The 288358-nt window shown below is 34.4% G+C and overlaps 1 protein-coding gene and 3 pseudogenes across 4 annotated transcripts; all 4 read right to left on the bottom strand.

The window, feature by feature from the left end:
- Nucleotides 1–66559: 66559 nt before the first annotated feature.
- Nucleotides 66560–74975, bottom strand: LOC114208089 (glutathione S-transferase A4-like; annotated as a pseudogene).
- Nucleotides 74976–87013: 12038 nt separating this feature from the next.
- COL11A1 (collagen type XI alpha 1 chain) lies at nucleotides 87014–280187 on the bottom strand. 4 transcript variants are annotated; one of them, XM_088022931.1, is made up of 68 exons: nucleotides 280082–280187; nucleotides 257647–257814; nucleotides 251940–252153; nucleotides 248233–248395; nucleotides 218673–218801; nucleotides 212895–213011; nucleotides 212476–212628; nucleotides 212190–212282; nucleotides 210846–211100; nucleotides 209838–209900; nucleotides 208344–208385; nucleotides 207299–207361; nucleotides 206411–206485; nucleotides 205266–205349; nucleotides 203094–203150; nucleotides 199719–199772; nucleotides 196465–196518; nucleotides 196293–196346; nucleotides 196055–196108; nucleotides 194796–194849; nucleotides 194632–194676; nucleotides 193393–193446; nucleotides 192844–192888; nucleotides 192531–192584; nucleotides 192026–192070; nucleotides 187793–187846; nucleotides 186417–186461; nucleotides 185225–185278; nucleotides 185100–185144; nucleotides 180435–180488; nucleotides 178764–178871; nucleotides 175787–175840; nucleotides 170781–170834; nucleotides 170603–170647; nucleotides 170401–170454; nucleotides 170181–170225; nucleotides 166649–166702; nucleotides 161154–161207; nucleotides 155156–155209; nucleotides 152089–152196; nucleotides 151603–151692; nucleotides 151292–151345; nucleotides 136837–136944; nucleotides 131140–131247; nucleotides 130211–130264; nucleotides 129086–129139; nucleotides 128474–128581; nucleotides 123965–124018; nucleotides 122303–122356; nucleotides 121250–121303; nucleotides 117719–117772; nucleotides 116977–117084; nucleotides 116632–116685; nucleotides 115939–115992; nucleotides 114860–114913; nucleotides 108706–108759; nucleotides 108473–108580; nucleotides 107959–108012; nucleotides 99873–99926; nucleotides 98859–98966; nucleotides 98314–98367; nucleotides 98169–98204; nucleotides 98012–98065; nucleotides 96293–96542; nucleotides 92703–92815; nucleotides 91213–91281; nucleotides 88425–88658; nucleotides 87014–87160 (listed from the first exon to the last, which is right to left on the bottom strand). In XM_088022931.1, exons 1-68 carry the CDS (start codon nucleotides 280185–280187, stop codon nucleotides 87014–87016), a joined length of 5574 nt encoding a protein of 1857 aa, XP_087879057.1. The 4 variants fall into 4 exon arrangements, with proteins under 4 accessions (XP_087879057.1, XP_087879058.1, XP_027957800.1 ...); XM_088022932.1 differs by lacking the exon at nucleotides 212476–212628; XM_028101999.2 differs by lacking the exon at nucleotides 212895–213011.
- Nucleotides 89699–89850, bottom strand: LOC114208128 (U4 spliceosomal RNA; annotated as a pseudogene).
- Nucleotides 272138–272714, bottom strand: LOC114208078 (superoxide dismutase [Mn], mitochondrial pseudogene; annotated as a pseudogene).
- Nucleotides 280188–288358: the final 8171 nt, after the last annotated feature.

Below are 288358 nucleotides of genomic sequence, written 5' to 3'. Positions count from 1 at the left end.
GAAGAGAAAATCAATTCCTCCTTGAAAAATCAGAAAACCAAAGGTGATATTACAGTAGAAATACTTGCTCTGAGGATTAAAAAGTAAATAGGAGTTCAACACACAGTCTAATATAAAGCATGCAAGGAAGTCCAAGAAATCTCACAAATGCTTCACTTAGTTCAACACATAAATATTGAATAATTTAATTTCATAAATATTTATGGAATTGTTATTATCAGCTATTGCAAAAAAAAATAAGTTCTTCCCTGTAAGAAACCCAATCTAGAAGCTTAATCAAAGTAACCAGATAATTAAAAATAATATGGAAAAATTACAATCCAGGACTAGGCATAGTATTAAAAGGAATATTAAAGGAGGACTAATAACAACTTCATGTGGCAAAAGTAAGAGAAAGTGAATGAAGGGTGAGTGTAGATCTTCCCTATGGTCTAGAGAGCATGCTCCAGGAGTGTGAATAGGAAAGTCATCCAGACTAGAAACAGCAGGGTCTGCGCAGCAGACAATTGCTTTTGTCTAAATTGCTAGAGCATAACATTTAAGGGAAAGGTGTTCAAAGACAACAAAAGTATGCTAAAAACATATAAATGCTTGCTAAGAAACTCTGAATCACTAGCAACCTTCTCAGGAGCCTCAGAGTTTGAATGTGTCCCCCTAACAGATTGTGCAAGATAATTCACTGGAATGCCTGAAGAGAAATATTGCTTTCTAATTATATTTATCTCATCTTATTTTCTGTTTCTGTTTGTATTTTATAACTCTTGCAAGGTCATGTATATAGTTTATAAATAAGTATATGTAAATATTTCAAAGGTAGGTAAAGAGGATGGTAGTAGAAAGTGGAGGGTCACGCAAAATAAAAAGGTTATGAAATCAGATATTTGCTTTCGAATGATGCCTTGGAACATTTAAGGATGAGGAAAAGGAGACTAGTTTGTGAGACTAGTAGAATAATATAAGAGAACTAGTAAGAGCCTGAAGTAATTTGGTTTTAATAGAGAGAGAGAAAGACAAAGAATCAGATTGAAGAAATAATTAGGAGGGGAACGTAACACTCCTTGATTAATTTGATAATTGCTCATTTGTTGACCACATATTAGAGGCCACATGCTACACTACGTGCCTCAAATACCTTACTTAACCCTCATAGCAGTGAAGAGGTTGCCATTCTTCTTATTTGACTTAATAGAGAAAAATGAAGCTTAGGGAAGTTAAAAAATTAATCAAAGCATGCATAGCTGGAAAGTGGCAATGCTTGACTTTAAAGCCAAGTTAATAAGACTCCAGAGTCAAGCTGTTAACCACTTGCCTCTGAAGGAAGAAGCCAAGACTGAAGGGAAGGGGTAGGAAATTGATTCAGAGGACAGAAGTTAGTGAAAGATGGCAATTTGCCCAACATTTCCCATTTGGTATCTTGAAGAATAGCTGAGTGGTAATGAAGTACATTGTCCAGTTGATAAACATTTTCACTCATTACATAGTGATTTTCACATGCATCAAACAACCCAGATCAGTTTAAAATTTTAATATGTTACATGCACATCACCAAATATTTAAGGGTAAATTCTGTACTTATGTGTATTACTTAGAACCATAAAATGGTCAAGAATTTTATTCAGACTTCAGGAAGGTAACAACAGTTGAATATCTGAAAGAAAAATGTACTTTGGAAAGCACAATCTCAATAAAAACAAATAATTAGAACATCATTTGATAAAAGTACAATTATATAATAACTTCCAGTTGGAGGGGAACTTTAATAATTAATTATAAACATAAAATAATAAAAATATACCACAGCCTTCCAAATTAGCCAACCATCATTTTCAAGTATCACACTATAGCTTTTTTACTGTCTGAACAAGAAGACTAAGCATAATATTGGAGTTGTTTCCATTTGCTTTTATTCTAGATCTTTTTCCTTTCACATCCAAGAAAAAATATTAAAAAGTATTCTGAGGTTAAAAAAAGACAACTCTAGTAAACTGAGCAATCACTCTTGTTTTCCTTCCTCAAGTAGGTATAATTTTCAAGCTGGGTTAAGACTAGGGAGGCTAACACTGGAGTTTTGTTAAGGAAGTGAGTTAGTGCTATTCAGTTATCTAATAATCACCCTTCTTCTGATTATCTTGGTGCATTTAGGCTCTTTCATGTTTCTATCTTCCTCGAAGGGGATGGGTGCTGCTGGACAGAGACAGGCAGATGTGGCTGGTCTAAAGGACAGAAATCACACTCAAGGGAAGCTGGGCAAAATGGTTTCCTTTTAAAAGTGGTTTGTGGTTTTTTGATGAGATTTTAGGAAACATCCGCACTATAAAAAGAAAATGGTGTTGGGAAAATTGGACAGCCACATGCCGAAGAATGAAACTGGACCATTTCCTTACACCACACACAAAAATAGACTCAAAATGGTTGAAAGACCTAAATGTGAGACAGGAGTCCATCAAAATCCTAAAGGAGAACACAGGCAGCAATCTCTTCGACCTCAGCCGCAGCAACTTCTTCCTAGAAACATCGCCAAAGGCAAGGGAAGCAAGGGCAAAAAGGAACTATTGGGACTTGATCAAGATAAAAAGCTTTTGCACAGCAAAAGAAACAGTCAACAAAACCAAAAACAACCGACAGAATGGGAGAAGATATTTGCAAATGGCATATCAGATAAAGGGCTAGTATCCAAAATCTATAAAGAACTTATTAAACTCAACACCCAAAGAACAGATGATCCAATCAAGAAATGGGCAGCAGACAGGAACAGACATTTTTCCAAAGAAGACATCCAAATGGCCAACAGACACATGAAAAAGTGCTCAGCATCGCTCGGCATCTGGGAAATCCAAATCAAAACCTCCATGAGATACCACCTCACACCAGTCAGAATGGCTGAAATTAACAAGTCAGGAAATGACAGATGTTGGCGGGGATGCGGAGAAAGGGGAACCCTCCTACACTGTTGGTAGGAATGCAACTGGTGCAACCACTCTGGAAAACAGTAGGGAAGTTCCTCAAAAAGTTGAAAATAGAGCTACCATATGATCCAGCAATTGCACTACTGGGTATTTATCCCAAAGATACAAATGTAGGGATCCAAAGGGATACATGCACCCCAATGTTTATAGCATCTCTGTGGAAAGAGCCAAGATGTCCATCGACAGATGAACAGATAAAAATGATGTGGTGTATATATACACACACACACACACACACACACACACACACACACACACACACACACACACAATGGGATATTATGCAGCCATCAAAAGGAATGAAGTCTTGCCATTTGCAATGATGTGGATAGAAATGGAGGGCATTATGCTGAGCGAAATAAGTCAATCAGAGAAAGACATGTATCATATGACCTCACTGATATGAGGAACTCTTAATCTCAGGAAACAAACTGAGGGTTGCTGGAGTGGTGGGGGGTGGGAGGGATGGGGTGGCTGGGTGATAGACTCTGGGGAGGGTATGTGCTATGGTGAGCACTGTGAATTGTGTAAGACTGTTGAATCACAGACCTGTACCTCTGAAACAAATAATACATTATATGTTAAAGAAAAAAAAGAAGAAGAAGATAGCAGGAGGGGAAGAATGAAGGGGGGGAATCGGAGGAGGAGATGAACCATGAGAGACGATGGACTCTGAAAAACAAACTGAGGGTTCTAGAGGGGAGGGGGGTGGGGGGATGGGTTAGCCTGGTGATAGGTATTAAAGAGGGCACGTTCTGCATGGAGCACTGGATGTTATACTCAAACAATGAATCATGGAACACTACATCAAAAACTAATGATGTAATGTATGGTGATTAACATAACGTAATAATAAAAGTAAATTAAAAAAAGGAAAAAAAGTCAATTTACTCTTAGAGACAATTAGCAGTTAGGGTAAATTCTGACAAATAATGCTCTCTCTCTCTTTCTCTCTGTCTCTTTCACACACACACATACACACACATATACACACCACCTGTGTGTTCATGAACATCACTGATTGATTATTCTAAATACTTATTGATCATTGTAAAAGCAGGAATATGAAACCCATATTTCACTCCATGAAATGTTTATCCCGGAAGATGAAGATTACAGGTGATAAGAAAACCCATTTTTTTCTTATTTCCCAGATATTAAGGGTAAAATTAAATTCCATTAAGCACAGTGTGGGTATATTTTATCACAACAGCAATAATATTCATGCTTATACTTCTTGATTACTTAATGATTCTTAGTTAAAAAGATATACTCTGCAATGTTTTTTTAATTTTTTTTCTTGAAAATTATCTATTTGTATTCTTCTTGATACCATTTCTTAAGATTATTTTATGTGATTAAATAGCAAGTAATTTGAATTTGCACTAAACTCACCAATAGTGACACCTATTGGTGAGATGTACTTGTAAAATTGTAAGCATTTTTTACTACACATACAGCTAAATACCACATAACAAAGAATTCACTTCATTCATAGATTAGAATTATCTTTAAAGTTTTGAAGTTTTCTATGTCATGATTAATGGCTGAAATACTATGGATACTCAGTAAGTACGTCAAAAAGGTCCAATTCAATTAGTTTAGATATGTTTCTAAGCTTTCGTTTAATCACAATAAAATAGTGTTTGTTTTCTATATTATGGATTAATTGGACAACAGCTCATTTGTTGACCACATATGCTATATGCCTCAGATACCTTACTTAATACTCATAACAATAAGATTATAACTTTTCTTATTTTGCTTATGGTGCAAAATTAGATTTGACAGGTTTTTTTTCCAATTTTCCAATTTTGGGGGTTAAATAATTTCTAAATGAAACAAATTATTTTTTTAAAGATTTTGTTTATTTATTTGAGAGAAAGAATGAGAGAGAGAGCACATGAGAGGGGGCAAGTCAGAGGGAGAAGCAGACTCCCTGCTGAGCAGGGAGCCCGATGCGGGACTCAACTCCAGGATCATGACCTGAGCCGAAGGCAGTGGCTTAACCAACTGAGCCACGCAGGCGCCCCTAAATGAAACAAATTATTCTTTTATTTATTCAGTCTGGATAATCGAATGAAATGAACTCTCCCTCAGAGATGAAATGTTCAGAAAGAGGACAATTTTCTTTCATTTCTACTTCAATTTCAAATGAGTGTACTTTGTTTGCTATGCTTAGGTTTAAAACACAGATTCTTGTAAAACAATGCACTGAATGGAATCTACACAAAATGCTATAAAGAAGCGAGTGGTCTGTAGAGTATTCTTAGTTTTGTCACACCATCAAATTCACTTATGCACATTTCACCTCTTTGTTTCTTCAAACTATTCTGACACAATATGTCAGGCTTGTGTAAAAGCAGGGATGGACATTTAGCTTCTACTCACAGTTTGTAAGCTTGGAATTTAGAGTTGTATATAGTAGATTTTTGGTATATATATGCTTTTATTTATTTATATATTATTTATTTATTTAGCTTTGTTTTATAGGCATCTCTGGCGAGAATTGCATGAAACAAATACATACAGTTTTATCAATTGCTTTAGTGTATGCCTTTCACCTGTATTTCTAATTACATTTACAAGGCAAAATAAAATAGTGTCAGATTATTGTTTGTGCACAGACATTGTGACTATATCTTTTCATCCTCAACTATTAACTGCTGTCAACTTAAGCAATTTTATTAAAATCTAATTCAAAAGACACTTTCTGGGGTTGATAGAAATAATTGTAGAGAACAGTGAAATAAACAAGACAAGGCATAGATTTTTTTTTTTTTAATGGGATTGAAGGTCACAATGTTGCACAAGTTTGCATTCCAGGCTTGATACTCATTTTCCCCCAGTTTATTCAATGATCTGTCTTGTTCCTTCAAAATGTTATTTTCTTAGAGTAAATTACCAAATCACCCATTAAATCTGATAGCTTTCTTCAATTTGACCTTTCTCTCACATGTGTTTTTTTCAGAACATATACTGTAACTTATCCAGCCACTATGCAAAAGTCTGTCAGAATATAGAGTACTTGGTTATTGACACCTTACAAACAAGAACATTGACCAGGATAGTTAAATAGCACCAAGCTGATCTAGACATTGATCTCCACCAGTATCTGTGGGGGTGTCTCAAGATTTTTATGAAGAGAGCTAAGTGATTACTGGAAAGTACTGAATCAACACAATAGGAGGAGGATTTATATATGTAGAAGCCCCTTCAGTTCAACTTTATACACTTTATATGAATAAGTATAAAATGTGCACAGCAGAATTCTGATTTAAATATCTCTCTTCTCAGAACAGCTTCTAATCTGATCTGGTCTAGATGCCTCTTGTCTCGTTCTTACATCTGTGTCCTACTTTGGCTTGAACCTGTTTTTTATCATTTACTATAGAGTCTTTCCCTCCCTCAGATAATCTGTAAAAAAATCTGATTACCTACTTTCCTTACTGTTGTACTTCATCAATTCAGGGTTCTTTGGACAAAAGACACTGAAAATAACTTTGGTAAATTTAAAGCTAAAGAGTTGCTCCCCGAGTCAAAAGATAATGCGATAGGTATTTTAGTGCTTTCATTTTCTGAATTGGTTTGGAGAAAAAAAAATCAGATCCTAATTAACCTCCCTCCAAAAAAAGTATAAACAACGAGAATTCCATTCTGAGATGGTGCTCAACCCTCTTTCCCCCATAAATGGAGATCTTGACTATTTTAACCTGTGTGTTAACCTCTTGACTATTTTAACCTCTGTGTGACACTGTTTCTAGTTAATTTGGAAGACTGATGCTCTTGTGGGTTGCACAGCCCTGTTCAGTGGCAGTAGAAGTAAGAGTGACAAACATCAATCTCACATCAAACCTTACAGAGAAGTAAAATTTTTTTAATGTGAGAGTTAAGTCAGTTTCATACTTAAGAACTACACTTTAGATTTTTTTTCTTATGTAATAATTGTGAAGACCCTGTGCTAATTTGTGCAGTATCACAGATGCCTATGTTGTAGACCAAATTACCAGGCTTTTCTTCCCTTCCAACTATATATTTGGTTGTTCAAATACTCTCAATTGTAAAGTTGTCTACCATAACATTAATTTCTGTAAAATGATTTCAGCTAGCTTCCTTACTTCATTTTCCCAACCAGTCCTACATATCTTTATTTACCAAATATCTTCTATACTCTATATGTCTACCAACTTGCTAATACTACACATAGAAAAATGAATAGTAAGCCATGATATCTGTCCATGATAGACTTAGAATTTGATGATGTAAATAAAAATAAAGAATTTGAAGTCAGTGTGCTTATGTCAGTTATATAGGCCTTTTGTCTTATTTGTCATTGTTTGGCCAGTTCACAGAAATTCTCTCTATCCCATTAGTTTTCAGTAAACATATTAATGAAAAATATAATACAAATATGGGGTCATGAGTATTGAAAAAGAAGTTCATCTTCAACATTATTAAAGGACTGAAGAGGAACAAATGAATTGCCTAAGGGTTTATGATGGTTTTCATATTTGGGTTGAGAGATGAATAGAAATATAAAACAATAATGCCAGATATGGGGAAATAATGAAACACTGGGTTTAGGGCACAGGTGTGTCCTAAATTGCTAGATCAAATCAACCTCAAGGCACAAATTTTGACACTATGCCAGAAATGCATTGTCTATCAGAGTGTAAGGAGAGTCTTGGCCAGGGAGTAAGCGAATTCATATCTGAACATTTTCTCTAGAGAAGCTAGTGGTTTCCGATACCCAGTGAGTAATTAGATTTTTGATGTGGTATGTGGCGAGAGAAAATTGAGTGGAGATGCCCAGAATAAAAGATTATAGTTATTATTTTGTAATGGGTTGAGTAGAAAATTAATTAACAATTTAACCTGCGGTTTGACATTTTTAAAAGTTTAGATTTTAAAAATATTTATCATGTACTTCTTCTTATCAAGAGTTTAATGTATATAAACGCTTCATAAATACATGGTAAGCTATAATGTTTAACTTCTTTGTTGAATCTGCTTTCTCAAAGTGAAGGAAAAATGATGATGGCCTTGTAAATTAAGGCCCATAAGTATGATTTATGGTTTGGGGTCACACTTTTCTTTATTAAAAATGGTAATGTTTTCTTTTATCTGAGTCATACAATCTAAATCTCAGGGTGAAAATCTATCTTAGTTACAAAAATGGAAAATAAAATGTATCTTGTGGGTTCATAAAATCCTTAGCATTGCTGACTTTCAGATATTTAATTTCACCAGTTCTAGTCAGCAAAAGGAGAATGAATAAAAAAACAAGGCATTATTATCTGTAAGGAAAATGTCAAAACAGAAGTGAAGACAAAATTAGAGAACTAAAGATTTGACCAATTCGTGTCTAAATGGCTTAGAATGATGGAGGGTTTTAATAGTAGCTAAATAGTTATTTCTTGAATAAATATCATCCATAAAAGAGTATAAGAAGACTGGGTGGGAAATGAAATGATTGAAGAGTCATGCCTCTTAAGGCACTAGGACTACTGAATATAGTTTTAACTCAACCACTGAATTAGAATTCCAGCTACATAACCAGTAATAGGTTTGAAATTATATAAATTGGTAGCCACGTTTTGGGATTTTCAAATTTTCTAACCATTTTTAGAATTATATAGACTGATTTATGATAATTGCCATACCCCATGGGGTTGCATATCGTCCCTGAGTGAAGCTGTGGGGGAATGCTGGGGACGAATGGGTCTGCCAGAGACAACATCTTGTATACAGTCAGGTGTGAAGGTAGCTACTGGGGAAAATGCTAGGTGAAATGATACTCTTCATTTAATTCATTGTCAATTGTGTCCTTCTTTTATCCCTTTAAACACTTAATATCACTTAAAACATGCATTTACATCTACAAGATCTTAAGAATAAATGAAAAATCAAGAAAAGATAAGAATACTAACAAAGAATTATGATGTTGGGATCAGAGAGGTTGCTATGTTAGTCCAATGTCCACATCATGGCATAAATTTGTCTCTGACCTTTTAGCAACCAGTGCAAAGGAGACTATGTTTACTCATATGATTCAACATTGTCATAGGATTTTTAATGCCATACTTATCAGAAGCAGCAAAAACATCCCTAACCCTAGTACTTATAATTACATATTTTCATATGAGAAAGTCATTATGGAATATAGTGAAGATCCTCAAAATCTTTACATTTTCAATAAAAAGGAAGCAAGATGATGCATAGAAGCCAAGTGGCATATTGATAGATTGCTTAATAGGTGGCCTGGTATTGGTGTTTAAGAGAGCAACATATAAAATAGTTCATAGGCAATTAATACCATATATCTTACAGAATATGCCCAGGTCATTATAAATTTTATTCATACATGTATTGTCACTAAAATGAGAAATAAGCTTTCTCAAAATATTTTTAAACTAATTAAAAATGCAGCTGTGGAAAAAATAAGCTGAGTTATGATCTAAGCTCAACAATAAAAATATTGGAATGGCATTCAAATCAATACACGTGGAAATATTCTTGATCTTACTTTAATAGATTGGTAACATTAATTTTTCAAAGCACTGTGCAAATCCACATATCTCCCACCAAAAAAAGAACAACGCTTTTTCGCTAAGTGTTTAGATCATTACTGCACACTCATTAATTTATTTAAAAAATGTTTATTAGTGTCTCTTATGGGCTAAGCACTGTTCTAAATGCTTGGGATATAGTCATGGACAAAATGGAAAAATCCATACCTCCGTGGATCTCACATTACAGCAAGGACAGATATTCAATAAACAAGAAATAAAATAAATAATTATAAGAAGATTTTTGATAAAAATTATGGAAAAACAAAAAAGTAGAGCAGGGTGTAGGGTAGGAATGCAATTGTGAATAGCACAGACAGAAAAGGTCTCACACCAAGAAGGTGATGGAGCAGAGATTAGAAGAAAGTAAAAGTGGATTCTGGTAAAGAACATTCAGTGTATAGGAAATAGTGACAGGGCTTTAAGGTAAATGTGCCTTTGAGACCACCTTGCTCTTCATAACTAGCACGGTGATCTTTAGTAGGTGTTCTTAATTTCATGTGCTTCATTTACTAACCCTGCTCCTATACTTATAAATCTGACATTTCTTCTTAGGAGGAGAATAGAAAGCCCTCGTGCATCACAGAACAGGAATGAGACCTCTTGCATAACTTTCAAGCCCTGAAAACTGAATAGGCACTACTAAATCTACACAGAACGAGGAAATGTTATAAGCCACTCTGCCCCCTCACTAACAATGCCCGGTGCCTTTAGAACTGGCTTGACTAGGCAGAAAACTTGGAGTTGGCTTTTGGACAAGAGTCTATCTTCTCCCCAGGTGGCCAGCCTCCTGAATAAAGCTTAAATTCCTTTTCAATCAACACTCATCTCTGAGTATTGGTCTTTTGAGTGACAGGCAGCTGAACTAGAGATTCAGTAACACCTGTGATCCTTAAGGAACAGCTCATGGTCCAATGTACCTGGAGTTGAGTTGAGCCTAGAGTAGAGCTTATACTACGTATATGCCCCAAACATTGTAGAGACACAACTATATGTTTTTTAAGATGTATTTATCTAATACTTCTAATAGGCTGCTCTACCATGTTTTATTTTTCTGAAATAGCTAATGAGTCCTGGGGGGGGGTGGAAAAGACATTCTAACAAGGATCTTAGTTGGCCAAAAAAATTTTAAAAAAGCTTGTGTAGATTAGTTATAAAGTTAAAGGAAATGAGCATTAAAAATTTATTTTAAAATTTCTGCTGGGCTAACTAGTAGTAAAACTTTAAAAGAAGGAAAATATGAGACATATGATTTTATGGGATATATTTGTATAAGCAGTATTAAAAGGACTTAAAATTTTGAAGTGACCTTATACTTATGTAAAAATGGCACAAAATCATATTGAACACATCATATTTTTAGTTTAAATCAGTAAATTCATTAAACTGAACATGTGATTACCAGCAAAATGCTTAATAGGTCTCATATAGAGTAGACTTATATAACAATATACATATTTTTTATGATGAAAACAGAAACAATCCCAATGACATACCCCTTAGCATTGTAGCTATAACTGGCCCAAATCCACTAGTCTATCCCCTTGGAAACCCAAAAGTTCTCTGTCAATTTTCCTTCTTCTCTCCTGGTACCGTGTGTACTTTCCTATCTCTGTATCCTGTTCTCTCTTTCATACACTCCATCTCTTCGGTTAAAATTAAAACCAAAACCAAACGAAACGCCCAGATTACATTTCAGAGCAAAGTAAAGAGAAGTGAACAGTATCATAAGCTTATAGAGTTAATTTTCTAGAACTATCCAGTGACTGCTGCATACATTTTGCAGGATGTTCGCTGCACAGTTAAATCTGGCTGATGGAGTAAATGGAAGCTAAAATCCACCCTACACTCTGCTAACCAAGCTGGAACTTGCAGGTGTAAAACATGTATCTTGTAGAGAATTTGTATGCAAAGTATATAAAGAATGCTTGTAACTTATTAATAAGATGAAAAACAACCCACTAAGAATTGAGGGGTCAGTAGGTTTGCACGGAAACTTTATCAAAGAAGAGATGTAGGTGGCAAATAACTACAAGAAAAGGTATTCAACGTCACTAGTCTTTAGGTAAAAGCAAATTAAGACCACAACCAGAAGTACCGCACTCTTATAAAAATGGTTAAAAATTTTAAAAACAAGAGCAACCAAAGAGCACAAAATGCTGGTAAGGAAGCGTATCAGCTGAAGAGCTCAACTCACATGCTGATGGGAGTGCAAAAGGGTATAACAACTTCAGAAAACTTCTTGGCAGTTTCTTATAAAGTTAAACATACACTTACCATATGGTACAAAAGAAAGAAAGCATATGTCCACATGGATGTTTATAGAAGCTTTATACATAATATCTCAAAACTGCAAACAACTCAAACGTTCACTAACCGATGAATGGACATATAATTTGTTGTATTTTTGTACAATAGAATACTATTGAGCATTATAGAGGAAAAAAATTCAGATACATGCATCATGCTCACTAGAAGAAGCTGGGCACCAAAGACTACATGCTGTATGAGTTTACTTACCATGACATTCTGGAAAAGGCAAAATTATAGAATAGAACTCAGGTCAGTGGTTATCGTGGGCTAGGAATGAGGAGTGGGGTTAATCATAGTGTTACAAAATTTTTTCATTTGTTGGAAAAATTTTATATCTTTTTCTAATAAATATTTTATTTATTCATTTGAGATAGAGAAAGCACAAGCAAGAGAGGCAAAGGGAGAGGGAGACTCAGACTCCCCAATAAGCTAGGAGCCCAACATGAGGCTCGATCCCAGGACCTTGAGATCATGACCTGAGACAAGGCAGACACTTGACCATCTGAGCCACCCAGGTGCCCCAGAAATATTCTGTATCTTAACTGGACTAGTTATTACACAATTGTATACATTTGTCAAAACTCATTAAAGGGAATAACTAAAAAGGGTGAATTTTTCTGTCTATAAATTGTACCTCAATAAACAGGGGTTTAAAAACATTACTTGCAAAATAAAAAAAAAAAGATCAAATACCTATGAATATGTATAATAAAAGATATGCCAGGGGGAAAATTAAGGATACCTAACTGATGTTTTGGGTGGTTTAGAATTATTAAATGGCTAATTCTTCTCAAACTGATCTTGAATTCAATGCAATCACAATCATGATACCAGAAAATTGTTCTTTTTGTTTTTCCTATGTGTGGGAATGGGGTGTTGGGAATAAGATAATTCTAGAATTTACAAAAAAATAGAAAATTTGAAGAAGCTTTGAAAATTCTAAAGACAATGAAGAACAACAGTGAAGGACTTGCACCTGAAAATATTAATAATTACTATAAAGCTGTAGCAATTAAAACAATATGGCATTCATTCAAGGATAAATAGACTACATGCACAGAATTGAAAATCAAGAAAACACCCCCACATAGGCCATCTGACTACAAAATAGATGCAAATGCAGTGAACTTGGAAAATGATGGTGTTTTCAACAAATCACACTGCATCCCTGGGTATATCCATATGAGAAAAAAATCCATTTTAATCATTACTTCACACTATACAAAAAAAAAAAAAAATCCAGATAGTTCATAGACCTAAATGTGAAAGTAAAATATATAGCTTCCATAAAAATTATAGGAAAATAGCTTCATATATGTGCATATTTTTTAAAAAGATTAATTTATTTATTTTAGAGAGAGAAAGAAAGTGCAGTAGGGAGGGGCAAAAGGAAGAGAGAGAGAAGTCCAAGCGGACTTGATGCTGAGCACAGAGCCTGAGGTGGGGCCTAATCTCAGGACATTGAAATCACGACCTGAGCTGAAACGAAGAACCAGCTACTCAACCAACTGTACCACCCAGGTGCCCCTATGCAGATTTTTCTTCAACGTGGAGCAAGAAGCACAAACAATAAAAGATACAATGATAAATCAGTACAAAAACTATAAAGGTCTGTCCATTAAAAGGCCTGAGTAAGAAACTGAAAAGGTAAATCACTGACAGTGAGAAAATATTTTCACTATACATTTCTTGTTTTAAAAGAAGAAAAACCTGCATTGAGTAAATCTATAAATCTATTTAAAAAATAGACAATGGAGGATCCAAATTAAAGCCAAAAGAATACAAAATGTTTCTCAACACCATTATCATTTACAAAATTCAAATCATAACCCAAAGGTGACAAAACAAACTCACCAATCTGGATTAAATTAGAAGAACTGCAGCAAGTGCCACCAATGATAGGAAGGAGCTAGAACTCTCATAACTTGCTGGTGGAAGAGTAAATTGGTGCAAAGAATTAGTGTCTCTTCTTGAGATCAGTAATAGGATGATCTTAAACATCAAGGGAATCCCAAAATGGGGCAAATCTATTCCAATTAGTAGAGAAAACCAAGAACATTAGTGTATGCATTCATTTATGTGCCTAATACATTTATAACTATAAATGAAAACAACTCATCTGAACAAGACTAAGCAAAATTATATCTGGGGTCCTTGGTGGTGTAGTCGGTTGATACCCAACTCTTGCTCTCAGCTCAGGTCGTGATCTCAGGGTGGTGAGCTCAAGCCCGGCATCCGGCTTTCTGCTCAATGGGGAGTCTACTTGAGATTCTCTCTCCCTCTCCCTCTGCCTCTCTCCGCCATGCTCTCTCTCTCTCATTCTCTCAAACAAATAAATAAATCTTCTAAAAAGTATATCTAATTAATAACATATATCTATATAGTATATCTAATATATATATAGTATATATATATACTAATCATATAGTATATCTAATAATAACTAATAACATACTAATTTAGCTAAAAAAACTTAAAACATTAAATGTATCGAGATTCAGTTAGTAAAAATGAACACTGGCATAGCGCCAATTAATTTCTGGGACACTTACCCTTTAGTAGAAGTTTACCTTTAAAGTCTTCAGTCATAAACCCAAACTAAAAGCTAAGAAAATCACACTACCAGTGGTTCTTCTGGCAATAATTTAAAATACTTTGGCTGAAACTGCAGAGTTAGAAATGACCATGTGTTATCCATTCAGGAAACCAAAGAATTGTCTCAGTAGTTTGTGAATAATAGGAGGTTTTACTAGACTGGCCAACGGCCCATGAGCAATGCTCTGCATGTCACTGTGTAGAGTTACACTCCCCAAGCATGCCTAGACACAAGTCAGTACTTTATGCTTATGAAGCTCAAAGCGTTATACATCAAATGATTGATAGACAAATTCTTCAATTCCGAGGGACAGATCTCAGGAGAAAACCAAAAATGTGATTAGAGAAAGTTTCAGTCTAGATGGCCATAATCATCATAACTCTTAAATGACCACTGACTGCAATGACTGTCATTTTTAGCTACATGAAGAAAAGCTTTGTATTTTATTTCCAAAGCTTTTATTGGCTTGTTTTTAGAAAGTTGTATCCATTAAAAAAATGTGATCATAGAATCAAGGCCCTGCATCTTACAGAAGGAAAGAAAAACTTCTTTGAATTGAGTATCTAAAAATAATAAAGGCTTCTTTCTTTATGTATTTCATGTAGCAAGTGACAGCTGTCTTTCACTTTCTAAAAATACTGATTAAATACAGTAATAGCAAAATCAATCTTTTCCTATTTAAGTCCCTTCAATAAAGGACAAGGAAACACGATATTATAAATCACTGTGAAACTAGCACCTGGGAACCACCCCTAACATTTTATATAATATTCTTCTCTATCAGCAGGAGTTATAAATTACCAACGTTATCCTTCTACAGCTTGGTGAAGGGATTAAAATTGCACTTAGAGATTCATATTTAACAAAGAATGTAAAATAATGTGTGGATATTGTTTGTAGTTCAGGCCAGGTGAATTTGCTTATTCAGGATTTCTGTTGTGAAATCATCTATGAAGTAATAGCAAAAGTCACCAGAGAATTGAGAAATAAATGCGAATCTAAAACAGACTAAATTGAAGCATTTCATGGTACATGAACAAAAATGAGTATTGTGAATCATATAAACAACTTATTAGTAGTAGAAATGTAAAGAATACATCCTTCATTGGTCTTTTATATAAAATGTTTAAAATTTTTAAAGATTCTCTATGGAAAGTAAGAGATAACCACAAGTGTTTTGGTTTTAAAGGTGGACATATGTCGTACATCAAATGTAATTTTATGTTGTAATTTTATTTACAGATTGATCAAGGATGACTTAAAAGAAATTGTGCTTATATAGCTCTCATATTGTATAATCATTTGTGATAAATAAGAAAATGTTGATTTAGAACCAGATTGAAAGTATTCAATGCTTAGTACTATATGTTGGCTAATTGAACATAATAAAAAAAAAGAAATTTTTTTATAGTGAGGCCATCACCCCATCACCCCCACCCCCACTTCAACAGGTTGAAGCAACAAGCTGTTCTATGTCCTATTTTACAGATTTATCTCTTTCTAAGCCAAACTTTCATATTAATAGTTCTGGAAATAATAGTTGTATATCTATCTTTTTCCAATTAAAAAGCCTATTGTACAATGAAAATTAAAATGAGATACCAATTTCACATAGCAAGCTGAAAAGAATATTTTAAAATGCAATAACTAGTGTAAGGAGATGGAATAGATTCAGATACTCCCGACTGAAGGGCAAGTTAGTATAATTATTATTAGGAGAAATTTCACAATATTTAGCTAAAGAATTAAGTGTATATATGATCTGACTGAATATGCCTATATCAAGAAAAATTTTAAGGAAAACACTAAGGTGCACTAAATTATGTCGAACTGGATGTTGGGAGTAGTGTTTTTTGTGCTATTAAGCATATTGAGTCTCAGCTTCAAAAAGCTAAGAGCTGATTAAACAGGAAATGGCATGTTTATATTCTAGAAAAAAAAGGTGTTACTATAAATTAAGTTGTAAGAGAATATTTACTGTTGTGCAAGTGTTTTGAAAATTAGACGTAACTAAGAGTATACAAATGAATAAAGAATAAAATTTTTCTTTAAAGATTCTCATAAAAACATCTGATAAAATTTAAGTCATCCTTATCATCATCATCTTCACTGTAATAAAAACTCAGCAATCTGGAGTGGTTGGGGGTGGGAGGGATGGGGTGGCTGGGTGATAAACATTGGGGAGGGTATGTGCTACGGTGAGCACTGTGAATTGTGCAAGACTGTTGAATCACAGATCTGTACTTCTGAAACAAATAACGCAACATATTTTAAGAAAAAAGAAAAAGAAGAAGATAACAGGAGAGGAAGAATGAAGGGGAGTAAGTCAGAGGGGGAGACGAACCATGAGAGATGATGGACTCTGAAAAACAAACTGAGGGTTCTAGAGGGGAGGAGGGTAGGGGGATGGGTTAGCCTGGTGATGGGTATTAAAGAGGGCACATTCTGCATGGAGCACTGGGTGTTATGAACAAACAATGAATCATGGAACACTGCATCAAAAACTAATGATGTAATATATGGTGATTAACATAACAATAAGAAAATTTTTTAAAAAAGAAGATAAAAAAACTCAGCCATCTAGGAAAGAAAGCACCTTTCTTAACCTATAAAGGATATTTTTAAAATAACAATGAGACAAGGAATTTCATAATGGTAAAATGTTAAAAGCTTTCCTCTGTCATCAGGAAATAAGACAAGAATGGGTACTTTCACACTTCGATTCATCATTAAGTAGGTTGTTATAGCCAGTACAATAAGTCAGGAAGAGGAAAAGAAGGGGGGGCATGTGTAATATAAGGAATAAAATCAAAGACCTAGATTAAATGCTGTATGTACCATAATAATAAATTGAAAGAGTTGACAGCTTAAAAACATCATCTCTCCCTAAACTAGCCAAATATTTATTGAATAAATAGCTTTATTCCAGTATCACTCAAAATTCCAAACGTTTTTCAGGGAAAATGACAAACTAATTATAAATATAAAGAAAAAAAAAGAGTCAAAATAATCCTGAAGGAGGGCAAATTAGGAAGACTTGCTCAATTGAACAGATATCAAAATGATCACAATAGTTATTGATACAGCATGATTTTTTGCAAAAAATTAAAAAGTGGCAAATGGAACAGACTAGTGAGTCCAGAAAGAGATTCACAGATAGATGGACACTTGGTTTACGACTGAGATGCAGCTCCAGAGGAAGTGGAAGGGATATTCTTTTTAAAAAGATAGTAAAATAACTGAATAACAAGGGGAAAATGTTTCTTAACATCTACCTTGCATCTATTTGAATGATTACAATAAAGCTTCTGAAAGATGACATGGAAAATTATCTTCATGCTAAGGAAAAAAATATTCCCTCAATAGGTTATAAAAAGCACGAGTTGCAAAGTAAATAAATCACTATTAACTCAGATTACATTAAAACTATAAACCCTCCATTAAGAGACAAAATTAAGAGAATGAAAGGCAAGGGAGGATATATTGGCCATACATATAATTCCCAAGGGCGCAAATCCAGAGCATAAAGTTAACACAAAGACAGAATAGACAATCCATTAGACAACAGACTTTAACAAACAGTCTATGCAAAAGAGAATATCTAAATACAAAGAAAAAAATATATGAAGGGATTCATCCATTGCCAGGCAAAAGCACATTAAAATAAAAATGATACCATCTACACTCTGTTCAGAATTAAACAGAATGAAAATTCCAAGTGTCAAGGAAACATGGTGCAATTGGAACTCTCTAAACTAGTGGTGTGAGGTTAAGTACAGGCACTTTCGATTAACATTTGCCAATTATTTCATAAATTTGAAAAAATTGCAAGTCCTATGGCTTAGTAACTCTATTCCTAAACACAAACTCAACAGAAATGTAAACACATATGGACCAAAATAAAAGAGAATCTTCGTAGCTGTTTTAATTAATTGTTAAAATACCAAATAGTTTATGAACACTAGAATGGATAACTTTTATTTATACAATGGAAAACACAACAGTGAAAATGTACCAAATCTGCTGCATGAAACTTTGTGGGTGAATCTTACAAATATAATGTTAAGCTAAAGAAGACAGACACAAACTAATACATACTGTATGATTCCATTTATATACTGTTCAAAAACAGGCAAAGTAAATTTTTTTTATTAGAAATTAGGGTGGTGTTACCTTTGGGGAAAGGGAGAATAAGGGTTAAGAGAGGTCATAGGGGAGTCTTCTGGGACTGTTTTAACATTTTGTTTATTGCTCTGGATGCAAATGAACACATGTTTTCATTTTGTAATAATTCATCAAATTTCTGTCTTATAATTTGTATGAATTTGTGTAAGTATATATTTTAAGAAAAGTATTTGTGAAACAACATCCAAAATTGTAGTTGTTTTCCACGACTAGACTATACTTTGGTGGTTGTAATCACAAGATATAAATAAATATATAGATATTTTGTAGTGTGTGTGTGTGTGTGTGTGTGTGTGTGTGTGTGTGTGTGTTGGATGAGAGAGAAAATAATTGATTGTAAATTGTTGATCCAGTGAGGGCATCCAGTCCCCAAGGTCTATTAACTCACTTGGAATGCTGATGGATATGTTTTTCTCTTAATTTTTTATTTAAACAAAAACAACAAAAACCAAGGTTGAGGGTTTTTATTATTATTATTATTATTATTATTATTATGTTATGTTAGTCACCATACAGTACATCATTAGTTTCTGATGTAGTGTTCAACGATTCATTAGTTGCGTATAACACCCAGTGCTCATCACAATACGTGCCCTCCTTAATATCCATCCCCTGGTTACCCCCTCCCCCCCACTCCCCTCCCCTCTGTAACCCTCAGTTTGTTTCCCGGACTCCATAGTCTCTCATGGTTCATCTCTCCCTCCGATCTCCCCCGCTTCAGTTTCCCCTTCCTTCTCCTAATGTCCTCCATGTTATTACTTATGTTCCACAAATAAGTGAAACCATATGATAATTGACTTTCTCTGCTTGACTTATTTCACTTAGCGCAACCCCCTCCAGTTCCATCCGAGTCGATGCAAACGGTGGGTATTCATCAAGGATGAGTTTTTAACCAAGCAACCTTTCAGCAGAGGTTTTACAGACAGAACATACTCTTCTCACCAACTCCAGGGTCTTATTTTTGGGAAGGGGCACATAGATCTTGGCTTCCTTGCCTTAAAAAAAACAAAAAACCAAAAAACCAAAAAAAAAAAAAAAACAGAAAGTTATTGATAGTCTATTTTTTTCAAGTTTGTATTTAAATGCCAGAGAGTTAACAGACAGTGCAATAGTAGTCTCAGGTTTTGACAGTTCATTAATCTCATTTGTGTCCCATGAGAAGGAACATCCTTATAAATACCCGTGAAAATATATTTATCTTAAAAAACATATTCATGTATTCGGAGTATTAAGAAAACACTCATAAAATATATTCTTAAAGGCATCTTTGTGTTGGGGTTGGTCTGTTTGCAGGCTTGGGCAGTATGCACAGCAGGAGCATAGCGTTTTTGTGTCAGTTACACAATCTACAGATTTGAGAGAGCATGTCTTCTGATTGCTGCTTTCTTCAACCAGAGAGATTCAAGGATTGGGAGTGTCTGAAGTAACAAGTGAAAGCCCTCAGGTCTTGAACACATGTTGGACACATAATGAAGTATTAATCTAGACTTTGTGTTTTAGACTTTGAATATAATGAATTTTGGAAAAAGGTTTTATTTCATTTCATTTCATTTTCTTAAATTCTTGAGGAAAATGTAACTTACAACTGAGAATCATTTGTCTTTTTTTTTTACTAATTTTAGTGCTTCTTTGTTTAATAAATACTTCCCACAATACAAAAAAAGGAAATTCTGTTTTCTAATATGCCAACAATTTTATACTGAAATGTGAATATAATCATTGAATTATAAAAATCTAAAAAAAGAGAAATATATAAAAAAATCTACAGTTGTAGTAGCTCCAGTCCGGAAACTGAGTTTTAAAAAGATAGATTGCTAACATATCTATATATCAATCATCTGTATATCAATATTTATATCTATATATAGGTTGCTTTCATTTTTCCTAATTGATTAAAGGTAATAAAGGTGAGCTATTTGATAAGAAAATGCCACTGTGTCCTCATTTAGATTCCTCCTTAGTGTTAGAGACTCATTACTGATAATTTTGATTCTTTCTCATTACATGTGAAAATAATTAAAACTACACCCACAAATTTCCATCACTTTTAGGATATGTTTTTCCAACATATTAAAATGTATTTGGATACATTGGCTTGTTTTGTTTTGTTACTTAGTAAACAAGTCACATTTATTCTCAGGAAAGATTTATCATTTCTGAAAGTCACCCCAGTACTCAAGTCATGGGCTTAAAGCAGTTTTAGAAATGTAACTAAAGATAGACTGTGACCTTTTAGAAGGTGAAAAGACTTATTTTTGAGCCATATGGTCAGCCGCAGGCTTAAGACATTAAAATTGAGGCTGGAGGGAGTTCAAACAATGACACTGATTAGTGCATATGTCCCTCCATTACATGCACCAAAAGACAGCAAGAAAATCCTTTATGACAACTTGCTTGTTGCCATTAATGCAATCCTTGAAAAAGGTAAGGAATCATTCTTGGATATGTCAATGCCTGAGTTGGTTAGAACCACAACAAATTGCATGAAATTATTAATACAATTTTAGGCAATATTTAAAGGGCCAAAAAACTGAACAGATCACAGTTTGGGGGATTGGTTTATCCCCAAAGTAACTGAATTATTGCATTTCTCCTCCCCTGATATTCCTTCCTGGGGTATTTTCTATAGGACAAAAATAAACTGACGTCTGAATCCTTGCCCTAAAGTCATGATTCTCATAGTAAATTACTTAGGATAAATATCTAGACACTGATTTAGTAAGCCTATTCAATTAGTTAATTTTTAGAAACTTATTTTACTCTCAGCTAAACGCAATATAATCATTTTCTCCTTGAATTTTCATATTATAGCAGTAAGGCAGAGAATTCTTCCTTCTAAATAATATTTGCTTTTTTCAGGCTGAAGGGTATTTATAAAGATGGAGAATGGCAAATTGATGTGACAGCTTGTAAAATTCCATATTTACTCTTTCTTTTTCCATGATGTAAAGTTAGAATCATGATGCAAATTCTTTAACACTATTACTTCACCATATCACTCCAGTCTAGGGGATTCTCACATGCTTAATGGCAGGAAGAAGAATCCAATATATATCATATTTTCAGGTTTTAGTATGAAACAAATATGCTTGGTAAGACTCTTGTGGTCTCCTTATTAAATAGGTCATATCAAAGTGATATTGTTCATGAATACCATACAATTTTGGTTTTTTCAATTATTATCTTTATCCTCATCTATCTTCAAATCCAAGATAAAATAATTTATTTAAATGGGCCTTGGATACCTACTTTTTTTTTAAGATTTTTTTTTTTTATTTATTTGACACAGAGAGCACAAGCAGGGGGAGAGAGGGGGAGAAGCAGGCTCCCTGCTGAGCAAGGAGCCTGATGTGCAACTCGATCCCAGGACCCTGGAATCATGACCCGGGCCAAAGGCAGCTGCTTAACCGACTGAGCCACCCAGGCGTCCCTGGGTACCTACTTTTTCAGGGTGATTGTTTAGCATTAGAGTGGGCTAGTCTTCTCTGGTATTGGTGTGAGCCTACTTTATTGACAATGCAGTTGAGTGCTCGTATAGTATCAGGTTCAAAAGTATATCTATCACCACACCTCAGCATTGCTAATATAATACAATGTTATACTGATGATGAGTACTGACTTATGAAAATGGAACATTAAAAAATATATACAGAGAGGGCGTTTTCCTTAAGGAAATTAATAAATTTTAAAAGATACATGCTAATTTTACAGGAGCGTTGAATAATAATCATCAGAAGGGAAATCTTTGTATGAAGAGAAGGAAATATTTTAATTTTGGTAAGTAAGAAATGTAGTACATCAGATCAGTGGTCTCAGGAGATATTGTGGAAAAGAAGATGAGATAATGAGGGCTGCTCAGGATTTACCTTCTTACAACCACAGGAGTGAGATGAGCCAAGGGCACAGTTTGGCGTGATTGATGAGCAGAGCCAGCTCTGAGCCAACTGAGAACAAACTCATATACTACTATTGGTTAGATCGGTTTGGCGTTTACTTATGAAATTTTAATGCAAAAAGTTACATGTAAACAGTAATTAGATGTAGATCCAAATGTTATTTAGCAAGTTCCATCTTAGGAAAGGCTTTAGGGAACTTTTTGAAAAGTTGTGTTCTCCACTAACTTAGTCATTGCCATTGTGAATACGCTAAATATACATGACTTCATATTGTCTCACTTGTCCTATCTCAGGCCTTCAGGACTTAAAAGGACATCTTAGGAAAAACAAAATAAATTCATCTATGTATACCAGTGCTAATCTGCACTTACTTTTTCCCCAAATCCAAGTCTATTGCTGGTCTTGCCTGATTATTTTGACTATGTAACTCATCTCTACTTCACAGAGTTTTTCTCGAGCTCACAATAAACTAAACTTAAAGCTAGTCATATTAAATTAACCAATAATTTTTATAATATAACCCCCCACAGTAGCTGTATTTGTACCAAGTGAATCTGCCTTCCAACCAGAGAAAGACACTTGTCCCAAGTGGTACATCAGGTTGTCTCTACTGTGAACTTACAGTTTGGATTTTAATGTTTCAGGTTAAATCATTCTCTTGGTTGGAGAAGGTATGAAACTGAGGAGCTGTGGCATGGCCCTCATGGGTGCGTCAAAGAAGCTGATGAAATCCCTTTGCTAAATTCTGAACCACCTGAGAGACAGATAAAAGAGATAAATAGATGGAAATCAAAATACCAATTGTTATACCAATAAAATCTAGATTGGAGAACGTGCCTTAATTTTGATACTACTATGGTGTTTCTAATTCAGCACACTGCTGCACCACTTCATAGTACAGCACTGAAAACCAGAGTTTTCCCCATGAGGACATAGGTTTTTTGTTTTAAATAGGCAGATCTTCTTTTCCTCCAACCAAAAATTTGAAATTTACCAATAAGACTAGCCAGTCTTCTCATGGAACAAAGAAGTGGTCAGAAAGAAGACAAGAATATTATTCAAATCAGGAATCTTTCCCATGGAAGGAGACCTCAGGAGTAGAAAGTTGGCTGATTAACAGAGAGGAAAGAATGAGGAGGATATTCATCAAATACCAGTGACCATCTAGATTCGTCACCTAAAACTGAATTTATTTCCATTTCTACTTGCCCCATCTAATCAGTCACACATCATCATTTTTAAGTGTTTATATCCTTGTCATTGAAATTCGAAGTTGTGGATCTTTATCTTGTCCTCAATAAACCAATCAATAATCCTATCACACTTTTCGTCACCAAAAGGAATATTCCTAAATTCTTTTCTTTTCTTATTCCTATGGTTCTCCAACATCTATAATCAAACAAGCATTTTTCAGAGCATTTGAGAACACTGGCCCTCTGAAAGTCTGTTCAAGAAAAAGGACTTTCTGTGATGTTTACAAACATTTCAAAAATGCCATATGTTTTATGCCATTGTAAAGATTTATTTATTTTTATTTATTTTTTTAAGATTTTATTTATTTATTTGAGAGACAGAATAAGAGAGAGAGAGAGCACATGAGAGGGGGGAGGGTCAGAGGGAGAAGCAGACTCCCCACCGAGCAGGGAGCCCAATGCGGGACTCGATCCCAGGACTCCAGGATCATGACCTGAGCCGAAGGCAGTCGCTTAACCAACTGAGCCACCCAGGTGCCCTCATTGTAAAGATTTAAATGCTCTTGAGCAGAGATGCCTTCCAGTAAAGAAACCTCATTGACTTGTTCAGTATGAAAATCCCCAATCTTATTTGAACACAGCAACTTAAATAAATAATAATAGCTCTTAGAACCTCTAAGAACTAGTATTCTGTGAAACACACTTTGAGAAATGCTTTCCCAAAATATTGGGGGGTGGGAGGGATGGGGTGGCTGGGTGATAGACATTGAGGAGGGTATGTGCTATGGTGAGCACTGTGAATTGTGCAAGACTGTTGAATCACAGATCTGTACCTCTGAAACAAATAATGCAATATATGTTAAGAAAAAAAAAGAAGATAGCAGGAGGGGAAGAATGAAGGGGAGTAAGTCGGAGGGGTAGACGAACCATGAGAGATGATGGACTCTGAAAAACAAACTGAGGGTTCTAGAGGGGAGAGGGGTGGGGGGATGGGTTAGCCTGGTGATGGGTATTAAGGAGGGCACATTCTGCGTGGAGCACTGGGTGTTATGCACAAACAATGAATCATGGAACACTACATCAAAAGCTAATGATGTAATGTATGGTGATTAACATAACAAAAAATGAAAAAAAAAAAAAAGAAATGCTTTCCCAAAATATTTTTAATAACTTTCTAACTAGTTCCTGGTCTCAAAGGTAGTCATACCAAACTAACCACCACATGTTATAATATACCTTCCTTGTTTAAAAACATTCTATGTACCATCACTGCCTCTTTGGCAAAAATAAGTTCAAACTACTCCAGATAATTTTCAAAGTCAGGTACAATTTTTACTCAAGCTATCTTTTTAGATGAAACTACCGCTATTTCCTAAAACAAAATTCTTGCGAAAGTCCAACAGTCTCTTATTACTTCTTCAAAGGACAAGTAACCTAAGTTCTCTAAGCTTCAGGTCCTTCCAATCTTACCTCATAGCTAAAATTACATATCAAGTCTTTCCTGACTCACACTTCCCTATTTGCACATAAAACTCATTACATTCTGTGCACTTGGACTTATCCTGTTTTTTATATATTTTACATATGTTTGATATATTTTATATATGGGCCCAGAGAAAATATAAGGTAATGATTAAGGGCTGTGGATCCACATCCTAGCCAAGATCACGTCATAGATATGTGATTTCAAGCAAGTTATTTGTTCTTTTGTGTGTCTTTTTCCTTATGTCAAAAATGCAAATAAATATTAGTTGGCAGGATTTTCATGAATATTAAATGAGAGTGTGTATGTACAGATAACAAAGTTTCTTAATATGTAAGTATTATGATTAATATTAGATTGCAAATTTCTTCATATCAATATCAAGCTTTTATGTTTCTTTGTAGTGTCCCATTTTTTTGTTGTTTTTTTTAAAGATATATGTATTAGAGAGAAAGAGTGAGATGGAAAGTGTGTCTGCACAGGTGCACACACACACACAAGCTGGGGTGAGGGGGGATATGGGGGGGAGAGTGGCCCAAGTAGACTCCCTGCTGAGTGCAGAGCCCTATGCAGGGCTCCATCTAATGTCCCTGAGATCAGGACCTGAGCAGGAAATAGAGTTCCATGCTTAGCCAACTGAGCCACTCAGGTGCACCTGTAGTGTCTCATTTTGTAAACAAGGGGATTTACTTATGGGAAATATTTATGAAATATTTTCTGGAGTAAAAAAATAGAACTTTAAGGATTCATAAGGGACATAATATCTAGTATCCTCGTTTCATAAATTGGAAGCTGATACACTGAACATGTAGTTTATTTGCCCAGTGTAACACAATTGATTGATAATATATACAGGAATAGTCTTATGAGCCAAGACCTATCAGATCCAGATTTTAATTAATGACTTACCTAAGAAAAATCTGGCAAGCTACAGATAACTCAATATTTTAGTTTACTGCCAAAGTAAGCACTCTTCATGTAGTACAGGGGTAAAATGCAAAAAAAAAAAAAAAAAAAAAAGGCCCCCAAATTCGTCCTGTGTCCACATCCTCTGAGTAACTTTTTGTGGTCTCCCACAATCTTCCACTGGCCCTGTGATTTTCTTTGAAAATTAAGATGTTATTAAGTACAAACAGAAGTTTGAAAAACATTTGTGAGTAGAGCTTTTCTTTCCTCAAAGCTCTTGGAACCCTCTGGGCACCATGTGAAAATGTTCACACAAGCTTGCTGAGATACAAGAGATCACAGAAAGCAGAAATGAAATGTTCCAGTGCAGCCCCCTACCTGCATCCCAGACAACCTGCCCCAGCCAACCTGTCGACTGACCGTAGAGCATGAGTGAGTCAGACAGAAGATTCATCATTTGAGCCCAGCCCAAATTCCTGACCCACAGAATCATGAGGTAAATGAAAGGTTGTTTTAAGCCACTAAGTTTGGGGGTGGAGTGTTACATGGCAAAAGTAATCCAGTAGAAACTACTTTGTGGATTGGTTATTAATTAAATGTTTTATGAAAAATAGGCAGATAGTTGCTCAGTTCAATTCCCCTCATATACAAGAGGAGGTTATTTTCCTCTAAACAAAATTATTTAGTTAATAAGAAATACCATAGGCCCAGATATCATAAAATTGAGTGTTTTTGTCCTCAACACTTGTCAGTTTTTTGTTACATCAGAAGATTTATTATCTTAGCAGCTGGGTCTCTTTGTTGGTGTTCTCTGCTTGTGACTAATTTTTCAGCTCACCTATTGACTCTGGCACATTGTGTGCCTCAAAGGAAGTATTCCATGACATAAGATACACTTTGACAATTGCCATGAAAAATAACTGTGGTATCTGAAAGCCATCCAGCACAGTCAAAGAGTTTGACAATATAACATCCTACCTAGATATCTGAGAAAAATAATCAGCAATTTCTCCCATTCCTTAAATAATAAAAAACTCACACCCATATTGTCAAGTAAAGCACCAAAATTTACATCATAGTTTCACACAGACATTTACATAGATTTTCATAGTGCTCCTGGTAGTAAGATAGAGAAATATGATATGGAGCAGATAGGGGATTATGTGATTTTTCCATTTAGCTCAGATCTCCATGAAAGCCCAAGAAACACTTCTTTAAAATTAACATGGATGGTATTGATGAATGTTTACCAAGGACTCTCTCTCTTTATTTTTTAATTTAGCCAATGGTTTATTTTTTCTTTCTTCTTCTTTCTTTTCTTTTTCAGTGATTCATCAGTCTTAATACCCAGTGCTCATTACATCCCGTGCCTTCCTTAATGTCCATCACCCAGTTACCCCATCCCTCCACCCCCCTCACCTGCAGCAACCCTCAGTTTGTTTCCTGTGCTTAAGAGTCCTGTGGTTTGTCTCCCTCTCTGATTTCATCTTGTTTACCCAGGACTCATAAGGTATTTTTGAGTATGTAAATTATTCTTGAAATACATATATCACAGATGGTATCTAATCTGTATTTTGCATATTGTTCAAAATACATATATATATCAGGAAAATAAATGTTTCTATTTTCTCATGAATTTTAGACACCCTTATTCTTTCCCCATGAAATTTGTTAAACTATATATACGGATATAGGGTGATATATATTTTTCATTGTACCCAATGACAGTATACAGTTTAATTTTGATGGTGGTCAGAGTTTGTAAAATCACTCTTAATAATTTCTATGAGCCTCATGGCTGTGGATAGCATCGGGTAATAGAGGACTGAAGAACCAAAGCTACAAATAATAGACAGGAGCATTTTTTAGCTTTTGGATAAGCAATTAAAAACAAAGAATATACAGATAGCAGAGATACACCGTACAATGGGTTCCAATTACACAAGTAGTCATGAAGCAGGAGGGTATATAGTCTCCAAAGCAAGTAAGTAAATGTCAGAGAGACAAAAAGGGAACAAGCAATCATCAGGTGAGGAACACTAAAGTGAATATGTATGAGACACTAGTACCAAGATGATTTTGATTTAGAGGTAAGTTTCTGTCTACTCTTGAATTTGTATTTTGAATGATGTACTTCATCAGGAGGAGAAGCCAATCTTCAAATTGCAGCCATTACAGGAAGATTACAGGATATGATACTAAACATTTGGACTACACTTGGGCTATGTGGGTAAAAGTATGAAACAGGAATACAGAAATAAATGACCAACAATAATTTTAGTCAGTCAACACATCTTTATGGAGAGCCTATCATGTTCAGGGACATCACCTCATTGACTAGTGGAGGACTATTGCAGACAATCTATAATGGGAAAGGAATTAGTTAAGATACAGTAAATAAAAGTAAAAAAATTCCTTTTTAGCTTTTACAGTTTATGTAGTTATTTTCCTATATGTAATTGTTCATATTATGTTGGTCAATTACTTTTTCTAATTTGGTAGACCTGTTCAATATTGACTACTAAATTCCTCAATTGAGATTTCTTGGTTCATAAATCATATGAACATCCATCAGCCTCATAGCATTTTTCCCCCACCATCTATGGAATCCAAGAACCTAAAAACGAATAGATTCATTTTGTCTTCACAACTTGGGCAAGTTTCCTTCACTGTACCAAAGTCATGAGTTCATATTCTAAGGTTTACCATTAGAGTAGACACTTTTTTTTTTCCAGGAAAAAAAAAAAGCCAAAACAGAATCCTTTTCTTTGGGTCATAGAAAACTCTTAAAGTTGGAAGTTAGACTAGGTAGTTTGTATATTTAAAATGTTGATTTAAATCAATCAATCAATCAGTCAATCAATGGCTGATTCTCTGGTGGAATTTGAGCTACAGGGAACAGAAACAATGTCATTTAATTTCTGTACCTCCAGAATCTATGCTAATGTCTAAAACACATCGAATGTTCTAAAATTTGGTGGAATAATTAATCATGGATAAATGAACCATGAGGCTAGCTCTGAGTACTCCCTATTTTGATAATACTATCAACTCCAAAAAAATGGACAAGGATAAACCAAAAGGAGGAAAGGGAAAAAATTAAATTGACTTTACTCAATATTTTTTTTGGCTCGAGTTAAATACATTTGGCTATAGTATCAGGATGGTACAGTGACAAACACAAAGCTAAATAAAACCATATCACATGGTAGAGAAAACAATCAGCTGATTGATTATCCAGAATACTCAATTTAAGAAAAAATAAGTATCTTCAACTAATATAAAAAAAATTATTTTGGGGGGTGCAGTGTACATCTGTCAGAGTTATTTTATTTAATTACTTTTTTAAAGATTTTATTTTTAAGTAATCTGTACACCCAACATGGGGCTTGAAACCACAACCCTGAGAGCAAGAGTCGCATGCTCCACCTACTGAGCCAGCCAGGCGTCGGAATTATTTTAATTTAAACTCCCATAAATTCACTAGCTTGAAACTTGAATGTCCTTATTTTGCCATGAAAACTAACAAAAGTTCTAACTTTAAGTCAAGGTTGATTGGCAAAAATGGTTGGCAACAGTTGATGTACCTATAAAACGGAATTAAGCTTCAGTATTTTCATCTTGTTAATGATATATGTTTGCAATGCGAAGTATTTAGCAGTATTGGTTAATCAGGGAATCCATTGTGAATGATTAAAGGCACATTAAATATGTAATTTGTAAGGCAGGCTCAGGGTTACCATTGCATTTTTGCTTTAATGGGTTAATGTGTTTAAAGAAATGATGATGTTAGCCTAAAGTTGTTTTAACTTTCAAAGAAAAGGGTTTTTTAATGGAAATAATCATAGACTCTCCTTGAAAAACTCATTGTCTTTGTAAGGAGAATTAAAGAATTGCATTTTGTCCTGCAATTAAGTTTTCAAAGTACTAATGAAAAATGGGACAGAAATGACCAGTATGGTCACAGAAAAAGGCCTGATTTCATTATAGCTGATCTGGAATCTGTTCAAATTGGAGAACAAGAGGGGTGGCAGGAAATAAACATCCTTAGAAGTCACGGACAAGCTGAAATAACATTCGGCAGAGTGTCACACAAATGAACTAATGCCTATATGAGGAGATTATTTTAGCTTCTTGCATTCAATTCAAATAGGGAAAGACTGTGTCACCTTATAAATTGAAGTGCATCCAACACATAAAGCTATTTTAGGGGAAAACCTACTCCTTTTAAAATTTCCAATATCATCAGTAAACCCAGACAGAGGTAGCTGTCAAGATCTGACTTGTGTTTAAGATAGTCTGATATGTGAAATCCTGTGAGTTAACACTTCAGGATTATTATTATTTTTTTTTTTACGCATTCTTTGCTGTAGGAAAGCTACCTGAAGATAAAGAAGTAAACATTATCTCTCTCGTCTGAACCAGTGATTTTCAATACCTTGCAACATGGTATTTTTTAAGCTTCTTTATAAATGATAGGTCAAGGGCTTTGTACAGAAGGTAGATCATAGTTTAAAAATGAGCCCTCATTGAATAGTGATGCTATTTCTGACAAAAAGAAAAGGACACATTAAGAGAGAAGATTTTATCTTTATTATTGTCTTTATTACCATCATCATGACAATCATCCAAAGTATTTTTCACCATAATTGTCCTAGAGTTTATACTCAGTGCCTGTGAGTGTAGGGCCCTCTTCTAAGCATTGTCATAAACAAGATAATAAAGGTGTTATTTCTCTTTCATTCAGTCTAAGAGTTGTCATTCCCATTTAGCTTTAAAATACAGTAAATGGGGATGATAATCTTGAGAAGAAACTAGACAATAAAATATTAGATTATAGCTTAATTTCCCCTTCAACATTGACAATTCACCCCTTTGTGTAGATATGAATAAAACTAGTACTTCTTCAAATTTGAATAATAGCATTCAGAGGAAACAAGGCATTCCATAACACTTGTTACACTTTTTAGAAGTATGATTTACAGTAGATATTTATTACCATCTCATCTAATTTCAACCTGAAAAGTTATAGAGAAAATCATTAGGAAGTGCATTTTATATTTAATTTTTAAACCATGTAAATGAAAATTCAAAGAAGATGATAAAATACAGACTTTATATATCTGGAAAAGCAAATATATTTGGTTTTGATATTGTAATTAAAGAGGTATTTCTCACACACCTAACTGATAAGAGCCAGTTGGCAAAGGTGAAGGAAGGCACAGGGGGGTTGTTTGTGTGTTCGATTCCTGTAAAGGCAATGATGCCAAGGGGCAGCAAATGTCATTCTTTCTTATGCTTATTAACTGGAGCTCTGACTGAGCTAAGAAGACCATGAATTCCTGGGGTTGTAAAAAAGCAGAACAGCCATTCTCTATCCTATTGAGCTCCTTTTCTAGGAATTCACGTGATGGGGTATGTTTTCATCATTCTTATATGTTATATAATATTATAATGCCTCATAATAGGAAACCAGGATCTTTGAAACTATGGACATTTTATTTATTTATTTATTTATTTATTTTTAAAGTTTATTTTTTTAAAGATTTTATTTATTTATTTGAGAGAGAGCAGAGAGAGAGAGAGAGAGAGAGAGAGAGAGAGCGGGCACATGAGCAGGGGAGAGGGGCAGAGGGAGAGGGAAAAGCAGGCTCCCAGCTGAGCAGGGAGCCCTGACACAGAGGGCTTGATCCCAGAACCCCAGGATCATGACCTAAGCCGAAGGCAGATGTTTAACCGACTGAGCTACCCCGGTGCCCCAAAACTATGGACATTTTAAATGTTCTCTAGGACCCACTCAATTAATTAGCAAACAGAATGTCTCAGTTAGTTCACTTGAAAAATTCAAGTCTACAAAGTTTTAGAACCAGCAACAAAATGTTCAATATGACCACATAATACGAAATAAAAGGGAGAAATCGTAAGCTGAATGACTTAGAGGCATGAAAGGCAGATTTGGTGAAGCGCTGAGCAATGATGTGAGCAATGATCACTGAGCAAACAATGAGATATAGATTAGTTTAGCTAGATAAACAGAGGCTTGTGGTAGATAAAAATGAAAATAATAATCTGCAGATTATTTTTCTATTCAGTGTCTACAATAAACAAGTAAATATGAGTATTATCAATTACAACAATAAAGAAACATCAAAATATTCATAACTAGCTTTGCCACTTGGTAGTCTAAAAGAAAATGAAAGAGGTACTAGAAAATAAGGAATTGCAAAAAAAAAAAACAAACAGTAGTAAGGCACCATTATTAGCAAATGTATGATCCTCAGATGGAAGGTCATGGTGGACCTTTGAAAAGGAAACAAAATTTAAATCAGAAACACTCTTATAAAGAAAAAAATCAGAGTGAAAGGTTTCATTATAATTTAGGGACTTCAGACAATGCAAACAATAAAGTTCTTTGCCTGGGAATCACATTTTATTTTTCTGCTTGCCAAGTTGATTTTTAAATTTCTATTCTGTGGGTCTTAGTGAACATCATAATCATAACATGCCAATAATTTTGGCAATGCCTATATATCTATAAATAAATATATTCATCTTGTTTGAGAATTTAAGTTTGATAATGGATAAACTACTTTAGTACAGTTTCTCAAGAATGTCAGGACTTTTTAAATTGATTCAGAAAGACTTTCTACTGAACTCATAAAGCAAGATTTTTTTTGCTTCATAGACACACAATTTCATTATATATTTATTTGTGAATCGTTAATTCAGGTATTTTTAAAACTTTCATCCAAGAGAAATCTTCACCTAAAGACATTATTTTTGATAAAACTTAAAAAATATTGTGTACTTCACTTCTCCAATTAATATACCTATTTTTCATCAGAAATACTTGTGTGGCCTATGGGAAATCACACATCTATGGTACTATTTTATCTTTTTAATTTTTATTGCATTATTTGTTGTTTCTCTGAGATGAGTAGCAAGACACGAAAGTCACACATCCAGAGAGGAAGAGGCAGATTTAAGAAGAAAAGATTCAGTGTTATAGATGAAGACCATTTCACTCCTGGTTTCCATGGAGCAAATGGAGGCAGGGGTAGGTGCTAGGTATTAATTAATTAAAAAGAGCAAGAAGCAATAGCTTTAAAAACCTGAGCTACAGTTGGCTGCAAATTCCAGCCTTCTATGGACTAAGACACTAACTTCATATGCTTGTCAGACCATCATTCAAGGATGCTGGCCAGAAGGTAGTTCTCTCTCTCTGAATGTTCCAGATGGATGTGAATGATGTCTGCCTCGTTCCCAAGATCCATTGTCTGTACCGAGGGTCAGGTGTTATCCAGGGGCAGCCAACAAGGTTGTTCACAGCTAAAGAAATTCACACTCAAGGGATTCCAGAAGTTTAAAAATCAAAAGGAGGCTGAACTGGATGGAGTCATTCAGGCTTGGTGAATACAGGGGTTCTCCTTTTGCCCTGATCATCCCTAGATCATCCCTAATATATTACCTGGCATGTCATAGGTACTATACACACACACACACACACACACACACACACACACACATATATATATATATGTGCTATATATATATATCATAGGTACTATATATATATATGTATATATATGAATGAGTGAACGATCCTGGCCCTGAGGTTTTCCCCCAGGCTACCCCTCAGCTCTATTCTTAATTTTCATTTGTTTATAATTATTGAAAACTGTTGTTTACTTACCATTTTTATTTCTTCTTGTATAAATGTTTCATGACTCTTATTTGCTAAACCTCATTTCTTAAGAAAAAACAACTTAGAATTCTTTATTGGAATTTAACATTCACATCATTTTATTTTATTTTTCTTCAAATAATCGTAAAAGAGGCATAACACTCCTTTTTCACATGGTGCTTATTTGACTCTCCTTGTGTAATTTCATAAATGTATGTCTGATTACTTAGGGAGACTGAGTTCCCTCTTGAAAATGTGACAAGACCTCTTTCACCATTTCCATTCAACATCATACTGGAAGTCCTTGCTAATGCAAACAAGAAGGCAAGAAAAGGAAATAAAATGTATACAGATTAAGAAGGAAGACATAAAACTGTCTTTGTTCACAGAAGACGATGATCATCTATGTAGAACATCTAAAAGAATTTCCAAAAATAAAGACTTCCTGAAACTAGTAAGTGATTAGAGCAAGGTTCTAAGATACAAAGTTAATATACAAGTCAGTTGCTTTCCTATATACTAATAATGACAAAGTGAAATATGAAATTAAAATAACATTTATACTAGCATTCCCCCTCCCCAAAAATAATAATAGTTAAGTATAAATCTAACAAAATATGTACAAGATCTATTTGAGGGAAACTACAAAAGTGGAGAGAGATTTCATGCTCATGGATTAGAAAACTCAATATTGTCAAAATGTTACTTCTTCCCAACTTGATCTATAGATCCAGTCCTAATCAAAATCCTAGCAAGTTATTTTGTGGATATCAACAAATTGGTTCTAAAGTTTATATGAAGAGGCAAAAGACTCAGAATCACCAAAAAAGTATTGAAAAACAACAAAGTTGCGGAACTATTACTACCTGACTTCACAACTTACTCTAAAGCTACAATAATCAAGAGAGTATGGTATTAGTAAAAAAAAACTAGGTAAACAGATCAGTGGAATAGAATAGAATCCAAAAATAGAGCCCCATAAATATAGTGACCTGATCTTTGACAAAGGAGCAAAGACAATACAATGGAACAAAGATAGTCTCTTCAACAAATGGTGCTAGAACAACTGGATGTCCACAGGCAAAAAAAAAAAAAAAAAAGAATCTAGACAAATGCACCTTCACAAAAATTAACTCAAAATGGATGATAGATTTAAATGTAAAATCCAGAATTATGAAAATCATAGAATATAGCATAGGAATAGCCTGGATCACCTTAGGTGTGGTGATGCCTTTTTAGATACAACAACAAAGACATGATCCATAAAAGAAATAGTTAAACTGGACTTCACTGAAATTAAAAACTTCTGCTCTACAGAAGACAATATCAAGAGAATTAGAAGACAAGCCATAGCCTGGAAGAAAATATTTGCAAAAACACATCTGATAAAGGACTCTTATCCAAAACATACAAAGAACTCTTAAACCCAATAATAAGAAAACAATTAATTAATTAATTAATGGGCCAAATAATTTAACAGATACCTAAGCAAAGAAGATATACAGATGGTAAATAAGCATATGGAAGGATCAGATGTCACCAAGGAAGTGCAAATCAAGACAACTAGGAGATACCACTGCACAACTATTAGAAAGGCCCAAATCTGGAACCCTGGCAACACCAAATGCTGATGAGAATGTGGAGCAGTAAGAATTCTCATACATTGCTGGTAAGGATACAAAATTGGTCTCTCTAGAAGACAGTTTGACAGTTTGTTACAAAACTATACATACTCTTAGTATGCAATCCAGCAATCACTCTCCTAGCTATTTAACCAAGGTGTTGAATACTTACGCCCACATAAAAACCTGCACACAGATGTTTATAGCAGCTTTAGGCATAATTGCCATATATTGGAAGCAACCAAATGTCTTTTAGTAGGTGAATGGATAAATAAACTGTGTTATATCCAGATAATGGAATATTATTCACTGCTAAAAAGAAATGAGCTATCAAGCCATGAAAAAATATGGAGGAATCGCAAATGCATGTTTTTTTTAAAGATTTTATTTATTTATTTGACAGAGGCATAGCGAGAGAGGGAACACAAGCAAGGGAGTGGGAGAGGGAGAAGCAGACTCCCTGCTGAGCAGGGAGCCTGATGCAGGGCTCCATCCCAGGACCCTGGGATCATGAGCTGAGCTGAAGGCAGACGCTTAATGACCGAACCACCAGGCGCCCTCAAACGCATATTACTAAATGAAAGAAGCCAATCTGAAAAGGCTACATATTCTATGATTCCAACTACATAACAGTCTAGAAAAAAGCAAAACCATGGAGACAATAAAAAGATCTGTGGTGGCAAAGGATGGGAGAGGGGGTTAAATAGAACACAGAGATTTTTTTTTTTTTGTAAAAAGAAAAACTTTATTTTTCTAGTACTGATTTTAGATTGTGTCCATATTGATTTTTCCCTTGATTTTTTTTTAAATTTTTTATTGTTATGTTAATCACCATATATTACATCATTAGTTTTTGGTGCAGTGTTCTATGATTCATTGTTTGTTCATAACACCCAGTGCTCCATGCAGAACGTGCCCTCCTCAATACCCATCACCAGGCTAACCCATCCCCCTACCCCCCTCCCCTCTAGAACCCTCAGTTTGTTTTTCAGAGTCCAACGTCTCTCATGGTTCGTCTCCCCCTCTGACATACTCCCCTTTTCTTCCTCTCCTGTTATCTTCTTCTTTTTCTTTTTTCTTAAAATATGTTGCGTTATTTGTTTCAGAAGTACAGAACTGTGATTCAACAGTCTTGCACAATTCACAGTGCTCACCGTAGCACATACCCTCCCCAATGTCTATCACCCAGCCACCCCATCCCTCCCACCCCCAACCACTCCAGTAACACTCAGTTTCTTTCCTGAGATTAAGAATTCCTCATATCAGTGAGGTCATGGAACACAGAGATTTTTTTAAGGCAGTGCAAATACTCTATGATTACAGTGAGGGATATATGTCACTATACTTTTTGTCCAAACTCACAGACTGCATAGTATCAAGAGTGAACACTAAGGTAAACCGTAGACTTTGGGTGATTATGATGTGGCAATATAGTTAGTTCATCCTTGGTTAAACAACAACAACAACAACAAAAAACCTGGTGAGTAATGTTGATAACTGGGGAGGCTATGCACAGGTGAGGGCAAGGGAAAAATGAAATATCTCTATGCCTTCCTCTAAAATTTGTTGTAAGCCTAAAACTGCTGTAATAAAACCCAAAATCTTAAAAAATAAGATTCACTGTAGAGAACAAAGAGTGTTGCTGGAGGGGAGGTGGTGGTGGGGGATGGGTTACATGGGTGACGGGGATTAAGGACACTTGTGATGAGCACTGGGCGTTGTATGGAAGTGATGAATCACTAAATTCTACTCCTGAAACTAATATTACACTATATGTTAACTAAGTGGAGTCAAAATAAAATTTTGAAACAAAACAAACAAACAAATCTCCAGATACCTTAACCAAGACTTGCTTTTTAGCTTTCATTTCCCCTCGTTATTATAACGTTTTTATTATCTAAAATACCAAGGGTGTTTTCTTCAAGGCTGCTTTTCTTTAAGGATATCTAAAATTTGCCTCTTTGAGATATTTTGAGATGCTGTTTTAAAATACAATTAAGACCCAGGAAATTGATTAATATTTCAGGAGCCATTTGGTTACATGAATTATGTTTAGAGGGGTTGTAAATCAAAATAGGATTTGTTGTAATAAAGAAGGAGGAAATTGTTGATTCGGCTCTCAATTTTACTCATTAAGGCAGATCTTCCAGAGAATGTTCATGCAAAGACAGGATTTCAATGCCCCTGCAAAACTTTGAATTTGATTCAGAGAACTGGGATTGATATGGGACATGAAACAAGTGTGAAATATTTGTTTTAATAAATATAATTTTCCATTATTTCCCTAGATATAGGTCAATCCATTATATGGAAATAGAATGCAGTCTTTTAAATTCCATTGCCCTCAAAAAAATAATTCCATTACCCTCAAATTTCATCATCTTACAATTTTGAATTTTGATTGTTTTTTTTTCCTTACCAAATTAAGCGAGATGCCATCAGCTGCAGCTTGCATCGAATCTCCCTCTCACCCTGGAGATCTTGATTCCCCCAACCTGCTTCTCTTTTTCCTTTTCCAATCCCACTTACCATTTCCTAGTATCTAATATAATTTAACTGATTTTATTTATTACTTCCTGTTTTTTTTTTTCCTATTAGAATGTAGGCTACTCGTGATCCCGGGGTCCTGGGATCGAGCCCCGCGTCGGGCTCCCTGCTCCGCGGGAAGCCTGCTTCTCCCTCTCCCGCTTCCCCTGCTGGTGTTCCGTCTCTCGCTGTGTCTCTCGCTGCCAAATAACTAAATAAAATCTTAAAAAAAGAAAAAAGAATGTAGGCTACTTGAAGGCAGTGATTGTGTGTGTGTGTGTGTGTGTGTGTGTGTGTGTGTGTGTGTGTGTGTTTGGTAATTAATGTATCTGGAGTACCTAGGGACCCTCTGGCCAAAGTAGAAACATATTTAATAAAACTGTTTAGACAGTGATCAGAGTAAAACTAATAATATTTTCTATTTCCATAGGATGAACAGTTTCAGTGTGGTATCAAGGATCGGGATACATTTGCCGCCTACTCAGCACAACTTAAATTATGTGTCAAAAAGCCTTTAGCTTTTTTATTGATTTTGTTGTTACTATTGTTACCATTTCAGTGATGATTGCAATTTACATCTCATCTATGTTTGCAATAAAATTCCACCTTCTGGCCGCATTCCTAAATCTGTATTACATGTTTGGATAGCATAAAATTGGTTGTAGTATAATCTGAAAAAAATCAATATCATAGGTTCTTAGAATTAGAAATGGTAACTGAAATCATACAGTCTCAACTCACTCTTATTTACCTGTGGAAAAACTGTGTTCAGATAGCAAGTTAGGGACAGATAACAAGGAATAAAACTTAAATATATTTTCTGTCTGTATAAAATATGTATTTGGATGTATTGTTTCACTGTAAGTATGGGTTTCTATAATCTGTGTGGCATGTGTGTAGCTTGCCTCATACAAAGGAATTATGCTCGATGATTTCCCAAGGTCATGTTGAACTTTAAAACTGAAATTTGTGATTTCTTATAGATTCTTTCAGTAGTTACAATTTATAAACTATTTCTACAAATTGTAAATTCAGCTTATTAATAACTCCACACCACACATTAATAGAGCAGATCATCTTTTTATAGACCCCTCTTTAAAAATCACAGTATCATTTTGTAAAGAGAATTGTTAAGATGATTTTGACGTTATTTCTCCCATCATTGAAAATCTATAGAACATTAACTTATGGATCGGTAGCAAGAAAAACAACTTAAAAGTAATTCTTGTTTTTAGTCACTTAGTCAATTTTATCCAATTAAAAATAGTCATGAAAGGAGTCTAGTGAGTATAGAAAAAATGCACTAAAACTTACTTTGCTGAATAGAGAAGTCTATATAGTCTATGTATTTAATTTATTTGCCAATAAATAAATAAATAGTAATTACCTTGTCCTGGGCTTTCCCACCTTTCTGAGGGAGAAGTGGTTTAGATGTTTTACTAAGAGACATTCCTACTTCTGACAGATTCATGGTCAGAATAGTGATGAGAGTAGAATGTGAGTCATTATTTAATGTTCCAGACTTGTTTATTCTTTACATGAGAGAGAGAGAATATATGATTGAGGGGCGGGAGTGTGGACTTGTGGTTGTTCCTGAATCATTTCAGGTTAAACTTTCATCAGGAGAACTGTGCATTCTTTGAAAAATAAATAGAGACCAAGGAAACAAAGGAAGAACCTTAGTTTGGAAAACGAAAAAGTTGTCAAAGAAAGGCAGAAAAAGAAGCAGGGAGTTAGAAGCAGAATCGAGAAGTGCTTATAGCAAAAAGTAGAAAGTGTACCACTCAGATGTACCATGAAATTAAATAAGCAATCATGGCATTGAGTCTCTATGTGACTGATTTTTGTACAGTCTAGTTTATAGTTGACATTACTAAGTATTATGAAAGAAATAAGCACTATATAATGTAGCAGGCTCACTAAACATTTGTATTATGAAGAAACTTTGATTCTGATTCAAACTTACAAACACGTAAAACAAAAATAAAACAAAAAGGAGAATTCTAATACCCACCTTATTTCTATCAATGTGAAGATAGTTTGATATATGCCATTCAAAATCTGGCATTTGTTGAAATATTTTTAGCTTTGAAATGTTTTTTGCAGGTTTTGCAGTAAACTACTTTTAATATTTTTGAATTTTTTTCTGAGAAACATGACTCCTAGCTGAATTGCTAGGTATTACTTTTCTGTAAATTATCTGCTGGAAAGTGCATAAATTAAATTTTGAGGCCTTTTAAGATTGTTAGATTATTTCTTTCTCCACATACTACTTGTGCCTAAATTTAATGGTCTGACAAAATTCAAAGGTGATGTTGAACACTTTGCTAGAGAGGAAATGGAAATGCATGTCTCAGTTCAAACAAACATAAATAACGTAATTGCTCAGTCAAGTATTAGAATACTAGCTGCCACTCAACATCCTTTCTCCCTTTTTGCCTCAGAAAAAAAAAAAAAAGTATTTTGGGAAGCAAATCACTCAACCTAAGGATTACATTTTCCAGACTTTCTTGCAATTAGTGATTTCCACATTTCTAAGTGTTGGACAAAGACATGCAGGTGAGAGTGTTGTATAGGCCTGCACAAACTGGAGAGTGGAATCCTGAAGTTCTTGCAGCAATCTTGGACTTGGAAGGCGCCTGGGTGGCTCAGTTGGTTAAGCAACTGCCTTTGGCTCAGGTCATGATCCCGTAGTCCCGGGATCAAGTCCCGCATTGGGCTCCCTGCTCAGCGAGGAGCCTGCTTCTCCCTCTGACCCCCACCCCATGTACTCTCTCTCTCTCATTCTCGCTCTCTCAAATAAATAAATAAATCTTAAAAAAAAAAATCCTGGACTTGGAGTTTATCCTTCAGATAGCTGATGAGTTCCTAGCCCTAAGATCTGATGACTTCCTTGAGTAGCCATATCAGCCAGAGAATACTTACACTTAAAGAGTTTTCTTAGGTAAGAGGATACAACCTTATATGTATAAGCCACTGCTAATATATTATATATAAGCCACCGTATATAATACATTGCAAGTCACTGTTAACAGTTCTGAGATTGCACTCAGGAGAACTGCACTGACTGCCTTCAGTAATGCTTTATATAGGATATATTTATTAGAAAAAATAAATGTGTTTTATAGAATTAATAGTTAGCAATGTATACCTTAATTCATTTTTTCTGATTATATTCTCAAGACGTAGTTAATTATGGGAATAAGAAAGTCAGTTGAGATTTTTAAGAACCTTGAAATATAATTTGTGTAACCTTTGATTCAAAGACTTCCCAACTGTATGTAATGTTTAAATAGTATAAATCTATCTTTATTACATAACATGTGAAAATGACTAAAGATCTAAGACTCTTTTATTTATATCTGATACAAAATTCAGTGGGAAACATCGATCATTAAAATTTATTTAAAAAAACCTTTTTATACAAAGTGTATGTTATCTCTTTTGAATATGTAAGACAATAGGAGGATCATTTATTAATTTAATTTCTTTACATGTGAGATTAGGGTTAGATTTTAAATGGATACAAATAAAGCTTTTATGGCAAATTTAATTTCCTAATATTAAGAAAATGAATACATTGAGGCATATGTGGTTAAGTGGATAGTTTCTTTCATGGTTGGGTCCAGATTCAGGTTCCAATAATTTATTTGCAATGTAGAAAAAGCAAGTTTGAGGAAGAAAACTAACGAGTTTAATTTTATACATTCTGAATTTGAGGTGACTGCAGGACACTGAAGATGATGAGGAGGCAATTGATTAAACAAATCTAAAAACCTTGACAAAAGAGTCTTGAGGACAAAGATTGCCACAGAGGCTTGAGAGTCATTAGCATATAGATGAGAATGTGGCTATCCAAGCGGGCTGTAAAGTTGAAAAGAGCAGTGGGCCAAGAATTGCATCATGGAGATTGGCAGGTGAGGAGATACCCATTAAGAAAAATCAGCATGGGCAGGAGAAAACAAGGAGAGTTGAGTCACCTCAGGCAAGCGAGCAGAACTTTTCCAGAAGATAGTAGCTGGCGATGTTAAACATGCCAGGGAAGTCTAGTAGTAATACAAGGTCCAACAAAAATCTATGGGACCTGAGACAACTGCAGCTATGGGGGAGACAGGCTGTGTTTGAGAAAAGTTGAAGATTGGAGAGAGTCAACAATTAGGTGCATGATGAGAAAATGGAGCTATGTCATTGATCCTGTCTCTTATGAGCAATGTCAATTTTTCTTCTTTATTTCTAATTCTTATAATGCATATTTCTTGTTCTACTGACGGCTGCCATCAGGGTAATACTAATAAAAGTGCTTATATCCACAACTTTTTACTAGTTTTTACTTTGAAAGAACTACTTCTAGGTTTTCATCATTTAGCTTGAAACTTTCTTTGAGTTTTTGATAGAAATCTGTGTTGACCTATGATACTCTGTTCAGATCCCCATTTAGGAATGAACGGTTCATTTTCCCAGCTGCTAGGAGTGTTGCTAGCAGGATGTGAGGGCGATCTGGCTGCGACATCTGTCACCCCATTGATCGCCAGGGTTGATTCGGCTGATCTGGCTGGCTAGGTGGGTGTCCCCTTCCTCCCTCACCGCTCCATGTGCGTCCCTCCCGAAGCTGTGCGCTCGGTCGAAGAGGACGACCTTCCCCGATAGAGGAGAGGACCGTTCTTCGGTCAAGGGTATACGAGTAGCTGCGCTCCCCTGCTAGAACCTCCAAACAAGCTCTCAAGGAGTGTTGCTAGCAGCTTACTCTCAGCTGTCAAACTCTTATCTGGTCTGTCCTGGCTTAAGAAAGCCACCTGGACCAAAGTATTTACTCCTGGAACATCTTGCATCAACAGATTAATCATCATAGGGTAGAGATGCTAGACTTGCTCACACATGTCAGGAAGACTCTGACGAGAGATCCCAGCTTCAGAACTCCCCATACAATTTGCTGAATCTTCCTTCAAGATTGCACAGCTTAACTTTTCCCTCGGCCTTATTTGGCTCTCTTGCTCTCCATTGTATAAGAACTAACTCCAGGAGTCCTCCCTAATAAGCCAACTGTACGATAATCTTTGCCTCAGAGATTCCTAAGGAAACCCAAGCTGCAGCAAATTTCTTTAGCAGATTATTAATTTTTCTGTTATTTCTAGATTCCTAAATACATCTATTGTTATTTCTTTTTACATATTAGAAACTCCTGATTAATTCTTGGACTATACTGGTGGTATAAATTCAGACTTCGCTTTCTGTCCTGGTAAAGTTCTGGAGTTGTGTGCTTTCATGGGAAATAAATGGGGATTGATGAAAGGGACTCAGTATTTGCTGCCAGCCACTCATGGGTTTAAAGAGTGCACATTTCTGACATGGGAATTTTCTCTTTGCTCTTTCATGTACAGCTATATATTTAAATGGTTTTAGTTATATTTGATCCTGCATGTTCATACTAGGGCAGAAGCTTCTGAATTATTTCAGTCTACCATGTTTCTCAAAACATAAGTACCAGGATTCCCTCCTGGTCTGTCTTTTATGCACACACACACACACACACATACACACACACACGGTAGATTATCTATATAAAAACATTTTTTTTTCCTGTATCCTGGTAAATTTTGAATCATTATAGAGAATTTTGAATAGCTATTCCTTGCCTTAGGTCAAATTCCCCAGAAGCTGATCCTGAGACAGGATACGTGTGCGAGTGATTTATTAAAGTGATGTTTCCAAAAGAAATGGTAAAGAAGTGGGGAAAGCAAAAAAAAAAAAAAAAAAGGAAGCAAAAGCCAAACAACTGTGAATTTTCAGGCAAAACTGCAGCTTCGACCTGATCCCATGGTGACTCTGGAGCATAAATTACACCACATTATTTGTCCTCCCCAAAGCAAGAGTTAGTTGGACTTTCAAATTCCCTCACCAGTCAGTTACTTGATTGAAAGCCATCCAGAAGGACACAAACTCCTAAACTCCCAAACACTTTCCACTCTCTGTAGCACAGGAATATTTCTCTGAAGACGTGTGCAGGGGCAAGTCCAGAAGGAAAACACACAGAAGTTAGCAACAATAAGGTCAGATGATAGATGGATAGATAGATAGACAGATAGATGATAGAGATAGAGATATAAAATACATTTTAAATATATACATAAATAAATATAAAATGTAATATAATATAAAAATAAGTTGAATATATGTATAATACCAAATTCTACATATGAAAATGGAGCCCATGTTTTCTAACTAAAGAGGATGTTAGTGATCTTAAGCTGATGAAGGGGAGGAAATAGGTGTTCCTATCTATATAATACAAAATCCAAAACTGCAGTGGGGAGATAAAACAGTATTAACATGCTCTTTGTAAATATAATCCCTTGTCTCTCTTAAAAAATGGAGGTAAGATGAGATACAGAATATTATGAGAATGATATTAGAGTAGTAACATATACACAAATTTAAGATCTTGTATGTAAATAGTGCCTAAGGGGGATAGGATGAGTACTATGGCTCTTAGACTGCTTTGAAGGTTTCTAGGAAAGTAAAGCGGATATCACACAGAGAAAATGGTAGGTTGATTGACCTACAGCTGATCAGTGGTCTGCAGGCATGGCTCAGAGTCTAAAAGTAATGGTGAGCAGTTACCTCGGTCTGCCTACTGAGGTAGCTGAAGGTCCCTATCTATATGCCCATGTAGTGAATTTACAGAATGAGATTTCTTTCTTTCTTTCTTTCTTTCTTTCTTTCTTTCTTTCTTTCTTTCTTTCTTTCTTTCTTTCTTTCTTTCTTTCTTTCTTTTTTCCTTTCTTTCTTTCTTTCTTTCTTTCTTCTTCTTTTTCTTCCTTTCTTCCTTTCTTTCTTCTTTCTTCCTTTCTTCCTTCCTTTCTTTCTTTCTTTCTTCCTTTCTTCCTTTCTTTTCTTTCTTTCCTTTTTTTCCTTTCTTTCTTCTTTTTCTTCTTTCTTGCCCAAGCAGGGAGCCCGATGCAGGGCTTGATCTCAGGATCCTGAGATCATGACCTGACTGAGCCAAAGGCAGACGTTTAACCATCTGAGCCACTAGGCACCCCGAGATCATCGATTTCTCATCACTAAAAGAAATCAACAGCAACTCATGTTGGCTCAGAGTGCTTCTCCTTTATGCAAGATTTTAAGTTAATATGTTTATTACTACATATACACACACCAACTTGATAATTTAATGAAGTTTACAATTAACAAAAAATTAACAAATAGCATTGACCAAAGTACCCTCTGCAAGTTGTGATTTATGTCTACTCTAGGAAAATATTTTAAAGGAATGTCTGCATTACTGACTTTATATTGAGATGTTCTATATTCAATGTCTTCTACTATGTACTAATGAAGTAAAATATATTGAATTTTCTTCAATAACTTTGAACATAATAAATTAAGGGTTGGAAATATCAAATGTCCAAATTCCAAATGTTCCCCAAAATCTTTTAACTTTAAATCTCAGGTTTCTGTAATAGAAATACATGTGTCTGCAAATAGATTAAATGGAAGAGAACATTAAAATTCTAACCTCATCTGCCAATGCCTCAAGTTTCCTGAGAATCAGCTCTTTAACTAATAATAAGAAAGAAAATAAATCATCCTCTTTTTTTATATATCTAAGTCTTTAAAATGAAAATCATATTTTAAAATGGGACAACTGAGAAAAGTCTGAGTTAATTTTTAAGCATAAACTCCTAACAGAACATTTCTTTCAAGGTCACTCAAAATTATATCACAGGAAGTTAAAAACCACATTTAAACTCTTAAGAAATCTCAGAACAAATTCTTGTCATCTTCTTCGATGTAATTTCATAAAGCTGCAGTGCCCCCTGGTTGCTATTTCATCCACCACTCTGGCCAGCCTCTGAAGAGAGTTGTGAGTGTCTGTCTGATATTACTCTATGAAACATGGTTGACCTTTGAACAACATTAGGGTTAGGGGCACTAACCCCCTGCACACTCAGAAATCCATGATAACTTTTCACTCTCCCAAAACTTAACTACTAATAGCCTACTGTTGACCAGAAGCCTTACTGATAACATAAAAAGTCAATTCACACATATTTTTCATGTTATACGTATTATATACTGTGTTCTTACAATAATGTAAGCGAGAAAAAAGAAAATGCTCTTAAGAAAATCATAAGGAAGAGAAAATGCATGTACAGTACTATACTGTAAAAATTCCATGAGTAAGAGGACCTGTGCAGTTCAAACCTAATGGTCTACACTTTTAATCCTGCATGTCAGAGAAGCTTCTTTAAATGAAACATGTTGCATTGGAATGAATGCATTTGGGTTATAAATGTTTTAAAAGTTGGCAATAGTCTAATCACTGTAATATGATAGCTGGCAATTGTTGGTTCATTGCATTTGTATTGGTTCATTGCATTTTTTATTTTTTTGTATCAGAGATAGTTTGCGTTAAGTATTGAATTTCAGCAGAAGAACACTTGTTTCCAATTTTACTAATGATTCCCACATTGATGAATATGGATTACTGTAGATTTTGGACACAATTAAAGCACTGATCATTTTCAGAACAATTCATTTCTTATTTTGCTTTAAACACCTTTCTTTATTCCTGAATATGAGGGAGATAAACATCACAAATAGGGACTGATGAAAAGAGAAAGTATCACTTTTAAAAGGTGTGCATTGAATAGTTGTATTGTCAAATAAAAACAATAATACTTCCCATAAAGTAAACAAGTAAAAAGCAGACCATTAATATGAATGAATGTTAACTGACAGAATTTTAAATTAGTAGGATTAACCATAAAGATTATCTCAAAATATGTTAATGAATTAATCATGTTTTCCATTAAGAGAAAATAATGAATTAGAGAAATATCAGATGGGTTATTGTGTTCATTTTTCATGTTAAATAGAATATTGCTCATTTATTAACATCTCAATATGAATGATAGGAGAAAGATAACTTTAGTAGACCTCAAGAAAACAAAAACAGAATAAAGGATTCCTGCAAACTTAAATTAAAGCTATTCTTGCTACTATCACACACACACACACACACACACACACGCACGTGCGCACACACACACACACACACAGAATAAACTTTAAAAACAGAATTCAATAAGCAACAGGCAATAGTAGACCTGCAGATAACGGTCTCAAGGACACCTACTTGACATTTGAAATGTTCCTTTCTGAAAATATGTACCCAATCAAATCAATATTATCTCTGTGTTTCCTTTTTGATTTAAAATCATAGCAATAAATGTGTCAAAGTTGTTAAAGAAAGTATAAACACAGTCCCATATTCAACACCATTTCTTTAGGACCTTAGTAACTTTAATATTAGCTTCTATGACTAATTAAACAATAATATTCATTGCTAAAAAAAATCACCACACTTCCAGTCAACAAACAACCAGCCAACCAAACTAACAAACCAAAGTCCTAGTCAAGAACCTTGTTCTAATTTAATAATTTACCTTACTGGAACTTGTAAACCCTTTATTGAAATATCTGCAATTAATCAATGCTCACCCAATGACACTGATTAGAAATATTAATGACAACAGCAAGCATGCAAAAAATCCTAAATTAATCATCTATAGAATAGCAGATATCAAAGTGAAAATTTCTAAATGAAATAATTAAAGACAAATAAAATTATTTATTATAAACCCAGAAAGTATGATTTCTCTGTGTAACTTAAAGAAACTTACATTTCACAGAGTTTGCTATGTACATGGAGCATATTAAAGAAAACTTTTACTTGAAGCATCAATTAATTAATATTCAAACCCTATTCCTGAATGTTGTATTTTCCTCCAGGGTTTCCTTTAGATGAAAAGGCAGTTGTTATACAAAAATGCTAACAAAGTGTTATGATAAACCCATCTGTGAGAATTCCTCAGTTGCTAGTACAAGAACAATTAGAAGAGCTCACGTGAGCGGCTCTGCAACATTTCTTGGCTTAGACAAGCAGCCGTGCACACAACATTTCAACAATATCCTCAGAGGGAGTCATTTCAGAAACAACTGGGAAATACTCACCAAAGATGAAAGTCTGGCAAGAAAGTACTCCAACTCAGGAACTTACTGCTTTAGACTTTGAGGCATAAAACATTTCCTGGACTCATTTGACACTTGCAGCATAAAAGAAAGGAGGGGGAAATGTAGGGGAATATTTTTACCATGTCATTCATTGTCTCCCATTAATGTATTCTTCTAAGTCATAAGTTATTCATTTTAAAATGCATACGTAGAATAAGAGAAAAAATAAATTGTCGATAAATTGCTTTTCCCCCAAATCAAACTCCATTTGTGAAATGAATTATCAGGAGTAGGGGTATGCTTAGGAAGAATGGATGATGGAAGTGTAATAAAGTGAATAAGGCAGTTTTACAAATGAAGTATGTTTATGGGATCATGTGGTAGAGAGAATTTAATGTTTTTTCTTGATCTGAAATGTTTCTGCTGATTTTTTTTGCAACAATCAATAGAATTGCTCATCATACCCTCACCCTGTCCCATATGTCCTGCTCTGGATTTTGCAATTTACTAGAATCAGGAATATCATCACCATAATCATAAGGTGAAAATAATTTCATTTCACAAAGTGCAATTATATATTTCATAGAGGATAAAGGACAGGGTCAGTTCTGTATTATATGATGAAGAGAAAGACTTATAAATTCATTGAATTGTAAATTGAAGGTCAAAGTCAGTGTAAATGAGTAAGACCACAGGTGCTAAAATGAGCTCCAAGGTGACCAAGAATATTATGTTTGCCAAATTTTCCTATCTCAGTTTTTAAAAATGATCTGGTAATAAAGCCAGTCTGTCATATAATATAAACACCAAATTCAGTAGATAATTCCCATTCACATAAGCCCAATTTATTTAGGCCAAGATTATACTCAATTCTCTTGATGTTTAATAACTCAGACCTCTTAGTCAATAGCCAGTATTATAGATAAGGAAATAGCAAAACCCCAAAACTGTAGATATTTCCATGATGAGTCTTATGTGGCTGGCTTCCTGAAATGTACTGTATAAAATGGCACATTTGTATTTCACTTGAAAGCTCATTTCGATTAAATTTTATCCATTATTTGCATTTGTCATTTCCATGATAACTTCTGTTATGTTTATGTATTTTCTCTCTTTGGCTTCTGTGCCAACTCTCCTTGATTTCTTCTGACAGTGGATTAAGGTAGCCCACATTCTTGTTAGCACCAGTAAGTGCGAAAGGCACTTGAGTGCAGCTTTAAATGAAGATGGATCACCTGCAGCAAATGCAGTGTCTATAATCTGCAAAGCAAAAAACCGTCTTAATGTTTCAAATTGAAATGAGAGGAAGTTTAGATAATTTGTCTGCAATCCAACGTAGGTAGAACTGACTGATTCATCTTAGTATTTGTTTAAGGTACCATATTATTATCGTTTTGGTTAAGATGATATTTTTAAAGGCTGACTGCATCCAATATCCCTAAATGGCACTTATGCCTGTAGAGCACAATTTATCTCTAGATATTAATTTAGTTTAATTTATTCCCTGTAGGATATGGTCAGTAAAGAAAATACATGCATTACACATTTGGTATATAAGTAGTTTTGAATCAAATTAGATTTCTCAAAACTATTATTAAAACATACCAGATAGATCATGGAGAGTTCTCACATTAATTTTCGGTATGATCTAATATTTTATTACCTTCATTAAATCAAAATGGAATTTTAATTTATCATATGTTGATCAGTTTTACCACTTAAAACAATAGTAACTCAACCCTCCAAAAATATTTATAATAAAATCACAAAAGATTGAAAAAACATGACTTTGGTTTTTATTAGTTTTTTTTCTAAAAAAATAATTCATCTGTTGATCTATAGAAAAAAGCAAGAGCTAGAGGCAATGGCCCTGCCCATCTACAAGGTAAGAAATTAAGAGCAAAACCTTTGGCTACTACTTAGCTGGTATCTGGGGACAGGAATGAGAAGAGTTTGCTGTGGAGATTACCACCTAACAAAGATGAAACAGGTTTCTGCAGAAGTAGAAAAACAAGATGCAGTCATACAGCTAAGACTCAAAAGTATGTAATAAAAAGTTAAAGAAAAGTAGGGATGCAGAATGTATTAGTTAAAAGGCTTTTCAAAACAATGTTATTGTTTCTATTTCCATCATACTTTCTACAAGAGCATTCACTATCACTAGTTGTTGCTTATAGATTCAGTGTAGGAATTGAATAAATACAGAAATAGACTACTCAACAAGACCCTGCTACAAAGATGACTCAGAAAGGGTGAAGAGGTTTTGAGGAGGTTAAATTCCCATCTGGGTATTTTATTTTTTAGAATACCCAACTAAACTAATATATATTACTCTAATTTCTCTTATGAACACTCATGGCCTTCTGGATTCCTGGAAGAGCTCCACAAAAGACAAGGCCACAGGCTTACAGTTATGAGAAGAGTTTATTAATCTTAATGTGTTTCTACTAAGCTTGTGAAAGCAGTCTGTTTCAGAGTGACTGTTTGAATCTGAGTTCAGATGGTGCAAACTTTAACCCTCAGTTCTATTCTCTTTCACTTTTCATGGAACTGCTCACTGAAGAGCTTCTGTCCTCTGGTTGTCATAGTAGGAATCTACATCTTTGAATGCAACATATAAAATAGGAAACAGGTTATAGAATGTTTCCTCTTCTCATCTAATTTCTTGGCCTTAGCCCAGGTATTCCCAAAGCTTGTAAATATTTCCAAGGCAGAAAGGGTGGATGTGAGGTAAATATCAGAGTAAGTACCAGGTATTAGTTTGGAGGAATTATTGATGAGTGGACTCAGCTTTCCGCAGAAACATTGGGAAGATCAAGGAACAAAGCCTTGTTTAAGCCTTCACACGTACATCTGATGATGTGTATGTGCGTGCGTGCGTGTGTGCATGTGCGCGCGCGTAAACACACACACACACACACACACACACCCCCAATAGAGTTAGCACTAGATAACTGTACCAAAAAAAAAAAACAAACAAACCCGTTTGTTCTATCTCAGTAAGGCCAGTCATTTCACCTGCTATATCAGGCCTCTTTAAAGGCAAAAATTTCTGCTCCAAGGTGTAGCTACTGGAAATAGTCCCAAGATGCCTACCATTATCAACTTTTAATAGGAAGTCACGGTCAACATAATTTAACCATTTGGGAAATATGTTATTTATTCATTCTTATTTTTTTCTTCTGAAATGCCAATTCTGGCAGCCAGAACTTATATTAAAATTTATATATTATCATACCAGACAAATGCTATTTACCAACCTAGTATTTATTTGACATTCATATTAAATGGAAGGAAGGGGAGAAATGTCTCTACCTCCTTAGCCTGAATAGGACTGAATTATTTCTATTTTGTAGAAATGGAGACCTTTTAGAGTCTGTCCTACTTTAGGATCCTGACAAATCCTCACCAATGACCAAGCCTGCAGCCATCCTGGCAAATGTTTGCTTAATTGTCATTGTGAACTTCCCCTCTATTAAATCCTACGTCATATTATAGTTCCTAAAAGTATGATCTTCTTTCTTTTTTTTTTTTCAGTTCTTCTATTTCCAACTTCAGTCAGAACCATGAATTCTAACAGCCTCCCTCTTTCTCTCTCAGTATTAAAAGTGGGAGAAAAAGTGTCAGAAGTGGGAGAATATGACTCATTTAAAGTAAACATTTGAGAGCTTGGTAAAGCAATTTTCTATTTTTTCCCGAAAGTTATGTTCATCTGAGTGTATTAGTCAGAGACACAGCAGCACCATGGAGCCCCTCCTTTGAAGATCAATCATGTACAGCACATGAGATGACGTTTTACATGACTCCATCCAAACATTGATAGAGTTGGGAAGAGGAGCATTGTCTAGTTGGGACAGTTGGAAAGTGGAAGAGATGATAATTAATGCCACTGCAATCATTCTGTGTTCTGCTAAGAGCCTGTCAGCTTCCTCAGAGTATCACCTACTCTCTGAGTGTTCAGATTCTCTCTTCATTCAAGAATAGAGATATTAGATACTACAGATTGCTATGCAATAAATGAGATGGAAAACTATCACCTGACCACCTGAAGACATTAACATTCTATAGAATGTTTAAAAATTTAAGAATAAATGTGAGGTTTATATCTAAAAAGCATTCACCTTTGGAATATGATTTATGCAAATTCACACATCTCAAGCTTTGAAATCCATTTGTGTATCGAGGAACTAATTAATGGAACTAAGATAAATGAGTCCAAGAAAAATGATACTATTTTGATCTAATGCAATACAGTAGTCCACTCAAATCCATTAGAACATTTTCTTCACCCCAAGAAAATACATCCAGCCGATGATGTAATAAAATTATGATGAGGGATAGTTATTTCTGAAATTATGTAACAATGTATTCTTGTTTTGCTTGTAAATAAAAGATAACATAGCACAGCTGATGCTTGTTTAAACTTTGCATACAAATATGCATGATGCCAACTGGATTCAATTTATCCTGTCTTAATTTGAATTAACTTGACAGATCTTTTGACACATGCTGAACAGACTAATTGTTGCTTATTTGGGTGCACTGAATCAGTGAACACGGCAATCAGAATCCAAGCAGATGTTCATAGTTTCTGTGATTGCCCAGAGCCTGAGGGTGGAAGAAGAGGGAGAATCATTTTGCTGATTTACTTTTGTTAGTATCTGTCAAGGCATGGGCTGCATTACAAATACAATTGTTAAAATAAGCAGCCTCTGCTAAAGAGTTGTGAAGAACAGATATGAATACTAATTATAATTTTACCTTTCGACGCATTTGAACTTACAAAGTCCCTGTAATCAGAATTTGGTAAAAGTAAAATTGCCAGAGCACATTTATCTTCTTCCAGCCTTTTTCCCCCAATATCTTTCTTTTTTAAATGTTATTAATTTGCCATGATCAGTTTCAAGAACACAGAAAATTATAGAGGAATAAAACAAACAAAAGTGTATTTACCACCCTTACTGCCCACTTTGTCAAATCTTGCATTGTGCACTATTTACTACATTATTTTTTAAGAATGGGAACATTATGGATTCCACTGAGTCCTCCTGTGAATGAATGGAAGAGATAACTAGAGTTGGATCGACTTCATGCACCCTTTACAATTTTGTTACATCGTTTTGTGTTATCAATTTGAAGTAAAATTTGCTGTATACATTTAAAAAATAACAATGAATTAATGCAGTAAAATTTCACAAAGTAAAAGTCGAGAGTTAAATAGTTAAATAGTTGAGATTGTAAAGTGACTTTTTAAAATGGCCAGGGATCCATTTTATCACATATTTATGGTTCATTTGTGTTTCCTATTCTATAATTTTTTCTACATGTCTTGTCTGTTTTCTACTAGAAATTCCATAGCTTTTTTATAATTGATTTGTAGAGTATGCACTTTGGACACTAATCCTTTGCTGGCTTATGTGCTGCAAATACCGTCTTACAGGCTATGACATTTTAATTTTTCTTTGCATAGAAATAACAAATAATAAATTGTCCTATCACTATTTCTCTGAACAGTGTTTTTTGCCTTCTTTTTTCTATCCTCTTCTCCTAAATTTCCTATTAGAATATATGAGGTTGTCTCATTCTTTTTCTCCATATCTATTAACATTTTCTTTTTTCTTATCATTTTACCTCTGTATTCATTACTCAGTATAATATTATCACACCTAATTTCTAATTCAATTCTGCTTTCAGTTGTGTCCATCTGATTATCTTTCTATCACTACATAAATATATGAATCACATAATTATATTAAATTACAGAATAAATTCTCATGACTTGTGTGTTTCCAGAAGTCCCATTAAGTTCTTTTTTTTCAAATCATTTTTGTTACATCTTGTTCTTTCTTCTTCCTTTTATTTTAGACTTCATTTTACTTCTTTTTTCCAGGGAGGAGAAAGAGGTAAGAGAAATTTATTTGACATCACTATTAGGAAATCTCCATCTAAAGTTGCTTTTTTTTTCGTAATCACCAACTATAATTGAGTTCTCATTATTATCTAAACCCACACTACATTCTTGTTTCTCTGCCTTTTTTAATATGTACAATTTAATGTCATTTAAAGTAATACTCACCTAAAATTTACCTTAATCTCCCCAGAAATGTATCCATTTCTCTCCTCTACACTGATTTTACCCATGAAGCTCTTCACAAAACTGTCTTCAGCATTAAGTCCCCAACTGGGCAGGGGCTAATTGGGCTATTTTGGTGGCCAGCCGAGAAAAAGAAAGTCAAGTCCCAAGACTCTGAGAGTAAGTCTGGAGGATTTACCTCTGATCTCAAAGCGCCCGACATGCACCGACTGCCGCTCTAGCGGAGACAGATCTAGGAGCATCCCCAGAGTCTGTCTGGCACACTGTTCAGTGGCCCATTTGCCATACTAGTTAGCTTTGTCTTTTTTGCCAAGTCATCCACACCCTACACATCTATGTTTCTTCATTTATAAAATGAGGATAAAATCACCTTTCTCAGTGATGATATGAAGGTTAAAGGAAATGATGACAATGTGTACTGGCATATAAGAATTCAAAAGTTATGACTTTATTTCATTTTTTAAAAGAGCCCTGCCATCTTATTTCTGTGGCACTAAGTCTGCTGTTTATTTTCATTTCTGTCTCTCCATCATCTTGGTTTCTTTCAGGACATTTTTCTACCTTTTCTATGCTTGACAAGTCATTTTTCCAGTAGGTCTTGCTTGTGAGAATTATGTATACTGAAATGAGAATGTGTCCTGTAAGTCAACATTTACATTTCTTTTTGCCAGGTCAGGTGAATCATGGGTATAGATCAACCTGATAGTAGTAAATTCTTAGTGGGGCAAGTCCGTGGTTTAAAAGTCTCATGAGTGGGGGCTCCTGGGTGACTCAGTCATTAAGCGTCTGCCTTCGGCTCAGGTCATGGTCCCAGGGTCCTGGGTCGACCCCCTCATCGGGCTCCCTGCTAAGCGGGAAGCCTGCTTCTTCCTCTCCCACTCCTCCTGCTTGTGTTCCCTCTCTCGCTGTCTCTCTCTCTGTCAAATAAATAAATAAATAAATCTTTAAAAAAAAAAAAGTTTCATGAGAGGTTTTAGTTGTTCTTGTTTCAACCAAAGGCCAAGCCAAGACAGACATCTTTCCCTGTGTTATTCTTTTGCCAATAGGACATTTTTTAAAAATTTTTTATTTTATGGTGTTACTCAATTTTCTAAAATTTATTTATTGGAGAGAGAGAGAGAACATGCATGCAGAGGGAGAATGAGAGGAAGAAGCAGACTCCCCGTTAAGCGAGGAGCCTGATGCTGGGCTCTGATCCCAGGACCCTGAGATCATCACCTGAGCCGAAGACAGATGCTTAACCGACTGAGCCACCCAGGTGCCCCAATAGGACATTTTTTAATAGTCTACTTTTCACAGAAGGTGTAGCATTTCAAAGCCCTAACTTTATGTGATGATCTCAATTCTAAATCCCTAATTCATGTGGGCCTAAGGCCACATTTCCTGATTCCAAGTGAACATTAAGACCGTGTTTAGACATTCCAAAAGAAACACACATCAGACTTGATGCTGACATAAAAATGCACAACACATTTTCTTTATCCATTCTTCCATTGATGTATACTTAGTTTGTTTCCATATCTTGGCAATTGTGAATAATGCTGTCAGGAGCAATGGAAGTGCAGATATATCTCTGAGATCCTCATTTCAATTTTTTTAGATATCTGCCCAGAGTGGGATTACTGGATCAGATTACAGTTCTATTTTTAGTTTTTTGAGGAACCTCTATATAAGGGTTCAAATTTCTCTTCATCTCACCAACACTCATTATTTTTGGTTATTTTTCAAATAGTCATCCTAGCAGGTGTGAAGTGATACCTCACTGTGGTTTTGGTTTGCATTTCCCTGATGAGTAGTGATTTTGAGCATCTTTTCATATGCCTGTTGACCACTTGTATGTCTTCGTTGGAGAAATATTTACTCAAGTTCCTTTGTTTATTCTTAAATCCAGTTATTTATTTATTTATTACATTGAATTGGGGAATTCCTATGTATTTACAATACTAACCCCTTAGCAGATATGTGGGTTGTCAACTGATCTTCAACAAGGGTACCAATAATACGCAATGGAGAATAGTCTTTATCTTATTTGTATTTTAGCTGCATCCATAAATAATATTATTTATGTCTCCTTGTGAGATATATACATATATATATCATACCTGTACACACATCAAAAATATATAAAATTATATTGTACTTATTTCTTTAAATATTACTTACTGTAGTCAACAGCATGTGTTTAAGATAAATCCACGATCCTGTGTGAAGGTGTTGTTTATTTGTTTTTCTTGATTTATATTATTCCACAGCATATTTACTCTATTGTTAATGGTCTTTTGGGTTGTTTCCCATTTGAAGTTAATATGAACCATATCAGTATAACTTTCTGATAAATTTATCCCAGCTTTAATGGGGAAGAGATTCTTTAAGATTTACACAAGGACTAGAATTGCTGGCAATATGCACTTCCTGAACTTTATTATATATTCCAAGATAATTTTCAAAGCAGCTGCACCAATTTTCACTATCACCAATAGAGTATGAGTGTTGCACATCCTTGCCAATAAATTAATTGGGTATCTTTATTCATGTTTATTGAAAATCATATTTAATCACTTTTTTGGAGAACATATGTAAGCCACTGGCTTATTTTTCAATTTATTTTTCCACTTTTTTGATGATGTTTTGGGAATTGTTTTATATATTATGGATGTGAGTTAATTTTTGTGTCCAAAGGAAGAAATGATTTTTAGTCAACAGAAAGACAGGTATCACCAATCTTTTCATTTAAAATATTATTTTTCTTCTTTTCCCCACTTCACACACACACACACACACACACACACACACACACACACACACAGCTTATTTTTTGTTTCTTTGGCTGCTCATTTTCATGGGATAATAACTTTGCTAAATAGATCTCAAACATACTACTGAGTCCACTGTTTAACTGAAAAGCCCTAACACCCTTGGCTTTTATTATCTTTAAAATTCTATTTCCCCCTACTGGGGGGTACAGAAGCAATTTGTGGTTTCAAAACTGCAAGACCCCAAATTTTAGAAATCCACCTGCTTCATTTCATTGCAAACCAGTCACTTCTCTCCTGTGTTACTCACTCTCTTAATTCCTTGGTATAAGTACTAAAGAACAATCAATTTATATTTTTATTCCGGGTCTTTCTCTTTCTCTTGGAGATATGGGCTTAGGAGGGACTTGGTCAGCTTTCTAAGTCAATCGCAGGCAACACGTTATTAAATAAGTTGACATCATGTGACACAGATCTCAAGCTTTCCAATCTGTTGCTTTGTCCCTCCACACACCACCCGTCACTACTCCAGAGGCTAATATATTGTTAGAGGCTCCTCAGCCCTGCATTTTTGTTAATGGTTTTGGTATTATTTAGGACAGGGATAGCTGTCGAAGCGGACCTCAAACAGATTAGTCAAACACAAACATATTATCAGTTGTAGGCAAGTTGGTAGGAGACTTTTCTCCACTTGGTGATTCAGAGATTCAACCTCCTCTTATCTTATGGCAAAATTGTCTGGTAGGAACTAGTCATTTTCAGCATCTGGTCTGCAAAAGAACAAAGAGCGTGTGGTGAAGGGACAACACTTCGCAAATTTTTGGTCAATAGTTGATATGCATTAATTTTGCTCATATTCCACTGGTGAGACTTCAGTCACAGAGAAACATACAAATACAGATGCAATGGAAAATCTAATCTGTGTGCTCAGAGAAAGGAGGAAATGGATTTTGTTTCAATGGATAGCAGTTTCTGCTACAAATATCTCAAAAACAATTTATTGTTTGTTTATTGGTCTTCTGCTGCTGGTTTGCAATTCTTCTTCATATATACGCAGGTTTGTTTATTGAGGATTGTTTTTTATATTCCATATTTCTAATTTGCCTATACTCTAAGCCAGAACCACATTATCCTGTTTCTTATGCTACTTTTGTAAGTCTTGACAACTATTAAGACAAAATTTTCCTTTCTTCTTCTACTGAATCAAATCCTGGCTGTTCTTAAATATATTTCTACGTGAAGTTAGATAAATATTACTAATTTTTACGCGCAAAATAAGTTAGAATTTTAAGTGGACTGTCATTGAATTTATAGATTAGTTTCCTGAGAATTGAGAAATTTTAAAACATTAAATAGTTCTTTAAAATATTGACTCATCAACCTAAATGGTATACCTCTAAGTTCGTTTAGGCTTAATTTAACATATCTCAATAGAGTTTTATATTTTCCATAAATATCTTGCACTTCTGCTGTTGCATTTATGTTATTTTTAAATAGAACAGTTTTTGTTTTATTTGTTAATTGTTGCCACTATATAAAATACAATATTTTTGTATATTATTTCATATGCAGTAACTGATTATAATAAATTAATGGTGGATTCACTTGACCATCTAAGCATAAAATCATATCCCCTGTGATAATGAAATTCTTATCTTATATGTTGTTTGTCCATTTAGTTATTTGGTCGGTTCTTTCTTTAATTTGTCCTTGCTGTTCTGCCGGGGAATTCCAGTACAATAAATTGTATTGTATGTATGCTTTGATAGGCTAAGCGACATCCATTCCATTCTTAGTTTGCAATATATAATTATTAACAGATCTTTAATTCACATGAAGTGAATTTTTCTTTCTCATATTGAGGAAATCATATGGGTTTCACCCTAATATGCTAATTGTGTTGATGCATTAGTGGATTTTGAATATTAATACAATCTTGAATTCATGAAATATTATAGAACTTACTATATGCATATTACATATAATACGTATTTGATATTCTAATATTTTTATTCAGGATTTTTGCATTTATATTCATAAGTAAGATTTACTTATAATTCTCTTTTTCTCATCACTTTGTTGTGGTTTCAAAATTATGCTAACAATTTTTATAATTATTACTTCTATGTAAATTTGGAAGTTTTGGCTGAATAATTTGATTCAATTTATTTTATTTCGTTGTTGTTAGGGTATTCTCATTTTCTATTCTTTATTGAGTCATATAAATGTATGAATTAATTTTTATTTTGGAATTTGTTTATCTTGAAATTTAAAATTAATTGACAAGAAAATTCCATAATATTCTATTATTGAATACCTGTAGCATCTGTATTTTTGATCTCCCCACCCTGCCCCCTTTTCTCTTTCCTGATGTTGATTATCTGAGGCTTTTTCATTTAGTTGATCAAAGCAATAATGTAGCAATTGGTCAATTTTATTCATCCTTTCAAAGAACAAACATTTGCTTTCATTGAGTATGAAATAATAAAGAAGACAAATATTGATCTCTGTCCCTGATTCCTGACACAGAGTCCCTAAGACCTTTGTAATTTCCTGAGTGACAGGGTCTGACACAGAGCTCCTAAATCCCTTGGAATTTCTTGGATGATAGTAATGTCTTTTGTTCTAATGAGGCAACTCTTGGTGGGCTCCTGGATGGGGGGCTGGTCACCAGAAAAACCAAGCCATGATGGGAAGCTTGAAACTCTTAGGCCTACCTCCCATTCTCTGGAGAGCAGAGAGAGCTGGTAATCAAGTTAATTATCCATCATTCCTATGTGATGAAGCTTCTATAAAAAAATCCCAAAATATGGGGTTCTGACAGCTTCTGGATTGGCCAATACATCCACATTCTGGGAGGGTAGAGCACCCCAACTCCACTGGAATAGAACCTTCTGAGCTAGGGACTCTTCTGAACCTCACCCGTGGGAATCTCTGTCTTTCCCCATCTGGCTGTTCATCAGTATCCTTTATGATATCCTTTATAATAAGCCAATAAATGTGTTTCCCTGAGTTCTGTGAGCCATTCTAGCATATTATTGAATCCAAGGAAGGTGTTATAGGAACTCCAATTTATAGCCAGTTGTTCAGAAATACAGTTGACAACCGGGGACTTGCAATTGGTTTCTGAAATGGGGATACTCCCATGGGCCAGAACCCTTAATTGACGGGATCTGATACTAACTCCAGGTAGTGGCAGAAGTGAATCATAGAACACCCAGCTGGTGTCAGAGAATTCATTGGTGTGGGAACAACCCACACATCTGGTCACAGTAGTGTTCTGTGTGTGTGAATAGACAAAATGGTTTTCTTCTTAGGTTGAAACTCTATTTTTTAATTAGTTGAATTGTTTCTTTACTTATTGATTTTAACTTTTTGCTGTTTTTTTTTTCATAACTGCTCAGCTGTGCAGATGGATGATTGTTCATTAGTATTCAGTTATTTTTTTCTAATATATCTACTTAAGATATGAATTTCTCTCTAAACATAGCACTAGGTGTATCTCACAAGTTTTGCTGTGTAATATTTTAATCACTTCAATTCAAAATACATTTTATTCCTTATAATTTCTCCTTTGGTCCATGGGTATTTTAGAAGCCTGTTCTGTTTCCAAATATATGATCATTTTCTAGATAATCTTTATATTAATTCCAAGCTAACTTGCATTTTAGTAAGAGAATGTACTCTGCGTGTATGTATCTCATGTATTACTTAAAAATAATGTGCATTCTGAGGTTGTTGGTGTGGTGCTTTATTAGCATCCATTAGGTCAAATTTCTAACGTGTTCAAATCTCTTTACTCTTATTTCTGGAGAGAGCGTTTCACCTTCCAACTATGGATGTGTCCTTTTTTTTCTAATTCTGTCAGATTTTTGCTCTCTGTATTTTGAATTATATAAAAACAAATTTCAAACTATTATTGCTCTGGTGAATTTAAATTTCTGTCATTTTAAAGTAACTCACTTTATCCCTAGGATGCTTTTGGCCTAATTCTATCTTTTCTGATATTAATAAACTAATTTCTACATTTTTTGGTTAGTACTTGAGTGTTTCATATTTTTTCAATCTTCTACTTTCAACCTTATCATTTAAGAGGGTCTGTCATCGCAATATACATCTTCAATTTTTCATTTAGTTTGACTTTTTTTGTTTTATTTATTTATTTTTTTAAGATTTTATTTATTCATTTGAAAGAGGGAGAGAGAAAGAGAGAGAGCGTCGCGGGGGGAAGAACAGAGGGAAAAGCAGGCTCCCTCCTGACCAGGGAGGCTGATGCAGGACTTGATTCGAGGACCTTGGAATCATGACCTGAGCCGAAGGCAGACGCTTAACGGACTGAGCCACCCAGGCGCCCTTTTTTGGTTTTTAAATGTAACATTATATCAATTCACACTTGCCATAATGACAAAGGTACTCATATTTTACATTATTCCTTCACATCTTTTCTGTATTTCTCTTCTCTCAGGCTATTTTCCCCCCTGTTCTAACATGGAATTTACATATATTTTTTAAGGTTACCCTAGAAACTAACAAATCACGCTCACCTTATCATGAATGAGATTGTTCTACAATTTTATATCTTTTAATGCTTTTGCCAGGTTTTTATATTAAAGGTATACAGTCTCATCAAGCAAGTTGGTAGATGTTTTTCTTCCCCCTTCATTTTCTTAAAGCCTTTGTGTAAAAGTTTCTCCAATGTCTGCTAGTGTTCAGCATTAAAAAATATCTGGTTCTTGAGATTTTGTTTGTTTTTATTTTTAAAATAAATTTTCATTGAATTTCTTTAATTAGAGATGAAGAACTCAGGTTTTGATTTATCTTAAGTCTATATTTGTAAGTTTGTTTTTCAAGGAATCTATTTCATAATTTGGTAAATTCATTGGTATAAAGTTGTTCTTATATTCCCTTGCTTTCTTTTTAAATTCTGTAAGATACGTAATGATATTCCATTTAATTTTTCTTTTTTTATTATGTTATTTAATCACCATACATTAAATCATTAGTTTTTGATGTAGTGTTCCATGATTCATTGTTTGCGTATAACACCCAGTGCTCCATGCAGTACGTGCCCTCTTTAATACCCATCACCAGGCTAACCCATCCCCCCCACCTCCCTCCCTCTAGAACCCTCAGTTTGTTTCTCAGAGTCCATAGTCTCTCATGGTTTGTCTCCCTCTCCAATTTCCCCCCTTCACTCTTCCCTTCCTGCTATCTTCTTCTTCTTCTTCTTCTTTTTTTAACATATAATGTATTATTTGTTTCAGAGGTACAGGTCTGTGATTCAACAGTCTTACACAATTCATAGCGCTCACCATAGCACATTCAATTTTTCTTTTTTTTTTAATTTTTTTATTGTTATGTTAATCACCATATATTACATAATTTGTTTTGGTGTACTGTTCCATGATTCATTGTTTGTTCATAACACCCAGCGCTCCATGCAGAACGTGCCCTCCTCAATACCCATCACCAGGCTAACCCATCCCCCCACCCTTCTCCCCTCCAGAAACCTCAGTTTGTTTTTCAGAGTCCATCATCGCACATTCAATTTTTCTAATGTTTGTAATTTCTTTCTCTACTAAACTTTTGAGATTTGTATTAATATTTTCAAAGAAATAACTTTTTGATATCCTTTTTCCTCCTGTTTTTGTCTTTCTAATTGATTTATACTATAATCTTTATTTTGTCCTTCCTTCTACTTACTTTGGGTTAAATTACTTCCTTTCTTACTACTTTTTAAGGTAGTAAGTATCTCAGGTCACTAATTTTTATAATTTTCTTTTCTATTATAGGTATTTAAAACTACAAATTTCTCTCCAAATCATGCATCCCCAGAACAAATTCCACTTGGTAATGATGTGTATTTTCCATTTCATACATCTCTGGATATTACCTGCTAATATTTTTTGGGATTAAAATGTCTATTTTCATTTCCTTTTACAAAGGGAATACATATATGTAAATGTAAATATATACTTGTTAACTGGGAGTGAATTAAAAGGAAATGACAGGCTAGTAATGTTGAAATTTTAGAGTATAGTGGAGAGTAATTGAAGTCTTCATCTTGTGCGAGAAAAACTGATGATAAGTAAGAGTATATTTTGTTTTATATTTCTCTAGGAGTCCCCACTAGTCTTAGATTTCTTCACTTAAAGGGCATTTCCAGTGGTGTCTGGGTGGCTCAGCTGGTTAAGCATCGGACTCTTGGTTTCAGCTCAGGTCATTATCTCAGCGTGGTGAGATCTGAGATCGAGTCCCTTGGACTCAAGAGTCTGCTTGAGATTCTCTCCCTCTCTCTCCTCCTCCACCCCTAACCTCCCCCACTCCAATAAATAAATAAATAAATAAATAAATAAATAAATAAATAAATTCTTTTTAAAAATTTCTATTTATTTATTTGAGAGAGAGTGAGAATGACAGAGATCACAGAAGGAGAGGGAGAAGTAGGCTTCCCGCAGAGCAGGGAGCCCGATGTGGGGCTCGATCCCAAGATCCTGAGATCATGACCTGAGCTGAAGGCAGACGCTTAACCAACTGAGCCATCCAGGTGCCTTTTTTTAGGGCAGAAGTCTTTTTTTAAGGGCATTTCCAATTCTGTCTGCTGCTGGAACCCAGGGTGCACTAGCAAGCTAAAAGTTCCATATATCATCATTCATGTATTTTAGAAATGGGCAAAAGAGGGACAAAAAGAAGAAGTCCTCTTCTACAATAATCTGAGTGTATGAAGTGCTACTCTTCCCAACATTAAAGGGAATATCAAGTTATAAAGCATTCAAAGTTGCATAATAACAATAATTTTCCATACATATGTTTACATCTTCAGCTTATGATTTCAATCTAAGGTGCCTCTGTGATTCTTTTTGTAGCTAATTTTAACATAATAATTAGAACTGATGTGTAACTACACCAGATCTCAGCTACTCCTACAGGATACACTTGTGTATACTGTAATTACAACTTATACTAAACCTACCAAATGAGAACATGAAAAAATTATTATGTACTTAATTACACACATGCCATTTAATCATTTTTTTTCTAAAATTAGACAATATCTGTTTCTAAAAAAAATCAGGGAAATAAAACCATCAAATGATACACTGGCAACAAGTGGAATTTCCAATTGTGATTCCTTAATAGTTTTTAAAAAAATAGTATAATATAGTCTTTCATAGTAGTTGTTTTCTCTATCCTCTCACATTCCAGATGTCAAGAAAAGCCTTTAACTATATTTGCATTATTATCATTGCATTGCAAATATTGGTTACCTAATTATCATGTCAATTAACTATACTGCACTTCTTTAATGTATGGAGCATATTTTTCTCATAATTGAACACCCCTAACCCCCAATGCCCTGCCAAGTGCTGGCAGAAATTAAGTACTGAATAAGAGTATTGTACAAATGGGAAATTAACAAAGTAGGAGAAGGCAGTTAATCATGTTTTGAAAGCTTAGAAGCTCTTCCAGGCAGAGAAATGGACCAAGGGCATTTGAGATAGAGAAAGTTGTTTGCAAAAGCGAGTAGGTTTTATTCATTTATTCACCAAATATTTATTGAGCCCATTATACATGCTAGACTTTGGGATATAATCTAAGGCAATAACATATATGGTCCCAGCTTCCATGAAGCTTATGATTTATGAAAAAAATGTGTTCAGCTAATAAATCACTCAAAAACGTGTTGCTATAAGATGAAATAAGTGTATAAAGCAATATAAGTATATATAATGAACGGAATTAATGCCTTCTCCCGAGTCAATTGAGCATGTTTTATAATCCTAATTTGTCTCTACTGTGGAATTATTTATAACTTAAAAAAATTAGTCATTCTTAGGGTTGAAGCTCTTTCATATAGTGTTACATAATATGTTATGTAACATTAATGCTGTCTACTTATGTATATTATATCACTTAATGTGTAGAGCAAGATGCTCACAGCTAAAAATATCAGTTCTTCCCTCCAAACCCATGTGCTATTTAGGTCATACATTTTACTTTTAACATATGCTTTAAGCATACAATATATCACTATTTATGCTTTAGACAAAACTATCTATTACAGCTCTTAAAAGTAAGGAAAAAAACTGAAATCCCTGCTTTTATTCATTTATTCCATATCAGAGTTCATCCTTTTTAGTTTATCCCCCTTTCTGTCTGGTTTCATAGTCCTTCTGACTGAAGAATTTTCCTTAAGATCTCTTGTGATGCAAGTCTACAAGAAATAAATTGTGAGTAAGTGTGTGTGTGTGTGTGTGTGTGTGTGTGTGTGTGTGTGTGTATAAAGCAGATATTTTTTCCCTCACTTTGAAAGATATTTGGGGGTGTATAGAATCTTATGTGGGCATTTTTGATTTATTTATTTTGCAACACTAAATATGACAATTCAGTGTATCTGGCTTGCATGACTCCAGATGAGAAGTGTACTGTAGTTCTTTGGTTCACTTTATGTAACGTGTCTTTTTTCTCTGGCTGCCTTCAAGTTTTCCCCATTTTCATATTTTCAGCAGTTTGAATATAACAAGAAGGTGTGAAGCATGTCTGTATGTATGTGTCTGTCACAATTTTGGAAAAATTTTTGCCATTATTTCTTCAATTATTTCTCCTCTCCCTTTTCTTTTTCTTCTCCTTCTGGGATTCCAAGAATACATTTACTAAACCAGTTAATATTGTCCAACAGCCCTTGGATCCTCTGTTTGATTTTCATACTTTTTTTTGTTTTTGTTTTTTACCTACCTATCTTCGAGGTCATTAATTTTTTTCTTTTTTTGTGGGGGGTTACGTTGAGCATAGGGGCTATTTTTAATTGGCTGTATTGGGCATAAACATGTTGAAGGCATTCCTTATCGTTGTTACTGTTTTTGTTTCTAGCTTTTTCATTTGTTTCTTTCTTATAGATTCCACTTCTCTGCTAAATTTACCCATTTCATCTTGCATGTTGTCCACTTGTTTCATTAGAGATTTTATCATATTACAGTAGAATCTTGAATAAGTTGGGGTCGGGACACCAACCCCCTGTGCAGTCAAAAATCCACATATAACTTTTGACTCCCCCCCAAGAGTCTATTGTAATTTTTTTTGTAAATTCTTTTTTTTTAAGATTTTATTTATTTATTTGACAGAGAGAGACACAGCGAGAGAGGGAACACAAGCAGGGGGAGTGGGAGAGGGAGAAGCTGGCCTCCCACGGATCAGGGAGCCTGATGCGGGGCTCGATCCCAGGACGCTGGGATCCTGACCTGAGCCTAAGGCAGACACTCAATGACTGAGCCAGCCAGGCACCCCTATTTGTAAATTCTTTATTTTGGCTAATATTGACTGCAATCACTACTACCACGGATTTATTATGGCTGAGAGGAGCTATTCACTAGCTATTCCGCTGTTATTAAACACTAAAAATTAGGGAAAAACTGGAGGTTATTTGGAATGGGATAAGGAGAGGAGAGCAGAAACTCAAGGGAGAACATGAAGTCCTACCCAGCCTTGTTATCCGAAATGAGTAACCACGTCAGATCTAACTTAAGTGCCAGCTTCTCCGAAAAGGTTTTCAAAAAAAGGTCGCATAACAGTTATTCACTGGACAAAAAATGTTGATGTTTCTAGAAAAGGTCTTGACATGAAAGACCCAACTTAAGAACAATTATACATAGCACCATGACAGAGCTGGGCTCACGGCAGCCTGGCACCAATTAAAATGCTACTGTGGACACAGAAATCTGTAGGGGCTAGCCTTCACTCACAGATATATGTGATGTTTTACAGCATAGAGATGTAGAAGTCTCTCTTCTGTACGTAGATGTCGTCCGGAGGAGACTTCTTCCTGCTGCCACATTCAAGGAATTTCTTAATTGTAGGGATATTACTTATTTTCACTGTGAACTACTGGAGATGCAGACAGGATAGTGGGGGCTTTTTCTTCTAGAGCCAAAATGATTTGGAGCAGAATCATGTCCACAAGGCTCAGCAGATTACCAATAAGAAATCATTTGCCATGATCCCTTAAAACCTTTTCAGACTCAGACATGCATCTAATTATAGCCTTCTAGGCCATGTTAACTGGTTGTTTTTGTTGATCATCTGGTTTCAGGAAAGGATGCATGATAATCAGTTCCAGCAGATCTAGCATCCCTTCCACGTGCATGTCAATGAGGGTTCTCTCCTTGAGGTCTTCCCCAAAAGAGACGGTGCTTCCCCACTATGTAGTGGAGAATGCTTCCAATCTGCACCAACTTCATTCTATCAATTTCACCCATTGGCATGTGTTGAAACAGCAGGTGGTTACCATCCTGCAACTTCTGCAACTGTTCTTCTGTTTCTAAGAATACTTCCTCTGACTCGACTCCAGTGGCAGCTAAAACCCATCTTGTGGATTCCATCAGGTCTCTTCTGTTCGGATAGTGGAGCTTGGGCTTCCCCACCCTGATGGCTTTTCGGGGTTCCTGGAGTCCACGTAGAGCATCCAGAGCCACCCAATGTGTTCTGCAAGCAGTCTGCTGCCCAATAGCCTATTGTTGACTGGAAGTCTTACCAATTGCATAAATAGCTGATTAACACATATTGTGTATGTTATATGCATTATATACTGTATTAGAATAAAGTAAGCTGGACAAAAGAAAATGATTTAAGAAAATCATAAGGAAGAGAAAATATTTTATAGTACTGTACTGTATTTTTTTTAAAATCCATGTAAATATAGGTCCATATAGCTCAAACCCATGCTGTTCAAGGGTAAACTGTATAACATTGATTTTAAATTTCTGCTCATAGCTTTTCAATATATGTCTCAAATATGAGCCCAGTTCTATTGATTATCTTCGTCTTTTGGAAATGCATTGTCCATTTTTTGCTTTTTCATAAACCTTGTAATCTTCTGTAGAAAGAAACTAGACATTCTATATAAGAGAGTAGATGCTGAGGTAAACAATATTTGGGGGGGCTAGAAATTAGCATTCCTTTCCTTCTACTAGATCTTTACTGTGTGGATTTGAAGCCATCTAAAGAGAAGTGGTTGCTATTGCTACCCTCAGGGCACCTTGGTCACCTAATTCCTCTGGAGATAATGTGTGTTCAGGGTGGGAGTGGTTTTCTTTATGGTTTTATCCTTTCTGATTCATCCTCAGCTGTAGATCTTCCCCTTGAGGTACGCCTGAAAGAGAGTTCCTCTCCAGTCTTGCTCTATCCTGGTCCTCTTCCAGGAGAACTGTTGATCTGTTACTCATTAACTTTTAGTCTGGTAGTAGAGTGTACTCACCCCTCTCCAGCTATAATTCTGGACAAGCATGTATTCTGATCCTTCCCTTACTGTTTTTTCACTAGTTTTCACTAATGCCCTGAAAGCTGTGGTGTTCACTGCTCTTCTGCCACAGTAAGTTCTGTAGGGGCAGATGGGGAAGGAGTATTCAAATGGGGCTTGTGCTGCTTCTCTTACTGACACTGCCATTCCTCTTCCCTAACCCTGCACCATGAGGGACTCTTCCTCAGAACTGTCACCAGTCTTTTTGTGACTATCTTAAGAGGTGCATGTAGAAAAACCTACAAGTAGGTGTTGACCTTCCCCTATACACACAGCACCTGAGGCCTCCAAACTCAGACTAACCTGCTCTCAGCAGCTAATTTGTTAGCATCTCAAGCTGCGTTCTTCTTATCAGTACTTGGCTACCTCATCCCAGGTGAAGAAGTGCTCATGTCCTGTCTTTTCCCACAGTCTTTGTTCTCTCCTCAGATTTTGCATTAGTTGGTTGTGCCATGACCTCAGTTCTTTGGTTCAGTAAAGTTATGGACTTGCATTTTGCCTGGGTTTTTTGTTTTTGTCAGGGTGATGGCAGCACTCTTTCCACCTCTCTTTAATCCAAGAAGAAACTGGAAAGCCAAAATCATAATTCTTAAGGTGATATTTGAAAGATGAGTCAGAGTTTACTAGTGAAAGGGGGGATGCCAGAAGAGATTTTCCGGTAAAAGAGACATCATGCAGTGTTATGAAAGAGCATGATATTTACAGTGGATGGAAAAGGAGCAATGAGAGCAAGGTGGTTGAGCATAGATAATGAAATAAAGATGGGACTGGGGGAGACTGGAGAAGTCGGGCAGGTCACGCCATGCCCACACCTTGTTTAATCTTTATCCTATGAACAACAGGAGTTCTATAATGTATTGTGAGCAATTTTCAGAGTTCTGTTTTGAAATATTTATCCTGGGTACACCCTGGAAAGCTAATTAAAAATCATGTGGGCAGACCGATGGGGAGATACCACAGGTGTCCAGGTAGAACAAGATGGACCCTTGGAATAGAGAAATAGGAGTGGGTATGGAAGAAAGACCTCTCTTGAAAATAAAAAGAGAAAGAAAGAAAAATGAAAGAAAGGTAGACTTTTTGAAGAGTCTGACACATATGGAGAATGGGGAGTTCAGGGTGGCTATTACACAGGTTTACGATAGGACTTTTAGGAAATTAGGCTGGAAATGAATTAAGATGAAACCGTGAAAGACCATGTAGGCCGCACTATGAAGGCTGTATTGATTTCTTCTATATGTACTAATTGGATCACAATAGGCTTTAAGCTGAGCTGTGACATGATCATATGAGATTTGGAGAGATACAACTTAAATCACTAAGCCATGATCTATGTAGATGGGACATTATTACATTCTGAACAGTAAATGCAACATTATAAGCCTGTGTTCATATGAACATATATTAGAATGGTAAAACTAGACAATAATTGTCTTTACAAACAAATGAATAGGCTTTTAAGACAAAGAAAATTTAGTTTTCTTACCACCATCCACTGAGCAAAATAATCTGCCAGTAAAATATATTACTCATGAAATAGGAATCATATCCAACATAAAAGTTGTTTTGAAGATGATGAAAATGAACCAATTGATAGATCAAAAGTGGTTATATCTGACAATTTACCTTTTCTTTTCATGGTTCAAGAAAGGCGTAATGAAAAATTCATTATATTTTATATCATAGCAAATTTATAAATCCTGGTTTAAAAGGTAAGCATTCATTACATGTCATTTTCCTAGTTTTTAAATGTTATTTTCTTGATAGATTCAACCATCCAGCCACTAACGTATTTAAGCTCTTAATGAGCACATACTGGGCACTGAAAATGTGCTTGGTACTGTGGAGGCAGGGGTTCCAAAAAATTAGATGACATACATTGTGTTTTCAAAGAGTGTCCAAAAAAGAAACAGACATTGCAGCGCACTGGAGTTAGTTGCAAGCTGAAAAGTACAAAGTAAGGATGAAGTACCAGTGAGACTGTACGAAGCAGGTTGGGGGCTTTATAATAAAGTAAATGAGGCAAGACTTTTTGATATGAGTCATCATACATTTAGTTCAAATCATTTCAGCAAAACGATAATAATTACTCTGTACCAGGCCCTATGCTCAGTGTTTGGGCTACACATATTGATAAAATCTAGTCAGTGATTTCAAGAAACTAATATTCTAATGAGAAAGACTAACATTGTAACATCCAACTATAGTATCAAATTCTAGTAACAGTATAAACTAATCCAAAATGAGAGTTGGAATGAGGATTCACTGGGGAAGTAATTAGGAATGAGAACTGAAGGGTAAATAACGTCAGGAGGAGTGAAATGTTAGATCGGTACTTCCTGGCAGAGGACAGAGCATGACAAAGGGCAAACAAATAAGCCTCTATTTTGTGCTCCCAGGGACACTCTCTGATGTGTAATTTACATGCACTACCCTGCAATCATTCTAAAGAATAGGCATTACCACTTCCCTTTAGAGGTGTGAAATCTCTGACCCAAAGAGGTAGTAGCTTTTCTAAGATATGTCAGGCGGCTAGGCTGTCTGAGGCTATCTTGTTTAAACACCCATGTTCTCAAACACGTGATAATGAGTGAAATGATATGGTGTATCAGAGAACTGTACGTAGCTTAGCATGGATAAACCCTATGCAAGAATATGCATATTTCTCTTCTCTTCGTATGTTACCATTCCCATTTGGGTTTTGTTTTTTTTGTTTGTTTTTTTGTGTTTTTTTTTTGGTTTTGGCTACTCTTTTCAGGCTTGTCATCGGAACCCCATCTCCACCAGCCTGCCACATAATGACAGACAGCAAACCTTACCTAATCTGCCTTACCTGGGGATATGAGTAGCTAGATGGAACACCAAGAAGGACTGCTTTATGGATCCCAAGTACCACAACCATTGCTTCTGGTCCCATCTGAATGTTGTCTCCTCTAGCTCGACTGAAGCTTTGCTCATCAGATTTGGAAATGCCGCTTGCTACAGACTCATGTTCTGGGCCCCAGAACAATTTGGGGAGGTTTGGCAACTTTGCTATGTTGATGTTCCATCCGTGAACACAGTATATCAATTTTTTATACTTTCTTTGATATCTTTCAATGTTGTGTAGTTTTTAGCTTACAAATCCTGTACATATTTTGATAGATTTACACACCTAAGGATTTCATTTTTCAAAAGTGTTAAATGATATTGTATTTTTAATCCCAGGATCCATGTGTTCATTGCTAGTATATAGGAATACAGGTGATTTCTGTATGTTAATTTCATATCTTTCAACTTTACTGAATTAATTTATTAGATCTAGGATTTTTATTTTTATAGATTCTTTTGGAGTTTCTATGTGGACAGTCATCTTATCTTCCTTTTTAATCTGTGTCTCCTTGTATCTGTGTTTGCCCCTTTTCTTGTAGTATACCTAAGTCTTCCTGAATTAAGATCCACCTCAATCTAAGTGAACTCATCTGCTTGGTTATATCTACAAAGACCCTATTTCCAGATAAAGGCATATTCTGAGGTTCTAAGTGAACATGGATTTTATGCAACAGAACTAGATATATCCCCTCCTCAAAAAAAGAAAAAAAAAAAAAAAAGCTTGCTCTCTCCACCCAAAGGAATATGAAAGGGGAAGTTTAACAAGGCAGAAAACTTTGCAACAATAACTGCTCCAGTCCAACCAAAACATTTTGGCCCTATATCCATTGACACAATGAAAGCCTGAGTAAGGACAAATAAGGTAAACTTCTACCCTTATCAGGTTGTAACAGGCTCCCCATTATCCCTACTGGAATAGTGTCAGAGAGGACAAACTAGAGAACTGGAACTTTTAATCTCTACTGGTTGGTAATGAGGCCCTCCCTGCACCCCCACCTCACCTGTGTTGTCAAGGGAAGCCAATGGGAGCCTGAATTTCCACTTCCCACTGGTAGTAAAGAGGCTCCCATCTGTCTCCACTGGAGGGGTGTCAGAGGTTCAATGGAGAATGAAGACCTTCATCAATGCACAGCAGGAAACCACTTCGCCATATCAGTGGAGACTGAGAGGGAGGGGATCCTGATTTCCCTATGCCTGTAACAAGGTGTCCCCCCCTAGATAATCTGCTCTCTTCTTTTGACCTTTCAGAATCTCCTTATATTTGCTTTACCTAAAATGTATAGGGTTTTTCAGTTGTGCTTAGTGGGAGCAATAGGAAAAAGTAGCTCTACTCCATCTTCCCAGTAGCTCACAAGTCATTCCAAATTGTAAACTACAGAGGAGTTTTAGAAAATTTTGCTGTTTAACCTCCATCTTTAACTTTTTCTTTTCCTCAAGAAATTTTTAGGGAGGACATGGTAAAAAAAAAAAAAAGTGAAATTAAGTAAAAATATAACAGACTGCATGATGTGCCCCTTTCGGATGTTCAGCACAGGTGGTCTTTCAGACCATGGTTCCAACCCAGGTGCATAATACTCCATGCCAGTCAATGGTCAATGGAGGGTTTTTTTTTTTAAGATCTTATTTATTTATTTGACAGAAAGAGAGAGCGTGCATAAGCAGGGGGAGTGGCAGAGGGAGAGGGAGAAGCAGGCTCCCCGCTGAGCAGGGAGTCTGATGTGGGCTCAATCCCAGCACCCTAGGATTATGACCTGAGCTGAAGGCAGAGAGTAGTCCAGTCAGTTATATCTAGATTGTTCCAAATTCTTACACAGGAATCCCTGAGAGGATATCTTTGTTTTTTTTTTTCCTAGTCCAGAGTTTTAGATTTCTTAAGTTTCTTTACAAACAGCAGTGATTTTTTTTATTTATACTGATTTAATCTGAGTCTGAAAGAGTAACAGCCATTCAGCAGTCTCACAAAACCCTCTGAAGGACAGACACTCAGGTAACCCCTTATGTGTGAAAGTCATATTTTCTCTTTCATGATATTGTTCTTTGTCTCTGGCAGAAACTCTCCACAAAGTCTTCTTCAGATACTTAATGCAGAGGTAAATAAACTAGGGATGGCCCAATCTTAAATTACTGATCACTTCATTCGCAAAATATGTTTTTGTGATGCTTAATTTTATATGTCAATTTGACTAGATCACAGGTGCCCAGATATCTGGTGAAGCATTATTTCTGGATGTATTTATGAGGATACTTCTGGAAGAGATTAGTATTTGAACACGCAGTAGACTGAGGAAAGCAGATTGACTTCCCCAGTGTGGATTGACTTCATTCAATCTGTTGAGGGCCTGAATAGAACAAGAAAGCAGGGAAGGGAGAATTCTTTCTCTTTGCCTGACTGCATGAGCTGAAACACTGATCTCTTGGCCTTGGGGTAGGACTTAAGACCACCTAAACTCATGCTTCTCAAACCTTTGAACTTGGACTAGAACTTATGCCAATGGTTCTTCTGGTTCTATTCCTCTAGAGAACCCTGACTGATACAGTTGTCATTATAATGCCATTATCATGTGGGGTCAAGCAGGAGAAGATAACTTTGTAAGGGTAGCTTTGATGGAGACTATTACCAACTGAATGGCCCACTCTTTAAATTCATATGCTGAAGTCTCAACGCACCAATGTGTTTTGGGAATGGAACTATTGAGAGGCAACTATGGAGTGCTGAGGTCATGAAGATGGGGCCCTCATGATAGGGCTACTGCCCTAATAAGAACAGACACCAGAGGGCGCCTGGGTGGCTCCATCCCTTAAGCGTCTGCCTTCCCCTCAGCTCATGATTCTGGGGTCCTGGGATGGAGTCCAGTGTTGGGCTCCTTGCTCAGCGGAGAGTCTGCTTCTCCCCATCCCTCTACCCCTCCCCACTGCTCATGCTTCTCTTTCTCATTCTGTCTCCCTCTCATGCGTGCTCTCTCTCTCAAATAAATAATTAAAATATTTTTAAAAAGAGAGACACCTGAGAGCTTCAGCACGTAAGGGCCCAGTGAACAGGCAGCAAGCCAGAAAGAGGGCCCTCACCAGATCATCCCACAGTATAGCCCATTTTATCTCCTTGCCTTATGTCTTACCTCTAATGAGATCTGATTCCCTTTCCTTGATATCCGAGTAATCTTTCCAATTTCTCCTGAATTAATTAATATAACGGCGTTAGGGCCTTTGCTTCTTGTCTGGACAATGAAGTCCCTCTCTGGTCAAAATTTCCTAATCTCCATCCTCTTTTGCCTCTTCTTGTTCAAATTATGGGTAGTAGGTTTAGGACTCAAATGTCTAGGAGGGCCAGCCCACACAAATTCTAACAATGTAGCGCCCTAGCAAATTAGAGAATGTGTGCCCCCATCGAAAAGACGCAGTTGGTAATTATGCGCATTTTGTCAGATCCTCTACATTTTCAAGAGCATACAGACATTCCAGTTTCCAAAGGTTAGCAACAAATTAAAAAAAAAATTAAAAAGGATGGGTGTGAGCCAGTGTTATTCAAGCCAAACAACACAGGTCTCAGGGCCAGATTTGGCTCTTTGGCCCCCAGTTGAGGACTTCTACCATAATCCCTTTAATGATTTCTCCCAGGGGTGCTAGGGCTTAGTTAGTATACGAATAGTTCTCCTGGTGGCTCCTGTTAATATCCCTTAGCTGCCTCTGGAGATCAGGCCAATTTAAGTCCTGCTTATGGTGGAATCCTGGCGTAGGTCTTTTTTTAGGTCCGTCTGGCAAACAGCCCCCCACCCCCACCCCCACCCCCACCCCTACCCCTCCCACCGGCTCAAAGAATCACTGCCCAGCGGACTGCGTGCAGTAGAGCAGGGCTCCTCCCAAGGACAGGACATAGGATAACTGCCCAGATCGCTCTGTCCTGGGGGTGAGTCTGTCCATATTGAATAGTTTATGACGCCGCAAGCTGGTACACGGCTCTGCAGCCTCCTCTGCGCAGCGGGCGAGTGCATCTGTCACGGAGCCTGCAGACATCAATACTATTGTTCTCTTAGGCACCAGGATTTTATTTTCCTTAATACTTTATGTACTTCATTGAACACTATTGAATTTTCTTCTGCCTGAGTTAGGCTCTGAGACGAAATAATCAGCAGGTGCTTTCAATCATTCTCTTGATGATTGCTTGTTCCTATTTCAGGTATCGTTTTATCTCTTTAGTACTGGGTTGGATTTTCAATTTGGGTGGTCAGACCCGTGTTTCTCCTCACTGCAGAAGTTCCAGGAAGTCTCTGAGGCATGTCTTACTATTTTAGTCCGTGTTTCTAGTGGGTGGGTCCAGGCTGGGCAGCAGCCTGCGGGAAGTGCGGCCAGTCTAGCAGAAAGTTGCAGAACCACACGGAAGAACTGGATGGTGTGGGAAAAGGAGGAAGAAACAGAAATCAGTTTAACCATACTACAAAAGAAAAAGAATAATGCTCAGGTGTTTTGGTCTTCCAAGATTTTTCTTTCTTGCCCAGATTCATGATATAATTTCCTTTAGTTAACACACTTTCTGTCACTGTCATTGAGATGGGCAATTTCTATACATTCTTCGGGTCTCATTTACTCACAGATACTTTCCTGGGGTCCTAATCAGGGTTAGAACCCCTACCGCAGATGGCCTCTCCTCCCTACATTTTGCCTATCACAAAATTAATTGCTCATTATTATTATTATCAATATTTAATTTTGATAATATATGGCATACCTTTAAGGTCTCAAAGGAAAGGAGGTTCTGTCAGTCTCATTCCCTGTAAACTCATGAGAAGAAAGAAGTAGTGTATGTTTCAGCCGAATCTATTCCACGTTCATATAACCTTATTCATATTTAATTTTTAATTTCATACAGCTTAAGAACATTCAGATTCTGTTATTATTTTATAGTTGCACAGAGTAAAACAGCCCACTTTACTTTCCCAATTAATACTTGTTGGTCATCATTACTCTTTCCATCTATATGTGTTTCTTCTCATCTCTAAAATATAAGGTAGAGAATTTGGTTTAACAATCAAAAGTTTAATATTGGATGATGCACTCTGAAAACAAAATCCCTTGTATTGTGTATTGTGAATGTGTGATTCAGAAATGTTAAGGTCCTGGGAATTCAGTCAAAGTGTCTCTTGTCGAAGAAGATAGAACTAATAGTTTATACTTATGAGCCTTTCATCAGATTAATCAGACAGCCTATTTATTTAATACCTCATTTTAGTTTACTAAGCGTATTCTAACAAAGTGCCACAAACTAAGTAGTATAAATGACAAACTTATTTTCTCACAGTTCTGCGGAAGAGAAGTCCAAAATCCAGGTGCGGTGGTTCCTTCTGATAGCTATGAGGGAAGGATCTGTTCCAGACCTCCCGCCTTGGCCTGTAGATAGAGGGCTGTCTTCTCCTCTGTGTCTCTTCCACATTGTCTTTCCTCTGTATTTGTCGTCTCTGTGTCCAAGTTTCTCCTTTTTATAAGGACAACGGTGATATTAGATTAAGGCCCACCCTAATAGCTTCATTTCACAACTTGGTCACCTCTGTAAAGACCTTATCTCCAAATAGGATCACATTCTAACGAACTGGGAATCAGGAGTCCAAGGTATGAATTTTTGGAGGACACGATTCAGCCCATAACACACCTATTATATGATTAGAACTAATTTTTAGACTCTAAGGAATATGCATTTCATACTCCTATGGGGTAGACCAAACCAACACTCATTAAGAAAGAGTGTATGATACAAAGAACTATGTAACTGGGGCTAAAATTGTGTGGAAAATATGTTTTATGTTCTAGGAATTCAAAAATAAAAAATAAATAAAATAGTAATGTGTACTGGAGTAATCAGGAAACATCTGAGACTCTGATAACAATAAACAGTAAAAACAAAAAGCTGAACTTTAATATAGAATTTAGAGAAGTATAAGAGATGGAAAATAGCATATAAGGTAGAAGGTAGGGGTGAGAGCACAGAAGTATGAGTGATTAAAAGTGTAAGACATATTCATGTCGCAGTGAGTAGATGAGCCGGTGCAGGTGGAGAAAGCATGTTGAAGAAAAATAGAAAAGAAGGTTAAGTTAGGTGGGAAATGAAGGTTAGGCTAAATGGAAGCACCTAGTGTATTTGAAATCTTGGGAGCAGAGTTTACAATTGATCAGCTATGAAATAGGAAGTCACTGAAAGTTTTTGGGCAGTAGATTGACAGTGATTGTGGTGGAATGCAGAAATCCTCACAATCTTTTACTCCTTCCCGCATTCATGAACTTTCTTATGTAATTGTGCAGGTCCTCGCATTAGGAGGTGAAGACTATTTTCTCTTTGCAGTGAATATGCTGGTCTGTGATTTACTTTCACTAATGGAATGTGGCCCAATCAATACCATAGAAGTTTTGACCCTGGCCTCAAATTGATTGTTGTGTTTTCTTTCTCTCTCTTTTTGTCTCTCTCTGTCCCTCTGTCTCTATCTCTCCCTTGTGATCACCTGTGAAGAAGCCTAGTATAGTGTGCTAGAGGATAAGGTACCATGTGAAGGAAGCCTACCACAGACAAGGTCATTTGTGATCACTAGCCCTCAGAAGACCATTCAGTTGCCTGCAGACACATGCATGACCCCAAGAAAGCAAGATCAGCCTAGCCAGATCTAGCAGGCCAGAAAATCCTCCCATCTAACCTATAGACTCGTGAACAATAATAAATACTTAATAAGTAGAGATGGGCAATTAGAATACAGAGTAAAAATTAAGGAACTGATCTAAGAAGGAGCTCAGACTAGGATACTAATAACAGTTATATAGGTAAGGGAGTCATGAAAAACATTTTGAGGAGAAAACAGGCAAGGTTTGTGAATAAAAAAACAATGAGAGGGAAGAATTAAGGAATTTTATTTGGCTTTCTGCCGAATACTTAGATAAACTTTTGTCCTTTCCTTTAAACATAGTTCTAAAGTGATTTTCTGTGGCTCACATGAGAACTTTCCTCAAGCTATTTCTTTTGTCACTTTGTCAAGATAAACCTAGTCATTTTGGGGTTCTAGAAATGATAAACTCTAATCAAATATATGACCACTGTTAAACATTCCAGAAAAATGAAGTATTTGGTGGGGACGTTGGGTTTAAAATATAAACACCAAAGATATCCTGCTTCTTGGGAGAGAAGCTTGACTTTTTGTTATGGCAAAAGCTAAGAGGTTGCATAAGAAAACTTAGGTCTCTCAGTTTGTAAGATTTCCACATGTTCCAGTCCCAGAGCATGTTCAAAGATAAAGTCAGATGAAACAGTTCTGCTGTCCAGCTGCCAAACTCGTAGGGCTTCTTTACACCTGTCCTAATCTAATCTGCATCCTCGTTTCAAAGGATGTGCCATCCGAGGAGGGAGGGAGCTTTCAAGACAAGCATGGGAAGCACACCCCCACAGATAACAACAATGAAGACATGAGTTACTCTTTGTTCTAACAAGAAGTGAAGATAAAATTTTGAATATTTGATAGCTTAACGGTCACGAATATATTCGTCGAGGACAGAAGAATGGCAGTCTTGGGTTATTTAAAAACATCTCTCATCAGATGATTAGTTAATTTTATTTTACATAGGTCTATGTTAATGTGTATAATGTAAACTTTCCTTCACCAAATTTCCTTAGAAAATGATAATTTGCTTATAAAGAACTCTTCTCAGACAAAGCATTCATTAAAAGAGAAGACATTAGGGGCGCCTGGGTGGCTCAGTCGGTTAACGTCTGCAAAAGCTCAGGTCATGATCCCAGGGTCCTGGGATGGAGCCCAGCTCTGCATTGGAACCCTGCTCAGTGGGGAGTCTCCTTCTCCCTCTCCTCCCTCTGTGCCTCCACCCTGCCCCCCCCCACCGCTCGTGCTCTCTCTCAAATAAATAAATAAAAATCTTAAAAAAATAAAAAAAAATAAGAGAAAACATTACACTTAGGTAAAAATTAGTGAGCGAAGAAGAACAGATAAAGAAGAAATGATGTCTTCGTTTCCCTTGGATTCTTCAGTTCCTGGGATTCTCTGAAGATCTACATCTGTGTATCAGCTTTACTTTTGTTTAACAGACGTGTTGCTTAATGGTGGCAACAAAGTGGAGACTTCAGGAAGCCTAGTGTTTCAGATGACGATGCATATGACAGATAGAGATTTGCATCACTGTGAAGGATTCTTGCTGAGAAGGCTTACATCCTTAGTAACAGATGCCAGGGTACAATTAACCTAGCACCGAGCCTGCCTCCACATGCTCTATTTGAATGAAGTCACTAGAATTAGCCTGAAGATCTTCTGTTTTTAATTTTGGTGTCTATGATTCATCTTTCCTTTTTGTTACAAATGAGAATTTCATGTGAAAATAACTAATTGCCATGCCTTTTGCTGGTGACAGGACCAGGGTATCTGTGCAACTTGTTCCCAATATGTGATGGTTAAAAAAGAAACACAGAAAGAGCAGAAGCTCCATTTACCTCCAAAATAAGAAAAACCATCTATCAAAGTTGATGCTTTCTAGACTCTTTGATTTTTTTTTTTTTTAATTTAGAAATGGGGGCACCTGGGTGGCTCAGTCGATGAAGGGTCTGCCTTCAGCTCAGGTCCTGGGATCGAGGTCCAGGGATCAGGGTCCTGAGATCAAGCCCCATATCGGGCTTCCTGCTCAGTGGGGAGTCTCCTTGTTCCTCTCCCTCTGATCCTCCCTCCACTCATGCTCTTTCTCTCTTTCTCAAATAAATAAATAAAATCTTAAAAAAAAAGTTCCATCTTAAAGGTCAGGCAACAGAGGACATATAGATAAGATTTTTTCATTTGTCTATTTACATGTTTAAATATATATTGTGTGCCTACAATGCCATGATCTTTTTACAGCTAGATAATATTTTTCATATAAATTATATATAATTATTTACATATATTTGCTTATTCTTTACGTCCCAATTTTTACTTATGAAAATTTCAACATCAGAAGACACAACTATATAATAAGTTTTAGCAGTTGATTTCTCTGTAAATGTGTTTTCTGTGGTTGATAATGTACATGAACTTTTATTTATGTAGGAGACAGGTGCTTGCCCATAGTGATATAACCATGTATTGTTTAAGCAATAACAAGTTGTTTTCATATGTATTCTGCAATACTATATGAGATACAATAGGAGATAGAAAGCCAATTGATAGGGTTGTGCCAGATGTCATTTGTTTCCCTGGGACCCATTAACTCTTCAGATTTTAGTAAATATAACTTTTCTCTGATTTTATGACTTATATCCTTAAAGGCTAGGCAAGTATAGCTTATTTTAAGATGTATCCAGTCATCAGAAGGAATGAGATCTTGCCATTTGCAATGACGTGGATGGAACTGGAGGGTCTTATGCTTAGTCAAATAAGTCAATCAGAGACAGACATGTATCATATGACCTCACTGATATGAGGAATTCTTAATCTCAGGAACAAACTGAGGGTTACTGGAGTGGTTGGGGGTGGGAGGGATGGGGTGGCTGGGTGATAGACATTGGGGAGGGTATGTGCTACGGTGAGCGCTGTGAATTGTGCAAGACTGTTGAATCACAGATCTGTACTTCTGAAACAAATAACGCAACATATTTTAAGAAAAAAGAAAAAGAAGAAGATAGCAGGAGAGGAAGAATGAAGGGGAGTAAGTCAGAGGGGGAGACGAACCAGGAGAGATGATGGACTCTGAAAAACAAACTGAGGGTTCTAGAGGGGAGGAGGGTAGGGGGATGGGTTAGCCTGGTGATGGGTATTAAAGAGGGCACATTCTGTATGGAGCACTGGGTGTTATGAACAAACAATGAATCATGGAACACTACACCAAAACAAATGATGTAATATATGGTGATTAACATAACAATAAAAAATTTTAAAAAAGATGTATCCAGTAAATGGCTCTAGAATATTTTAAATGATAAAATATAGTACTTTCTTCTTTCCAATTATTTTATACTGGTCCTTCCTTTTAAGTCATGCAGGTGTTATTACTGTAATCCAAATCCTTCTTATTGCTCACTTAAATTTCATCAACAGCCTTATGGCATTGGGTCCTTATCATCTGACCCAACTTATAGATCCATCCAGCAGCATAAGATGCCCACTAGGCAGGTCTGAGAAACTGCCAAGATAGTCATTCTCAACATTACTTTCATTATGACTTTGCCTTACTCAACAACCAACATTCCTTCTTTATTACCTACTGCATAATATCCAGACTCTTTGTATGATTTTTAAGCCATTATAACCCAACCCAAAATATAGGACTTGACATTACACCATGCCATTGGGGCTGTATCAGACTCCTTGTCCTCTTCATGTTCAGCACTCACATATGCTTCTGGAATTCTCTCTTGGATTTCCTCCATAAAGTGGTCTTCCTTTTCTCCCTCAGACACTCACATCCGGTTTCTACAGACATTTTGTGGACCTACCATCTTTCTCATGAAACACACTTACAAACCAACATTTATTGTTCCTTCAAGTCCTCCAAAGGTCTCTGTATAGTCAGAACCTTGATAATAAACTGTTCTTTTAGATGTGATGGTTTTCTTTCTCTTATTAAACTATAAATAAGGATACAGTGCAGACATTTTATGACATTATTCTCTTATAAAGTTGATATATATATCTTTGATAGAGACCTGTCTTCATCATGGTGCTAAATTATATTCTTGGTCATTGATTAATTGATAATTAAATGACTCAAGATTTCTGATATCAATCGGTATTTCATGGTTCAAAACCACTTGACTCTATCTTTAGAAAATATCTACTTACAAATTCTACCCCTCTACCCCTACTTGGCTATCTCCCTCCTACCCTGTCATGTTCCCCCTTCCCTCTCCCACTCTATTCCTGGGTTGCGGGTTGAAGGGCCAGAGTGGGGTGGTCGGGTCTGGAAGTTTGGGGAGGGGAGGCCCCTGCACAGAGAAAAAATTCTGGTAAGATTTTCAACTCTTTCACCAAAAATCTAAAGTAAAATATTAACTTACCTAGTCATATCTATTTTCTACTTTTAGTTAAATAGTTAATACCTTTAGGGTTTGTTGTTGTTATCACTGGTTTTCTTTTTCCACTCTTATTTTTCTCAGTAGTGAGGTAAAAATCTGTACAGCTATGTGGAAATAACTAGGTAATAGTTTATCTAGTATGCAAACTTTGTTTCTATATAGGTAAGAAATTTTACTTACATAAAAATACAATTCAGGGTTTTTACATTACATTTTACTTTATAGAATATTAGCTATGATTATTTTTACTCGTTAATTTCATTTTCCTGAAATAGATAAGATGCCAAAACTCGTGTCATTAAAGAATTGGTTACACAGACCTTTCCACCATGTTGGTCTGAGGGACCTGCAAATCCATCTCTTTCTTAGAGGACTTGTTTGTTTCACTTAATTTAGTCTGGCCATCCCACATAGGGTGGGCACAGAAGTGTATGTTGCTTCAGGAGAAAGTGTCTTTTTGCTTTGGACCTACTCATTTCCCTCAGGGAGTTGAAAAATAGCAGGCAGACATTTTATTTATACCTGAGACCCTAAATTGATGGTGAATCAAGCTGGAAGACTCAGCTTACTTCGTGCCCTGGGTTGTCCCTAGAATAAGATCTGCTACTAGGACATATGGTCTGCTCTTCAAAATCTTTCCATTATGGAAAAAAAGGCCTACTTCTTTATTTCTTCATAGACATATATAGGTAATTTAAAAATAGGAATGTATTCCTCAGTGTTTTTGTGTAACTTCATATACATAGTATTTTAGGTAGAAATGCCATCATAAGGTTATTATAAAATAAGTCTTAGTTGTTACATAAAACATTTCTGACGTTATTTCAATTTACTTTTTTAAAAAGGTTTTATTTATTCATTTGAGAGAGAGACAGAGAGAGAGAGAGAGCATGAGCAGGGTAGGAGAGGCAGAGGGAGAGGGAGAAGTAGACTCCCCGCTCAGCCGGAAGCCCAACACAGGGCTCATCCCAGGACCCCGGGATCATGACCTGAGCCGAAGGCAGATGCTTAACTAACTGACCCACCCAGGCGTCCCTCATTTTATATTTTTAGAAAGAAAGCATTAACAGTGGTTCTGTAATTCTTTTCTACCTCTGCTTTGATCTTGACCAATCTCCTTATAAATATTGACTATGGATTTACTAGCTAGAAGGTAAATGGGGATCCTGCAAGGGTTGCTATGTATTGATTTTGAGCATGGAATGCTTCTAGCAGGATACACTTCTGCAAGATTTTCAATTGTAAATAATTCTGTCATCTCTGGATCTCTGAGGGGCAGCTGCATGAGGAATTATTAGTTATATGACCCTTCCATCCATAGAGGCCTAGCAATGGGTAAAATTTGAGAGACTCTAAAGACTACTCAACTCATCCTTCTGGAGAGCAAAACACACGCTGGGAAAATAGGATTTCAGAAGCTGTGTCTGATGGGTGTGCCGTTCCTGGGTATTTACATGGCTTATGCAGCTCCTCCTGTTTTGTATCGTTTGTGACCCATTTGTAAAGCTTGGATTTTATGGGATCCTATTCGCTACTTTGGGCCTCTATGATCATGCAATTTGTATAATGTTTTCCTTTTTTAAAATTAAATCTTTATAAGCGTTCTGTGATGTAAATAGCACATGTGTTCTTAGCTATGGTTTAGAAAGGAACTTTCTAGTAGAGGTAGGAAATCCAGAGCAGTAGCAACTATTTATTCAGCTCTTGGTATTTATCAGTGTGCTAGGCCCTTCATTAATTCACTTATGTCACAATTACTCAGCATAGAGGACTAAGCTTCAGGATCGTTGTCTTTCATGGACACCATCTAAGCCCTTGAGAGATCTGCTAGAAATACGTTCTCATGATCATATAATTTGTAAAAATTTGCCCAAGTAAGATCCTTTAACTGTGATCTGTTAAGAATATTATCTTTCCACTCCAACTTCTCTTTGGCATTTTTTTCTTGTGTTGGGTGGTGTGGAAAGAGGCAGCAAGGGGGAATTCCAATTAGGGACTCATTTATTCAGGATTTATAGGCTAGGTTTACATGGTGAGGTATAATTATATGGCTTATAATTTATATTTATGTAAACTTATTGCCAGTAATCCTAGTGTAGGAATGGCTTTCTGAAATAATCTTATCACCCACTGTGTTATAACACAAAAAGTAGGAAGACAGAATTTGTATCACGACATGCATCTGCCTTGTGGTGCCCAGAGCCTGAAATCTATTGGTAGTAGAAAGAAAACAAGGTATAAAATGTACAGAAATCAGAAGCTAGACTGTGAAAAATTCTCACATATTTATAGTACATATATGAAATAAATGTATAGAGCTTTTCCTAAATTTAAAATAACCCCAAATTTTTAAAATACTTACCAATAACAAGAAGTGAAATTGAAACAGCTCTAAGCGATTGATAAGAAACATTTTTTAATCTAACATGTTAGAAAAACTTATTCTTTCTACTAGAAATTAAATTACAAAATTCTCATATGAAGAGGCACTCAGAGATTGAAGCCAAAAATAAACAAAGAGAATAAAAGTATTACAAACATACTTCAGAGAATTAATGAAAACATTGATTTTTTTTTCCCGATTGTCTGATACTTTTGGTATGGGTCCATTTTTTATAATTAATAATTTGTTGTAAGACCTTCATTCATTTAAAATTATAAATTCTGTAATTTTTTTGTATTTGTAATTTTGTATTTTTTTTTTAAAGAGTAAAGCCAAATTTTGTGTGCATCAGGCCCAGGATCCACCCATGCCAGGATCCATCCAGGATCAACATTATTCTCCAGAGTTTATACATGCTTGGGCCAAGACTAGAATGTCATATAATACGCTTTTTCTTTTCCACTGAGCTTCTTCTTGTTCAGATTAAATCAGGTGTAAGGGAGAGAAAAAAATCCAAAGCAATAAAGAAGACCATCTATATGTGCAAGGAATAAAAAAGGATAGGCAATTCAGTTATTTATTCATTAATTCTATTGAGTGCCAAATTTGAGGCTGTTTTGTTTAAATGGGCAAATAATACAGCTTCCCCAAGACAGGTCAATATGCAAAATATTCTCTCTTATTGCTATATATTCATTAAATTGGCTGATGTATGGAATTTTGCTTGATAAAAAATATTACTTTATGTATAATTTAGAGACTATGTAAAAGTTCTGGAAATATTTCTAGTTCTGAAATTGTGAACATATGTTTGAGACTTTGCAAAATGTTTAATTATGAAAAATATCTTTCTGCAATTTTAAGTATAACCTACTTTAATTTTGTAAATAGAGTATTACCATGTGGTGTTTTTATTTTAGACATGTGGAGAATTTAAACAACTTATCTCTGAAGGAAAATATTCTTTTCCAAAAGTATAAATGATTCTAATCTGGATGGTCAAGAAACAGAATCAAAAGCCTTTTCTGCAATAGAGAGTAATTTGGAACTTATTTAAGAAAGAGAATGACCAATCCAGGTAGACAAGACTTGAGTTTATTTATACGATTCATATCGCCCTTCTTGAAAGGACATTTACAAACTTGATTTCAAAAGTAAAAGAACTTCTGAATGACACGTGTTCACGTTTTAATTCCAGTATTACAGGTATACTCTTTTGTGATAAATTATCAGTTGAAAATGTTCCAGTGAAATCTGGTATCAATTAATTTAATACTCCATATAAGAAATAAAACATTTATTTTTGAGTCTTACATATATTACTTAAAATAGATACAAAGTTCAATTTGTAATTTTAAAATTTTACTGCTATATCAAGCTACCTGGAAGAAAATACCTTAGTGGGAAAAAAAAATGTTTTGATTGCTTTAATAAGTATGACTTTTAAAACAAGCACTGTTAGTAACAATCCACCCATATGCTGTTTAAGAATTAGGCAAGTCAAATAATGTATGATATTATTTTGAAAGAAAAGAAATAGTATTTGTTGGGCAGGTGCAGGTAAAATAATATTTGAAGATTATTATAATATGCAACTTGGAATCAAATTCAAGAAGCTGATCGATTAAAAATTATAACATTGAACAAATTCATAAATAATTGCTTAGTTCCCATCTTTTAATATTAATCTGCATGACTGAAGCACACTGAAAACAATGAGATGAGATAAGATAAGGTAGTAAGAAAATTGTACATCTGATTGTTTGCTTGATGGAGGCATCAGTTTGTTAAAATAGATTCTCATACACATTTTCCTGTCCAAAAATATAAACTTGCTTATTTTCCATATATACAAGGATCCTGTGAAATCCTGGACTCTGAAAAGAAAAAGGCTGAGGTATAGCATTGAATAAAGCATCAAAATGCATGATATTTTTGGCTGAAATTCAGCAAAGTTACTGTCAGTAGAGAAGAGTTGATCCAAGTGTGCTTCCGAGAGTCTTCTAGGTTTTTGCCCCTCTGAGAAATTTGTTGGCGACATCAAATAATTGAACTCTTCAACATCAATATATACAAAGGCATTTTATTATTAATCAAAGAGAGGGAATTAGAGTCATCAGAAATTCAACTTTATTTTTTCATAATATATTTATTGCCATCATAGTTCTTCAATTGTCATAAAATTAGAGTCAGGTGGAATTTAGAGACACGTGCAAGTTTTGGAAATGGACACATAGATAACAGTATAGAACTGTACATAAAATAATTACAATTTATTAAACACACTTTTAGCACATCCTTGATGGATGGGAATGAGCACCATATCTTTTATGAATATATATTGTTCTCTTCTTTTTTTCTACAGCACCAAAGAAATCCAAATAGGAAAAGGAGAGATGAAAATTGGGAATCAAGAATAAGACCTTTTTCCATCTCAGCCACACTATCTTGTATTTTTATGATTTTCGAAGCTTTTGTCATGTAAAGATTCTGCCCCCACAAGGGCATCGGTATTTCTAATCAGTACATATATACGTAGCAAGTTGTTTTCTATACCATCCTTATTCAAAAACTTGCATGTGGCATAAAATGGGTTGGTGGCACCAAGGTATTTTTTTCTGTTGATTTCATATGTTCTTTGTCCTAATCTTAGCCAAGGAAACAAACAGGACCAACTTCAAATCCAAACTTCTGATTCTGATCACCAAAGTCATTGATCATTACATCAACAATAGGTACTTGATCAATTTTCGGTGTATTGATTTCAATCACAGTTTTTTCATAGCCTTTTCTGGTCTGTAAAATTGAACAGAAATACAAAGTTACACAATCATTTCATAGTTTTAACATATATGTTATTTTTTTCTTAAGCCTCTGAGTGGAGGTGAGAAGGTAAGAAAGAAGAGAGTAAGAAACAAATTTGCCATTATCTACGTGCAATTAACTCTTGTTGTCATCACTGATGTCATGTGTAGTTTTAAATTTTGAATGCTTAATATTTAGCTGTTATTACCCAACTATAATATTCGGATATATTGCACAGTTGAAGAGAATCTTATTGAATTGATAAATACAGTTTAATATGAAAACTGATGCTAAAATTGGGTCGGGCTCCTTCATAATAATATATTACCATTGTAATCATACTATATAAATATTCAAGGTTTCTTAAGATACAGTATAGAAATTATAGTGGACAAGGTCAAAAGTCAAAGCATTTCTGCTGCTATATATTAATTTTATGAATGATTATCAGTACATAACTATTGGGAAATCCAAACACTTGCTACTTTTAATATGTTTTATTTTCTCTTCTTTGATCTGTGGGTACCCTACTCACTTCGTTGAAGGCATGGGACTATTTCTTCGTAACTGTGACTTCTTCAGTCATCAGCTAAAACAATGACTTTTTTTAGTGTGCTCTCTGGGTCATTTTCTTAAATAGAATTCCCATTTGTGTGAAAAGGATAGTTCCGGAGGATAGAAATAACCAAAAATGATAATAACTGCCTAAACTTGTATAATACAGAACCAACAGACAAGCTCCTTACAAACAAAATACAAGGGCAAGACTTCTCTACGGTATAAATGGTATAATGCTGGTTCCTTTATCTGTCATTTTAGAATCATGGATGAAGGAGACAAATGAAATAAAGTTTTTGATTTATTTTTTTTATTTCAAGAATAAGTAGCTACAATAGTATTCCAGTATCAGGAATAAGTCCATAGAAATAGCATGTGATCTAAGATTACCTTCCGTTACGGCTTTTGGAATATGTGTCTATATGTATGTTTCAGAGTTTGTGTGTGTGTGTGTGTGTGTGTGCATGAGTGCGCGCGTGTGTGTGCACATGCGTGCATGAGTGTGTGCGTGTGTGTGTGGATGCGTGTGTGTGTGAATATCAGTGGCTTCTAAGATACTGTATTTTAGTGCCAGTGTTAAGCATCAGATCTTAACAGTTGCCATCCATTCCAGAGAGCAATGTGGCTTAGGGCCAGACTGAGGTGGTTACACACTGCCTCTTACCCTGAGAAAGAAGGCAAAAGCGAGGATACTCACTGCACAGCCATCATACAGTGCTTTGATGTAAGGGTTGTTGTCATAGGACATCTCCTCATCATTTGATCCCAGGAACCGAAGTGCCTTGTCGTAACTTCCCGCTGACGCATCGTACCAGGCGGCTGACTGATGACAGGTGTAGGTGAAATTTTGCCGGGCGGAGGCAGTCAGCAGTTTCAGGAACGTCATTTGCACCATATTAATGGAATTTCCTTCAACATCTAAATAGGAAAGCTGGGAATAAAAGAATAAAAAAGACACGTAAAGATTCTTTTACTCTTTCATGTTATAAAAGGATAAAAATCACTGTTGACAGTGAACTGTGATCCCAGAAGCACGTGGATGAATCCATAGGCACATTTTCACTTAGGGAAAGAAAGTGGGCACAGAGGGTGAGAAGACCCAGAGACAGGATTTTATGAATTGTACGCCCACCCGAGTTACTGTAAGCACTACTTATCTTTGAAAAAAATCACTTTTTTCTATGCTTCATTGTCCTACCCATTAAAAAGTTCCAAAAAAGTGCTTTTGTTTCTAAGAGAGCTTTCATTTTATTTGTGTAGCTTTTTAAATTAATAATTTAAATAAATTTAAATTATAGATTATGAAGTATCTTTCATTCTGTTTGTGTACCTTTTTAAATAGTGAAACAGGGGTGCCTGGGGTGGCTCAGTCATTAAGCTTCTGCCTTTGGCTCAGGTCATGATCCCAGGGTCCTGGGATTGAGCCCCACATCAGGCTCCCTGCCCGGCGGGAAGCCTGCTTCTCCCTCTCCCACTCCCCCTGTTTGTGTTCCCTCTCTATGTCAAATAAATAAATCAAATCTTTAAAAAAAAAAATAGTGAAACAATGGGGACTGAGGAATCTTGGTGCAATGCAAAGGTTACCTATTTTAATTTTTTTTTTAGAGATAGTGCACATGAGTGGGGGGAGGAGCAGAGGGGGAAGGGGAGGGAGGGAGAAACAACCTCCAGCAGACTCCCACCTCTGCTGAGCACTGAGCGCAAGGTGGCTAGATCTCTCGACCCTGAGATCTTGACCTGAGCTGAAAGGAAGAGTCCTCGTTTAACCGACTGAGCCACCCAGGCACCCCTTAGTGTTTTTTTTTTTAATCTCACCTACTTCTTTAAAACATTTCATAGTATATCCACTTGGCCCAAAATTTTAAACATGTTCCTGCAGTTTTTATTTTGGGGCCATAGTTTTCTAAGGTGTTTGGGCTTCTATTTACTGCACAGACCTGCCTGTTTGTTCATTCTTAGATGATGTACTTACTCATCACTGTGTCACCAAACATAATGCCCCAGGTGACACAAGTGAATATTTGTTGAGTCAGTAAATACTTATTTTGTGAAAAGTTTTCAATTAGCAATAATCGCACCTTGGATAAACCTCATTGGCTATGATACTGCCACTGTGCAAAGCTAGTAAATACTTATTTTGTATTTAGAGCAGGAAGATAATTGAAAATTACTAAAACTCTTTATTAAATTCGTAAATTGTTTTACTGGGTATAATTGAAATACAGGGGTCAGCTGAAACATATAAACCTAGATTTTTTAAAAACGGAGTAGGAAATTTACCTAGACTATAGATTTAGCCGATGTAGAGGTAGTTATCTATGACTTTCTTCCTTACTGTTGAATTTACTTAATCCTTACTGATTAATAGCTTAGATAGTGAGGAACCTTGTTTGGTTGAAGAAAAAAAGGCCACTTGGGAAATGCCCACGAAGGAAAACAAACCAAAACAACAAAAAATAATACCACACACACTGTTCTGTGTATGAATTTTTAACTTCTACACTGGTAAGATGTCCCATGGACATTTAATGTAACTTGAAGACTGCACTGAAGAATTATGTGAACTAGAGAACTTCACTAAAATTGTTAATTAATTTGTGTAGGTTCCCATAGGATGATAACCATAAAACAGCCATCATTGGAAAATAATAGCTTTTTAAAGAACATTAAAAATTGAATAATTACCTGGATAAGTGAGAAACTTTCATTTAAAATACATTCTTATTAATATCTTAACACACATGTATTTTTAAACAGCTTTTATAATATAAATTTAGTTTTGGTACCTAATCTTAAAATACCTATAACAAATTATTAATAGTGAATTGGTCATTGTATGAAAATATCTAAGTGAACTTGTGCTCTAATCCAAATAAAAGGTCAGGTCAGTCAGTTCACTTTATATCTACATGTAGCAAATAGAAAAAACATTTCACATTCCAAAAGTTGTTATTGAAATAGAGAACAAAAAGTAATTTATCTATTCTCTATACCTGTCATTTCTAACAATCTATTTTTATGACATCTATCAGGTACTTAGTGCAATGCATACTTTATCTGATCACATTATTTTGGTAAGTTCAGCATATTTCCATGTATTTTGATACAAAACATTTAGACTTCTCTAAAATACCACAGTGGTCTAAGAGATATAGATAGAGCAAGCCAGAGAACACATGGAATCCAAGATAGTATAATTTAGACTTTCACAGTCAGGGTCTAGAGATATATAATTTGAGCTTCATTTATTTTATTTTTTTTAAGATTTTATTTATTTATTCATGAGAGACAGAGAGAGAGAGAGAAGCAGAGGGAGAAGCAGGCTCCCCGCTGAGCAGGGAGACCGATGCGGGACTCGATCCCAGGACCCTGGGATCATGACCTGAGCCGAAGGCAGACGCTTAACCATCTGAGCCACCCAGGCGCCCTTGAGCTTCATTTATGAAGTGTAAGACAAACCATTTCATGTTGAGGTAATAACATACCAGTTTTCCTCTCTTAAATTCACTAAACCAGCTTCCTGGTTTCTCCTTTGGCCATGATGATATTCTTACCTGTCATAAAGGAACAGGAAAATTAGAGAGTAGGTAAAAGTTAGGAGCAGTATTGTTTACGTACATATCAGTAATTTTCAGTAAGACTAAGATGCCGAAGAAGTTTTAAAACAGTCTATCCTGAACTACGGAAAATGAGATAAAGAGAAAAATTTGAGAGAGAGCCTGTGAATTCCCACTTAGTGAAGACTGAGGCATTTTCTTCCTGTTTTCTTTAATTGCTCAAAAAGAAGGGCGGGTCGGGGGGAATACCCTGCCGATGGCATAATAAGAGCTGTAGGGGACACTGGTGGAACTCTTAGGCAAAACCCCTTGCAAAGGAACCCCTCGTAATACCAGTTGGAATCAGCCATCAAGGCAAGTACCATCAGTATTCCATAGTGAAGGGAAGCATCCTGAAAGCATTCAGCCAGTAACTAAGGGTGCCGTGCTATGGAAAAGTCATTGGCAGGAAGCAAGCCTAATCATCTCCTGCTGGGAAGAATGTTTAGAATTTTTAATAGATCTGCATTTATCATTTTGCTTTGTAAACATCAGCAAAATATAAGGGTATCTAAGGCTTCACTGTAGGGAATTTGAGTTATCAGTGTAAGGGGAGGCATTTTCCATGTGCCCTCATTTGTCTGGGGGCTCCAGGAATTTTATTATGCTTCACCACTGGCCACGGAAACGGAAGTTGCTTTGTCTCCGGCCCCTACTACCCACCCTTTTCTCACAAACTTAACCTCTCTCCTAAAGAGATTAGCCACACCTAAAGGACGTTAGCTGCCTTAAGCACTTTCTGTGCCTCTGTATGCCCACACCATTTACTAAGAAGGATGTGATTTATTAAAAGATTACAAACAAAGGCAGCATTTATCACCAGAAACTGGAGAATATAATTATGCTAGTGAGAAATCTTTCCCTGTATTGGTCATTTGTCTTTATAGCTTTAAAGATAGAACTCAAATATATTGATACTGCTGGGTGAAAATCAATAAATGTTTTTGATGAGGCTAAACCTTTAAAAAGCACGCAAAGGCAAACGATGCTCTTATTTTATGTAAAAGATTATAAATTGTGTATTTTGAACATATACAGCTGCGAGTTCTATCACGTGGTAATTGGAATGAAGAATACTATACATGTACTAAAATTTGAGAAATCAGCTGTGCTGTGTCATGGAAAAGCCATAGAACCCGAGAGCACAAGCAGGTGCATAAAGAATACATCTGGGTAAAAGATAAAGGAGGGAAGTATTTGTTAACTCTGTGCACCACATTGGTGTCTTATTCATGTTTATGCAAATGAAATGCTCTAATTACCCTGTAAGAAAAGCAGATAAATGAAAATATGACAGTATAATTTTCCTGTTTATTTCAATATTGCAAAAACATGGCAAGAACTGTCAACAGTCACCACCAAAACAGATTGGTACTTACTCCCTCAGATTTTTTGTCTGGATAAATGCAAGTCTCACCACCAGACGTGAAATTACAGTAAACTTTGAAGGAATCTCCTGAGCATCCTTGGTTAGGATCAATCCAATATTCACCTAGAGGTAGGAAAAAATATGTCATATACAAATACATTTATATAAAAATGGATTGCATTAAATATCAAATTTTATTAGAAAGAGAAATAAAGAAAAATTAATACTGATGGATTTTTTCCTACGAGAATCACTTTTATGCCTTTGGTCATATTGGGGTTTGTGTTTGAATAGTTAAAAGAGTGACCCTTTGTCTTGTCTGCATGAAAGCTTTGCCCATACACTCTACCCAGAACACTCTGGTTCCTAGCACGTCTGTTACTTTTAGGTTTCAGCTTAAAGGTCACCTCCTCAAATATTAACATTCAATTTATCCATCGTAATAAGTTGCATGTATATTGGAATCAGATAAGTTTAACTCTAAATCTCATATGTATTATTTACTACTTAAATTGTCTGAGTATAATCACTATATTTTCCTTGGTTTATTCATCTGTAACAATGGAGGTGATAGTATCTACTTAGCCTCAGGGATCATACTTTTGCATTACTTTATAGCATAAACTTCTTGTAGTAAATGTACTCATATCCTAAAAAAAGGTCTATTTTATATATTTAAATGTAGTTTGCTATTAATGTCATTATCTAAATGGTGCAGAACAAATTTTATCGTGTGAATGACTGTGACCATTAATTTAGTGCTAGATGAGTAATGATGGTAAGTAGTGGAAATAAAATTATTTTAAAATAATTGACAATATGGTTTTTGTTGGTAACAGCTATTGAGAGACAGCATTGATTTACATGTGACGATACTTTGCTTCCCTCCTACCATTTTCTATGCTGCCACTTCATTTTAAATATTAGTTTGAATTATGTGAATCTACTGATTATTAACTTTTAATATTCTGAAATCTCTAACTGCTTAACTTAGTACTAGAACTCTTAAAAATCCAGTACCAGGGGCGCCTGGGTGGCTCAGTCATTAAGCGTCTTCCTTCGGCTCAGGTCATGATCCCAGGGTCTTGGGATAGAGCCCCGCATGGTGCTCCCTCTCAGTGGGAAGCCTGCTTCTCCCTCTCCCACTCCCCCTGCTTGTGTTCTCTATCTCGCTGTCTCTCTCTCTCTCTGTGTCAAATAAATAAATAAAATCTTTAAAAAAAAAATCCAATACTAGGGGTGCCTGGGTGGCTCAGTCGGTTAAGTGTCTGCCTTCAGCTCAGGTCATGATCCCAGGGTCCTGGGGAGCCTGCTTCTCCCTCTCCCTCTGCCTGATGCTCCACCTACTTGTGATCTCTCTCCTCTCTCTCTCTCTCTCTCAAAAATAAATAAATAAAATCTTAAAAAAAAAATCCAATACCAATCTGCTTTATCTTTTACTACTACTGTATATAAACAGGGAAAGTACTCTAATAGTCAATTAGCTTCTACTATATGTCAGATCACTTAAAATATTTATTTAACAAAAACATTTACATTTTTTCTGATTGCACCACTTATAGATTCACATCTGGAACCAACTGAAATCCTTAGAAAAAAAAATACATAAAATAAAGTTAAAAATCATCCAGGATTTTACCAACCAGGATAACCACTCTTAATGGTATATATTATGGTTTTTAGAAATTCTGTGGTATTTTTTATCTTGATTTATTCAGTTAATATTGTCATTAATTTTCTTCAAATAACATAATAATAACTTAATTACTAAGACACCTTTGTTCAATAAATTCAGTATACTATGGATACCATGTGCAATTTATCTCTAATTTATTCATCTCCTATTCTTACTATCAGATCCCTAAATCAAGTCACCACAATTTCTTGCCTAGATTAATCCAACAGCTCCTTAACCAGCTTCCTTTGATTCTACTTTGCTTTCTTCCAAATCACTTCAAGTCATTTTCCACTTTGCTCACTATCGTTCAGCCACAGAGACCTTTCGGTTTCTTGAAGACACCAAGATCTTGTCTTCTTCAAAGCTTTCAAGAGACCCATATCCTCTGCCCGGAATACCCTTTTGATTCCTTGCATGATTGGCTACCTCTTGAAAGGTTTCACTTAAAAGTCACCTCCTTAAATGTTAACATCCTATTTACCCAAAATCGAATCATCTCTTACTTATATAAATACTCATTTTTTCCACAGTATCTGTCATAATATGTTATTATTAATACTTATGATTTTGCTGTCTCCATTGTTTGATAATAGTAGCTCAAGGGCACTATTCCTTCTGCATATCTATGAATCTCTGTCTGAAGAACAGTGCCTGGCCCTGCTAAATTAATTAATATTTAATTGCAATTAATTAATACATTGAAGAATTAATAATGCTAGTTATTATATGGAAACCATAGGGAAATGTAGCCCACAGTGAACTTCCCATTTCCAAAATATACAAAAATTTTCCTTGACTTCTCAGGTTCTAATTAATCATATGTTGTTTTATAACTCAGTACATGTTGTGATCTTTCACATTTGAATTTCAATAATGTATGATTATCTTAGCTAGACCGGGAGTCTGAATCATTCTTATAACTCACTGCATTACTACTGAACTAAACATATCTTTTTCAAATACACATATCATAAATTTGAAGACCTTGGATATCAGTCTGTATGGAACCCTTAATAGCTACCTGTGTTTTAGTTTTAACAGGCTATGCTTGATTAAGATAAGATGATTTTATGACATTCTTCCTTTATGGTGGTGGCTGTTTCTGAATCACATTGAACTTTTCTCTCTGTACTGATTTATTTAGCTCTCAGTTATAGCATTCTTGTATAATTGACAGAGCAAAATAATATTGTCCCAATGGTAAAAAGAGTAACAAAATATTTCCACATAAAGTGGGAAATTTAAGATCACATAAAGATCTGCCTCTTGTTAGTTTAGTAATTATGTGAGTTTATTAACTAACGCAGGATACTTGAAACTGTTGCCTTCTCAGGATGGATATATAAACGTTTATGTTAAATGGTAGATATAATAAATTATCCTGATTACTATTACAAATAAATTGTTCACAGTTCTGATTATTTGTGGAACAATGACATAAAGTTTTGCCCCAAGATATCCGAATTCTTAAATATTCTGTTCACCAAATCATTGCTAAACTGATAGGTCAAATATGATTCAGTTGTGCTATTACTCATGTTAACTCTACTCATATCAATGTAAAATAAGTTAGGTTATAGGATATAAATAATTATATACTAATGTGCACATGCGTGCACACACAAAACCCTTTCTATGATAGTTACTACAGGGAAAATGCATTTATGTTATCTATAGTCAATAAAAAATGATCTTGTCATAATTTAATGAAACCTTATGTAATAGGCAAGGATTCTCCGAAGAGATCTTCAATTGCACAGTGTAAATGACCTTTTCTGTCTACAAGATTGGAAAGAATAATCATTTGCTTTAGTTTTATTTAGGTTCTATATTAAACATTTAACTAGAATTAATGAGCTGACAATGCACCATCATAATTGAGAGGTTCAGTACATTTGCTGTGTCATGTATTATTAACATACCATCTGGGAAGTCAGGATGGCTGAGTTGCAGGTCTTTGCAAGTTCGGGCTGGGTTAGTCTGAGTACCCATTGGAAACTTCATATGTTCGATGTCTTGTTTCAGGGAATTGAGGGAACCAAATATTTCCTCCATTCCATCTGAGTAATCAAGAATATTATCACCTGCATCTGCTTGCATGTTTTCAGCATGTCTTCTTGTTTTTTTGGGTGACAAGATTGGTAAAGGTTGAATGACTTCACCAGGTGGACCCTGTGAAAGAGATAATGTGCATGTAATTGCTTCTGAAGCTAAAAGATTCTGCATAATTATTACTGGTTATGTCATTGTTATAAGAAATTACAGTTGGTTTAGCTTTCCAATGTTTTTCCTATTTTCAAAGTTTTCTCTAATTGCTACTGCATACATATACACATATATAAATATTGGTGTGTAAATTCTGTAAGTTCTTTTAAAAAGAATCTAGTAGGGATACTGAGGTAGACACACAAATCAGATGATTTCTGGACCTTTTTCTACATAAGTAATGTAGCACAGATTTGTGTGGACATATGTGCATTACCTTCTTATTTATTAACTAGTCCTCATTTATGTGTCCTATCTCTGCAACTAGATTTTAGTCTCTGAAGATTAAAACACCATTTTAGGGTTCTTATGCTACTTAATGAGTTGTCTATTGTGCTTGATAATAATTTATATTATGAAACACTAAACTTTGAAAAATACACATTAACTTATTTAAAATATAACTTAAAACTGCATAAATTAAAAAGCTTAAAAAATGCAGCCAGACTTGAATTTGCATATGTGGCAAGAGTAGAACTATACCAAATAGTTAAATCCATATTGGTATGGATCATGTCCCACAAAAACTCATAGGTAGAAGTCCTAAGCGCCCGTACCTTAGAATAAGACCTCATTTTGAAATGGGGTTGCTGTAGATATAATTAGTTAAGTAAATATAAGGGCATTGGGGTGGATCCTGTTCCAATATGACCGGTATCCTTATAAAAAGAGGAAATTTGGGTGCAAAGACACACATAGACAGAAGATGATCGGAAAAGATAGGAGAAGACAGCCACCTAGGAGCCAAGGAGAGGGCCATGGAACAGACCTTCAGCTCCACAGTCCTCAGAAGGAACCGATGCTCCCCATAGTCTGATCTAGGACTTGTGGCCTCTAGAACTGTTAGATAATACATTTCTATTATTTAAGCCACCTTGTTTGTGGTGCTTGTTATGGCAGCCCTAGCAAAGCGGATCTATCACTTAGTAGTTATGTGAAGCCTGGAAAATGTCAGCATTAACAAATGTTACAAATTATTATTGCTTTTATGGTGATCATTATATATAGTAGGAAAACAAATGCCAAGTATCTAAACTTTCGTTTTTATTCCTAGTGTGGTCAGACATATATGTATCTTTGTGGCATACAATCAACTGCTTTCATAAAAATGTGATATAAGAAAGTATATAATTTTCTTGAAAAACAAAAACAAGACTATCATAATACATGGTTAATGGATCCTTATATTCAATTAAAAGAAAAATCTTGGCATGAGAACCTGATTATGTAACTAATATAGTGCTATTTCCTAGAAAAATCAGCACTTTGACAGAATGTCTTTTTTTTTTTTCCATCCTTCTTACAAATTCAGAGAAATCACTGGTAGTCTCAGGATGCTAAATGTCAGCACATCAGTCTTGTTATTCTGCACTTACTGGAGGCCCAGGAGGCCCTGGAAGACCACTGTCACCCTTCTGGCCGGCAGGTCCCTGTTTAAAAAAAAGAAAAATAAAAAGGAACAAGATGAATGGGGAATAAGGCATTTGAGTGGACTTCCCTGAAAAACGAAAATCCAAAGGCAAAAGTACTTACAGCAGAGCCTTTGGTGCCCTTTGGTCCTTGAGGGCCCTAGAAAAAAGGCAAAGGTAAAAGTGCAGATTTTACCTTTGTGGAGAATTCATGACTCCTTGGTATATTTTAAAGTTTATTTTATAAAATTCTTTTGTCTTGCACTTACTGGTAAGCCTGGAGGACCAGGTGGACCTATGGGACCAGCAGGACCTGGAATTCCCTATAGAGAGAATCATCCAAATTAGAGTTGTCCTCAGCTATTTTATGCCATGTTTTGCAGAACAAAACACACTGCAAACTTTTGATTATGCAAAATATGTAAGAATAACCTAAAACTTTCCATTGTGAATCTAAGAAATAACTTTAGCAAGATAATCTGTATTTTTTCCCATTTGCTTTAATGTCTATATCTTTATAGATATAAAGCAGCCTTCAGAATAATGATTTGTATATTTTGGGGATTCGATAAATTTTTGTGTAATTAACTACTGAACTGTAATTTTTATGATTTCTAGCTTGTCATATTTTTAATTTATTACTTTAAGGTTAAGTAAATTTCTTTTTGAAAACATCATTGACTTAAAGAGATTAAAGATGGTCTAAATCACCTCCTTGGTCATGTTTAATGGAATGTGCTCAGGTGTGTGTGTGTGTGTGTGTGTGTGTATACGACTGGAAAGGAGTAGGAGAATAATTTATATCTTTACTCACTCCATCTCCCTTTGCTCCTGGAGATCCTTGAGTTCCGGGGAGTCCTCTGTCACCCTTTTCACCTTGTTCACCTGGAGGACCAATCAGGCCAATTAAACCAGGATGTCCCTTTAGAAGGCAGAGAGAAGAAATTTAACAATACGTGAATTACAACCATCTGTTAAATTATGGTCATAAAATAATGGCACACTAAATTTATGAAACATAAAAGTAAAAAAAAATAGATAAAAACTTTAACACTTTCTGAAGGATATGTAGTATTAAGAACGTGCTTTTCTCTTACCTAACAGGATCATTTACTGCTTACATTAAGTGAGGCTTTTATTGGTGGGGAGGATTATTAGGCAATGAAATGTGTTCTAAAAATAACATCTTTGGTGCTTCATTTACTTAAAATGAATTCCCTCAACTTAGAGACCAATAATGGCCATATGTAATATTGATGAAATAAACAACTGAAAAGTCATTATTTTAATAAGCATCATATTTTATACGAAATGATTTCTACTCTTAAGAGACTCTGTAGTCTTTAAGAGACATTTGGAGATTTAAAAACAATCCAAAAAACATTAATGGTATTCTAAAAAGGCTTATTTTCTTTAATTATTTGTTGCAACTCAGCATACATTCTGGAAGATCAAATTACTATTTCAAAGGTATTTTAGTTTAAATTTTTTATTTTCATGTTTAAAAACATAAAAATGGGCATTTTGTTATTCCATCTGTTTATTTGCTGAAGGGTTATTTTAGTATAACCATATGCTTTCTCCATATGGTTCCTACAAGGGGACATTGAAAAAATATAACACTGAATGCTGATATATTTTTCACTATGACTTTTTATAATTTTCTCTTCTCTAAATTCATCTGGGAAGCAGAGGATTGACAGATTTTTCCTTGGTTAGAAGGACAAAGATATTCTTTGAAATTTCTTTTTGAGTGATTCAATCTGCAAAATTATTGTCTCTGCTATCAGGATGTCAAAATTGTAATAACATGTGCTTTTATTCTCACCTTCTCGCCCTTGGAGCCAGGTTCACCTTTGAGGCCAGGTAAGCCAGGAGGTCCCTAAATAATGAGAAATAATAAACATACATAGAGTAGGTATGAGTTAGAGAATCATATTACTATCCACAGGGCAAATGTGGTTTGGGTAATATGACAGAGTTTGAAAATAATTAATAATGATTAGTGCTTATTTTTCAGGATTCAAAATAAATTTGCTTGTTTAAAACTCCATGGCTTAATACTTAACTATAATTATAAAGCATAATATTGATGTTTGACCACAGAAATATGAAATTAGAAATAAGACATGGTTTATATGGTCTTTAAACTGAAAAAGAAGGATACATTTTTAAATACACTAATTTTAGTATATGTGCTGCCAAAGTGAGCACTAAATACACAAATTTTAGAAGAAGGGATTTCCAAATCATACATCAACTCAATCAGATATTTTGGTGCTAAGCTGAAATACATTACAATGTTTCATGTAAAATTAAAAAAAAAAAAACTCAGTAAATTTTTGGCAGTCAAATGACCTTTGATAACCACTTTTTCTAAGCAAACTCCCAAGACAGTATTTTTAACTGTAATTCCTGAAGAATCTTTCATCTAAATGATTTGTAAATTTAATAACAGAACAATTAGCTTTTTCATATAAACATCTCTATTTTACCAATTTAACCTTTTCTTATGTCCAAGGACAAGATATTTATCCATTTATGCTAAATTATATTTTTATGAAAATCGTGGCATGACTTCAACAAGTAACTCTTTGTTTTGACCCCTACCCATGGAATCATTCATATTGATGACTTTGAAACAAATGTTTTTATAGAATAGTGTATTCCATAGTGAAGGCAATACAAAATATGACCCTTGTTCTGAAATTAATGACAAATGAAACTATGCAGGCAAGAGTTTCTGTCAGGAGAAATGTAACTGACACTAAAAGAATGTAAGGATGTGATTGATGAGATCAGAGCCAATATAAGGCTTCAAAATGTTGGTCATTACTACCTGAAATAGTAAGGCAGCCAGAAAAACAAAGCAAAAGATTTCTACAGTATCTCTATGAGTTTGAATTATTTATATCGAATTCAATTTTAGAATTATAGCTTCACTGATGATTTTTAACATGGCACTTAGAAAACAAATTGTTTTAACTTTTACCAAACTATACCATGAGTGTTCACTATTGTATCTTCTTCAAGGCTACCATGAGCAATTTTTTTCCTCTCTACCCAGACACTTAGAATCTTCCATGTGAAAGAGCATGTTAAGTCCCAGTCCGTCATTTCTGTGAATTTAAAGTATTAAGAGCCATGGATGTGATCCAAGTAGCATGATGTAAAATAAAAAGTATGGGCTCAGAATAGGATAGACTTGGGATAGAAGCCAGCCTCTCTTATTAGCAATTTAAATTAGCTAACCAAAAAGAGCTTCAGTTTTCTCATCTATAGATTGAGGATTATAATTCCTGTCTCCTGAGATTGAGTAGATGAGCCTTTTGCACTCCTTAATTTCTCACATCTACACCTTAAACTGAATTCCTGGTCATCAGGGGAAAGTAAGAATAGGGTTCGTACAATTAGTACTGTGTAACAATAGTATTTTGGGCTAATATTATATATATTTATATTTGTTTTAATTATTGAATGAATTTGAAATTCTCTAAGTATATTGATATAAAAGTGGACAATTTCCCTACATCATTCCATTAACAATAGATACAAATTATTTTCATAGAAAATATGTGCAGTTTTAAATGTGAATGTGCCTAATAATATTCTTTTTTTTTTAAGATTTTATCTATTTATTTGACAGAGAGAGAGAGAACACAAGTAGGGGGAGCAGCAGAAGGAGAGGGAGAATCAGGCTCCCCACTGAGCAAGGATCCTGGACGCTGGGCTCAATCCCAGAACCCTGGGATCATGACCTGAGCCGGAGGCAGATGCTTAACCCACTGAGCCATCTAGGCACTCCTAATAATATTCTTCTAATAAGGAGAAAATTATTAATCATCAGACATAAGTTTATATTAATTCAGTTTGACTTTTTTTGTATAAAAATAATCATGCCACTTTGTTAAATCTCTGACAGACGAAACGTAGACGAGAAAGAAATTACCAAATTTACCTCCAAGTATATTCTAAGGCTGGGTTTAAAAACCAGATTTTCATCTTGTTTACTAACACCCCATCATAGTGGATCTCAAAGTGTCGTCCTCAGACCAGCAGCATTAGCATCATCTGTGAACTTTTTATTAGAAAAGCAAACTCTTAGGCCTCATTCAGACCAACTGAATCTGAAATTCTGGAGTTAAGAGACCAGGGATCTGTTTCATAGGTTTGATACTCAGTATGCTTTGAGAGACATGGCTCTGTGTTGTTAGGTCCCAAATCAGGTTAAATCAATATGCAAATCTGAACAGCACAAAGGATCTCATTTATGTTAAAATAAAAGCATTACCTATTTAGTTCTACTAGTTTAATAATTTCTAAATTAAGGGAATATATTTCGCATCTACTCTTTTCTGATTTTATCAGAAATGCATGATGAATCATTAGGAAAATAATGTTGCCCAATAGCACATTTTATTATTTGTTTAAAGTAGTTCTTTTAAGGATTTTATTTATTTATTTGAAAGAGAGAGAATGAGAGAGTGAGCACATGAGAGGGGGGAGGGTCAGAGGGAGAAGCAGACTCCCTGATGAACAGGGAGCCCAATGTGTGACTCCCTCCTGGTACTCCAGGATCATGACCTGAGCCGAAGGCAGTCGCTTAACCAGCTGAGCCACCCAGGCACCCCCCAATAGCACATTTTAAAAGGAATAATATCAATGAGTAATGGAAACACTTAAATAATTTCTTGCGACCATGTCACCACCAGGATAAATGCCAAAGACTCTACATGTTAGAACAAGGTGGCATAAAAAGTATGAAAAAAATGGTTCTAATAAAAACGTAACTGCATGAAAGAACCATATGCTTGTACCCGAAGTAGAAACCTTTTAAGAATATTGGTTAAACCTGACATAAGTGAATTAAAAGTAAGTACATTCTCCAGACTGAAAATACAAAACTTTGTACAGGCCAGATTTTTTTCTTTCTTAACTTTTCATTTTGCACTCAAACTTTTTTAAGCATATGATATACTTTACAGCAATTTTGCTGTAAGTGGGAGAACTGATAGGAACGCTGCTTGCCGGACATCAATATTCTAATCACTGCTTCATTCAGAGTCTCAAGTCTAACCACACATTAGTTGGGTGACCTTGGATCTATTACTTATTATCTCTGAGCTTCATTTATGAAGGTACTGTAATAGTAATAACTGTATCATAGCAGTGTAATAATGAAAGAGCAACCAGACCTACAAAAGTACTGTATAAACAGTGAAGTATAGCATTTTTGAAAAGTTACAGTCAGTTATCAATCAGCCTTCTCACCACATTCTTATAGTAGAAGCTAAAATGGCAAAGAAGAAGGAAAAGGAGAAGTGGAGGAGGAAGAGAAGAAATACTGGAATTCTGATTACTCAGGCTTAATGAGAAATACACTAGACATTGTGTTTATGCATTTTATTTTTTTATTTTTTTTTAAGATTTTATTTACTTATTTGACAGAGAGAGCACAAGCAGAGGGAGAGAGAGGGAGAAGCAGGCTCCCTGCTGAGCAAGGAGCCCGATGTGGGACTCGATCCCAGGACCCTGGGATCATGACCCGGGCCGAAGGCAGCCGCTTAACCGACTGAGCCACCCAGGCGCCCCTATGTTTATGCATTTTAAATCATTTCTATAAATGTACATAAAAGAGAGGAAATGAGGATTAATTCCTCTAAGCTAATAATTTCTTATGAACTTGCAAACATTATCTGAGGATGAATTTACCAAACAAAATCAGGTTCTTACCATTTTCATCATTTGGAAATAGAAATTGGTAAAGTTATGATGTTGATCGCAGTTAAAAATAACCGTCTGAACTTGTAACATATCAAAACTATCAATTCTGCATCTAAAAATGTTATTCCAAGTACATATTTTCTATTTCCTATTTAGGATATTGTAAATTGAAAAACCCTAGGGAAATACATAATTCATAAGTGGAAAGGAAAACAGGGATGGTACATTCTTAAGTGTCCAGAATATACAATCAAACATTTTTCCCTGCAGTATTATGCTTTACAGAATATTTGCTTTAATATGCATCTCACAACTCTAGTGCATTGAAGTTTAAAGAAACGGTAGATTCTGCACTTTATTTAGAATGTAATATTGTGAAATAATGTTTAGTTTGGTGAAAAGCAAATGCTTTATTATTTAAACCTGGTGAATCATTATGGAATGCTACACGTCTCAACCCTGTCTACAGATAGTTCAAAGGTAGCATTAAAAAAACTCAAACTGAAATTCAGTAAGCCATCCTACCATTTTTTTTCAGGCACTTACGGTTTGAAAAATAATGGTATCAGATATTTTATTTATCAGTATGTGAAAAGAAGGAATGTATAATTAAATTATGGTAAATTTTCACCTCTTTTTCTTGTTGACTACTCAAAAATTTGATTCAACTTAAAAAAAACCCTTTTATTATTCTTTATATAATCTCATCATTGTCCTTAGCTTTCTGTTAGCTCTCATATGTACTATTTAATCTATCCTCAGTTCCATATGGTGATTCTAAATATATATGTACATAAAATTCATGCATTTATAGAAGTTTAATTTTTACCATGAAAAATGTTTAACTTTTAAAGTGAAAAATACTGTACCGTATCTAAACTCTAGTACAGCTGATTACAGAATGGGCAAGCACCAAACGCATATCATTTTAAATGTTCTAAAAGATCCGTTTCACTCTCACCCCAAAGAATTTCCATTCTAAAGGTTAATATAAAGTTGTATATAAAATACCTATAAAATACCTTTTAAGTAAAGAAAGTGTATAAGGAGGTATATAAATACTCTCTGATAAAACAAAAAGCCAGAGAAAAAGGAAAGACATCCATACTGCTAACCGCTCTGTTAGATAGAGTGCAATTGCCTAATTAGGTAGCTGCCTATCTGGAATGATGAAAGCACTGTAAGTTGTACTTACTAAACAGCTAAGTTATGTTTAAAAGTTGGGAAAGGGGAATGTTTTCTGACTAGTGGACCCTACAGCAAGAAGTTTCAGGCACCTTCTAGAAGGGGAAAAGGGACCCAGTAGGTAGTTGCAGAAATATAGTGATAAACAGGCTTCTGAAACATGTGTAGACTTGGATATGGATGTGAATATATTTATAATTATAATGAGGAAAAACACATTCTGGAGAGAATATTCAGATGAATTTCATATGGATTAATTTCAGAGACAAATGAAAATTCGTATGAGTTCTGAAACCTCTTATTTTTACCTCCCACATTTTTAAGCCTAACATACACATTTAAGCCTCTCTTTTCCTTCTTTAATAATCTTACCATACTTCTGATGAAGGAAAGGTCCCCAGAGGGAAGGGCATTTTAACAGTCTTACTCTGAATATATTTAGCATTCTCTGCTTGATTCTATTATACTACTTACTTACTTTATACTCTAACTGCTGTAAGTCCACATAATTAGTTGGTCCTTTATATTTGCTTTAAGAGTCAGTGTCTTTCAAACAAGTTTATTGATGGTACATACGCATGAATGAGGTCAAATTTAGTTACTTTTTTTTAAGTAAACTCTACCCTCAATGTGGGGCCCGAACTTAGGACCCCAAGATCAATAGTCGCATGCTGTATGGACTGAGCCAGCCAGGCACCCCAAATTTAGTTACTTTTCACTAAGAATATGAAATTGTTTATTTTTCAAAACATCATTTCATTCAATTAATAATTCTTTATTTGGTGCTTCTACTGCCAATTAATGGTCTAAGTGTTCTACATATAACTTATTTAATTAACATAAGAATCCCATGGGTAGAAGATATTAATATCTTCATTTAATTCACTTAAACTTCATAATATCCCATGAGATAGATGCTATTGATATCCTAATTTTACAGCTCAGGAATCTAAAGCTTAGAAAAATAAATAAATAGCTTTCCTAAAGTCATCTAGCACATAAGTAGAAGTGTTTGTTTTTGAAACTAGGGAGCTTAACTTGAGAGTCAATAACCATGATCAAAAATTGCCTACTAAAATAAATTTTTCTTAGCTGAGTTGAAAAGCTCATTAAATTGCCATAAAAAGCATCCTGAAGATGGTTTCTCTGCCCATCCTCACTTCATGAGAACCAACTAGCATTTTCATTAAAGTTAGATATTGTCAAATTAATTGATGCCTTGAAAAAGCTACAATCTATTCACATTATAAGTGCTCTCTGATAAAACAAGTAGCCAGAGAAAGGCATGGCACCCACACTCTTAAATTCTGATGCTTTTCACTTCACTCTGCCTAAAAGGGTATGAGTTGTTCTGTCCCTTGCTCGGTAAACTCACATTTACCTAAGAGTCAAAAATATAAACTTTTACAAGCTGGAGTCAGATGGTATGTCTGATGGTTTTATTTTTAATATTATCTGAAGGAAATCTCCAGCATGATGTTTTTTATTTCATCTGGAGAAAGGTCAGAATACTTATTGGAAAATCTGAAATAACAAGAAAAAAAATCTCTGGCAAATTTTAAGGTGATATTAAGGTGAATTATTTTTTTTTCCAGGCTCTGACTCTACAGTTAAGAGTTTACCATATCTAAGGAGAATATTCCCTAAATAGTGGCGCAGACATGGAGCCCACTCTGCTTCAGCCAGGTCCCTGTTCCATGCTAATGGGGTCATGTGCAGATTTGATAATCTCCTGCTTGAGGCCACTCAAAATTTGATAACTTTTATCTTGATACTAAAATAAATGATCTTTAACTCTTCAGTGAAATTTAAAAAAAATAATCTCTGTAACACGAAATATTTGGTATATTTTGTGGCATTTTTACTGAAAGGGATGGTCAAAATTCCTCCACAATAATTAAGATTATGAATCCCAGTTTTGATGGCTTTGTGAGTATGTATATCTGAGGTAACTAATATGTTCATGATAAGAGGTATTTTTGTAAAATATAAATTGCTCTACAGAAGCATTTGACTATTTGAACCAACATGCATCATACTTGCATAATGCTGTATGTATTATTAGCTATTTTGATTAATCCCTTTACATGCAACTACTTTTGGACAATGAATTTCAAATGCCTCTACCATAATATAGAATCTGTCACCCAGAAAACAATAATTTTTTATTAAAGGTTTTATTTATTTATTAGAGAGAGAGAGAGAGCACAAGTAGACAGAGCAGCAGGTAGAGGGAGAGGGAGAAGCAGGCTCCCCACTGAGCAGGGAGCCCGATGAGGGACTTGATCCCAGGACCTTGGGATCATGACCTGAGCTGAAGGCAGATGCTTACCGACTAAGCCACCAAGCGTCCCAGAAAATAATTATTTTAAAGGCAAGGCTTGGATTCTCACTTCTGCCTAAATTCTGTAGCGAGGATAGCCTTGGAATCTATAATAAACTCCCATCTATGAACAGTATGCTGGTCAGCTAAATGCTCTGTTGCATATCTCAAGCATGTTTGCACATAGGGTTTGTGATAGTAACCAGGCTCCAGTTATAATAATTATGCCTTTTTTCACTAATGGAGGTTAATGTTTTATCTTTCAGTCCGTATGACTCATGAATAGAACAATTTATTTGGTGAAGGAATCACTATATGCCTGTGCCAATGTCATTCTTTTAAATGAAGTGCCAGGAAACTAAGTGTAATTGCCTGCATTTGGGGAAACTGTCCACATTTGGAAAAAAACTGGCTAGACCATTAGTGGCATTTTATTCAGAGTGGAAATATTTTCTTTTATCCAAAGGACATAAGAAAGGAAAGATCTGATCAAGTGGCATATTTTCCAAATAACCTATCAGTGAGGATTACTTTCCCCTTTTTAGGTCTAAGTAATACGCTTCCCTGAATATTGTACAAAATATAAACTTATTTACGATATAAAACATCAGAAATTCTACCTTATAAACAATTTTATTTCTGGAATTCTCCCTTGCTAAATAACAGGAACCATCATACTCACCACAGGACCAGGAGGTCCATCTTGGCCTGCAGCTCCAGGGAGACCTTGTTCTCCCTACAGAAAATAAGCATATTTGATTTTTTTTTAATTAACAAAAGCATACATATCTTTTTTTATTTCAATTTTGGAAATCCAAAAAGCAAGCAAGCAAACATCACCTATGAATCCAATCACATGGAGAACATCTACAAATGTTATAAGCAATTTTGAATCTTTTTACATGGGGTATGTCTCTATGGATGTATGAATAAAAACTGTACATCTTTGAGTTCTTAGGGTTTAGTGTCTATTCTGCCTTTCTGTGTTGGAATTTCACCTTGGACTTATTAAAATAAATGACATATTTAAATATCTGAAGAGTATCTGGCTTTAATCACTACATAATATTTATGGAATTCCCATAAAACATCCACACCTTATGAAATAATACTGACATAAACATTTTCATTCAAAACTTTTTTTGGGGGGGAAATAAAACATTTTCAAAATGGCATCTTTTAGCAGAGATGCTCACCACCGGGCCAGGGATGCCCCGAAGACCCTCTGGACCAGGCTTTCCGGCAGGTCCCTGAGGACCAACTGGGCCAGTTTTTCCAGGAGGACCTTCGGCACCTGCTTCTCCCTGTTAGAAAATAAAATGTGTGAACATGTTAATAATGAGAAATGATATTTTTTTATGTTATTAAGAGTACTGAGATAGATGTTGTTCAATTTATGCACAAGCCATTCAAACATTGTATATTTTACCTTAGCACCTTTTTCACCTTGTCTTCCCTCTGAACCTGCAGCTCCGGGAGGACCCTATAAACAGAAAATTGCACTTAAAATATATATATTGCATATAAAAGTAACGTAACTGAAATTGTGCAAGACTGTTGAATCACAGATCTGTACTTCTGAAACAAATAACGCAACATATTTAAAAAAAAAAAAGTAACGTGACTGAGGACTTATTCACAAATACTCCAGTTTAATCTGTAACAGATTCTAATAAATTGTGGCTGTCTACAGTTATTTAGGGTTTAAAACACAAAGAAAAATCAAAACCCTTTTTGATAAAAACTTGCAGTTAGCATATTTTTTATTTTACATTTTTAAAAATTTTATTATGTTATTAAAAATAAATGAAGCACAGACTGACAGATAATCACATCATATAAATGTAAGGAAATGGTGAAGATACATTTTTTAAGAAATGCTGATGACTTAGTCACCCTTAGTGTGTTGAATACTCAGGTATCATTTATTATATTGTGTAATTCGGAATTAATTGCATGTATTACATTTCCCTTCCATCCTTAAATGGGTTTTAAGATTTGCTCCTTTCTCAATCTTAGAACATCCATATGTTATGCATTCTTATACGATCATGTTCAAACTAGGGCAGCGCAACATTTAAAATCTTGACTGTCAGCAGAAATTTTATTTTCATTTTCCGGAACTATGCAATTCACATAAATAAGTGACATAAAAATAGTTATCACTTTTTAAAATCTAATATTAGAGCAAGAGCAGGAAAAAAAAAACCCTTCACACTCCATATGGCATCCAACAGCTTAAGAGAATATTCTGGTCTTTGCCTGACTTTTGCACAGCTCCATAGATTGCTATGGAGAGATGATAATTATTAATCAGTTTAAATCTATTCGTAATACTGCTCCTCGACTATATACATATCTTTGTAAGATATCTGTCAACCCAATTCTCTTTAGTTCTTTTTTTATTAGCTTTGTGACTTTAACAATTTATTAGTATTCCTGAACTTCAGTTCTTTTATCCATAAAATATTACCAATAAAATCCTCTTGCTATAGAATTGTTGTTAAATTTAAATGAGATAACACATATGAAAGTATTTTTCAAGCTTTCCAGTGTAGTGGTAGCAAATGCAGATATGGAATCTGGTGCTTAAGAGCGTAAAGCCTGGACTCAGACTGCCTGGCTTCAAATCCTGGCTCTGCCACTAATTAGCTTTGTGATCTTTAGAAAGTTATACACCACGTCAGAGCTTCAGTTTACTTCTCTGCAAAATGTGGAGAATAATAAGAGCTATTTCCCAGAGTCATCATAAGAACTCAATGAGTTGAGAAATGTAAATGGTGTATAACAGTGCCTGGGACATAAAAACGCACTGAGCAAACATTGGCTGTTGTTACTATCATTACTAAGATTATTAGATTTTTTTTCTTATACATTAAAGTATTTTACCTATATTTTTCACCATGTTGGCAACCTAAGAGTCAGGTCAAACAAAACAAACCTCAAAATACATTTGTAGCCACCATGTCAACAAATTACTTTTTCCATACATGCTGTTTATAATACCTGAGAAATACAAATTCCATGTTTGAAACTCCTTGTTTTAACTGGAAAATTTTGAGTTGGCTAAAATATAAGATACACTATGATCCTGTAATACATAATCAGATTTTGAAATCTGATAGTCATATTTTCTTCTTACATTTACATAGTCATCTGTGAAATATAAAACATGACATTTCTAAATCTTGTAACAAAATGATGAGAAAAGAATCATTTATAATATGAACACTAACATTCAAGGTATCAAAGAAATCATCAATTTTTCAAGCTAAATAGATGTTATAATTCCCATTATATCTAAATTTTGTTTCTATTAATCACATTAGATCCTCACTTACACCATTTCTTAGTACCTTTCAAGTCAACAAAAACAGGGCACTTGGTTTGATGGCCCAATGAGAATACAATAAAAAGGCTTTTGGCCTCTAGAACTACCCCCAATATACATTTGCAATACTTTATTCTAAGACACATAAAATTTACAATTTTATTATGAAATATTTCATGTCCACTAATCAACTGAATTTTTATTACTCCTTAACAAGCATTAAGATTCAATCTAATGTTGAAATTTTCTGCACAAGTTCAAACATAAGTACAGTCTAAAAAAGAAACTCCATGGTCTCTAAGAAATTACATTTCATTTTTCCCCAGACTCTCCTGTTTTCCATTTGTTTACTTCAATTTTTGCAATGAATTGTACTCAAAATCAGCAATTGAAATTGAGGTTGGAGGTTGGGGAGGGTAGTGGAGATGGTGTTAATTGGTGAAAATAAGGTTAGGCAGGAGGATGACTTTCTTTCAGATGCCATATTAATATGCTAATGGTAAGCACATGCTAGTCTTTCGTATGGTCTTTTAAATCCACGTTTGAAATGAGTATACAGCACTTCATCAAACTCAGAGCATTCTGTGAACTCATTTATCTCAGAGAGAATCAATGAACGTAGCATTGGTCATTATTTTCTCAATATCATCACAGTAATGCCAAATATGATTAGACATATATTGTGCCTCAATCCAAAGGAAGAAATGTACAAATTCTGAAGCAGTCTCTTGAGGCAGCAGCATTATGTTAAGAATAATATATTCTTTTTTTAAAAAAGATTTTATTTATTTATTTGACAGAGAGAGACACAGAGAGAGAGGGAACACAAGCAGGGGGAGAAGGAGATGGAGAAGCGGGCCTCCTACTGAGCAGGGAGCCTGATACTGGGCTGGATCCCAGGACCCTGGGACCATGACCTGAGCTGAAGGCAGACACTTAATGACTGAGCCACCCAGGTGCCCCAAGAATAATATATTCTTAAAACTTAAGTGCTTCTTTTTAATTTCATGCTATTTATGAAAGAGGGTTACTGTAAACAAGCATCAACTTCAAATAATTCCTAGTGTAAAAATGTTGTCATAAATTATTTTGGTGTGATGTTTAACATATTAACATATGCAAATCTAAACAACCATAATGACTTATGATTTTGGATATAGAAATTATGAGATTCAGGTGAACAATGGGCTTTTCCTTATTCTATGAAGGTTTTTCCTTAAACTAGTGGCATCAAGGTATGGAGTCTTCTCAAAGGATTGCATTTACACACATGAATATTATAGAATAGAAGATTTATAAATATCTGGCTTTTAAAAAAAGCAAGTCATCAGCTGTCTAAAAATGTAACAAAAATATTGCTTTTACTGCAAGGGAGAAAAGAAAATCTGAGTTTGAGGAAGCTAGAGAATTTAAATACAAGTAAACTACAACACAAACACAAAATTGTGATTCAAATAGAGTTTCTCCAACCCAAAATAATTTCTTCCCTCTTTGAATGAATGCCTGATATCTGTCATGGTGGAAATCTATATTAAATGGATTTTCTCTGTTCTTTATCTCATTTTTCCCATTTTCATTTCTTTCTTTTTTTTTATAAAGATTTTATTTATTTCTTTGTCAGAGAGAGAGAGTGAGCACAAGCAGGGGAAGTGGCAGGCAGAGGGAGAAGCAGGCTCCTCGCTGAGCAAGGAGCCCATGCAGGACTCCGATGCAGGACTTGATCCCAGAACCCCGGGATCATGACCTGAGCTGAAGGCAGACACAACCTACTAAGCCACCCAAGCGTCCCTATTTCTTATATATATGTTTTTTTCCAGATGGTACAGATTCTTTTTAAAAGAAAGACTGGGATGAAAACAGAGAAACACACTTTTTCTAGGAGAAGAGGAAAAAATTAATAATGCGTATGGACAAATTCTTGTCTTAGTCATTTATTTCTTATATATCTGCATAAACAGATGGTCAAGGACTTAATCTAGCAAACTACTTGCTGTAATTTCATTAACTAATGCGTGTTCTGATTGGAAAACGCCTCCTAAAACATGAGACAATAAAACAGGGCCCAGTTCATTTTCTACCAGTAGCCACTGTTACACAAATTTTTTTCACCATGAGAAATATACTTCATATTAAATACACAGCTTAAGCCTCTCTCCACTATTCACATTTTACAACATTATTCTATAATTTTTCTATTCTTCCATTCATGTAAAAAATATTTAAATTGTTCTTATGTGCCAGAAATGTGCATGGAGAATACAAAAAACAAAAACAAAAACAAAAAACCCTGTGAAATCCTAAGGAGTTCATGAAGTTTAGTTATGAAGATAGACATCAAAATTAACAAAGACAGTACGTTATAAAATATGCAGAGATGAGGTAGGTGTATAAAATAGGCACAGCGTTCTAGTTTGACAGTAAGGAAGGCTTTCCTAAGAATCTAATCTCTGATCTGAATCTTAGTGTGGGTAAATGTGAGTGGGATGTTTCCTTCTAACACTTTATCTTTTGACCATTCACTTTTATGCATGAGAGCATAGGGATGGAAAGAATATATAATAAGAATATATGCACATATATAACATGCATATATAATAAGAACATAAAACATTATATGGTGTGTATATATATATATTTCTCCTTATTTCTACCAATTAATAATATCAATTATTTTAATTTTTTATTGTGAACTTTCCTCTGGCAATATGAGTTGGAGTCTTTAAAATTCCATTTAACAGGTAAATTTTGTGCATATTATAATATTTAAATTATTTTAGTGACCTCTCAGAGTTTTTTTCAATAAAAGAGCATGGAACTAGCTCTTGGTTTCAAATAGCTAGAATGATAACTTGAGATTAAAATTCCATGGTTTATTGACACAAACTGTACAATCTTCTAGTGCCTTAAGGAAATGTACATTTATTCTTCAGTATTACAAATACACGACAGAATGTACATGTACTACAAATGACAACTTAATTTTCCTACTTGTTCAATAACAGAACCTTGTTTCTCAGTATCACTGCCACTCGCAACATTCTGATCAATATTCTATTAGGAAGGTTTATTATCATTTACTCATCCATCTAGAAAGTTTTAATGGCATTCAGACTGCAGGCAAATAGGCAATAGACCTCAAAATATCATGTTACACTTTGTAATTACTTTCTAAGAATAACAGACCAATGGTTGTTTTGTAATACATTTTTTTTTCTAACGAGACCATGCTTCAGGGCTGCCAACAACAACAACAACAAAAACAAAACAAAATAATAAGAATCTTATTTAGAATGTTGTTAGAATATAAGAAGAAGGGGGAAGGAGGAAGGCAAAAAAACACTTGGTCAGCAAAGATGTTTAATATAAACTAAATTCATTTCTGGCAAAGACAAATGCTTGTAAATATTGATTCGAATTTATACTGCTGAGGGACAAAATGAAAATCTGTTCATAAAATATGTACATGAGGATGTGTAGTATGAAAATCCCCCTAAAACAAAGCTACCATTAGAAAACAACAGGATCCCAGGGGCTCCGTGCCTTTGGATTCCTGAAAGGGGAATGAACCTAAGAAATGTATTTTGTTTGCAGGGAGGTCAGAAAATAGAGTAAAGGTGGTGCAGGGGAACAATGTACATTGATATAAGTGCTGTAAGAAGCAGGTCAACAAACATGGTTTTATTATGAAAATAGTACAATTGTAAGAAAAAGACAGTTCAAGTAAATCTCCTACGATCTACTGGAGCCAATTTTTTTAACAATTCTATTTATTTCTATTTTCCTGTCATCTTTTGTTAAAATCTGGCCATGTTTCCAAATCAGAGAAGCTTGATAAGGTAAAGCAAGCTAACATTATGTGCAGACTGATTCTTGAACTCTATTGATACTTGCATTCAGGTTTTTACCATGTTTTTAGCTAGTGCTAGACTTAGGCATCTCATCTCCCTGTAGTGCACCAAGAGCTGAAGTTCAGGCTTCCATCCGTCTTTTGGAGCGGCCTCCGTTTGTACAGAGGGGAGACCTTAGCACAGAGAAGTGGGAAAATACTTCTCATTGTGACAGATTAAATCTGTCGAAGTGTGTTCTATTTTAATAAGAATTTTGACAAATGTACGAAATTACCCTGTTCTCCACGACTTACATATTTCAGCATCATTGTAATGTGCTGCCTACAGCTGAAGAATATTATGTAAGTTTATACACACAGTAGATAATGAGTGGATGTTTCAAATAAAGAATTTTAAGAACTTACTCTTTTTCCAGGAGGACCTGGTGGGCCAGCCTCACCAGATGGGCCAGGAGGACCCTATAAATGTGAAAAATACCTTTTAAGCAGTTGAGTATTGTTTTATAGCTCAGAGCATTCTTGGACATCTGGACTGAAACCAAACTTCTTTCTTCATCTCCCCACATCTACCTTTCCTTGATAACCTCATCTCTGTTTCAGGTACCTAGACTTTCTCTCAATATCTATTATTAGAGCTGGTAAGCTCAGATGGAAAACTTTTCCATAGCTGGAAGAAAGTGAATCAAATTCCTCCTTCTTCCAACTGTTCTTTTAAAAAGTGCTAACATATCTGACAAGCAGCCGGTAGACATACTAATGAACAGAATCATATGATTAATAACTTTACTCACATCACATACATTTGTGAAACCATAAAACTGTTACCTCTACATTTCTTCTTGTATGGAACTCGCATTTCTATGCCAAGGAGAACTCAGCACATTGGGATATGACCATGTGTCCTATCTACACAGAATAGCCTACAAATATCCAGTGGGGATGGCTCTAGAGATAATGTTATGTTAGGGGTGTGATTTGTCTTTGGCTCCTACTTAGCTTGTGCCTTCCTTTACCTCTCCCTAAATAACCATAAGTGGCCAAAGCCCCTACTGAGTCATTCTCAAATTAAAAAAAAATAATAATAGTAATAGTCCAATACAATGCTGAATTCATTTAGATTAGTAATTGCAGTACAGTCATGCTAATGATAGGCTGATAACATGGCTGTCTTCATTTCAGCCTTATTTGTGTTTTTAAAATAACTTTTTATTCAGTACAAAGAGATAGAGAGCTATATTTGACATAGTATGACAAAATCACAACTATGGTATTACTACATTTTTTTTTTATTATGAAGGATACTTATAAATCACATCAAGTAAGAGACTCCATGTAAGTTTGACTTTGAACTGAAATTCAAATATAACTGATAATCCTTTCAAAAAAATGTGTACCCACATAGCTATGCTTTTGAAAGTCTGATTATGTCTTTAAAATGTCTTGAGACTATGTAAAGATCTAATAAAAATAGTGTGCTTACTTACCTGTTGACCAGGATCTCCATCTTCACCCTTGTCACCACCAACACCATCTTGACCCTATGATGGGCAATAGAAAGTGATCTCAGATATTTCTCACTATGAGTTCACTTTTATTAAAACAAAAAGGTATGATATATTCTCTGAGTCCTTGAGATAAATCATTATGAAATGGACAGATAGAAGTATTACTAAAATCTTTCAATTGTATTTTAAGGATTGTGGTATCTCTCACTCTTTCGATAAAGATTTGTGAAACTGCCACCACATTAAATTTAAAATACAGTATGCTGTTAATATAAGAAAAGAAAGAGGATGTAATTAGCCTAGAACTGCAGTGCACCTTGCACCATGAACAAATATGGCACACTTTGAGATAGGAATTACAACATAGGAGAGGCTGAAATAAAAACAAAGATGCCGTAGCTTTGAAATAATAGTAATGCTGCTACTCAGTTTGTACAACCCAGCAAAGTCTGGAAAACTAACCCAAATGAAGAAAATAATCATGCAACATAGGTCTAACTGTCCTCAACTATATGGATTCTGTTGTAGCTGTGATTGCGGTTTACATTTTCTTTTCCTTTCTATTTTGGGGGTATCCACCGAAGTCATCAAGAATTTTCTTTAATTATTAACAATAGAGACACTGGGAACCACCCCATCAAAATAATTTCTTTCTTTCCCCATGATACTTACTGCAGGGCCAGGTTCCCCAGGAGGACCAGGATCTCCAGGAAAACCAACAGGACCCTAGAACAATGTTTTTAAAAGAGAGAAGATAAATAAAAACATTTTCATAAAGTCATGATATTGTGATGTTTAAGAGCTAAGTCATGGCAAAACCATATGAGAAGATTTCCCTTCTGCTAGAAAATTTTTTTAAAAATGAAATTAATGGAGAATGCTAATCGATATATGAAATGATGAAAAGTCAGCTTCACCAGCTATGGGCCAGAGTTTCATGATTTCTAACCCTTCTATGAAAAGCTCCACCGTGGCTTTGACATAGATGCCACTTTAAAGGGGACCGAGCTCACTTACCGGGTTACCCTTCGGGCCATCATCACCTGGTGGTCCCTTAGCTCCAGGAGGTCCAGCAGCACCAGGCGGACCAGCTTCTCCTTTCTCTCCTCTTTCCCCTTTGGGGCCCTACAACCACGTAAGAAAAAGAACGATTAGATCTTATAAGCTTTAAATCAGAATTTCTTAGCCTCAGCATATTGGATCAGACAACTCTCCCGGGGCCGGGGGCGGGGGGTGCTGTCCTGTGCATTGCAAGATGTTTAACAGCACCCCTGGTCTCTACTAATTTGATCCCAGCGTGTGATATCAAGAGTGACATTCCTCCAAGTGTGACGACCAAAAATGTCTCCAGACATTGCCAAATGTGTCCCCGGGGGTCAAATTCACCCCAGGTTTGAACCAATCTAAATTAGAATGAATACAATCCTAACACAATTCATACATGTTTGTTTGATGTAGCATGGTTTATTTGTTTCTTTTGTGAACAGTCCATGAAAAAATGTATAAACAGCTTATAGTTTTAATGCTCTAACTTACGTCTAACAAATGTCATTTTTTTCAATTTCTATGTAAATCAAAATACGCACAGGATATACAAGATTATTAAACAAAAAGGTTCTGCATTTGTGATTATTTTTAATGGGGAAGGAAAAGTAAATAACTGAATTACAGCTAGGAGTTAAGTTACATGTTTAATATACCCTAAAAAAGGAATTCCCAAACTGTTAACACCCTACATGGACAATAGACTAGCACTTACACCTGTGCCCGCTTCCCCAGGAGGCCCTGGGTTCCCTGCTTCTCCAGGTTCACCCTATGAAGAGGAAAGCAAATGAGCTTCAAAACACAGAAATGGCAAACAAACAAATAAACACAACCACAACAACACAGAAATGATGTTTTTACATTTGTAAAACTGTCTTCAATGCTGACCATGACATTTTAAAGCTAGAATTTAAATCATTATATTGTTTAAAAGGCAGTTAGAAGACTTTATTAAGAGGAAGGAACTTTTCTTATTACTGACCTCAGTGGTTTTTTTTCTCAAGTGAGAAGGCAGAACAGGGTAGGCTGAATGCTACAATTCTCATCAGTTAGTTAATAGAGCATTAACCTCAAGTTACCACCAAACCACACAAAACAGACATCTGCATGTTTCCTAACAAGTTCTGTATTTGTTCTGTACCAGTATTCATATTACAATTTAGCTTATTGATTAAAGAACTTTCATTTTTACTAAAATATTAATTTACTTTATCTTTACAATAGCAACTAAGCAAATCATTTGGTAGTATTTGATAGTCCTATAAAATATATTTAGTAGAGATCTAAGAACACAGAAAAATCCTGTATTATAAGATACATAAAGATACTTAGATACTAATTAAAATTGCTCCTTTTGAGGATATACATATTATAAATTTGTTAGCTTTTATGTTCTCCCTGTATAAATAGGGATGGCTGTTTTGTAGCTCAGTAGACAATAAATAAACCTCCTAGGCTATTAGGTTTTTGTTATGAAAGTCTGTTACTAATGTTTTACAGTAAGAAAAGTATAGTATTTTATTCAAGTAATCATCCAAGTGAAATAACACAGTATATTCATGTTCCATGTTTCTACACAAAATCAGTGGAACTAGAAATTTTGAAGTGGAAATTGTTTTAAATGTTTTAAAAAATGGCAGGTTTGAATTCCCTTTAATTTTTAACTCTGCTATTTCCAATAATACTGGTATAAACCCATTGCTCATAAACTGGTTTGAAATGCATCATATTAAATATAAACATAACTCCAGGGGATAGGCTATTCAGTGTACCTAATTTCTGATTCTTCAAGAATATGCACATATTTTAACTTCTTGAATTATCTTCATAGTGATGGAAGATATCAAGTATTTTCTAGGAATTTATTAGTAGTCATATTGTGTGTAAATTATTTTCTCTTTCAAGATGACTAGCAAATTCTACCTGTTACTTTAGATAAACCTTACAAATAAAATATTACACATATATTATTTACAAAGCAACAAATCAGTCACGTATCTGGGGTTGATGAAACGATATATAAGTAATATTTTTATGACCTATTATTCATATCTCTGAAATAAGACCAAAGCAGTTTGCCATTCAAATCAACTATAAAATGTCCAATTTAAATGCTTTATATTTTAAATATACACAGTATACTGCATGATCTCTCTTATATGTGGAATTTAAAATAGCCAAACTCATACAAGCAGACAATAGAATACTGGTCACCAGGGATTGGGGTGTGGGGGACATGGGGAAATGTTGGTCTTAGGTTACACAATTTCAGACACACAAGATGAATAAGTTCTGGAGATCTAATATACAACAATGTGAATATAGTTAACAATACTGTATTCTCTTAAGACTCAAAGTTAGCTAGGTGTTACCGGATAGCCTTTAAACAAATGGAAACAATACGAAAAAAGAGTCTTCCCAAACTCCAAACCTCTGGCATCCATATTTATCTTCAAGAATAACACAAGATGAAACCATAGCAGTAACTGAAGTACTTAAACTTATTCCTACTGCACCCTCGGGCTTTAGGAAACTGTAAGATAAGCTGAAAAGGCTTTTAAATTTAGAATTTATTTATTAGGAATTATTTCAGAATTTTCTAGGTGGAGAAAACTAAAACTAGAGACTTGTTCTCACAACTATCTAGTCAACATTACAGCCAGAAGGGGATGATGCCGAAGGAAGAAAAAGGAAAGTTGTGTCTGTCTTCATGTGTCTCCTACAGTTTTGCCATCAAAGACCAGTTATCTCTGCTGCTAGTTTTCCTACGACAACTGCGCTCAATGGAAAATATTCTTTAAATTCCATCCCAACTCATTTGCACGTTTTCAACACACAGCATTAAATTTAAAAATATAAACAAAGAGTCAGAAAAAAAATTTGACTGTTTATGCAGTAAGAATTAGATAATAATTTTAAAATGCTTCTAATTTAGTAGTGAAGAAACTATTTAAATGGTTGACCATATAGGATTAATTATAATCAAAATGGTAGAATGTGTTCAGCAGTTATGCATATCAAAATACTACATTCTAATCCTATCACATTTCTTTTTTCTGAGCGTTAAATCTTCTACTTAAAATAAATTAAATGCAATATGTGACATGTCAAAAATCTTTGAGACCAAACAACAGAATCATTTTTCTGATTAGGGCAAGTCTATACTTCTTATGTCATCTAATTAATAACTAGAAAACCTATATTTTTTCACTGTGTAATATTTTATGGTATGAAATTTAATTTTCATCCCTCAAAACTGGCAAATAACTTATTTTTTTAAATAAAACAAATAACAATTTCAATTTTCTTAAAAATTCTATTAAGAAATGAGCATGAATGCATAAATAAGAATTCAGAGAATCATTCTGACATTTTCATAAAAAGAAAGAGATGTAAGTGTAATCATTTTCATGAGATAATGAAGCTACTTTGAGAGCAGATATCATGGCGCACGCCAAGTATTTTGAAAAGTGCCAAAGATGGGTGATATGATTAGTAATGAAAATGTAACTCCAAATATGACAAAATGAATGATTAATTCTTTTGTAATTTGAAGGATTCCTTTTTCCTGTTTACGTCAGTTACATCAACCAATCTCTTCTTTTTCAGGAATGAGTGTTGTTAGAGATACTTAGTCTAGTCAGACATACATAGGGGTAGATCCTGACTTAGTTTCGAATGGCAACACTTTGATGAAATTATTGAAACTCTTTAAACTTCAGCTGTCTCAGCTTTAAAATGTGGATAATAATAATACCATCATCATTGTGTTGATTAAAGGAAATAACCTATGTCCACTACTCAGCACAAAACCTGGCAATAAAAAAACATGATATCCCCAAATCATATTACCACTCATTATTTAACTACTAGAGTAGATGGGGTGCAATTCATATAGCTATGTGTAAAATTCTTAGAAAGACAGAACTATTCAAAGCACTTAAAATATCAGCCAATATCATCAAAGTCATCAATTCTTGATGTGGCAAACTGTGCATCACTACATTCCTCGCCTTTCTTTAAATAAAAATTTTATTTATTTATTTGAGAGAGAGAGAGAGATCAGGAAGAAGCAGTGGGGAAGGGCAGAGCAGGAGAGAGAGAGAGAGAGAAAGAGAAAGAGAGGCAGACTCCCTGCTGAACAGGGAGCCCAACGCAGAGCTTCATCCCAGAACCAGGAGATCATGACCTGAGCCAAAGGCAGACGCTTAACCGACTGAGCCACCCAGGCGGCCCCATTCCTCACCTTTTCTCCAACACCGCCAACTGAACCAATGGATCCTGGGGGTCCTTGTGGCCCCTGCAGCGTAGGAAAATGAGTATACAGTTATCCTTATTCTTGCAATAAAAATAAGAAATTCATAAATATATGTCTAGTAGTTCTCAAAGAAGGAGAAATTTATGCAAGAATATTCCAAATCATTTGAAAGATGGGACAAAGTGATGCCCTTTATTGAGTTGCCAAATTTACTGGTTGGCAATTAATTATATTAAAGTGATTTTCAAATTCACGAGAATTTTGAAGATATGGCAGAAAACTTTCCAACTCTAGTCATGCTGGTGGATACAAGGAACATTATTTCAATTTCTTTGCCCATCGAATAGGCCAGAATAAAGGATAATTTTGTAGATTTTTGGAGTAGATCAAAGTACGACTCTGGTTAAGAATTATGTAATCCATGCAAAACACAGTGTGTGAACCATTTCTTAGCCTTTATATTACTTAAGGGGAACTAAAACCCAAAACCTCTTTTAGTACATCTGCTGCTAGTCTATTTTACCCAGTTCCGGCCTGACCAAATTAAAAGCAAGCATAACAGAAGAGCAATTGAAAAAAAGAATAAAGGAGTTTTTCATTGTGAAATCAGAAGAGAGATAACATCAAATTCTATACATTTGTTAATGGTGACAGTAAGATAAATATGGCATTACATTTCAAATCCTGTAATATTGGAACAGTGGGTCAATTATTAAACATGGGGGAGACTGTCTTTATACAATTGAGAGGAAGCACCTTACAAGTAAAAGGTGCACATATTATCATGCACATAATTCTCTAACATGTATCGAATGTGAACTTTGAACTTCTTTTGTACTTGTGGTGACTAGTTCCCTATAAAGCCTGTTTATTTTCCTGTAAAATGAAATGTAGTGAGTAGATGATTTTTGAGCTCTTGTCCACTTAACATTTAACAATAGTGCAATTATCTCCATTGTGTCTTTACATACCATCTGCCATTAAATAATACTGACACTTAAATAACTTAAAAATAACTAACACATATTTCACAGTTCTTACATCAGCTCCATTGGGACCTTGTGGGCCTCTTGGGCCTGGAGGACCAGGTGGACCCTATAAGAGATGAATATTAAAGTTTATGAGGACCAAACACAACTGCATTTCTGATATTTTCATTTTCAATCAAGAAAACTAAAAGAAGTTTCATGCTGCAAAATCATAACCAGTGAACCATAGTAGGATTATAAGTCATTCTTGATGGGTACGACATCATGTTAGCAAATGACTTTCTACACAAAGCTATGGGGAAATTAGGACTGCAGGCAAACAATTTGATTAAAAATTAGAAAATTAGGCTATTACTACTATCTGGCACAATGAATTCATAATACAACAGAAATATGTTATAGTAGAATATGCTAGAGTGTTAGATTAAAAAAGGAACACAAAGTTGGAACAAGAAATTGTGCTTGAGTAGATTTAGAATTTATTAATCCTATAAAAGCATTTTTTATTTGTATACTCTTTTTTTGTGTATGTCAGCTTTTATGTTCTACATGTTAGAACTGAAATAAGATTAACTATTTAGTTGTCTTTCTAAAACAAATGTTCTTTTCCCTGGTCATGCATTAAAATTACCCCAGGGCACTTTTTGCAAAATACTGATGGCCAGACCCCTTACCTCAAGGTTGTGATTAAATTAGTCTGTAGTGAATACCAGGGAGTTAGAATTATTTCTAAAGGTCACAGTTTATTCTAATGTCATTGCTCAAAATGTCCTTACTATTAGCTATTACTAATATGTCAGAGAGAAATGCATTAATGATTCAAGGAACCTTAGCAGTCCTACCTAGAAAGGAGCTCTCAGTTTACCTGATGCTGCTTAGAGTATTAGTCAGTTCTTTGAGTCAGCAATGTGTATTATGTTCCCTGTTTTTTAGTTTAATGTGATAAAAAGAATGATATCTGAAGAAAATAAAATCTAAAATGCAAGTGTAAAAATATCAAAATATATATTTTGAAGGAAGTAAGAATTGGGGGCAATGTTTATTGAAAAGAAGGAACGATTAGGAAATATATCCATTACATTTCATTATAGATTTCAATTACCTTGGATGATTGTTTCCTTATCCAAGGTAATTCTCAATAAACAAATATATATATTTCAAAGTTTCAGTGAACTGTTAGATGTATACTTAGAGCAGAACGCCAGAATCAATAAGTGCAAATTATTTTGTTATAACATTCTAATTCAGATGGAATTCCTTATTAAATTAAGAATTTGTTGCAAAGTACAATTAATATTTAATACTGTGTTAACATTTGCTAATTATCCAAATCATGGGTGACTATTACCTATTCTTTACCTGGTCCACTTCAAAGTCTGAAGCTAAAAACTGATAAAGAACTGAAGTTTGGCAGTTTATATACATGTCAATAATACACATACTTAAAAATAAAAATATAGATAACAAAATATCAACCAGTAATGCCATGTATATATGTAACATTACTCAAAAGCAAGAAAGAGAACAGAAAGAGAGATATTTGCTGAGAGTCTCCAATGGTCACAGGTACATGTTGGGTGGAGGAAGGGGGAGGTATCGATCTGAAAAATCAATGCCTTTGGGACTACTTTTTTCCTATTACTAAACCTGAAGAAAGATATCAATAATGTGAAAATTCACAATATCCATAATATCCTAAAAGATATAAACTTACCATGGGACCAACATCCCCATTTTCACCTTTTTCACCAGGTGGGCCCGGCAGACCCTAAGAAAATATAATAGGAAGACAGTAAAAGTCACTCATGTATTTAAAAAGAAACTTTTGGCCAATTTCTAGTATAAAGCCAAAATTAGATATAAAAGCAAATAAAAACAGAAAACTAAGAAACAGAAACTGTCATCTGTCAAAATGCTTACAATGCAAGTATTAACTACATATAATAAAATCTTATACCTATATTTACAAATAAAATTTATGTTTTGTATAATATTATACTGTTTGATTTTAGTTACAAGCACCAAATACATAATTTAGTCTGGGAATTCATGGACACTTAATCATTTGTTCCATCTTTTATAAGTAGTATATAGGACTGCCATTGCAAGGATTTTCTGAAAAATCTTGTCCCAAATTATTTTAGAACACCCTATCCAAGTGAGGTTTTTATAGTTATGTACCAATTTGACAAAACTCTTTTGAAAATAAATACTCCAGGGGTGCCTGGGTGGTGCAGTTTGTTGGGCGACTGACTCTTGATTTCCACTCAGTCCATGATCGCGGGGTCCTGGGATCCAGCCCCATGGGCTCCCTGCTTAGCCCAGGAGTCTGCTTCTCATTCTCCCTCTGCCCTGCCCCCCGGCTGCTCTTGCTCTCTTTCTTTCTCTCAAATAAATAAATCTTTAAAAAAAAAAAAAAAAGAAAATAAATATTCCAGGGTTATTCCAATACATCTCCAGGATTATAAATATCTTCTGAATTTTTACCCTGCTACTTTGACTTCGAGTCCTAGAAATCTACAAGGTCATAAAACCTGGTGTATTGTACTTCCTTTTTTCTCTCAAATTCATTTCCTTTATATCCAGGTGCAGTGTCATTGCTTTAGGAAGGGCTTTATGTTACAGAATAAACTCACAGAGCATGTTACACTCAAATTTTACCTATGTCTTTATGGGAAAATTATTTTACTTCCTCTTGGTCTTCTGAACTAGCTCTTCCATGCAAAATTGTTTATATTTCCTCTTCCATATCTCAACAATACTTTGCACATATTTGAATTGTATACCTAAAAACACAACGATGCCACTTATTTATGTACTTACAATCATAAGCTACTTTACGGTAAGTGTCAATATTTTATCTCTAGCAATTAGCAGAGGATCAGGCAAAAACTAGGATTTCAATAAAATGTTGAATTAGTGAGGAATGAATGAATTCTAAGAAAATAAATCAACAGGAAAACTACATGCAATAAAGTGTTTATTATAACAGGAGCGATGACAATTAAAATTCTCTATTATTCCAAAATTTTAATCATAGAAAACATAGCTAAATCAATTTGGTTACATAAGCTAATGGAATATTATAGGACTATTAATATGATACTAATACCTAAATATTAAGCATATATAATAAATAATAAAATATATATAAGTAAATATGCATAGTATGAATTTATCTGTGAAATATGTGTTTAAAATAAGTATGATAATTATTAGACAGAAATAGTGAAAGTGGCAAGAGTTTTTAATATGGTAAGATTATGGATTGTTTTAATTTTTTAGTGTTTTAGTATTATACCATTATTTATTTATACCTTATACACTCTACACATATTTTATTTTTAATATTTGTACAATAGCATTTCAGATATAATCTATTTAAGAAATAAAAATACACAGCACAAAAGCTCTAAATCTGTGCTGGTACTTTAGTAAAATTATTGACTTGGCACTACACTGCAGTGGCTGCAAATTATTTGACCATGACCCACAGCAATAAATAAATTTCACTTATTACGCCCTAACTGTGCACATGCAAAATGGTTGAAAGATGAGTTTAAAAAAATAATACCTTTAATGCCTAGATGGTGATTTTTGATATTTATATTTATATTTATTTGTATTTTATATTATTATATATATTATATATATTTATATTTATATTTATATTTAAAATATATATATATTTATAATTATAGATGCTTAACTGACTGAGCCACCTAGGCACCCCTTAAGTTCTTATAAGTTCTTATAGTTTAAAGTTTATAAGTTCTTAAAATTTATAAGTTCTTAAAGTTTGTTAAGTTCTCATAAACACTACATAAATTAGTAATCACATTCCTTATTTTTTTGTCTATGTTTCCATGTCCTTTTAGCATAGAGTAAATCTGATTTGGAATCCCCAAATTGAATAGTATATGAATAGTAGAGTTCATAGTTTTCTTTTATTTCTATAACAAAAACAGCTCTGCATTGCCAGCTTCTTTTCATGCATATGAGTATTCCTTTTTCTTTTTTTTAAAGATTTTATTTATTTATTTGACAGAGAGAGAGAGAGAGAGAGAGAGAGAATGAACAAGCAGGGGGGAGCAGCAGAGGGAGAGGGAGAAGCAGGCTCTCTGCTTAGCAGGGAGCCCAATGTGAGACTCTATTCCAGGACCCTGGGATCATGACTTGAGCCGAAGGCAGATGCTTAACCGACTGAGCCACCCAGGTGCCCCCATATGAGTATTCCTGATATTAGCTCAGTAGAGACCTCCCAATAGAAAAACACTGAAATCTTTCGTTCTTTCTGATGAAGTCTGGTTATAGTTTAAGCTGATTAAGACAGAATGTTCTTATCATTAAAATTAATAGAGACATAATGTGTCAAATTCTTTTGTTGCTGGAAACTAAATGTGCTAAATGGTACTACAGTGTTAATCAGTTTTCATATGCCCCAACTTTCTCCTAAGGAATAATTTATGCATGGAGATATTCTGTTTAAAGGTCTGTCAATTTAAAATCATTTGCCACTTAAGTGATAAAATAAAAAAAAACAAATGTAAGCCAAGAACTATAGTTCTATAGGTCTTCTTCAAATGCATATAAATTATAAACATCAAATTGAAAAATCAAATCACTTAACCAGAATATTAGATTATTATTATTTATGTATTATAATTGCTAATATCTATTCTGCTATGAAGACTCAGTTAAAGGATACAGATGCAATTGTGAACATGTTAATTACATTAGCATCTTTTCAGATTCCTGATTTAAAGAGGTAGCTGTGGGAAAATATAATCAATTCTGTGGTGAACTAATTTCTTGAGTCACCCTCATCAAAGAGCACATTTCTTATGTTGTAGAAATGAAAGTGATTTTTCATTTAATATTTTATAAATACAAGCTGCAAGGCATCTTCTTTAATCATGAGAACTAAACTCCTAAATTACAACCGTATAGAATCAGGGTAATCAGCGAAATGAGAAAGCAGAAAATGAATGGTAACATGTCCACGGGCAATCTGATTTTGAATGCCTTGTTGTTGTTTTCAAATATGTGTGTTTCTCACACATGCTGATATTTTGTACTCATAATTGCTCATTTATTTTTGTCTAATAAATATAAGAGAGGTAAACACAAATATGAACATGAAGTTTTTGCACTTCCAAGTCTAAAATGAATTATTTTGGCATTAAAATAAAAGCGGAAAATTATAATTATCATGTTCACTGGGGGACATCCATTGACTGTTAGAACAATAATAACTATGATAATATAATTAATTATATTATTTATAATATAATCTGTATAATTATGTATATAATAAGCTTTTAATATTAGAAACCAGTGTTCTGTGACTTTACTTATAAAAATAAAGATAAAAAATAAATTTATATAAATTCAACTTTTATTTACTTTTGTACGACTTCACAAATGGCTAAGGACAGTGAACTAGATGATTTAATTTAACCATTTCTAAAATTGCTAATGTGGCAGAGCTCATACCCATATGGTACCCAAATATCATTTAAAACAAAATTTTGTCATCTTCCAGAGGATCACCAGGTAGTATAGAATAAGCCTGTGAAAGAAGACAGCCAGATGTTTCCAAAGTCTGTAGGAAGCAGTGAACATCACATGGAAGAGTGGAAAAACAACTAAGAATAGATGTCCACTACGCACAGTGTTGCCTAAGAGTCCAGTTGTAAGACATATTTGAATGAAAATTTGAATGTTTTGCAATTTCATATTTCTTGTCTTGAATATGCTTCATAAAATGCAAATCATAATTTAAAATAAGTTATTTTAAATGGCTGATCCATTGTTAATTGCTTATTTTACCTATTATTGTTCAAAATTCGCTCTTGACAGTGTCTGTTGGTAGTTGTGATTGGCGGTTTGCTCTTTCTCGAAATGCTTTTAATTTTTGCTGGCTATCTGAAGTACTCATTTTTTTGCTGCGAGACCTGCAAAAGCACCCTTCTAACCTCTCACTTTTAACGATCAGCCTTAAAAAATGTCGTAGTTCATTTTTAAGCAAAATGAGAATGAAGAAAGGAGGTATGATACCTAAGGTGGGGCTAACATTTAAGTAAAACAGTCATTATGGCTAAACATTGTATCCAAGTTCCTACATAGAACAAGGAAGGCTACTTTGTTTTCCGTGCACTGGAAAAGCTGGTGTGAGGAGTAGGTAGACATGACTGAATACATAATGCAGAGAGCATCTTACCTGAAGACCTATGGGACCAGGAGGTCCTGGGAAACCTCTGGCACCCTCATCACCTTTTTGTCCAAACATCCCCTGCTGACCTCTGGGACCCGGCTCACCATCACCGCCCTAGAATAGAGCCATGAAAATGATCACAAACTGACTGGAAACATCATGATTCTGATACAAGTCATCGTAAAAATATAGCCATTTCTAATTTAATCGAAGCTGGTCTTTTTACAAGTAACCAAGTAAAAAGATTAAATTTCCATTATCTGCTATAAAGACACCATTGTTTGTCCGGTTTACATTCTTTGTTTCTGAAGTATGGCTGATTTTGATATTCTCACGTATACCAAGTGGCATAAAAGCTGTCTAACTAGGGGGAAATGATGTTCAGAATTTACTACAAAGTAAGTACTTTCAACTGGTTATTATTTTTTTTTCTAACGAAGTCACAACATCTTTTGTTTATAAAGATCAGCTTGGTTATTATATTAGATAATTTAAACTTGATTCAATGTTAAACGTAGAAACTCATCACCACACAAAATCAACTGGTTATGTGACAGTTCATAAATTTAATCAGGGAACTGTGGAGACAGAAATTTGCTGAACAAGAAGAGTACTTACAGCAATGCCAGGGGCACCAACAGGACCTTGAAGACCTGGGGGACCAGGAGGACCCTGGGGTGAGATAAAAATCAGTAATTTTGAAACTGAAGACAGAAGAGCCTCAGCTATAATAGCACAGAACATTTGGTTCATCAGAATCTATTATGCATCTCCACATTTCTATAGAAAAGAAAAGAAACCTTTTGCATTTAGTGCAGTCAACCATTATTTGTTTTACTTCTTGAGACTCAGACTGGCGTATATTTGCAATCAGCTTTAAATTGCTAGTTATTATTGAAAGCACTCTCATCTGTAATGTGGATATTTAAAAATGGATTTTTATGCTAAGACACTGAAGTTTCATATTTGAAATTTTTCAAAATGCCAGATTTCTTTAATGAGATACGCATGATTCAGAGCACTTAAAAGATTTGTCTAAACACTATCTTCTAAATGAATATTGGGATTGGGGGATTCTATACAGACAGAATGTAGTGATAATATAAAAATGTGCATTTCCTTCATATGAAAACACATGCAAACTTAGTTTATATATTAAGTATACCAGAACTCCTCCCTTTGAGCAATAGATCTCAATATGTTTATGAGTCTTACATGCATAAATATTTCTTCTTAACTGCCCTTTCTTTACATAAATAACTGATCAGTCACTATAAAAGATCCGAGCACTAAAGAAAAACAGTCATTGTTCATAATTACTGCCACCTGTTGGGAAGAGTACTTAAAGCAAAGATTCTGCAAGCACAGTTCATACATCTTTGGGGTACCTGAGACACTTTCACGTTTCCACCAGGTCAAAATCCTTTTCATAACCACACTAAGACATGATTTCTCTTTAAGCCACAGGAATATATGAATTAATGATGCAAAAGTGATGGAGGGTAAACTTTGGTGACTTAGTCTCATTGCGAGGCTTTCAGGGTTGGAATTATTACACAGCTTAATACATAACATCAGAAAGAGGTTTAATTAGAATTGACTGAATCTCAACTGAATAGTTGCCAAAAAGGTAATATAGTATGGATATTATAAGTAGCTAGTACTATGGAAAAATATCCATGGTTAATAGCAAAAAAAAAAGTTGAATGAATAATGTCCCTCAGTAAGAACTAGGAAACTCACATTTTCTCCTTTGTCACCCTTGCTGCCTTTCTGTCCCGGTTCACCAATTTCACCCTGTATTGGAAAGATTTAAGTTAAAGTTTATTTCTAATATGTCATGCCTGCCATTGCAATTGTCATCACTATCATCCCATTATTAAGTTTTACTTTAATGTAATTATGTGCTGGTGTTTAATGTCACTGTTGAAATTGTAAAATCATGGGTTTTCTCTGCTTCTCTCTTTCTAGTGTTGACTAATATATAGACAACCAAAAGTCAACTGACCTTTGAGGAATATTGCAACTGGATTTTTAATTCACAAAATCAATTTTGTCTAAGAAATCATCACTATAAACTGATAATGGAAGTACACTGATTCTTACAAGAATATAATTACACATTAATCAAAAATTACTTAATTTTTTCCTCTGGTCTTCCAAATGCTAAAATGTTGCACATTATCAGATTACTGGTTCATAAATTGTGTTATGGCATTTCACAATAATATTAGAAGACACATTAAATTCATACACTTAACAACACAGCCCTGTATTCAGTACAGTATTAGCCAACAGGTATGTGACCCATTCTTAAGTCTTCTTTTGCAATATCCAAGACACAAGTCATAAGTATATACAAATAATTAATTAAATTAGTTTCACATTTATTTCAGAAGCTATATATTTAAATAAATAAGCAATTTTGGCGTCTCCTATTTTCCGCCCTACCTTTGTTTTTGTGTTCTCTTTTTTTGTATACATCCCACATACTATTTCGTGGATAGATATTACTCACACTAAACTGAAACCTTTGAGCACATGGAACATGTATGAAACTTCAAAAAAGCCATCTTAAGATTTGTTATCTAATCTTCAGAAACATATCTAGGATTCTTGAGAAAAAAATTAAATTTTCACAGGAGGTGCTAACATGGGTAAAGAATACCAACCTTGTCCCCATCTTCTCCAGGGGAGCCCGCCGGCCCAGCAGGCCCTGGGAGACCCACAGGGCCTTGGACTCCATCTCTCCCAGCGGGCCCTTGTGGACCTTTTTCTCCCTGTATTGAAAATCCAGCAGACCATTACTTTGCTGTGAGAAACCTGTAAGTTAGCTGTTTATTACAATTTTTAAGTGCAACTTCATCAGTCAGCTTCTGGGTTCCATATTTGAGAAAGAAATTAATGTTACCAAGAAAAAATATGTTCAAGTAGCAAATGACGACACAAAGATCCCTACATTCTTTCCTGACTAAGAATACCATCCTTGTTAACAATTTCTAAATCTCAGGCTATGGTCCGCAAAAGTAATTAAGACTCAACTGAGAATTTTTCCTTCAAACACATATTTTCTAATCAAGTATTATATATTGATAAGTCAGATGCTTGAAGTTGTGAGGTTACTGAAATAGCTGGGACAAAAGAAAATCATAAAATGCATTTGCTCATATCCCCAACTTTATGCTTTATGCATCAGCTTTTTCTCTTTTTAACAAATGTGTCATGGATTTTCCTAGATTTTTACATTTTAATTCATTGCTGCTTTTACTGATTCAAAATGACAAGGCTGTTAGTTTTCTTTATTTTTTGACAATGGCATTATTTTCCCGTTTTTAAGTCTACCTCTGTTGTGTAATTCAAGAAAATAGTGCCTTGATAATGACATTATTTTCCATTAAGAGTTCTTACAGAGTTTAAAATAAATTATTTCCTAAAAGTCAAGATTTCCTCAGTTTTGCATAAGGTATATATACCTGATTGCTCTCAGTGACTCATTTCTCTTGTTACAAGGTTTGGGAATCCACAAGTCATTAGTTCCTGCCTTTGTGTTACCCTGCTCCCCAGCCCCGCTTCCCTTACCACTTCCCGTCCCTTCACAATGGTTAAGTTTTATCTGTCTTTTCTCCTGAATATATTTACTTCACTTTACCTCCACCACTAACACCTTATCCCAAAATACCAGTAGCCTTCTTTTGAATGACTAAACTAACCTTTTATCCTTTCTCACATCTATTCTTACCTCCAAACTATTCTGTAGTTTGTATGCTGTAATCAGAAAGACAATCAGATCATCTTACCAAAATTCTTCAATTTACTCGTTTACCATTCCTAAAAATAAACACCATGCTGCTAGTGTGGCCTACCATTATCTGCCTCCTATTTTTTTTTTTATTTTTTTATTGTTATGTTAATCACCATATATTACATCATATCTGCCTCCTATTACCTGCCCAGCAGCATCTAGCCTCCCCTTGCACTTGCTCTCTGCATTCCAACCCCTCTAGACCTTTTTTTCAGTTAAACCTGATTCCATGACCCTCTTGTTACTTGGCCTGAAGATGCCTAGGAGGACCCTTCACCTAGATAATTCCGCTTCATCTTTTACACTCCATCATCGGTGTCCTGTCCAAGCAAAAGACCTGATTCCAGCTCAGTTCCCTCTGCTACAAGCTGACATATACCAGTACATTCCTTTCATATCACTAACCAGGGTTTGTAATTATACACATACTTAGTGATTCTTTCCTTTCATATCACTAACCAGGGTTTGTAATTATACACGTACTTAGTGATTCTTTGCTTATTATCTAATTGTCCCATCAGATAATAAATCGTATGAGGGCAGAAACTGTCTGTTTTTGCAACCCATTGCATCCCTTTGGCCTGTGGCCCAGAGTGGCCACTTAGGGAATATTTGTTGAATTATTAATGACAACAAAAAATAACAACTTATCTATAAAACAAAGTTAACTTGTGAACTCTGATTTATTCATTTCCTAGATTCCATATGCTCTTGTCTTTCAAAACTAGCCCTAATTACCATTTAAACCATTTAAGACATACCCCTGATGTCACCTTGGAGACTTTTTATTACCTTTAAATCAAATATTACAATATCTCACACCCTATTTATGCTTGTAAGATGTGCTGTGTTATTCATAGCGAATTTCATCATTTTAAACACATCAGCTGATTCAGATACTTTTCCTTAAATTTAGATTTCCTTAGAGCCTAAACCCCAAAAATCGATTGTTTTATACAAGAGTACCCATAAATAAGACAGATTAATTCTTATCTGCCTTCATTATTGTACACATGATCTCTAGCCAAGAACCACCTGCCATTTATTTCTTCTGATTCTGTTCTGCGTGGAGTCAGGAAAAATCTTCCAACTGCTCTACACCACACTAAATTTAGATTCTTCATCTAGAACTCTACAAGATGACAAACTCCTCCTCCATTATGTATGCATCTCTCGGCCTTCAATCTACAGGACTATCAGAAACATCATCCATCTTTCCTTAAGCAGTCTTTATTTCATCCCTTCTACCCTTTCACTAATGTTAATAGCTGAATCTCAGCTTAAAATTTTGACAGAAGCAGCTACTCATCCCTATGTCCTATGTTTGACTTGGCATGATCTTGTATTTAGCCTGCACCTATACCCTCAACTTGTATTATAATTCACCAAATCCATCCCTCCTTATTCAAAAGCCAATTTATGCATCTATTTTCTGGTTAAAACCCATCCTTTTTTATGACAACTCTGGCCCACACACAAGATGATGATGATGATGGTTCAGTGAAGACTTATTAACACAATTCTACAAAGTAATTTAGGACTATAATTTCATCTAATCCTCACAAAATATCATGGATATCTTCTTTTTAGAGGCGTTGGGGTATTTAATAATTTAGCCAAGATCATGAACTAAACAAATAATAGACCTGAATTCCCAGTCCAATTCTGATTGGCTGAAGCTGGCAGCTCTAGTTTACTCTGACACCCTTAACTTCCTTAATCTTCACTGATACTTTTCTTATTATTGGTTAAGCGGATAAATATATATGTATCATCATAATAAAAGGAAATACATTCAATTCTGCTTGTACTTCTACCTACTGCCCCGTATTTTTTAGCCACATGGCTTACTGGGGTTGCTCTGCATGTACCGATCCCATTCCTTTAATCACCTGCCTTCTTTTGAATCCCACTGTAATTACCCGGAGGTCACAAATGCCCAACAGGCCGAGTCCCCATCTCTCTTTTTGCTTTTACTCGGCTTTGAGTATTATTGATCTTTTACAATATTCAACAAGGAGACTCTTTACTCTCAGGCCTACATGATGGTGTGCCCTGGATATATTTTCTATCACTCATGGCTCTTTTTTTTTTTTAGACTTTTTATTTAAATTCCAGTTAGTTAACATACAGTGTAATATTAGTTTCAGGTGTACAATATAGTGATTCAATACTTCCATACATCACCCAGTGCTCATCATGACAAGGGTCCTCCTTAATCCCCATCACCTATTTAACCCACCCACCCCCACCTCCCCTCTGGTGACCATCAGTTTGTTCTCTGTAGTTAAGAGTCTGTTTCTTGCTCATGGGCTCTTTTACACTATCTCTCTCTTACTTGAGTCTTTCAAAACTCCTACCCATTATGATTCCCCCTAAAGGAGAGTCTAAACCTTTATTCTCCTCCCTCAATACTGCATAACATGGGAATTCAACAATATGCCTCCTAACATTGCTCTTATTCTACGTAACTCTCAGATTTACAATCCTAACACTGATTAATTTGGGGATAGAGATTAGGCCACAGTTACTGCCATAAGCAAGTCATGTGGATATTCCTGGCGCTCGTTTTCCATTTTCTTCCTTCCAAGGAGGTAGATTGGTGGTTAAGTTAGCCAAGGACTTGCCTTCCACAGACCTTCCCATCTTATCCTTTTCTAATGCAAGCCTTAGCCTACTAATAATTATATAACATTTTTATAACACAAGTTGCTCAGAGGAGTTAAGATCCCAAATTTATATTTGGATTTAGGAAGAAGTAAAAGACTGCACTTAACATATTAGCCAACAGTTTCATCAGTTTTTGCTAAACCTCTGCATAGAGGTCAATGGGTACTTTCCCCTAACACTTGTATAACCATGTTATGCTACTATCCCTAACTAGACACCTTCTTCAAAAATACTAACTAATACAGTGCACTGCACTTAGTTGTTCTCAAGAACTATTTGTTGAACAAAAGGAAAATAGAAGGAACATCTTGGAATTTTTGTTGGTGGTGCGAATAATTGAGAGAGGACAAATGGGCAGAGGATCTTTTTCCCCTTCTTAGCCATTGTATCATCAATCACCAGTGAAACCCAAGCCCAAATCTTAGCTCTTACAAGGAAGGCCTTCTGTTAATAATGTGTCCTCTATTTCACAAAATTAATCTCTTATTATCACTTTCAGAACTTTTCCATATTTTTCTTTGCTTCAATATTTTCCTTTTTTTCTCTATAAAACCAAGGTATTTAACCTCTTTAAAACCCAGCATTTTAATATATTATCTCCATAAAATCCTTTACTTCTCTAATTAGTGTATTTTCAATTTGTATAAGAAGAAATGTATATCTTTTTATTCTGTATGCCTTCTTCACTGTGTTGTGCCAAGATATGGGTACCTTGGGTTTTTGAGTGAACTTGTATGAGAAGGCCTAAGTCTGTCTTTTCTATTCCTTTCTCATGCACAACATACTATAAAAGTCCATAGGAAGTTACACAGTTTGTAAGGGGGGGCAAAGAATGATTTTTTCATAGTTGTTAACATCTCAGAAAACGTCTACATTTTCAACATATTTACTAAGTTGGAAATATGTTGCTTTAAAAATTTTCTCAGCAAATAAAAGTGCTTTTTTTGTCACCAAAAAATCTATCTACAGGTGGTATGACCCCATTCTAATATTTCTGAAAGGTCGTAGATCACAGAGAACAAGCATTTTAATTTGGAAACACTTAATATCACAAACAGTAGTGAGAGAAAAATGCATGGACAATGAAAGCAACTTGCTAAAACTAAAGTCTTAGTAATAAATCAGTTAGGTTTAAACTAGGTTATATATATATATTATATATATATATATATTAAGACTTAAATATATACAAAAATACTGAACTATTTTTATGTATTATGGTCAACCATTTTATCCACATTTATTGAATGAGTTTGTGTTTTAATCTTGGAGAATGAGAATTTTTTAAGAAAATTAATATGACTAAATAAAAGCAGAAACAGAAACCGAGAAGAAATCTTGACAAAGAAACATAAGCCTAATGAATAGAATATAGCCCACAATCATTGAAAAATAAAATTATTAAATCCAATAAATATAAGATAAAATAATCGGTTAGATATTTCCCATCTCATTCACTGTAGATCAAAACTCAAATTACATGAGATGGGCAGCCACTTTCTGTGGGTTTCATTTACAGACTTTGGAAATACTGGATATGAAGTTGTAATACAAAAAGAGTGAAAAGTGCACAGTTTTCTAATATAAAGCAACAAAGTATAGTTTTAATCAAAACTCCAATTTTATTTTTTAAAAGGAGGAAAATCAGAAGCCTTTTACATTAATAATATCCAACTCCCTCACAGGTCTTAGAGTTTTATAAAGTATGGGAAAATGTCATCTCATTTAATTGAATTTGAAATTTTCTCTATTATAAATATAAAAAGAAGTGTGTTTCTATGCCAGGCACATATGCAGAGAGAAGGCAGTGGAGTATGAAGAACTAATATCCTTGAATAAAAAGTAATAACTTGTGCAGAATGGCAGTATAATATATTTTCTCCTTGAAATTACTTACAGGAGCACCTTTTTCTCCAGCTGGACCAGGAGGACCCTGGGGGCCTGGACGCCCTGGCAAACCAATTGGGCCAGCTGTACCTGCTGATCCACGTTCTCCTGGTGAGCCCTAATCCATGGGGAAAAAAAAATATTTTGTTATTAGCGATGGGAAAAAGTGAACTGGCTTAAGAATCACTTATTTCATAGTGGAATCTTATAGTGTAGTAAATAATGTAAAAGTCACTTTCAGACAAATGGGAGATCTCAAATAGGAATGGTTGTACTCATTATTTGAATGATTAATTTCTAGCCCCAATATTAAGCACAGATATTGAAGTTAGGAAAATATTGATAAGATGAACAATTTTAATTTGTAGATCTTCAATATTTTACAGATATCATTCTTTATTAAGTGTTCAGAACTGTTCACAATGCTTTATAAAACATGAATCCAATAAATAACTTATATGATTTTCTCTCTGTATTATTATGGATTGGCAGAAAAATTTTCTAGACTAGTATTTCTCAAAGAGATTTCTGGGCTTCACCTCAAACTTGCTGAAACACAATTTCCAAGTCCTAAAAATGAGTTCAGAAATTGTCGTTGCATTAGACTATGAATATAATTTTTTTTTACAAAATAAAGTTTGATAATCATTATCCCAGAGTTTGGACTTTTTCCCAGAAAATAAGTCCTTAAATTTATCTTGGACTCTGACAGGGATCATTGGTTTTTATTACCAACATTGGCAATATAATTCATATAATTAGGTATGTCCAACTGAGTTTCAAAGAAGATGCCATATATTTTCAACTAATTTACTTTAAAAAATACCTAATATGTAAAATTAAAAAAAATAATAGTGTGGATACTGCCTTCATATTAATTCCATCTATCAACAATTTGAGAAATCATTATTTAGAGGAAGAATAAAAGAAATGCAAACACATTTACCAAATCACATAAAGCTCAAGTATAACCTATTTACTCTTTCCAATTTTATTTAATAAAAAAATAACAAGAATGTTGTCTTTGAATTAGATTCCTAGATGGGTGGTTAAGTTACAATTTATCATTTTCTTTCATGATTGAATTAAATCTGAAATATTAGAAAATAGGATTATTAATAGTTCTCCTTAATAAGATATTCAGATAACATCTTCAAAATTCATAGAAGAAATGACTTATAAAAGCTGGAAAATACAATACCTTAACACTTATTTTCTAAAACTATACTTCCCGTATAATCGGAAATCTTTTTATTATTCAAATATGAATTAGTGACTTTGTTCTAATTTATATTTTATGAGGTAGAGAACCAATTACGTATAAACACAAGAACAGTGATTATAATGACAACAATTTGTATTGACACAGTGCTTGACAATTTACAAATCCATTTTACATTCATTTTGTCATTTTATTACCACGGACATTCCGTAGAGTTGATAGTGCAGTTGTAACCCATCAGTTGTAAAGGTGAGAAACCTATAGCACATCATAATCATGTAGCTGGTCAAAAGAAACTCTGATCCTGGGCTCCTCCAAATGCTTTCTCTACAAAGCCACCCCCTGTTTCTCTCAAATGGAGGCATCAGTGACTCCCAGGGGCTATTTAATCAGAATATCTTTAAATTCAATTTTAGTGAAATATTCATTGATTACAAAAGATTACAAAAATATTTACTACTCAATTTCCTGATACTATTTTTCTGGCTAAATTCACAAGGTACATGGAATAGTTTTTTATTTATCCAGGTATCTGAATGCTAACACAATTAAAATGAATTAAGAGAGTACAGATTCCAGACTATTGGTAATAATTTAAGAGCAACACTAGAAAAAGTGATTTTGTATTTCATTTTTTAAATTTTTATTGTTATGTTAATCACCATACAGTACATCATTAGTTTTTGATGTAGTGTTCCATGATTCATTGTTTGTGTATAACACCCAGGCCTCCATGCAGAACATGCCCTCTTTGTTTTGTTTTGCAACCACTGTTGTACTTTTTAAAATTTTAGGGTATCTTAAAATTAGGATATAGAATTTGGAGAAACTTTACTAAAAATATGGCTAAAGAAATCATGAAATTTAAACTTAATATAAACAGAAGTGGCATTTTTGCACTATAAGAAGTAGATATTTAAAAACAAACCCAGGAATTCTTCCTCATGTTGCATAATAATTAGCCAAGAACTGTGTGAAAATTAAATTTCTACCAATTACATATTTCAAATACTAAAGAAGAAGCAAAGGAAAATTGCAGTTAGTATTTTTTTAGATAATAAACATATACTCTCTGTCAAAATGTTTTTTGAAACCTAATCAAGTATTTTTATGGAAAAAAAAGTCAACCATAAGTGGTGTTAAGTGTTAACCAGGTAAAGACTTTGGATGAATGATTTCGGAAGCCAAGGCAGAAGAGAAAACTGAGAGTAGAGTCCTCTAAGTGTTTTTGCGTTCAAGAGGTACTGCCCTAAAAGTGAGAGGAATGTAAAGATTTGTCCCTATTTATTAGAAAGAGGGAGGTCAGAAGGGAAGCCTGGAGGTTGAGGTTGAGGGCAAGGAGGAGGGGGGGAGAGAGAGGTAGGGGAAAGGAAGGAGGAGCAGAGAGACAGGAGGAGAACAAGAGGAATAAAAACAAGGACCCTGAAACTGAGAGAAATGCAAAGGCGTTTCCTGAATTACAAAGAGAGAAAGAAAAACTTCAGTAAAGAAAGCACTCTTTTTTTTTTTTTGTAATAGAAAAATATCAACAGAAGATTGTATACAATGTGACATCCCTAAAGATAAATCTCTACTTCTCTGAAAAAATGGTGCGTACAACATGATTGCATTACATTTCTCTTTTAACATTTTACTTGTGAAATCTCAGAAAAGGATTACTACCCATTAGTGTTATCAAATCTAAACTAAGCATCCAATTTAAGTGCTGAGATATTTTATTTGTAATTGACTATACAAAAGAGATGCAATTTTGATTTGTCAGACCATGGAAATTTTTCTCTTTAATTCTGTGTTACATTTAAACCCCAACTGTTGGAAGACTACCCGAGGAAGATGTCACATTAGACTGTGTTGAGGTCAACAGCTATGAGACTGGAATTATAAAAGGGGAGATTCACTAAGAAGCTGAAATGTATATTAAAAAAACTTATTATTTTCCCATTATCAAGCCTATTAAACAATTATTGTGCTAAGTACTCTGTGCATGCAATATAATTTAATTCCAATACAGTTTGCCTATTTTTCAGATAAAGGCCATAAGGGCCTGATGTGCCATGATCCATACAAAGATTTTTTCTAACTACTGAGTATTTCATAAATAAATGGTGAGAAAAAAAAGAATCCCTGATTGTTTGTACCACTATAATTCATACATATTGTGCTAAATTTTAATAAGTGGGAGAAACACAGCCATTTAGGACTACTTCTCCCAGAATGAACTCATATTTGTTGAATACCCTCTAAAATAAGAAAACATAAAAGAATTTATGGCAATAGTTATGTCCTTTGTCCAAAGAGTCGTTCTCTGTCATTGATATCGTTCATTTAAACTTCGTTAAACAGTTCATTAGAATCTTTGCTTTTTGTCACTGTTTCTTACAAGTTTAGTTTTAATTTTCAACAACAAAGAATTGTTTTTAGTTTTGGGAACTATTTAGCACATGTGTGGGACTTTTTCATCATGTTCCACCTGTGGTTTTAGAAGCTAACTTTCTTTTATTATTTGAAGCAAGATTCTTAAATTTTCTTTTATTAAAAATTTTATTTATTATGTTATATTAGTCATCATACATTACATCATTAGTTTTTGATGTAGTTGTCCATGATTGATTGTTTGCATATAACACCCAGTGCTCCATTCAATACGTGCCCTCCTTACTACCCATCACCAGGCTAACCCAGCCCCCCAAACCTTCCCCTCTAGAACCCTCAGTTTGTGTCTCAGAGTCCATAGTCTCTCATGGTTCGTCTCCCCCTCCGATTTCCCCCCCTTCACTTTTCCCTTCTTACTATCTTCTTTTTCTTTTTAACATATAACGTATTACTTGTTTCAGGGATACAGGTCTGTGATTCAACACTCTTACACAATTCCCAGCACTCACCATAGCACATACCCTCCCCAGTGTCTATCACCAGTCACTCCATCCCTCCCACCCCCCACCACTCCAGCAACCCTCAGTTTGTTTCCTGTAACTCTTCTTTCTTATGTACAGAACTCGAAACAGTTTGGGTTAATGCTTCTTTTTGAGGATATATTTATCCTTCATCTTCCCCCCAAAATACTCATATATACACACTCGGAATTTTTTTTTACTTTATGTTTTAGTATGTAATGTGCAAGTTATTTTCTCCTAATACAGCACATCTCTCATTGTCCCTTTAATACAATATACCTGCTGTTATCTCTCAGTGGTTGGTCAGTCTTATAGTCTACCTTGGGAGGTCTTTGGTCTTTTCCTGTACTATTAAACTTTTAGCCATTCTTTAGGCCCAAGATAACAACCATGTTTTCTAAAAGTTATATTATTCTAAGAATTTAAAGCATGAGACATCCTTCTAAATATTCCTTACACAACTTACCATAGTATGCTAGGTTTTCTACCACTATTTTCTGAAAGAATTAATGTAGCATTTGGCCTGAATTTTGTACTGTAAATATCTCCATGATTTCTTCATTGATACTTCCAAAGCACAGAATATTTACTATATGCATCAAATAATTATAAATAACAGTAATAAATACAATAACATGATAATAGAATTAGAGATATGCACTGGTCTTTCTACAAAATGTGTGAACTTGATAGATATGTTAAAAAATTTAGGATCTAAATGTATTCATGTGTAGTCAATAGAAATTTCCCAAATTTAGAGGAGAAAGAGCATTATGTGAATATATTTCCCTAGAAAATGTGGTATAAAAATTAAGAGAAATATATATTTCCTTAGCTGGATACATTATGCCTGACAAGTTATATAAAAATAACTAATGGCCTTTGCTTAAGAAAAGAATGCTTATTAATTTTCTAGCAAAGTATGTTTAATATTTAAAATTAATCAAATAAAATGTTCATGTATATCAAGTAGAGAAAGAATGCTGATTTGAATCAATGACAATGCTTAAAGTTTGTAGATATTATATGCTATTTTTTATGGCAAAGCTTAAGTATTTTAATTACTCCCTTGGAGCATTCATAAAATTAAATTTCATATTGCCATCTTACTTGTGGAACGTGCATTAAAATTAACAATAAAAACATATTACTTTCCTGCGGTTAAAATATTGCTCATGATCTTGTCACAGCTCATTAACTTTAAAACAGTGGATGAAAACAATAAGAAGAGACATTTTGGATGTATATTTGTGCCCTAAAGTATAACTGTGATTTCTTTTTCCATTAGTTATTTCAAACATTCTATAAGTCTAGATATTTTTAATAACAGCATGCTCTGCAATGATTTTGTTTTATACTTCTATAAATGAAAAGTGAAAATCTCTGATGATACATACCTATTAAGCAAATGATCTTACAAACATGCAAATCTTTTAAAAATATTCCCAAGCCAACTTTTAAAAGAATAAGCCTTCTGAGTCCTTTAGTTCCCAACTGAACCACTGGAGAAATCTCATTAAAAAAAATAAAAATTTAAACGCCGTATTAAAAAAAGAACCCATTTGCACATTCTACAAAAAATATAGTTAGAATCTACTTTCTTGTGACACTGACCGGGAATACAAAATATATTATGGTAGGTAGCAGCCCTTGGGAGACTCATGGTGCACATGCCTTTTTTTTCCCATAAAGGGTAGACATTTATAGTGATAGAAAGTATTGCATAGCTGGCTATAGTAAAGAGCAGAGGGCTTTATAATGGTCAGATAAATAAAGATTTACATTTAAAACAAATACATTTGCGTTTACACATAGATTAAATGGATAATGATCAGCTCCACAAAGGTAGGATTTTTGCTTATTTTTTTCACTGACGTCCAGAACTTTGAGTAGTTACTCAAACATAGTAGACCCTAAGTAAATAAACGTGTCCGTAGTATGTGAGTATGTGTGATCTTTCCCTTTCCAGAACCGGGACCACTAATATTCCCATCTTGAGCAAACTGGCTAATCACTCAAATGCTCACATTTCTCACCAATAAAATGGGGACAGAAATAGTTTGTCCCCAGGTTTTTGTGATGTTTAATGTGGTGATACCTTTAAAGTTCTTCGAGCAATGTCTGTCTTAAAAGTATGAATGCAACAGATCTTAGAGAACCGTACATGAACATCTACGTATCTCAAAAATAGATATGCAATTTCAAATGAGTGTAGAAGTAAAATTTTATAGAAGAGAAAACTAAGATCCAGAAGTTTACATGGTGTATCTAATGTTATACTGTTAAAAAAAGGGTAGAGAGTTTTTCACAAAATGATATCTTTAATCCTAATTTAAACTGTTGGTATACTCATCGTTTACACCCATGACGAATATTTTACACATCAGAAATGCCTAACTGGAAAGAACTCACAGAAAAAATGTTAAAAACTATAGAAATACCATTTTCCCACCCCGTGATTTAAATAGCAATGGGGACATGACAAGTTAAACATTTTCCAAAGGCGTTCAGTAGGTTGTCTTTTTATTTTTTTCTTTGTTGTGCAAAAGCAGAGGCAATAGTGTATGCTGACTTGAACGAATTACAATGACCATATCATAAAATATTGTTATTTATTTATTTATTCTGCTATTTTAATACTAAATATTAACCACTACAGGTCACGTGTTTTCAACTGAAAGATAGACACATAGCAGCCTTTAAAAGGGAGAAATTTGCATTTCTCTTTATAGTTAAGTAACTATATTAACTTTATATTAGCTTAATCCTCTTCTAGCCCCTTCCTCTAAACTTTACAGTGAAAATACAAGAAGGAATAGTATCAGTTTATGTTCTTGGAGCAAAGAGAATGGTGTGATTATTTCTTTAACCCTTCACAGACAGGAGAGCTCCCAGATGAGTATTTCCTGTTATTTTCACTGGGTGTTTCATATTCTGAGGAGCATTTATAAAGTAAATGAAAGTGGTAAACAGAGAAATCATCTCATCAACATTCAGTTAAAAGGCAGCCCACTAGAGAGTTTTATAGAAGAGAAAATTAAGATCCAGCTTATATGGTATATCTGAAGTCATACCGTTAAAAGAAGGGTGGACATTTTTTCCACCCTTTTTGTATTTAGAAGCACAAACACAAATTTTTACAAACAAGAACTATTCAAGTAGAAGGAGGGAAAAAAATCTGCCCTTTCTTTTAAAGACAACTTGACCTTCAGGACAAAACAAATCGAGGAAATTCACACTCCCCAGATTATATGTATTTTAGATCATACAAGCCAAAAAGTCAGGAAAATAACAAGCATTACCAGAATTTAAAGCATAAATACTGAATGATTAAATCCAAGTCCTGTAATATCTCAATCTTTGGTCATTGATCCCCATCATCTCTATACTTTGTTCATCCCTGGTTGGATGTCATAATAGGTTACCTGGATTCCAACAGAGAAAATGTGCTCCATCTTAAAAAATATAGTATATGATGAATTAATCAGGAGGTTTAATCCTGCTTAGAATTTATCTATTTCTTGGATCAAGGACTAGGTAAAAGCCAGCAAAAAGAAGGTTCTCTGGAATAGGGCATAAAAACAAAATTAGAAAAAGATAGGAATTATGATAGGAAAGACCTATAAACTCCTAAGAAAAAAATGACAAGAAAAAATAATAGCACATAAAGAGGAAAAAAGAGTCAGAATGATCAGCACATAGTCATGAAATAGAAGTCATAGGAAAGGTGTAAAGTATGTATGGCACAATTTTGAAATCTTGGACATTTACCTTTTAGAAGCTAGATGTCTGGCCCCCTCCCACACATTTTCTCCATATCAACTCCTACCACTCTCAGGGGAAAAATATGTGGTTGTAAGAAAAGAGGTTGTAAGAAAAAGAAGGTGTTTTTACTAAATGTACCATTCTATTTTAATCTCCTTATTTTTAGAGAAAGAACTATTGGCAAGAAGGTGGTTCCATGTCAGAAAAAATATACAGAGAAGAGATTATTTAGGGAATGCATTTTCCTTGATTTTGTTTGGTGCAAACGTAGGTGGTAGGTACAATCTGAGAATCTGCTTGCATAATATATATATATACATATATATATATGTATATATATATGTATAGTGTGTTTACGTAAATACAAAACGTTTACTCAAGTTTATGTTCAACATGTGAGAAAAAATGCTTCACTGCCTTCTTTTCTTCTTTTCAGTCCTTTGTTGCTTTCTGCTTTGTGTGTGTGCATTGAGACATCCACTTAGTGAGTAAACCCCCTGAGATCAGAAAACATGCCTGTGCCTTGATTGGCATCTATTACCAGCTCTTGTGTACAACATCATGCAAACAGTGAGCACTTCGGTTTTGCCAGACTTTAAAAGCCCAAAGTCACAGCACCCTGTTGGGATCATATTGTTTGTCTTCAGTGGGAACACAAAAAACGGTTTCTTAATACACAATCACTTCAAGTAGCACAACCTTTAGAATACTTGCTTTCATTGATAAAACTGATTTTTATTTGTAGCTATAATTAGAACATTAAAAAATCATTGTTCCTATCTTGTGTTCTTTGTGCTGTATTTTAATATATTACTTATTATTTATTATGTTATTTTATCTATTCCGTATCTGTCTTCTTCAGTATACCATAAGTTCTTGTAAGGAAATATCTGTTTAATGAATCTATTTAACTTGAGCTTAATAGACTGGTATATTCAGATATTTATTTAATTACAGTTTTTCTGTAAGAAAAGGTTTTAGCAGCTTACAGGGAAGACATAAAAATATAAGATAATATAAATAAAAAATAGACAAGAAAAAAAAGGATTAGACAAGAAAAATAGACAAGCAAGTAACTTTTTATTGGCAAAAGATAGAAGCAATAATATTAGTAATCTAAAAATGTATACAATAGACCAAGGTTTTTCCCAACTTCAGGCCCTGATCTACTCATGGGTTGTGAAATCAATTTAATGGGTCCTGTCCAGCACTTTTAAAAATAATTATAAGATATAAGAAATAATATTAAAGTATATCACATGTATTTTTTGATAGAATTGAATTCAGAAAGTTACAAAAACAGTCATAAAGCAAAACAGTTTTTTTTATTGGATCTCAATTTTAACTCCATGATTTTTGTAAGTCAAAGTCAAAAGAGAATTTAGTTTCACAATTCATAACATTTAAAAGTAGAAAAAAAAAAGCTAGCTAGCTGCTCAAGAAATTACAAAGATTTCTACAGCTATGATTAGTAAGAGATTTCTTCTAAGGATATTCATAGCAAGGGCTGTGCATCAAGCAATCTCCCATATCCTCAAATAGACCGTTTTGGTTGGTATAACACCACATATCATAGTTCCTCCAAACATAAGCCAACGACATCTCAGCTGGACCTAGCAGAGTTTCAGTAAGCCCACTTCTGTAGGATGTCAGAGCAATGTGACAGAGCTAGCCCGAAGTACATTTCTGACTAAATGGATTATGAATAAAGAGAATGGATGTCAAAAATATTTATAAATAAACAGATGGGCACAAGGATGGGTGGATGACTATGAAATATTATATTTTGCTTTGTATAGATCAGAATATGTAAAAAATAGTGTATAAGGTACATAATTGTGACATGAACAAACTTTAACAATCTCCCTGTGAGCAAGAACTGTTAATTGATAAAAGCCCTACTTTAGGGCCTTTAGTTTTAGTTCATCAATATCCTGTGCAATGAGGCAATTTATTTCTCTAGTAATCCAGAAACACACAGCACACCTAGGCTCCTTGAAAATTGTATTCTAGGATTAAGAAGCTGAAGATTCAATACTGTACTGAGAAACATCTATAGTCATTAAGGATTCAACCTGTACATCTGTTTAAGCAGTTTGAACTTTCATTCATTTAAATTAAGCTATGGTTATAAGAACCACGTATAGGAATACTAAAGCCAGTTAGCTGTGATATTAACTCCTATAACTCTCTTCCTTTTGAAAAAAATATTGTTCACAGCACCAGGGAAGGATTACGAGGACTGAGAGAGGGGGGGTAAAGAAGTAGAGAGATTGAGAGAGGGAGAAGAAGGGAGAGAGAGGAAGAGGAAGAACACTTAATTAAGCAGATTTTGCAGAGTGAGAGGTATACATATCTGGAAATGAGTTTGTGTAATGTGTTATCAAGACCTTTTGTCTCCAAAGGACTATGAACCTGGGTCAGTTGTTTACCTTCTCTAAGTCCCAGATCCTTTGCCTTTAAAAATGGAATGATAATATCTACTGGGTCAGGCAGCCAAGAATCAAATCAAATAAAGATTATGAAGTTCCTAGCATTAAGAGTTGAAAGAATAAACACTTCTAACATTACTTCATCTCCCTTTTCTATTTCCTTTACCTTTCACATTCTTTATTCACATTCTTTCTGCAGAGAATCCATCACTTAAATATTTTTGCTTTAATATGAATAGCCAAAACCTTCATCCCTCTCTGTTAGGAATTTCAGTCCTGCACTTACCATGACCTGGTCAATATCTCAAAGGCAAAGTTAATATAGATGGATATAAACTCAGACCCATCTACTATAGAATCAAGAAGTTTTACAGGATATTTTTGTATACCTTTATCCCTTATGACTTAGAATTTCATTGTCTCTCACCAAGTGACCAGATATATGCTTCTGATATTTTGATGTCACTCTTTGATCAACACTGCAAAATAGAGCTTATCTTTCTTGCCAAAGAAGTCACCACTCCTTGTGTTTCCTATCAATTGCAAGGTAACACCATACAAAGTCTTGAAGTTCAAAAGATAAAAATTAACACGAACAAATTTTCTGAGTAAGTTATGGTTTACATCTAGAAAATCAACAGTTTTTCTTTTAATCTTTTCATTTGGAATAAAACTTTTTCCAATCAAATTTCACATGTACATAATTGTTTTAGAAGGAGTAAACCAAGGTTTGTTTAAAACTTGTTACCAGGAGTGCCTGAGTGGCTCAGTCAGTTAAGCATTTGACTCTTGATTTTGGCTCAGGTCATGATCTCAGGGTTGTGAGATCGAGCCCTGTGGGGGGCTCCACACTGGACGTGGAGCTTGCTTAAGATTCTTTCTCTCTCCCTTACCCTCTACCCCCACTAAAAAATAAAAAGATAAAAAACTTGATACAAAGCATAAGTTATCACCATATACCTCTTTACTATAATTTATAACAATTAAAGCAATAGCACAAGGAACTAACACATATGAATGATGTCTTTAGTTGTTTCTTTTGCATCAGCTTTGAGGAGAATTTCAATTGGTTGATGCATACAGAATTGGATATGTGAATTTATTATAAGAAAGGGTATTAATTCAAAATAAATGAACTCACAAACCTCTGTGAAATTCAAAAGCCTCTGTGGAGCGTTTCTGTTAGCAAAGTAGAAAAGCCTTTTAAAATCTCTTGTGACTGCTGAGAGGTTTTGGGTTTCCACGTGAGAGTGTTTTGTCTTTGTTGTTGTTGATCCTGACCAGGTAAAATTGCCCCGGGCATGGAAGGCGTCACTAAACTGTCATTCTCACAAGGACAGAAGCTTGAGGTCATCACTCAGCTTTCATCTTTCCTCACTGCCCACATCCAGTCTTAGTAATAAATCCTCCTTACCCTGCCTTCCTCCTGTTTGTTACATCTGCACTGTCCTTTGACTTCTCACTGGCCTTATCACTGGCTCACTCATATCATGACATTGATCACTGAGCTTTTATGCTCATCGACTCTCTCCCATTTCTGTTATACGTTACATACTAATAATGACATTTTCCCTAAAATTGGCTTTTACTCCAAAAGACTGTATTTCATTTTTTTCTCCACTTGCTCCCAAAACTTCAAATCTTCAAATTACTTCAACTTACCATTTTAGAACTTCAATAGTCATATGCCATTCATATATCTGCTTTAGCTTTAAATTATGTAAATACATAGCAGAGTGCCTGGATCCTAGAGAGAATTTATCAAATTTTAGTCCTTTTCCCAATGTACTTCACTTTGGTAAAATCAGACATTCTCTAATACCTTATTTTTTTTTTCTTGCTCTTAAATGATCTTGAAATCTGCCCTCCGTGAAGCCACCTCCTGCAAGAGTTTTCTTTGCTGCTTTCTCTTCTTTTCCTCCCGCCCTTGCAGAATTCATATTTATGGTTTGTATGCCATTAGGCATTTAATCATTGACTTTCTAATAATGCTGCTTAGTGTCTGGTGTGTTTCTTTTTGTGAAATGGTTTATCTTAAAGTCACTTAAAGGGATATATTCCATGCAACTTAATTGTACATGGGGAGGCAAGTAGTAATTGCCAAATAAATGGTGTTGAAGCCAACTAAATAAATATTAGATTTTCATATCATATGTAGAATGCAATTCTACATTTGGTCAGATAATTGTTGATTACCATTCTGTTAAAGTATATCTCTTGTATATACTATGCACCCTACAAATACACAGATATTAACTATTCCAAACACCTGGGATATAGCATTATTTGATTGGGCCCTAAAGAATAACTTCAATGTAATCCTTGTAGTCATGACTCAGGTTTCACAGATACAATAATTTGATCTTAATATATATACATATTCCTAAAATAAAATCACTTCAGATCCTGAAGATCTGATTAAATGCATTGCATTGTGCTGAATAATTTGAAGATTCTATGCTCAAATAAAAACTTTTGTCGTATTCAGCTGTTGTTTCTGCTAGTGCTACCAGCACTGACTTAAAAGGATATTATTAAATGTTCTCTATAATTTTATGCATATAGAAGGTCAAATATATTACTGAAATGCTTATTTTTCCTTTTAAAAAATCTTTACTATGCGTCCATACCTACCTTAATCATTATAACATGACATTTATGTGATCTGCAGATTAAATATGTTAATCAATCTGCCAAAGGTTATAATGCCATGTTCTCAGTATTAGTTATGCTATATACACTTAACTCCAATATCAGGCTTTCTGATAATTCAAATAGGTAGATTTGGAAGGATTACTGTATGTCAGCACTGCGCCTTAATGTACCAAAATAACACAAAAACTCACATTCTACTGAGAGAGATAACCAATTATATTCCAATGTAATTTCTAAAATGCAAACCATAACAAAGAGCACTAAAGGTGAAAAAATTTCACCAATAAATGAAATGGAGGCAAACTGTCCAGAGACGACTTTATAGAGATTTAACATTTCAGCCTCATCTTTTTGGGTGAGTAGAATTTTTGTTAAGTAGAGAAAGGGAAAATGGGGTTTCCTGGAAAAGGGGAAAAGTAAATAGTATTCTCTCTGCAAAGTATAGAAGATTGTGGCAGTTTGAGAAGCATGAAGTTCAGTGCATGAAACTGGGTAGAACTAGAGGGAGTCAACAAGGCAAATAAAACAGGCTATGGTGAATGGGACCAAGCTGTGAAGATGACTCATTGGTCATTATAAGGAGTGTGTTTCTGAAGGCAGCGTAGGACCACGAGCTGCGGAAAAGCAGAGGGAGGGCATAGTTAAGGATATGCACCTGTAATTCTCAAACCAGTGGGCAAAACTGAAGAGGCTAAGTAAATGGAGTCAGGGACATGAGTTAAGACACTACTGAGCAAGGAGAGACAGGAGAGTCTGAATAAAGGTGGGAGCAGTGGTGATCAAGAAAGGGGGACAAATTAAAGAAACATTTTGGGGGGGACTAATAAGACGTCAACATTTTGTATAAGGAAGTTGAGAGAGGATTTAAAGCCATATTCAGCTTTTCGGCTTGGTGAAATAAGAGGGAGAATAAGATGAGGCCACTAAAGTTGGCAGTTTGGCTGTTTTTGGTAATCTTTCGGAGTACAGGTGAGAACAAAGGTAAACTCGGGGGCACAAATGAAGGCCGTATTCAACTGATTTCAGAGGGATTGATCCGTATCTCAAAAAAGGAAAAGGTGAAGTAAAGATCTGATATTTGCTCATTTGCCAATTATTTCATAAGGTTACATTAACTAAATAAAGCAGTCTGGATAACACGTACATGAACGTCTTTCCAGCTTAGGAGAGTTTTGTAAAAGCATTGACAAAATTCAAGTCTCATCAAATACTCACAATAAGACAAATTATGATTTATTCCCTTGGTTATTAAGAAGCAAGCTAGCTCCTTTTACCTCCTAACAGCAGCGGTGGAGTAAATATTTCCAATCGTCTAAACTCCTCTGTTTCTGCACTCAGTAGTGCATGCAATTAGTAGAAACCAGGCATTGACTGATTTGATTGACGTGTGTTTATTTTCTCTCCTACACACCGTGGGATCACAGCGTGAGAGTAATGAAAGAAGAGCTATAATTTGCAACTATGGGTAGCATGGCTATTTATTATAATCATACTTACAACTGGACCCGGTGGGCCCTGGGGACCTTCCCCTCCTTTCAGTCCAGGTGCACCCTGGGAAATGAGAATAAAAACAATGAAAACGAATCAATGTGACTTGAATATAAATAGGAGATGTATGACTGATAAAACGAAGATGGTAAGAAGTGTTTTAGACACAAATATACATTTCTATATATATTATGATAATCAATGCTTAGGCTTACGCATCTCCCCTTAATTACTTATGAAACTCTATTTAGTTAACTCCTAAGAAAAATGCTTCTGATAAGCAATCTCATTTACATGTTTATTCTATATGTTGATTATACCTGAGCTCCAGGAAGACCTCTTTCACCTGGGAAACCACGAAGTCCTGCTGGCCCGTCTTTCCCTGAGATACCTTGAGGACCTGGGTCACCCTAAAGAACATAATACACATCAATCATAGAGAGTAATTTCTACATGTTTCTACATGCAAAGCTGTTATTGTCTCCAATCTGTAAGTAAAACCTAAATGTCACTCAATAATGAGAATATTGTGTGGAATGCCATATGCATTAAAATGAACTGACCACTACCTATATTTAAAAACTGTGTATAAATGGATGGCTTTATGGTCAATGGACCTAAGTGGTCTTATGTTATCATTCAGTCACACCTTGAAGAACAATAAGCTGAATATTTTACCGGTATATCTTTCTGATCCATTTAAATACTGTGCTAACGTGAAGAGACCCTATGGACAAATGACGAGAAGCTACAGTGAAAAGTAAATGGATGCCTTCAGCCAATAAGTTTCCTTGAGCATGTCATACCTTCGCACCTTCTTTTCCTGCAGCACCAGGAAGACCCTGCTCACCAGGAGGGCCCGGAGGGCCAGGATGTCCTCGTTCGCCTATCGGACCAGTCTCGCCAGTTGGTCCCTAAAATGGATCAGCAAAACCTCATTAGATTGCTCTTTTGCTTTTGGTAAGGATAACACAAATCCCGAAGAAGTAGTACTCCCTTTCACAGAAAGTTATTCTCATTTATTTCCATGCTGTCCTACAAAACAGAAAAGCAGCATATCTGGGAGAAGTCTGAAAAGAGTAAGTTCATCCTTGGTTAAGACCTGATTTACATAGGTAAATTCAAAGAGCTATTTTCTTCGTTCAATGCCAGAAGTGCTTCGGAGTGAAGCCAGTCAAAGTATTGTTAAAAACTGCAGTTTTTAACTGGTTTCATCCCATTCCCTCTTTTTATATAAGATGTCAAATGCGGGTAGGAGTAAAAGAGGCATTGGTACCACATTGGTAGCTACTCAATGAATCACTGCTTGATAATAAGCCTCAGTCCCCTGGAACCCAAACAACCGAAGCAGCTCTCCTTGGAATTTCCATGACTAGAGACCTCTCTATAGTTAATCTATATGCATTTGACAAAGTCTAGGGAACGTAGCAGGGAGATCTGGCAGGCCTGGAGTTTGGGCTGGCAGTTCCTCCCGGCCAAAGGCTGTAACAAATAGCCCGCTGCCTTAAATTGCTACAAATGCCAAAGTGAAAAATGTCGGGTCATTTATGTGTCCCCTGAGTGGTGCTGTTCTGTGGTGCTAAAGTTTAATGAGCTTTCAAGTGTAAATAGAGAATGGTGGCCAGTTGCTCTCTATCTCCACCTGAGAATAAAGCAAAATGAAGGATTTAAGTTAAAGACATGTAAAGGGAAAGTTTCCAGATGCTAAGGTTGTTAAACAGTGGAATGTGTTGTTGAAGTTGCTTATGCATTATCATTCCCTGTTATTTCTCTAAAAATGCAACAGATTCTTAGCCTCTGGTCTTGGATAAAGAACGTAGCTGCCTCCTATTTCAGTGTAAATTTCTAGGTTTAAATTCTTTTAATTATATGTTGCTGAAAGTCCCCAATTTATCATTAAGGTACAAACATTCCCCCAAAAAGGAATTTTTCTTGAATATCTGATCACTGGAATTTCAGTAGTAAGCAAGGTAAAATTGATCCTAATTTAATGGCTCTATCACCATTGAGACAAAAATGAACAAGAATTCACATGACTACAAAAAAAGGAGTGAATATCAAATATCACAATCAATATTGTTCCTATTAAATCTATTTTCCTATTAAACTTCTTTTGTCTGAACATGAAAATTAGGTTATTGAAATCAGGAATTGGATTTTCTCTCTTAAAAGAACCAATAAAGAAAACTAACTCAATGGAAACGCATCCTCAGTAAAACACCTGATACTTTAACAACAACAACAACAACAACAACAACAACAACAAAGATCTCAGAAGCCAGATGTCTACATTTGGCTTTTCAAAAGCCAAATGAATTTTCAAAAGGGGTAAAGTCCTGAAATATTCAGTTAAGTCCCTTGATATAACATTCTAGTTGGACTTTAATTCCATTTCTATTCATGGATATTGAATGTAATAGGAATCATTCTTTAAATTATATTTTTTCACAGAAAATTGCCATGAAGTTGCTTGAGATGAAAAAAATAAGGGTAGCTAATTATTGAGGGAGTATTTTTTTAATCAAAACTGGTAGGCCGTTAGGAATTTTTCAGCATGGAGGCACCTGGGTGGCTGAGTCTGTTACCGACTCTAGATTTTGGCTCCGGTCCTGATTTCCGGGTCATGAGATCTAGCCCCGCAAGGGGCTCCATGCTCAGCGCAGAGTCTGTTTGAAATTCTCTCTCTCCCTCTTGCTATGCCCCTACCCTCACTTGCATGCATGCTCTCTCTCTAAATAAATACAAAAAATCTTTAAAAAAAAGAGTTCTTCAGCACACACACACAAAAATTATGCCAAAAAAATCATGCATACTACATTTTTCTTTTATAAAAGAGTAAACAGCATTTCCCTTGGTTCAGGATTCATCTCTGGAATTAAATGATTAACCACTCCAAGAATTCATTTTTGCCTTTGTCACCCATATTCCTAGAAAGAAGATGCAGTTTTTTGTTTCTCTGCTTATATGTGTGTTTGGATGTGCACGCTTGTGTGTTTGTGTGTGTGAATGCATGTGTGGGTGTATTTGAGTTACAAAGTCTTAAGAACCAATTATAGTCTGAGAAAAAACTATTTAAAGCAATTAAATAATTAAAACACTTATTCAACTGCTCCTGCTCTTTTGCTATGATTTGTTATTAGCAGGGGTAAAATTCCAGCTGAGTAAACTAAATTTGTTCTTTCCATTCAATGCCACTTTTCCAGAATAAATATTTTCTATTCTCACAAATTATTCTATAATTCAGTATACTGCATCCATTTTTGAGACTCTTTCTGCCACCTGTGTTGAAAAAGCTATCTGTCTTTGTCATTATTTAGACATATTCGAAGGTTACAAACTAATATTTTATCATTGATGGATATCATTTTTATAAAGACAAAAATCTTAAGAAACATGCAATATACTATAAATATTACAATTTAAGGAAAAAATCTGTGTTCAAAGCTTTATATTTCTAACATATTATACATCTAAATCTAATTTATACTCAGAAATCTGAAGTCATTTTGTAATTTGAAATTCTGGGAAAAGATAATGGTCAACTTTTCTAATAAAGCATTTTGGTGGTTTTCGCAGATAGTACTGTGATCAAGCTTTCATGTTAACTTCATTGTGAATTTTCTGACTTAATTTTCATTATTTGTTTTATTCTCATTTATTTATGCAGCCAACTGAAAAAATCTCTTCAGCTAAGTAATAGCTTGCTGAAGTTTATTTGAGGTAGGCCAGTTGCATTTATTTAAATGTGATGTAAAATCTAAAATACATCACTTTGAATCATAATAAAATGGGCAGATTTTATACAGCATAGAAAAGATGAGAATATAAACAGGAAAATAAATCTTATTAGAGAAATAAAGTAAAGGGACATACCTGTGGTCCAACGACACCCCCTGGCCCAGGGGGGCCAGTCTTGCCTTGAAATCCCTAAGGAAAGAAAGCATAATCTGTTAAAGCTATTCATGACAAAAGCATAAATTAAAATCTGGTAATATAACTCACATTAAAACAAAGTCACTTTTTGGCTAAAAATACTTATTTTTAAAATTTGTTTTATTTTATTGTTTTTCTTTATTTATTTTGGGGGGTGAGCAGAGGAAGAGGGAGAGAGGGAGAAGCCCAAGCATGAGCTGAGCATGGAGCCAGACATAGGGCCCAATCTCACAACCCTGAGATCAGGACCTGAGCCAAAATCAAGTCATATGCTTAACTGACTGAGCCACCCAGGCACCCCTAAAAATACTTATTTTTAAATGCTTAAATATGAGTTATTATATTCCAGTTTTCTTAAAAATTCTAAATTTACCATCCTCACTATTTCACATTATAGTCCAATGATTACTTTCAATAAACTTAAAAAAGAAAAGAAGATAATGAGATGACGATGGAGGGAAAACGTATTCTGAGCTCTATTCTACCTAGTCAAACAACAGCGAGAATTTTAACATAGCAATGTATATGGATAAAATAAATGATGATTTAGACATTCTTGAAACAGTCTACTGGTTCTATATAGAGATAAATCTATGGGCTGTGATATTAATGCATTTTCCTTTCCTGCATTCCAACATAAAACAAAACAAGAACAGAATCAAAACAAAATCAAAACAAAAATAAAACAGGATGTAGAGTACATTTATAAAAAGAACACTGTGCATGATTCGTAATCATTTCAGCATTTTATCAGTATTCTTTCTTAAAATCCCCCAAAATACAGTTACAAATATACCTTGTAAATAATGCAGCCATTAAGATAAAATCTGGGGATGTAAGCAGCAGGTAGTCACTAAACAAAGCTTTGAGCATATATTTTGGTGTCTATATTTCTCTAGACTCATGGGTTATTCATTCCATGTGACTGTTTTATGATTGGCAAATTTCCTTCTCATGTAAGTTAACTTACATTTTACAGTTGGAGAAGTAGCTTAAAAATACAGGGAGAAAAACCTTCAGAACTGAATTAAAGCAAATAGTGTTTGCAAAAGTATTCACGGCAACATGAGACTGGAAATAATAAGATTGAAAAGCAAAGGGCAGACACTGTAGTCCTGTGTTTGTATTGCAACCTTCCAGAAAACTGACGAAATTATTTATAATAACAAAATTGTATAAGTAGAAAAAAAGGAAAAGAACCTGTATTTGTAATAACTTTAATTGACATTTCAGGGAAAGAAAACAGATTCCTTCTATTTTTTATTTTTTTTACATTTTTTAAATTTTATTATGTTATGTTAATCGCCATACATTATTACATCATTAGTCCCTGATGTAGTGTTCCATGATTCATTGCCTACACACAACACCCAGTGCTCCATTCAGTACATGCCCTCTTTAATACCCATCACCAGGCTAACCCATCCCCCCACCCCCCTCCCCTCTAGAACCCTGTTAGTTTATCAGAGTCCATAGTCTCTCACGGTTCGTCTCCCCCTCCGATTCCCCCCACTTCATTGATTCCTTCTATTTTATTAAATCCATTAATCCTTAAGATCAACAAGGTTTGTCTTGAGATACCACTTTTAATAGCAAAACAGGGGCTCCTGGGTGGCTCAGTCAGTTAAGCGTCTGCCTTTGGCTCAGGTCACGTTTCGGGGTCTTGGGATCGAGCGCCGCATAGGGCTCCCTGCTCGGCCAGAAGTCTGCTTCTCCCTCTCCCTCTGCCTGACACTCCCCTTGCTTGGTCTCTCTTTCTGTCTGTCAAATAAATAAATTAAATAAATAAATAATAAATAAATAAATAAATAAAATATTTTAAAAAATCTTTAAAAAATAGCAAAACAAATTAATACAAGGGAAATATATCATGGAATATGTTTTACATTCTAGCCATGCTGATTTTCTAACCTTTCTCTGAATAGCCATACTCCACATAGTTTCAAAGCCTATTCCCTCTGTCTGGATTACCCTTCTCCCAATTTCTGATCACTAAGTTTGACATGAAGATATAAATGCAATACTGAACTTGAAAAAAAATTTAAAGTCTTACAAGGTTTTTTTTTCCTCAGTAACCGTGAGAGCAAGAACAGCACACAAGAAATGACTGTAATAATAATTAATGAAAATCAACTGATTAAAAATCAATGCTTAATTAGGAAATTCTGTGAAAAATGTGGAAAGAGAAACCTTGGGTGCTAGCACATTTGAGTAGGTGACTGATTTGGGAGGGGCTGGAGGACGGCCGGTTTTTATGTCTGCTCCTTTAATACATTAAGAGTATTTGCAAATATCCAATAAATGTGACACAAATAAACCATGTACAAGAAAATTTTATAGTTCACAATGGAGTGTGCTGGTTCAATATTGTCATATAATAAGACTATACTTGCCATTTAATTTTAGAAGAACAAGTTAAATTATGTCTTTCAAAGTCCCTGAAAATGGAGATCACTTTGCTACGCTGGGTCTGCTGTAAGACCCAATAAAAATGTTAACTCCTACTTTGATAATCTGTTGGAGACTAAGTTAATTTTAGGATGACTGTAGGATTTGGCAGGTGTGTTCCTGAGACAAATTTGGGTTGTTTCAGTATAACAGAAATTATTTCAAATTATTGCCAGTGGCCTTAAAAAGCTTTGAATTGTAAAACATCAGAATGAAACTTCAATTCAAGACTTTCTCACTGGGGACAAATCTCAAATACAAACAAAAGAATTCCTCCGTGAAAATAAGGTAACACACATAGAGCAACATGGCTCTTCTAGATTCTGACTCTTTCTTGTACAAGGCAATCCTTTGAATTCCGGTCAGCACAGAACAAGGTGAGAAAAAAAGGTTCCTGACTCTGGGATGATTCACTCTTGCTCTTAAAAGTGGATTTGAAATCAGGAATACAGTTTTCCAAAAATAATTCTAGACTTTGTCTATGAGAAACTACTAGAGGAGAATATCCATCTTAGAATCACTTAGTTAATATGCTATTTTAATATGCTTTGTTTAAATCGAAATGTTATAGGGGCACCTGGGTGGCTCAGTTGGTTAAGTGGCTGCCTTCAGCTCAGGTCATGATCCCAGGGTCCTGGGATCAAGCCTCGCATCGGGCTCCCTGCTCAGCAGGAAGCCTGCTTCTCCCTCTCCCACTCCCCCTGCTTGTGGTTCCCTCTCTTGCTGTCTCGCTCTCTGTCAAATAAATAAATAAAATCTTTAAAAAATATAAAAAATAAAAAATAAATTGAAATGTTATATATAATAATATAGTTCCTCTGGTAGAAGCAAAAGGTCTTGATTAAATTGGAGACAAAAGGGATTTTACAATGCCTATTCTCTAGGTATCCCTTTTCCAAAAGACAGTTTGAAAATATTCCAAAGTTACTCCCACAAAGCTATGCAATGACTTAGTTAAAAATGATTGACTGCAAGATTTGAAGGAGAGTAGGTTTGCAAATCTGAGTATGGATCCTCCATTAAAGAGTTTATTTTATTCCTTTTGATGGCTGCATAATATTCCATTGTGTATATATACCACATCTTCTTTATCCATTCATCTGTCAATGGACATCTTGGCTCTTTCCACAGTTTGGCTATTGTGGACATTGCTGCTATAAACATTGGGGTGCGTGTACCCCTTCAGATCCCTACATTTGTATCTCTGGGGTAAATACCCAGTAGTGCAATTGCTGGATCATATGGTGGCTCTATTTTCAACTTCTTGAGGAACCTCCATACTGTTTTCCAGAGTGGTTGCACCAGCTTGCATTCCCACCAACAGTGTAGGAGGGTTCCCCTTTCTCCACATCCCCGCCAAAATCTGTCGTTTCCTGACTTGTTAATTTTAGCCATTCTGACTGGTGTGAGGTGGTATCTCACTGAGGTTTTGATTTGGATTTCCCTGATGCCGAGCGATGTTGAGCATTTTTTCATGTGTCTGTTGGCCATTTGGATGTCTTCTTTGGAAAAATATCTGTTCATGTCTTTTGCCCATTTCTTGATTGGATTATTTGTTCTTTAGGTGTTGAGTTTGATAAGTCCTTTATAGATTTTGGATGAGATCTTGCCATTTGCAATGACATGGATGGAACTGGTGGGTGTTATGCTGAGTGAAATAAGTCAATCAGAGAAAGACATGTATCATATGACCTCACTGATATGAGGAATTCTTAATCTCAGGAAACAACCTGAGGGTTGCTGGAGTGGTGGGGGTGTGGGAGGGATGGGGTGGCTGGGTGATGGACATTGGGGAGGGTATGTGCTATGGTGAGCGCTGTGAATTGTGCAAGAGTGTTGAATCACAGATCTGTACCTCTGAAACAAATAATGCAATATATGTTAAAAAAAAAAGAAGATAGCAGGAGGGGAAGAATGAAGGGGAGTAATAAACGGAGGGGGAGATGAACCATGAGAGACGATGGACTCTGAAAAACAAACTGAGGGTTCTAGAGGGGAGGGGGCTAGGGGGATGGGTTAGCCTGGTGATGGGTATTAAAGAGGGCACGTTCTGCGTGGAGCACTGGGTGTTATGCACAAACAATGAATCATGGAACACTACATCAAAAACTAATGTAATGTATGGTGATTAACATAACAATAAAAATTTAAAGAAAAAAAAAGTTTATTTTATGCTCCTCATGCAGATGTAATTCCCGGGAGGAAACCCAAACAATTTTACTCTTTGGTCTCAGTAAATCATATTTGATTCTGCTTTTGAAATCCAAGACTTTGAAGTTTACAATCTAACTAAAATGAAGAAGTTGTTACACTAAGCATCGTTGCTTGGTGAGCAAAACAGGAATTGAGTTGCTGCTGATAGATTGTTTATCCTATGCAAAAAAACATCCTGTTTTCAGATTTGTTGCTGTGTGTGCACTACAGTGTAACTCCAAATATGTCTTCATGCTGGCTGCATGCCCTAAAATGACTTTGAACCACACCGTCAAAGCTAGTCTGTGTTGTGATTTCCTTAAGATATCTGGATAAAATTAATCAATGGTGAGATCCAAGAATTGAGTCCAAGGAAACGTGCTAAGCTGTGATAACTTCTGATTAGACTACATGACCCTGGAAAAGCCAGACACATGGTTTGGTAACAGTGGCAGAATAAGTAAACAAACCCACCAGGATTTTTAAACCATACTAAAGGTGCCAGTTTCCCCTTTGCCCAAATCATTGTTATTCACATAAGTTGTTCAGACAATTTATTTAATGTTATAGTCCTCATAATTTTAAAATAAAATTCAGTTACATTTTCCATTTACATTTTCCTACTTGAGGCGAAAGGATGCATTTGACATTGTTTCAACCCAGTTATAGACTTATGGTTCCAACATCAGAAAATATTTCATCCCTTTGTTCTGGATAGAAGAATGTATTAAATGCATGGCTTAGTATAATGTGTTTCCTTTAGAGAGCGGACGTATGATAGGGTTGGACGGAATATATCTTTAAACAAATACTTCTGTAAAAGGGTCAATGTTGACAACCTTGTAGAAGTGTCGAAAAGATAATGGGGTCCTCTCCGTCATCCCTAAAGTGCCGTTCTTGACAATAAGGACCGTCAAATCAAGTAACACCACATATCCTCAAGGATATTAATTTGTGGTGGGATACAAATTTGGGTCTAATTATGTATTTTATATATATATATTTTTTTTTTAATATATATGAGTATGGATTCTCCATTAAAGAGTTTATTTTATGTTCCTCATGCAGATGTAATTCCCGGGAAGAAACCCAAACAATTTTATTCTTTGGTCTCACTAAATCATATTTGATATATATATATATATCAAATATATATATTTTAATAAAAGTTTCAATGAAATTAGTTTCTCCATTGTCCATAACCTAATAAAGGAGCTATTAATAATAAAATAACTTTCTGTGAAATGATGAGGTACTAGAGATGGAAAATTTCAATCAAAACAGTGGGGTCACTTACAGTCTCTCCACGTTGTCCAGGGTGTCCTGGTAGGCCATCCTTCCCAGGTGGACCCTGAAATCACAAATATTAAATACCACATGTCATAAATATTTCTTGAAATTTTTTATACTTTAAATATAATCTGTTGGGCAATTTTCTCATAATATTTTCATTAGGTATCATATTTTGAGGTCATGTTGATTTTATATACAGTAGTGTGTGTATTTATCTCTCTAGGATAATTCTATCTGTAATTGTGACCAAGAGAAAATTATATTACTCCATTATGAACATTTTACATCTAAATGATTTCATTAGCATCTATTTTTTAAAAACATATTCATACAGATCTGTATTTTTAATTTTACAAAAAGTTTTAGTTCTTCGGTACTTGACAAATGAGTATTTTCCCCTCTTTTTGGTGATCTGTTCCTAATTCAATTTCCTGTGCATCAAGATTTGGATAGCAGAAAGATAGTGTCCTCTAGTGGTAGTCTGAGCTTCTAACGGATAAGAATGAAAAGAAATACAAACTTAGAAACAAGGGCACTTTGTCTCCCAATTGCTTCAAGTAAAGGAAACAAGGTAAGGCGCTATGCTCAATTTTCGAAGTCATCAGGGCCAAATTTTACCAGTCGGTTTTCTTAAATATCCTCTTGGACACATAATGTTTGTTAAGCACTGGACAGCAACTCTGCTATGTTATTACTTTCTCTAAAGGATGCTGTCTGTGTCATGACTGAAGAAATAAATGAAGCAATTAACTAAGTACTTAAAGTAAACAACTCTGTGCAGTTCCTGTGTTTTAGACACTTAGTAGAAATAGATTGCTTCTTTAGTCTGCAATATGGATTATTCACCCTACTCAGTATTGGGGTCAGATTTTAAAACAGGTTTAAATAGGTAGAGGCCGAAATATTCTCACCCTCCGGATAAATGGAGAGAAATAATTATTTTAATAACATTTTTATTGATAACAGATATACCTCTCACACTATGTTAATCATTTAACTAAGTCTATTTATCTTAAAAATACATTATTTACAAAAATCTATTTTCAAATATAATTATTTTTATACTGAGTTAGAAGAAAAGGCTTTGTTTCAAAAGATTATTTTCACTGACAGCTTTGTTCTTCTGAAGTAAGACTTTTTTGACATTGGCTCCCACAGCTCTTTCTGACAGTGTCCAGTCCCAGCTCTGCTCCCTGATTTCATCTCATCCCTGGCTGTCATGTGAATTAACAGCTCTAATTAATGACGGTTCTTATGACATTTCACAAGATTATTGCTTGCTCAGTGATTTGCTCATGGTTCCCAGGATCACCACAGTGATTCTAGTGTCATCTTCTGAAAAGACCAAAACTGGAATGTTTTTAACCAAGGCCCCAAAACATTTCTTCTTTCATAACCATCTATTACATACTTTTTTTGTATTAGGCATCTGGTGTACAGTAATATAAGAGTTAGCTCTGCCCTCAGTTGAAAGGTGAAGCACAGAAATAAGTAGTTAATTGATAGTAGATTCCATGTAAATTCAGTAATTTAAAACAGCAAATAAAAACAAATTCTGTAGTTTGTTATTATTTTGATACATATAGGAATAAATGTACTGTCATTTGGGGGCAGGAGTAAAATTTTTAACTAAAAACACAGAGAGTGGCAGCTAAAGGATAGTAAATATGAATGAGGTTTTTTTTTTCTCCACCATACTAAAATGCCTCCCAAATGAAGTGTTTTGCCATCAGCATAAACCATTTACATGTTTTCTAACAAATCTGTAAATATATATTTCAATATCTCATTATATTTGCTGATTTGAGAAGCATAGATTACACTTTGATTGCAAAATATTATAACCCTTAAAAATGGTGGTCTTGGATCAAAATGACATCATCTTGGTATGAATGCAACATGATTTTTAATGACTTACATATTGTGAGGGAACAGTATTAATAGACTACATAAAGAATTCGTATCATCATTTTTCTTGATTTAAGTATATATTTCAAATATTAAGTGATTAATTCTAAATAATTATAATGGCCCCACGCTACCATCCAATAAGATAAAGCAGAATAATTACCAAATAATTTCACGGCATTAATTTTAAAATAATAATTGTATTGGTCAAAATAGACTGTCCCTTTGATGTTGTTGAAGGGCAGTGGCAACAAATTTACTGAAATGAGAGTGTGCAAGGCAATCTGTGAAAAGACACTTATAAATAAATGTTAAGGAAATTTTTTCACTTCCCATTGGAACTGAATTTTTATTTTTCCTCTTCTATAGACAGAATGTATCTCATAAGAGTTGTGTTATAAATCTTAGTCACCTCAAGTTAAAATTCTTCTTACACGGGGTAACTATATCCTGACATTGGTAAGAGATTAACAGACTCTAAACATGAACATTCCAAGCACTCAATACCTAATCCATTTGTGAATGTGTATCTGTGTGAATTTACATATAAACACACACACACACGAACACACACATATACACATTTTCTGATTACAATGAAGATGAGCCAATTAATTTGGGAAATTGAGGAAATAGGAAACATAGGAAAATGAGCTTGGCTCTATCCCTCCACCTGAATTTCTTCTTTCCATATGAAAGAGATGAAGGCATTTCTGTCCTAAATGTTATAAAACTGTATACCAGAGAAATAATAGGTACTTTTATTTCATGTTCTAATGTTTCACTTGTCACAGAGACAGAGTATAAAAATCATTTTGTTTAGCAGTGAAAGCAGTGTTCCTTAACAGTGTCATGTCTCTCCAACTAGACTGCATGCTTCTCAAGTGTAGGCATTTATTATATTTCTAATACTTCTTAGAGACAAAATGCATGGATGATTAATGGCTCAAAACTTGTTGAAAGATACATGAGAGAATGGGTTGAAAAAGTCTGAGTAAAAATGGGTCAGTTTTCTTTGACAATAAAATTACATTACATGAAGGAAACAATTCTTAGCAATATGTACAGTATGTACAAATATAAATGGTATGATAATGTGGAAGTTATACATATCACTGCTTTTTATGTTGCTAAACAATGATCTATGCACATGGCTTCAAAATACTTATGAAAAACGTCATATGTATACAACCATTTTTGGAACTGTGTTTTCACTTCTCTACATGTGAAACTTTGCAAGACAAATATTACATTTGGAAAGAAACTGAGATAGTGGGTAAACAACATTATATGCAGGTAGTTTCGATACTATCCTATATTTAATACTAGCTATTTGCATTAAGCTTTTTAAAATACTATAATACAGATAACAGTCCTTTTTTGATATGTTTGCAGTAATAAAGCAAAACTGTTAGTGTTGAAATAATATTTTCAACACAGTGTCTAAAAATTGTTGCCAAAAGAGATTGCTTCAACATTTAATATATACTGTAAGTCAGTATTTCGTGATAAATAATTCATTTTTTTAAAGATGTGAGCTAAAGTCACATTTGAAAATTATCAGTGAAATTGAGAGTTATCCAATTCAATAACAATTGGATACATATATGCATTATAAATTATTTATAAATTATTTTCAAAATGTTTAAAAGTATAACATAATCAGATGCAACATTTATTTAAATTTTAACATCTTAGTTTAGAATTTTCTGAATTGTTTCTTTAAGCAAGATTGTTATTGAGCTATATTTGGCTAATTATAATTATTTGAAAATAGAGAATTGGGATATATAATTTTTGAAATATTGGCATATATAAAAAGTCCCATATAACTTCCTCATACAAGGTGAATGTTGTGGTTTTGTCAAAAAGATTCAGTTCAAAAATCAGTTTAGAATATTCAGTTGAAAAATGTATATCAATGAGCCTCCAAATGTAAATATCCAGAATGTGAGTAAAACTAGTAATGATTTAATTATCTGTACTATTACAGTGAAAAAAACATTTGATTCTCAAATTATTGACTGAAAATTTTAACTATACTTAGCTTCCTGCTGAGTAGATCATATTCAAACTATGTTGGTCTTATTTTCAGCCAAAATATTTTTTAGCTTTGTTACTTAAAATATGGCCCATGGAGCAGTAGCATGGCATCACCTGGACCCTCGTCAGTAATGTCAAGACTCAAGATTTACCCCAGACCTACTAAATCAAATCTACATTTTTAACAAGATACCAACACAATTTGTATGCACATTAAAGTTTGCATAGCATTATTTAGTGTATACCAGAAGAGTGGCTCACAAAGTTTAGCATGCATCAGAACTATCTGGAAAATTTGCTAAACACAGACTGGGCCTCTCTCTTGGAGTTCTGATTAGCTGAGTGAGGTGGCATGTCTAACAAATCCCCAGTGGTGCTATGATGCTCTGATCCGTGGACCACACTTTGAGAGCAACTTCCTTAGACACACGGGTGCTATGCCCTGGAACTTTGTGTTGAAATTCATGTTGAAATCCTAAATCATATGTTGGAATCCTAACCCTCAGAGGTGATGTTATTAGCCACTTGGGGCTTTGGGAGGTGCTTAAGTCATGAAGGTGGAAGCTTCATGAATGAGATCAATGACATAAATGAGGCTCCAGAGCTCCCTAACCCCTTCTGTCACATGAGGATATATTAGGAAGTCTGTTATCTCAAAGGGGGCACTCACCTGACCATACTGGCTCCCTGATCTAGGACTTCCAGCATCCAGAACTGTGAGAAATACATTTTTGTTGTTTATAAGCTATCTGGTCTCTGTGTTTGTTCTTTTGTTTGGTTGGTTTTGGGGTTCTTTTTTTTTTGTTATCAGAGCCAGAGTGGACTAAAACAGTGGGTAAGTTGATTCTAGTTCTCATTAATAAATTGAGTAGGTCGCTAAGAAAAGAAGCAGAAAACAACTGAGCGCTGAGCATGTCCTATGTTCCCATGAATATTTAAGTATGAGAATAAAGGATTTCAATTAACTTTGTGAAGATAATTGAATACCTGAGCAAATTTTATAAAAGAGGTATAATTCAGGAAGGGTTGGCATTACATTGTTCAAAAGAATGCATTATAGAGACAAAAGTATTAAATACAAATTAACAAATTATAATGAGATATAAGTAATGTCAGAATGCTAGAGAATGTTTAGGTAGTGGTATTTTGAAGGACACAATGAGTGATGGAAGACCAAAGAGAAATACTAATAAAACAAATATTTAAGAATCAGTAACAGTTTTTAATGCCGTCAATAATATTCATTGCTGAAGAGGAGTATTTGAGAGAATAAAACCCATGCATGTTGTTTCCATCTTTGATATACTTTGAAAGGATATTTACTAAGATATATTTGAATTACATCAGAAACACTCAAAAAACTGAAACTGGGTAAATTGAACAAATTGAAAAATGTATATTCTTTGACACTATGAATTACAATTTTGTTTTTATTAGAATTTTCATCAATATTTGTATCTAAAAATTGTTTAAAATATAAACTATGACTCTCAAAAATTTGAAAACATTGTCCAATGGAGAAAGATGAAGAAAACCTATGGCACTTACAGGAGGGCCTTTTGGTCCAGGGAACCCAACTGGACCCTGAGGTCCTTGAGGGCCCTGAAAAGAAAAAGCAGTGCAGAAATTTGAGAATAGGCCTTGAAAGATACATCTTTGTATTTTACTATTTATTTGTACTGATGCACCGAAACACAGCATACCGCTTCTTCACCGTAATGACAGAACTGAGGTAATACAACAGGATAATCTATGCTAATCTAAAAGCTAAATGCATGATTTTTCACATTATTCAGTACTCAAAACCACGCATTGCATCAATGGTCTTAAATAAAGAACACTGTAAATATTTAGAGTTCATATTAAAAGTGAACAGAACATAGATGTATCAAGAAGTTCCACAGATGCTGGACTTTTAACACTGGTTGGAAACATGCCCCAAAAGAGAGTATTTCAATTCCATAGCTCTCCCCCAAAAAGTTATTTTTTAAAATTGATGCTATAAATGTTCTGGCTCCAGTCAAACAAAACTAAAAGAAAAAAACAAGTGGCTTATTCAGAAAGACCTTTAACTATATTTAAAATTTATTTTTGAAGATGTCAATATCTCATTTTACTCACATATAAACTTCTTTGTAGACAAGATGAAAACACTTCATTGTATAATCATTCTCATTAACATTCAATCCAAATATACATTTATAATATTGTTCTTAACTTGATGCTTAATTAACTATATGATTCAACACTCATATTTACATATCTTTCAAATGCAGAAAGTAGACCTTACTATAGAGACAGCAAAATAATTGATAAAGATAATCCTTTAGGTTCCCAGAACATAATAATTAAATTTCTAAAAAAAATATATATAAAATGGAAGAAAATATAAATAAGATTTCTTAAGTAACTCAACTAGAATGGGATTTATATTTAAATAAAAAATAAAGTTTACTAAAATTAGTCTTTAATAGAATTTATTCTTTTCAACTTATCAGTTTAGCCTCTCCAAGGGAAATGTCATTATCACTTTTAAGCCAATGCTAGTTCAGAAATCATCACAAATTATTGCTATTACTAGCATCTCATCTTAAAATCGAAAAGAAAGTTCAAAGTTAGATATGTCATTAAATAAATAGATATCACAATGCGATTACCCAAAATGCTGGGCAACTTTCGGGACTCACAAATTTTGGTACTCTTATTAAAGTATGAAACTATCATTTTTCAGCATCTATCATAACAACTTAAGAACATTATAAACAAAGTTTTATTTTAAATACAAAATTTTAAAAGCAATGTTTTTTAGGTTATGTAGCAAGCTCAATTTTTCTAATTTCTTAAAATGTCATTTCTCTGCTTTCTATATTTTGGCTCCTTTTCAAATAAAATTTGCTTTTGAATTTAAATTTCTTTAAGGAAAAAAATTTCAAACATCACTTCTCTAGAGAATATAAAGAAAAAGTGGCTCTTTATAAAATTCCATAAAAAATGTATGTTCTGTCTGTATTAATCAAAATAGTTTCCAGATGAAGTGGAAAATACATACTCAGTGTAAAGATAGTGTTGGAACCCAATCAGGTTTTGCCAGATAAAATACCTAGTGTCAGTGAAATTTGAATTTTAGATTAATAAGGAATAATTTAATATGTCCTAAAAATTGCAAGGGACATGCTTACACCACAAACTCTTGTTCATGTAAAAATTCTAATTTAATTGAGTGTCTTAGTTCTTTTCTTTGTTTTCATTTTGTTTTGTTTTGCTTTTGCTAAATCTGGTGATCTTAGACCCAACCAAAAGCTATGAACTAAGTCTTTAATAACAGACATCCATGATCTGCAAATCATTAGTAAGAGGAATTCTATTAAGTTGCAGAATATCCTAATGAGTGTGTGTGTGTGTGTATATATATATATGTATGTATATATATATATATAATCTTAAGGCATGTATATAATATGTACATATAATACTATGTATACTTATAAACAAATATATTGTTAAAGAAGTCATGGGCGAAAATAGATATTTCCATTTCTAGTCCACTGGTACTACAAAACTCTCTCCCTAAACTTCCCAAGTCATATATTATGAAGAAAATATTTGATGATATTATTTCTGTCATTCATCAACTATGCCTAAGACATAACTAAATAGTTGATGATAGGTAAAATCCTTTGCAGAAAATGAGGATATATGAGGGATAAAAGGTTTCATCAACTACACAGAACACAGGAAATATGTTCCATATATTTAAAATGTATGAATGCTATTTGAAAATGGTTACCAGCTTACTTTAATTTTTTTATAATAACCCTTACTTTGATCCTCAGAATATACCCTTCTTACTTCAAACTATTTTTACAAGTAATCATGCTGTTGGGCCATAGTGTTATGTTCCAAAATTGTAAATACATATGCTTGATCATGATATTTTGGAATGCATAAGCAAAATATGAGCACAAAATAATTTGTACTTTAAAGATAAAACTCCTGGTTTTGCTATAATTTGTGAAATGGTTCTACTTCATTTAATGATTTAGTCATTTTAACTAAACTACATTTTCTTATTAAGATGACTTTGACCATAAAATTTTTCAAATGTATATATTATTTATGAACTCAAAATGTACAGAATGGACTCAATTTGGGAATAGTTCACCAACAGTGAGAAACATTTAGTAGAAGTTTAATTCAATTAAATATGAACCAAAGCCTTGAAACAACCATAATTAAATGTTTATTCTTGTGTCTTATCTACTGACACTTCTGTTGCAAATAGAAATGCTCCCCCCAAAAAATTACTTATTCTCAGATTTCTTTGTATAAACATCACAAGTTGTTTCTGTTTTCCTTTTTGTGGAAGACCTATTATAAATTTCAAACAATAGTATATAAAAAATATATTACTATGATTGCATAATCCTGAACGTTGTTATACAATATTAAGAAGTGAATCTAATTTCTTTAAGAGTGATACAAAATTAATTCTTAAAATTCTTTCAAGAAGATAGCTTTCAAATCTCTGGCTACAAAAATGCTGTATTTTGCCAGAAGAAAACAAATAAAGGGCATGCTTACTCATGTATATTTAGCTTTATTTTATATCAATTGAAAATCAATTTACTAAATAGTTTTTCTATTTACTGGAATAGATGTTTTATCTTGATTTGAATGTGTATTGATTGTGACTTAATGGCTACTGGGAGCTTGCATTTTACCAGCATAATGCTGCTTCCAGTGCCATGGACAAAATGAATATCAATAGGGAAAGCAAGGGGAGTGAAGGAGAAGGCACAGGTGTTATATGGATATTTTTTTAAAAAAATTGTTTTTGGCTTGAGTTTAAGAGTGACATCATAGGGCAATTATGCACAATATTACTCTCATTTCGATAACAAAATTAGTAGTACATAACTGATTCTGCTTTTCTTAAAAAAGAAGTCAATGAAAAATATAGGAATTTTTAAACTCTGACTAGATTTCGCAAATCACTGCAGACAGAGGTACCTTTTCCCAGAAATATAAACACTTGCAAAATATTAATATTTATTTTATATTGTTACTGTGTCATACTTACTCTTTCACCAGGAGGGCCTGGAGGGCCATCACCACCTGAAGTGCCCTAACAATAACAATGAAAGAAAGAAAGAAAGAAAGAAAGAAAAAGAAAGAAAGAAAGAAAGAAAGAAAGAAAGAAAGAAAAGAAAAAAAAAATCAGTTTTGATTTCTTCTCCTAGCTTTCGTCCTCTGGAAGAGGAATTGAAGGCAAACCCAAATGGAATGAGTACTCATAATACCTTTGGGCCGGGTTTCCCAGTGGGGCCTCTCGCGCCTCTTGAACCTCGAGGACCCTGCACAGGAGAGCAAAAGATAAAAACTGATCCTCTGCCAAGCACATCCAAAAGCATAGGATCAGTTTTCATTTTTGAAGACAATTATCTTGGAAAATTAAATCCAGACTAAAAAATGAAAATCATGATTTTAAATCGAGGCACCCACCGTTGGACCACGCTGACCCCGAGGGCCTGGTTTGCCAGCAACGCCCTGCCAAAGACAGTTCAAATAGTTTCAGTATGCAGCGAATTACAGTCCACTGTGAGTGGAGTGCTGAGAGATAGGTACTCATGTGAGAACATTTATATTCCATAGTCCAGGGCAATATACTTATATACCATACCCGGGCACCTTTCTCTCCATTGGCGCCTGGAAATCCAGGAAATCCCGTGGAACCCTACAAAAATAAAAATAAGAAACAATGAGCATGGTAACTAACATTTTTAGCCATAGGCTGTAAGCCTTTCGGAACACACAGTCTCACAAGCTGGTAATACTTAAATTAGAAATAGAATTTTAAGATACCATACAACCTCTATGCATCTATTTGAAAATGAACTTACAGGGACATCTGAAATCCTGGAAGCATTGAAAGCATGAATTGACAGAAGAGATTTTAGTTTTTAACTTTGAAATAATTAAATACTATCATTTCTCACATTAGAAAATAGCAAAAGGACATTTTATATACAATAATTTTGACTTACAATTCTACATTCATGAGCATGAATAATTAAATGTTAAAATAAGAATTTTATAAAACAGTTTTCCTGAATTAACATTATTACATTTGTAGGCTTATCACTTTTTAGTTTATTTTTATACCTTTAGAACTAAATAAAATCATAAAGACTAAAAATCTTCCTCCTTTCCTGTTTGATGTTTGAATGTGGTTAGATCTAGCTCAGAGTCTAAGTCAGAAAGTCCAGGATTAAAATCCTGTTTTTGGAATTCCAAAGACATAAACCCAAGACTTACGTTTATCATACATTTACCTAAGTAAGTTGGGTGCATTACTTATCCTCTTTGAGCATAGTCTTTTCTCCTACAAAATAAGGGCACTTACCCACATCTTATAGGCACTTTGAATTTGTGGGAGGTTAGGATAAAGGAAGACAAGGTATAAAAATGCTAATAATAGATAACAATAAATACTGGTTATTTAGAGATGTAATAAGCACAGTAAAACATCATGTCATTTCATCCACAAACAACTACATCTTACAGATGTAATATAATTCTCCCATTTCACCTTGTGCCTATGTCCAGATTTTCAACTGCTCAGAGATTCCTTTGAACATGACTGTGATTGTTTTGCCTCATCATTGCATCATGAAATAGAAAGATTAAGGTTCAGATCCTTTCTCCTCAGCTTGCTAACTATGAGACTCTGGAAAGTGTGGGAGGACTTCCAAATATTCACTTTTCCTATTCAGACCACTATATAAATTAAATGCAATAATGTGTAAAGTATCTAGCAAAGAGTAGTAGACACTCAGGTTTTACAGACTTCCCCATATGTTAAGGGAGATATAACAAAGCCTTCTTTCACTTGAATGCATCCCCTGCTTTTTTATCCATTCATCTGGATTGAATTGCCCCTAAAATGATATTTCTCCAAATGATATGTGGCCCCTTCCATATTGAAATAATCCAGAGTGATTCCATATTTTTAGGATCTATCTCTCTGGCAGTAGGATCCAGGAATCTGCATTTTTAACAATTTCTCCGGGTGATATATACAACAGATACCAATTGTATTTCCTCCACAAATCAGGAAAATCATATGTGAAGCCTTATGGGAGCTGATGATCAAAACAATAACTGCAGTATGCACTGCTAACCTTCTTCTTATGATCCATTTCCCAATATATTCTAATTCATGTCTATAGAGATTACTATGTGATTCACCTGAGGACAATTGTTAGGACATGTAATATTCACATAATGGGGAAATAATGTCTGCAAATTACATTTTTAAAAGGGCTTTCAAAGCCATTGCTCTTTCTCTATGGACAATCAGATAGATCTGGTAGAACATTAGTATGTGACTACTCTAGGAATCTGACAAGCAAGTATAATCCAATATGGAAATAATCTACTCTATCAGATTTTATTTGAGAACAAATATTCATTTCTGTCTTGAGTAGAATAGATAACTAATCATATTTATAGAGACTCCATTCAAGCAAATTGCTCTATGCATCAATGTAATTTTTAATAAATTTATTTTCTTACATAGTTTCTGCTCTAAGCAACTTATAAGAAAATAACAAAAATGCCCAATCCACCAACTAAACAGTTTATAATATATGGGCATATTCTTCTTCTTTTCTCACGTAAGGGGTTACCACCAAAATATATAATTTCCATGAAAAGGCATTATAATGCTTTTAAATGGAAAGAACAAACAGCAAACAAAATGCCCAAAAGTCAAAGGTTCATGGTGAAATTGATTCACCAATTGTGAAGGTTACAAAATTATTTCAATGCTGTTTGAAATACAAAGAATCCTATGTTAAAATAGATTTTACTTTTTGAAGTAGCTATCATTTTATAGTACTTACAGTGATGCAACTTTCAAATACCCATTGTGATTTATATTGCTAGAAAGATATTAAATAAATTATATTGTTTAATTATAGTCCTTAAATTGCTTAAAAGAGATTAGCAGCCAAATTTCACTTTTAGCACAATATAGATTTAAATCTACTCAAAATTCATTAGCTTCCACATAGGAAAAAAAAATGTGAATCTATCTTTGATCTTTGATGAGCCCATTATTTTTTGTTTTAGAACCAAGAAACATAAATCATTTTTGATCACAAAAAAAGTTGTTATGAAGTAAAGTAATATAAAAAAATAAAAGCCAGAGTTTCAGACATTTTGGTTAAAGAGTAAAGAAAAATGTCTGATTCCTCTAGGAAGAAACATTTCTCTATAGTCATACTGGTACATTTTGTTAATAAAAATAACTCAAAGAATATTGAACAGAGTATTGTCTCAGGAAAAAAAAAACAGAAGAAAATAAGAATGTCAAATAAAAGAATATTGTGTTCATTCAAGTAATATGACAGTTTTCTGTTTTTAAATCAAAACACCACAACTGCAATTCAACTATGTAATTAGATCAAGAACTCTTCAAGCAATCTAAGGATAGCTTAAGGTTGTGGGTTATGGGTTATGCAGTGAATGTCGTTTTTTACTCATAATGCTTTTGAAAATGCTTGACATTTGAAAGGAAGGTAGCTAGGAAACACGGTAGTGTATTAGAGACAATATTTAAAAGGTAGAACTTACTAATCAGTGTTCTAAATGTAGCTAAAACCTTTAAATGATGCTCGTGTTATTCTTTTTTTTTTTCACTAACTGCCTTTTTTTTGTTGTAGCATTCCATCAGTCAACAAAACCAAAAGACCACCGACAGAATGGGAGAAGATATTTGCAAATGACATATCAAATAAAGGGCTAGTATCCAAAATCTATAAAGAATTTATCAAACTCAACACCCAAAGAACAAATGATCCAATCAAGAAATGGGCAGAAGACATGAACAGACATCTTTCCAAAGAAGACATCCAAATGGCCACCAGACACATGAGAAAGTGCTCAACATTCTCGGCATCAGGGAAATCCAAATCAAAAGCTCATGTTATTCTTAAATCATAAATGAAATGAATCTCATTTTAGAAGGTCTCAAAGCATTATGTTTACCTCCTACTATACAAGGAAATGGGTACTTTCTAGAAACCCAATGAAAAGTTATAAAACAAAGCCACGTGGCAAGCCTAATATAGTGTCATCACATGACAATGAGCAAACACAAGTGCATGTAGTTCACATTTGTCAAGAGAAAGGACATTCTGGTTTCCCAATGATTATCTGTGAAACTTATCAATAAATATATGTTTGGGGATTATTATATAACTAGGATTTATCCTCATGTACTATACCTGTCAAGCCTGAATGGGTCAGAGAGAGATAGATGAAAAAGAGATGATAGATGATAGATAGATAGATAGATAGATAGATAGATAGATAGATAATCTCACGGGTGTATACCCATCTTAATAGTAATAACCAAAATGTATATATTAATTTATTTAACCACTTTAATTAAGTAGTCAGTGCATGAAGTACAGCCTTGACAAAGTTTTATGTTTAGCTTGAGGAAAAGTAGTACACCAAAGTAAACATATTTTTAAACCCATCTATTTGTATGCTTAAAATATGTATATTTCAAAGAGTTAAAAGTAGCACTCGAGTTCTGTAGTGGATTGAATGGTGACCCTAAATCAATATATCCAATTTTCAAATCTCTGGAACGTGAATGTTGCCTTATTTGGAAAAAGAGGTTTTCATATGTGTAAATTAAGTGAAGGATCTCGAAAAATGAGATCATCCTGGATTATCCAGGTGGTCCCTAAGTGCAAAGACAAGTGTCTTTATAAGAGACAGAAGAGAAGGGCGCCTGGGTGGCTCAGTTGGTTAAGCGGCTGCCTTCAGTTCAGGTCATGATCCCAGGGTCCTGTGATTGAGTCCCGCATCGGGCTCCCTGCTCAGCAGAGAGCCTGCTTCTCCCTCTCCCTCTGCCTGCCTCTCTGCCTACTTGTGCGCTCTCTCTCTCTCTCTCTCTGTCAAATAAATAAATAAAATCTTAAAAAAAAAAAAGACAGAAGAGAAGACATAGGAAAAAAAAAAAAAGGCTATGTGAAGGCAGCAGAGATTGCAGTTATGCAGACACAAGCCAAGGACTGCCCTGGGCTACCAGAAGCTAGAAAAGGCAAGGATAGACTCTCCCCTAGAGCTTTTGGAGGGACTGGGGACCGTGCTGACACCTTGATTTTAGGCTTCTGGTCTCAAGAACTGTAAGAGAGTAAATCCCCATTGTTTTAGGTCACCAAGTCTGTGGAGATTTGTAACAGTAGCCCTAGGAAACAAATACCATGGAAATGAGAGAAAATAAAGATGATGAAAGATGTATTGTAATTCTTTTTTGTTTTTAAAGCATGTGGCAATTCCAACCCTTAGGGTACTAGAAATGAAATCAAAAGCTATTCTCCATCACCTATCATCCCCATTATAACTTCTAGATATACTAGTATGTCACACTGGAATAGTCCTTATTCCAATAACAAGGAAGTAGCTGACTATGCCTTCTTTTCATGACCCTGTCTGCTAAAATACTCCAGTCCATAATCCCCTACACACCAGGCACCAGCATACCCCATGTCTTTCCCTTGTGAAATGATATTTTAAGGATTTATCATCTCCGTGTTACAAACTGAAAGGTAATTATGTGTGATTCATTTCTACAAAATGTAGAAAAAATCAACCTAATTGCTTTACCTTTGGACCTTGTCTTCCTGGATATCCTGGTAATCCTGGAACACCAAGTTTCCCCTAAAGTTAAAAAAAATAATAACAAATAAAAATTCTAAGTTGAATTAAGTATCAGTGATGAGTTTAGTCATTTTTCTAAAAGTTAGAACTACATATTTGACCGCTCAAAAGGAAGATTTGCAACTTTTCACCATACTTTACTTACATTATATTTCCTCATTTGAATAGGGAAAATTGTTTTGGACATATTTCTAATTCCATAATTTTGCTAACTTAACTTTTAAGTGACAGTGCCTTCTTTGAGGACACAGAACCCTGAGCTAAAGAGAATTCTAGGACTCTTTCTGAACTCTTAAGCATGAACAAAGAAATGCCTAAGCTTTTTCAACATTAAAACTATTTAAAGCTAGTTGATGTAGTTAGAACTACATTTAGTCTTTATTGTTTCAACTAAAGTGAATCTTTTTGATAAAATTATTTCATTTCTCACGGTAAATATAAAGCAAGCAATCATGAGTTATTTAACTATCTCTCACTGAATAGCTTAAATAACTATACAAGAAATTCTGACCTATTTTTGAGCAAAGTTTCTTCTTTTATTCAAACATCTGGATAAATCTGGGTTATTAGATATATCAAATGTTGCAAACTACAGCTAAATAGTGATGATTTTTGTGGAGTGTTAATTCCTGTGGGTGAAGACTTAAATGTGCCACAATTTTCTTCTAGTGCAATGAGATTACCTTTCATTCTTAAAGTGCTAAAACAAATGGTAAATTACCTTTACCAAAGTCCAAAGATGTGTAAGAAATACCAAGAAGGTTAAAACACTATACTGGGAGGGCACCTGGGTGGCTCAGATGGTTAAGCATCTGCCTTCGGCTCAGGTCATGATCCCAGGGTCCTGGGATCGAGTCCCACATCGGGCTCCCTGCTCCTTGGGAGCCTGCTTCTCCCTCTGCCTCTCTCTCTCTCTCTCTCTCTCTCTGTCTGTCTCTCATGAATAGATAAATAAAATCTTTAAAAAAAAAAACACTATCCTGGGAAAATTGCCCCTGGAACAAAGCATTACTTTAAAAATACAAGTAGAGAGAAAACTAAATTAAGTTGAATGAATTGAATCAAATATGTTTGTGGAATTTTACTTTGACTTATTTTCCTTAAGATTTTACAAAAACACACTTCATATATAAAATATTATTTACCAAACTCTTAAACATTAGGAAGCACATAGTATCATTACTTTCCATGTATATTTAAACAAAAGAAGAACAGAAACAAAAACAAATCCAAATTACTACATACAACGGTAAAAGATGAGCAGTAACACTATAAACAATAAATATTTTACTGGATGAATCAAGGCAAGAAAATAGGAATATAGTTTATGACCTTGTTATTAGAGATTGAACTAGAGTTGATCAACGCTGCATAGGGAGGCAGCCTTCAGATGGAAAATATGCAAACAAGCCCTAAGAAGCATGCTCATAATGATGTCCCTTTGGATATATTAAGTTATCATATCTGTTTTATGCCACCGATTTCAAGGTTAATGAAATTCTCTAATTATGATCATAAAGCCTTTGTGTTCTATGTTAATCACTGTATTACCATATAAACTCTTATTCACTTTAGAGTTATTTCAAAATAAATCCAGACAGAAAATTTGTTTGCATTTTCAATATGAGGATAGGCAACTTCAATAAAGGGAAAATAATAATGAAAAAAAAAGAAATATTAAAAATGAAGAACTGTGGGGTAAAGTCCTGATACCTCTGAAGAGATGGTGGGATCATTTATACAAATCAAGTGGAGCAAAGATGAGAGGAAGGTCCAGAAGAGTCTAAAACTATTGACAAGTGAGTACTTGAAGTGGAAGGCCTTGTAAGCCCTTGTTTTCTCCCATTCTTTCCTTCTCCTGCCTAAACACAATGACATTATTCATCAGTTCATAATTGGCAGCTGGGAGGGTGAAACTGTAGAAGAACCACTAGTCAGGATTCCTAATGACATGGGGAAATTTTTTTTTACTTATCTAGTCACAGTGCCTGTATGATCCTCATATATTTTTCTTCTGAGACAGGATGGCAAGAAGGGAAATTAAGATTTTATTAGGTAGTATGGAATTTCTATACTTTATAGAATAAGGGTGTGCTCAGTATGGAAAATCTGGAAAGTAGATATACATATTAAAAGGAAGAAAATCGTCTGAATTATACCACCAAGAAATAGTTATTATTTATATTATCCTTTAGTGTAATAGGATAACACCTGTCACAGACATTTCTCGTTCCTTTTTAATTTAACTTTGTAGCTACATTTATAAGGTGTTCATCACCTCACTAAATACTCAGTGGGGAAGGCATAATTTCAATGTTGTGTAATATTACATGTAAATGTAAATGTAAATGTAATGGTTGAAAATATTTTTTGACATATTACATATAGCACAATGGCTCTGAAACCAATGAGATTAGAATTACCTGGGATGTTTTAAAACATGGTGATGCTTGGGTTAACCCCAGACTAAAATTAAAATCTCTTAAAGTTGGACTTGGACAGCAGGACTTTTTTAAAAACACTTGCTCTTTGAAAATGCATGTTTATGTGAAAAAAATAGAAAGTGTACATTTTGGCTCGAGGAGTAAAGATGATTCCACTTCTTCCAAAACAGTAAGTAGACTACCTTTCATTGATTCTTTGATCCTTTGTTAATCACACTCAAATTTTCAACCTCTAATGTGCAAGAGCTTGAAGAGCTGTTGATTCTGCATAGCCAAGGAGAACAGAGGGGATGGGCAACAAGGAAGAGTGACAAAGGATAAATGGACCCATCTAATGGTTATATTCCTAACAGTATATGGATATGCTTGAAAAGTAATAGAATCTTCTAGATTTCTGACATGGATGACTAAAAATATTTTTAAATGAAAATGAAACATCATCTGCAAGAGCACTTGGGAATTTAAAGTTGTTCACTGACCTTTTCTCCTGCTTGACCAGAAGGACCAGGGTCTCCAGTTGGACCTGCTCGACCTTTGGGTCCTTCAGGGCCATCTTCTCCTCTTGGACCCACTTGACCAACTTCTCCCTGAAATAGAGTAATGACATTCTTATAATTTAAAATATATTGGAGATTGAATAACAGAGAGTATAGTCTATCAAAAAGTCATATTCTTCAACTCCTCATTTGTTTATGCATGTTTTATTTAGGGCAGAGAGGTTTGAAGATCTTTGATTTCATCAATCTTTCCATTAGTAAATAAACAACTGAATATAGTCTGACATTTGAAAACCTACGAAAGTCCGATGTTACCATGTTTTATATTAAAGTAATTTTAATCTATATCTGTTGCAGAAACTAAGAAAAAAGTAAAAATCAAGGTTAGATTGTAGAGGGTGGCAGAATATTCAACCCCAAAATATGCCACATGGGCGTGAAGATTATTTTGAGTGGAAGGCAATTGAGAAAAAGCAGAAGCAAGAGAAGGTGCTAAAAGCAAGATACAGATTTGCAAAGGTGCCCTCCCTCCCCTTTCTACAAGAAAGGACAAAAGTTAATCACTGGAGACTGCTAGACTTGTTGGTCCGGAGCCAACAGCAGACACCGAGGAGTCTATACAACGAAATTTATTAATTAGCCTTTATCTACCATTACTTTTCCATATATCTGCCTTCTCACAATTTGCAGCCCTAGAAACTCAAAGTCCTTTTCCTTGTCATGTCTCTTCTTCCTTTGCTAAAATGCCATATGAACTCAAATTCTAGCTACCCCTTTGAGTTAATTATCATGGAGCGTTCCCGTGTGTAAAAGTGAGGCACATGCTAGAAAACTTCTGTTTGTTTTTCTCTTGTTAATCTGTCTCTTGTTAATCTAATTTTACAGGGCCCCAGCCTAAGAACCTAGAAGGTTAGTAGAAAAAGTAATTTTCTTTTCTGACAATAGCAATTTTGGAAATCACTGTTTGGAACACAAGAAAAATGTCTTCATTTTAGACTTTGGTTTTCACCTTGAAATGTGTAAGTTACTGCTCCTAATCTGGAAACAGGCATCACATATTTTATAGGGAAACAAAAATATCCGGCAGTATGCTTCTTTGATATTAGGTAATATTGAGTTAGATATAAAATAAATCTTCCCAATAAAACACTTAGCTTAGCTTACTTTGGGTAACTCCGATTTTTGTTTGTTTTCTAGACACTCATTACCAGAAAAAAAAGTATACCACCTTTACACTCAAAAATTCAAGATCACTAATAATGGAAGTTCAAGAAAGTTGCAAATACATGGTTTCCAAGCAACACAGCTCCCTACGAAATTTAGAAGAAATCTATCAAACTACTTCTTTTAAGCAATATGATCATCAATTTAGAAAATATCTATAAATGGTACTACTCAACTTTGTATACACACACACATATAGGCTATAGGACACATGGAAATTTAATATAAAATCTGAAAGACTATATTCCTCCACAAAAATTAACATGTCTAATTTTCATATTAAAACCAAAACAGCAAAGTCTCAGATAGTATGAACATTTTTATTTATCCTGTGCTTGCTCTATTTAATTATAAGAATATACACACACACGTGCACACATACACACACGCATAAGTGTATGTTCTGGTATGAATTTTCTTCTTACTTACTCTATCTCCTTTAAGACCCATGTCACCTTTGAATCCTGGAAAACCGTCTTCACCCTGAAAAATAAAAGTAATGAATAGGTGTTGAATGATTTGTTTAATGAATCTAAAATATGACTATATAAAATACAAACACTGATAATTTAGGGAAAATTGTTTTGAGAAATGTGAATCATGTTGTGAAACTTCCTTCTCCCTATTCTAACCTTTGTCACCCATATCCTCTCATTTTCTACTATTATTGCCTTTAAGTTGCTCTAAGAAATTTTTCTCAAATGTGTCCATTAAATTTTCTTTATCTTATGGGGGAAATAACCATTTTCTTTATAACAACATATATCCTATGTCATTTGAACAAAGAAAGAATAAATATTTAAATAATTTAAATAATTATCATTTTAACTTTGGAATACAAGAAATTTTGACTACCAAAAAAATGTCTTTACCCTTAATTTACAAATTCAAACCAAAGAATATTATATCATGCATTTTGTATCATGTGCTTTAGACAAATGCCTTCTAGCTCAACTTGTGTTCTATATTACAATCTCTTTTCAGATAAAGAATAAGCAAACCACTATTATCCTTTACATGTACATAGAGAATGCTCATTATCACAACAGACCAGTAATACTGAAAATTGGGGCTTCTTTAGTTAAAAAGAGCAGATATTTTGACTATGGAAATACTTCATACCATTCTTAGTGAAATCTAGACTTTTAAAACTAAGCTTCATGAACAAACTTACTGTCTCTTAATTCCAAGAAAATTATATAAAAAAATTAAATTTCTAAGGAATAACCACTCAATTTTTCAATAGTATTAACTGAGCATTACTTTGTTCAGAGTATCATGGAGTATTTCAAGATTTTTATTTTAACAATAAAACTGAAGGTAGAACATTTGCATTAATTTTGGTACAAATGGAGTAGGATGGGTGTTCAGAGAAGAAAGACTTGATGGTGATGATGATGATGATGATGATGGTGATGATGATAGTGGTGGTGGCAGTGGTTCTGGTGTTGATGGGAGTGAGGCAAGAAGTTAATTGAAGAAGGTTTGAGAGGGGAGTTAGTATCTTAATTAGGAGTTAGAGAATGGATGTGACTTCCAGAGTTCGAGGAAAGGACGTGTCTGGTTGGGTATGTGAACAGAGCTAGCAAGACTGGCACATATACTTCCACATTCTGCTGCCAAATGATCTCCATAAAAAACAAAATTGATGACATCAATTTTGACTTGAAAGCCCCTCAATGGTTCCAAACTGCTAATAATGAATGTAAGCAGCCAATTCCCCTCCCCTTCTGACCATGATCTAGCCCTTGTTTGTTCACTTTGGCAGTCTTATCTTTGGTCTCTAATCTCCCCTCAACTCCCACCCAATACCCTGAGATTGAGTACTAGAAAAACTGAATTGCCTATATTTCCATTTGTAACTTTTTTTTTTAGATTTTATTTATTTATTTGAGAGAGGGGGGCAGAGGGAGAAGCAGACTTCTCCCTGAGCAGGAAGCCCCACGTGGGGCTCAATCCCAGGACCCTGAGATCATGATCTGAACTGAAGGGAGACACTTAACTGACTGAGCCACCCAAGCGCACCTCCATTTGCAATTCTTGCGTTGGTTGCCATTGTCATACACACACCTGCAAATCCTTTATCTTCTCTTTCTACCTCTGTTTATTTCTACTCTTCTCTCAAGACTCAGTTCATAATTCTGCTATGAAATTTCTCATGACCTCAATCTCCACCCTACCCCCCACTCAAAATTAACCCCTCCATCCTGTGTGCTCCCTCTAAGCATTTATTATTGTAACAACATGCCATTCTGCATTTAGTAGAGCATAGATTTTTCTTTTACTAAATGGTAGAAATAAAGACTTATGCCCAATTAGCCTCTGCACCTCCAGAGCCTTGTACATTTTTGATCCTTAATAACCATCCATGATATTTAATGAACATTTACTAAATGGACATTTACTAAGTGAACATGCCTCAGTGTGTGTTTAGCAAGGTATGTTAAGGTCCAGAAAATAATCAGGTAATTATGGATATATGAGACCTAATCCTAGAAAAGTGATTCCATCTGGTATTTCGCCTAAACCTAAAAATTCTAACAGGTCTAGAAGTTTCCTTTAAGACAAAAGCATGAGGTTTTCAACATCCTGGCTTAAAAGTGGGATGTTCGTAGGATTCTCTCTGTGCTGAATGCAATTGGGCAATAATAGAGGCTTAAAAGCTGAAAATGACCATTTAACTTCCTATTGACTATTGTCTCCATTACTTTCTCCCTAGAGAGAAGGGTAATTACACAGTTGCCAAATTTAGTTTAAAGAACACTGCTATGTAAGTCAAAAAATCAATAACAGTTTTTAGGATTTTTCCAGGCAGAAATTTTTGTTTCAGGAGAGAACATATGGACTAGATGCTATTTCTGTCATACTTTTGTTTTCCGTTCACAATTAGAAAATAGAGAAGCAAATAAGAAATAAATTAGATGACTTAAATATTAGGTATATCCTTACAATAAGTGGCAATTTTTTAAAACAAGTGACACTATAAGTTACTAAGTCCTAAACTATTAGGTCCTAAAACTATTAGGTCTAAATTAATCTTCAGAAAAGAAGAAACAGTTTTAGAAGATGCGTAAAAGAGGAATTCGTCTATGCCATTTGGTTCATTGGATTATGTTGCTTAAGGTCTAAGGAACACATCTGTCTGAACAATGGAGAATTTAAATCCTAGTTAGGGTACTAACTTTCTATTTCACCTTTAGTTAACAATTAAAGTTGTTATGTGTAAAAAGAAAAAAGTTTCAACTTCCTTATCTCTTTTGAGATAGTCAATTATAATAATTTTGAGATGGTCAATTATAATACATACTCAGAAAAACAAAATAAATTATAGATATTAAAATTCATGAAGATTTAATGATTTTTCACCGAGTCTGAAAATAGGGACAACTCTTATCATTAGAAAAATGTTTCCATTAACTTTTATATAAAATTTCTCTAAACCTAGATTAGATCAAATAACAGCTGTAAATAAAATAAAGGATAAAATAAAAGGTATAGCTGAAAAATACCTGAGTGATTTTTTTAGGACAATGTCCTCATTTTACAGATTTAAAATAAGTCTCAGAGAAATGAGACAATCTGCCTCAGTTTACCAGTCTGGTTAGTATGAGAACTATAATGGAACTCAGAACTTTAACTCTCAATTTAAAATTTTAATTCTTTTTCTCTACATCTACTTGTTGCTTCTAAGACCATACACCATTCAAAACAACCAATGATGTCAAATTGTTTTTCTACATATAAGCAGTACACATTTTTTTCCCCTGCTTGTTTCTTTTCACATGTATCTTGTCATCTACAATTTTATTTACCTCTGTCATTTTGCCATTACCCCTTTTTCCAGCAAGTTCACAACTTCCCCATCCCAATTAAACACCTTTCCTTTAAACACTGTCTTCCTAAAAATCTTTGGAAGACACTTATTCCAGATCCAAATCTGAATTGATACTTAAATGTTTTAACAAGAAAAATTCCAGGGGCACCTGGGTGGCTCAGTCAGTTAAGTGTCTGCCTTCAGCTCAGGTCATGATCCCAGGGTCCTGGGATCAAGTCCTGCATCGGGCTCCCTGCTCGGCGGGGAACCTGCTTCTACCTCACCCTCTCATCCCAACTCCTGCTCTCTCTCACTATCTCTGTCTCTTTCTCAAATAAATAAATAAAATCTTAAAAAAAAACGAAGTATTTTAGAGATGATACATATATGTGTGCATATATAAATATATATATACATACATGTATATATATATATGTATGTATATATACATTTTTTTGCACAGGCCATCTGCATATAATTACAAGTTCAACCTTGTCTGATCAATCATTGTGCCCTATAAAAAAATCCCACATTCTTTCATCCACCTCTGCCTAGTTTTAATCTTTATTTCCTTCTCATTAATACTTTTGCTTTGTATACAGTATAATGTATAAAGACTTCCTCTTCCTCCAAATGATTTAGGGTACTTCTAAATTTTGCACTGCATTTCAGCTTAAGAACTTTGGGGATTTTAGTAAAGACAGAAAAGAATGAACATTCCTCTGTTAAACATACAACTGGATATTGTATAAACCCTGTAGCTAATTGTTTTTTTAAAGATTTTATTTATTTATTTGAGAGAGAGAGAACGAGAGATAGAGAGCACAAGAGGGAAGAGGGTCAGAGGGAGAAGCAGACTCCCTGCCGAGCAGGGAGCCTGATGTGGGACTCGATCCCGGGACTCCAGGATCATGACCTGAGCCGAAGGCAGTCGCTTAACCAACTGAGCCACCCAGGCACCCAAACCCTGTAGCTAATTTATTCATAAGGCAACTCTATGATTTAGAAAAGGTAAACATGCGTAAGAAAAAAAGGGATACAGGATTAATTCTGTTTATGACATATCTTTGCTTCTCTTCTATAATTTAGTCCTCATCCCAAGATATAATATTTCTTCAAAAAAATTTGCAGGATACACAGTACAAAATCAGGCTTGCATTGTCTGTTATCAAGTAATTATTTAATATATATTGGCAAATGAAATATCTGCCGAAAAATTTTTAATTTTTGGTCTAATAGATAAATGGCAATTAAAATCCCCTAAATAAATTATACTTTACCTTTTCACCTTTAGATCCCTTGAGACCTCTGACACCATCTGCTCCCTATGGAATAAATTAGAAGAATTAAATGATTATAATATTTTGCATTGAAATTAAATGGTGTGAAAAAGAATAACATTTACCTTTACTCCTCGGGGACCAGGATAGCCAATAGGACCCTGTGGACCAGGTGGACCCTAAAAAAGACCCATTGCTATTTAAATATAGAATACATTGAAAGTGCTACTCATTCCCACACTATAATTTTACCAAATAATCTACAAAAAGATGACATTTTTCTACTATTGGTAGAGATTACTTAGGGAGTTTATAATTTGTTTCTAAAGTCAAATATGATGAACAAACCATGCGACTAGCCCTACCTACTCCAAATTTATCGTATCATATATTTATGCAAAAATAAGATAAACATTATATATAAAATAAAGTGAATAATTATATAATTAATAACTAATTTTCTAAACCTGAAAATGTCTGGTGTCTTCAATGTCTACAATAGACAAATATTTGTAATAGAAAACTGGTATAACTTTTGTAGAATTCATGTCATCAAGAAGATGATCAAAATTATATATTTTCCACAGCTGGTTTCATTTAATAAGTTTAAGTAAAGGAAACAATTTTTAAAAATATAATATATAATTTCTATAGTAATGCTGTCTTTTAATGCTATTTTAATGAGTCTAAAAGTAGCAACTCTAAACAAAATGATCCTACCCGCTTCTCTTGTAATCCAAAATAGTATTAACAATAAATAAGCTCTTATTTGAATATTTTATTTAGATATTTTGATAATCATTGCTCTTACAATTAAATCTACTCTTTTCTATAAATCACCAGAGAGTAATAAGTAAAGATAAAATTAGGGTGACATAAACAGTTTATTGATATTTAGTAATTCTTATCCAATTTCATTATTATCATTTGTGGTAATTTATTCCACTTATACTACATATGCAGAATCTGGATTTATCTCTGATCATGAAAATATTTATTTAAAAAGTAGAGAATACAGTCTAGTTTATAAAATTACTAATACAAAATTAAAACTATCTATCTAAGACACATCTGCTTATTACACCTTAAACAAAAATAACTACCAGGACATGATTTATATTTAAATGACAGCAAAAAGTCTTTAGAAAGTAATGACATGTTAAAAGGTAGATACAAACTATTTTCTGGTACTTACTTTTCAGTATTCCTATCCCTACGTGATCATAGAAGAATATATATCATAAAGATGACCAAAGTAAGGCATTTTCTCTTAGACATAAGGCGACAGGACATTTACATGGATACTTTGTAACATACCAGAGCACCCTTTTCTCCAGACTGGCCTTCTTTTCCAGGATGACCCTATATTTAGTAAAAACATAATACTGGTAAGATGTAATATTAACGGTAGCTTATAACACTACAAAATTTTTCCTTTTTTTCAAGTCTCTTGTTTCAAAAGATATTGAACATTTGCATCAGGGCATATGGCTTTAAATAACATTAGAAATTGCATTTGGAAGGAAACACAATAAGCTTATATTTTATGGATATAAGTTTCACCAACTAGTAATGTATTTGAGAGAGTTTGGGACAAGTACATAAAATGATACAGAACGTCCCTTAACAATTCAGTGCCAGTATCAATTAGTTCTTTCATAAAGGTATTTATTTCAATATGACTTCTATTTTGCATATTGATCAAATAATCAAACATACATCTTCAAAAGGCAGCTAAGGCATATGAATGGGACATTTGAAAATATAGCAAGATCACAAATACTAATAGTTTTAATAATAAAATTATTGAGAGTCAGTAAACAAAAATGTGTAACTCCATCACAATTATAACCAGTAAAAATTTTAGATCCTCGCTCAAAAATATAAGTAGTTTGAGGAAAATAAAAGAAACGTAAATAACAAATTTTTAAAAATAACAACTGCAGGGGCACCTGGGTGGCTCAGTCTGTTAAGCGTCTGCCTTTGGTTCAGGTCATGATCCCAGTGTCCTGGGATCGAGTCCCGCATCGGGCTCCCTGCTCAGTGGGGAGCCTGTTTCTCCCTCTCCTCTCTGCTCATGCTTCTCTTCTCACTATCTCTGCCACAATCTCTGTCTTTCTCTCTCAAATAAATAAATAAAATCTTTTAAAAAAACAACTACAGTTATTATATAATTACACATTTTTATTGTTATACATTGGGGTACAATAAACATTGTTATATTTCTAGAAAAGGTAGAAATCTCTGAAGGTTGAGGAATTTTCAAATGGTGAGAAATTACTACTGGACCCTCAGGAAACATGTACTTTGAAAAATGAGAGAGAATGGGAAAGTGCTTCCTGGGGGGGGAAGTCAGGGGGGAGGCCACAGGAAAGGTTTAGCAATAAAGACATTTTGAGAATGCTGAGAGTAAAGGGAGTAGATCTGCTTGCCTGGAACTGATCGTTAGCGAGGAAGTAGGAAGATCTTGAGATTCTGGCACCAGAGTACTAGAATGAGTTTATCCAAGGACCACTGCATGATCCTTAAAGATTTTGCAATATGGAAGTGACATGATGAAATGGTATTTTTAGAGGGATCAATGTTTCATTACTGGTTTAATTTGTTTTCAGGAAACCACTTCTAAAATACATGTAAAATCTATTTTTGACGGTAATATATAGAAATTTTAATGACAAGTAACTATTACTTACAGGAGGCCCATCAGCACCAGGAAGTCCTGCAAGGCCTGGTTTTCCTTGTGGTCCCTAGTCAAAAGGGGGAAAGAGAACATTTTATTTTAAAAAATGAGAATAATGAAAAGTCTGGCTTTTACATAGGAATATACTATTAATAAAATTCTTAACAAGTCTCTAGCTTTTATCTATAAGCAATAAACATTTAAATGACTTTTAAATATATGTAGAAAACATTATATTGAGATAAATGAAAACCGAATTTTACATATGTCAAAAACATGCTAGTTTTCGGCCGGCTTTGTAGTCCTAAATGTAGCTTCTTTTAAATTAGCAAATTAGTTTTTGCCTACCACAATAAACTAGAGCTTAGAGAATAAAAAGAAAGACAATACAGGTCAGGGATATGTTGATTTATTTCCATCAAAGATATTAATAAGTGCCAATTCAAGTAATTATATGGTAACATTGATGGAACATAACCAATTATTAAAATGTGTTAAGAAATATGTTATATTGTGACAGTTATTCATAGGACACAAAGAAAAACAAATCTAATATTTTGATGTCAAAGGACATAAGCTAATATGCAACTATTAACACTAATAACTATTCTACTCATTACTCTAATTTCTTTTTAACCATGGATGGTTTCAAATGTCTTTTAACATGCCGTTACTACAGTTGGAGCGTAGTAAGAACGGCTACCACAAGAAGTAAACTTTTCTTGATAGGAAAATAGGCATTCTGCTGAGAATAATTAACTTATCAAGTCTCCAGAGCCCAAACAATTATTGCTTACTGGTCAAGTAATTAGGCAGAATTTAGAAAGAATTGAAAGGGAAAAGCTATATACGCAAGCCTAGATATCAGACACCATATCCATTTCCATTCTCAGAGAGTTTTTAGGAAAAGTGTTATATTTATATAGACTGATAATCTAGAGTTTACAAGAGATGTAACTTAAATCACAAAAGAACAACAAAAAAATTGAGGATAACCTTTAAATTGAACAATTTATATTTTATAACTGAGGTGAACTGCATCTCATTTGAAGGATTTAAATGTTTCCATTTACCACTCTGCAAAGTCCCAGTCAAGTAATCTAACATGTCATGACCATTGTAAAACACTATATTTTTAATGATAGTATTTTGTCTGTCACATAAATTATCTTTTGCTTTCAAGACAATGGTCTTATTTCTTCAAAAAGAGATGTAAAGTACAAATGCAGAACTATTCCAGTAATTACTCTTACCAGCAGTTGTGATATTTTATGATGATGACCTATGGGCAAAACTACATGGATTTTTTGTTGTTGCTATATTTAAGGGACTAGAAATATTAAAAATCTTGAGCTATAAAATGATTCCTAAAAAAATTAAGTTAACCATTCTGACTGGTGTGAGGTAATATCTCACTGTAGTTTTGATTTGTATTTCCCTAATGATGAGTGATGTTGAGCATCTTTTCATGTGTCATATTTTTTAGATTTTAATAAAATAATGAAAACTTATTGTGTTTCTATGCATTATGTTAAGCAATTTATAGATAGGTAGATGATGATGGTAGATGATAGATAAGATACACAGTCCTTTTTTTTTTTTTGATATACAGTCCACTTTAAGTCTCAAACAATTCCATGAAGTATCCTTGTCTAAAGAGTTTGGGTAAATTAACCAATGTTAATATGTGACAGAGTTGCAGTATAAGTGAACCCAGATCCATATCCATGTTCAAAGCCCTTGCCTTTGATATTTATTTTGTGTCTTGTTATTTCATTCTTAACTCAGAAAGTTATATAATATTATTTGTTTTCTCTAATGCAATTAATATATGAGTGATGTAAATTATGACATCATAAATCAAATCACAGGAGACTTTCAGGATATTTAAATTATCAAAATGTCAGGATAAAGAATATAGTTGTTTTATCTAATTTAGTTAATTGACAACATATATAAAATATTTTATCACAAATATAATAAAAGTACAGGCTATAACTTAGGACAAAAATATAAAAGTTAGCGGGAATTTAAAATACATGACAATATTTATATTTTATTTGTTAGATTATACCATGATCCAGCTGAAAACACCATTCACCCAATTTTGGGAGACAAGGTTCTTAAGCCAGAATGAACAGAATACAGTGTATCATAAAGAAAATAAAGTAATATAGAGGCAAAATAAAAAAATATACATCATAGATGCAGTATAAATAGAACAGGCATCTCTCATGTTCTTGAGTTCCTTTCTTTTGATGAAAAGAGACTGTCTTTGAACCCACAAGCTGGATACATTCAGATTGGAAAAATAAGCTGCTTGGCCTGAAGACAGCCCTCTTCCTACCACAAGTACAGTGAACCAGCTCCTATATTTCACCTTTGGCTCGGCAAACGGAGTTCAGATATCCTAGTTTACCTTAAAAGCAAAGTCCTCTTAAGGATCCAATTCACGGTAGAAAATTTAATAGACTTATGCTCAAATACAATTTGTTATGAATATGGTATGTTCATGATGAGCTAAAGTATGATAAAAGATGCCCAAGTTAAAATTTCTGGTCTAAAGTAAAGATTTGAAATCACTTTGGGTACATCTTTAATTCACAGGGCACTTTCCAATAGATCTCTGTACCATACAGAAAATATGCACAAAAAAGTACCTTAAAGACCACTTAAATTTGATGTTAACTCTCACAACATAATAATAAGATAAATAACTCAATTAGAATATTACCAAAGTATTTGAATAGATATTTTACCAAAGAAGATACAGAAATAGCCAATAAGCACATGAAAAGATGCTCAACATCACTAGTGATTAGGGGAATGCAAATTAATACCATAATGAGATACCATTTCATGCTGAGAAGAGTGACAATAATTAAGAAGGAAAGCAAACATTCATGAAGATCTGGAGAAACTAGAATCCTCATACATTGCTGATAGGAATGAAATAATGGTGCAACTACTTTGGAAAACAGTTTGGAAACTTCCTCCAGTGTTAAGCATTAAATTTACCATATAACCCAGAAATTCCACTTCTGTGTGTCTACCCAAAAGAAATCAAAATAAGTTCCACACAAAGACCTATATGCAAATATTCATAGCAGCACTATTCACAACAGCTCAAAAGAGTAAACAACTCATAAGTCCATAATATGGATAAAGAAGTAAACAAAATGTGGTATATTCCATTAATGGAATGCATTTTACAGTGAAAAGGAGCAAAAGAACTGATGTATGCTGCAACATGAGTAAACCTCAAAAACTTTATGCCAAATGAAAGAAGCCAGACACAAAGGCCACATATTATATTCATTTATATGATTAAGTTCACATTTTAAATTCATTCATGTATTTCATTCATATTAAGTGTCCAGAAAAGGCAAATCTACAGACAGACAGAAAGCAGAGTAGTGGTTGTCTAAGTTGGTGGGTAGAACAGAGAGTGCAAATTGACATAAAGTTTCTTTCTGGGGTGGCAAAAATATTCTAAAAAAATTTGATTGTAGCACAATTCTGTAAATTTACTAAAAATCATTGACCAGTACACTTAAAATGAGTGAAATTTTATGATGTGAAGTTACACCCCAGTAACGCTGCTTATTTTTAAAAAAATAATATTTTCACAGAAATCAATGATAATAAGGGGAAAGGGTATTAAAAGGAACCAGCTAACACTGAACCGTAACCATAGGGGACAGGAACTATTAGTTAAGGAATCCAGCAGAAGAAATCAGGGAGAGAGACATCTTTTAATTAAAGATTTATTCTTGTTTTGATCCAGACATTGAGTTATTAACAAGAACATCCTTTGCCATTTATACATGAAAAATGGTGAGAATGATAACTTTACAATTTTCCCTTAATCAGATCTTGCTAGAAACCCTTTGTCGCAGGCAAACCTAATGACATTTTTTTTAAATAATGAGAAAGAAAAGGAGAACCAAAATGAAGAGAAAACACTCATTCATACCAGTGCATTTCTAAAATTAATATAGCTGAGAAGGTCACATTTGGAAACTATCCAAATGGAACTATGTGATTTTTATCATTTATAGTTCAGAGATGTATGAATGACTTACCCCTCTCACACAGTACTCTCAAGGTTTTACTCCAGATTAATTCCTTATGTACTGAGCCATCTTGACATCTCATCAAAAATAGAAGGCAGGCTTTGCTTCTGCCTAAGGTTGACAACCCAAAATTGGTGACTAGGCATTACCAGAACTACAGAGTAACTTACTTTTTCACCAGGAGGACCGATTGGACCTTGTGGACCAGGAAGACCCTATTTTAAAAGAATTCATTTCATATGTCAGGAACCACATCATAAGAATACGTTTTTTTAAATAGAAAAATAACCTTCCGTTTCACATGAAATGAGTCATGAGAATCTATATACATTCCCCACACTTCCCAGAAAGTTTTGGAACACTGTGAGGCATTTTACACAGGCTACTCTTCTGGCAGTGGGACTGTAATACGATCCTAGTCAGAAACCTTCTGCAGGCGTGGCTATCCATGCCGGCATTCCATGAACACTGAATGATTCATTTTATTCTTGGAAAAAAGGGGCCTCTGCAAATTTGATCAAATTTTTCAAAAAGGGAAAAAAATAATTGTCTTCCTACTTTCACATTGCAAACATTTCTAGCCCTACACAGGAAATGTTGAGGCTGTTCGTGTTCTCATGAAAAGATACCCTCTTACCTCATTATCTCAAAGGAACTGCAGTGGTTTGGACTTACCTGAGGTCCTGGATTCCCTTGCTGCCCTGGAGGTCCAGGCTCCCCTTGGGGACCCTGCCAGAGAAAAATGGAGAGTCTTTAATAGGGCAAGTTCACATAGTTGTCTTTTTTTTTCTTCTCATTTGAAAAACAGTCCCCAAATCAATTTTCCCCATGGAGAATCTGGAAAATCTCGTAAATATTAATGCTAGCAGAAGCTAATGGACTTAGCAAAATATTGTAAGAATTTTTTTTTTTTAGATTTGGCAACAGAAGCGGTTTGTTAGTACCTAGATTGCAGAAATGAGTTATTTTACAGATGGTTTCTACATACCATGTTTCCTTTTGGTCCTGGGGGGCCATCTACACCCGCAATACCCTTCAATAAAGACAAAAAATATTTATATACATATTTACATATGTGCAAATATGCTGTATAAGTAATTACATATATAATATATATATGGATATTTGTAAGCTTAAATGTTACAACAGAAAATTAAAAAAAAATTAACCTAGTAGCATGACACCCACTAGCCTGGGGTAACTAAAAATCATTTTAGGATTTAGAGATGAGGAAAAAGGCAAGGTCTATACTCTCTTATCTATGTCCACATTGGAGACAACCTAGCAGCATTTTCCACTGTGTGTTGGAAATTTGACATGAAACAATAAAGTAGATAAACTAAAAAGAAGAGAAAAGAAAGAAAGGGGGTAGGGGGAGAATAATCAGTTTAACTGATAGACAGGACCATTAGGTCTTAGAATATAACAAAGCAGTAAATACCTAGCTGTCTACTGAAAGCTGTCATGGTCTTACGCTTTAAAATATCTGACAACAAGCTTTCCCTAGAAAATTCGGAATATTTCCAGCAATACATACAGGCTGCCCAGTAGGTCCTGGAGTCCCCCTTGGTCCCAGCAGACCTCGTGGGCCCTAGAAGGAAAAAAAAAAAAAAAGCATGTCCTCATTAGAAATGCCCTCAAAATACACCTCTTCCTCCAAAGAAATTTGAATATAATGTTCAGAGTAAAAATATCTATACATCGTCTATTAACACGCTGCCTGTGGTGTTTAAAATACCATTTTTATGTAACACAAATATCTCATGTTTATACTGATCCAGAAATCAGAATGGATAACAGGGAGTTTTAGCACATACACTCTGTCTCTTTGATTCTATAAATCTACATATGAGTCACTTGGGAAATTTTAAAAATAAGAAGTAGCTTAATATTTTTGTCACTTCTGTGTCATTTTCTGACTTGAATGGCAACCCTGAATCTTATTAAATCTTATTATTCAATCAGATAGACTATACGAATCAAAAAATCCTGATTTTCTTGTTTTATATTCCTTCTTGAGAGAATATTCATAAAGGGAAAGAAAGAAACAGGTGTTTAAATAAACTATATATGCGGATAATAGAAATCATTTTCCTAAGAGATTTTTAAAAATTATTATTCTTGAAAATTTATCAATTTCTTCTCTTCTTTTTCTCCTCCTCCATGTGCTCCACCTCCTTTTCCTTCTTTAGAAAAATGAGTGCAGTCATTTGCTGCCTCTCCTGTTCCCTTGAGCCTGTCAACTCAAAAGCGCTATAATGTGACAAGCTAGAACTGAAATCAAGAGGCTTGGCTCTAGTCTGGTGTTTTGATTAACTAACTCTGGGTAAACCTTCCCAATTCAGTTTCCTCATTTGTATAATTTGGTGGAAAAAAGTAATATAATCTAGCACGTTTTATCCTCATATCTGATATATACTATTTTCTTGTTTCTTCTGGTCGTAAGATCCATTTATTCTAAATATATAGATAGATTCTGGAGCTATTGATCATATTAAAAAAAAAGATAAAGAAACAGCAACAAAAACTAGGTAAGATTTTTGGCTGAAAAGATGTTCTATTCCACATTTCTTTCCTCTCCATTGTCTCAGACTTTCTCTATAACAAAGCTCTATGTGCCCTCCTTTTAAAATGTTTTCCCGTAATGATTACCTGGTTAGTTAGCTTAAGTAAGACTGCTAAATCACCTGAGTTTATTCCTGACTTTATATGTATGATACCAGTCACTGTTCTTCCAAGACAGAGTATTATTTTAAAAACAAAGGAAGTTGCTTACAGCTTCACCTGGAAGACCCCTCGGTCCTATTTCTCCATCTTCTCCCTGTCATCGGCAAAATGAATGTGAGGATAACACAGTTAGAAAACACATCGATTCAACACGATTTTTTCTCTTATGTTTTAATTTCAGATATTTGTTAAAAGAAATTAAGTTTAATATACCCTCATCCCATCTTCTCCAGGAGGACCAGGAAGACCTTGGGGACCCCGTTCACCCTATTAAATAAATATAAATATGATTAGAAAATGAAATAAAGCAGATGTTTACAAATCTATCCTACAATGATCCTGCTAAATATACAGATAATTTGTCAGGGAAACGTATACTTTCTTTGTCCTCCTAAGAACACTGCAGAGATAAATTATAATTTCATACTGACTTTATATATTACTATGCTAGAAAAAAATGTTCCTTCAATTTTAAAAACAAAAAGGTTTGAAAAAAAACCTAAAATAATTTTCAGACAATTATTACAAACTAAATCATGTAGAAAATTATTTTGCTGAAGATTGTTTTAAACAGAGATATACTTTAGTGATTTTAATGTAATTTAAATTTTTTCTGCTTCTAAGATTCATAATAAATCAGCACAACTAGAGACAGCTAAAGAGATTTTGGATTTTTTAAAAAACAAAATTGTGTATTTCTCTTGACATGGGGTAGGTATACACTAAATATCTTCCTAGACATCCATAGTGTTCTCTTTTCTGTTTTTCTTTTCTTTTAATATGCTCCGATTTACATAAAGTTTGTCTTATCTTCATTCCTAACTTCTGGAGAAGAAAAATGTGAGGGTCCAAAGCTTTTCATTGTCTGAGAGACTGACTCTTTGCTTAATTTCCCCTAAAAATATCCAATGAATTCTTGTTCAGCATGGTGGTTTGTTTAGCTTTTGCAAATTATAAGCTCTTGCACCGGATTGCAAGCTCATATTATCACAAGAACTAGCCTGTGGTGTCTCTTATCTATGGGCACCATCTAACTTAGAATAATAAAATACAGTGCCCAGTATATTGTTATATTAATGATAGACTGCCTAAAGTGGACTCTCTTATTTCCACAAACAAAATGTAAGAGGGAAATTAAGGTGATTATGAAAAAATTAGAGGCAAAATTAAATCTCCACACTTGTCTTTCTATGAATACAGTATTTTCCACATACATAAAGATTCTGCCCAAATTTATATTTGCATGATTAATGTTTAAAAATAATTAAAGAACTTATATTGTTATTGCATGTATAATTCTATTTATCTTTCTTCAAGTATGTAGTAGATGTAATAATTTACTAAATTACTGGATGCACAAATATTTAAATTAATTTTCTTTTTTTGATTTCTTAAAGTCTATAGATTCTAAAAAAATACATAATAATCCTGTATTATCCCTGTATGCAAAGAGACAGAATGGTATATCTTACCCTGTGACCTTTGTCACCTGGCAGACCCGGAAGTCCGTCAAATCCCCGATCCCCCTGTAAAATCATCATCATCATCATCATCATTGTTATCATCATCATTACATTCCCACCCTAATTCTATACCGTAATGTAAATGTGAAATATTCGTTCATATCAAGAAACTCTATTTTAAAATATAAAATTTTCAGGGGTGAACTGACATACGAGATCTGAATATACAAATGTATGACCTCCTGACCTTCGCCCCAGGTTCTCCTGGCATTCCTCTTCCTCCATCAGCACCTGGACGACCCTGAAAATGTCAAGAACATGACTAAGCAAAAAGGATTCCTCCTGGCACAGAGTAAAAGGAAACAAGATAACTGATAATTTCAGATGCCCTCAAAATACACAATGAAAACCAGTCCTACCCTTTTTCCAGGTTTTCCCGTTGGACCAGGTGGACCTTGAACACCACGAGGGCCCTATATCAAAACATTGCAATTTATTCATTTTATGGAATTCTCAATCAATAAACTGAATCAACTGGGTAAGATGGTTTTAGAAATTTATATCCTCTTAGCTTTACCTCAGTCGTTTTAACATAAGAAAATTAATTCTCATGTAAAAGTTCAAATAAAGCAGAAGATAAGAGAATCAATTTTTCTGAAAGGCTTCTTGCAAAAAAAAGTCATTTTATTACATTTATAGAGACATCTGATTACAATTAAACAAAAGAAATACAAAGTGATATTTTAACCTTTAAAAAAATCCTCACTCACTTAATTCTCAAAACCTTAGGGTTTTACGTTTCTCTTGACTGAAAACACTCTTAACCATCAATCTCATTCCTCTTTTCTTTCCAAACGCTTTTTCCTTCACCTTTCTCTTTATTTTTTGGAGATCCTCTTCCACATATTCATTCTTTTATTCAACTTATCACCTGGAATATAATTGCCTTTTTTCATAGTTGAATCTCCCATTAAATTGTTAACTCCTGTGGTTGTAGACTAAGTCAGTCTTTTCTCCATTATACTCCTACAACTTAGCATAGTGCCTGGTTCATGTTTCTTTCCATCATCTACAAAATGCTGGAGGATGATTTGGTGATCCCAAATGCAAATTATTGCCTGGCACCATGCCATGTCAGATTAAAGGTTAAAGAGTCTCAAAATTTTTCTTTCCTTAAGCAGTACAATATGTTATGTCAACAAACAATGTCTTAGGTGGGGCTTAATACATATGTTTTATAAAATAAAATTACACAGCTAATAATAGATGAAATGTAGTTTTAGCATAAACAAATAGGCCTTTATATTTAATTAACTATATCCTTTTTGAGGTTAAATAGTGTGCATATAATGAGTGTGGGAGCCAATATAACCCACATTTAAAATTGCAAATAATTTTTATCATCACTGTACAATCTTGATTATAGAAATATGAAATTCAAGTTGTCTAATAATTAGAGTTTAAAAGAATATAGCTTTTTAAGAAAATTATTGTTGTGAGATGACTTTATCTTGTAACCCAGCTAGAAGGCAAGGGCAACCCGAATAGCACAAATCTTAGTTTTTAATGAAAATGATCCTTCTTCATCTGATATTGTATTTCTTTGGACTTGAGTCAAGGAAAACCACAAAATCCATGACAACTACTGCAAACAATGTTTTCGGATACAACTATTTTGTAAAGGGTGAATTTGATAAAAAAATATAAATTTTGCAAAAGTTTAAACTCCCTAGATTTTTCATATAATGACATTTCAGTATTTTTATGCAGTTCTCAGTTAAGTTGCAATGCTTTCCATCCTTCCATGGTAATATTAACCAACCATGAAAAATAAGGCTGCCATATTCTGAATCACCCAATTATCTTTCTCAATTTTCTTTGATTTTTTTCTAATTCCAAAATAAACTATAGTGCATCCATACAAAAGAATACTACTCAGCAACAAAAAGGAATGAACTATCGATGCACACATCAGCTATGATGAATCCAAAGGCATTTTGGTGAATGAAAGGAACTAGTCTCAAAGGTTACATAATGCATGATTTCATTTGCACAATATTCTTGAAAAGAAAACTGTAGTAATAAAGAACAGATCAATGATTGTCAGGTATTAGGGGTGGGAGGGAAGATGTGACTGTAAAATGTTGACTCCAAAAAATTGCTTAAGGTTATAGAACCATTCTCTATCCTGATGATTATGGTGGTGATGACAAAGAATATATATTGGTGTTAAAATTCAATTTCACCTTGTAATATTTTAAAAATAAAACCAATTTTATCTTATTATTATTTAAAGTTTATTTTTTTTATTTAGAGAGATGGGGAGAGGCAGAGGGAGAGTGTGAGAGAGAATCTCAAGCAGACTCCCCATTGAGCGTGGAGCCAGAGGCGGGGTTGGATCTCAGGACCCTGAGATCATGACCTGAGGTGAAACCAAGAGACAGCTGCTTAACTGACTGAGCCATCCAGGTGCCGGCAATAAAACCAATTTTACTTTAATTTTATTTTTTTATTGACATATAATGTATTCTTTTTATCAGGAGTACAGGTCTGTGATTCATCCGTCTTACACAATTCACAGCGCTCACCATAGCACATACCCTCCCCAGTGTCCATCACCCAGCCACCCCATCCCTCCCACCCCCTCCACTCCAGCAACCCTCAGCTTGTTTCCTGAGATTAAGAGTCTCTTATGGAATAAAACCAATTTCAAAAGAAGGAAAAAAAAATTAGTGAATGGTCACTGAGAGCTCCTCCAGCCCCATCTGAATTTCTATTTATTGAGTATATCACAAAGTATTTTCATTTAAAAATAAATGTATTTATAGGGGCGCTCGGGTGACTCAGTTGGTTAAACTTCCGACTCCTGATTTCAGCTCTGGTCATGATCTCAGCGTCCTGGGATAGAGGCCCATGTGGAGCTCTGTACTCGGTGCGGAGTCTGCTTGGGATTCTCTCTTTCCCTCTCCCACTGCCCCTCTCCCCTATCGCACTCTCCCTCTCTCTCTAAAATAAATAAATAAATAAATAAATAAATAAATAAATGTATTTTTTAAATGTCACATTTTGTTTTTCTGTTTCTGAGAATAAGTAGGCTTCATAATGTGCTTGTATTGACTATTTTTACCTACTTACTATCATTAAGTGAAAAATGATACTTTTAATTTGCTACCATGTAAATATAATCTAAGGTCTTTTTAAAAATTTCAGCTCTGATGTTCTCAATTCTCATAATTTCCGCAGTTCTACAAAAGGTTTGAAGTTAGCATCTTTTAAGTATGTTAAATATTCTCTCTGAAAGTATATGCTAGATTTACTCTCCACAGAAAATATCGTGGGTTTGAGGCAGGGCCACTAAAAAGTACAATTGCAGTAGTTCTGCTCTGCTCTGAACAATCTCAAGCTAATTTAATATTCTGAAGGCCTATTACTATCAAGCCTTTTCCATCCTAGCTTATTATCCTCTTTTAGTATTGTTTAAATTAATCAAGTTATTGGCAGTCAACTGGCCACTAGAGATTTTTCAATTAAAGGAGGTAATGTGAACTTAAAAGTAATATAAGTAATTTGTTTACTCATAAAACAGATGGCAGATACTTCAATTACCCTACAAGATAAAATGAAGTCAAAAATAAAATAAAATAAGTGAGATAGACTGTTCTATTTTTTTTACCTGAGGACCTGGATCACCACTCTCACCTTTGGCGCCAGAGGAACCAGGCCCCCCCTGTAGAGAAAAAGTAAGACTATAATCATTTAATTGAGTAGTAACTCCCTAACTACTTTTATCCTACCATTTTCACGTGAAATAGTCAAACACTATTCAAAATAGATTTCATCAAATTCGTATAATTTTATTAATTAATACAATAAAATTTTCAAGCCCTTTGAAATACATCTCTTCTCAGATTTATTGTATTCCAGTGTGTAAACTATATTTAAAAGTCTCTATTTTACACATAACTACACAGAAGCCAATTTCATGAAATCACATTGAAATCTTCTTTAATGTGTGTACCATCACAGTACTTATAATGATACATAAGGCACTATTTATTATTATACTGTGATGTAGTACTAGACGCAACACATTTTTACTGAATCAGATATACACTGAATCCATTTATACAGCAAGGACTTGGCAAAATGTTATTGTTTTTGCACTCAGCAATTTCTCAGACACTGAATTCTATAGCAATAAAATGTCAAGAACAGATGCTACAACTACCATAATTGTCCTGAAATAATGTCAAAGCATCTTTTCCCAAAGTGGTTTGTTTATTTCCCACAAGAATAAGTCCTTATGACAAAAACCTCTTAAAATGTTTACATAATTCAAAAAGTGCAGTTAAAAACCTGGCACATTAACTGGAAAAAATATAAAATCACTTTATAAAAGTGTGAGTTTTTAAAAATAAATACTAGTTCATTCCCCTAAAAAGCTTTAGGACATTAAAATTGAACAAGGTGATGATAGTTACTTCATGCAGAAGAAGTATACTTTGGGTGTTTAAGAAGTTTCTGATTTATTTAAATCAATATATATTCAAATAATGGTGCATGGAATCAAACAAAAAGATCAAAATTGTGCTAAGTCTGGAAATGTAAGCTCTCTAGAGCCTCCTGGTGGCTCTAAAGGAAAATAACTGTTAATCTGACTCCTAAGAAATGGAAAGTCAAGTAACATGAATATTCTAATCTTGAAAATTAAACAATAATAGCCTTCACGCGTCTAATTAAGAATTCTTGCAACTAAATTTTTTTCAAGAGAAAACCTGGGGTTCTATATTAAATCAGATTATTAATCACTGAATTGAACACATTTATAGGACAGTCATTTTGTTTTTAATTAATTTACTGCATTATATTCTCTGTATATAAGCACTACCTACTCAACAAATTATAATTGCTCTGTCCAAACACTTACTCTAAAAATTATCATGCAATAACTGACAGTAACAGAATAGAAAAAATAACCACAATATTTTCTACGTTTCCTGGATGTTTTATATTATAAGCCTCTATTTGTCTAGGAAAGCAATCAGAGAAAACAATTGAATAAAGAATTTTTCATTGGAAGAATGTTTCTGTTTGTATCTTAATATATTGATGTAGACTTTGTTTTTTTATATAAGATAGTTTTAGACTCTAGAATCAACAGGTATTTAAAAGTCTATCATAATTTGAAGTTTTGGAGCAAAGGATAATAGAAGAGAAATTGGTGAAAAGCAATATGATGTTTAATATCTCAATATTTACTTTTAATATTTAAGGAAGCTAAACCTTCCCATAACAAAGACTTAAGTAGTGAAATCAATTAATCTTGTTATCCAATGTATGACATTGAGAAAGTGTACGTGGTTGCCAATCTTTTCTTCTCGCCAACACACTGTGAATGACTGACCCTCATTGATTGGTGAAAACAGGAACTGCTAATGGAACATGCTTTCATTGCTTCTGCTATTCACTGCCCTGACCCTCTACAGACCCACTAAGGCTTATGCTTGTCAGGATGATATGAAGGAAAATTCCTTTGGAAAATGCAGTTTTAGAGATCCTGGAGTGATATTTTTAAATTAAGTGACATATGGTGGTATTTCCCAAACATGTTTAACCATAAGAATCAGCCTGGCACACTCATTAAAAATATAGCTTGCTACATCCAACCTTGATCTTTATCATTAGAATCTCAAGTTCGGGGCCCCGGCAACTGTTATTTTTAATAAAACATACAGGTCATTCTTCTGCCCCCAGATTTATAAAGCATTAGCATACTGCTGGTTTTCCTCAGTCATGTGAATTTGAATTATCACTAACAAATGATTAAATATTAACTCTGTTTCTTCCTTTGTTAAGTAACAGACTCTTCATGTTTCTTATTATTTTGTCAGAACGTATGTTCTACATGTACCTATATCATTGAGTGTATACCTGAGTGTATACACCTTCAAAATATATAACCTCTACAAAAGTTTAAGACTGAATTAAGAGAACCATAAATTTATGTAAACTACATAACAAATCTTTGAATAAAATACATGCAGAAAACTATTGATCACCCTAATTAATAAGATCAGTAAAACAGATTAAATAATGAGAAGACTATTAACTTGATTCACACTTGAATAAAATTGTTTTGCTGTGTCTACTAAGTAAATAAAATGTAAGATTTTAATGTTCACAGTAATAATTTTTATAAACACCATTAGTCCCATAAAACATATTAAAAAGATATAAAATCATATGAAAGAATAGGAAGAATGTCTTTTTTTTAATAGAAAAACAAATACTTAAAATAGAAATTATTTATTCAATTAATTCTAAAATCAATCAGAACCGAGGTTGGACTCCTACGGTTTTTTCTTTTTCTCTTAAGAAAAAATATGACTTGAGGAGAATCTTTGTGTTTTTCTTATGAATTATTACACTGCTTAACATTTGGTAAAAGTTTCAAGATATTTGAAGATATTTTTTAAAAACCACTTGGAAAATATTAGCTTATTAGCAAGGTTGCATGGAAAAATAAAACACTGTCCTCTTCCAAGAGTCTCCAAAAGACAAATTAATTTCTCTAATATCTGAAGCACTTTGTGGAATATTGAATGCAAACTGAGGTTTAAGCCAAGTATCCTGCTTGCTTCCCAGATTATGGAATAATTTAACTGGCCTCAAATATTTTTTCTTTCTTAATGAAAATTCTATTTAACATAAAGTTAAGTCTCAATAATTTAATGTCAAATTGAATTTTAATAACTTGGGTATTATACAAATAAATTATATTTATAATTTGAAAAATTAATAGATAGGTGACTCGATTATATTTTTCATTGTATTTATTTGATTTGAAAATTCTTCATTGAAACTTTTCTTACTAAAACTTACTGAGGACTGAATTGAAATAGGCTTTTAAAATGGCAACAAAATCAAGTATAAGTAGGTATATGTATCCTATTTTCATCAGCTAGATATATGAACAATGCTTGGGAAACTTGCACAAGGAACCACTAATATGCGATTTAAACATACATTATCTTATTGAGTAACCTACCACAGGACCCGGTCTTCCAGTTAGACCCATTGGGCCAGGTGGACCTCTCAGAGCAATCTAGAAAATAAAGGAGATCAAACTCAGGGATGGTCTCCTGGACAAGCCTATTAAACCACAATATTCATTTGCACAAGCTACCTGTAAGTAACAGATGATCAACAAGTATAATAGCTACATGCTAGAAAGAGTGCCTGATTACTGAAGAATTGCAAGTTTCTAGAATGACAAATGACCTAAATAAATATCAGATGTTCTTTAAGCTGTTGTATCTTGTATACACTCTTGTACCATATATTATTATGATTTATCCAATGATAAAAATTAAAATGGATTTTAGTATAAGATACCTAATGTTTTATAATTTTTCTACTCTGAAGCGTACTTCAGAATAACATACAGACTTCTCTTAAACATTCTGGCACAATTATGATTGAAAATTGTTTTAGAGATGAACAATTCGAGGTGCTTTAAATAAAAAGTTTCTAGCAATATTTTAGGAAAAACTATGACAACTAAAGTCAGCACGCAAAATGATCAGAAAATATGCTAATACACTTCTTTTTAATAAATCTCAAATTTGACATTACAAGAAAAATACCTTCTTTTTGTATAATCATGGGCATGATAGATTGATTACATGCACTATTGATACTGAATATTAGAAATGTGAAATTAGCATACTTGAAAAGCTGGAACAAGTGGAATACAAAGGGTAAATATTTGATAGATGTTAAATTAGTATGGTGAGCTATTTTTGAATATTAGTGATTCCAAAAGATGAATATTTAGATTATCAAAATAGATATAAAAAATACTGTAATAGAAACAATATGTAAAATCATATTAGAAAAGTGCACGAGACGAAAACAGTAGGATCTCCAAAGTTCCACTACTGACTCACCATGAGATTTTTGACAATATACTTCTTAATCCTTGAGATTAAATATCTGAAAAATTGGAATTATAATGCTTGCTACCTATTTCCAAATAGGTTAAAAGGACTATAAAATGAGGAATTCAATGGCCTCATAAAACATTTAAGAGCTCAAGTAATTATCTTAGACTTGTTGAAAGTAATATAATTTATAAGATAAATTGTAGGAATCATTAGCAAATTATTATAAACATTTTTAGGTAAGTGTTATGCCAAGGTATAGTAAACAAATTTTTAAATTTTTCTGTCTTTATACATGACATAACCAAATAATGGCATCTTTTCAGATTGACAGACTTAATAAATATATAAATGAAGAGTAAATTATAATTGTCACTTATGTTTTCAGATATTTTATACCCTCATAAATTTATAAGGATAGACTTATAAATATTAAATTTTATATACTCATAAATTTACCCAAAGTTATCACAGAAATGATTTGTATCACTTAGAAAGTGGGTCCATATCCATACCAAATGTAAGCCCTTTACTTTTTCCTTAAAAAAAAAATCCTATACTATGAATAAAAGTATTATATGACTTTCAACTCTTTCCTAGTCCATTCTTTAGACTTTTTAAGTAAAGTGAATTTAAAAAATAAATACAATTATAAGTCTTATAAGATATAGTGGAAACTTTCAGCTGATGAGGATTACAAACACTGGATTTTGTAAAAACGTTATAGACTATGATGATTAAAACTTAAATACATATTTAAATGTTTCTTTCTTATATGAGAATGCTTACAAAAACTTAATTTGCTGGATTATTTGGGATATCCTGAATAATTTATTAGATTAGCAGGAAAAAAATTATTTCAAACCTTATTCTCTTACTTTTTCTAATCAACAACTTCTGTCTTAACAGACAGAAACTGTATGTGAGAAATAGAGAGCTCTAGGTATAAATCCATCAGTACTCTTTGAAAAAAAAATAGAAAATTTGTGTTACGGTTTGTGTGTTATTGCTAGAATTATAAATGGCAATACTGCCAAGGTCAGTCATTTAACTTTAATATTCAGTTAAAGAAAATATTCCTACTGGAAAAATAGATTATAACCTCACCATTTTTTCTGTCTAAATTCAATGTACTATCCAGAAGTATTTTGTTTATAATAGTAGCATCCTCCGGATGCACACACACACGCACGCATGCCCACACACACACACGTGCGCACACACACACAATCTGACTTCGAATCAGCTTATGGGAATACATGTTCATTCTTTCTTACCCGAGCCTGCTGAAGAATCGCCTGGGCCTGAGCTTCCTGAGCAGAGATGGTTGGTCCTTTGGAACCATCGCCACCATAACGAAACTAAAAGAGAACATGAAGCTGAAAATTAGCCTTTGTCAAATAGGTGCTTTAATTACTAATTAAAAACTATTTACTGAAAATGATGGGATTTTATAGAAGTACACGGTAACTTATATGAATCAAGATACTTAGATTTTTTAAATTCTCCTGACCATAATGGAAGTTCTCTGGACCATGTTTACCTTATGTAGAAGAGAGAGACTTCCAATTTTAAATTCCATAATCTCTGAAAAATCTGGAATGAGTCATCATATAATTTTTTACCTGTACAAATGCTACCTATTTCTATTTACGCATTTGTAAAAATTCCAAATGTCCTCAGTTCAGTGGTGGTTTTAGATCAATTGCTATTTTGTTGAGCAAAACCTTTGGAATCTGTATGAATACAGAGGAAATCATCCTTGAGATATATTCATTTTGTTTACCTTTTCTTAAGTAATTATAACAGGAAACTCACCCTCCCAGTATCTTTCCATAAAATTCTAAAAATCTAAAGCTCCTTTTTAAATTCTAACTCAAAATGCAGCATGAGTCAATTTCTTACTCTACCTTATTATTACTTGAAATTTTATTACATTTAAACAAATTAATCAAAGTTTTTTTCCCAGAGAACAAGGGCAACTTTAAAAAAAAGCAATCTTATGGTAAAACAATTTTTGAGCAATGAATAATGACACTATAGATATATCTTCTTTAAAAAGTATCAACTGTTATCTCTATGGTGATAAATAGCATATTAATATTATGTTAAGTAACACATGAAATGCATGTTAATCATACGACTCAGGATGAAGCACATGATTGGAAATATTAAGAACAACCTCTAAGCTTTGTTGTCAAAGTCGAATCAAATAATGAAATCTTAGTTCTAATGCAGAGATTTACCAAATTTTTGTTTTAATAAAATTTCTTGTCATTTCTAAAGGCTACTTGGTTTCAAGTATCTCTACCTCATACAATGGTTTTTAGTTAATTGCTCTGTAATACAGTTCAGCAATATTTTTCAACAATAAGATGATGAAATATTAAGTCATCTTTATAACAATAAAAAAAACCCATACCGGTAACATTAACATGGTACCAGGAGGACCAGGTAGACCATCAGCCCCTGGTAAACCAGGACGTCCTGGGGGACCCTAGGAAAGTAAATCATCAAAATTAATAAATAAAGAGTCAAATTTATTAGAAATAGAATAACATGTAATAACATTAGTCTACATTAACTAATTTGCATTTGTTCTCCCGTCCTTGGTTAATCTCCTTTTAGTAAGTACCTAGAAAGAGATTTTGTTTTTGTTTTTAAGTAGGCTCCATGCTTAGCATGGAGCCCGATGTGGGGCTTGAACTCATGACCCTGAGATCAAGACCTGAGCTGAGATCAAGAGTTGGAAGCTTAACCGACGGAGCCACCCAGGTGCACTGAAAGGGTTGTTTTTCATTGCACTAGTTTTACAGGATTTTATTAAAGCAAAAAGTTATTGGCTACTCAGGGATGGAAGAAAAACAGGGAAAGAGATTTTACAAGAAGAGCTTGGACTGACTTAACACAAATGGTCTATTTTACCATGTGATCCAGGACATGCTCTTCAAATTAGAATTCAGGCTTATTAACTCAGTCTATCAGAATCCAACTAAATACTCATCAGAATCCATGGAAAACGTGTCTCAGCTGAGACTAAAGAACTGAATCTAATGTAGCAGGTTCACCTCAACGTGGACATTTGTTGAAAATAAAAGTTTTCTTATTAATTATAACATAGATAAGTGCATATTCTTCATCCTCACTTCTAAAATTATAGTTAGAGAAGTTTACCAAAATGTTAGACATTGAGTTCACAGATTTCTCCCCGCCTTCCAGTGAGAAGGATAACATGTGAAACTTGTAGAAAATATTGTAATTATTTTAATCTATGTTATATTCTTTTGTTATAAAGAATCACTTCACTTACCCTCTCTCCAGGGTCACCAGGGGGTCCAGTGGGGCCCTGTAGACCGGGGGGACCCATAAGACCCTACAGAGAAATAAACCATGATCTGAGTCAGATCTTATTATCATTCAGGCAAATTCATCCTACCAAAATCAAAGAAGAGCAAATTTTATATTTCATAAATATACACTTATCTCCCAAACAATTGCCCTATTTATCTTCCTATGAAAAGACAACATATAGGAACCACTCTGTAGCTAGCTCAGTGCTTCCTCTATGAAGCTGCTCTCAGGGTGGAGGCAGACATTCCAAGGAAAAGTAGGAAAGGAGAACACGCCAAAATAAAGTCCCTGAAGCAGAAGTTGGTTCCCAGTTCCTAATGAAGAAATGGTATACTCAGACAATTAGACCTCAAAAACTGTGATAGCAAAATTGAAATGCAGAAATCATTTAGCTTGGAGGCATTACATTTTCTTTTATGGATAAAAAGTATTTAAAGTTATCAGCATAACATATTTATTTCAGATGACAAGAATTTAATTAATTCCACAAAAGACAGCAATTTCTTACAAAGTCTGATCAGTACAACTACCTGCGAATAAAGACACACTAAGCGACATCAGCCACACTAGGAAGTGACAACGGAAACTGATAGTCACTCCATTCAGAAGCACAGATAAGGCAGCTACTGTCTACTTAGAATTCTCAACTCCATCTATTGAGATATAGCTATACTTCTTTAATAAAAACAAAGATGACTTTTTTCACTATCATAACTTTCAGATAGAAAGTTGAAAATGAGGTTAGAGGATGCAGAGGTATTTAAGCAAAAAAAAAAAAGAAAGAAAATTAAACAAAATTTAATTCCACTGCTCAAAAGAATAACATTTGGAAAGCCAAATCAGACAGCATTCAAGGCCACCAGGCCCTCTGAAAAAAACTGTTTGCCTCTATCATTCAATACTCAAATTAGTATAAAATATATAAATTCAATAATGTAATAGAAATTCTATATCTGATTATTTAAAAAAATCAAGACAAAAATAATCTTGACACAGTTACATACCGCAGGTCCTGCTGGTCCGGGTGGTCCTTCAATAAGCATCCCCTATAATAAAAGACAAGACTGAGAATCACTACTAATGAAGTGTAACCCCTAACCTCTCATCTAAGCAGCTCTAACAAAGCACCACATCATGGCATTTCAAAAAGTAAATTCTCTATTTCTACCATATAAAACCAATTACGAACAGTTTTGCATGGGGAAGGGAGAGAGTTTAAAATGATAAGAAAACATAGTCTCCGTCCTCGGAGAACCAGTGAACTAATTAGAAAAGAAATAAATATTCAGAAAAGTAATATTAAAAAGAGAACATGCTACATGCTCCTGAGAAGGACAAAGCATTTTTCTCTAGCACCTGGAATAATGCCTGGCACAAAGCCAGAATTTAATAAATATTTACTGCGTGAAAGAAAGAATGGAAGTTAAGTGGCACCTAAGCCCTTTAATTCAGGGAAAGGAGAAAAAAGTCCAAGCAAAAGAACTGGGGATAAATATGAGATAAGCTCTTCAGAAGACAAGACGATAGAGTACTGTTTCAGGATAAGAAACTCATTCCACAAAGTTTATGATTCTACTGCTAGAAACTGGTTTATCATTTAAAAAGCTGGTTGTAAATTTTCAAAATAAGGGCATATTCATTCTGAAAAAAATATTTTAAAATTCTTTGGTGAATATGTGGCACAATTTCTCAGATTTTGGAATAATACAGTAGATAGCCAGCGATGTTCTTATAGACATATCTTTTTAACCTTTAACTCTCCCCCCACCCAGTTTTTCAGTTTTTATGTCCTTGCAACTTCTGAAATGATTTTCATGATCTTGAGGCAAACAGTTAAGCATATTACTTTTAGTTCTAATGCAATGGTTTTCCCAAGTTGGTGATTAGGGAGAACAATAGTAAAATTTCTTTCCAGTAAGAATTTGCTTTCTACCAATATCTTGAGTAGTAATAACATTAATACAAATTTTAAAAATCACTTTTGGAGTGAATTCGACCATTTCTTCAATGGGAGAAAAGGAAGTGAATTTTAAAAAGGAATATTTTCATATCATAACATGATATTATCTGGATATGAAACAAGAAAGTATCTAGGTCAAATAATATATTTCTAATACTGTCAAGTCAGAGAAATTGAAAGGAGTTAGAAAAGCTAACATCTGGTTATGTCCCAACCACCAACATTCGAACCTCAGCAAGTTACTTAACCTCTCTAGGTCTCAGATTCCTTTGTTGTAAAACGAGGGAATTAGACTAAACAAACTTCATCCACTTTCAAATTCCAAAATTCATGTCTCTATATTTTTTGGTTGCTTGAAATTTCACTTGCCAGAAATGGTCTCACTAACCCACTTATTTGTGGCACATTTTAGACATTTGGACATTAGAATTTTTAATGGCAATATACAAGCACATATGATAATGTAAGGTGATGATGGCTCACAATATAAATTAATTAATTGTACCAACCTTTACAATGTATTCACACCAATACTTACAGGTTCAACTACTGCTGGTTCTCCTTTCTGCCCTTTTTCTCCATATCCACCATGGCCATTTATCTGTTGAGTGAAAAATTCAAGCAGCCTGTCTTTAAGTAGATAAGGGCATTTAAGTATTTTTTTTTAAAGAAAATTTAATCATCTATGTGCATTTAAAAACAACCTATTAGAATGTGTTTTTTAAAATAGAAACTTATTGCATGTTTAGATACTGAAATTATAAAAAGGAAAGCATAATGAGCATTAATACAATTCTTGAATGAGATGAAACAATTGTTTCTTAAAGACATATTACAGAAAGATAAAGACATCTGTAGACTTCAATTATTATTCCAAGGCATTAAGCAAAAAGTGTCATCAAATTAAGTTTAATGAAATAAAGGTGGGGGTGAGGGGTGGGAGAAATAGGTGAAAGGGGTCAAAAGGTGAAAAAAATAACAAATATGGTACCGTACTGAGCATCACCAGAACATTTTTTTTTTCAAAATTAAAAAAATAAAATAGTCTAGAAATCAGAAATAAGACTGACTACCCAGGGGCACCTGGGTGGCTCAGTTGTTAAGCGTCTGCCTTCAGCTCAGGTCATGGTCCCAGGTTCCTGGGATTGAGCCCCACGTCAGGCTCCCTGCTCAGTGGGGAGTCTGCTTCTTCTCCCACTCCCCCTGCTTATGTACCCTCTCTTGCTGTGTCTCTCGGTGTCAAATAAATAAATAAAATCTTAAAAAAAAAAAAAAGACTGACTACCCAGAATAATAACAATCTTAATCTTGGATACAATTCTATTCAAGACTATACTTTCAAATGAAGACTCCCATACTGTAGGCAGAGCTACAACTGCTGAAGATTCCCATGAGGAAGAATCTATCAGGATGTCCTAGTAGTGATAAATATTCACAGTTTACATAGGACACAACTTGTATTTTACACCTAAAAAGACATCAAGGTAAATGTGAAAATGCTCCAAAAATAAGACACACAATGACACAGAGCGTAATACTGACTTACGCTTGTTTCTGTGATATCTGTTTCTGCTGGCACACCTGGACCAAATTCTTCATTAGTGGGACTTGTTGGTTTATCTTCATATTCTTTATATTCATAAAAATCATATTCGCCTAAATCTCCATCTACCAGAAGGTCAGGGTCCCTGCCGTCTATTCCTTTGTTTTCATATAGTGTATCCTCGGAATTTTTCCTCTGGGAATCATAATCCTCTCCAGTTAGATATTCTTCAGTAAATACTTCTTCAACTGGATTTGGCTATTAATTTAAGTTGCAAGGAGTTGAAGAACATGAAGTTTACTGTTAGTAAAGCAAGGTAAGCATTTGCAATTACAGTTTGATGGAATGTGACGGGAAGCAATTTAAACACTACTCAAGCAAGCCTGAAGGCCGAGAAAGAGAGCCTTTCAGTATCATTGAAAGAAATATTTTTGTACATTGGTATGTACAAGGAAATATTGCTTTCAAAGTACTTTTCCCAGTAAACTGCAAGTATTCACATGGATTCAGCATGTGTATTTGCTTGTTCCATTGGAAAAATAAAAACTTGTTAGTCAACTTTATATTTATAGTATGAGACTTGGACAATGAGGTTTATTTGCCTCACTGGGAAACATGTTATACAAATTTTCCTACAGCTAAATGACTCAGGTATTCGTCATACCGGGCATGATAAGTATTATCAGTTAAACTGAAGTTAAACTGAATTGTATACTCATTTTTTCATGATAGGAATGTATGCATAACATGACATTCAGGAAGATTGTTTGATTTATACCTGTATGTGCTTAAACATTTTCATAGAAAAGAATGAAAAAGGGTAAGATATATTAATTTAATCATAAATATCATACTCCTAACAAGTTTGAAAATGTAAATAGCTATTAAAATCCACCAAGATTACATTTTCTCAAGAAGTTTGCTGTCATGAAAATGCATGATTATTGGTCAGATGAAATAAATTCTAATTGTATCATCTCATGATACAATTTTCACTTTAGAGGAGTCTCCTCCTCACAGAAAACTCATGTTGCGAATACCTTTCATCACAACATGTTGAGAAGCTTGCTCAATCCCAGGAGCAATCAAGAAAATGATAGCAGTCAATTCAGTTCAATCAATTTGCGTTTGCATGAAGCAAAGAGTCATGCAAAACTTGAATTGACTAATTTTAAATGACCTGTTTCTAGTAACAGTGAACCAATGCTATTGTTGCTCTTACCTCAGTAAAGGGATAAAAAGACGGAACTTTTCACAAGTTATAGAGTCTTCCACAGTGAGGTGTATTAAGAAATATTACACACTTAAAAACTTTGGACTGTGATTTAAGAGTGTCAATGAGCTTACCTCATTTGGTCCAGATACGTGCCTAGGAGCTTCAGTCTGGTAACTTTCCTCTGTTCCATAGCTGTATTCTTGAAAATCATCAACGATATTTGCCTAGTGATGGAGTAAAAAAAAAGCAATTATAAAAATGTAAGGTAATCCCAAATTTAGGGAAATCATGATTTAATTTAATTGGGTTATCGGATTAGCCAAATGAGCATTTATCTAGTTGGGTTAGGACAATGACTCATCATCAGAGATCTTCCAGCTTATCTAGGACAGATCTTGATTGCTTTTTCTTTGCTACCTTTACCCCTAGTTTGGCTTTTGCTGCTGCTTGGGAACTTTTCTTCTTCTTGGATGCAAATTTTTCAGATTTAGGGGGTGTAAACTTTTTGGACTTTTCCTTTGAGTTAGTGGCCACTGTCCTCGTCTTCTTTTTGAAATTGGATTTCTTTTTCTGTAAAACGTGGTGAAAGATGGAATGGGAAACATAAATAAAGTGAAAAGGGAAATGAAGAGCATGGACAAAAGGAAGGACAAGCAAAGCAAAATGAGCATCATTCCTTCAGGACAGCTACTGTCAAATAAAAACCACAGTCATTGGTTCATAGAAATCAGGTGAATGAAAGGCTTATGATGAGTTTGAGGAACAGGGGACATAAGAAACCACGGAATGACAAACAGCAGGACACCATACACAAAGGCGCTACTTTGTTTTTTTACCTCAGTTTGTGCTATTGTCTCCTCAGTTACAGTGGGTGTTTCTGTTACAAATTCAGCCTCCTTATACTCTGCTTCCCCATACTCATAGTCATATTCCATTATATCCTCAGGTGCATACTACATCGCAAAGGAAAAAATATCAGGCGATTTTGTTAGTTGCAGGTAATACTAACAACAAAGTGGTAATTGTCTTAACTTTTACTTATGGCAAATGTTAAGAGGCAAGGGAATGCTGTTATTTGAATGTTATTTTGTATTACAAGAAGTAGTATACTGTCCTATACAGAGTATAATAACATAGGAGTGAAAAGGAAGTTTTCTAAGAGCAGAATCGTGGTTAGGATTGTGAGGAAACTAAAAATTTTGAATATTAATTCAAACTTAATGAATATTCAAAACTTTTAGTTAATGGCTTATTTCCAACACAGCAATTATGTACTTGGCCACAGTTGTTAACTACTCATGTTAATTTTTATTTGTAAAAATTGTTACACAAGGATTTGTTAAAATTCTCTAAGAATTTTACTGTAATGTCAATGGGTACTTTTTTTCATTAAAGCAATACATGCTTAAAATTGAAAATATGGACAGTAGTCTTTCCAAGTATGAAAGAATGTTCATGTAGTGAGACAGAAAGGAAATGCAAGGAACATAAGGTGAGTCTAAACAGAACACTGGAACTAATGAAAAGGTAAAATCTAAAATTTATTCAGAAATCTCTTTTGCTATAAACTTAAGATCAAAATGAGCACAGAACACTTGTGAGACAGTAAAAGATTCAAAATTAGATCTGTTTCTAGTTAATACATTATTTCTGCTTTTAAAGATACTGTTTTTTTCCTCTATCAAAAAAGCATAGCACTTAGACCTCGTAAACTATTTAAACCGAACTCACATTGGAAAATAATGTTTTATACTAGATTCTTCTGTATTAAAATAACTTAGTTGGAAAGAGGTATGTTTCTTAATAGAGGGATGAACAAGACAATCATACATATTGAGTGATAAGGAAAATAATGTATTGATCTTCAAAGCCAACTATCTCAAAACTTTACTTTGTAAACAAGAATATAGTTATTGTGAAACCTATATTAATCCTTGGTTTAATCAAAATAACTGTAAATACACTAAGGTCATATACACATAAAATATTAAGCAGCAAACTCAACAAGCTGAATCATGTATATATATATATATATATATATATATATATATGCGCTAAAGGCAACCTATTTAGAATTCCCTCAACATTATATTTGGTAAAATTCCCATTATACTCCAACTGGACTTCTTGGCATTTTAAAATGGCCACAAAAGCCTTTTTGATCTGCCAGAAAAATAACTGTTGACCATATGTCTTTTAGAAAATTGTGATCACTGTGCCCTCTAATGAGCTCTATTAACTACAGCAATGCAAATGAGTACAAATTTCACAGACCTATAATGAGACATGTCCAAAACTGATCTCCTGGCAACATTATACATCTGGCCTTTGATGAAATACCCTCACTAGAGTGAACTTTCTAGATGGTTCGGCTGAAGGTCATATTGAAATATAAACATAGTCATGTCTTTCATTTTCTTTATGATTGTCAAAACTCTTCTTTGATTAAATTAATTGAAATGGATTCATAATTTTATCTACTCAGTAATAGTTTCATTTTCAATGAATATACATACAAAGTACTTCAACAAAGCTTTATTCTAAGTGAATTTGTACAAAATTTGGTAAAATAGCAAAATGCATGTATAGAATACTGAACACTTGTTTCTTCGTGTCTCTGCAATCAAGATATAATGCCAACTACTTCTAGGAAAGTTAATATAACATTATTAATAACATCATTAAATAAATAAAATGATTAAATATTGAATTAAGATACATATTAAAAAGACATTAATGGAGATTGAATATTGTATAATATATAATTTTTCTGTGTTATGGTCAATCATGTTGCAATAAGAAATATTAAATGTATATAGCTACTAGCTGCTAGTTTCAAGTAAAACATAAAAACGAAAAGATTTGACAGTCTATCTATGCTGTAGAGTTTTAAAATTAGGCAGACTTTTCAAAATCAGGTGCATCTATAATGAGTTTTAAAAACATAAGACAATAAACAAAGACACAAAGGGCTGATTTTTCAAATGCACAGTTTAATGCATCTTAAATGAAGCATGGTACTCAGAAATATATCAATATATACCAACTTCATGTCATTTTTTTTTCCTTGTAGGAGGAAACATCTAACCTCCATAAGTTTCTCCTCTTTTTAAGTTCTTTCCAAATGAAGACCAACCAGACTAGTTGTGATTATAGAATACTAGAGGAAATAATATTCTTACCTCCTTAGACACGAAAGCACATCTTTTTCTTAGAGTCTTTCAGGAGTCAGTGAAGAATCACTGTTTCTGTTCTTATCTCTCTTTTTTAAAAGATTTATTTATTTATTTTAGAGAAGGGTAAAGGTGTAGAGAGAGGGAGAGATCTCAAGCAGACTCCCCACTGACCATGGAAAGCAAGGTGGAGCTTGATCTCATGACCCTAAGATCATGACCTGAGCCAAAACCATGAGTCAGACCCTCAACAACTGAGCCACCCAGGGCCCCCTGTTCTTATTTCTTTATCTAAACAACATCCCCTTGGTGGTGGTATTGAGTCTACTGGGCACTAGTGTACATGAAGCTTTATAACCTATTTTTGGAGATGATCCTCTTTACTTACTATGGAGTTTTGGGCTGCCTTGAAAACAGAGAGAACTAGTTGTAATCAGTGAGATGAATATACGCAAAAAGACATGCAGTGATGGAATGATTTCAGTTTTGATATGTAACCTAGCATTAATTACAGTATGTGAGGAGAAAGGGACTTCTAGCAATGTCATAATCTGTTCTTATTCAATTTGTTAGAAAAATAGTGGCACCAGTAAATATCTGTGCATCTACGAGAACTAGAATATATGATAAATACTAAGTGCAAAAAAAGATTAAGGTAATACATTTAGGGAAGTCAGTTGGTTTTTAAATTTCTCTATAAAATACTATCTTGCCTTGCTTCATTTTCCTTGTTCATTCTTTATAAAAAAGAATGGCAATTGCTTACCATGTATAAGATACTATAGTTTGCATAATACATTAAGAATACATAATACATTAAGAATTACCATGTGTAGATTTCACATTTAATTTCATAAAATAGAATAATCTAACTTGAGAAAATCCCCAAACATCATAATTTTAATATTAGTTACTCTTCTATATAAATGGTATTGTGTAGGTTCAAATGGAATTAAAGTTTGATGATATTACTACCATGTTTAATTCTATCTACATTATGCATTTCACTGTATGATGATGTGATACTGTGGCAAACACATGAAAATACTGAACCTTAAGAATGACTTAGAAGATGTTATTTAGAGGGTATGAGCTAGCCAAAATTACAAGTTGTAAAAAGCACACTTGAGTTAACTGATAAAATAAATTGACATAGCTATTAATCCAAATTAGAATAACGAATATGCAATGTCACAAATTTATTAATGGAAAATAAGCACTATAAAGTTCAACATGTATGGGCAATGCTCTATACTGCACTTTATGTTCTTTACTCACTGGCAAATAACATTGCTTCCTATGTTGTACAGGAAGAACATCTGTAGATCAATTATTAAAATGCATATTTGAAATATAATTACATATTAATGGCCATATGTCAAAACTAATATAAGGGCTGTTCACTAATTTGGTTAACCAGTTTATTTCATAAGCGTATAGAATGGCTATATGATTGAAGTATCAACGTAATTTACAATTTGAAAAAAAATGTGAGTCGATTCTTCAAAAAAACTTTTCATTGTAATACATTCAATATAGAAACCAGTAAGAAATGCTGTACTTATTATAGCATCACCCAACTGGATTTCCATGCAGCTTTTATTATAACAATACACTGTTTGTCTCCTCAAACTCTCCTAGTAAAAACAAGTTTGACTTCTTAACAGAATGTTAAGTACACATTATCAACAACTAAAGTAGAAAAGGGCAAATTTACTTTTAAATTTTACTTTTTTTATCCAGATAAAAATCGATAAAAACCATTTTGCTTTAAAATAACTCAGTTTAACTTACATGATAGCATTAAAATATAGTAATAAAACACCTCAAGGTGATATATTAAGAAAGCATACCTTCATTCTTCCAAAAATCAGAGCCATATCTGTTGCTAAAAAGAACAAAACTTATCTTTCTTAAAATAAGAGCAAAATAAATCTCAGCAATCTCGAACATGTATAACATGTATAAATGTAAATTTTAATACTGAATCATCATATAATCTCTAAGGTATAAAAGCACTAAACCTGATGGTATTTTACCTATCCTCTTGGAATTCACACAAAAAAACTGTTTAAATAAATCCTGAGGGAATAAAAAGAATGAAGCACTGGAAAACTGTGAAAAAAGCAAACACAACTACCCAAGCAATTTCTTTTTTCTCTCATATTTGCTTTTCTGTCAGCTTCTTAAAACTTTATCCTGTTTTAAAAAAAACATTAATATTAAGTCATGGAAAAGATCAGTTCAACAGAATTCACTATCATACTTTAAAAAGAAAAGTGATGTCAAAAAAATATATCTCAAGCAGTGAGATGGCAAAATCCTAACTGAACTCACATGCAGAAACAAGAAGTTAAAATAAAAGATAAGATCCTAACCTCTTCTGAGTAGTCAAGCTCAAAAGATGGCACCAAATAGTACACTTAGAAAGTAAGAAGAATGCTATTTGAGCTATTTTCCCAAACATAAAGGCAGCTTTGATATTTTCAAACGTCCAAACCCCTCTTCTAAAACTTAACACACTTTGAGAAAAAAGAATCTAAAATTGTTTTGCTGCCAACTAAAGGCTAAATTCCTTCCAGTTTGCTTGCTTTTTAATTTCCAGAAGATCCACATTAAAGGATCTTACCAAAAAATCTGGATAAAGGTACACTGTATTGCATTTTTTTGTTTTTTGGGGATATTCAGTTCTGCCAAGCTTGCTATGGCTATGTGAACTTATTTTTTGGTCTGAAAGAGAATAGGGTCAAATTTCATTATGGTAAATTTTTTTGCAAAAATGGCCTGGAAGAATGGTTTTACACCTGAATTTCAAATAAAGTGACATAATATGAGTCAAAATACATGAATAGTTTTAGTTACTGCATTCAGATAATACTGCTTTCCATTTCATTACTCTTTACGTCAAATTTTGTGGAAGGAAAAGAAAGCATATATATCAACATAGCATAGCCCAATAAGAAACAGAAAAAAAAAATTCTCTCTAAATACTCAACACAACCTGAAACTTTAAAATAGCTCTAATGTCACTTTCTCATCTGCCTGAATTGCCAAAAGCAAGTACACCAGAGGATATATCACCCTTATCTTGAGGCTGTGTTAATTATTTAACTGCCAAGGGCAGAAATATAGCTTTTAGATATTTATGTAGCAGAAATATAGCTTTTAGATGATTATCTTTTTCTCACCTCCTCCAAAATGAAATATGCTTATATGTACAGTATACAAGTGAGGTATCTCTATTTATAAGAAGTTTAAGTAACAGAGTACTTAAGAGAAAAAACACCCCCAATCATCTTTAAATCACTCTTCCTAGAAATGTTAAAACACTCTTAAATACAAAGTATACCTTAATTAAAATTGAATAATAAAGCCTCAAAACTACAGGAGTAGGTCTGTACCATTGAAATGAGAAAACAGCCCTCATATTATGGTCCTCACCTCATCAATCTGCGGTTCCTGAGCCTGAGCAGCCTTGGGCACTGAAGAGTCACAGTCTGGGCTGTAATGCTCACAGTAGTCATACGCGGCTTTGGGGTCACCTATGATCAACAGCTGCTGGATGTCCCCCTGCCCAGAAAGAAACATGGATGTACTCAGCATATTTGGATACACATATATTCAGAGCAAGATTTACCCAAGACAATGTGTAGTTTATTTTTAAATACCCGAAGAAGAACTATCATTTACATTCAATGTTAAAAACAGTCTTATAGAACAAAACAAACAAGGAAAGGGAAAAGAGAGAGACAGAGAAACTCAGAAACAGACTCTTAACTATAAAGAATAAACTGATGGTTACCAGAGGGGAAGTGGGTGGGGGAAGGGTGAAACAGGTGATGGGGGTAACAGGGTGATAGGTATTGAAGAAGGCATGTGCTGTGATGAGCACTGGGTGTTGTACTTAACTAACGAATCATTGAACACTGCATCAAGGACTAATTATGTACTATACAGTGGCTAACGGAACATAATTAAAAAAAAGAAGAAAAAAGGGATTAAAGAGCGAACTTGTCGTGATGAGCACAGAGTAATGTACAGAATTGTTGAAGCACTATATTGTACACTAATGTAATACCGTATGTTAACTATACTGGAAATAAAAGACTTAAATAAAAAATAGTCTTAAATGATTAAAAAAAACCTCACACCTGTTTTACAAATCAGCTGTAAATATTAAGCTATTATTCTATTATTCTGTGGTTCAGAGAATCTTTACTATATGCATCCACTTGTTAAAACTTGATTTTACTGCATTCACAGTTCACACTGCATAAAATAAGACAAATAAAATACAAGTAATAAGCTGATAAAAAAGTAAATAAAAATTTAAAACTGTAGATATATAAAGATAGTAATATATTTTCAATATAAAGTAAAGAGTTCAATCAAATTAAACGGAATTATTATTGTTAGGCAAATTTATATGAGAGTCTACTACTGTGTTCTGGTAAAGGAGTCAGTATCAAAAGGAATTCCTACTTACAAAGATGAGTAAGAAATGCAGTGACCAGAAAAAAAAAAATGCGGAGACCAGAAAAATTCAAATTATGAATAAGAAATTTGGGATATTTTTATTAAGAAATAATGGAACATTGAAGCATACATTAAAACTCACTTATTTTGAATTCTGCATAATTTTAATTAAAAAACATTACAAATAATTAGTAATAGAGTTATCTAAAGAGTTTAATTTCAGGAGATTCCGAAACTGGTTCTGAAAACTTACAGAAAAATTGTAATATTCTGCTCCTGAAGCAATCTGAATATTTCCACAGGGTCTAATTCAACATAAAACTAGTTTCATATAAATCCATGAGTCATGGCCATATTAATTTAGAATTATACTCAAGCCCAGAAGAATTTTTAAGTTAATATCCATTTGACTTGATGATTCAAGTCCTTGTAAGTTTGAGCACATAAGTCTGATTCACAGAACTCCTGATTCCATTTTGAATAATTTCAAAGTTATTCCAGCTTTTCTGCATTTTGTTAACAGGAGTTATACAGCCTATATAGCCTAATGAAAATATAGTTATTAAATTTAAAAAATCTCTCACAATGAATCTTAGGAGAGAATTCCTAGCACTTCTGTACAACAGTTGTTTAGTCATTTCATTCTATCATTCATTCAAACAGTGCTTTAACAAACCATAAGAGACTCTTAACTATAGAGAACAAACTGAGGGTCGCTGGAAGGAGGTGGGCGGGGGTGGTCTATATGGGTGATGCGTATTAAGAAGGGCACTTGTGTGGAGCACTGGATGTTCTTTGTAAGTGATGAATCACTAAATTCTACTCCTGAAACCAATATTATGTTAACTAACTAGAATTTAAATAAAATTTGAAATTTTAAATAAAAAATTGAAAAAAACCCAGCCTTTTAAAGTACATATAGCATGTTAATATGGTCAGGTAACACCCAAATAAAAAAACATCTACTTTATTTCCCAGTAAAACATAAAAGAAAACAGAATCAGCAAATATCCATCTGAAAACTATAATGTTTATAATACTCATACTATTGTTAGTGTTTCAACCTCAAAATTCTTTATTTCCACGTCATAAGGCAATATAATCAATCAAATTAGATAATTTCAGAGATTTTTTTCAAGATTCTTTTTTGTAAATAGATAGGAAAGTCTCTAACATTTCTTTTATGTCCTGATTTTAAATATGCTCACAGGAAACTAATATAAGTTCTTAAAATTTATTGATAGCATTTCTTAAACATTAGCTGATCAATTTGGAACATTGAGTAGCTACAACTGAATTATATACAAATAATTATAGAGTTACATAAATGAATAATAATAAGTAACAAACAGAATTTTGAATACACAGTTTTTCATTCTGCTGTTAAAAAATAATAATAATGAGGCATCATTGAGTACGTCTTGAGTGCTGGCATCACTGAGAGTTTCAGTTAGAAATCCTGACTCTTGAATTTTCTCCCAACTTTGCCATTAACTATGTGGAATTGTGCAAGTCACCTCATTCATCATTTGTAAAATGAGCACATGTAGAGAAAGTACCTAAGGTCCTCTCCAGAACTCCAGAATTCCATATTTAAGTATAAGAAATATAATGAACCAAGTGAAGCTGTTGCTAAAACAGAAAAAAAAAAGTTGCCTATCTTATAAGCTTATGGTATTTTTTAAATAGTATATTTTTGAGAAGAATTCTGGTTTTCTAAGTTCTTACTTGACTTCATTAAATGGAAACCTGCCAAGCTTTCTACTATAAATTCTTATTTCAGGTGTTTAACATTTAGCCATAAAATACACTACTGGAAAGAAACTGAAAAATTCAGTTAAAAAGCTACAGTATAATTTTCCCCAGAAGGTGTTTTACAGTTTTAGGTTAATCATAGGACATGTTGTGAGAGTCTATAGATAAACAAAAGCACCCCGACAGGTTGAATAAACTGTAAATATTTAGATTCAATAGTCATAAAAATCTCCACAGCTGGAAAAGGGTGAAGTTACCATATAATATTGGCATCTGCTGCATGCGAACCATGAAAAAGACATCCGCCTCCTCTAATGATCTACAAAGCCAAACTTAGAGTTGATGCAATTACCTTGCTATCTACATCTGTATCAACTAGGTCTCTGCAGTAGTATTTGCATAGAGACAGGATGAGACTAAGGTGGAAAGCAAAACAAATGTAAAAAAACCAAATGGCACCCATCTCCAAAGGTGAGGTTCTTCTAAATGTCACATAGAGTGCCAAAAGATCTTGCCAGTTAATAAGTAATAGCATATCTTCCTTTTACAACTAAAATATAATGCACAAATTTTAATAATTTTTGTTGGTTTGTTTTCCATTTTTGTTTGTGTTTGTGTGTGTGTGTGTGTGTGTGTGTGTGTGTGTGTGTATCTATAAAGCCTTAGCTATTTCTAATTTCGGTGCAATGAATAAACTACATCACGCTCTATGAAATACATAAGTTAATACACATTTAGCTTTTTTCCCCACGTATAAGCAATCAAATTTATTTTAAAAATGTGGTATAAGAGATTGGTCTAATGTTTTAAGGTCAAATGTCAATGTGTCAATGTTAAGTGTCTGAATTTTCAAATTCAACTCCTCATCCGATGTGAAGCCAACCAGTGTTTGGTGGAAGTCAGTTCCCAGGCTAAGGATCCACTGAATTGAACATCACAGCAGCTGATTCCTGAGAATACACAATGGAAAACCAGGTTCTGATCAGCTGTCATGTTCAATTCAATGTGACCTGTGAATGGATTATATGTTTAGAACAAAATAAAATCACAACAGCAAGGAAATTAAGCTATAACCAAAACAGCAAATGGAGAGGCTGGATCAATGTTCAACTATCACTGTTCAAATAAAGAACTCATTTTTAAGCAGTTTATCTATAAATAATCTCTCTTGAATGTCAATCTAGCAACTAGTATCTGTATAATACCATGAAGCTTTTATTTTTTTTATTTTTCTAAAGATTTTTTTATTTGAGAGAGAAAGAGAGCACACAGAGGGAGAGGGAGAAGCAGACTCCTTGCTGAGCAGGGACCCCGACAGGGGGCTCGACACCAGGACCCTGGGATCATGACCTTAGCCGAAGGCAGACACTTAACCAACTGAGTCACCCAGGTGCCCCACCATGAAGCTTTTAATTCCACTTGTAATCTTGGAAGGCTCAAAATTTTAATATTAAAACGTGGATGTTGCTTATATTCTAAGGGAATAACTTACTTTTGATAATATCAGGAAAAATAGACTTCAAGTATCTATTGATGATGCACCTCACTGAATTTCATAAATTTCTAAAATTAAAAATTTCGTCTCCCCTAATACTAAAGTAAATCACACAGATGCAGTTGTGTTATAAAATCAACTAAACTCCATATTTCCCATAGCACATTCTTGTCTCCATTAACTTGCAACAAGGAGATATTTCAATGGGAATGAATGTTTTTATGAAATGCTTCTTGGAAAATCTTAATGATATGTTATGAGCAAATAGAAGTTAGCTTGATGATGAAGATGCAGAGAGAAATAGCACTAAATAGAAAAAGCCTCTTAACCAAAGCTTTGGAGGTGTGAAACCGCATTACAAAGTCAGAGAAGTAACCATAGTACCCCATAGTTGGAAGGAAGGCCCTATGTGATGATAATGAGTAGTGAGGGTTGAGAGTGGAAAGAGGGAAAGGAGGAACAATTTAAGAAAACCTTGTGTGAACTGAATTCTAGAAGTTATGGAGTGTCATTCAAGGATTTTGAACAATGGAACAAATTGATCGATACTGTTTTTTAATGAAATCATTGACGACATAGGGAAGGATGATTTGGAAGCAGCCAGTTTGGAAGCATGGGAATCTCTTAGGAATCCATGTAGTTAAGTGCTGAGAAATTAAACTAAGCCGAGGCATGAATGGACAAAGGAGACATAGAGTTGACATATTAGGGAAAAATATCTGCAAGGTTCAGAAACCCAATGTTGATAATGGGGTGGGTTGAGAAAGGCAGGAAAGATGGAGAAAAGTGCATTGGAGGAGAATGGAAAGCAATTCTTTAGTTTCTGGAGTGAGCAACAGCCGGATGGCAAAATCATTTACTCAGTTAAGAAATTTAATCAAAGGAAATATTTGGGGATGAACCTCTTAAGTCTATAAAATGGAATGATAATTAATGATTGTTTCCAGAATAAGTTCAGTTTTTCTTCTAAGGAAATTGCCTTCATTTACTTTTGAATTATGTCCCTCTACCTGCAGATTGTAAGGTTTATCACTGAAGCCAAACCGAGCTATAGGAATCAGTAAGAATCAGGGAAAATTTCCCTTTATCTGACAGTCCATACTTCTCTTTCTGTAGCAGTTTATACCCATTTTCTCATTGCTAATCAAGGATGCAATGAACTTGCCAAACTTAGTGTTTTGGGCTCAACTGTGTGTCCCCCAACCAAACCAGATTTATATAATATTTTATATAAGTTTTATATAAGTCTTAACCTCATAGTGTAAACTTATTTGGAAATAGAACCTATAAAGAGATAATTAAGGTAAAATGAAGTCATTAGGGTGGGTCCCCATTCAATACGACTGGTTTCTTTATAAGGAGATTAGGACACAGACACAACCCCAAAAAAACTGCATGAAGACACAAGGAGAAGAGAGTCACCTACAAGCTAGGGAGAGAGGCCTCAGAAGACTCAATCTTGCTGACATTTGGATCTCAGATATTGAGCATCCAGAACTGCAAAAAAGTTTAAGGTTCTGTTGTTTCAGACAGTCAGTCCGTGATATTTTGTTATGGCAGCCCTAGAATACTAATACAGACTGAGTTAATACTAGTTTGCTTTTATGTATACCCTGTAAGTGTTGTCTTTATGACAGAATAAAGAACACTTTTAAAAAAGTAGTTTTGTTTATTTATAACTAAGGTAGTATCTGACTATGTCCAGGAACTGGTAATAAGTTGATGCTGTAGAAATATTGGCTGATTTAATGTGGCAAATAGCTAGAACTCAGGGTAATCCTAGATTATCATACCTAACAGTATCACCATGTGTAACTATCCCTCAGTCCATTGGAGAAAATATAAAGTGAGGATGATAAAAAAGTATAGTCCAAGTATAAAGAAAGAAGTTGAAGGGAGAAGTTTTTAAGTAAACTTATCAGAGGTTTAAAGAAAATTCATCAAATTAAATTATGCCAGAGTTCATACTGAGTTTAAGTATCCATTTATTGGACTCCGTCAAAAAGCATTTTAATTATTAAGTAAAAAGGTAAATAAGTAATCTACAGATTTAATGAAATTCCTATCAAAATATCAATGACATTATGGAACCACAAAAGACCCCAAATGGAACAGATCAATGGAACAGAATAGACAGCCCTGAAATAAACCCATGCTTGTACAGTTAATTAATCTATGACAGAGAAGGCAAGAATATACAATGGGGAAAAGACAGTCTCTTCGATAAATGCTGGGAAAACTTCATCGCTACATGCAGAAGAATGAAACTGGGCCACTTTCTTACTCTGTATACAAAAGTGAACCCAGAATGGATTAAAGACTTAAATGTAAGGCCTAAAACCATAAAACTAGAAGAAAAAATAAGCAGTAAACTCTCTGACACTGGCCTTAGCAATATTTTGGGGGGATCTGTCTCCTCCGGCATGGAGAACAGAAGGGAAAAAACAAATGAGACTACATCAAACTGAAAAGCTTTTGCACAGTGAGGGAGACAACAAAACATGATGGACTCTGAGAAACAAACTGAGGGTTCTAGAGGGGAGGGGGGTGGGGGGATGGGTTAGCCTGGTGATGGGTATTAAAGAGGGCACGTTCTGCATGGAGCACTGGGTGTTATACGCAAACAATGAATCATGGAACATTACATCAAAACAAATGATGTAATATATGGTGATTAACATAACAATAAAAAATTTTAAAAAAAGGCAAGCTACTGAATAGAAGCAAATATTTGCAAATGATGTATCTGATAGAGATTAACATCCAAAATAGATACAGAACTCACACAATTGAATATCAAAAAACAATCGGATTAAAAATGAGCAGAGGAATAGACATTTTTCCAAAGAAGCCACACAGATGGTCAACCAATACATGAAAGATGTTCATCATCACTCATCACTAGGGAAATGCAAATCAAAGCCATAGTGAGATGTTATCTCATACCAGTCAGAATGGCTTTAAAAGTATCGAAAAACAAAACAAAACAAAAAAACAAGAAATAACAAGTATTAGTGAAGGCATGGAACAAAGAGAACCCTCATGCACTGTTGGTGGGAATGTAAATTGGTGTAACCACTAGGAAAAACACCAGGGAGCTTCCTTAAAAAATTAAAACTAGAACTATCATATGATCTTGCAATATTTTGATCTTGCAATATTGCAATATTGCAATAATATCACTTGTCATTTATCCAGAGAAAAGAAAAACGCTAATATACACAAAGAAGATATGGTGTGTGTGTGTGTGTGTGTGTGTGCATATGTGTGTGATGGAATATTACTCAGCCATAAAAAAGAATGAAATCTTGCCATTGGCAATAACATGGATAGACCTAGAGTGTATTGGGCTAAGTGAAACAAGTCAGGCAGAGAAACACAAATACCTTATGATTTATTTGCATGTGGAATATAAAAAGCAAATCAAATGAACAAACACAACAAAACAGAAGCAGACTTACAGATACAGAGAACAAATTGATGTTCGCCTAGGGGTGGAGGGAGAAAGGCAATTGATGAAATAGGAGAAGCGGATTAAGAGGCACAATCTTCCACTTATAAAATAAATAGGCATGGGGATGTAATGTACAGTGTAAAGAATACAGTAAATGATATTGTAAAAACCTATGTATGGCGACAAATGGTAACTAGGCTTATTGTAGGAATGATTTCATAATGTATATAAATATCAAACACTGTTGCACACTGAAACTAATGTAATATTATATGTCAATTATACTTCAATAAAAAAGCAATTCCTTGTTGTATCTCTAACATCATATTAATGAAATTATATTCGAGTTCAACTTCATGTCAACAATGGAAAAAAAGAACAGAAAATGTATTCTCAACAGAACTATATACGTGTATATTTGTATTTACATCAAAATTATATATCTTTTGTAGTTTACATTTGTTTCACCACAACTTAATTCCTCTCCCAAAATAAATGTATCTGATACTTTATACAAGGATCTATTTTCTTAAAAATATAATTGAAAATAATATTTAAAAATCTAAAAACAGGATTTTAAAATAAAATGGAAATCATCTTCAGACTTATTTTTAAAAATAATTTAAAAATAATTTAAGAAAAAATCATCTGAATGAAAAAAACAGCAGCATCATTTAATATTTTTAACTTGTATTTTAACACACTTAAAGGACAAGTTCATATAACTAATGTCAGCATAAAGGTCAAATATGGCCTTTGCATGTAGGTATGATTTTCATTGCCTGTCTCACAAAGTTAACAGCAGAATTTGACATTTACTTTATATCTCATAGCTTTTGACTTGGCAATAAATTTTGGACTTATTTTTAAAGTAATTATCATCTCTTGAATATGAAAAAACATGATAGACTATTTTCATCATTCCATAAAGAGTTTAACAGTTGAACTGGCACATCTACTCCTCTAAGCAAATAAGCCTGATATTTGGAAATGATTTTTTTTACATATCAATTTAGCATCTCCTTTTTCTATTGCCTATTTTTAAGGCTAGAGAAAATATCTCTCAGCAGATGAAGCAAAATCACTGGTTGTAGCCTCTCTATACATTCATTATTTTCGTTCTATATACAGTGGTACTGTCCAGAAAAAAAAAGAACTTTAAAAAATATTTCCTTATGTTTACTATGTTCCACTCCTCTACCATGTAACAACGAATGATACATTTCCTTTAGTGCACTGAAGTTTTATGACATCAAAACTGGCCATTTTAATAAGATATATAAGCCTAAGAGGATTTTAAAATTATGCATATAAATATATAAAACAATTAACATACCTTTTACTCTTTTTTAATTTTGGAAAAAAAGATTTTTTCCATGTCAGTGTGAAAACTTCTTAGCTCATGACAGAATACAGCCAATATGTACATATATCTATTGAACAGTGAAAAACAGGGGGCATGCACACAAAGCTGAAAGACAGAATTCCCTATTGAAATGGGAATATGAGGAAAGAACTATATTTTTCTTGAGTGCAAAAGCAAACCTGCTATGCAACATTCCTAATTTTAGGAGGTACTGTATACCTCACAATTTTGGGACAAGTTACATTTTTTTCCCCAAGACAAAATATTTTTCTCTTTTATATATTAGTATATGTGATAATTTTTGTTAATAGTCACAGATACATTATTAGCCAGAAAATAATTGCTTTTCTCCTACAACTTTTCATTGTAACTGACACAGGAATTTAACAGCCAGATAACTTTGAGAATCTTTTTCCTTGGCTGTTTACCAATCATTCATCTATGCAGTCAGCAAATATTAAAGCAAAGTAATAGGTTAGTTCTCTGGATAAAAGGAAGAGGAATAAAGAGGGAAAACAGACTCGGAGTCTATTCTCAGATAGCTTATAGTTTCGTAAAGAAGATTAATAATACACAAAACATCACATATAAGAAACATATTTCTTTAGTACCTACTATACTTCACTTATGAGGAAGAAAGAAAGTGGGCAGCCAGGGGGTGGGGAGAGTGGGACAACTTCCATATGGGAAAATTAGAGGAATGATCCAGAAAGGCTTGGCATAAATGACACAATTAATGATAAAGTATCCAGTTTTTCTTTTAAATATAGAAGTGATCGATACTCTCTGTTGGCCCCCCAAATTCTAATTACTTACACTTCTCTTTCCTACTCTGTGCCCCAAAAATCTGACCCTTAGAGCCCACCTCATCAGACTCTCTTGCAGGTTCCAATTCAGACAATGGGAAGTTACTACCAAGAGTTCGGAAGGTGGGGAGAGAAGGAGGTCAGGTCGTTTTCCTCACACTTCCCAAGATTATCACAGCCGTCTGGCCCCCTTACCACTACTGCCATTTCTGGAAAACACTTCCACATGGCCCCAGCTTTCAATGAACTCTATACCACTGTTTCTGCCCTTCCCTCCTTAGCCCTAGGGAAATAATGCTCATCACCAGGTTCCCCAGCCTTCCTGTTCACTCCTCAGTAGACATTGTTTTTTGCTGGAACACAGGGTGGACTCACAGAGAATGTGAGAAGTTAGAGAAAGACCATATACTCAAAGACCTTGAAACAGTAATTGGCATCTTCCCTTTTCGTATGCACTAAGTTTAAGGATTCAATCAAGACAAAAGGTGCAGTTTATCGTCTAGGCTCCTCCACTTAATCAGCCAATCTATATTGTTCAATTAAAGCCACTGGAATATAAACTTCATAAGAGCAAGAACTCGTCTGTTTTGTTCTCTAAGATTTTCATATTTCCTGGAATAAGCCTACACATCCTGGATACACAATAGTTTGTTCAATAAATGGATCTCTGGGATATTAATTTGTTCATCATTACAAGACTTGAGTTCAACACCTGTAAATTGAGAATACCGTTATTTGTCCTGTATTTCCTAGAGATTCTTTAAAAAATAATATGTATTTAAACAGTTTTTAAAATGTAACATGTTCACAAATATAAGGTATAATTATTATAGTATTTGAAGGCAATTAAAGGAGAACACATCTTTGAATGGCAAACTTCTAGACAACGTGTCTGTCGACACTATAAAATCTAAGAAATGTTGCTGAAGAGTCCATTTGTAATTGTTCCAATAATAAATTCCAAAAAAAGGTTGAGTTTCAGGAGCCTTAAAGTCACTATTCTATAAGAAAAACCCATCAGGAAAAAACATAATAGAAGAAAAAGAAAAATACATTTAGCTAAGCAGTTTCCAGCAAGTGCCACTGTAAAAGCAATAGCTTAACAAAACTAAACAATGTTTCCATAAGATACACCCTGGACACTAAAACTTCTGTTCACATTTGATATTAGAGCTTTATTGTAAAGTATGAGCTGTCTTTGTAGAGGTTTTTGATTGTATATCCAGGAACAAAACTGACATTTAACCTTAAAAATAGCATAGAATTCTCAATAAGTAACTACCATTATCAGAAGATTAATTGAAAAACTAAGCTTCTGGTCTACTCAGACTTCCGAATCTGCCAAAGCATTAACTCTCATCATAGTTTTTTTTTTTTTTTTCAAATATGCCATATGGTTAATGATTCTTGCTCAACTATTTTGTGTGGAAAAGGAAAGCTGCGAAAATGCTTAGAATTTTAGTGTAATTGAAAATGAATCAGAGATCGAATCTGAGCTATAATTCAAAGGAAAGAATGAGGGAAACCACATAATCATAGACAGAACTGCTACCCACACGAGACTTTTCATTTCTCGGTGTCCCAAAATCGGCTTAAGAAATCAGTTTTTAAGAAAATGAATAGTGTTCTTATCTTATTCGAATGTAGCACTATTTGAATGTACTAGCTAATTACCTAGTAATACAGAAAATGCCTAAAATTGATTGAAGCACTAAAATAAAAAGTGCATATTTATCTTATACTTTCTAACAAGGTTTCTTACTAAACAGTAACTACCAACGTAGCTCTATTCAACACAAAATAATGAATAAAAAGATAAAATGGTTAGAAAAAAATGAAACAAACCTTTCCTCCTGCTTCTTTGTTTGATATAGATGATCTATATTCCTTGAATTAATACATGGTAGAAAGTATTTTATTTCATTCATTAAAAAAATATTAAGTTTCAGGTATTACTATAAACCCTATGGATATAGCACAGAGCGCCTGCCCTTTTGGAGCTTATGTTCCAGAGGAGAAGAGAAAATAAACAAAACATAGTACATCAGAAAGTGATTAAGTGCCATAGAGAGTATAAAGAAGGATAAGGAAGATGTGTCAGAAGGTAGGATGCTATATTACAAAGTGTGATCCCGAAAGGTTTCATTGATAAATAGATATTGAGACAGAGACACGTGAGGAACTGAAGAAATAAAATATGCCGATCTGTAGGGGACAGCCTTCCAGGCAGGAAGACTAATGGATGTCCAGGACCCAAGGCTGGAGCAGGCTTGATGTGTTCAAAGAAAGGATGCCTTGTTGACCAAAGAGAGAAAAGGGGAGAGGAATCATTGATGAGGTCCGAGAAAAAAGAGCAGATGGTGGGACTGGATCTCATACGAGCCTGTAGAATACTGAAAGAACTTCAACTTGTACTATAAATGATATGAAAAGTCACTGTATGATTATAAACAGAAAAGTGACATTCCTCATTCACTCATCCATTATTTCAACCAAGTGCTATCTGACAGAAATAGGTTTGCTCTTCTGTGTTTATTTCTTTTAAAGATTTTAAGATTTTATTTTATTTGTCAGAGAGAGAGAGAGAAAGAGAGAGAGCAGGGGGAGCGGCAGGCAGAGGGAGAAGCAGGCTCTCTGCTGAGCAAGGAGCCCAACGCAGGACTTGATCCCAGGACCCTGGGTTGAAGGCACATACTTAACTGACTGAGCCACCTAGGCATCCCTGTGTTTAAGATTTAGAGAACAGACTAACAGATGGGCAGGACAAATGCAGGGAGATCAATTAAAAGGCTCTTGTAATTATCCAAGGAACAGGTAACACTAATATTTATAAGAGTAGATAATAATTTGCTGACACTTACTGCACACTTGCCACTCTTCTAAGAACTAAGTCTTATTGTAAACAGAAATGAACTAGGTTATGCCTTAAAAAGATCTCATTTCCAAAAAGCTTACATAAAACATAATTTAATAGTCTATCACATTCTTATATTCCTTTGAGCAAATAATTTTACATTAACTGTGTGTTTATTCTAAAGCTCGAGAAATATAGAAATATGGTGAGATAAGATTATTTTGTCCATAGGATAACCCATAAATATGGCCATTTAGCCAATTTAAAGTTTTGTTTAAAGCACATAATTCATAAATCACAAAAAAAGAAAATTAAAGACTTTTAAACTTAGCCAAGTTTCCAAACAGCTCATGTTACTGTCTATGCAAAGCTTAGAGTATTAAGTTCCTCTCCCCCTTAACTCCACATAACCCATCAGTCCCCAAGTCCTATCAGTTCTACCTCACATTAACAACCTGAAGCAAGACCCTTCTTTCTGTTTCTTCTGTCACAACTTTGTCTTTACTCTAATACCTTTCATTCGAACTAATGTTTCAACATATCAGGGTTTGGTTTTTTTCTCTCTACCACCATCTGATTCTACACTAACTCCTTCACTGCCACACACACACACACACACACACAAACACACACACAAACACACACACACACACACACACACACACATGAGTTTTTAAAAAACAAATCTGAATTCCTCTACTTAAAGAGATATTTCATGATCTATGGTTTAAAATTCAACCCCTCAGCATGGTGTAAAAGGTTGCCCACAAACAGGCCCTAACACATTCAACCAGGTCATGTCCCAAATGCCCCCAAACCCATCACATTTCTTAGATCTCCTGTGCTCATTCCAAACTTTCATCTTTTGCTCATGTTCCCTCATCTTTAAATATCTCTTTATTTTTCAACATTTTGAATATAGTTGTTATTCCCTCACTTGAACATTTCTATATCTTTATTATGGACTCAATCATGTCTTACTACAACTATTTATTTATGTCTCTATATCGATTATTTAAGCATAATGTTTGGCCAATAATGTTTATTCTGCTTCAATGGGGAATAGTCAACTACTTAACAAACACCTAACTTTCAAATGGCATTTGCTAGCCTACAGCTATCCTTGCCCTTTTTCCTCCCAGGCACTTCAAGTCTTCACCGCCACCAGGGCCAGCACTCATTCACGTATTTACTAATCTTCAGTGGCTATAAACAATGTCAAACTTTGTGCTTGGTGCTGCTGCAATATCTAAATTAATAGACTATAAATCCTGCTTTCAAGGAATTTATAGTCTAATGAGAAAGTTATACATTAATAATTATAAAACAACATGATAACAGAGATATGACAAGAACACAATTTAAAATGGTTTATTCTTTGAGAAGTTAATAAAATGCTGCAGACTAATAATAAAACTTAAAAGGGAAAAATAATAAGGAAGACAAGTATCACCTTTCACCAGGGTAATCAGAGATAACATTTTTAAGAGGGACAAAATAAAATGTGACATTGTATTGTGCACTGTTGGCAGTGGATAATCCAGTGATGCACTAATGAAGAAGTAAAAAACTGAACCAAAATGGCAATGTTCCTCTTAGAAGACAAGCTATATCCTGTATAACTGGTACTTCGGATTTCTATAGAGCTCTGAAATCTAAATCCACCTCGAATGAATGCTACATTTAGTTTCTTAAAATAGTTTCAACTACAAATCCTGCTTAATATAAAATTATACTAAACTATCAATAAAATCCCCAAATATAGCCTGTTATCTGCCTATCACACTACAGTGGTGCAGATCACAGTTTGAATGGCAACAGTATATCACGAGGCTATTGTATAATAAACTACAGTGATGTCTAGAGAAGACTGCCAAAACCTCCTGCAGCATCACTGAAGCATGGTCATAAATAATGTGTCACATTTTTGTGTGTTGACTGTCATCACACTTGTCATACCAACTCAAAGTGCAGCAAGAAAGAAAGTAATTACACATCAAAGAGCCAAAAACAGATGTTCCTTTCAGACTTGGTTATGGATAACTCTCAAAAAAAAAAAAAAGGATTAACCCAATGTTGGACTTTGATCTACTAGTATATGTGGTCAGTGTTAGACTTAAATATCTCCTAAAAAAAGAAAAATCAAAAGGTGACTACCTTATTTGTCATCACAGTTCTATAAATAATTATTAACACCAAGTCCAAATAAAATCTGACAACTTTTAAATTTGTCCAAGTAACAAAAATTTGTTTTCTAAAACTGCTAGTACAAGATACTGTCATTCAAATTCATTGGACTATTTCTTCATGAGAGCCATAAGTTCCCTTTTTAGAAATTACTGCACACATATTTAGTTTTCTGTATATTAGAGAAATTCAACATGTCCATGAATACAGTGCATTTTTAAAGCAGTGTTGTTGCTGAATCCTAATAGTATATGGGTGTTTAGTGTGTGCCTTGGGATTTTTTTTGCTCTAGTTTGCATTGAACTTGTGTTTGTTACAATCAAGTTTTACTTGGACTGTGTTTGAATATCAACCCTATCTAATTTGTACCTCATGTTTGGTATCCACATTTGTTACTTCTCTTAAAATTGTACATAATTCCTGAAATTTAGAAAATAAATAATTTTGATGTCTTACTACATTGCACAATTAATTACAAAACAGATTCCCGACAATGCTCTCAACAATTAAAAGAAGAGCCACAGTTACATTCCTAAATATACATGTTCACTGAGGATTCACAGAACAAGAACAAAACTAAACAACCGTGGTACATTCAAAGCTTTGTTGTTTTTCTGTTTTCCTGACTCTGTGCTATTTTGACAGACTAAGAAATATAATTCCATTCCAGGATGACATTTCATTTTTTCTTTCAGTGGTTGAAGTCTTCTTTAAAATAATACACTATAAGCTGAAGTTCTTCACAAAGCCAGATGTAGCTGCTATGCTAGCTATGTATCTGCTGTTTTCACCTAATTTCAGAAATAATCAACAGAAGTTTATTTTTCACTTATAAGACACTAAGTATTACAAGACACAGATATAAAAGTTTTATACATGTTAACTCACTTAATTCTTCAATGACTCTATGAAAGGAGTGCCCCAGGTATCCCATTTTACAGATGAGGAGAAAGAGACAGAGAGGTTGGGTGTCTTGCCCACAGTGTCCAATGTGGTTAAGTTCCAAACGCAAAACTTAAACCAGGGCTATCTGGCTCCAGAGTCAATAACGTTAAGTACTGTGAATGTGGTTAAGAAAGCAAAAACTTGGGGCATCTGGGTGGCTCAGGTCATGATTTCTTGAGTCCTGGGATTGAGCCCCACGTTCGGCTACCTGCTCAGCGAGGAATCTGCTTCTCCCTCTCCCTATGTCCCTTACCCTGCTCATGCTCTCTTTAAGCTCTCTCTCTCTCCCTCTCATATAAATAAAATCTTTTTAAAAAAAGGCAAAAACTTCAACATCATCATCACCTTTTTCATTTAACTATTTCTGCACTTTTTAGTTGCTGAATGATAACTTTGCCTTCATCTTTCATTCCCCAAATGAAACAATGGAAATGAGTTTATGATCTGGGTTCACTCACATCCATTTTTCTGTTCCTAAAGTTTGTATTGTATGAAAGATCTCCTAAATATATGTAAAGTAAGAATAAAATTTAAAGAAATAATTAGTGAATATAGCTTTCTGTTTAGAACCTAGATTGAAAGCATATAATGATAATTTTTAAATATAGTGATAGCTTGATTTTTTTCTTTCTTAATTAAAGAAGACCCATACAGAATTAGAGAAAAGGAAGTACACAACTCTAGCCCCCTTCCACGTGGCAAAAGGGAAATACACATCTACAGCCATATATAGACGTCCTGCTCCATCTAGTGGGGAAAAAGAACTGAACAGCACTGGTAAGCTTCACAATCCAGGGATACAGGTTCACTAAAAGACAGATCTAATCATAGACTATAGAATGCTTCCCCTCCCCTTGCACTTTACCAGTATATTACTGAAGTCTTTACCAAATTTCTTTTATCCAGTACATAATGTCTTTTTCAATGAAAGGTTAAAAGGCATACCAAAAGGCTAAAATCACAGTTTGAAGAGACAGAACAAACATCAGAACCACAGTCAGATATGGCAAGATTTTGGAATTGTCCAACTAGCAATTTTTAAGAACTACTAGTAATATTCTAAAGAAATTATGGAAAAAAACAGACAATATGCAAGAACAGATAGATAATGTAAGCTGAAAGATGGAATTTCTAAGTATGAATCAAAAAGAAATGCTAGAGATTGAAAATGAAGAATGTCTTTGATGGTCTTATTAGTAGAATGACTGCACATGTCTGAGAAAAGAATCTCTGAGCTTGAGGACATGACAATAGAAACTTCCAAAAGTGAAAAACAAAGAGAAAAGAAATTGGGGGGAAAGAAAAGAACAGAATATCCAAGGAGTGTGGGACAACTACAAAAGATATAACATACATGTAATGGGAATATCAGAAGGAAGAGAGTAACAAAGAAATAATAGAACCAATAATGACTGAAAATTTGCACAAATGACTGTCAGACACCAAACCAAATATCCAAGAAGCCCAGAGAACCTCAAGCAGCATAAATGCCAAAGAAAAACTACTTCAACTTCAGAAAACCAATAATAAAGAAAAATCCTGAAAGAACCCAGAGTAAGACATCCAAATTATAAAGAAGCAAAGACCAGAATTACATTTGACTTCTCTTCAGAAGCTGCACAGCAAGAAGAGAATGGAATAAAATATTTCAAGTGCTGAGAAAAAACCCACCAACCTAGAAATCTGTATCCTGCGAAATTATCTTTTAAAGTGAAAGAGAAAGACTTCCTGCAAAAAGCAAACACTGAGGGAATTTGTTGGTGATTTGTCCATCATTCAAGCAATTTAACAAAGAAGTTCTTTTGAGAGAAGAAAAATTATATAGGTCAGAGTTTCAAATGTAGACAATGAAAAGAAGAGCACTGGAGAATAAATAAGTAAAAGTAAAATAAGACTTTTTATTTTTCTTATTCTTAATTGATCTAACTGATCAGTTTGTTTAAAATAATAATAGCAAATGTATTTAAATATGTATGCATAAGTATATATATATATGATTCCTTTATTCATATATATACATATATATATATATACTTACGAAAAAATGAAACAAATGAAAACAATGATACAAGGTACAGGAGGGAGGAATTAGGAATATTCTATTTTTATAGGTACTTGCACTACTGTGAAATAGTATAGTGTTATTTAAAGATGGACTTGGATTAATCAAAAATTACTTCTGGGGTGCCTGGCTAGCTCAGTTGGAAGAGTGTGTGACTCTTGATCTTGGGGCTGTGAGTTCAAACCTCACGTTGGGTGTAGAGATTACTAAAATAAATAAATAAAATTTCTAAAAAATGTATATTGCCAACACCAGGGCAACAACTAAAATAAGTTAAAAAAAAGTATAATTAATAGGCAGAGAGTGAAATGTAATTATATAAAATGCCCAATTTAAACAAAAAAAAAGGCAGAATTGTAAAAGACAAAAGATGAACAAAAAATAAGGTCAACAAACAGAAAACAGTGCCAAATATGGTGGATATAAATTCAATTGTATCTATAATCATTTTAAATATCAATGGTCCAAATATACCTATTAAAAAACAGATTGTCAGAGTGGATCAAAAAACAATGCCCAACTATATGTTCTCTACCAGAAACCTACTTTGACTATAAATATAAATATAGATTAAAAGTAAAGGGATGGAGAAAGATATACCATGCCATCACTAGTCAAAAGAAAACAAGAATATATCTATCAATTTCAGACACAGTAGACTTCAGAGCAAGGAAAGTTATCAGGGGTAAAAAGACATATATATATATATATATACATATATATATATATATATGAATAAAGGAATCAATTGTCAAAAAGAGATGATAGTCCTTAATGTGTATGTGCCTAATGAGAGAACATCAAAATATGTGAGGCAAAACCTGACACAATTGCAAGAAGAAATAAATTAATCTAATATTATAGTTGGAAACTTTAACATCCTTTCACCAGAAATGGACAGATCCAGCGGCCGAATATTAATAAAGACACAGTTGAACTGAATAGACTATCAATCAACTGGATATAGAGTTGACCCTTGAACAACATGGGAGTGAGGGGTGCTGACCTCCCACACAGTTGAAAATCCATGTATATTTTGACTCCCTCAAAACATAGCTATTAATAGCTTACTGTTGACCAGAAGCCTTACTGATAACATAAAAAATTGATTAACACATATTTTGTATGCTATATGTATTATATACTGTATTCTTAACAATAAAGTAAGCTAAAGAAAAAGTGTTGTTAAGAAAATCATAAAGAAGAGAAAATACATTTACAGTACTGTACTGTATATATCGAAAAAAATCTGCATATAACTGGACCCATGTAGTTCAAACATGTATTGTTCCAGGATAAACTGTAATTGACATTTATGCACTACTTCATCCAAAAACAACAGACTACACATTCTTCACAAGCTCACCCTGGAACATTCATCAAGATAGACCACATTCTGGGCCATAAAACATGAACAATTTTAAGACAATAGAATCATATGGTATCTACTCTTAGAACACAGTGGAATTAAACTAAGAATAACAGAAAGATATCTGGAAGGTTCCAAAATTCCTGAAGAATAAGCACCATAGTTCTAAAAAACACATGAGTCAACACTGATATCTCAAAGGAAATGTAAAAGTATCTTTGAACTAAATGAAAATAAAAACACAACTTATCAAAATGTGTGGGATGCAGCAAAAGCAGTTCTCGGAGAAATTCATAGCATTGAATACATATATTAGAATAGGAGAAAAATCTAAAATCAATCACCTAAGCTTCCACCTTAGGACACTAGAAAAAGAAGAGCAAGTTAAACCCAAAGTAAGCAGAAGAAAAGAAATAATAAAAATTAGAGCAGATACCAGTAAAATGAAAAACAGCAGTGTGTGTGTGTGTGTGTGTGTGTGTGTGTGTGTGTGTGTGTGTGTTTATTTCAAGTAAAATCATTACATCTCTAGGTAGGTTAAGAAAATAAGAACGAAGATGCAACTACTAATATCATAAATGAAAGAGGGGACATCACTATGTATCCCATGGTATAAAAGGATAATAAAGGAATACCTTGAACAACTCTATGCTCACAAATGTGATGAACTAGAAGTAATAAACCAATGTCTTGAAGGACACAATCTACAAAAACTCATACAATAAGAAATAGATCATTTGAATAAGCTTATATCTATTAAATAAATCAAATCAATAATTAATAGCCTTCCAAAACAGAAAGCACTGGACCCAGAATAGGTCACTGGTGAATTCTACAAAACATTTATGCGAGCAATTATACCAATCTTCTACATTGTCTTTCAGAGACAGAAGCAAAGGGAATACTTCCTACCTCATTATATGAGGACACTATTTCCTAAACCAAAGCTAGACAGAGACTTTACAAGAAAACTACAGACCAATGTCTCTCATGAACATAGATGCAAAAATTGCCAGCAAAATATTAGCAAACTGACAATGTATAAAAAATGACAATATATAAAAAGATCTATACACCAAATGAAATTTATCCCTGGTAGGTAAGGCTGGGACAACATTTGAAAATCAATTAATGTAATCTATCACAACAATAGGCCAAAAAAAAAAAAACACATGATCATACGGATAGATGCAGAAAAAGCATTTTCCAAAACCGAATATCTATTTATGATAAAAAAAAAACTCTCAGCAAACTGGAAATAGAGGGAAACTTACTTAATTTGATAAATTAAAAAATCTATGTAAAACCTAAAACTAACATCATACTTACTGGTGAGACTTGAAGCTTTCCCACTAAAATCAGGAACAAGGCAAGGATGTCCCCTCTCACCACTGCTTTTCAATATTGTACTGGAAGTCCTAGCTAATGCAATAAGACAAGAAAAGGAAATAAAAGATACAGATATGGAAGGAAGAAATAAAACTATCTTTGTTCATAGATGACATGATTTTCTATATAGAAAATACAAAAGAATAAACAAACAAACACCAAACAAAAACTCCTGGAACTAATCACTAATTAGAGCAACGTTGCAGGATATAAGCTTTTTTTTACACAAAAGCCAGTTGCTTTCCTATATACAACCAATGAACAAGTAATTTTGAGATTAAAAACACAACATCATTTGCATTATAACTTAAAAAGTGAAATAGGTTAAACCTAACAAAATATATACAATATCCATATGAGGAAAATGGCAAAACTTTGATGAAAGGTATCAAAGAAAAACTAAGTAACTGAGAGATATTCCATATTCATGGATAAGAAAATCAATATTGTCAAGATGTCAGTTTTCCCAACTTGATCTAGAGATTCAATATTCTCAGTCAAAATCCCGGGAAACTATTTTGTGTATATTGTAAAACTGATTCTAAAGTTTCTAACAAGAGGCAAAAGACCCAGCAGAGCCAACTCAATATTGAATGAGTAGAACAAAGTTGGGTGGACTAACATTATTTCACTTCAAGATTTATTATAAAGTGACAGTAAAGACAGAGTGGTATTGTTGGAAAAAAACAAATAGGTCAATGGAACAGAAACAGACTCACTAAGTATAGTTAACTGATCTTTGACAAAGAAGCAAGGCAGTACAATGGAGCAAATTAGTCTATTCAACAAATGGTGTTGAAAAAACTGGACACCTCACATGTAAAAAGGTGAATCTAAACACAAACCCTTCACAAAAATTAACCCAAAATGGGTCACTGATCTAAATGTAAAATGCAAAACCTAAAACTCCTAGAAGATAACATACAAGAAAAACCTACACGACCTTGGATATGGTGATGGCTTTTTAGATACACCATCAAAAGCATAATTCATGAAAGAAATAACTGATAAGCTAGACTTCATTAAAATGAAAAACCTCACCTCTGTGAAAGACAGTATCAAGTGCATGAGAAGACAGGTCAGACTGACAGAAAGTGTTTGCAAAAGACACATCTGATAAAGTACTGTTATCCAAAATATATAAAAAACACTTAAAACTTACTAGGAAAATTAACAACCTGATTAAAAAATGGACAGAAGACCTTAACTGAGAGCTTACCAAAGAAGACACACAGATGGAAAGTAAGTATATGAAAAGATGTTCGACATGTAATCAGGGAAATGCAGACTAAAAAAAATGAGATGCTACTACATGCCTATTAGAATGGCCAATATCTAAAATGGCCAAAATGCCAAAAATGTTGAACAGGAAATTTCATTCACTGCTGGTGAGAATGCAAAATGGTTAGCTCTTTTGGAAGACGGTCTGGCAGTCTGTTACAAAACTAAACATATTCTTACCATATCAGCAATCACACATTTTGGTATTTACCCAAAGGAGTTGAAAACTATGTCCACACAAAAACCTGCACACAGATGTTTATGGAAGCTTTATTCTTAATTACCAAAAACTTGAAAGCAACTTGAAAGATACCCTTCAGTAGATGAATGGATAAATAAACTGTGTTACATTCAGACAATGGAATATTATTGAGCACTAAAAAGAAATGAGCTATCAAGCCATGAGGGACATGAAAGAAACATAAATGCATATTACTAAGTGAAAGAAGTCAACCTGAAAAGACTATACCTGTATGATTCCAACTATATGACATTTTGGAAAAGACAAAACTTTGGAAACACTAAAAAGATTAGTGGTTGCCAGGATTTAGAAGAGAGGTAAGGATGAAGGCGGAGCAGAGAGGATTTTTAGGGCATGAAATTATTTCACAAGTTACTACACTGGTGAAAACATGTCATGATACATTAACCAGGATCCATAGAATGTACAATGCAAGACTGAACCCTAATGTAAACTACAGACTTTGGATGATAATGATATGTCAGGATAAGTTCACCCATTGCAACATATGTACGATAGTAGAAGAGGCTGTGTGTGTGTGTGTGTGTGTGTGTGTGTGTGTGTGTGCGCGTGCGCGTGCGCACGCGCGCATGTGTACATGCACAGGGGTACATGGAAACTGTCTACTTTTCACTCAATTTTGCTCTGAACCTGTAACAGCTCTAAAAAAAAAGTGTATTAATGAATAATTTTCAAAAGACAATAAACAACTCAGATAACCCAAATGTTAAAACTCTTAGAGACTTTAAAATATCTATTATAACTATAAAACACTCGATCTAACAATTTCATGACACACTTTGTTTTTAAGGGCATATGCTACATTCACCAAGATAGACTATATGCTGGGCCATAAAATAATTGTCACTAAATCTAAATGGAATGAGATCATATCAAGTTCATTTTCAGAGGAAAACAGACACCTACACTGAAAACCAGGAAATCTTGTGAGAGGAATTAAAGAAAAGCAAAATAAATGGAAAATTATACCGTATTCAGGAAATGGAAAACTCAATGTTTGTTAAAATATGGATTCTCCTCATTTTGATCTGGAGCTTAAATGAAATTCCGATTAAAATCAAATTCTATTTAAGTGGAAACTCAATTTTATTTTAGAAATTGACAAGCTTATTACAAAATTTATATAGAATGCCAATAACCTAAAGGAGCTAACACAATGTCTACAAAGAATTAAAAGTAAGAGCAGTTACCCCACCGAATATCAAAACTTTCTATTAAACTACAGTAACCAAGATAGTTTGGTATTAGTAAAAAGATAGACAAATCAATAAACTAAGATAATAGTTCAGTAATAGATCTACTCATATGTACTCAACTGGCTTTTGACATAGAAACTACAGCAATCCAATGCATAAAAGTCTTCTTTATAAAGGATGAACCGGATACCCTTGTCTAAAAACAATCAACATTGACTTTTACCTCATACCATACACAAATATGAACTCAAAATGTGGCATAGCTTGTGTGTAAAACCTAAAACTACAACATATCTAATAACAGGAGAACATTTTTGTAATTTTGGTGTAGGTAAAAGTTTCTTAGAACACAAAAAGTGTAAAACATAACAACAAAATTGACAAACTTTATCAAAATGAAAAGCATTCACTCTTTAAAAGGCACTGTTAACGAAATAAAAAGGTAAGCCACATGCTGGAAAATTATTGGCAAAACTCTATCAAAGTACAAAGGATTTATAAAAAAAAAAAAAAAACTCTTAAAACTCCATAATCAAAACATAGCAGCCAATTTTTTTAAATGGGCAAAAGACACCTCACAGAAGAAGATGCAGAAATAGCCAATGAGCACCTGAAAAAAATTCTTGACATCATCAGTTTTGAGGGAAATGTAAACTAATACCACAATGAAATACTACTACACAACCACTGAGAATGGCTAAAATTTAGAAGACTAACCATATCAAGGGTTGGCAAGGACACAGAGCAACTGAAACTTTCATTCACTGATGAAGGGAGTGTAAAATGATTTAATGCCACTTTGGAGCACAGTTCAATAGTTTCTTTGATTTTTAAAGTTAAATATGTATTACTAAATAACCAAAGCATTCCATTGCTCAGTATTCAACTAAGACAAAAATAAATGTCCGCATAAAATTTGTACATGAATGTTCATAGCAGCTTTATATGCAGGAGCCAAAATCCGGAAATGATCCAAATGCCCAGTAATAGGATGAATGGATGAACATATTGTGGTTTATTCATACACTGGGATGCTGCTCAGCAGTTTTTTAAAAAAGCAAAATAATGATATATATGAGACACGGATAAGTCTCAAAAACATTATGCTGAGTGATAAAAGCTAAGCTAAAGAGAGGTATACTCAGTATCATTCTGTTTATTAAATTAAAAAAAATAAGCTATAGTGATTTTAAAAAAGTAAATTAGTGATTGCTTGGGAGAAGAAGACATTGATTATAAAAATCCATGAGGAAACTTTTGGGTGTGATGGCCATGTTTATCTTCTTGATGATGATGGTGGTTTAAGAGGTGTAAACATATTCCACAACTGATCAAATGATACATTTTTAATATTTTCAGTTTACTGTACTTTAATTATATCTCAATAAATAGATTTTTAAAATCTCAAGTGTTATTAGCTAAATGCATCTAGACTGGGAAAAGTCTACCTCCATCCTGTTGTTGTTCTATAGGAAAACCATGTCTACCAACATCATTTTTTAAAAAGCATATACCTTGGAAAATATACATAGTGGAAAGATACACAGGTATCAGAAAGTGGTAATCAAATTCTTACTGGAATATTTGAGATAGCTATTATTACCTTAAGGTAAGTTTTCTGGTCTTGTAAAACCACTGAAATTGTGTAGCTTTTATAAACTATTATTCATTGATTTCTCCCAAGAAAACTGAATGCCAAAATCATTCTGAGAAGTTTGAAAAAATGAAAAATTTCATCAATAAGCTTTTCCACTTAAATTGCCATTATATTCTTCTCATTGTTTCAAAAGAAAGAAATAATCTGCCCAAAGGTACAAAATTGTCAGAAAATATAAAAGACTTGTAATAACCTGCTTTCACCATTAAAAAAGAAAAAAAGATTGAAATAACAATGTTTTGAAAACTTGAGTTATAATGGCTACAACTTGATTTTAGTAAAGAAATTTCCCTATTTAAAAGACTACAGAAGTAATTTTATTGATAATGAATACAGGCAATGTAGTTAATTTTTTAATTTAGCTTTTTCTCACATCTTTGAAGTGTGTTATAAAGCTAGAAAAAAAAAAAAAAACCCTGAGGTTGTGGATTAGTGTTGGTTAGATATTTTGTGCCTGCTTGAAAGTATTCATCTGCCCAGACCATGTCTCCCCTGCTAGGTTCTGTACCCAGGTGCTACCTTTTTAGAGAGAGAAAATTTATCTAATCCCCACAAGATACCTTGTAAACAAACACAAGCCCAGGAACCAAGTACTTCATTTACAAGATGAAAAGACCACATAAAACCTTTTACTGATACATGGGTCACTGTTGCACTTCCATATCAAAAATGTATATTTGACATGTCATAGTTGTAAAATGATAAAAAAAGAACATAAGTAATAAGAAGAAAACTACATGGTAATACATAATTAACACATAATATATAACCATATATATATATAATACTAGTATTATAAGCACTTTACATACATAAGCTCATTTTTTTAATATATATACTTACTGGGGAGATTATTACTATTCCCATTTGAAGAATGAGAAATTAAAACTTACATAAGGTAAAAATAAATAAATAAATAATAAAACATATAATTACATAGAGAAATGTATTTAAGCTATTCTGGGATTCAAAATCAGATTTTTCTGATTCTATAATCAATTTTTATATTCACTCTACTATGCTGAAATTATATAATCTGAATTATGACTCTATATATTCATTTTGTCATTTTCATATAACCTAATTTTTTATACTTAAAAAAAATTTGTTTTGCTTTTATCTGTTTGATGTTGAATTCTTAGAAGTCTTCAGACTATAACTCAAATATGGCCACGTTTAGTATTTTTTGCCATTAACAGTAGGCAATATAGGGTAATAAATGTAGGATAATACAGAGATGATAGAGATGAAATTATATACTAAACAAATTTGCATCTAAATTGGAATGACACCATTTCCAAAGAAGTGATATTTTCAGTTTTCGGAATAATGAATCACTGATCTCTTTATATCATCTTCACCATTACAACTGTTTATCAAACACTAAAACAATGCATGTATGGTACCATTCCTATCTCTTATCATTTTTAGTTTAATTTCTACACATTCACTTGCAGAGATTCAAAAGTCTAGATAGATACCATAGTGGAAAACAAAATGAAAAGAAAAATATTTGAGTAAATTTTTAGAGAAAGATATATTAACATCATATTCAGATAAGATGAACTAATTTCCCAAAAGGAGTCAGAAAGTTTTATTGTGTGATTTTAAAATCTGTGTTTGAATTATTTCTTTTTCTTTTCTTCATATTCTTTTTTGAAGTAGGAAATACTAAATTGTTTTGGAAATTCATATACCCATACAATAATATAATTTAGGAAATAAGACTTGAGTTTTATGTATAATGACTATTTGGATAGAGTGATAAAGGTAAACCTTACAGTGAAATGTCTGCATTTATTTACTTTTTCAAAACTAATTACACTTCATATTGAATAAATGTTCTTTTTAAAGCTCCATAAGGTTTCATGAAATTCCAAGATGCAAAGCAGCATAATAAACTTATTTTTGCTGCTCACAGTCACACTCACTAAAGAATTCATTAATGAGTCTTTTAAAAATTATTTTTCAAAAAAAATGATTTTTCTTAATAGTTTAGCAGTTTTTCCAAATAAACAGCTGGAGTTACTCCAGGATTACAATGTGGTTTATGGATTAGAAAATTAAGAATTAATCAAATAATATATATATTAATCTTTTCTTCTAGTACATCTGTCCTTGGTAATTTACTAGAAGCCCTTTTGGCCAGAGGGGTTTTGGTTAGCAGTAGTGAAAACATACGGAAATATTTTAGGGAAATCATTTTTATGTATTCTAGGAGTTGATACTGTAATCAGCCTATGAAACACAGAGGCTATTGTTACATATTTTAAAATATGTAACATCAGATTCAATTATTTACTTTGAAAAAAGAACATATTGTGATAGTTTAAAACTATAATTCAAAAACTCTAAACTGTACCCCAGTGAGCGTGAGTATAAAATATGGGAAAGAAAGTGGAGTACAGTCTGTGCATGAGGGCTGGGAGGGGGGTGGCAAAGGAAGGCCTGTTTGAAAAAGAAATCTAGTCAACATGTACATATAACAAATATCTTTCAGGGAAGTAAATTTTGAGAATATTACTAACTAATTTGTATTTTAATACATATTAATTAATTAAATAATGTTAATTTTTTCCTCTTCTGTATTTCCTTTTTTTAAAAGAATTATTTCATTTATTTATTTGAGAGAGTGTGTGAGCATGGGGGGAGGGGCAGGGGGCAGAGAGAGAAAATCTCAAGCAGACCACGCTGAGTGTGAAGCCATACCTGGGGCTCGATCCCACGACCTTGAGATCATGACCTGCCAATATCAGGAGTCAGTTGCTCAATCAACTGAGCCACCCAGGTGCCCCTTCCATATTTCCTCTTTATAGAGTCTTATCATCATTCATGATGAACACAGTTTTTTTTTTTAAGATTTTATTTATTTATTTGAGAGACAGAGAGAGAGCACAAGCAGGGTGAGCGGCAGGCCAAGCAGGCAGAGGGAGAAGCAGGCTCCCCGCTGAGTAAAGAGCTGGATGTGGGACTCCATCCCAGGACCCTGGGATCATGACCTGAGCCAAAGGCAGATGCTTAACTGACTGAGCCCCCCAGGCATCCTTATGATGAACAAAGTTTACTCTTAATTTCCATTGCTTAAGTTCCACAGGCTCTGTAACTATGTATAGCAATAGACTGAACTAATATATGAAATGAAACCATCCACTGATACAGTTTATCTGTATTACTCATTTATGTTTCCAGAAAAAAAGGTTGTGTGTATTACAAAAATAAGTTTAGTCTGTGAAACTGATATTCGTAGTTTAATTTTAAAATAGAACTTTGCTAGACTAGAAATTAAGTAAATTTGTTTATAATATTCATCTAATAAATAAATATTTATTATCATTTCTGTGCAATCAATACATGATATTGGAAGATCTGAAAGTATATTATTATATATTGCCTGAATGAGTTTATCATTCAGTTTAGTATGATATAATGTGTTAAAAACATTTTGTTTGGAGTCAAAGTTGAGACAAGTTGAGAAAAATCAGAAACAAACAGAATATCAATTAAATAATCTGAAAGTGTCACAAATGTTAATTATATTTAAAATTATACCATAGGTTATGTATATAAGTACAGGAATACAATATCCTCCTGCACCGAATGTACATTGTTCTTTCTATGAAAAATAGTCTGTGTGTATGTGTGTATAAGTGTGTGTGTATATTCACTAACCAACCAAATACAGAAAATCTTCCATGTAAACCTTGCCTATTAATTTGTAATATATTACAGAGTTTTACTTTATTATACTTTGAAAAATAAATTACTCAGAAATTGTATAAAACCAGATCAGAGTACTGAATAATGTCTCAGGAGGGCATCTCTTTATGAGGTCAGGACTCAGGTCTGTTTGTTCTGTTAATAATTGACTAAATGAAAATTAAAGGACAAACTACCAGACCCAATGATTGAAGGTTTAAAAGAATGTGATTATCATAATTGGTGAATTATAATTGGAAGGAAACTTTTTACTATGACCTTCACATTACTTAAAAAAGTGATTTTAAAGACATAAGTTCAGCTTTTGCAATATGATCTCTATTTTATACCTTGGAAACATTAACAAAGAACAGAGAAAGGCAGAATATCTGACTTGTACATTTCCCTAAATTAATCTCCCAGAGAAGGAAGTGAAGAAAATGTCCTTTTCTCCAAAGAAAATAATGCAAAGTAGCAAGAGTAAAGCCATTTGCCCTTCCCAGGAAAATAACATGCCTGTGTTCAAATCAACCAATCTCTGTAATGTTTCCCAGTCCTTACAGCCACCGTTGTCTACTCATTCTCTTACTGAACAATAGAAAACATCACTGCTACACCCGCAGGGGAAGAAAGTAGGTCACCCTTTCGTTTTCAACATTGCTTTATAACATATATTGATTGTTACAGTTATTAATTCAGCTCATCTGATTTAACAACATTCAGCTTCAAATAAAATTTGATTTATTTTTACCTCAAAAACTTCTTCATCCAGAATCCTTGTTCCAAAAACCGTGATTCCGTTGGTGTCAACGATTGCTCTCTCACTTCTATCAAGTGGCTTTGTGGTTTTCTTCTTACAATCAACAATCATTGTCACAGTTTTCTTCTCCACGCTGATTGCTACCCGATGCCACCTAAAAAAGCCAAGGAATTCTTTTGTAAGCTTCAAAGACATCGTTGCCACATCATTATTCATGTTAAAATACAATGTACTTTCAATTGTGAAAGTGAGCTGAAATTGTACAGAATGTAGGCTCATTTTTTAATCAATCAGTTAACAGGTGACTACTTACTGTTTACCCAGAAGAGTGTTAGGTACTAAAAAGGACACAAACAGTATAAAATACACACCAGGGGTGGTTGTCTATGCTGATAAGGAAGTGCCCATCCTTTGCTTCACTTTGTGCAGTTGCAACAAAAGCTTAATCTCACCATGTCCTGATGAGCATATTTGATAAGATCAGGGGTGGGATATGGGGTAAGTAATAGTTCCTATGTACGTAAATGCTTTCTTCCAAATGGATTTCCACTTAATTTTTTCCTTTTTTCTCTAGAGATCCCCTGAGATGAACTGTAAAAGGGTATGTCTCCTAATTGAATGACTGCTCCATCTGGAACAACTGAACGTCCTAATTGTACAACACAATGTGCTTCTCTGTCTTTATTCACATTTATTTCAAGTGCTTTCATTTTCTTTTTCCACTTTAATTCCAAGACAGTTATAGATCACTACTGTGGGCAGGATCCAAAACTGAGACACAATACCTTTCCTTCTTTCCAGGGTTGGCCTGAAGTGGGAACACTGAAAGAAAGCATAGTCAACGCATGTGTGGAGTGAGAGTCTCAATTCACTCTGAAGCTACTGTTCCAGCTAATTCAGGGCAGCGATGACAGGCTTAGGGGGTAGACATGACCAGCCCTTTGGAAACATATACACCCTAATCTTCCTATAAAATGGTGGGTTTTATTAACAGTATCTGGTGCTAACATAAACCACTGAGTGAGGCTCACTTGGATTCTGCAAGCCACTCTGGTTTATATTTTATTTTTTTTCCACATGAAAAATGCTAGATTAATATTGCAGAAGTGTCTAGGACTACATCCATAAAATAAAATACCCCAAAAATTGCAGGAGCCTTCCTAAATGTCTGTTTCATGTGACTTGGCGTGGCTACTGATGAGGACCAAATATATTTCCATATACACTTAGTCTTTGGTCTTTCCATAGCACATTCAACTAGCATAGCGGTCTGCTTAGTTTGAATTGAGCAAAGATTTATTTTGGAGCCACTTAATACTGTGAGAGTAAAATTTACACGTATTTCTGCCAAGAAGCCTGTGTCTTAACTTAAACCATCTCTACTGTTGTACGTATGTGCTTTTCATTAACAGAAAGTAAAAATGATTTCCATTGTTAAAAGCTGATTAGGGGCGCCTGGGTGGCTCAGATGGTTAAGTGTCTGCCTTCGGCTCAGGTCATGATCCCAGGGTCCTGGGATCAAGCCCCACGTCGGGCTCCTGGCTCAGTGGGGAGCCCGCTTTTCCCTCTCCCTCTGCCTCGCTCCCTGCTCATGCTCTCTCTCTGTATCTCTGTGTCTCAAGTGAATAAATAAAATCTTTAAAAAAATAAAATAAATAAAAGCTGATTAGGACTCTAAACTTGATCTGATTGTTGATTAATTTCAGCTCTGATGAAAATGATACGTCATAATCATGGTGTTATACATAATAGCCAAAATACCAAACCACCCTTTAGTTTTGGAATCATTTTTAATTATTCTCTTTCTCATATGCTTTACATTCACATCATCAGAAAATCCTTATATTCAATGTATATACAGAATCCGACTTTATCCAATCTGCAAGCTCTCTCATCTAGACTCTTAACTGGTCTCTGCCTCCTCTCTCCAGCAACCGGAGTGATCACTTTAAAATACAAGTCAGATCAAGTCTCTGCCTTGCTAAAAACCATCTAACAGTCCTAGCACAAGCTGAGGTCCTTACTCTGCCTCACAGGGGTGTGCCCTGGCCCTCTGACCTCACGCCCCACTTTTTGCTTTCTTGCTCCCTGCACGAGAGCCCCACTGCTGCCTCTTTCCCGTTCTTTGTACATGTTCTTCACTCTGCCAGAAACGTTCCTCCTCCCTAGCCCCACATGGTCCACTCCTTCACTTCCAACAAGCCTTTGCTCAACGCAACCATATCAAAGAGATGCTCTATCAAAAACAGTACACCCTTAAATTCCTTACCCTGATTTATTTTCATATCATCACTTTTCATATTAATCATTAAGGATAGTATGTAAATTGCTCATAAAAGCCTAGCTTTTCCTGCCACTGAGATGAAGTTTTCTCCATGGTCCTGACAAGGATACACTGAGTGTGGATTTTTTTTTTTTCCATCTGCACTGCTATTTCCTTCTTACACCTATAATTAAATGTCATATTTCAGATAAGGTTAGTTTTAGAAGCCTAGATGCAGCAATAAAATACCAAGTAAATTTTTTTGAAGATTTTATTTATTTATTTGAGAGAGAGAGAGAGGTAGCGAGAGAGAGCACGAGTAGAGGGAACAGAGGAAGAAGCAGGTTCCCTCCAAGCAGGGTGCCTAACGTAGGGCTTGATCTCAGGACCCTGAGATCATGACCTGAGCTGAAGGCAGACACTTAACCGACTGAACCACCCAGGCACCCAACCAAGTAAATTTAAAAAACACTTATTTATATTTAGCTGCTCCCTAAGTGAAAGGCAATATTCACAACACAGAATTCAGAATTCAGCATGATTTTCAGAAGAGTATGATGGTTACTAGGGAGTCTAACTCTCTAAGTTCAAACCCTACTTCTGCCACTTTACAAATATATGATCTCAGGCAAGTTACTTAAACTTTCTGTACCTCAGTCCCCTTATCTGTAAAATGGGTTTATCAACATTATTTTCTTCAAAGAGTCGTGGAAAATTAAATGAGTCAACTATGTATAAAGTGCTCCCAACAGTACATAGCAATATCGAGTATTATAAAAAGCTTCTTATGATTGTCAATATTAACATGCTTGATAATAGGTAAATCAAATCGGGTCATTCCTCTGCTCAAAGAGTCTGCAGTGACTTCCCATTTCACTCCAGATAGAACCCAGAACGTTTATATCCATCTACAAAGTGTTATACCCTTTGGCCTCCCATGGCTTCTCCATCCTCCTCATCCCACTCTGCTCCTGCCATGGTGGTAACCTTGACATTGCTTAGACCAAATCAGCCACACTTGGAATCAGAGGCTGTGTATTTGCTTTCCCTCCTCTTGGAATAGTATACTTCTAGTTGTCAGCAGGGCATGCACCCCAGATTCTTCACCAGTCACTTTCTTAATGAGATTTTCCCTGATCTCACTCCTTAAAATTGCATCCTCCACAACCATTCCCTATCCTCTCCACTGCTCTATTTCTTTCTCTCACTTATCATCACCTGATATGCTCTTTATTCATATATTTTTAAATTGGACATCATTTGTCTACCCAGACTGCAAAAGAAACCATGTAAAATTAGGTATGTTATGTTTTGTTCATTTCCGTGTCTCCAGTCTCTAGAAAAACTGCATCACACTTTATGAATATTTGTTGAATGATTAAATGAAATAATTGCTTTCAATATAGCTACAACATTGGATTATTATATTACTTACTTCCCATCAGCAATGTTAATAGTTCTGAAGAGGGGATAGTCTTCTGGGGCAGGTTTTCCAGTGTGGTCTTCAAACAGGAAAACAGGTGATCTCCCAACCTCAACACCAATTTGTTGAATACCGTGCTCATTATATATAGATAAAAGGAAAGACTGAATTCCTTTTTTGGGTTTTATTGTAAATAATATTGAAAAATCTTCTGGAAAATTTCCTCCTGAGAAAAGAAAGCCAAAGGGTCAGAAATTCCAAATTCCCAAATTATTACTTTTTTTTAAACCTTTCTAGGTAGCCTTAATAAGTCATGTAAATTCAAACGGTAATAACAATTCAGATTAAAAAAAACAAATGGGAAGGAGATAATAATAAGCTTTCTCTGAAATAATTGTCCCAGCTATATTCAAACTTTATTTATTTTTTTTAAGATTTTATTTATTTATTTGAGAGAGAGAGAATGAGAGATAGCACGAGAGAGAAGAGGGCCAGAGGGAGAAGCAGACTCCCTGCTGAGCAGGGAGCCCCATATATTCAAACTTTAAAGCCACTCATTTAAAGCACAATGATTATGTAAAATTGAATTAAAAGGAAACAAAATCGACCAAGGTGTCAGTACAATATTAAACACACAGTAAGAACTTTTAAAATATGAAAGTACCACTTCTGGTGTAAGATTTGTATTTTCAGCCTTGTCTGATCTGTGGCCATACACCCTCTTTTTAAAGAAGGCACTGTAGGGCGCCTGGGTGGCTCAGTTGGTTAAGCGACTGCCTTCGGCTCAGGTCATGATCCTGGAGCCCCGGGATCGAGTCCGGCATCGAGTCCCGCATCGGGCTCCCCGCTCAGCGGGGAGCCTGCTTCTCTCTCTGACCCCCTTCCCTCTCATGCTCTCTATCTCTCATTCTCTCTCTCTCAAAGAAGTAAATAATAAAATCTTTAAAAAAAAATAAAGAAGGCACTGTAAGGACACAATATATGAAGGAATTTTTTAAGTCATCCTTTAAAAGCTGAAGAGTTGCTGATCAGTTTTTCCTATCACACAAAATGCAGTTTCACTAATAGAAAGCTTATGTCATTACACATCACAACTATTAGATACTTGGTTAATTTGATTCTAAATTCAAGAGGACTATCTTTTTTTTTTTTTTTTCTTTTTCTTCCCCCTCTTACCATCATACTCCAAATATCCAGCATGGGGCCAAATCTACATAAGTGCTTAGTAAGTATTTATTAAATAAATATGTCAGTTAAATGATTATCACAAATATATCTCAGATAATTAAGCAATGTCTACTCGTATATTTTTATAAAAACACTGTGTATTAAATTTCACATTTTATTCTTCAAAAATACTTTTACATGTATATCTTACTATCATGAAACATAAGTAAAGCAGGCATTATTGTTTGAAGAATGAGATTATTTCAGTTAAAAAGTTGTCCATATGCAAAACTGATGTATCTGTGCATGTGTAATCAATGATGTCTGGGCCAGGAGCTTCCCTATGCAATCCATTCATTCTCAATTCTATACTACATGGTAAAAATACTATGAATATAACTGCCATGGTTTCAAATTCAAAAGATTATAGGAGACAAGCAATTCCACTTCTAAGAATTTATTGGAATAGGAACAATGCTTACGTGTAAAGATATGTTATGTCAATTCACCAGAACACCATTTATGATCCTAAAATATTAAAACAGCCTACAATGGTTGGGACTGGCTAAATAAAATACAAAACACCTATATAGCATAAGTAGTCACTTAAAGTGGTAGGAGACATTTTATGAAATTGAAATTATTTAAAATGTGGAAATTAAATAAGAGTATGTCATAGAGAAAGCAGTCAATTAATGTTAACCATTTAGTTCTATAATATCTATATCTTTATCCATATCTACCTATATCTAGATAAATAGATATCTCCAAACTAAAAAGTGTTTATTTAAAATTCTTAATTTTAATTTTTAAAATAATGTACCAAACAACTTTGCTATATAACAATTAGGCCATAAAAGCTTTGCTATCACAGGAAAAAATAATAAAAACATATATATATATATATATATAGTTTTGTTTCATTTCAGCATCATAAAGACATCTAATTTTGTATTTCTATAAATCAACAGAAGGAAAATAATCATATAAGTAAAATGGAAAGGTAATAAAACACATCAATTAATAAAGCAAGTTTTACCTGCTTGTACTATAAATAAAAATCTAGGTAGGTAATTCAGCCTGCTATTAAAGAAGCTCAGTAGAAAAGAAACCTTTTCTTCAAATAAGTAGCTCAGAATGTTGAGAATCACAGGCATTCTTTCCCTAAATGCACCTCAATTATTCAAATATCTCTTACATTGAAAAAAACAAGATGCTAAAATATTATGAGTTAGGGGAAAACAGTATTTTTTCATTTTTGCCAAAACATTATGAATTAATGTCTACGTGGAGACATTTAGGGAAAAAGGAATTTTAACAAAGAATATATTCATATAAGACTAAATAGATCATAGCAAATTCTAACTAATCATTCAATTTGTACAGCACTGCTTTTGAAATTACCAGCTGCTAACCACACTAATGAGTAAAATCTTTCAATTATAGCAGTATTTCCCAATTTAAAATTAGGCAGTAAGATTTTAATCATTATCTTTAAGCTATGACCTTTAAAAAAGAAAATGTAGTTACCTAAAAAATCATGACTGGATGTCAAAATATTCACAGTCTAACCTAGGTACCCCACCTTAGTTTCTTCCCTATAAGACATTAAACAAAGTTGTCCATAACTGACTAAATGTCTCAGAGAGAATTCACTATGGTATTAGTTCAACAACAAAAATGCAACCACTTCTATAAGAAATTGTATCTAAAATAACAATGATCAGTATTATACATGATAAAGTAAAATGTGAAAATTTTCAACTTAAATAATATGTTTTGAAATATATAAATACAAACTAAAAATAAAGCATCCTCTGTTGAATTACTGTTGTTAAAGAAAAAATGCTATTACTACTTTTGATATGCACGTATGTATACATAAATAATATACATGCAATAATCATAATTCACACTGAATATATTAAGTTCAATAGTGATTCTTAAAATGGCCTTTTAGTATCAATAGATATTGCATGCATGAATAAATTTTGTATGAAAAAGGCACAAAACTTTATTATTTGATTTTAATTGTTTTAGATTGTTGTCAATAGATTTCCATGTGGAATATGTCTCCCTTTAACTAAAATCCTTTTTTTGATGTAGCCTGGGTGATCAGCAGGATTTTGAAAATGAAGAGGGAAGGCCATTTTTGCATAGTAGGAAAGCTCATTTTACTCTAAAAGAGGCAGGGACCGTCTCTCAGCTTCACATCATTCACTGGTTCTGTGATTATATTCAAATACTTCACACTTCTAAACCCTAATCCGTAACTTGGGCTTAAATATTCTTCTTTCCAGATGGGCATGAGGACAAAGATCAATATACACTTAAGTTTCTTGGATAGTATCTCTCCCACAGCACGTGTTCTAAAGAGGGCAGAAAGCATTTGCAAATTACAGCTCCTATTCAGGTCACATGTACAAGGTTTTCAGACAGTTAAATTAAAGGTCTCAGGTTAGGACTTTAGCGGACATATGCTTTAATTAAACAGAATTTTACAGTGACTATCTGATAATCCTCCACCCCTACCCAGTGTTGAAGTTTCCACTACCACTGCCTACTTTTTTCATTAGAGAAGAAGTTGCTATTATGTCCCCAAAATGGAAGAAAAACTATTCCAAGTAATTTTTCAAAGATCCTTTTTACTTATTTGATAAAGAATAATATTCACTCCAGATTTTTTAACTATGAAAATGTCTTTGACCATTTTTATTAACTGCCATTTTGCATTATTATTCCTACCCTGTAGGAAGATTAAGTTTAAATTCATTTGTATGTGTGTGTGGGGGGGGAGAATAAGGTCCCCATTAGAGGTGTCTCCTCCTATCTGAAATACTCATTATTAGAATTATATGCCAAGGCACAATGTTATGAGAAGGTGAAAAAGAAAAATTGATATAAGGGAATTTTGTTAACTCTCATAGAAGGAGATCCAGAGGCATACGTTGTATTCTCTTTCAATGAGTAACACAACAGAAGTGATTGAACGAATCAAACTAACTACCAATTTGGAAGGCAGAAAAACTGACCCTGAGATGATGAACCAAAGTATAAAAAAATAAAAACTAACTTCTTGAGTATTTCTAGAGCTTTTCCATTAGTGTATTTTTCCGTTTTTTTCTCTTGAAAATTTCCATCCCTTTCCTATTTCTACATTAGAGTGCAGATAAATAGAAAAGCAACATAATTTTTACATTTGCAACTTTTAAACTTGATTTTTAAAAAAAAATTTTATGGTTTTAATAACTATTTTAACTTTTTATTTCCAAAGTCAGAAAAATTATGCATTGACATTCTTTATATTTGCAGTTTGTTACCTCTGTCCATCACAAATTATGGCAAAACAAGAAAAATTTGGGAAAAATCAACGATTTAATCAAAATTAATGTGTTTTCAAATATACTTTAAAAATGTCCATCCATCAAAAATACACTATCTTGTTCTGTAATTCTTTAGTCCCTTGATTTTTAATTTTTCTATTGTTAAGAAATAGTTTTATGTGACAATAGGGAATTCAAATCCCTTCAGGTAGAGACAGTAGGGAGGATAATATGAAGAATGTAAATGATTAATTATTTCTAAGAGGATCCCAAAGCACCAACAAGAAATACCTGATAATATAAGGAATAATGAATGACCTTGGCAACAGACAAGACCTGGATTAAATACTGACCCCTTGTAATTTGGACAAATCCAAGAACTTCAGTGAAACTCTATTTCCTCGTCTGTTAAATAAAGATGAGGACGTTCAATTTAGTATAGTTATAAGAAAAAAATAATTGACACGTATCCAATAGCAGACTTGTTAGGAGTTGCTTGCCTTCACAATGTGATGCTCAGAAATTGTTTTATCACTCAACTCCTTTTCCCTATTATGCTGATTTGCAGATAATTAGTGTTACTAGGTCAATCATGGAAAGAAAGAAAGAAAATATTCACCAAGTGTTTTTCAATATCATTATAAAAACTTTCCAGGTGAAGATTTACAAAATCTCTAGTCCCAGATCTCCTTATAACTGTGAGATGTAACTAGCATTTACTATATTTGAGATAAAAACAGATTCCAAAAAATAACACAGAATAATCTGCTTTATAAAATCTGCTGAAGAAGTATTTCTTTCAACAGAAACTTATATTAAGTTTAAGAATGACACTCACTAAGTATTCTAAATCCACATGCCCATTCAATTCACATGGGTAGTCATTAAGGGTGAAGTTGCCAAGTTCCCCCCAATAAATAAATTCTACATGATTATATGCAAAAATAAGCTAGTTAAAATATTGTCTTCAAGTTTTGTCGTCTTGCAATAAAATAATAAATTACTAAATTTTCAAATGAGCATATCTTATGTGATTGTGCTAAATTAAAATTGGCAATCATTAAATCATTAGCTATTTTCCTTCAGTCACCTTAGTGAACACAATGTATTCGGCATCCCGTATCTGAAAGAATGATGTCTGCCCCAATAATTTTGCATTACACAGCATGATAAAAAGAAAAATAATAATTTGCAAAGGAGTAATAGTTGTAGTAATAAAGTGAACATACCTGAAAATAACTGTTTTGTTGGAGCACTGAGTTGTGCTTGCTTTGAAACTCTGTAAGCAGTATCCGAACCTTGTGAATTCTTTCTGTTTGTGCAAAAGCCTGTTGTTTTTGATATTCCCTCAGGAGAGTTGTGAAAATCTAGAGCTTTTAGTACATCAACTGGAGCAGCTGAGAATAAGTGAAAAGTAAAAAAAAAAAAAAATGAACAAATAATCTGATATAAAAATGAGTATTTTTAACAGGTAAAATAGTTGTTCTACTTCTCAAATCTGTCACTTGCCACTTTCCCTAATATTTGGGTGGGTATTGAGGAGTGGGGCAGCAGATAAATTATAACCTATAAAATTCTCAAATACAAAATATCTCAAATCAAGAATAAAATTATGGAACAGCAAACAGAAGATATTCATATGTGGGGGGTATACGTAGATTTAGAATCAAATATATTATATATACATATATATTATGTATGTGTAATGTAATACACATTACATATAATATATAATTGAATATATGTGAAATTGCAACCTGTCTGATGCATCTCAATTACAATTTCTAGTCTTTAATCATTCTAAGTAATTGCCTTATTTGGAATTAAAGTGAAAGCCAGCATCTGGACATATTCCATTAATTTCTAGTAGATTTATTGTTCAACTATTCATAATCTTAAATACAGGTGATTTTGAAGGTTCAAATTCACAATGAATATTATACATAATTGTTGTAAAATGTGCAATTAATAAGCCATATTGTATACACAAAGAAGTTAAAAGTTGTTAAAAAGAATAGGTAACAAAACATAATGCTCTTGTTTTGAGTGCTTTCCCATGTTAGCTATTTCCAAATTACATATAAGCAGATAGCCCGTGTGAATACTGTGTACTGATTATGTATGTGTAGCTGTGCATGTGTATATGTATCTGTGTGTAATTTGTTTATTTTTACCCTCTAAATTTGCCAGAGAATCTTCACGGACGTTGCTTCATGCTTCATGATTCAGATTGGAAGGCCCTGGAGACTTTGGATAAAAAATGTAATCTTTGGAGAAAAGTACAATAAAGTGTAATCCGTTTGGATAAACTTGATGTTTTAAACAGCTTCATTGGAATGTAATTCACTTGCCGTGTAATTCACCCATTTAAAGTGTATAATTAATTGAATTCGGTATATTATAGTATCCACTTTTTTAATTGTGGTATAATACAAACAACAAAAAATTCACCTTTTTAACCATTTTATGTACAATGTGGCAGCATAATTACATTCACAGTGCTGTGCAACCATCACCACTCTCTATTTCTAAGACATTTTCATCACCCGGAAACAGAAACTGTAACCATTGAGCGATAACTCCCTATTCACCACCTCTGCCCAGGCACTGATAGCTAAAAATATACTTTCCGTCTCATTTCTTGATTGGATCATTTGTTCCTTGGGTGTTGAGTTTAAGAAGTTCTTTATCGATTTTGGATACTAGCCCTTTATCTGATATGTCATTTGCAAATATGACCAGACAATTTTCCAAAGAAGACATCCAAATGGCCAACAGACACATGAAGAAGTGCTCAACATCGCTCAGCATCAGGGAAGTCCAAATCAAAACCTCAATGAGATATCACCTCCCACCAGCCAGAATGGCTAAAACGAACAAGTCAGGAAACGACAGATGTTGGCGGGGATGCGGAGAAAGGGGAACACTCCTACACTGTTGGTGGGAATGCAAGCTGGTGCAACCACTCTGGAAAACAGTATGGAGGTTCCTCAAAAGGTTGAAAATAGAGCTACCATACGGTAGATCCAGCAATTGCACTACTGGGTATTTACCCTGAAGATACAAAGGTAGAGATCCGAAGGGGTACGTGCACCCCGATGTTCATAGCAGCAATGTCCACAATAGTCAAACTGTGGAAAGAGCCAAGATGTCCATCAACAGATGAATGGATAAAGAAGATGTAGTATATATATATATATATATATATATATATATACACATACATACATACATACACACAATGGAATATTATGCAGCCATCAAAAGGAATGGGATCTTGCCATTTGCAACGACGTGGATGGAACTGGAGGGTGTTATGCTGAGCGAAATAAGTCAATCAGAGAAAGACATGTATCATATGACCTCACTGATATGAGGAATTCTTAATCTCAGGAAACAAACTGAGGGTTGCTGGAGTGGTGGGGGGTGGGAGGGATGGGGTGGCTGGGTGATAGACACTGGGGAGGGTATGTGCTATGTTGAGCGCTGTGAATTGTGCAAGACTGTTGAATCACAGATCTGTACTCCTGAAGCAAATAATGCAATATATGTTAAAAAAAAAAAAAAAAAAAAAGAAGATAGCAGGAGGGGAAGAATGAAGGGGGGGATATCGGAGGGGGAGACGAACCATGAGAGACTATGGACTCTGAAAAACAAACTGAGGGTTCTAGACGGGAGGGGGGTGGGAAGATGGGTTAGCCTGGTGACGGGTATTGAGGAGGGCACGTTCTGCATGGAGCACTGGGTGTTATGCACAAACAATGAATCATGGAACACTACATCAAAAAAATATATATACTTTCTGTCTCTATGAAGTTGACTATTCTAGAAATTTCATATAAATGGAATCATACACTATTCTTCAGAACACTGAACATAGAATTACCATATGACCAAGCAATTCCACTCCTAGATATATACCCAAAAGAGCTGAAAGCTGGCACTTAAACAGATACCTGTGTGCCAATGTTCACTGAAACGTTTTTCACAATAGCCAAAAGGTGGAAACCACACAAATTTTTATCAATACATGAACAGATGAACAAAACATGGTACATGCATACAATGGAATAGGATTCAGTCATAAACAGCAATGACTTTCTGATACATGCTACCACATGGATGAACCTTCAAAACATTACACTATATGAAATAAAGCAGACATAAAAGGGCAATGTTTTAGACCATCAAATTCCCTGATCCACAACTTAATATCTACTTAATTCACTAAGCAAGCCAAAATAGGAGTCATGTGGTGTAAGCATTGTTACAAAAACAGACTTTAGACTCCATATCGTTCAATATGCCTATATTCTATTGACTTTTCCTCCTTATTCAAAAATAAAAATATTCAGAGAAGGCCATGTGTTGGCCATTGTATTTCTGAGCATGTCTGAGACGTAAGTCCCTATTGCAAGTGTTTAAGATTCCAGTTCAGAAAGAAAAGAGATCACTTCTGCCTGGAAGTGAACCAATATTATTGATTTGAAAAGCTCAATTGTTAGTTAAAAAAACAAAATTGCCCTCAAATTTCAAAATTGGGTTTTGTAAATATACTGTTTCTAGGAGGACTTAATGAGAATAGAAAAGGGACTGATTTTAGAAGCAGAAAATACCATCACAATTTATTACATTCCATAGAGGATGCTGTTCTTTGAAAATTGTAATTTCAACTAACATATTTTTACAATAACTATCAGTTAATCATAGAATGCATGAATGAATGAATGAATGAGTGCTTGTGAGCAATGTGTATGTGGTCATTTCCTTAGTTAATTAAGATTTAGGGGTATTGACTTCCATATGTACAAACATATGTGGATGAAGCTTTGCATGTTTCCTTTTAGAATATAACAAGTGTACTTTCCTTTAACAATACTCTACCTATTTCATCAAGCCTCTGAATGAAAATCAACCTACTATCCAGTAGAGTACACATGGTTTCAAATTATTAAAAAAAAAACTTTTTCTTTATGGAAGTCAGATATTTCAAAGGGATCATTAACTCTATCAAATATGATCCTCTCTAGGTCAGCCTTGGAATATTTAAAAGAATCACAGCATTCAAGAACCTTTTTGCAGGAGTCTTGCTCATGACGGTCAGTTTTTTTAGGCCAATAGGAACACCTGCCAATTCTTAACTTTCTTCTTTTCTCTTATCAGAAAGTACAACAAGAAAGTAATAACTATAATGGCTTCCATGTCTAGAAAGTCTAGTATGTGCCAGTCACTAGGCTAAGTTCTTGACAGGCTTTGCAAGGCATATGTTCTGATCCCCACTGTGCAGATGAAGGAATTGAGAACCAGAAAGCAAACTAAGGACACTCCTAAGATCTGGACAAATATCAAATCCAGGCTCTTTCCACTTCGCCACCTTCATTGCTATGCCCTGTAAAAGAAACTTAAAACATAAATATAATATACTAAAATTATCTTGAGACAGTTAATTGATTCCTGATGTTTATATTTGTTTTAAATTAAACTCAACTTATGTTTCAGGGTATAAATGACTCTGAAAGAGACTGTTTCTACAAGTCACAGCATCTTATCTGCTTATTTTATCTTATCTTCTTGCTCTGAGCCATTAGCAAAAGGACATCAGGGTAAAGACTCAAGGACTGACCTGAACACAGCTCTGAAGGCTGTAATTCTATGAAGAAAAGGACGCAGTCCCATGGTCATGGTCCCAACTGCTCATGGGTAAATAATACATGAAATAAACCACACATCCCTTCTCTCCAGAATATCTTTTCACAGGATGACCTTTTCCAAGAGCACAGATTTTGTCACATTTGTTCCTTCCTACTTTGAAAGTAATGTGATAAAAACACATTCCTTCTACAGGATTCCAAAATAATGGCTCTATTTTTAAAGCCTCACAAAATTCTTTGTAGAGACACATTATATGAAATAATTCACTCTTCAAAAACCAATGAAAAAAGAGGGACGCAGAGAAAAGATTTCAACTAGGTTTTTTTCTTTTTCTAGAAAAGCATATCAAGTTATAAAAATGTAAAAATGTAAAATTTTTTCCTTCAAATAAACTAAATAATAAATTAAGACACTTTGAAATCTGCCTGTTATTTGACCTCATAACTGCAGCATTTAACAAATTCTCCCAATACGGATTCTATGATTTTATACATACACACATACATTATACACACACAGGGAAGTTATTCTTCATATTTTATTAACTGAACTGCAACTGCTTAAAGAGTAAAAGCAGTAATTTGTCATAGCTTAACTTGATACATCTAAAAAGGTGAAATTTCCATATTCAAAGCAATTCTTAAATGCCCTTAATATTGGAATCATTTCTATGTTGCCAATAGCTGATGCCACAAACCATGATTAGAATTTCAGATGTATCCAATTAGCACGATATTTTGTTCAATAGTATTTTTCCTGCCTTTAACTACATACTCTTATATTTTATTAAATGGGAGAATAAGATACCAGAGCCCAGCGCATTACTCCAATAGCCATTTAACTGGTTTCCACGTCTCTTCTCATCAGTCTGCACACCACAACTTGAGCAAGCTTCCAAAACTCCAGGCTCTATGTCACTTTACTGCTTAAATTCCTCCAGTGAACCCACTAACTTCCAGAGGGAATGCACAGAACCCGCACATAAAATCTTAAAGGTCTGAACACACGCATTTGTCCTTCTAGTATCACCGTAACTGCACCGCCACCATTTTCTTTTCATTGTCATTTCCCCTAACTCTATCCTCACTCAGTGCTCTAGTTATACTGAACTTAGACTGCCCAGAATCCCCTCCCTCCATCTTCTTTCTCTTGCCTCTGGGACTTTATAAATCCTATTTTCCCTATCTGAATCATTTAGCTTCATTTCACCTGAGGAAAACATAGGATATAAATGATGTATAATCTGCTCCAGAAAGCTATCTCCCAAAGCTGGGTTTGATATACTCACCTCTACGATAACACTTTTCACGTTTGGTTTTAATTATTTACCTATACTTGAATTTTTCCCAAACTAGAAGAGAATGGGTATGCACACACCCACCTACACACACGAGCTACATAAAATACTGGCTGAATGTGAAACACGATAATGTGAAAATACTAGAAGCAACTTTCTCTGAAGCCCATAGGGGTCTCTTGTCTTAAAACAAAAATTTCTGAGGGCCTAATATGTCTTTTCTATTACGTTCTGCTACTCTCCTGGACACCCCGACTCATTCACTGATTAGTCTGTCCCAGGTCTTTAATCCTTTCCGTCTGTTGCTTTCAGTGTCCACATGGATTACTGATCTAAAGTCTCACAATGCTTTGATTGTTTCATCTCTAATTAATTCCTCCTTTAAATTACTTCACACACTCCCATGACCAATAAGGAGTAAATGACACCAATACATAGTGTAGAAGAGCTGGAATGATTTCGAATCCCATCCCTGGCACTTAGCATGTGTGTGATCTGGACTGCTTTGTGCCTCAGTTTCTACATCTGTAAGATGAAAATAATAAAAAATATTTACCTAAAAGAGTTTTTGTGAGTTGGTATTTGTGGCCATGCCTTAGAACAGTGGCAAGAAAAAACTATGCCTATGAGTTAAGCCCTTGCTGACTATTTTCATTATTTACATGGTGAAAAAATTAAAAGCAGAACAATATTTTGTGACATGCAGAGGTTATATGAAATTTACATTTCAGCATTCACAAATAATATTTGTATTAGACTACAACCACACCCATTCATTTATCTATTGTCCATAGCTGCTTTTGCCCTACAACAGAGTTGTAACGCTGTGATAGAGATCGTATGGCTCACAAAGGCTGAAATATCTAACGTGGTTTCTTTTAAGCTGAGTCCTGAAGGATGGGTAGGAGGTTATAAGCTATGAGGAGGGTGACAGAAATACCAGATAGGCAGCACAGACACAAGACAGTGCAGTGTACAAGGAAGTGAAAGTAATCATGGTTGCCTGACAAGACATCAACACTGAATAAATTTAGATGTCCAAATTCTTCATGGGTGCATCATGGCTGCTGAGGACCTCTTGAGAAAAACCAGAACTCCACTATGGATATTCACAGCCACAGTCTCCAAGAGAAACGTTTACACTAACTCCTACTTATTTCTCCAACCCCAAATGTAATGCTCCAGCTGAAATAAACTTCTCTTAGTTTCTAAAATATACTGTGCTCCTTTTGTTGGGGATTTTTCAATCCTTTCTCAACTGGCTAAGAATAGCTGACTGTTTTCCAATCCTAACTGTCATTAGAATCTCAAGGAGAACTTTTACAACATAAGAACGCCTGGGTCCTGTGTAAGAACTAATGACTAGAATGAAGGGGGGAGCGGGGAGGGCAGATATTCATGTTATAGAAGTTTCCTAGATGAATCTAATGGGCAGCCAGGATTAAAGCCAGGCAATTTGAGACCTAATCAACCTTTTGACCTCAACCTAACTGTGACTTCCTTCAGGGAATCATTACTTATCTCTCCCAGGCTGGGTTCTGGGATCCACTCATATGATCCCAAGTACTCTATATTTCCCTTGGATAACTCCACACTCTATTTTGTTTGCTTGCTTAATTATCTCATTTTCACTCAGGCACAGTGTGTTTCTAAACTCCCTGTTACAAACTCATACTGCCTAATTTCCCTCCTTCTCTCTCTGCTAAACTTGTAATTTATTGTTTGATGTCTGCCTCCCCTGATAGACTGTAAACCCTCTGACAGCAAACATCAGCACTATTGATGTTCACTGTAGTATTCATTAATAACATAGCAGCTGACACATAATAAATAATCAATAAAGATATGTTTAATGAATGAACAAATACATGAATCAATGAGCCTCAGAGGCAGGGTATAGCTGCTCATTGATTCATGTATTTGTTCATTCATTAAACATATCTTTATTGATTATTTACTGTGTCAGAGTTTCTTTCTCAACAGTCTGAGAAGGAAAACAAGTGTTAGAAATGGCCTTTATAAACAGCACCTAAAAGAGCTTCCCAAATCTGATTGTTTCCATTTGATGCAAGTGTGGCAAGAACTCAGTTCTTAAGTTCTAAAGTAGGTGTTTTCCCATTTCTCTTTATTCTTTTCACTTATCTTCACCTTGTACCTCACATCACAGGCCACATATGAAACATATCATTATAGGGAGAAAGAAGCAAACTAAAACACAGAAAGAGTTATAAACCATCTCCTGGGGCACCTGGGTGGCTCAGTCGTTTAAGTGTCCGACTCTTGGTTTTAGCTCAGTTATGATCTTGGGGTGGTGAGATGGAGCCCCACACCAGGCCTCATTCTCAGTGGGAGTCTGCTTGTCCCTCTGCGCCTCCCCCCACTCGCACTCACTTTCTCTCTCTCTCAAATAAATAAATAAAATCTTTAAAAAAAAATCTCAGGGTGCCCGGGTGGCTCAGTTGGTTAAGCGTCTGCCTTCGGCTCAAGTCATGATCGCAGGGTCCGGGGGTCGATCCCTGCATGGGGCTCCCTGTTCAGTGGGGGGAGAGGGGCTGCTTCCCTCCCTCCCTCTGCAGTTCCCCCTGATTGTACTCTCTCTCTCTCTCTCTCTATGTCAAATAAATAAATAAATAAAATCTTAAAAAAAAAAACTAAACTAATATATTAGGGGTGCCTGGTTGGTTCAGTCGGTTAAGCCTCCGACTCTTGATTTTGGCTCAGGTCATGATCTCAGGGTTGTGGAATCAAGCCCAGCATACAAGGCTCCTTGCTCAGCATGGAGTCTGCTTAAGGTTCTTTCCCTCTGTCCCTGCCCCCCACTCATATTCTCTCTCTCTGTCTCTCTCTAAAATAAATAAATAAAAATAAATCTTTAAAGGAACTAATATTTTAGTGTCTTTCCTCTGATACTATTTCTTCATTTATTTCAAACACATATATGCTATACACCAACCTTGTATTGCAAACAAACATGAAGCATTAAAAAATAAAACATATTGACCTAATTGTCCATATTTTTAAAAAAAAGTATGAAAGTTCATCTTTAAGTGACTATGTAACACAAATAATGTCAATAGAAATCACCTAAATTTCCTATATCCCAGCACAACTCTTTGTAGCTGAAACGATTAGACTTTTTGTCTGTATTCTGTAATCTAATCTTTGTGCTCAAAATATAAAATGGGAGAAGTGAACTGCTTGAATACATTAATAAATTTTAAACTTATAAGATTATAGTTGTAGAATTTACACTAAATATTCCTGGGCATGGGAAGTGTTTAGAGTTCATTTTACCCCCAAGAGGTTCTATAATAAATTTATATGTTTTGTCATTTTAAACCCATGTTTAGAGAGTATATTTCCCTTCAGGAAAATAATGAATACAATAAATATACGTATCTCAAAGCTCAAGTTTTTGATGAGTATCTTGCAAAAACTGGATATTTGGTACTCAAACTAAGAATAGCATCAAATTGAGAATAAAATGGACAAAGACGTGTAAAAACGTAGCCTGCGGTTTCAGGAATTTTATAGTTAATTTCATCAACACCAGGCACCTAACAAGCCTAATGATAATACCATTTCAGAAAACAGAAACCCAATGACCAAATGTAAATGTACTTCCTTACAATCCCATGAAAATACCAGCTTAAAAAAAAGTCAGTTATGCAGTGAAATTCAAGATTGGAAAGATTGGGGTAAAAGAAATACACAATGAAATATTCTGAAGTAGAAGTAATGGAAAAATTGTGGCTCCCACCACAATCCATTGTATCCACATCCCACTATTGACTGTTTATTCTAATTCTGACCTACCCAGTGGTTGAGAGAAATGTGTAAGCCCTGTGATCCTAGCTGAGATTTAGTATTGATTGGAAATAAGAAATAAATTTGTTTTGAATATCAGCGTGTGTATGCATTTCCTTAACAGTATTTAATCTGTTGTAGGTTTTATGTCTTCACCTGCAAATATCACCCATCTACTTTTTAAGTAACCACAAGTCCCACATTATCACCCTGTTACACCAGCTAAACAAACTCTCATACCATTTCTATACAACTATAATGTCTTAAAACAACTGAATCGGTATGCAGGATGTTCATCAAATAAGTAAAATGCTTTTCTATGTGGAATTTAAGTGTCACTTTGACTATGTCTAAATATGTAAAATAAAATTTAAAACTATGGCAATTATGTGGATAAAAATGGCCTAGAAGCTGCCCAAATACTTTAAGGCAATATTTGTACTCCTTGTACTCCAAAAATATCCAATTCTACATTTGATAGAAAGCCTTAAAATAAAATCTACGCCTTTAATTTAAATGTCATTACTTTTTATAAATGACAAATATTTGATTAGTACTAAGAAGAAAAATAAATCCATAAACGAGGTTTGAAGAGGCATGGATTTTAGTATCAAATCAGAAAGACAGGAAAGGGCTCAATAAGAAAATAATGTTTGAGCAGTCTAGCAAGGCATAAGAGGATTCTCTATACTGATATTTTGACAGCATAGCATTCTAAGCAAAAGGAATAGCAAGTGCAAAGGACCTGAGATAGGAGTTGCCCCAAAGGGGAGGAGTTGAAGGAAATGCAAGTAGACATTTAGGTTGCCAGCAGAGGAAATAAAAAGGGTATAAGAGATAAAGTCAGAGAAGTAAGGGGGAGGCAGGTTGGAGGCAATTGTATAGATCTTGTGGTATGTTCACTGAGGTTAGATTGTATTCCAAGTGAGATGGAAACCTACTGGAAGTTAAGGGAGGGGAGTAACATGAACCAACTGGAAGTTTAGGGAGAGGAGTAACATGAACCAATGAATCTTCCAGGCCACTATGGCGCTGTGCTGAGAACAGAGTACAGGGGCACTAGAGTGGAAGAGAGTGCAGAAGAAGTAATTGCAATCCTCAAGGTGTAAAATTTTGTCAATTTTGCAATCTTGGACTGAGAGATGAAGTGCTGGGTCAGATTCTGGATATATTCTGAAAACATAGCAGACAGGGTTGCTGATGGGTTGGATATGGAGTATGAGAGAAAAGGAGTCAAAGCTACTCCAAGTATTTTAGTTCGAACATCATGACTCATTGTGTTTCCATCAACTGAGACGGAAAGATTGTGAGCGGAACAGGCTTCAGGAGGGGTTCTACGATTCAGTTTTGGGTATGCTAATTTTGAGACAATTTAATACATTCCACTGGAAATAGCTGACTAGGCAGTTGAGTATATGAGTCTGGAATTCAGGGAAAAGATATGGGGTAGAAATAAAACTTTGGGAGTTGACAGCCTATTAACATTATTTAAAGCTATAATTAGTTAATTATACTTATTTTAAAACTCTATTAGATATAACTTTCTGTGAAAGAAATCATTATGACTTAAAAATGATTATAATAAATATTTATAATCAAATAATCAAATAATCAACATAGAGATCTTGGTCCAATATATGAATCCTCAGAAACAGACAAACAAAACTACCTAAAACATGCTACAAGTTGGGTAATAACAAGAACGATCACATTTAAGGTTTAAAATGTTAGGCTATATCTTTGTCTTATAACAGATTTTATAAATACGTGTACACATTTTGTTTAATGTACTCCCTTATAAAACAGGAAGATTATTCATTCATACAGTTTTCAATTCCATAAAGGCCATAACCCCGTATCAAGTGTGACTTAAATGTACTAATTTATCTTGGAGAAATCCAGGTGACTTTACAGTGGGTTGGCTATTGCAGAAAAGCAGCAAGGCCCCAGTTCCCTGGTTATTTTTCAGAAGATCTAGTGTTTGCAACCAAGGGGAACCACCTAGTAGGGATAGGTATCAAAGTATGTACTGACTCTGCCAACTTAGCAGCCTCCCTGTATTCTTTAATTAGTCCCATGATTCTGTGCTATGCAAAAAAATATATCCATACAGTCTTGTGTTATGTGGCCCTAGCCCATTCTCCTAACCCCAGCTCTCTCCTGATAACACACATACCCCATGAGAATAGACACTGGCATACTGTCTTTGTAGTCAGGACAACTAACATTGATGGCACATAGAAGAGAGTTATTTAATTTTCACGGTTATTGAACAGCCTCAATCCTGAACTTTCTTGTATCATAAAAAGCTTCTATGAACTGAAAATTGAAAGCAGAAATCATATCACAACTCTGAGGATGGCAAAGGAAAGAACAAATGCCTGTTAAGAGTATGATACGTAAAAAGCTTGGCATTTCTGATGTACAAGCGGCCAAAGCTATTAAAATGTTCATTATAAAGCTTAAATTATAGTTTCAATACAAACACTTGACTTTCATGTTGAGAAAAGCAATATTTGTTGGCATTTAGTTTATTACATGCTATGGAGAAAAGGATTTTTAAAAAAGCATGAACTCTATCATAATCAGTTGATCTATCCAAATCAGTTTTTGCCGAGTCACTGCTATTGGGTGGTTGGGTATTTATCAAATGAATTGCACACAGCAGACAAATAATCTTTTACTTGACTTCCAGTGCCCTTTTATACAAGCTAGACACATTTCCATTTTTGCATTTATTTCCTGTTACAAAAGATTCATAAACCTTTGGATGTGCATCAAAATTATCTGTGAAGATTTATAAAACACCTATACTTGGATTCTATACAAACTCTACTCAATCAAAATCCACAGAGATGGGACTGGAAATGATTGTGATAGCAAGTCAAGGCTGATTGTCCCTGTCTTCTTGACTTTAGTATAATCCCTTGCTTATGATGTCATTAATTCATATGATAAACATTTATTGGCCATCTATTCTGCTCCAGGTATAGTGCTACAACACAGAATTTCGTACATAGATGAAAAGATGCATTCCCTTGGAGCACTGGGTGTTATGCACAAACAATGAATCCTGGAACACTACATCAAAAACTAATGACGTGATGTATGGTGATTAACATAACAATAAAAATTCAAATTAAAAAAATAATGAAGCTGAAAATATAGGTTGAGTCATAAATAATACCCCTCAAATTTTACTTCTTTAGAGAACATGTTACTTATTTTCCTTAGTAAAATTTGTTTGTATTTTGGCAAGTGCCAATTTGCTTCAGTGAGTCATTCTCAAAGTTTTATGTTCTAAAATTTTGTCAGAAAATAGATATTAATAATTTGCTTACCAAACATATTAAGAAGGATTTATGGAAGTATAAAATAGTTTAAGTTTACAAATATGTTATATATTAGTATAAAAGAAATCATATTTGCTGGAAATGTTTTCAAACTTTCACTCTCTTTTGATATCAAGCACTGCTTTCCACTGGAGTCTGTGTATTTTGAATGTCTGGAAGTCAAAATAGTTTGTTTTAACTCCCACTCTATAGTATTTCCCAGCTGTGTACTTATATGGTATAATAAAAGGATTTAACAAATGGGCAAAAAAAGATGCATGCCTTGTTTTCATTTTAGCATCAAAAATATCCTGTGATAAGTATTCAGGTTTGGAGTAAGTATAGTGTGCTTTAGAATGTTATGCAAGGATAACTACCTCAGTCTTTATGGTTGAGGAGAGGTACTCCTTTAGGAGATAATATCTAAATCCAAAAACGTACTGGTAAGCGGTTTGGAAGTGTTCAAGGTGGAGATCATAGTTGCTTGGAGGCAAAACAGAGATTGATATTTTCAGGAAATCACAACAATATCAGCCAAAAACTGTTCAATACACTTCTGTAGACACTGGCAACAACTGATATATATAACCTTATATCATATCTCGGGTTTTTAGTTAGATTATTGAAGAGCAATTCATTAGAGCTTCAACCGACACTTTCACTTCATTCAGCAAAGATTTATCAAACACTAACTATGTGACAAGCTCTGTTCTATGTGCTTGGGACACACTAAAGCAGATAAAGATACCTAGCCTAATGATTTTAGTGTAACTAAAATATACAATGGCTAGGAATAGAATATAAAAAATACGTAACATTCTTCTAAAAACAATTCTACAACTGCAGTCTCTTATTAAGCACTGGAAACTTTATATACTCCTTGCTTAAAGATGATACTTCATCAGATAATAATTATAATATATATGATATGCAAATTACTTTCTAGAATGAGTTTACTGAAATAATCATAAAGCAATAAATATAGATAGGTTACTCTTTCTAATAGTTATTAAGCAAAATCAGAAACCCATAACAGCATACAAAACAGGTAGAAGTTTCAAAATGAATACATGACAGGAATTTTCCCAATTATTACTTTAACAGACTGATACCACTCTTGGCTTAAATTTTCTTGTTCACCAGCAGACAGTGAAATGATGATTTATGTTGCTGTCAAAACAAAAATACTGCTTCATATGGTGTTTTTCTCTACGAGATTACTATGTTAAAGCAAACTACAATTTTAGAGGTAATATAGGCAATTAGTGGCTTCAAATATTTAGAAGCATCTTTGAAGAGAATGTGCAAAAACTGTTCTCCAAATGAGGAAAGCTAGAGGGATATCCCAATTCATTCACTTACAGAGAAAAAGTAAAGAAAGAAAGAGGGATCTAATTACTGCTAATGACAAGACATGAGTAGGTCACTTCACACCACTTCCAAGTTAACTAGATTTAACCTTGTTCCAGTCCACTGGGCAAAGTTAAGAAGATAATTTATAATCTAAATAGTGACTGTATTATATAATGTGCATTCTGGCATCTCGGTAGACCCTAAGTACAGAAATAAAACTAAATCATAGTCATTACCCCCCAGCAACTCTTACAGGAAGACTAACAAATGAGTAATTTTTTAAATAATGATACATTTTTTGCACACTATGTATCTTTTAGTTACATTCTCCCAGTTGATTACATCCCAAACAGCTTTTAGATAATCAGATCTGACACTTTCATACTGAAGGTAATAAGCATACTACCATATATCAGTCTCCCAAAGTAGAATAAGACCTCTGGTTCCTTGCAATGGATCCTGATTAAAACAGGCAGCAATTTGTAAGTGTCCTTATTACTTAATGAAACCAAGCCAACCCCAATCTGAACCTTGAATGCCAACAGATACAGCTGTCAACTTCTCCTTAAATAAGTCAGAGGAAACAAACTAACGTTTCCTGGCTTCTAGCAACAGCCTTTAGTGTTCTCTCATCATTAGGGCTTATGTTTGCTCTTAAAATGGAAAGAGGGCTATGGCCTCCACCACTGAACCTTAATGAAGGCTGAAGAGCTACCTGAATTATAACATTGCCTTTTGCCAAGTCCTCTTTATATTTCTCCTTGGTGGCATTCAAGTTATTCACACAATTGACATGATGCTTACTGTGGTGCAATTGCATGATTTGACCATTAATGTTAGGTTCCAGGGTACAATAATCATAAGTCAGGTGGCTGTGTGGAAACATTAGAACACACAATAAAGTAAGCATGGACAAATGATCAAAAGCACGGGCTCTGGAACAGACTCTCTAGGTTCAAATCCTGGGTTTTTCACATAGAAGCTGTGTGACCTTAGGCATGATAATTAACTTCTCTCTTTTTCAGTTCCTTCATGGGTAAAATGTATATTTTAATATTAGCTTACTTCCAGGGCAATTGTCAGAATAAAATGAGATTCTATGTGAAGAGTGCTGGGCGCCTGGGTGGCTCAGTTGGTTAAGCGTCTGCCTTTGGCTCAGGCCCTGATCCCAGAGTCCTGGGATTGAGCCCCGCATCGGACTCCCTGCTCAGCGGGAAGCCTGCTTCTCCCTCTCCCACTGCTAGTGCTCTTCTGCTCTCTCATTCTGTCAAATAAATACATAAAATCTTAAAAAAAAGGGGGGGCTAACAACAGGACTTGGCACATAATAATAGGCATGTATTTAGTGTTAGATCTTACTATTCTATCTGCCTGGAGATATGAAGCCTGATCTAAATCTTGAAGTAGGAGAAGACATTTGCTAGATGGATGAGGAGGGAACAAATATTCCAAAGAAAGAGAATAGTGTGTTCTAGGACAGGGGAGAATACGGGCAAGAGATTTAACATGGCTGAAGTGCAAGGGAAATGGCTGGGGTCCCATCCTGAAGGCCACTCTACATCACGCTAAGCCATTTGCATAATATATTTATTCTCAAAACCAGGGAGTATTTTGAAGACTCATCAGCATTCAAACAGAAAAGTGACAGCTGGCCGGTTGTGGTCCACTGCTGACTAGCCTAAAAAGAGAAGTCAGGGAAAAGAGCAGTATAATACGCATGGCTCTTCTTTCTCTGCAGAGCTCTCCGATACGAGCACAAAGTGCAAAAGTGCTTTAGAGTTTCTTATTAGCTTTGTCAGGAATTGCACCCGTTGCCCTTTCCGGCAGTCATCCTTTTGGGAAGTTGTTTGTGAAAAGCTGAACCGAGAAGGGAAGCCAAGCACCTCACACAGTGGAAGGTTCACGCCTGTCAGCCCGGATGCCAGGTTACCAGTCAGACCGAGGAAGAAAGCTTCCACGGACACTATGAGCTCAAGTTCTATGAATAGGGACCTTCATTTGCCTGTACAGTACAGGGCCATTCAAGAGCAATTAAATTTGTTTAAAATAGGAAAGAAATGCTTTTTAAGGAAAAAAAAGGTTTGAAGGGATTGCAAAAGTTGATTGTGCTAAAGCACTCGGACACAGGTTTGTTTTAGTTCTCAATTGTCAAGTCGTATTTAAGCTGGTCTCTTACTCTGAAATATGATAACCTTTCTTTTCTCTGAGTTCTTTCTCCTAAATTAATAGCACTGTCTCTAATTCCATTCGCAGCAAGCAAAGAGTTTATTTTACCAGATAACAGTAGGTCTGGTGATCAGCCAATGTCTAAAGAACCACTAGCCAAGTCAGTAGTAGGCCAAAGACTGCAACCAATAGACACTACTCACTAAATCACTTTAAAATCGACTTTCATCTTCTCTAACAGCTAGTATTATTCAGGTTGAGTTTGGAGACAATGGCAAGTATGGATAAAAAGACCTATAAAAATAAAATTATATTAGGGTTTTGCAAGAAAAAGAAATGGGTAGGCACATTATAATATGGGAGACAGTTTAAGATGAAAAAAATTAAAACTTTATGTTCTGAAATAAATTGCAAGAGAAATTAGAAGAAAAAATCTAAGAAAGTCATTCAAAAAGCTACACTGCAATCTGCATTTAAAGTTATCTCTTCCAGGAGAGAATTTAAGGAACACTGCGACTTTTTATAGCATCAGTGTATACCTCTCTTTCTCCTTTGCTAAGGAACAAAACTTCAATGGTCAAAATAAAAGTTCGGTTTCCCTTCACCACTCCCAGCTCAGGTCACGTTTCCCCAGTATCAAATGAGTGAAGTGGAGGAGTAAGAGCAGAAATGCAGATCAGCGCTCAGCCCCCACTCTGTAGTTGCCTTGAATCCCTAATGATTACACCATTTGCCCTTAATTACTGCTCCAAAGGTAGGAGGAAAGAAAAGTGTGTTTAGGATACAATGGAATTCTGGATTTTGAACACTTGCATATAATCATTAAAAACTATATAAAATGATGGGGATAACTCAGTACTTATAAAACCCTATATTCATATAAATTGTTAGCGTTGATCATGAGTATAAACATTAGCTTCCACAGTATCTTCTTCAGGACGGTAAGGACATGTACTACTTTCCCTAAAGATAGGAAAAGTCTTCATTCGGTGGAAATACTAGATCTACCACTGTTATTGCCATCACAACCAATATCATGGTAATCTCTTAGGAGTGTCTACTTCCCTATAGATTAATGTCCGTTTATTCTTGAGGCAGAAGTTGTTTATGTAGTCTCAGATGCCTAAACAATCCAAAAGAAAAATTCATTAGAATTTGCATTACTAAGTGCTCTCCTATATTTTCCCAAAGTTAGCCACTTGGTTGGGAAAAGATTATCTATTAAACAAACAAGCCATATCAAGTAATAATCAGTTCAATATCTGGTTTAGTACCAAAACTATACATATATAGAGTATATTTCATCCAATCAGTCTAAAATCAACTCGGAAGGCATAGAAATTTGACATCATTAGTAATAAATACATGATATATTATTAAATGAATATATTATTTGAAGTAAATATACAATTTATATGTTTATATTATATAAATATATAATTTCTTAGCTTCTTGAAAATTCGAACTGTGCCTCATCCTCCTCTATTAACAACTTTGGAGTGCATAAAAAACTACGTTCCTAATCCAGCAACAAACACACACACAAACAATATTTTACAAACTATTCTGCTTTCTACTCTGATACCGATAATCCTATAGAATCACATAATTAGGTATATTAACAGTATAAATGATCAAAAATCACCTTTCTCCAAACTTAGGAAATTGAGGAATGTTTAAATGCATTCTATAACTCTGTTTCTTATCTGATTTTCTTTAAATCAATCATTTTCACTTAATCCATCTTCTCACTAAACTCCAACACGTAGAGTTAAGCAATATTTGGTCATTCCATAAAGTCGCAGACCTACTATTATTTACAGGTATTTTTACCACTATTGCAGACCTTCACTATGCTTACCTAGAAAAACATTGAATATTGTAGAAATATTTTTATGTTTTTATGAGAAAAAGCATTCAGCGAATAACTTTGCCTTGGTTTTCTCATTAGTGAAGTGAGAAGATAGTAAAGAGAAACAATCTCTACAATAATTTCTATCTCTAACATTCTTTTTAAAAAATCTAATCTAAACACCTTTTCTTCCTTTGAAAGTTCAGCTTTTTATTACACAGACACCCAACCAAGCTTGATTTGAGTCCATTCATTATCAGTCACTATCAAATAGACAACGCTTCAATAAATTAACCATAGTGAGGAGAGTTTTTTCAGAAAAGAAGCAAATTTTAAAAAAGAAAGGTGACTGTTTAGTTTGGGGTTTTGTTTTGTGTTTTGTTTTTAAATTTTTTAATTTTTTGTCAGAAATCCTACCCAAAAATATGAAAAGAGATTCATGTTTGCCTGGCTACCTATGTTTTAGGGATAACTTAACTTGAATAATATGCTCTTTCTATGTTAGTCAAATAAGGCAAACGCAGAACCTAAAATATTAATTAAATTGTAAGCAATTATACTACCTAGGTATATACATTTCTCATTTTCAACTTCACAATTTTGTTAAAAAATATGAGAATACCTTTTAGAGAGTAATTTTTACAGAGTCTCAGTTAAGTATTTATTATGAAGTAAATTGTCACTTTTAAGATATTAATAAACTTAATTTCAAAACTAGTAGACAATTCTGTGAAAGTCTCTATATTTAATTGATTATATATGTGGCACCTAAATCTGTATAAAACAAACAGTAAGATGTTTCTCATAAGATACCTGGTTTTCTTTATTGTTTTTCTATTAGACTGTGTCAATTTTTATTTAAAAACCAAGAAGAAAGACAATATAAATAATCCTAGCAGGCACTGCATTTGTTATCAGAAGTGTATCTGACCTTTTAACTGATTCATGATTAAGTAGCCACAGGGACAAACTTGATCTCTTTGCAAAGCTGGATTAGCACATACTCTGGAAGCCAGCACCATTTCACCTGCTGATCCTGGGCACTCAAAACACTCCAGCAACGCTCACTATCAATTGCTGACAAGCTTTGAAAGGCACTCATAAAATTAATCAACTTTTTTCAAGACACACTATTGGTTTAACCACCAAAGGTTGAATACCATTTTAACTAGTAAAAAATGATTCAATTAGATACTATTTTTCTTAGTATTCAATTATAACTTAACTTGTTTTTAAAGGTCTTAAAACCATCACTCTGAACACAGCATCGTCACTATAAATTCCAGGTAAATCTCAAGTCTCTCTGTAATAAGCAATGGACTAATTGATAAAGAAACCCATAAATTTCTGAGATAAAACATTTATGTTAACCACAGGGAAATATATGAAACATAAAATTGAAGTTAACGCAAATGAATATATTATAAAAATAGCACTCTTTTATACTAAATCATAATAAATACTAAAAATTTTTAATAGGCATGTTAAAGATGACCAAGTTATAGGGTTTGGATTTGCAAAGTAGAACAATATGATTCTGTGTGAGATTATAAATTTTCTTTTAATCCATTCACTCCAAGAACTATTCTTTGTAAGGTAGATGCTTTAGGATGCTAACTACACTTTCTTTAGAATCTAATTTATTATGAACTCAGAACTCTTTAAGTCTTTAGTGTCTTAAATCCAAGAAATACAAATTTTAGATGAAAATAGGCTGTTTTAAATTACCTTTCGATTCAGCCACCAAACTGCACCCCTGCATCTTACCGACATTAATAAATTACAGTACATAACACCTTTATTTAGGAACTGGAATGAAATCATATCCATTGTTGCTTCAATTGTAAATCTAATGGCTAGCATAAGAACTGAACACTGGGTTTGTTTTTCCTTGTGTGATGATTCAGTCCAGTGTTTCGTTTTTAAGCATTAGTATACTATTATTTCCTTTTTGAAGTTTATTAAGTGGCAAAAATGCCAACAAGAGTAGATTTGTAAATATTACTTAGTGGGAAGTAATAAGCACCTAGCAACTTGATGATGCGAATACCGAATCTTATGGTCTGAATATCGAAACACTCTTGTACCTTTTAAGACAGTTCGTCAGAAATGACAAACAAAAACAACATATGATCCTTAAACTTTGCTATTTCCCACATTATTTGGCCTTATAATAATAAACAGGGTTCTTTTTCCACCATTTACTTGATGTGGTACTGGGATGTTTGTTTAAAAGTGTTTCAGATCCGAAGCTAGACTGAAAAGAGACAATTTATACAATACAGGTGTAGAAATTTGACCTTTCTGATATCCTTAGAGCTTTAAGGAAGGCCAAATGTGGAAAAGAAACATAAATATCTTCACTGAAATAATCCCTGAATGTCTACAATGGTGCCTCTTGAGTGTATATTTCATCCATCTTCATTGAAGAAAGTTTGGTTTCTATATTTTTAAATTCAGAGCTGGCATTGCGATACATTTGTCCATATGTGTGTGTAACAAGCTGAAAAAGAAATAGTAGATCTGTATTTTCTTAATGGAGTGTTCTTTTCCAGCATCACTGTGATTAGAAGGATTTTAATAGGCCCTAGGTTCTGAGGTAGATGCTTAAATTCCAAATAATAAATAAAACCAGCAGAGGGCAGAACTGCTGACGGAAATGACCAACCCAGCTGGTGACCAGGTACCAAAGGTAAAAAGCAAACTTTTGATGGATTCCACTTTCAAAGCCTCTACTATTTATCCTTGAATATATTGAAATGAATGAATCAAAATAATTGGCATAACTGGTATCCAAATTGAAGCACAATTTAAATTTGAGGCTCTGACTGTATTTACCAGGAAAAGCCAAGAGGAAGAATAATCCAGCATTGCCTGCTGCTACTCAGGAAGGTGAGCACCACTAAGCTTGCGGAAGGAATACAGACCTGGTTTCCCAGAGTTCGGCCTCCGGGAGCGCTAATTCCCATTAGGGAGAACTCAGATCTTGGCATCTACCGCGGACAGACTCAGGTTTCTGCTAAAGCCTGCGCATTTGGGATTGACAACTTCTTTCTCCCTCAGCCAATCCTGGCCACCCTCCTTCCTACCCCCCACTTCTCTGTGCACTCGCGACAAAGCTCGCTTTTCTACTCTAAGCTGTTTGGGCTCCGTTAACTCCAAAGGCCTTTGCCCGCCAGTCGTGTCTACAGCACCTAACGGACCGCTCCAGCCAGATGCCTTTGCGGGAAAGGGCGGGGGAAGGGGAGGGAGGAGGCAGAGGGGAGGAGTGAAGTCGCTCTCCCTTCTTGGGTACTGACAGGGCTGCAGTCTTCTGAGCAGGTCTGGTCATTGAATATTTGGTGGTGCCACGTAGGAACTTTCCCTTACCTCTCCCCTCCCACCCCATCCCAGGCCCCCTCCTCTTCCCTCCCAATCCCTATTCCTCCTCCCCCAACCCATTTGCTTGGCGAGTTTCATCATTCTCCAAGAGAACTGCACGTCCAACCTGCAAGAAGAAGTGGAGGTTGGGGGTGGGGGTCATAGGGGAGAGGAGTGGACTGAAATTCAGGGAGAAGTGTTTTCCTTATCTTCAACGCGTTCCTTATAAACTGCCAATTTTTTTTCCACTTAAAATCTCTTCAAAATGACACACACAGAGTGTTCTCAGTCTTCTAGATTCATCACCTCTGCTTTCTCTTATATCCCGAAAAGTAAAAGAGCCTGTCTCTCACTTTGCTTCACACAAAGAACTTTATCAAGGTTCATTTTATACCCTTTCTCTATATTTTCTCCTCAGCTCACCCTTAAAAAGATATTCCCATTAGTTAGAATCTGAAGAAACCAGAAGATGTGTTCAAAGGGCAGTCTAGGGACTATTCCTCAAACAAAAGCTTTGTACAACTGCCCTTGTGTTCAAGGTAATATTTTTTCTCTTTTCAAAAATGCTGGAAAGTGGTGAAGGGCATTTCAGCAGGCTCTGTGCCTGACAGATCTTTTTTCCTGCTACCTCTTCTCCCATTACTGTCCCGCCTACATCCATCTCTCTCTCCAGCCTTCACTTCAACCTAGTGGCAGCTACAATCTGGATTTTATTTAAAAGAATTGTTTTGGGGTTTTGAGGGGTGGGGGGTAAGGCGGGGGAAGAAGGGTAAAGAGGGGGAGGGGCACAAAATGACAAAGACCGACGGCACTCTCCCACCTCCCCAAAACCATTTTTTTCTTACCTCCTCTGACCTCTCTAGCCTGGAAGAGGAAAGTCAATGCGAGGGTTGTTATGGTGAAATTCCAGAGCCACCGTTTCGTTTTCCACCTAGAGGACCACCGCTCCATCTCCGAGCCCCGCACTCAAGTGTGAACTCAACCCACGAAACTGCGATTGCAGACCCACTTCGTCCCTTCCAAGGTATCGTCGGGGGTGTTTGCTACACAGCCATTGAGGAGGGAGAGGGGGAAAAGTCAAAGGGCTTTTTCTTTAAAATTTGATGGTTTGCTTCCTTCCTGTGTCTCGCCCCCTCCTCTCCCTCTCGGTTGGCCCCGCCGGCCGGGACCCTCCGATCCGTCCTCTGCGGGGCCCTGCCTTCAGACTGAAGGCAGATGAGGGGCTTCAACCGAAAATCTGAGAGGACTGCGTGCCCCTAAAGGCTTCATGCCGTCAGTGGGCCGGACGAGAGGCTCTGGGCAGCCCCCTCCTCCGCCCACTCCCCTCCAGCGCCCCCCTTACCCCGAGAGAAATTGACAAGCCGACTGAGGGTCAGACCCAATCACACGCCTCTCGGGCGGCAGCGAGCCCGCCCCTCTCTCCCTTTGCCCAAGAGTCAGGACTCTGGGCTAGCCCAGCCCACCAACCACCCCCCATCTCCCCTCTGCTCTCCTCCCTCCTCTCCTACCCAAATCCCCGAGAAGAAATGGGAGGGAGTTACGCGGGACGCGTGCTTGGCTCCAGCACTTTGGGAATGAAAGGAATTGCAGGAGAGCCCCGGAGCCCACAGAGTTTTCAAGGAGCTTCTGTATTCAATAAAAACAGCTACTTGTCTACTTGCACCCGTCTGTTAGCCTCTCGTTCGTCGGCGGGGGAGGGGAGGAGCCCAGCGTCTGATTTGCCACACCGCTGGAGTTCTGGGCTGGCAGCCGTAACCTTATCCTTGTGCAAAAATCTGCTTCTTATAGCAGACGTGGAACCAGAGGACTCCTTGCTCTGCCTGCTCCGAAAAGTATTTTTATTTTTATTATTTTATTTTATTTTATTTTATTTTATTTTTAATTTTTAAACTAAGAATTAGAAGAAAGGGATGAAGGTGAGATGGAGGGACCCAAGAGGTCAAAACCCCTGATCTTATAGTGAAGCTGTCCTTCGAGTGCTGAAACTGACAAGTTTCTCTCTTAAATGTTTAAATTCTGCACTACCTTCATTCAGAGTCTCGTCTCTTAAAGAGCTGAACTGTACTCATGAGGCAGGAGGAGAAAGAGATGTATGGGAGCTGACATTGAGGGGGTGAGTAATTTAATTTTCCAGCTGATTCTGACCTGATCTCGAATGAGGGGGCAAAGAGGGAGGAGAAAATACAAGGAAGGCAACTAGCAGAGATCTCCAAGCGTTTAGGCCCACAGGTCCTGTAAAGGGCCTCAGAGGAGCTGAAAACATGGTCACTCCCCAGAGACAATAATAAGGGGCAGGTTTCTAAATTCCTTCTACTTACCCTTCCTCAAAGTAATCCACTTAAACCTGGAATAGAGATTCCCTGGTCATTTTTTCCAAGCTTAAATTACTCCCTCCTGTTGGCTCCTTTTTGCTCCTTAATATTTCCTGAGATCTCTTTCAAAAATTGTCTGGAACAGTGCCCAACAAGGTAGCCAGCATACATTAAGCACTTAGTAGAGATGGACTGAGTGAATGAATACATTTTCCTGTTGACAAAGACTGGACGCTATGACCAGGACCTATACTGAGTATTTAAGATGTTTCAATGCTTAAGGATTCTAAACTAAGTTTATGAGGCGCATATGTCCACTAATCTCTAGGAACCTAGTTTTCTGTTAGTAATCAAAATATACCTCATGATCCATTAGATTAATCAGATAATCCATGTATGTGGTTTAGAAGTTGGAAGGAAGGTTTTCAGAGACAGGATGGAGGCCCAAGATGGAATTGTTTAACAACATAGAAGACGCATATAAAATGAGGAAAGCAACTAATACTAAAGCAAAATAATACCTGCAACATGACTGTCAGCCTCTGTGACAAAGAACCATTCCCACATCAAGAATTTTACCTCTTCAATAACGGTTTAAAACAAACAAACAAATGAAAACCCCACTTTATGTTAGAAATGCTATTGGCAGAATGTTTGGGATGCTTTATACTAGCTGCAGAGAAATATCACCAGCTAGCTTTTCAGATTCCAACTCGAGTTCATATAATTTCATAAAATGATTACGTATTATATTGTGTTTAAATGTGGAAAGTACAATTACAAAGTAAGAACCTTATGATGGAAACATGGGTCAATTTACCATCTTAATTATCCTTCATCTTCTCAAAATGAAAAATTCAAGTGTATTTTCAGTTGCCAAATTTTCTGAAACACGATTTTTCTGTTCAATTCTTTGTATACTTCTGAACTTGTTTTACAGGTCTTCCCCTTGATGTAAAAGAGCAAAATAAATACAAAGTTTAGAAATATGTATTTGTAAGGCTGCCAGATTCCTGAATCAACTCAATAGCCAGAGATAGTTAACAAAGCTTGGAGCAATATGTAGGAATGATATTCCAAATTGTTTCTCAGTAGCTCTCCTTATTTTCCTGAGAGTTCCATGGCCTGATACTGTTCTAGAAGGTGAGAAATAATGCAGTCAGTCTAGCACGCCCCACCTTCTGTTCACATCTCAGGCCTTCTCACTGGGGTGAAAGGGTCCTTTTAGGCAAAGTGTCTCGGGTGAAAAGAGTTATTACTACCTTATGCTTTCTGTACTCTGTGGTCTAAATTCCTCTGGCCACTGCCCAGCTAGGCATAATCTGGGTCTGAATTAATGCCTCTGGAAGGAAACATAGTAGATTCATGGTAAGGAGTAGGTAATTATGTCTAACTCCTGCAGTTTGTAGCCAGCAGCCAGACCTAGAGCCTCCCAAGGAGCCAGCTCATGGATTTACAGGGGGGTGAATTCAGCAGAAGGAAGGGTAACACTGAACAACAAAGGGAACAGAGGGAAGCTGGAAGGCACACACCTCACCACCTTCAACTTCTCAAGGCATAACTTCCAGAAGTATCACTTCCTAGGTCATCTTTCAGCCAGTCCTTGCGGTTCATACATAGATTCAGAATGTAACAGAATATGGCAGTTTCCTTGACATAGGTCTTTAGTTTGGAGCACAATTAGCTATATGACATTTCCTTTTTTGTCACATTAAAAAACAATGTTTGGAGTTGTTTGCTCAACTTTGTAGCATTCATTCTGTTTGTAAGCCTTTCAAAACCTAGATGGAAATGGTATAGAGAAAAAAATTGGTCACTTCTTTTATAACCGTATTTTAGGTTGACTGTCCATATTGGCTTCTCAGAGAAACTAAGATAACAATTTGATAATTGAGTGGGAGGTCAGATTAGGGGAATTTAAATGTTATAGACAGTCTTCAGAGTTCATGGAGCTTTAGTGAACATTGTGAAAAGTTCATAGATCTCCCTTAATCTCTTCACGTATCTCTAGGAATCAGGGGATACAGATTGAGAACCCATGTTTTAAATATGGAGACCTCAATAACCAACCTGGGAATGAAGAAACCTGGTCCAGAGCTGGATGCCCAGAATACAAATAGTAATAAAGTATTGGAAATAGACAGAACTCTACATAATAAGACCTAAATCACTACAGGTAGAACTAGGGGAAAGAAGAACTAGATTAAGCAGTAAAATTTTAGAAAAGATGCATCATCTTTTAAATCATTCTTCTTTTCTCATATTGATGTTTTGTCCTTCCTATTTTTGTTACATATAACATAGATATTGATATATATATATAATATGTATAGTATATGTAAAGTATACACATATATGCCTACTATATGTATATACATTTTCTCCAAACATTTTACTATAACTAAAACCACTGCACCAAATTTGACCTATTGAATGAGAAATTATTATGGGGGTGGGAAACTCTCACACACATCAGAAATACTTAAAACTTTTAAAAGAAAATTGCTGTTGAATATAATCCCTTTCTTACTGTGCCTAATGGTTTGTCTTTCTTGCCCTTTTCTGAACTTAGGTCAATTATTTTAAGAAAGAAATGACTAAGCAGTTTGACATTTATTTTACAGTTTTTCTAATACACGAGAGGCTAAAAATTAGGCTCTGTTTAAAAATGGTGTTAGTCCCTCTTACCTCACAGATGGGCCATTGTACTGTAAAAAGTGGGGGTGGGGAGAGGACAGAAAAGTTTATTTCCATAGTCCATCCTCGCTCACAAGTACCCCATAGTGACGACTGGGTATTTTTTGGCACCTTTCCTGTGAAACAACTTACAGAACTTCAGAGAGATCCAGATTTAGCCCAATTTCCATGATAAAACAGACTCTTCATGAAAAGTTTGGTCTGTTGGAGTGCTGAAGGAGCCAACTCAGAAATGACTGACCCATCCTGTTTAAAATAACCTAAAGAAAACAAAATGTAAGTGAACCCACAACAAGCAAGGAATATATGGCCTTGTACATGCATATACACCTCTCTTAAAATATACTTTAGTTAGCTATATTCGTTATCCTCGTTCTTTGTCATAATTGTCCAAAGTAGAAAAGAGGAACGAGAACAAAATGATTCAGGGTGAAAACTTGGATATGTTTTGGACCTTTGTCAAGATATTTTTACTCTCTGTATCATTTTTTCTTCTTAATTGAATAGATTTGGCTTTTATTAAGCTCCTGTGTGTCAGCAAAAATATAGCACAACTTTTTACAGAGTGGTACAGGACAGCATCAACATCCCTATCAGTAGAAGTAGAAGGTGGGATTTTAAATATTTCAATGAACCACGTGTCATGGCCAAAAGAAGTACCACACCAATGATGTATCCCAGGGATGTTTCACTGTATATGGTGCCCCATCTATCATCCGAGTTGTAGTCATCTTGATTCACACTGGCTGTTCCCAATAAAATAAGGTTGCTGAAGGTAAGGATTTCAGCTTCTTTAAAGAGATTATTTCCCCTTAAGAATTTACCCATACAAATAGTGTTTTTTTTTTTTGGACACTTATCATCTCATAATATAAATAATAAAAGGAACCAAGATGACCACATCTATCATTGTACGTTCCCAAATAAGTAGACTCCTTTTTTTTCCCACCTCTACCCTGCCTTCACAGAGTGATCCACCCCACTGGCATTTGTCAGTATTTTTGACTTAAAATGATTATTATTTCCAGACAGCCATATGTAATCTGTTTTGTGCCTCCACCATTTGTACCAATTCATTTCATTCTGGAACCATATGCATGTGCTTTGGAAACTGAAGACTCACAAAAACAGATTTCTGAATTATATGCAATATTGCTGTTATTTTTATATGACAGTCTTATACATTCTCTTGATGCAATAACAAATGCCAAATACAAGATTTAAGGCTAGTGAATATGGTTAAATATCGAAATAGATCTGATTTTTAAAACATCTGTGATGAATAACTCCACACTTAATTTGTTTTGCAGATTCTCAGTATTTAATACCCTCCCAATATTATATTCTCTGCCAGTGCTGGTATGGTCAAGTTATTGCACATTCAAATGCTGGACAAACAATAGATCCTATTTCAAAAGTTTTCACAATGTAATCTGTTAAGACTGGAAAATCACATATGGATTTAAATGGTTGTAAAACAAGCAATATTTCATATGAAGATATGCTTTTAAATGCAAAACACCTTTGTCACTATAATAACTTTTTTATTCAAAATTCTTATTTTGTTGTTTTGGTCTTCATATAAGGCAGGGATGTGGTAATTTTAATAGTTTCATTTTAAGGATGAGGTTAGGCATACTCAGAATTCAAACTAGGAATACAGAAACAAGATGTGACAAAAATTTTATTTCACACTTCTACTCTCATTATCAATTATTTCCTTATAAATAATGCATTTTTAGAATATATCTTTTTGTATTTTATAGTAGTCACATTATTTTTCTTATAAGATTAACTATTAAAATGAATAAAATCCCCAATACTACAAATCTTAAAAATAAGGAAAGGTAATGTTACTGACCTTATTTATAGCTTTTAAAAAAATCTATAAATCTAACTAAAGAGTTATATCTTCGAATACATTTCTAAGAAATAAAAAGCTTGTTCTTAAAGATAAATGAAGATAAGTTCTGTTTATCTCAGTGCCAGTGCTCAAGTTTCACTCTCTTCTGGAATTTTAAAATCACTTTATGACTTTATACACTTTTGCAGACAGGAAACACTACTGACATTAACCTTAAGTCATTTTATACTTTCTAAGAAGAGAAAGGAAAAAAGGCATTCAATATGATAAACAGAAGAAATATCATTATTACATTAATATTTTGTAAATGTGTGGAACATCTTGCAAATTATAAGTATTACATAAGAACTTCTAGTTCAGGTCGCCTGGGTGGCTCAGTCAGTTAAGCATCTGCTTCGGCTGGTCATGATCCCAGGGTCCTGGGATCCCTGCTCAGTGGGGAGTCTGCTTTTCTCTCTCCCCCTGCTTGTGCTCTCTCTCTCTCTCTCTCTTAAATAAATAAAATCTTAAAAAAAAAAAACAACTTCTAGTTCAAAATTTTAAAACTTTGAGGCACAAGATATATCAAGCCTTAGATAAATATCTCCTTCTATACTACACATTTCCTTCTAAACTACACATTCATTCTATGTTGTATCTTAACATCTTGGTTTCCTCTTCTCATTGAACTCTGCATGCTTTTGTTTACACTTAATCGTGCAGTTTAATGAACATTTAAAACACGAAAGAGTCTGTTTAAGTGATTTTGCCCATTATTTTAAAGCATTGGAAATTTAGATATGAGTCATTATATTCCTGAGACCCAAGATGGGATTGGATCCCCAGGAAGATACTGGCAATATCATGGGACTCTTACCAACCTGGAAGGAAGGCTGAACACCAGCGCCACTGATGAAACAAAATTTTTGAGGTGTAGACAATCAAGACAAAGTTCCACATATTCCTTGAGGCATGGTTTACTGGAATATTTTACTATATCAGTGTTCAAACTTCAGACGGATCCATTCTGCTGATACAGTCTCATCAAGTTTAGATCTCCTCCTCATTTCTACCATTTCATGATAATAGGAATTGTGTATGGTTTGTGTCTAACTTCCCGTGCACTTTGATATTACCAACAACCATCACTGCTTCCTATAGTCTCCATCGTCTTCTCTTATTATTCCTACCCAAAAATTCTGAAGCAGAATATCTGAGTAAATTTTGCTGAATGGGTAAGAATGAAAGAAGGAAATGTCAAGGAATTCATATAAGGATTTCAAATCATTGATGACAAATAAAAATTTTAATTCATATATAAGCATATTCATATTGTACTAAAAATACAGACCATGGTAAAAAATAGTGCCATGAGTTATTCTCAAAAATATGTCATATATAGGGATAGTGATTTTAAATATTTGAATGGGATATTGGCTAAAATCCTAGAACCTTAACATTCGGGTAAAGAAAGAAAAATCTATTAATAAGTCAATTAATTAGGAAATAAGGGATCCTACTTTGAGAATAACTGTTATTGCTTATAGAAAGTGATTTTTTTAACAAAATCTATATTCTTTAGTACTGTTTTAAATGGATTTTATTTGAGATTAAACTTACATAAAATTTGATCATGTAATGATCGAAATGTTTTAAATACACACATAAATCACACACACACACACACACACACACACACACACACACACACACCTTGGTAGCTCACATAAATAACTTAATGAAATGTAACCATTATCGAGACATTTTGTGATGGATATTATAGTGCTCTGAACAAATATGCACTTATTTAGTCTCTGACTAGAGACCAGGAAAGATACTGTTTATTGAAAACCTGGCTCAGTCTTTACCACCCTTTTCTTTAGCAATATTCCTGGGGAATATTTAAAAGGAATGCCTATCCACCCTATTTTTCTCATAGCCTGTGGACATCTTTGAGTCCATTTACATTCCAAATCTATTACTAAGACATTTTCCTGAATCTTGCATTGTCAGAGAATTTTATTCCTCAAAATTTCAGGACAGGGATGAAAGATTGAGTAATTTTGCAAGAAAAGCAATCAGCATGGGAGAAAATTATATATCTTAAGGGAGAATTCCAGGGCAACTAGAAGGAAAAGATGAGGAGAGAACACAAGGGAAACTGGAAAAAATAGACTTTTAACAGTCATTGTTAAGCGAGAAATGTTGAAGAAAGGGAGAGTTGTCTAAGAACAGGTTTGAAGTGTTAGTCCATGATATATTTTATTACA

Source organism: Eumetopias jubatus, unplaced genomic scaffold (assembly GCF_037043125.1).
Source record: "Eumetopias jubatus isolate StellerSeaLion01/CBP00866 unplaced genomic scaffold, mEumJub1_p1.0 scaffold_4, whole genome shotgun sequence".
Lineage (NCBI taxonomy): Eukaryota > Metazoa > Chordata > Mammalia > Carnivora > Otariidae > Eumetopias > Eumetopias jubatus.
The sequence above is the reverse complement of the archived record's forward strand: the minus strand, read 5'-3'. Positions and strand labels throughout refer to the sequence as shown.

Coding starts and splice junctions, on each gene's coding strand:
- COL11A1 (XM_088022931.1), bottom strand. CDS start 280,187: ATGGAGCGGTGGTCCTCTAGGTGGAAAACGAAACGGTGGCTCTGGAAT. Junction 170,835..175,786: donor CAGGAAGACAAGGTCCAAAG/GTAAAGCAATTA, acceptor TTATTTTTGTAG/GGTTCCACGGGATTTCCTGG. Junction 96,543..98,011: donor CAGGGCCTCCTGGGCCTCCA/GTAAGTGCAGAA, acceptor TCTCTTTCACAG/GGTCCACCTGGTGAAGTCAT.